A 288,358-nucleotide genomic window follows, 5' to 3' on the forward strand; every position below is an offset into this window, starting at 1 on the left:
TCCGAAGGATGAGAGTAATGTGCTCTCATTACAGGATTGTGATTCATTACAGGAAGACCATGCAAGACTGGAAGATTGGTCATCCAAATGGCAGATGAAATTTAATGTGGACAAGTGCAAGGTATTGCATATATGGAAAAATAACCCTTGCTATATTTACAATTTTAGATTCCATATTAGGAGCTACCCACCCAGGAAAAATATCTAAACATCATAGTAGATAAGACTTTGAAATCATCGGCTCCGTGTGCTGCAGAAGTCAAGAAAGCAAACAGAATGTTAGGAATTATTAGGAAGGGAATGGTTAATAAAATAGAAAATGTCATAATGCCGCAGTGCCGGGGACGTGCCGCTGTGCCGGGGGCGGGCCGGGAGGGCGGTCCCGAGTCCCCCGGCACTGCGGCCTGTGCCGGGGGATGTGAGGCGGCACGCACAAATTACGCCTGCTTCAAGCAGGCGTAACTTGCCCAACAAAGGTGGGGAGGGAGATTTAGGTAGGGCCGGGGGGGTGGGTTAGGTAGGGGAAGGGAGGGGAAGGTGGAGGGACGCGGAAGGAAAGTTCCCTCCGAGGTCGCTCTGATTTCGGAGCGGCCTCGGAGGGAACAGAGGCAGGCTGCACGGCTCAGCGCGCGAAGGCTGCCGATTTTGCGCAGCCTTGCGCGCTCCGACCCCGGAGTTTATAAGATACGCGCGGCTACACGCGTATCTTATAAAATCCGGCGTACTTTTGTTCGCGCCGGTTGCGCGAACAAAAGTACGTGAGCGCGTACTTTTTAAAGATCTACCTCATTGTATTAGGAAAACAGAACAACCCAGACTGCTTTAGATCCCTACACGATCTACACATTAGCAGGATACCTCACCTTGGTCACACATGCAGAACCCAGACAGACCTTCACCAAATACAGAATAAAGAGACCATAAAGCATAAACAAACTAAGATAGAGATGAATAATGCACGACCTTGCAGTCCCATTCCCCAGTAAACACATAACACCTTTTGGCATTTAAATTGGCTGCAGTTTATTGCAACAACATTAACCCGAGCCCTTACAAACACAACAATTTTAACAGCCCCAAACACCCCCTACCCCACCCAATGAACCCCTCCCTGTCTCCACCACCTTGTCCCCAGTACTGAAGTAGGACTTCCCCTCCCCCAACCCTGCCTACTCCACCTCAAACCAGTGAGAGTAAGCTCGAACCGAGAACTTTGGCCTCGTAAGTCTCCGATCCTCCCGTCTAGCGCCCCCCCCCCCACTACACGAGGATCTCCCCCATCCCCCACCCCCATATCCCTGCCCCCCTTCCACAAACGTTTTGGGCTCGGGTTTACCGGTTCAACTGCGACATTCAAAAACATTAAACCAGTATTCCAACCAAACATCGAAAGCAAAGGTGGGCAGGTGGGACAACAAGTCTGGCCCCCTGTTCAGCTTGGCTAATGGCATCAGAACTCCCTATACCGGGGAGTTTGAATGCTGGGTTATCAACGTGCCCTGCACCCATTAGTCAGTGGTTCCCGCCTCACCTAACCTAACCCCTCTCTTCCCCTCCCCCTCTAGCTCCGCTGTTGCTATGCTATCATGCATATTCCCCCATGTTATTATCGCAGCGCCAGACGAGCTGGCACTGCTATCTTTATGTAGACAAAAACTGAACTGGAAACTGCAACAAGCCAGACTATATGCAGTGTAACAATGGAAAAATAGAAATACCATTCCTCATAAAACATCGTACAAAAAAATCAAAGAATATAAAACAATCATAATAGTAAAACCATACTAATAAAAAAAATAAATATTTCAAACAGCTGATGAATAGAACAACATCCAATAATTAAAATGTCATATAAAAATTATTTTAAAATTCCCAAACACCCACAAACTACTGCATTTAAAAATAGCAGACACATTAAATAGCATCCAATAATTTAAACTAGTAAGAATAAAAAAAATCCCCACTTTCCATACCTGGGAAGTTCTCATTTCCAGTCATCCTGAGATTCACATGGATTAGTGCGAGTGGGGAGGAGGGGGGAGGAGGGGGGAGGAGAGAGCAGGGGAACGTTCTCCTCCCTCTTGTTTTCACACTCGTTCATTCATGTTCATAGATGCGCTCACATACACATAGATGCTCTCACACATGCTCTGTCATACATACACATGCTCTTACCCACACGCTTTCATACATTTACATGCTCTCACTCACATTCCTGCTCTCATACTTGCTCTTTCACACACACAACACATGCTCTCTTTTGCATATATATGCTCTCAACCACGCATAGATGCTCTCACACATGCTCATGCTCTAAGGCAGACAGATAGATGCTCTCTCTCACACACATACACAGATGCTGTCACATGCTTTCACACGCACATTTGCTATCTCATACATATACATATTAGCTCTCACCCACATACATAGATGCTCTTACACAGGATCTCACAGACACACATGACCACATGCTCTCACACACACACAGATGCTGATTCATACATACACAGATGCCCTGTCTCACACATCAGCACATGCTCCATCACATGCTTGCACACCCACTTTCTCTCCAGCTACCTCACTCACATGCACTGTCAGTCAGGCTCAGTCTCCCCTTTCTGCTGTGGCTGTGGTAGGGATGAGTTTAGGAGGCAAAAGGAGCCTAATTTTTTTTCTGCTGCTGCTGGGCCCCTTTTTTTTCTTCTCCATTGGTGGGCTAGGCTCCACCAACTGCACGCGGTCTCCTCTTCCTCCTTATGGTGTTGGCAGATTGGGCTCTGCTAGCGGCGCACAAGGTTTCCTCCTCCTATTCCCGCCAGCGGGTTCGTCTCGCCGGTGGAGCAAGAGGCGTTTCCCTGCCTCCTTCCGCTGGCAGTACATGAGGTTTTCCTCTTCCTTGTTCTCCCGCCAGCGAGTTGGGCTCCACCCGGCAGTGCATGAAGCCTCTTCTTCCTCCTCCTGCTGTCGGTGGGTTGGGCTCTGCCAGTGGTGCCCAGGACTGTCTTCTTTTTTTGGCCACCAGCAGAGGGCGGGAACCTTGCTGACATTGAGCTAAAAGTGTATCAGGCAGCAAGGTGAGGCGGCCACCGAGCGTTTTGGAGGCACTTTTTTTGCTGCTCCAAAATTTCGCTGCCTGAGGCAATCACCTCACCCTGCCTCATTATAGAAGCATCCTTGGTTATTAGGTTACTACTTCATAGGAAGACTGCATTGCCTCAACATCTGACACTCCCTCATCATATTGGGAGGGCAAGCTGGAATACCTAGTGGAATGGCTTAGTCTATAGTCTCTGGTGTGCTGAGCTGGATCCTCTAAGGCAATGCAACTAATCTGCTCTCCCCACCACCCTGCTCTGCAACCGTTTCAAGGAGCTCAGCCTGGGCCTCAGCTGCAGCCGCTTGCTTCTTTTGTTGTTAATACTCCTAGGTTAGCTTCTAGCTCGGCTTTCTTGTGTGCATCAATGGCAGCAGCAGCAGCAAACCGCTCAGGATCTCCCAACTCAGTTTTTTGGGTTTTTTTTTTGCAAAGCAACAGCAGCAGCAACAGTCCACTTCCTGCTTGTTCAACTTGGTTTACTTGTATGCAGCAGCAGCAGCAGTGGCGGCAGCAATTCTGCTCCTACTCCCCTGCTCTGGCTTGTTCTGGTTTTAAGGCTGCCTTTTTCAGCATATGCTCTTGCGGCGGCCGCACTTCGTTGAAGACAAATTTGAGCGCACTGATTTTGTTGTGCATCTAGAGCAGTGGTCCTCAACCCTATCCTGGGGGCCCACCAGCCAGTCGGGTTTTCGGGATATCCACAATGAATATGCAAGAGAGAAAATCTTCATGTTATGGAGGCAGTGCATGCAAATTTTCTCTCATGCATATTCATTGTGGATAACCTGAAAACCCGACTGGCTGGTGGGCCCCCAGGTCAGGGTTGGGGGACCACTGATCTAGAGGCCCTAGAGCACTGAAATGCAGTTTCTTTTGAACATTTATTTGAGATTCTACTTCTGCTACAGTCTCTCTGATCAAACTATCAAGTCCCTGATCAATATTTTGCTGAAGATGTTACTCCTGCAAGTTTTCCTCCAAATTGATTTGTGTTGGGAAAGAGAGATATTCTTGTGACAGGCATTGGTAACTTCTGTGAGCAGCCCAAAGCTGGCCAGTAGCTTGTTTACTTGCTGAGATTGTAATATTACACATATCACTCTGAGTCTTTTTCCAGCCATTGTCCAGTTTCTCATGATGCTGATTTCTGACAGTTTCATAGCTTTCTCTGGCCTTCTGTGTGGGAGTCACAGTTCACTTAGGCCTTCCACTTTCCTAAATTTGCAGAGATAGGACTTCAGCCTTTGTCTGTGGGCTTAGTTTCCTCCATGATGCAAGCATTGCTTATGAATCTGTAAAACTGGTAACAATTTACAGGTAATTACCTTGCAGCAGGGATGAAAGCTGACAGAGTTCAGATTGCACTGCTTAGAGTCCTGTTTAGATCAGTTGGATACTGTCTGAGAAGTCACAGCAGTCAGTGGAACAGCTTATCTAGAGCCTGTGCTCTCTTCCTGGATTTGACTGGATGTCTGAAGCACAGCTGTGAGGAGAGGCCTGGCTGTAGAGGCATAACCACAGGAGTAAATCTGCTGTGAGAGCCAGTGAGGTGCTGCTTCTTTACTAACCCTGCGGTTTAATCCTTCATTTTACTGTTCTGTCTCCACTATGCATTGCCTATGTGCAATTTAAACAGATAGTTTAACTCAGTCTTTACTTGCAGACAAAGGCGATCCCTTCTTCAGCTCCAAACTTTATGCAGCATAAGATACTGTAAGGATGTTTGTATAGGATTTTTGAAGTTTAGAATTACGATTAAAGAACATAAGGATTTTTTGAAAGAAAAAGCAACAAGAGATTGTAAATGATTATAGCTCTCAGTGTACAACATGACTACAGTTTAAAGTCCATTGCGGGCAAAAGACTGCAGATTTGAAATAGCATTGAGCAACCAATATAATCCCTTGTGTAAGCATTTTAATTTTTAAAATTTTTGATATAGAAGATTTCTGATGCAGTAATAATTGTCACCTTTTGGTGTTATATTGTGGTTTGGTACTGGAGGCATGTGTGTGTTGCAGGGTAGATATACATGTCTGCTGCATATTTTATAACCTATGCAGATATTATACATGTATAAAATGCACATATATCATAATGACAGGTTATAAAATATGGGAGTAATTTTCAAAAGGATTTACATGTGTAAATGTAACTACCATTGTAGCAATTTTTAAAAGCCATTTTCCCACTAAAAGTGCATTTATATGTGAATATCCTATCGACAATTCAATGGCATACACTGTGGCAATTTTCAAAAGCTAACTTCAAAGGTAAGGTGCTTTTACACATGTAAAACCCAATTTTAAGCATGTAAATGCTTTTTAAAATCAGGCCCTATATAGGTAGATCTGCTCACAGTCATATGCGTATATTTGTCTGAAAGTTATCCTCATTGCACTCAAAATCATAGATTCCCATAGTAAGTGATTACAAGAATAATTTACAATAATATTTTTTTTACCAAAAAAAAAAAAAGCATAGTGATTGTCCTTTTCTATGACTAAGCCTTGAGCTGAAGTTGCAGATCGAGCAAGTAAAATTGTTTTTTTGTCAGATGGATTTTATATAAACAAGCACAGAACATTCTATTCCATCAGTGCTTACAATCTTTGTTAAAATTTAAAATGTGTTGGCCTAGAACTCAAAATGTGACTTTTTTTCATTCTGTTAAGGAAAACAACCCACTTTACTTTTAGCCTACTGACATGCCTCTAACCTTTACGCCAATGTGCCAATTTATCATTATTATTTAGAATGTGGCAGCTTCTAATAAACAGTAAAATGTATGTTTACTGCTTGAGAAATCTGTAGATATTTCCATGCAGTTTACTGTGAAAGAGAATGCTTTAAAAGCAATTCCACTGGACCAGGTGCACCGTAATACAGCAATAGATTCATTTCCACTGTCTAGAACCATACATTTTAATAGACGGAGCAGACTGTTCCCCTGAGCTGGCCCAATTATCTTTTATTACAACATAAGAAAAAATGCCATAGGCTGAATATCTTTAGATATTTGCCCATTTATGTGGCTCAGAAATGTAGCAGAATTGAGGACAGAAATATGTATGCTGTTTATATTAACAACAGACTCAGCAGTGGGTATCTGGAATGCTCAGAAAAGGTAAAACACAACATCACCTCATCTCAGCAACCTGGAAAGAGGAAGGAAGCATGGCAAGCTTTGTAGGTTTTCCTTATTGCAAAGTTTTAGGCATCAAATGCAATTGACTTTGGGAGAAAGCAAATTTGCTTACCATAAAAGGTGTTTTCCATAGATAGCAAGATGAATTAGTCATCGACTTCATCAAGAGGCACTGAATGGGCATATCTCTCCTAGCTAGTAGAGCTTTTAGCTTTACTGAGCATGTGCAATAATTCCTGCATGGGTAGTTGAAAAAGCCCTTTATTAAATGATGCCCGACTCTGGCCGAGTTTCGCTCTTTCTCACAGAGCTGCCTCAGGGGCAATCAATTGGAGCAGGACTGATATCTGCAAGGTAATTGCCACATAAATATATGTAAGCTCATCAAATACCTGTAAAACCACAAATTGTATTGAGTCTGCAGCCTTCTACAACGATCCAATCGAGGTCTGCAACTAGGAGGGGTATCCGGTGAAGGGCCTAGGGGGGTGAGGGGAGGGGTTGGGGGTAGGGGAGGTTTCTGTACCAGGGGCTTAATGTTCCATAAGACTTTCATAAATCTTGATATCAACTATCACATGGTAAGCTGCTATGGCACTGAGATGAACTCTCACTGAGGATGTGGCAAGGCCTTCTTCAGAGAGAGAACAAATAGATTAACAAATGTTTGGGCTCACAAGAAAATGGATCCAAGGCCTTATATTGACACCATATGGAAAATATTTTCCATTTAAAGACATAGGCTCTCCTAGTTGATGGCTTTCTAGCCAAAACTATTATGTCCTCAATTTTTCTGGGTAAAGAGAGATTAGCAATTTCTAAATGTTCAACATCCAAGCTGTCAGGTTGAGGGATGAGAGACTTGGGTGAAATAGAATTTCTTCTTCTTGAGTTAACAAGGTTGGACCTGGATCTGTCCCCTGATGAATTAGAGGACTGCTGGAAAGTTGTATGAGATATGCAAATCAAATCTGTCTGGGACAGATTTCCCATTCTAGGGGAAATGAGCTATAAGAATTAATTGTGTTCAATCTGTTAGCAGTTTTTGCAATGTTCTAGCTATCAGCAGTATTGGTGGGAAAGTGTCCATGAGACAGAATTCCAATTGAATAGGAAAGCTTTTTGAGCTAACCAGAGTCTGCTGGATAGAAATGAGAAAAATATTTCCAGCTTTCTGTTCGGCTTCGCCATGAATAGACCATTTGTGTGGATGGAATATTCTGCTATGATGATCTGCTACTGTGTTGGAGATTCCTGGAAGATAGATGACCTGAAGGACAATTTGATTCTTGCATGCCCAGTCCCATATCCATAGTGTTTCCTGGCAGAGAGCCCATGACCTTGTGCCTCTTTATTTGTTGACATAAAACATGGTCAGTTGTTTGTTGGTTTGAATTTAAACACTCTTCCCTTGGTGAAGATATATGAAAATCAACAGAACATATCTGTTTGCCCTCAGTTATAACTAAACTGATTGATCTGAAAATGACTTTCTTTGAGAAACCAAATCCCCTGGATTCAAAAAGTTCCTATGTGGGTGCACCATCCTTTTGTGGAGGTATCAATTGTAAAGGTTACTTGATGAAGATGATCGCAGAGTGGAGCTCCTTCTTGGAGAATGTGGGAGATCAACCAAAAGCATAATTCCTTTTTCATGTCCCTGGAAATTTGGACTGTGATTATCAAGGGTTGAGTTAATTGGCCCCATTGTCAGTGTAGACCCCTCTGCAGATGATGGATTTTGAGATGGGTTAGTGGAACTACATGAATGGATGTTGCCATGTATCCTAAAATAACGAGGATTGTTTTGGCCATTGGGTACTATGAGTTTAGTAGCTTGTGAACTAGTAATTTCAGAGCATGTGCCCATTCTCACAGACCAAAGGCTCTCTTTTTAAATGAATCTATCCATACCCAATAAATTGTATTCTCAAGGTTGGCACTAAATTTGACTTCTTGAAATTCACCAGAAAACCCAACTTCTGCAGTAACTGAATTGACTTTTGCAGGGACATTAATACGCACTCCTGGGAGCTGGCCATGACTAGTCAATTGTTCAAGTACTGGAATACTTGGATTCTCTTATGCCGCAAGTGTGCCGCTATTACAGCCAGACATTTGGTGAAGACTTCTGGAGCTGCCAACAAGCTGAAGGGGAGTACTGTGTATTGATAATGGAGAGAGTCCACCTTGAAGCAAAGATAATTACAATGGATGGGATGAATGGGTATGTGAGCATATGTATTCTTCAGATCAAGAGCACACATCCATTCCTCCTTCTGAATATAAGGAAGAATTGTGTTGACTGAATTCATTTAGAATTTGTCATAGAGCAGATGCTTGTTCAGGCTTCTTAAATCCAGAATGAGTTTCAATCCCTCAGATTTTTTGGGGCATGAGAAAATACCAGGAGTAGAATCCCTGTCCATGCTGGAATGCAAGGACTGCTCTATCTCCCTCCTCCCCCTGCCCTTCCCTTCCCTCTTCCCCCCTCCTCTTTGCCCTGCTTCCTCCCTTAGTTTTCTTAGTTGTCTGCTCTTTATTTAATACACCCCCGTTAGTCAGTACACTTCTTGCTTAGCTCTGCCCTCTCTCATCACCTACCCCGCCTCTCCCCTCCCCCCATTTAATACATTCACTGTTAATAGCCACCTCCTTCTCTACCTACCATTGCTATCCCACTGTCACGCCCTACTGATAGCACTGTAATCTCCTCTCCGCACTTTCCAGTCCCCTCTTCCTACCTCTTTCTTTCACCCCGTGTATAGTTGTACAAGCCTCTTCCTCCTATTATCCTCCTTTCTCCCCTTTTCTGCATTACCTTTATTCCATCTTACAATGCTTGTACCTTATTGGACCACCCATCCATTATCGCCCTCACTCCCCCTTCATGCATCATCTTGTATTATATTTTATTATGCTGTATTATATTTATTATGCTGTTCTCACTACATTTTATATTTATTTATTTAACATTTTTTATATACCGAAATTCTAGCAACAATGTTGCTAATCATTTCGGTTTACATATAACATTGGAGTGACTTAACATGTGAGTCTTACATGGAACAGGAAAATGAACTTGGAGAAAATTGAATAAATACTAACAACCAATAACATTAAAAACAGCAACAGTAGTAATAGACATGTTATATACAGGCGATTAAAATGAATCAGTTATGAATAAGATATCTGCAAAATAGACAAGAGGGATAGGAAATTAATTCTTTAGTTGTTGAGCTAAGAGGTATTATATGGCATAGACCTGGAGAAGGGATTTGTGGAAAGTACTCAATCGTAGGCTTGAGAGAAAAGCCAAGTTTTAAGTCTTTTTTTAAAAGTGAGGGGGCATTGATCAAGCCTAAGATCCGAAGGTAGAGAGTTCCAGTGGATCGGACCTGCAGTGGAGAAGGCTCTTTTGTTTGACGAAATTTTGAGTGGAGGGATTTTCAGAGAGCCTTTTTGCGCAGTTCTCAGTGGACGGGATGAAGTATGTAGCTGAAATGGGATCCTGAGGTCTAGGTATGAGGCTTTGTAAATGGATTTATGAATGGATGAAAGGGTTTTGTAGGTGATTCTGTGTTTTATAGGGAGCCAATGTAGATTTTTTAATATTGGTGTTATGTGGTCCCTTTTTTTTGCTTTAGTTAAGATCCTGGCAGTGGCATTCTGGAGCATTTGTAGCGGTTTCAGGGAGATATCAGGGAGTCCAAGTAAAAGGGAGTTGCAGTAATCAATTTTAGAAAATATGATTGCTTGCAGAACTGATCTGAAATCCTGGGGATGCAATAAAGGTCTGAGTCTTTTTAGAACCTGGAGTTTGAAGAAGCATTCTTTCACTGTGTTACTGATAAAACTTTTGAAATTCAGTAGGTTATCCATGGTGACTCCTAAGTTTCTGACCTGGGTAGAAAGTGGAGGTGGTGCCGAAGAAAGAGTGTTGGAGAGATGGTAGTTGCCTTCTTGGGTGATTAGGATTTATATCATGATTTATATCATGTATTTACATCATAACAGACTGCCCTGCACATCCTTGTATAGTATTTTACCCCTTGTATATATAGACTCTTCTCCTTGTTCCTTAAGGACACAGCGTTCTGTGTCCCCTGACTTCATGTTCTCCCCTCCCTTGTTTTTTTTGTAATTTTTGTTAAGTTCTCTGTAAACCGATATGATGTACCCACAAATACCGGCATAAAAAAAAAATCATAAATAAATAAATTACTGAAGAAGTGATTCCACTTCCAGCAGAGTTGCAGTTTTGTCATTCATTTGAAACAAATGCACATTCTTAATAAATAATAAATATACCGTTCCACTGTGGATTTAGGTTTGGAGTGCATTTGCATGATAAAGAGAAGAGCAAACAGTTCTAAGAGGTTGGGGAAGAGAAGCTGAGAAACAGAGAAGGAGAGTGACCCCTACTGAACAGGGACCAGGGAGGGTCCCAGGAAGGAGTTTTTCTGCCCCCAAGAGCTTACTTGGAAGAAATGTGGGTACATTGGGGAAAACAAGAAGAGAGACTGGGCTATTTTTTTGTAAAATTGAATTTTGTTGCATTATCAGTTGGTGTGTCAGAGCTTCTGAACTTTGTTTTTACCTACCATCAGTGAACAACAGCTCTGAAGTCAGAGTGGTGATTTTTTAAGTGACTGGGCCGCTGTGCAGAAAAGCGCCTGAGAGAAAAATCCTAAGGTCCTTGAAAAATATAAACGTTTCCCTCCTGATCTCCCAGGAGATCATGGGGCCATGTATGGGTACAATTGCCTCTGCAATGGATTATTTGAAAATCTATTTGGAAGCAATTCAGTTGCTGGATGTCTTATAACCGTTTGGATTGGAATCTTTCCAAATAACAGATATTGTTTCTATCTATAACTAGAGATGTCCCTGCAAAGCTTGGGTTTCTCTTAAAAGGTCATACAATTAAGATCACATCAGTAATAAGAGATCTTGGAGTCATGCTAGACTCTAAGGTCTCAATGTCTGCTCATATTAAACAAGTGATTCAAACTGTATTTTTTAAAATCCCTTTGTTGAAGAGGTTGAAACCCCTGTTAGAAGCCCCAGACTTTAAGCTTGTTGTGCAATCTTGTTGGCATATTTAAATTATTGCAATTCCCTTTAGCTTGGCCTTCCTATTCAACAACACACCAATTGCAGCTCTTACAAAATTCAGCGGCCTGTTTACTGTCTGGAAACACAAGATTTGATCATATTAGTCCGGTCCTTTTGAAATTACAATGGCTGCCTATATCTTTAAGAACTGAGTATAAAATTCTTATGCTCATTCATAAATTAATTAATCAGGCAAACACCCCATGGCTTGATACAGCCTTGAGAACAAAGAGTTGCTGGAAATTCCATCAATAAAAACAGCACATATAAGCGAGGTCAGAGACCAAACTTTCTCCATAGGTGATCCTATTCTATGAAGTAATATGCCAGAATCATTCAGAGGTGAACTAGCAACTCCTAAGTTCAAAAAAACTTAAAGACCTGGCTATTCCAGAGACATTTTGGGACAATATCATCTTAGGCAGAGGTAATGAATAGATGTAACTCTTGGGCATGGTTGAGTTGATCTCAGAATGGCATTTTGAAATGTTTGTCTTTTTATTTTATTTTTTATTGTTTTAGATATTGTGCTGTATTTTACGTTTGTAAACCGCATTGACGTACTATGATTTTGTGGTATATAAGTGAATGTAAATAAATAAAATAAATAAATGATGCTTCCAGTAAAATTCTGTGCCAAAGAGCTTACTGGGATGGGGGCCTTATTAGTGTTTTAGAGCATATTTAAATGAAATTGGGTAATGACGAGTAAGTGTTTTGGCTTCTTGCCATTCCCTCACCCTTTTATCAATATGAGCACTCTTCTGGTGTCACCAGCATTTGAAATTGGGTAAAGCATGTTCCTCCCATGATACCAGTTCATATTTCCCAAACCTGCCCTGGTGACCTCACAGCCAGCCAGGTTTTCAGTGGCTCCAGAATTAATATGCATCTCCAATGTATGCAGATTTATCTCATGCATACTCATCGGAAATATCCTGAAAACTCAAATGACTGTGGGGTTAACAGGAGAAGTTTGGGATGTCCAATGAAAATGAATCACGTTTCTGGTTTCCTTACCAGAGGAATGTACTAACTAGATGGGAAGATTCAGAGAGATTTGTGTGAAGGTAGGGTGGATTTTGCTTCCCCATATGGGAGTCTGAGATGGTGTAGCCTTAGTCTTTTTGACCACCAGGCACCATCTTAGGGTGTGGGATTTTTAGTTAGATTTCCTGCCTTCTGTCTGTTTATTTTGGTAACTTAATGAAGAGAGAAGCTAATGGGTTTTCCCTTTAAAGCCAGCCAGCCAGACTGTCATTCGAAGCTATGTTGTTTACTCTTTTGAATATCAATAAAGAAGTTGGAAACTACATTGCTTTTCTGTGTGATCTGTGCTGCTTGAGATTATGGATATTAACCGTGCTGTTTACAGTGACTGAGAGAAGGCTGTGAACTGTGGCATTGCAAAAAGGTCTTGAAGCTAGGCTTCCCTCGACAGGGAGAACTGGTTGCAGATGGAGTCCAGAATTCTTTCTATGTGCCCCTGGGTTAAGCCCATGGGAGCCATCCTGCCCTGGAGCTATCCATGATACAGTGCAGGCGCCAGACTAAAACATGCAGAGAGGTGCTTATTTCAGTTTTCAAGAAACCTTTGGGGTCTCTGAACTTTGCTGTTTGTTAAGGGGGGAGGAGACGGGAGTTAAGAGGACAAAAATTTGTTTTTGGCTTTTCCCTTTTACATTTCCATCTTCAACCTTTCCACTAAAAATGGCATGCCCAGAAGATCCTGGGAACCCTCACTGATCCAAGGGCTGTTGACAGAAATTTCCCTCGATAAAGGTTGAACCCAGGTGCAGGCTTCCACACTGCACATACTTTACATTGGATTAAGGGGAAATATTCCCAGGAGTATGTTTAGGGCACGGTTGGAAAACAACATGTGTAGATGGGACTTTCAAATCTAGGCACGTTATTTTCCAGGAAAAAAATCCGCTTGCAGGCAGGAAAAAAATCCACTTGCAGGAAGTGCAGGTACAAACTCCTGGGGAGTCATTTGTACCTGTGGGCAGTATTTTCCTTTGGCAGTCAGGTACAGTGTACAAAGAATCGGCAGACTTTGCATCTTGGCAGGCTCTTTGAAAATTACTCATTATGGGGATTATCATTACAGAACATATTAGTTTGGTGTTCTCTTCCTTTTGTGCTTCATTTTACACATTGAACTTTCAGTTGCAAAGGGGAGAAGGGTAAAGTACACATGTTGGTATCTGTATGCCTTACATTTGCAGACTTTGGTTTATGAAGGCTTATGTTTTGTTATTAGGTGTGCGTTAACAGGTTGGGATTAAATCCCCAAACCATCTGAACTCGATAGAAACATGACTGCAATAAAAGACCATATGGCCCATCTAGTCTGCACATTCATCCAACTAAGTTAGCTTTACAATTCCCATCACTCCCTCACAGATCCCCTGTATTTATCTCCTGCTTTCTTGAATTCAGATAATGTTTTTGTCTCTACCACCTCCACTGGGAGGCTGTTCCAAGCATCTACCACTTTCTCTTTACGATGGCGGTGGCCATCTTTAAAGATGGCGCCAGCCAGCCAGTGCTCCTACCATGTGACAGGGGCCGGCCAATGACATGGATACCCTGTCACATGGTAAGGGCAAAGGGCCATCGGCGCCATCTTTATGAGTGGCAGCCGACGGCCCGAGAATGGGAGATCGCTCCCAGGGCCACCACTGGACCACCAGGTAATTTTAAAATGTTTTGGGGGGATCGGGAGGGTGGGGGTCATTTTTAAAGGGTCGGGTGGGTTTTTATTTTTATCGGGCCATCGGCGCCATTTTTGAGTGGCAGCCAAAATGGCGCCTATGGCCCGAGAGCGGGAGATCAGTCTCCGCACCCCCACTGGACCACCAGGTACTCGTAAAAAGGTTTGGGGGGGGGTTCGGGAGGATGGGGGAAGGTAAGAGATTAGTTTTATAGGGTTGGGGTGGGTTTAGGGGTTGTTTTGGTGTGCCGGTTTTCCCGCCCTCCCCCCAAATAACTCCCATTAGTGGACACTAACGGGAGTAACGATTTTTCACGATAAATTGGGAAAATTTCTATTGTATTACACACTCTAATGATTTTTGACAATTTAAAAAATATCGGACGATTTTTTTAAATCGTCAAAAAACGATTCACATCCCTAGAATCTACACAGGCATGGGTCCTCCCATGACCAAAGCATATGCTCCCAGAAGTGTCTCATCCCAATGCATCTAAAAGTAGCCACATTGAGGGAGGGCAGTTTTCCGACAGCTGATTAATGTGTGTAAACACTTTTTACTTGCACAAATGATCCCATGTGGTCATTCTGTTTGAACTCAACCTGAAATTCATATTTCCTCGCCAGTTTTGTCATTCATTTTAACCTCCTTCCCTAGATGATATGTGTAGGGCTCTACTGGAATCTCTTCAAAGGTGTGGCTTTGTAGAAGGACTCTGCTTTTAGGGAAGGCTGCTGCAAGGGTTGTTCCTGGGTCTATATTAGACAGAGAGCTCTAGAGGAGTTGTGTCGAAAGCCTAAGGGACAGGAATGTTCTTTTCAGTTTGTTTTCTTTCTAGAGAAACCCTAGGCCCAATTCTGTGGCATAGGGATTTTAGAAACTTGAAAAACTTTTTTAAATTGAATTATGATTTTTGAGTCAGGGAAAGAGTGTTCCTTTTGAAACTTATTTACTTAAAAATGATTATAATTCTACTGCTTCCAAACACTTCATTTACAAAAACGTTTTTCCACCCTTCTTTTCCCAGTTTTATTAAGGGACCTAAAATACTTCCACCTGCTTCCTTTGGAGAGAGAGAGAGCGAGAGAGAGACAGTGCCTTTTCAGCTGAACTGTTTGCTGAGGAGAGGCTGCCTATCTGATTCTCAGCTTATGAAGGAAAAGGGAGAAAAAGGAGAGAGGAGAAGAAGCGACACCCTCAAGATGTTTATCTACAGCAGATACCCATCTGGTACAAAGAGGAAAGCAAAGGAGATACCTATCTGATATACATAAACAAAAATAGAGGCGCAAAAGCAGGAGGAAAGATTAGATCAAAGCATTAGGAAAATTAAGGCATCAAAGAAGGAATACTAAATTGGAGGGAGTATCTGTGCATGATGTTGTTGGGAGTCCTTAATTTCTAGAGGGAAATAGCAGGAAACCCAGTAACAGAGAAGAGGACCACATAATTGATGATGAATCAGTTATATGTCTGGACTATGGATTTATCAAGGAGAAAGTGTATTATGTGTCAAGTTATCCTTACTGAACAACTGTCTTAGTAAAGATTGTATGCTAGAACACAAGTCGTGTATCCTGGTTTTTATGCACTAGGAAATGGACACACAGAATGCCTAGGGCATGGAGCATCCACTATGTGGGGCTTAAGAAGAGTGGCCATTTTGGAATGAGACAGTCCTGGTAATTTGAGTGAGCCCTTGACTCATACCAAGTCACCCAAGTCGGAGTTACATATGCATGGGCAAGACATTTGCTTTCCAAGGGTTATGGTGAAGTCTATTCAAGGCTAGCACTCAGTACTGCTCATACACCAGCAGAAACAGTGGCAGCCATCTTTCCTTCCTCCCCGAGCTAGCACTTTGCCTCTGGAGCACACACATGCTGAACCTGTCATAAAAAAGACACTTATATTAGAGTATCCTGTGCCACAGGGCAACAACCAAACCAAAGGATTTTTTTTTTTTCCAGAGATAGCTTCATGTGGGAAAGTTGCCATCCTGGAATATATTAGACACGTTAATTTTCTTGGCTGAACATGTTATTCAATGTCCTCCTTTCTCACTTAGGAAAGCTAGGATAAAGTTATTTTAGGTAGAGATAATACTAAACCATAATGATTCAAGTAAGTGCTTATGTTGTCAAATATTTCTGCTAACAGAGTGCTGCAGTTTACCTCACCCCCAACCCCAGATCAACAAGTCTAACATCACTGCTCTTCTACTGGAAATATTTTCTTGAAATTTTCAATATTTCATAAATCTGCCTACAAATTCTTATCTAAATGCGCCAGTATCGATCACTTCTTTTTACAGTTTTGTTGCCTTAAAGATTATTCTTCTAGCAGAAGCCCCTGACTCCATGCCTCAAGCATTTCTTAAAGCACAACTAATCCAATGAACTGGTGAAAGGATTTAGATAATGAGACATCTGTCTTAAGCAGACTGTGTATATTTGTAAAGCTGCGGAGCACATTAAATGCTTATAAAGCTATTAAGAAAAATACGATTGAGATGATTTAGTTATATGTGCAAGAGACTGGAAAAAGAAATTGAAAGGGGTTGATGTTCTAATGAGCATTAAAAACAGTTATTAACAGCAGTTCCATGTGCCGATTTTAGCACGTGTATTAGCAGGGCAGTTAACGCATGATTTACTAAAGGATAAAAGCTCCTGCATACAACTAAATGGCACCAGTCTCAGGACCCAGCAGGCAGGAGTGATTGGGGATTGGTCCTGCCCCATTTGGACGCCTGAACTTCATAGGCGAGAAAATATGGGTCAGGGGAGATGGGCTAGAGATGGCTCGGGTGGGGTTCAGTATTTAAATTTTGATGACACTGGTGTTTTTTGGGGATGGATCAGGAGGCAGGTGTTACACTCCTGTACTTACCAACACGGCACGGAGCCGCCGACTACCTTCGCAGCACGGAGTCGCAGACAGCTGTCTTCCTTCACCACCAAGGCGGAGGGTTGGAAAGGGAACCGCAGAGCTCATGCGGTGAGTCAGCCGCGCCCCCTGAGAGGCACTAGGCCTATCAGAGGGCGCCAAAAAAGGCCTTTAAATCTCGGCGCCTCCCTCCGGTGTCCCTCTTCTCGCACCCCCCGCTCCCGGCATCGGCCGCTGCACGTCTTCTCCTCTGCCGGGGCTCTCGAGGCCCGATCGGGGCTAGAGCCCGCTCGCAACCCCGTGAGCAGTGCAGAGGAGGCAACCGGAACAGCAAATAAAAGAAAAAGGAAAAAAAACAGAGAAAGAAGGCGGAGGGAAGGAAAGGGAACCGCAGAGCTCACGCAGTGAGTCAGCCGCGCCCCCTGAGAGGCACTAGGCCTAACAGAGGGCGCCAAAAAAGGCCTTTAAATCTCTGCGCCTCCCTCCAGCGTCGCACGCCGGGCGTCGTGCATCCGAAGGAGCGCGACCTAAGGGGCCTGCCCCTTAGTGCACCCCTTTGTGAGCCTCCAGGACAGAGGCCCCTTTGCCTGCCACCACTCCCCCTACAACACTTCATCCGAGCCCTCACCCAGCATTCTCCAGCTCTCCCATCTTTCTTTTCATCCATCCATCATCTTCCAGCCTCGGCCAGCACTCATCTAACAATCGTTCCAGGCTTTGCAGCACTCTTCCAGACCTGCCAGCTCTGCCAGCATCCACCAGCCTCACCTCAGCACTCATCCAGCATTCATCCAGCAGTCTCCCAGTCTTTGCTTCACTCGCCCAGCTCTGCCAGCTTCTGCCAGCATCCACCAGCCTCACCTCAGCACTCATCCAGCATTCATCCAACTTTCATAGCATATGTCAGCATCCATCAGCATCTCGTGTGCCAGCATATATCAGCATCCATCAGCATCTTGTATGCCAGCATCTCATCTGCCAGCATCTCCCAGACTGACTCATTTTCAACCCTCCCAAGCACCTTACCGCTCCTGCTCAGACTCCAGACTACCACAACAGACAAAAACTCATTCAATTCTCTCAGACATCTCCCCACACACAAGGAATTCCAAACTCTCTCATCCAAGTACCAGCAATCATCTATAAGACTGACTCAAAGACAGGAGACACAAAATCCACTATCAACAACTCATACATGCGACAACCCTCCCTTTCCACACCATCCGAGAAGGCACCATGCAAACCTATCCCATCCCTATCATTTATCATCACCACTCCCACCACTCGAAGCTTACACAACGATCCCCGAGCCATACAACGAGATCACTCATCCCAATCATGATCTCCCCCCTCACCCAGCTATTAGGACTCACGATATTCTCCCTAACTCTCTTCAACGCTCAGTCCCTTACAAAGAAAACCCACATCCTTAACGATTATCTGCTGGACTCCAAACCAGACGTCTGTGCCATTACGGAAACCTGGTTAAAAAGTTCTGACACCTCCTTGATAAATCAGCTACCGATACCCCTCTATGACTTTTTCTCAATCCCAAGACTCAAAAAAAGTGGGGGCAGTCTACTCCTAGCCACCAAAAAAGAACTCAATCTCAGCCAGCAACCAGTCAAGACCTCCTCCAAAAAAACTGGAACTAGGTCTGTTCAAGTCAAAACATATTCAAATTCTCCTAGTATATGCCCCGCCAGGATTACTAGACACTGATACCTCACCCCTCATAGAAACCATTGCTAAACACATCACCAGCTATGATTCTGGGGGACTTCAATCTGCATGTCAACGCCTCCCCGCTCTCCCCCAATTGTGAAACCTTCCTCTCCACACTCCGGGCAATGGGCTTTGAACAAATTATCAATAAACCCACCCATAAAGCAGGACACACGCTCGACCTCATCTTCTTAAACTCATACCTATCATCCAATAATGTTCCAGACTGCACCCCTGTACCCTGGTCCGACCATTCCCTGATATCAGCTACTCTCAAGACTCAAATAAACCCTATTCAACCTCAACCTCATTCCACCATCCACTTCAGGAAACCATGTACCTCCGACACGCTCAGTGAATATCTATCCAAGGAACTCCCTAACCTGGATATCTCCAACCCCAACGCAACCCTTCTATCCTGGCGCAATATCACGGAGTCAATAGCTAATAAACTTTGCCCCAAAGCGACGAAAACTATCAATTGGACACGAAAAAGAAAACAACCCTGGTTCTCACCAGAACTAAAACGGATGAAGCAAGACCTCAGACACAAGGAAGGCACTTGGCGGAAGAAACCCAACACCACAACACTAGCCGATTATAAACGCACCATGTATCTTTACAAGATCTCCCTTTTACAGGCAAAAAAAGACTATTATGCCAGCAAAATTCATGATATTCAATATGATGCCAGGGCCCTATTTTCCTATGTATCCCAACTCACCAAACCCTCTGCCCCTACCATCCCAGACAACCAGGCTCAATCCAAAGCAAATGATCTAGCTCTCTTCTTTCAGGATAAAATTGCAAACACACTAGTGCTTCTCCCCACCAACTCAATCCCCCCAGCCCTAAACTCCAACACTACATTTCACCGTGGAGCCACCCTCGACACCTTGGAGCCCACTACCCCTCTGGAGATTGAATCCACCCTCAAGAAGTTGAAACCATCCAGCCATCCGACGGACCACATCCCAACTAAACTCCTGCTCCTCATCCCGGGTGCTATCTCCAGATCACTGGCTGATATCATAAACTGCTCCCTAGCCCAAGGAATATACCCGGATGAGCTAAAAACGGCATCCCTCATACCCCTCTTTAAGAAACCCAACCTGGACACAAAAGAACTCTCCAACTTCTGACCCATATCCAACCTCCCTTTCCTAGTGAAACTCACAGAGAAAATGATGAACACACAGCTCTCAGACTACCTGGAGGAACACAAAATCCTATACCCTTCCCAGTACGGCTTCCGTAAATCATCCAGTACAGAAACCCTCCTCATCTCACTATCAGACCACATCCTCCTGGGCCTAGACAAAGGGCTGTCATTCCTGCTTGTCCTCTTAGACATCTCTGTGGCATTTGACACCGTGAACCACACCATCCTTCTAAATCGCCTCTCAGACATCGGATTAACTGGAAACGCCCTCAGATGGTTCAACTCCTTCCTCAACAACAGAAGCTTTAAGGTTAGAATCAATAACAAAGAATCCCCTAAATTTAAATCAACTCTAGGCGTTCCCCAAGGCTCTTCTCTATCCCCTACCCTCTTCAACATCTACCTACTGCCCCTCTGTCAGCTGCTCACAAACTTAAACCTAATACACTACCTCTACGCAGACGACGTTCAGATCTTGATCCCTATAAAAGAATCCCTCCCAAAAACGCTTAACTACTGGGAGAATTGCCTTAAGTCCATTAACTGCCTACTCACCAGCCTGAACCTGGTTCTCAATGCAGCCAAAACAGAAATCCTTCTTATCTCCTCCAACCACTCGGACAGCACTGATCAGACAGTCCCTAACCCCCAGACCACTCAAGTAAGAGACTTAGGAGTAATTCTTGATAACCATCTGAACTTAAAGAAATCAATCAACAACATCACCAAGGACTGTTTCTATAAGCTTCAAGTTCTGTAAAGACTCAAACCCCTTCTTCATTTCCAGGACTTCAGAACTATCCTTCAGTCAACACTGTTCTCTAAAACTGACTACTGCAACACTCTCTTCTTAGGGCTCCCGATCTCCGCCACCAAACCACTACAGATGCTCCAGAATGCAGCAGCTAGAATCTTAACCAACACTAACCGGGGAGCTCATATCACACCCATCCTCTGAAACCTGCACTGGCTGCCAATAAAATACAGAATTTTGCACAAGACACTCACCATAATCCACAAATCCATCCACCACCAACTACCTCTAGACCTTCAGATCCCATTCAAACTATACTCGTCCGCAAGACCCATCAGAGAAGCATATAAAGGAACCCTTCAAGTCCCACCAACTAAATCCACACGTCTAACTTCCACCAAAGAACGTGCATTCTCCACAGCCGGCCCCGTCATCTGGAAAAATTTGTTGACGGACCTAATATTGGAACCCTGTCTTCTAACCTTCCGAAAAAAAACTTAAGACTTGGCTTTTCCGCCAAGCCTTCCCTTAAGTTCTAATATATCAACATACTTCTCAAACAGACTCAGCCCAATTGGCTAGACTCTCGGTCCAGCCCCAGTATATACATATGTACTCTACCTCTAGTTTTTGCTATCCTTTTACTTCCTGGCTACTCTAGCCCCCAAGTTCAATCTCCCTGTTATATGTAACTGTGCTTTGGCCTTCTTGTTATATGGTTATATAGTTAATCCCTAAGTTCCATGTAAACCGGTTTGATATGAATATGGTCATGAAGATCGGTATAGAAAATGTCAAATAAATAAAAAATAAATAATGCTCAGACAGTTTTTCAACTATTCTAATTTTAAACATCTTGATTAATTTGCTATTATTTGTTATATGCTGGTGTTTGTTCTAATGATTACTATGGTATTTTACACTGGATCCTGTCTTCATAGACTCAGCAGCTAATTATGGATAGAGGCACAATAGGAGAGCCCACATGTTTATGTGGGGGGAGGGAAAATGATAGCTAAGTGATAGCAGTGCCTTGGTGTGAGGATAAAGGCTTATGTATTGTTACTGTTATTGATATGGATGCTGTGTGCATGGAGGTGTAGGTATGAAGAAGAGGGAGGAGGGGTAGAGGAGAAGGGGAAGGGAAGGGAGAGGATGAATTGAGTAGAATACACTGGAGATTTGAATATTTCTTTGGGTTGGAAATGTTACTATAGGTATTGGATTATACTTTCCCTTTGAAGATGCTGGATGCGGAACAGGGAGCGATATATCATGAATGTGGAGGTACTTATATGTATTGGCATCTCTGGTTCTAAGCTGCGGGACGCAGAGAGAAAATATTATGTTAGAAAGGATCCCACAAGGTATCAAGTGTTGGCATTACTCTTTTTTGGGGAATGGGGATAATCTTAAGTTGATCATGCTAAATGTGGATGGGATCCACTCTCCTATCAAAAGAACTAAGTTACTCGCCATATTAAAAAGAGATAAATTAAAAATAGCTTATTTAAAGAAACCCATTTTTCCAATGAGGAACTTGCTAAATTAAAGAGAGATTTGGTGGGCTGCTGTTATTACGTTTCCTATTCTCGCAGGCAAAGAAGAGTGGCTATGCTCTTTCATAAAGACATACCTTTTGGCCTTAAAAAAGTATGAAAGATGAGGAAGGCAGATATCTCTTTTTGTTATGGAGTCTTTATGGAGTGAAATATAATTTTAGGAATATCTATTCTCCCAATATATATTCTTCTGACTTTTTCTCCTCCTTTATTACAGTTGTTCTTCAATATCTAGAACATAATCTATTATTGGAAGGGGGGATTTCAATTTGGTGGTGAATGGGGAAGAAGACTGTAGACCAGCTAAACCTCCTAAAGCTCAGGACAATTTCCTGAGCTTTGGGAGGAGGGAGTTCCTGGTTTGGGAGCTGGGAGTTCTTGATATTTGGAGGACGATGCATCCAGAAGAGAAGGATATCACATTTTTTTCTAATCAACATCAATGTTATTCGAGAATTTATTATATATTAATATCAGAAAAGTTGTTTCCAAAAACAGAGAGTTCCTTTATTGGCAATGCTATCATATCAGATCATGCTCTGGTGGGCCTAATTTTAAAAGTAGGGGAAGAGAGGATTACGAGTTCATGCTGAAAAATGAGCCCAGGTCTGCTTAAAGATGACGAGTTTTGTGAAATATTGAGAACCAAGTGGAAAGAATACTGTCAGTTTAATGATATAATGGAAATAAATTACACCCACAGTCTTGTGGGAAGCAGGTACGGCTGTCATGAGGGGAGAAATATTGGTCTATGTGGTCAAGAAGAAGCAACAATGTGACACGGAAATTCTTTAGCTTACAAATTTATTAAAAGACTAAAAGAGACTATATATCTCTATGCTGTTGAAAAGTTATGGGAGGAATATGATGGCTACTGAAAGGTCCCTAAATCATTTACTCTATCTGAAGACTAGCTGTTCCATTAACTTCTTTAAATTCCACTTCTATAAATTTGGCAACAAAGCTGGCAGGATGATGTCTCATTTGGTTAAAGAACACTGTCCAAAACTATCATATCAGGATTGAGGGATGACAAAGGAGATCCTATGACTAATTCTGAAAAGATCTTGGAGATCTTTTGGTCTTATTATCAACAGTTATATAGAGCGGGCAAATATAATCAAGTTGAGAGAGACACATTTTTTCAGTGGGTCCAGTTGCCTACTGTCGCACATGAGGAACTGAAGAAATTGAATATGCCAATTTCTGAACCTGAAGTATTTAGGGCTATCAAGGGTCTTAAAGGAGGTAAGGCACCTGGCACTGATGGATTTAGCTGCAAAATATATCAAATCCCCTACTCCAAATGTTAGGTATTAGATAGCGCTATGGTAATATGACCTTCATAATAGGCGTCATAGTGTGGTAATTCTTACCATTTTGTCACTCTGCCTTATGCTTAATCATTGGTCAGTCCATTTTTTATAATATTTTCCGTGTGCTAGTGCTCCGTGTATTAAAACGTTAACTTCATTAGTACAAAACTTGCAGTCTTTTGTTGATACTTATCTTAACTTAGATGTAATTTCTTTGCATGTTATTAGCCCGAGACTCTCCTCACAGATGGTCCGTAGCAATGCGACCAATCTCACATCGCTTCTCCGGTGTCTGTGCCCGTGTGCTAGTGCTCCGTGTATTAAAACGTTAACTTCATTAGTACAAAACTTGCAGTCTTTTGTTGATACTTATCTTAACTTAGATGTAATTTCTTTGCATGTTATTAGCCCGAGACTCTCCTCACAGATGGTCCGTAGCAATGCGACCAATCTCACATCGCTTCTCCGGTGTCTGTGCCCGACACTGTACAGGGTTTCGGACGTGCGTCGTCCTTCCTCAAGGGCAAGAATCTACGCCGCAAAAAAATGTTTTAACAACAAAACTAAAACATACTATACTTAAGGTCAAACGTGTATTAGCTACTCACTCATATCAGGCTCATCATGGCTCCCAGCGTTTTTTGTGCATCTTTTCCGGTTTTACATCATTATTGGCCAGTACTTAAGACACATAGTATTTTCAAAGAGTCACCAATCATTGCCTTTAGTAGGGGCAAAAATGTGGGCGATCTGGTGACGCATTCTTTTCTTTCACCTACCATCACCATTAATGCGAATGAAAATAAAGGACACTGGCCATGTAAGCATTGTTCAGTATGCGATCAAGTGATTGAAGGAGAACAGTGGATTGATAAAGATGGACACCAACATAGTGCACGGCAATATTCTTCATGTGAAACCTCAAGAGTGATATACATTGTGGTGTGCCCTTGTAACCTTTATTATATAGGGCGCACTAAACGCCAGATACGTGTCCGGTTAACCGAACATCGGAGTTGTATTTCCACAGGAAAAATCCTTGCCCCAATGGTAGCCCACTGCTTTGAATATCGTCATACTTTTCAACAACTACGATGGCGAGTGCTGGAAGTGGTTTCAGAGAATGTACGAGGAGGTGATCCTAATTTTTTATTAAATTTAATGAAGTTAACGTTTTAATACACGAAGCACTAGCACATGGGCACAGACACCGGAGAAGCGATGTGAGATTGGTCGCATTGCTACGGACCATCTGTGAGGAGAGTCTCGGGCTAATAACATGCAAAGAAATTACATCTAAGTTAAGATAAGTATCAACAAAAGACTGCAAGTTTTGTACTAATGAAGTTAACGTTTTAATACACGGAGCACTAGCACACGGAAAATATTATAAAAAATGGACTGACCAATGATTAAGCATAAGGCAGAGTGACAAAATGGTAAGAATTACCACACTATGACGCCCGTCGCCTATTATGAAGGTCATATTACCATAGTGCTATCTAATACCTAACATTTGGAGTAGGGGATTTGATATATTTTGCAGTTATTATAATTGATCCCTATCTCTTTTCACAACGTAGAGGTCGATGACCGGGGGATATTGGTGACACAACGGCGTCCAATGATCGACCTATAATCATGTGGTCAAACGTGTATAGTTACTCAGATGAACAAATTAATCAAGCTTTACAAGGACATTTACTGTTGGAGGACAATGAGGTAGCCAGTGAGATAAAAACCTGGGAACAGTTGCTTACAGCGAAAAAACGCCAAACACGTTTAGAATTACATTCAGCGACACTTTTAAGGTACATTAAAACTGAAATGATTCCACGAGGTCTCCGGATGAGTATATCACCTTCGATTTATGCAGAAGATACTGAATTTGTGAACCGTTGGATACAAATTCTTAACAAATGTTCGTTAGATATCATGCTATTGTTAGTAGAGACCACTGATAAAATAGCAGTGACAGTGCGTAGTGAGGGAGAAGATATTAAACAAGTATTACAACGCTCAGAATCCCTAGAATTGTACGATCAACATCTACATGAGTTGAATCAATCATTAGATAAATTCCGCTCTGATTTAAAGCAGAGTAAGATCGAAAAATTCAAAAGGGATGAAAAAGATTACTCAACCGGCCAAATATACATATGGCAATGGAAAAAGAACGTGCAGCCGAGAAAAGTAGCTTTCGCCGGTTCTTCCGAAAATACGTCGTCATCAACATCAGATGAAGAGACCGTATATAATGCGAATAATCCGCCGGCTGTAAATTATCAGCGAGGTAGAGGTAATTACCGGTCCTCACATCGCACTTCTAACAGAAGGTTTTTTCGAATGACTCGCCAACCAGCAGCTCCGGACATAGACCAACGACCGTGGACGAGGTCCCAAAACAAGAATCCAACATCATAAATTTATCGAATACTAGGTTATCATTATCCCAATCACAAGTATTAGCCAAAGGATTATCCTTTGTGCCATTTCATTTCTATGATCCATTCACTTGCCGTCGGTTCTTGTACAAATTTTTTAGGAAATTACAATTAAGATTGTTTTTTTCTAAAATAGAGACAGTAGTTGATTGTTCCTTGGTTTCTCCAAAATCTACGTGGCTCCCGCCTGGTACATTAGATCCAGCGATAAAAACGTACATTGATTTAGTTTTATGTGATCTAGAACAATTAGAAAAAATCAAGTTCCCCCCTTATTATAATCTAAGTCGTGATCAGTCTGCAGCTTTAAAAGAATTACAAAATGATGATAGTATTGTCATTAAAAAGGCAGACAAAGGTGGGGCAGTAGTTATTCTGGACCGGTTGAAATATGTAGCCATGGTTATGGAACACATACAAGACATACATACGTACAAAAAATTGGAACAGGATCCCACGAAACAACTGCAATCTCAGATAGAATTACTTATCGAAGATGCTTATGCTGAAGGTTTTTTGACCACTAAGGAGGTTAAATTTTTACGAGTGAAATATCCATGTTCTCCAACTTTATACATGGTTCCCAAAGTGCATAAAAATTTGCATAATCCACCGGGCCGCCCGATTGTAACTACCATAGGTTCCCTCCTAGAACCTCTTTCCACCTTTATTGATGTTATAATCAATCCCATGGTAATGAGTGCGACATCTTACTGTAAAGATACCAAACAAATGCTTTCTAAGATACAAGAGATACATATTTCAGAGTCAGTGTTCCTAGTGACGCTAGATATTAAATCTCTGTACACCTCAATTCCCCAAAATGACACTTTGATAATTTTGGAGAATTATTTAGATAATCGTGAACGACCACACCGCATTCCAACATCGTTTTTGATGGCCATTGCCAGATTGGCATTATGTGAGAATTATTTTGTTTTTCAAAATAATTGGTATAAGCAGGTAAACGGCACCGCTATGGGAGCCACAATGGCCCCAAGTTTGGCTAACCTCTATGTGAGGCAATTCGAAGAAGATAAACTGTATCATCAGCCACAGTTTAGTCCAGTGTCTCACTGGACAAGATATATAGATGATATTTTTTGCATTTGGCATGCGGATGAAAAATGCCTTCTAGAATTTTTACAGTGGCTAAATTCACTGGATGAGAATTTGCAGTTTACTAGTTCTTATCATCGCACTGTCATCAATTTTTTGGATATTACCATTCAGCGAGTTAATGACCACTTTACTACAACACTATTCCGAAAAGAATGCGAAAAGAACACCCTCTTACATTATACAAGCTTTCATCCTCATCATTTGCGTCAGAATTTACCTATTGGGCAATTTCTCAGATTACGTAGGATTTGTAGCACAAGAAGTGAATATATACATCAAGCAGAGGTTCTTAAATTGCGGTTATTACAGCGCGGGTATCCTGTTAAATACATTAAAAGAGCATACAAAAGAGCGTATAATGCTGAACGACAATGGCTACTCTTAGATACAACAGAGATTAGAGAAGAAAAACGCATAGTGTGCACTCTGCCATATACCAGTTTAGGTACCCATATTTCTAAATTGTTACATCATTATTGGCCAGTACTTAAGACACATAGTATTTTCAAAGAGTCACCAATCATTGCCTTTAGTAGGGGCAAAAATGTGGGCGATCTGGTGACGCATTCTTTTCTTTCACCTACCATCACCATTAATGCGAATGAAAATAAAGGACACTGGCCATGTAAGCATTGTTCAGTATGCGATCAAGTGATTGAAGGAGAACAGTGGATTGATAAAGATGGACACCAACATAGTGCACGGCAATATTCTTCATGTGAAACCTCAAGAGTGATATACATTGTGGTGTGCCCTTGTAACCTTTATTATATAGGGCGCACTAAACGCCAGATACGTGTCCGGTTAACCGAACATCGGAGTTGTATTTCCACAGGAAAAATCCTTGCCCCAATGGTAGCCCACTGCCTTGAATATCGTCATACTTTTCAACAACTACGATGGCGAGTGCTGGAAGTGGTTTCAGAGAATGTACGAGGAGGTGATCCTAATTTTTTATTAAATTTAAGAGCGCAACAGTGGATCTTTTGCATGCATACGGTCACACCACTAGGACTTAATGCTATGATTGAATGGTATTCACTTTAACACCAGAAGTGACGTAAGTTGTACGTGAGGGGGCTTTAAAAAGGAGGCGGGAAATTCAAAAAACCAGAAAAGATGCACAAAAAACGCTGGGAGCCATGATGAGCCTGATATGAGTGAGTAGCTAATACACGTTTGACCTTAAGTATAGTATGTTTTAGTTTTGTTGTTAAAACATTTTTTTGCGGCGTAGATTCTTGCCCTTGAGGAAGGACGACGCACGTCCGAAACCCTGTACAGTGTCGGGCACAGACACCGGAGAAGCGATGTGAGATTGGTCGCATTGCTACGGACCATCTGTGAGGAGAGTCTCGGGCTAATAACATGCAAAGAAATTACATCTAAGTTAAGATAAGTATCAACAAAAGACTGCAAGTTTTGTACTAATGAAGTTAACGTTTTAATACACGGAGCACTAGCACACGGGCACAGACACCGGAGAAGCGATGTGAGATTGGTCGCATTGCTACGGACCATCTGTGAGGAGAGTCTCGGGCTAATAACATGCAAAGAAATTACATCTAAGTTAAGATAAGTATCAACAAAAGACTGCAAGTTTTGTACTAATGAAGTTAACGTTTTAATACACGGAGCACTAGCACACGGAAAATATTATAAAAAATGGACTGACCAATGATTAAGCATAAGGCAGAGTGACAAAATGGTAAGAATTACCACACTATGACGCCTATTATGAAGGTCATATTACCATAGCGCTATCTAATACCTAACATTTGGAGTAGGGGATTTGATATATTTTGCAGTTATTATAATTGATCCCTATCTCATTTCACAACGTAGAGGTCGATGACCGGGGGATATTGGTGACTGATGGATTTAGGCCAGAACTTTATAAAATATTCAAGTTTCAATTATTAGCCCCGTTACAGCGTATGTATAATTATGCCTTTCATCATAGCTTTAGCTCATCTTCTGTGCACCAAGCTATCTTAATAGTTCTACCAAAGAATGGAAGAAATTTGAGAAATCTGGCATTGTTTAGACCAAGATCATTATTGAATGTTGAGACTAAAATGTTGGCCTCTATTTTGGTGATGAGACTAGGTGTAGTTGTTCCTACACTAGTTGGTTCTGACCAAACGGGGTTTGTTCCTGATACATATGGAGTTAATAATGTACTTAAGGTGTTGGCATAAGAACATAAAAAAATGCCATACTGGGTCAGACCAAGGGTCCATCAAGCCCAGCATCCTGTTTCCAACAGTGGCCAATCCAGGCCATAAGAACCTGGCAAGTACCCAAAAACTAAGTCTATTTCATGTTACCATTGCTAATGGCAGTGGCTATTCTCTAAGTGAACTTAATAGCAGGTAATGGACTTCTCCTCCAAGAACTTATCCAATCCTTTTTTAAACACAGCTATACTAACTGCACTAACCACATCCTCTGGCAACAAATTCCAGAGTTTAATTGTGCGCTGAGTAAAAAAGAACTTTCTCCGATTAGTTTTAAATGTGCCCCATGCTAACTTCATGGAGTGCCTCTAGTCTTTCTACTATCCGAAAGAGTAAATAACCGATTCACATCTACCCGTTCTAGACCTCTCATGATTTTAAATACCTCTATCATATCCCCCCTCAGCCGTCTCTTCTCCAAGCTGAAAATTCCTAACCTCTTTAGTCTTTCCTCATAGGGGAGCTGTTCCATTCCCCTTATCGTTTTGGTAGCCCTTCTCTGTACCTTCTCCATCGCAATTATATCTTTTTTGAGATGTGGCGACCAGAATTGTACACAGTATTCAAGGTGCGGTCTCACCATGGAGCGATACAGAGGCATTATGACATTTTCCGTTTTATTCACCATTCCCTTTCTAATAATTCCCAACATTCTGTTTGCCTTTTTGACTGCCACAGCACACTGAACCGATGATTTCAATGTGTTATCCACTATGACGCCTAGATCTCTTTCTTGGTTTGTAGCACCTAATATGGAACCCAACATTGTGTAATTATAGCATGGGTTATTTTTCCCTATATGCATCACCTTGCACTTATCCACATTAAATTTCATCTGCCATTTGGATGCCCAATTTTCCAGTCTCACAAGGTCTTCCTGCAATTTATCACAATCTGCTTGTGATTTAACTACTCTGAACAATTTTGTGTCATCTGCAAATTTGATTATCTCACTCGTCGTATTTCTTTCCAGATCATTTATAAATATATTGAAAAGTAAGGGTCCCAATACAGATCCCTGAGGCACTCCACTGTCCACTCCCTTCCACTGAGAAAATTGTCCATTTAATCCTACTCTCTGTTTCCTGTCTTTTAGCCAGTTTGCAATCCACGAAAGGACATCGCCACCTATCTCATAACTTTTTACTTTTCCTAGAAGCCTCTCATGAGGAACTTTGTCAAACGCCTTCTGAAAATCCAAGTATACTACATCTACCGGTTCAACTTTATCCACATGTTTATTAACTCCTTCAAAAACGTGAAGCAGATTTGTGAGGCAAGACTTGTCCTGGGTAAAGCCATGCTGACTTTGTTTCATTAAACCATGTCTTTCTGTATGTTCTGTGATTTTGATGTTTAGAACACTTTCCACTATTTTTCCTGGCACTGAAGTCAGGCTAACCGGTCTGTAGTTTCCCGGATCGCCCCCCCCCCCCCCCCCGGAGCCCTTTTTAAATATTGGGGTTACATTTGCTATCCTCCAGTCTTCAGGTACAATGGATGATTTTAATGATAGGTTACAAATTTTTACTAATAGGTCTGAAATTTCAATTTTTAGTTCCTTCAGAACTCTGGGGTGTATACCATCCGGTCCAGGTGATTTACTACTCTTCAGTTTCTCAGTCAGGCCTACCACATCTTCTAGGTTCACCGTGATTTGATTCAGTCCATCTGAATCATTACCCATGAAAACCTTCTCCATTACGGGTACCTCCCCAACATCCTCTTCAGTAAACACCGAAGCAAAGAAATAATGTAATCTTTCTGCGATGCCTGATCTTTTTCCAAATGTTTATTAAGCAGAGACGTGTTCAAAAATCGCCCCTTTAACCCCTCGATCATCTAGTGGTCCAACTGACTCCCTCACAGGCTTTCTGCTTCGGATATATTTAAAAAAGTTTTTACTGTGAGTTTTTGCCTCTACAGCCAATTTCTTTTCAAATTCTCTCTTAGCCTGTCTTATCAATGTCTTACATTTAACTTGCCAACGTTTATCCTATTTTCTTCTGGTGGATCCTTCTTCCAATTTTTGAATGAAGATCTTTTGGCTAAAATAGCTTCTTTCACCTCCCCTTTTAACCATGCCGGTAATCGTTTTGCCTTCTTTCCACCTTTCTTAATGTGTGGAATACATCTGGACTGTGCTTCTAGAATGGTATTTTTTAACAATGACCATGCCTCTTGGACATTTTTTACTTTTGTAGCTGCTCCTTTCAGTTTTTTCTAACAATTTTTCTCATTTTATCAAAGTTTCCCTTTTGAAAGTTTGGCACGAGAGCCTTGATTGGCACACTGTTCCTCTTCCAGTCATTAAATCAAATTTGATCATATTATGATCACTATTGCCAAGCGGCCCCACCACCATTACATCTCTCACCAAGTTCTGTGCTCCACTGAGAATTAGATCTAAAATTGCTCCCTCTCTCATTGGTTCCTGAACCAATTACTCCATAAAGCTATCATTTATTCCATCCAGGAGCGTGAACTCTCTAGCGTGTTCCGATGATACATTTACCCAGTCAATATTGGGGTAATTGAAGTCTCCCATTATTACTGCACTACCAATTTGGTTAGCTTCCCTAATTTCTCTTAGCATTTCACTGTCCGTCTCAACATTTTGACTAGGTGGACGGTAGTATACCCCTATCGCTATAGTCTTCCCCAACACACAAGGGATTTCTACCCATAAAGATTCAATTTTGTATTTAGTCTCATGCAGGATGTTTATCCTGTTGGACTCTATGCCATCCCGGACATAAAGTGCCACACCTCCTCCCGGGTGCTCCTCTCTGTCATTGCAATATAATTTGTACCCCGGTATAGCACTGTCCCATTGGTTATCCTCTTTCCACCATGTCTCTGAGATGCCAATTAAGTCTATGTCATCATTTACTGCTATACATTCTAATTCTCCCATCTTACTTCTTAGACTTCTGGCATTAGCATACAAACATTTCAAAGTTTGTTTTTTGTTTGTCTTTTCATTCTGCTTTTTAATTGATAGGGATAAATTAGAATTTTTTAGCTCAGGTGAGTTTTTAGTTACAGACACTTGGACTATTTTTCTAATTATTCGAACCTCACTGTCGGGATGCCCAAATTGTAATGCATCATTAGTATCCTTTGAAGATACCTCTCTCCGAACCATGTGCTGCTGAGCGACTGTCGGCTTTCCCCTTTGTTCTAGTTTAAAAGCTGCTCTATCTCCTTTTTAAAGGTTAGCGCCAGCAGTCTGGTTCCACCCTGGTTAAGGTGGAGCCCATCCCTTTTGAAGAGACTCCCTCTTCCCCAAAAGGTTCCCCAGTTCCTAACAAAACTGAATCCCTCTTCCTTGCACCATCGTCTCATCCACGCATTGAGACTCCGGAGCTCTGCCTGCCTCTGGTGACCAGTGCGTGGAACAGGGAGCATTTCAGAGAATGCTACCCTAGAGGTTCTGGATTTAAGCTTTCTACCTAAGAGCCTAAATTTGGTTTCCAGAACCTCCATCCCACATTTTCCTATGTCGTTGGTGCCCACATGTACCACGACAGCCGGCTCCTACCCAGCACTGTCTAAAATCCTATCTAGGTGACGTGTGAGGTCACCTAGATAGGCAGTATTAGGTAAGAAGAGAACACCTAAAGAGGCAAGAATGATTCTAAGCCTGAATGTGAAAAGGCATTTGATAAAGTTAATTGGCAATTTACGTTCTGGATATTGACAAATATGGTAAACAGGGAGCTTTTTTAAATTGGGTTAAGCTGCTGCACACCAGCCCTATGGTCTGCATTTTGTCTAATGATGTACTATCCAGGGAATTTCCATTTGGATGGGGGAATTAGGCAGGGGTGTCCTCTGTCCCCCTCTAATTTTTGAATTGTCAATTGAACCCCTGTCTATTTGGATAAGTCAAGCAGATGACATTGCTGGAATAACAATGGCTGGAAGGGAATTGAAAATTAGTGTATTCGCTGATGATATTTGCTCTTTTTGAACATTGCTTCAAAGGCTTTGGGATCTATCACAGGAAGCTTCTCTTCCTTTAAGTCATTTGTGGGATTAAGTATAAACTTTGATAAATCAGAGGCTATGCCATTGAATTCAGAAATAGTAGATAATTGGCAAGGACAATTCCCTTTTAAATGGAACATCCATAAGATCAAATTCCTTGGGAATTTGGATACTTCGTGACTTGAAATATCTATATGAGGCAAATTTTAGGAAGTTATTAAATGGATTCGCCCATCGATTAAAAACATGGAAGGATCTACCAGTTTCTCTTTTTGGTAGGAATGCTCTTTTAAAAATGGTATTACTCCTGAAGTTGTTATATCGTCTGCAGATGTTACCTTGTTGATTGTCAATTGCTGATTTGGCATATTTGAAGTCTATATTTATCCATTTTCTATGGTGAGACAGGAAACCAACAATAGGTTATGATAAATTGGTGAAAGATAAGGGAGGGATTGATGCCCCAAATTTTCATTATTATAATTTGGCATGTCAAATGAGGTATATAGGAGAATATATTGGGGCAGATTTTGTAATCTACGCCCGATTTTTATAACATGCGCGCGTAACCCTTTTAAAATCCGCCCCATTATGAGCAAACACAAATTTCATGAGTCATAAATATTGAAAAAGGTGGCATATCCTTATCCTTTTTTGGGACTTACTCATCTCTCAGATGTTTCTTTGCCTGCGGGAATGGGGGGAAATATATTGCTAAAGACTATATTGGCCACATTGAGGTACATCTGTAAGAAAATGGGATTGCTGGCACAGAAGTTGATTCTTTTGCTTATTCTGGGAAAGATTCAATTTTTGCCAGGAATGGAATGCCAGATATTTTATGATTGGAAGATCTGGGGAGTGCAGAGCATCCGACAGATGGTGGATGAGGAAAAGGGTTGTTTTATGAGATTTTCAACAAATTCGGAGTATATTTCCTATCCCTTCAAAGCATTTTTATGGTTTCCTTCAAGTCAGACACTATTTTAACTCATTGGAATGACAGATTCATCTCGAAAATCAGATATTCGCTGGTCAGATGAGCTAGAGCAGTTAGCAATTGGGAGGAATTCCATATCACACTGGTATAAGTTTTGTTAAAGCAAATTAGATTCTGATATATCAGAGTGGCTAGTGGCCTATTGAAAGTGTGATCTTGGGGAATCATATACTATTAAGAATTTCAACATACTGTTTGGAAATATACACAAGCTTCCGGTAGCAGTAAATTTTAATGGAATGCAATATAAAATTATATCTCATTGCCAAGCTGATAGGATACAATTGCACAAAATGGGGTTAATAGATAACGAGTGCTGCTACACGTGCAAGATGGAAGTGGGTTCCTTTCTACACCTCTTTCTTACTTGTTACAAAATCTCTCATTTTTGATAAGAAATTGTTCTGAGTCTAAAGAAATGTGTGCAAGTGTCTTTGCACTTAAAAGGAGAGATATTAATATTGGGTGATGATAAACTAAGAAGTCATTCTTCAAATTGCATTAGGGCATTATCATGGGCATTAGGGCCCTAACGCCCATGATAACATCATAACAAATGCAATAAATATCACATTGCTAAATGCATATGCAAATTTGAAAATTTTATTCAAGTAGGAGGAGTTTGGGCAGAGTAAATGGAAATGAGGGTTGTTTAACATTGCATGTGTTAACATAACTCATGTTCTCTACAAATCTACTCTTCTTTCACCTTTCAAATTTGTACCATGTTCTCTACAAATCTACTCTTCTTTCACCTTTCAACCCTCCAAATCACATTAAATCTTCACTGATGATAACTGTGCTGTTGGTACATATGACTGTGCCCGTAAAATAGTCCCCCAGAACCTACTCTACCCCCAAAAACCTCTCCCCAAGTTACTAGTGCCCCCTCTTACAATGGTATAAATAGGAAACTTTTAAAGCAACTCTACAGAGTCTCTCTCTCTCTCTCTCTCTCTCTCTCTCTTTCTCTTTCTCTTTCTTTCTCTCTCTCTCTCTCTTGCTCTCGTTCTAACCAGAAGCAGCCCAAAATGTACTAAAAGCCTGCCTAGGCACTTCTCAGCTTGCAACATGAAAATATATATTTCTTGTAAAATGATGAATCTAGGCCTAAGATCTATCGTCCTTCAATTGAATAAAGGGCAATGCTGATTTCTTGCTATAATGTTTTTGGTTGCATGTCAATGTATCTTGAAAGAATGGATTTCTGAAGATTCTCCCTCTGCTGCTATTTGGCATGAGAAAATATCAGTCATTATGCAGAGGGAAAGATATATTGCTTGTTATTTAACACGGGCTGTCTCTAGTGATTAAATTAATGCCTGGCAGCAATTTTTTCAATCATTTCCACATGAATGAATTTCAAAAAGTTCATTAACGCTACAACTAAAGAATGTTTCTTTAAGCTTCAGGTCCTGAAGCAACTAAGACCGCTCTTACACTTCCAGGATTTCCGTTCAGTGCTTCAAGCCATACTATTTTCAAAGATCGACTATTGTAACGCTTTACTACTTGGTCTCCCCGCCTCTTCCACTAAACCTCTACAGATGCTGCAAAACGCAGCAGCCAGGATCCTTACAAACACACGGCGTAAGGACCACATCACACCAATCCTAAAAATCCTACACTGGCTACCCATCCAATACAGAATACTCTTCAAGGCTCTCACCATCATCCACAAATCCGTCTACCAACAATCCACACTACAACTTGCCATCCCTCTAGAACTACATGCTTCCGCAAGGCCGACCAGAACCGCCTACAAAGGTTCGCTCAAGGCCCTCCCAAAAAAATCCTCGGTCCACAACTCTATTCACAAGCGAGCACTTTCGACAGCAGGTCCGCTCCATTGGAATTCGCTTCCCTCGGATATATACCTAGAACAAGGCCATCTCTCCTTCAGAAAGAAACTGAAAACCTGGTTGTTCACACAAGCTTACCGTTGAAGGAACCTCTATTAAACAACATTGACTCTCACCCCTCGATTCCTTCCCTAATCCCTCCCCCCTCTCTGTTTCCAGTCCCAGACCTGACACCACCCCCTCCCCCTGCTCACCTCTCCCTGTCTCATCCTCCCACCGGATATACTATGTTCATAATCGCCTAGGATAAATCTCTGTTGAAGTCTCGCTACTCTATGGTTTTTAGTTGATTATTTTATCACTCTCCAGTTGTTATCGTTTTTAAATCTTTCCTGTCTTCCATCGCCCATGTTTTTGCTCCCTGTTTTATGTAACTTTACCTTCTACTTAGTTGTTAATTGGTTTCCCCTGTTCTAATGTAAACCGGTACGTTAAGACCTTGTCTTGAGTATAGGTATAGTAAAATAATTTAAATAAATAAATAAATGAAAAAAGATCAAATCTTAAAGATTTTGGGTACTCTCCTACATGGAACAAAACCTAAGCCCTAAAAATAACAGGGTAGGTATATGGAAGGTGGGGGGATGAGCAGCTTAGGCAGGAAGTATGTATGAATGGAAGTGAGTGTGGATAGCTTGGAAGAAAGAAGAAATATTCATGGAGTAAGGCTTTAGGCTATTTTATTAGCAACCTTGTGTTAAACTTATTTTGTATATTTATTGTTTTGTTGTTCTTTTATTATCTTCCTCTTCCGGTAGTGAGGGCATGGAGAGGGGTTTATATTGGAAAATTGTAAGATAGTAATACATTGTAGTTGTTTATCAATGTTAAGTTGATGATGTTATTACTCTTTGTCTTGCTGATTACAGACTTAACTGTTCTAATGTATGTATTATGTATTCTGTGTCTTGCATAATAAAAATGATTATGAAAAAAAAGAAATTCTGGAAAACATAGCAAAGACAGATTAATTTTCAAGAAGACCAGATTTCCCATGTATTCTGTCTACTCTTTCAGGGGATTTCATCAACATCCCCAGTATCATCTACCTCCCCTATCTTCTCATTGGAGACTAAGATGCTACTGACAAAAGCTCTTGAAATCTCTTTGGCTACTAGCTCTTCAATATCTTCTGATTCAGGGAATTAGTTTTTTAAAATACTGCTTCCATTACCTCAGAAGCAGTAGTCATGAAGAAATAAGCTGCAGGTTTTGGGAGTTGCACTTCTGCTTCCCTGTCCTTGCTCCTATCTCACTAACACCAGCTTTGGATGGCTCTCCAATCTTTTGTCTCTGCTCTAAAACAAGAGGTAGAGGAACAGGTGGCGGTGGCATTCAGTTTTAATTTCTTATAGCTTGAGCTGGTTTTCACTCCTGGCATTTTGTAGCTAGAAAAGTCTCTTTTACATTTAGGGGTAGGAGTCCCTTTTTTCTCATTGCTACTTCTGATTGTGCTTCTTCCAGGCTGGCTGGCTCTTCAAGAATGCCTGGTCCTCTGCCCATGCCATTTTTCTGCCTACTGCATTTCCTTCCTCTTCCTTTTGCTCACTGAAATTGGAAGTGGCTATTTGATATCACAATACAATTTACTGATATTATACCATTCACCAGTACCACGCTAATACTGACTGAGTGCCTGATTGTCACACACACTCAATCAAGTTGATAGACTTAGTTAGAACATAAGAATATAAGACTTGCCATACTGGGTTAAACCAAGGGTTCATCAAGCCCAGTATCCTGTTTCCAACAGTAGCCAATCCAGGTCACAAGTACCTGGCAAGATCCTAAAAGGTTGATAGATTCTATGCTGCTTATGGACTGTTCCTGGAACTTGTCCAAAACTTTTTAAACCCAGCTACACTAACGGTTTTTACCACATCCTCTGGCAACAAATATAGAGTTTAATTATGCATTGAGTATAATAATATTTTATATTTGTTTAATTATTTACCTAGTAACTTCATTGCGTATTCCCTAGTCTTTGTACATTTTGAAGAGTAAACAACTGATTTGTATTTAGCCATTCCATTCCACTCATTATTTTATAGAGCTCTCTAATATCTCTCCTCAGCTGTCTCTTCTCTGAGCTAAAAAGCCCTAACCTCTTTAGGTTTTCCTCATAGAGGAATCTTTCCATCCCCTTTATCATTTGGTCACCCTTCTCTGAAACTTTTCTAATTCTGCTATATCTTTTTTGAGATGCAGTGACCAAAATTAAACACAATAGTCAAGTTGCAGATGCATCATGGAGCACTACAGAGGCATTGTGATATTCTCTGTTTTATTCTCCATTCATTTCCTAGCATTCTATTTAATTTTGGCTGCCACCGCACACTGAGCAGAGAATTTCAACATATTATTCCCAATGACCCCTGATCCTTTTCCTGAGTGGTGATTTCCAATGTGGAAATTTTGAAGTTACCACCCAATTCTGTACCGCTCACCAGTTCTACTCTAATACTGAGTGCCTGTCACACATAGCTACCGTAATCAAGATGACAGACTGAGTTCACCACAGTGCTTAGCATGAATAGTGCCATCTTGCCAAGCACAGTGGGTAGCTTACTATTGGCACAAACTCAGTCTCTATCTTTTAGGGCTATCCCTCACAATGTATGCAAAATGTCTCTCTCTCTTTCACACACATGCATTGCTGATTAATTCCTTTTGCAATCACAAAATATAGTCTAACAGAAAAAACTGGCAAGGCTGCTCTTCTGTTCTCTCTCTGCCAGTCAAAAGGTGCACTGTGCAGTCAGAGATTTTAAAAAAAGTGACTGCTATTTTTTTTCACTGACACTGCTTCTCTGTCTCCAATACCCTTTGCCCTTCTTCAGTAACTCCTATTGCACACACATAAAAAAAACTGTCAGAAAGAGAATAAACTGAAAAGGCTAGCAAGGCTGTGCTTGTCTTCACTGCAATCTGTCTTTAGATAAGCAATGCATTACACTGTGCAGAGTCAGGCAGACAAAAAAATAATTGCTGTTCACTGCTGTGTCTCTAGTCCACTACCCTGCCCCAGTGACCAGACAAAACACAATGCTTAAGAAAAAGTCCTTTACCAATGCCAAAATTCTTCTTCTTTTCTTGTAAAGATTTTGTTTGAGAGCTTCTGAAAAGACAATGTCTTCCTGTGAAATCCAACAGAGAAAGAATTTCTTTGCACATTCTCAGACCTTTCAGTGGGAGGACATCAGCATCACTTGATCCAGATGGCAGCTATATGCTAGTTTAAAAAATTCTTCACCTTAATTGGATCTTGTCCTTCCTACTTTCAGTTATAGACTTGGTTGGTTGCTATAGTTATCAGTCACTGCAGCAGTATTCAATGGGTCATAGGCTTGAATAGAAAATACAAATAAATGAAATGAGCATTTTTGTAAGTAGTCTAGAGCATTGCACCAAGCGACTAACAAATAAATAAATACATACCTAGATAGATAGAGAGATAGAGAGAGAGAGAGAGATAATAAATTCATGGGCATCTTCCATTAATTTTTGGGGTCCACAAATGGAATGAAAATGGTCTCATTCATTGCATTTTACTCATTTGTTTCAAACAAATGCACATTCCCACTTCCCACTCTATCCCTCCTGAATAAATTATAGCATGGTATAATTCAATCTCATTCGTGGTTCTTTGTGTGCACACATCTCTGTGAATGCCAAGATATCCAAATCAGCCTCTCTCATGACTGACTCCAGATCTGTACTTATTTCCCATACTATGAGTATTAGTGTACATTAGGGGTGGGCAGGGAAACAAATTCATTTTTGTTTTCCAGATCTTTTTTGGGAGGTTTTTCCCCAAAAAGTTTGATTCATGGAATGTTTGATTTGTTTCCTTTGTGTGAAAAAATGAATCAAACATAACCCCCCCCCCCCCCCCAAAATGGACAAAAATGCAAAAACAGACTCTCTAAAGGCCTCTTGTTCCTCCCGCCCACCCAACCACCCATAAAAATGCCAGGTCAGGATTCTCCCTGGACCCCATTTACCTGGTCCCGTGGAGATCTGCTGGCATGCCCTAGGCCCAGACCAAAGCCTTGGGCTTGTGTAGGCCAAAGATGCAGTAGGTCTTCGCAAACTCGACCTCAGCCTATGAAAGGCCGATGCCTCAGTGGAGCCCAGGTCCAGGCTGCTGCAGCCCTGCCCGGAGGCTGAGCCTCGATGTTGGGGCCTCTGCCTGGTCCCAGGCCCGATTCTAGAGCCAACTCAGAGTCCAGATCCTGAAGACTCAGCCTAGGCTATAGATTGGGCTCAGGCCTGATGCAATGGCCTGACCCAGAGGCCAGGTCCCAATTCCTGGGCTTCAGCCTAGGCCAGAGCCTGTGACCAGGTCAGGCCAAACATTGTGACCCAGCCCAGAGGCCAGGTCCTGATACTAAAGCCTGAACCCAATCACAGCCCCAATGCCGAGGCCCAGCCCAGAAGCCGGGTCTCAATGCCTGGGCCTCGGCCTAGGGTCAGGCCTCAGCCTGGAGCCCAGGCCTCGGAGCAACTCTGACGTGGATGGCATCTGTTGAAAAAGAAAAGACATTGTCAGAGTTGCTCCGAGGCCTGCAGTCCAGGCCTTGGCCTGACCCTAGGCCCAGGCCCAGGCCCAGGTATTGGGACACAGCCTCTGGGCCAGGCCCCGGCATCAAACTAGGGTCTGAATCAAGACTCCTGTGTCAGAACCCTGTCTCTGGGCTGGGTCGCAGCATAGGGCCTGGATCCGGCTCTGGTCTAGGCCAAGATCCCAGCATCAGGCCGGGGTCTGGGTCGAGGTCCAGGCATCAGCACCTGGCCTGGCTGCTTTCATGAATACCCAACAGATCAGGTAAGTAAATCTTCAAGGGAGGGCTCTAGTCTTCACTGAGGCTCCGGTTTCAGCCAAGGCCTAGGCTGAGACCCCAGTATCATGCTCCATCCTAGGCCACAGCCCCTGCTTTGGGCCTCGGCCTATGCCCTAGGCGAGGCCCCAGCCTCAGGTATAGGCTTAAGGCTGATACATTCTATGAAAACAAATGCAATGAATAAGGTTTGTTACATTCAGAGGGGCCCTCGACTTGTTTTGGGCTCCTCAAATGAAACACATTGCCCTTATTCGTCATTTTTTGCGCATTTGTTTTAATCAAATGTACATCTCTTGTGTACATAGCTTTCCAGATATTTTCCTTTTTCTCCCTTTTTCTATTCGTGTTTAATGTTTTACTTACCAGAGGCCTTTTAGTTGCCTTAGGCCGGATTTTAAAAAGGTCACGCGCTTAAATCCCGGGGATTTATGTGCGTGACCAGCCTTACGTGCACCGGTCATGCGAGTAAATCCCCGGGATGTGCATATGTCCCAGGGCATCGGGGAGTGAATGGGCAGGGGGTGAAAAGTAGGCAGGACAGGGCGGTCTGGGGGCGGGGCTAGAGGCCCTTGGCACAGTGGCAATTTCATCAAGCTGTCATCTCCCCCCAACCACAAAGCACTCTTTCCTTATTTCTGCTTATCTCCCATTTTATGTATAAACACTCATTTGGATTTTTATGAGCAAGGTCACAATAAAGAAACAATGGCTGGAAATTCCTCAAGAATCCCACATTCTGTCTGTATTCAGATTCTGCCGACTTTTATACTAAAGCATAGATCATATTCAGGTTTTTTTTTTATTGGGAAAATTCAACATCATATATTGCATAATTATCCTTGCAAAGGGCACAATATGGACGGTGCAGCATTGTCTTCGGTAGTAGATGAGAAATGTATCTCCTAAACAGTGTTACAATGAATGAGATCAATTGCTCAATGAGTGGAAAGTTCCCATAGACAAAATACTATTGTTTTTTTTGCCTTTGGAAAACATGAACTGACCTGTCAGATTTACCTAGCTCTGTAACAGTTTATTGTTTTCTTTCCCATACCAGGCAATATTAAAACTTGCTGTCAGAATTCAAAATCCCTCAGACACTAAAATGATTTTGTTGCTGTGGGCATGTTTACTGCAAGTCGTAATCGCATTCCATTAAAAGAGATCATGGCAAATACAGAAGCGCGTCTCCCCGGCTCTGTTGGAAACTCATCCCATGGTTTAACCTTTGTTTTACTTTGTCCTTTCCCTGTCTCTGTTCTTTCCTTGCCAACGTGCCATACTTTCGGCAAGCTGGACATGATAACGTCTCTGCACTAAAGGGTTGCAGTGAGCACTATTCCAAGGAAGGGATTTCTTTCCCTGATAAATTCCGGATGGAATGTTGCTTGGGTCTGAGTTTAAAAAAAAAAAAAAAGTGATGATGAATTGCTTGTCTGAAGTATACGGCTCTGGCGTCCCATCACTGAAATGCCACATTCCGCATTTGCTGGTACAGCGATAAGCTTGGCTATGTTTAGCATCCTTCACCAGCAGGCCGAGTATCAGAGGACCCCAAGGCTGCCATTTAGCACGCTGGGTGTTCTGTCAGCACCACACACTCTGATCACTATTTGTTCCTACTCAGGCTGCAAATAATATTACAGCCAACTATAAATCCAGATATTCTGAGTACAAAAGCTGATGACTCAGACAGGAAAAAAAACCCAATTCGTTTTGTAGTACTCCGAACTAAATAGTGGTGTGTTTTCTTAGGGAAAAGGGGACCCAGAGTTAAGGAGACGTACAATAGTCATTCTTGTTGCAAGAAAGATACTGAATCTTTCCACAACAACTTGTAGGGTTGCCTTCCTCGCAGTTCGTTGCAATGGCAAGCGTATCTTGATGGTCCTCCTTCAGAGAGACCGAAGAAATTAGATCCAAGGTGGAATCTTTCCAAAGCAGAAAGGATGCCAAGTTGTGAGGTAACCTGCTATGTCTGAAAATGATTGAACAAGGAGAGGGAGGAAATCTTAGTGTTCTGACAGTAAAACAAAGAGCGAAAAGGGTATTAGAATGTAAGAGGAAAGATGGTTTTCTGGCTGTGACATCTGATCAAAGGAACCTAACTGTAGCACTGAAAGCTAGCAAATGAGATTATCCATACTGTGCATTATTTATATTAGCTCAATACAGGGAAGAATATCAAAACTGCCAACAAAATATCCTGAAATTTCAAGAGAAAGCATCACATAGGGCTGCAAACTGATGGTATTGCATTCCTAGCTCAATTCCTCACATGCTAAGTTTCATCCACTGTAATATTCAAAAGTACTCTGCAATAGTTGTTGTTTTTTAATATCTGATGCCCAGATGTTTCATTTGCATGTCTGTATTTCTGTTTTAGACATGCAACTGTGAAAATTACGAACATTTGGATGCGTGGAGTCAAATTTCTGCCGGTGTCCTATTACACGATTATTTATTTGTTTTAAACTTTTACTACTTGCTTTTAGGGATGTGTATTTGTCGACATTTGTGCATCCATTTGTTTCATTTCTTCTGTGGCTAAGCACGTATATAATGAATGGATGAATATGCGCACAATACAAATGGTGTGCTCGTACGTCTACTGTGTGCCCATCTATTGCCTTATCACTAGAAAAGTCTGCACAAATCCAGGTACAATCGACATGGTCCCAAATATAAAAAAAAAACAGTAACCTTCCATTAGAACAGAAAGGAAAACTGCATTTACTTCACAATTTCAACTCCTACCATTAGGAAAACAAATGAAAATTAGAATTATAGATAGATTGATGTGTGGGTGTGTATATATATATACATATATTATATATACATAATATATCTATAGAAATATTATTTAAGACCCGTGCATTGACGCACTTGTGTGCATTTGCCGGCACGCGCACATAGATGCAGCGATTTTATAACATACGCACGAATGTTATAAAATCATCTCTATGCATGTACATGTGTGCACGATTTTATATTGACACGTGCAACTGCACACATATGGCAACTCGAGAGCGAAAGTAGGGGGAATTTTAGAAGCTACATGCACCGATGCAATTACCTGTTTCCCCAGTTTGTTCCCAGTGTGGCCTGGTAAAGGAGAGGACTTCCTATAAGGACTTGCCTCCCTTTTACCCTACCAGCCTCGAGCCTTTAAACCCTGCTGACTAGCCTAGGTTTTTTTTTTTTGGTATATGACTTACACGCGGTCCAGAGCAGAAGTAAAGTTAAGCGATACGGGACCCCGGCGTGCACTAGTGCACATAAACACGCACAGACTTCATAGTGTAGTTCCGGCCTGCCCATGTCCCACCCATGCCCTGCTCAGACTATGCCCACACTCCACCCCTTTTGGTGGAAAAACATTTTTATACGTGTCCTGGAAGATACTCACGTACCCATGCCGGTTTTAAAATCCGCGCGGTGCATGCGGGTCCAAGACACGCATGTATCTCCCGGTTTTGGCGCACATAAGGCTTTTAAAATTGATCAGATATTGAATATGAAAATGAGGAGTGCAAAAGGCAGTGGAACAGTATGTCTCGGCCCGAAGAAAGGCCTACAAGCTCAGCAACAGGAAGCATCTGGCACTTCCTCCCACTTCCCCCTCTGACAGTAAATGAGCAGTGCAGACTCGACCAAGGCTCAGAAGAAAGGAGGATGCCTGAGAGGTGTGTATGTGAGTGTGTATGAGAGAAAGTGCCAGCATGTGTGCATGAAAGAGAGAGAACCTGAATATGTGCATGAGAGTGATCCTGCATGTGTATGGAAAGAGAGACAGCCTGAATATGTGTATGAGAGTGAGCCTGCATGTGTGAATGAAAGAGAGAGCACCTCCATATGTGTATGAGAGTGAACCTGCATGTGTGTGTGAAAGAGAGAGCCTGTATATCTGCTTCAGAGTGAGCCTCTATGTGTGTATAAAAGAGAGAGAGCCTGCTTGTGTGCATGAGAGAGAGAGCCTGAATATGTGTATGAGAGTGAGCCTGCATGTGTGTATGTGATGTGTTCTCCGTGAGGAGTTAGCAATCTGTAATGAAACCGCTATCTGATGGGAGGAGCAATCAGATAGGAGTTAGCAATCTGTAGTATTTAGGAGAGTTGTGGGTGGATCCTTGGACCAGTGGCAGATGACCACGCCCCCGGGGAAGACCCCGAGAGGGACCACCGGTCAGGCTCAGAGTATGGAGACAGACACACACTAGTTCTTTTATTAGACAGTATACTGAACCACCAGAGGTGGCAGTAGTGAGCTGGAATGCCCTACTGGGCTGTAGTCCCTCAGAAGCTGGAACAGCGATCCCTGGAGGCTGAGCTGTAGAGAAACTGAAATATAGTGAGTAGGCAGGGTATGCAGGGTTCATGGATAGAACCTGATGGTAACACTCACACAATGTCTCATAGAAGCCCAGGAGCTGGAATGTATAGGCCCTCGAGGAGCGAGTACCTGGTTCCAGGGAAAGCTCTGAGAGAGCGATGGTAACTCACAGATGTAGTAGGCAGTGTTGACTTCCAGGCAGAAGTGAATTTGAAGAAGTCCGGGAACAAGGGTCCTTGAGGAGCGAGTACCGGTTCCAGACTGCAATCTACAAAGTAAGAGAGAGAGCGAGGCCCCGAGGAGCGGGTACCCCTAGTTAGTCCGAGGAGGCAGAGTAGCTTAGGTAGCAAAACCCCATATAAGGGACTTATGTGGCTAAGCAGCAGCTGCTAAATATAAGCGCATATTCACGGGTGCTACTTAACCACATAAGTCCTACTTATCCGGCTAAGTAGCACTGAACTTGCTTTGAATATTGGGGCCCCCTATGTTTGTCAGCTGTTTGATATATTCATTCTTTTCATGGTTTTAATATTATGAATGATGTCTTATATCTCTTGATTTTATTGCTTGATGTTTTGAGAGTTGTGATTATGTTTCTGTTTTTCCATTGTTGCAGTGCATAATACAGTCAGGCTTGTTAAGGCTACCAGAGCATGTTTGTGAACGAGAGAAAATGAGTGAGCCAATGAGCATATGTTTGAGCAAGAGGGCTATTTAAGCCAGTGGTTCTGTGTTTGAGTATAAAAGAGAGCGATTGAGTCAGTGAACATGTGTGCGAGCAAGAGCATGAGTGTGTGACACAGTTAGCATGTCTGTGAGATAGCATGTGATCCAGTGAGCATTTATGAGAGACAGCATGTGATCTAATGAACATGTGTGTGAGTGAGAATATAAGGGAGTTTGTGTGAGCATGAACATGTGTGTTAGAGAGAGAAGAAAGTTGTGCATATCTCCCACCCCTTACTAATCCATGACAATCTCAGGGTGACTGGAATCTACAGTTCCCAGATACGAAGAGCAGGGGATTTATTTTAGATTTAATTTTAATTATTGGGGGGTGTTTGCTATATCTGCTATTTTGAAATATTTTATTGATGTTTGGGATATTTAAAAAAACAGTTATATGTTTGTAATCACTGGATGATTTTTTTCATCATCTGCTTTGAAATATTTATTCTTTTTATGAGTTTGGTTTTACTATTATGATTGATGCTTTATATTTCTTGATGTTATTGTTTGATGTTTAGTGATTAATGATATTTGTTTTCCCATTCTATACAGTCTGGCTTGTTGTGGTTTCAAGTTCAGTTTTTGTCTACATGTTTCTATTTATAGTTTATTATCTCTTCATTTTGATTTTGGTGAGGATCTGTCTGTGTTCTACATGTATGACTAAGGTGAGGTATTCTGCTAAGAAGGCTTGTGGTGTGGCTCCATCTGATTTGCATGGATGGAATGGGGGTCTACAGCTTTGTCTACAGCTGGTCTAGAGTATGCTCTATTTCTTAGTTATTTAGGAAAAATGTGACATTTATTTTGGAGATATTTGGGCTTAATTCTACCAGGTTTCAGAGTTGACTTGGCGTGTTGATGCATGTGCTGCAGAGAAAGTGCACAAGGGAGTAAAATACCCCTTGGGCCGGTTTTGAAAAAAATCCCCTGGGCTGATATTTTCCTGCAATCCATCTCTGGCTGGATAACACTGATAGTAACACCCTGTTTCATGGTTTTGTTTTTATTTGCTTTGTTTTATATCTTTTAGGTATACTTCAAAATAAATATTAAATGAACTAAATAAACATTAAATGGCAGATTTTTAAAGCCCTACGCACGTAAATCCAGGAGGATTTACGCGCGTAGGGAGTTACACGCACCGGGCCTATTTTCAAAACGCCCAGCAGCGTGCATAAAGCCCCGGGACGCTCGTATGTCCCAGGGCTTGAAAAAAGGGGCAGGGCGTGGGTGGTCCGGGGCAGTCTGGGGGTGGGGGCGTGGCCAGAGGCAGGCGCAATTTATAAAATAAAGGTTAGGGGGGTTTTAGGTAGGACTGGGGGGGGGGCGGGTTAGTTAGGGGAAGGCAGGGGAAGGTGGAGGGGGGGAGGCAGAAGGAAAGTTCCTGGAACGGGGAAAGCCAGCAGGGCTCCCCAAGGGCTCGGCGCGCACAAGGTGCACTCTTGTTATAGCGCGCATGTTATAAAATCAGGCGTACATTTGTGCGCGCCGGGTTGCGTGCACAAATGTACGCCCGCACGTAGGTATTAAAATCCGGCCCTAAATTAACAAAACCCGAACCCTCTCTTCCAAAAAACTGAAAAAACAAACCTAGACAAAGTTTTGGGGCTGTACATCCCTAACATATGAGTAAAATTGCAAATAGACACACTGCATGTACATAAGGAAGAGGCATTCCAGGGGCTGCTGGGATTTACCTGCAGAACATTTTGATTTTAAAAAACACATGAGCATAAAAATTCTCTTGGCAAAATTATGCACAACAAATAGCAGGGGTAAATGTGTGCCTGCAGTTTTGCCAGGACAATTTTCAAAGCAGACTTATGTGCATAAGTTCTCTTTGAAAATTGGTGTAACTGAGGCTGTGGAGGGATCCAAGAAGAGGCTGTGGAAGGATCCAAGATGGTGATTGTGCAGTAGCACTGAGAGCGTGGTGCTCTACCTAGAAAATTTTTTCCTAATTCTATCTTGCTAAAATGCCTCATTCGGCCAGGAAAAGGCGTGCACGGGAGAAAGCAATACCTGGGGCTGCTTCCGAAGCGCCAAATTTCGGCCCGATGGACGCCCACGTCCTAAGAGGAGCTCGAGCATCAGAAGGGGAGTCGCGAGTGCAGAGAACGGGGAAGGAGGAGTTGAGTTCCCTGCTGGACCTGGATGTTATACTGTCCCCGATGCAGAGGGAGGCACTGAGAGATCCAGCGCTGCTGCGAGACCCGGATGGAAACCCGGAAGCCCTGCAGGACGAAGCTACCAGCGGGGTGAGCCGGCCAGGGAGTTTGCCTACGGGGGAAAGCAGCATAGAAGATCAGCCTGATGGGCTTGTTGCGCAGCTCGGTAGCGCAGACAGAGGTATATTGGAGCTGAGCCATGTGGAGATGACTTCTACACCACAACAGATAAGTTTAAAATCTTATTGTCCATTAAAGCCGTCACAAGTAACATTAGAATCCCTATGGGAGACAATGGTTGAGTTGGGCAATTTGATGATAAAACAGACAGAGCCATTAAAAAAGAAAGTGGAAGACCACGAAATTAGAATTAAGACCTTGGAAAATACTGTAAAAATTGTAACTGGACAAGAGACTGAGAGGAAAAATGTATTTGAATTGGTTAAATATAAACAAGAACAATTGGTGAAAACAATATAACATTGTTAAATAAAATTGAGAGTATGGAAAATCTCTTGAAAAATAAGAACATTCGAATAATTAATTTTCCTAAAGTTCCTCATAAAACTCCAAGAGAGATGTTTGTTAGATATGCACAAGATATCTTGAAAATATCACCTGAACAAATGCCCCCGCTTACTAGGGTATTTTATGTACCAGGAAGAGACGATTCAAAAAAAACTCTTGGGAGCTACATCTAATATACAGAAGGAATTACCTAAGGAGAACCTTGAAAATATTGGGCTAAATCTTACGGACTTTTTAGAAACCTCAGATCAGGCCCAAGTCCAACATGCTACTTTGATCGTAAATTTCGCGTTAGAGATGGACAAAGAATGGATTTTGAAATTATACTTTAAACATCGTACGGAGAAGTTTATGGGGGCACAAGTGAGGATTTTTCCTGATGTATCCAAGACTACAGAGAAAAAAAAGGAAGCAATTCCTGATGTTGAGACCACAGGTTTTGCAGATAGGGGCAACCTTTACTTTAAGATTCCCCTGTCGTTGTCTAATTAAGTTTAAAGATAAATCCTACTTATTTTTTATACCCTCACAATTAACACAGTTTATATGTGAAAACTCTGTAACTTAGTGTGTTAGTCTTACACATAACTTAGCCCCAAACCTTGGGAAGTCTGTGTTTGTCCACCCTCATAAATTAGTTAGCTCCTGCCAGTGCTAAGAGTGAATTCTTAGATTTAAGTTTAATTGATGTTCACTTGGATCCTGTATTGTGGGCTTGAAATTGTATACATGAGAGTATTTCTAAGAATCGAAATTTCCTGATATGAGTTATGATGTATGTGTAATGATAATTGTCAAGAGATTTTCTTTCTTGATTGAATGTTAAAAAACTAAATAAAGATTAAATAAAAAAAAAATTGGTGTAACTTATGCACATATTTGCCAGCTAACTTCTGTGCAATGTTGCAAAATTTCCCCTCAATGACTATGGAGCCTTGACACTCCTAGCTAGCTTAGATCAACATTGACAGTAGTGACTATATAGGGGGAAGGGGTTGGTTTCTAAAAAAAAAATAAATTAAAATACTTGCTTTTTCTCAGACATTAAATAGAAATGAGAAGTAGGAAAGGTAAGCTTAAAGCATCTCTCCCCTTCATTGGTCCTTTCCTTTGTTTTCCCATAAAACAGGAGAAAATAGTGGTAGAAGCACTATAACAGCAATTACTTTAAGAATTATTCAAGGATATTCTTTTATGTGAGCCTTTGAGACGCTGTAGGTCCTGTTTAGTGGAAGAGTGTCCTGGTGGTTAGAGCCGTGGGCTGAGAGGCAGGAAAGCCAGAGTTCAGCACCTGCTCCTCCCACTGATGCTTCATGTGACCTTGGGCAAGTCACGTTGCCCTCTGTTGCCCCAGGTACCAATCTGAGAAAGGCACCTACTTACCTTGAGCATGACCCTGAAAATGTGAGTAATTAAATATCCAAATCTCTTCTTCAGATATGAATCTGAAGAAGGTACCTGTGTGTTCTCAAGAGCTCATGGACAGCATCATCTCTGAATAATTCTTATGCTGGTTCAATAAAAGATATCACAGCCCTTAAAAAATCCTGTTTCCTCCAGGACCAATAAGTTTACTATTATTTTGCATGAAAAGGACTGCATTTTTGTAAATCTTTTTATTCTTTAAAATTCCCACGTTACCTCTTGCTGCACTTGCCCGGTGCACTCTGTATTCATTTTCCGTGGAAAATCTCTGTAGGTAAATAATAGAGCACTGAAGAGAAAAGAGAGACTTAGTTAATTTTAGCTGTACTGCTGACTGCATTGCTGATGCTTCTAGAGGTCAAGAGAGCCCTTGGGCTGTAGTTTATTTATTTGGATTTATTGCCCGCCTCTTAGAATAAGAAATGAGTACTCACACAACTGTCAGCAGTCTGCAAAAGAACTTTCCGACTAACAAAAATAACAGAGCAATCTCATGCTCAGCAAGAAGACCCTGCGTGTTTGACCCAGGGTCTTATTCGAAAAGGATTCTTACCGATACTGTGCTTATGGGGTGGGGGTGGGTGGGTGGGGGTAGGTTGATTGAATTATGTCCTTTGCACCTTCCTTCTCTTCTCCGGTTTACAGTTTTAAGAGATAAGGAATTCAGCAGAATTACTTTGCACTTGCAGATTCCATATTTGGAGCAAAGTGACTACTGCTACAGAAATTGAGAGAGAGAGAGAGAGAGAGAGATAGTGTGTGACAGGATGAGTGACTCAGACCCAGCTGAAATAGAACAGATCTTCAGAATGCCAGAAACTGGAAGAGCAATTCTGATAACAGCATGCTCTAATGCTTGCTGTTAGACATTTGGGTGTGTGCGTGTGCGGGTGCGTCTGATAGGACTATTCCAGTCTCACCACACAGATTAAGAACTCTTAGATTACATGAGTAAACATGTGGCTAAGCCACCAGGCATGAGCAAGAGAGCTATTTTTGTGGTTAGCAATACTGGTGATGTAGCCCCGCATTTAAAAATTCATAGTCCACAGCCGTCAAGATTGATGATGCTCCCGTCACTCCATAATTTGCTGTTACTGAATAACAGGGCCATTGGTTTGCTCATCCATTCCCATAGTCCTTCTATAGCTGGAAATTCTACACTTTGTCTCCCTTGGCTTTCCCTCTCCTCTGGAAACACATCGCCGTTCCTCACCCGGTCTTTGTTATTTTACAGCTCTTTGCAACTTTGAAAACAAACACCGCCATTGTAATACTGCATAGAGAATGCGGTGGATTGGTGGTATATTGGGTGGATGGCGTGCTGGGGGTGATTGCAATTGTAAACTGCTTAGTAAAGATTTGGGTTGGATGCTATATTAAGTGCAATAATAATAAGAAGAAGACTGTAAGGGACAGCTGAAATCCCAAAGGGGAAATAGATAAGATAATGTGCGAAAGTGGGATTTGTGAAGAAGAGGATCTTTAGAAGGCAGAAATATTAAACAAGTTTTTTTTACTCGGTATTTAGGGAAGAAGGGGAAGGTGAAGAACTTAAGATGGGAAATGGCATTAATAAATGCAAAATTATTACATGCTCATGTTTAGAGGAGGTACTTGAAATACTTACACAAGTAGATAAAGTCATGGGACCCAACTCAGGATATGAAAAGAGCTTAAGAACACTCTCCCAACTCTGTTCAACTTGCCCTTGAAGAAGGGAGAAATTCTGAAGGATTGCAGGAGAGCGGATATAGTCAGGCATGGTCAAAGGGAACTAGGTTGCTGGTTATTGGGGAAACAGCCTCACTAGTTTTGGTAACTGTTAAGATGATTACAAATCTTTGTTGTAAGAAATGGAGGGGGGAGGGGAGAAAATAGTAAATGACGGGAGGTAAGACCAAGTGGCTCATCCAGGTGCTCACTTGTTATGATCTACACTGCTAAGGATAAATCCCAGCTGCCACCTGTTGAAGCTTGACCTCTTGTAGGCTATCACTATTTACCAAGGTAAATCTTTGTTGTTATCCTTTTTTTGCTCTCTAACACCAAAGCCCTTCCACACCCATGTGTTACCACTAAGCTTTAAAATAAGCTAAACATCTTCCAAAATTAGCTGTTGCTCAAATATCCAGCCACCTAAGTGTTAGGATTCGTGGGTTTTGTGAACTCTTGGCCCGAGGTGAGGGTAGTTACAGCCTGAGGGGTGGAGCCCCACAGGTCCACACCATTGGCAGGCGAGGTCAGCTGCAGCAGGGAACATGGCTGTAGTTCAGTAGAGAGAACGTCCTGTGTCACTACCACATGGTCACTGACTAGACCAGAACTGTGCCATGAGGCAGACTCCGAGGAGCGGGGCATGCAGGGACAGGGTCTGTAGTAGGCAATATGCAGAGACTGTCCCGAGGGGCGGGACAGTGTAGTAACAGAGTCTCTGGTATGATGATGTAAGGGCTGCCCTGAGGAGCGGGGAAGCGCAGAGTCAGTCTTGGCAGTAGTGACGTAGGCTGCCTTGAAGAGCAGGGAAGCGGGAGCAAGTCACTCGTGTAGAGATGTAGACACTGCCTCGAGGAGCGGGGAGGTGTGGAGCAAGTCACTGATGTAGAGACGTAGGCACTAAGTTCCTGTTGTCTTGCTGGATAGTAACTGGCCAACATCAACCCAGTTGATTTCTGGCTAGTTGTATACTGCTAGTTCTGCCTAAAGAACTTACCCCATATTCTGCAGTGTAGCTAGATCATGCTTCCTTTATCTATGCCTTTTTTTCTCCTTATCACCTCTCCCCCTTGCTTCTGCACTTGAGGGAGAGAAGGGTGGGTTTTCAATACCGAAACCTCCGAACCTTGTTCCTACCACTTGTTGCATTAAGTAAGGAAACTTATTTGCTCATTAACCCAGAGATCCAATGAGGAAAACAACAAAAATTGACATGGAGCAAGGATCAATATCCTACCAGTGATCAAGCTCCGATGGATGGCAATTGAGATATATCAATCGCAAAATTCTACCAATAGCATTTAGAACTTGGCATGGGAGCAGGGAGTGGTAAGCATACCTCTGTTTTCCATCAGAGGGAGCAATAGACTAGAGAGGGATAGGAGGGATAAGGTGCGGGTCCAAGGGGCTTTGCTGAAACTGCAGGGGTTCAGGAAGGTTGAAGGAGGGAGATCGCAAGTTAATCAGAGTTTCCTGAAACTGTGTGGTTTCAGGATTTGGAAAAGAGAGATTGCCAGTCAGGGGCTTTGATAAAACTGTAGGAGTCTGGGGAAGTGGTTGAGTGAGGGAGATCACTGGTCAGGTGGACTTTGCTGAAACTGTGGGTATTCAGGAGGTGGAGAGAGGGAGATCATTAGTAAGGGCTCTTTGCTAAAAGTGCAAGAGTTGGAGAATTGGTGAAGGGAGGGAGATTGCCAGCCAGGGAGACTTTGCTGAAACCATGGGGACTGTGGTGGGGGGAGGGAGATCACAGATTCGGGGGACTTTGTTGAAACTGAAGGGATTCAGGGGGATGGAGGGAGGAAGGGAGGTCACTGGTTAGGGGAACTTTGCTGAACCTATGGGGGTTTGGAGTACATGGAAGGAGAGAGATCACAAGCTTGGGAAGGATGATGCAACATCATGACTTTGGGGCTGCAGAGAGAGGAATATTGCAGGCTGTGGGGAAGAGGAGATTGGTGCAGTATTTATTTATTTAAATGTATTTATTTAAAAACATTTGTTACCCAGCCTTCCTACATTGAGGGCAGAGTACAATAAAAACACACATAATAGATAACAGAAGTTACATCACGATGAAATTAAAATTAATAAAAGTTAAAATTACAAGACAAAGCTACAAATACAAAGCAAATCAAATTAATAAATTGAACACAAATTTTGCTGCATGAAGAACCCTGGAAGTAATCAAGGGACACCAGATGGACTATAGATTGTTAGCCATTGTTATGTGAAGGACGACCTTAGGAGGCCTTCGCAATCTGTTATGTGAAGGGAGGCCTTGAGAGGCCTTCGCAAACTGTTATGTGCACACAGGCTTTGGCTAAATGTAGCAAGAGATGCCATGAGCAGCTGCTGTGCAAGAATAGGAGATGTGTGCCATTGGACCTTGGTGAAACCAGAGAAGAGCTCCAGGCAAACACCGAGGCTGGTGAGACAGATCCGTGTCTGGGTCGAGGCCAAGCCCAGGCCCCTGCCGACCTGCATACCTCAGTGAGACCAGCAACCCTTGGTTGGTCTCTGAGTTGTCCTCCGACTACTCCAAGCTCTTTTGGACCTGCCACTGGGAACGGCAATGGCAGCAGGCCGGACAGGAGACGAGGGCAGATGAAGGCTCTGGAACATGAAGACTGAGACAGGAGACTTGGGATGTGAAGACTCAGACGAGAAGCTTGAGCACGAAGACTCAGGATCAAGGTTCAGGAACAAAGTCAAGTACTGGGTTGAGGCTGCAATGCAGCGCACCCTACACAGCCCACAGCCCATGGGCTGTCGCAGACCATGCTTAAGTGCGAAGCAGACTTCAGACGAATACATGGTAGTTGAAGCCGGACCATGGCGAAGATTCAGTAGAAGCCTGTACCAAGGCATGCCCTACACAGCCGCCCGCAGCTGGTCGCGAACCATGCTGGAATGGCACAGGTTCAGACAGAGTCTTAGGCATGGACGGAGTAGCCACCAGAACATCCGAGGGCCGAGACGATTTCCAGGGTAGGGGGTCAAGACGAGACTTGGCTTTAGGTATGAAACATGGGACCAAGACGAGACTTGGCTTCAAGTGAAGATGACCCTCTGGAGACTAGTGCTGCAAACAAGAAGGCAGGCCCATGCCACAAGGTGACAAGACACGACATGACACGCCAGAGAAGATAATAATGAGGAACCAAGGGTCCAGGAAGCAGAAGCGGAGACGAGGCATCAGGAAGGCACATCAGGAAGACCACGAGACATCAGGAAGACAAGGGATAATCCAGAAGAGACCAGGAACATGAAGAACAATGAGGGATCCCACGAAGAACAGGAAATACCAGCAGGAATGAAGACGAGAAGTCCTGGAAAGGAACTAACTCCTTGCGAAGGCAACTAAGGACTGGAAGCTGGGCCCTTTAAATCAGTGAAGGAGGCGTGGCCCACACCTTAGGAGACAAGAAGCACCATGGCCAGCGGCCATGCTGCAGGGCAGTGTAGGGAGAAGCTGGGCCTCTGCACAGGCCCCGATGTCAGCAACGGCTCTGCCGCTGCTGGAAACACTGAGGGCGGCTCCAGCCGCCAAGAAAGCCCAGGGACTGCGGCCTTCAGGCTGTGAAGTGATGATAACGTTGGCGGCGGCTTCAGCCGCATTGAAGTCCCGAAGTCTGCGGCTCCCTGCCATGATGAAGAGAGGAAACAGCTGACTGCAGTTCCTGCTGCGAAGAACGTCGTTGGCTCCATGCTGCGTTGGTAAGTGCAGAGTCATAACAGCCATGTTTAGGAATGCTTTTTTAAAAAGGTGGATCTTTAGTGCTTTTTAAAAGAAGTTTCTTTCATGGAGGCATCTTACTGTTATGTTCAGGTATGGTTGTGAACCCTGGATCGTAGTGAGAGCTGACTCCACCCACAGGGAGGAGCCCTGTGAAGACTCACCATGATAAGTGTATTTTCAGCAGAGAAGGACACAGATAGTACAAGACTTTATTATACTGGAACGTAGGTGAGGTGCCCACCGAGTGGGAAGTATGACACAGTCCAGAGTAGTAAAGTTGCCCAGTGATGATATTCCTGGTAGTGGCCCACGGAGTGAGGTACACCGGGAAATTCCTCCTCCAGATAATACACCTTGCAAGTAGATTTGGTAGTGGCCTGCAGCGCGGGGTATGCTGAGAATCTGCACTGTCGTTGGTAAGAAAGGTGCAGGAGGTCAGCAGAGCTGGGTAGATAAAGGTACTCCGAAGGGTAGAAGATGGTTTGCTGAGGCAAGCACAGTAGTGACCCGAGGCACAGGGTACACCAGAGGTTCCATCAGCAAGATGTTAGCAAACGAGAAGCGTACTCACAAGGCTGAGTCCCAAGCATGAGTAGAAGGATTCTCCAGGCAGGAAGGCCCTCCGAGGAGTGGATAGTCAGAACACGACAAGGCCCCCGAGGCGCGGGTACCTATAGCATCCAAGTCCTGGAGATCAGGAACACAGTACAGTGTAGCGATAGCAAGGCGTCTCCAAAGGCAAAATGGAATTCAGCAGGAAGGAATTCCTTGCTCTCGTAGGAAACTCAGGCCGAATAGTTTAAATACACTGGTGGGTAACATCATGCGGAGGGGACGCCCCCGAGGTTCCCGCCATGACATGTATAAGAGAGGCCCTGGCGCACGCGTGCCTAGGTAATCCCCGATTCAAGATGGTAGACGGGATTGCCAACGCCGTCCCGGGGACGCCAAGGAAGGCAGCATTTGCAGGCAGAGACAACCATTCTTCCGAGAATTGCTGGTGCAGGGGAAAAAGAAGTGAGCATCAAAGGTCGCAGCCGTCTGCAACTGACAGGTGCAAAATTTACTTCTTTTGGTAGGGTGTTCCAAAGAAGTGAGCCAGCTGAAAAAAAGGCCCACTCTCTTGTTTCCTTGAGATGGGTTAGTTTTGGAGAGGGGACGTCAAGAAACGTTTGTCTTGCTGATCTAAGTGAACGAGAGGGAGTATGAATTTTTAATACAGAAGAAATTCAGGCAAATGAATGTTATGAATTGTGGAATGTATGATCATGGCCAATATGTATTGTATACAGTATGATATTGGGAGCCAATGTAATGATTCAAGGGCAGAGGAAATGTGACCATGAATAGGAGTTTTGGTTAAAAGTCCTGCTGCGGTATTCTGTATAATTTGTATTGGGCATATGGTATATGATGGGAGACCAATGAGAAGGGAGTTACAGTAATCTATGCCGGAGAATAATAATGATTGTAAAACAGAGTGAAAATAGGATTGTTCAAGAAGAGGTTTAAGGTGACGAAGTTGCCGTAGTTTGTGAAACGATGATTGCTTGACCATTCTGATATGGTCACACATCGAAAGAGAGGCATCAATGGTGATTCTGAGATTGCAAACAGTTTGTGAAACAGTAATAGTCTGATTATTAAAGGAAAAATCTGTTGGAGTATTTACAACAGGGAAACATGAGAGAATAATGATTTATGTTTTTGAGACGTTAAGTGCTAATTTGTTTTGGTGAAGCCATTTTTGAATAGTTGTGAGACAGCTAACTAGAAATGATTTAGTTAATGCCCATGTTTCTTTCAAGTGAAAAAAGAATTGGATGTCATCTGCATAAAGTTTGTAGTGAACCCAAAGGCTGGCTAAAATGTGGCATAATGGTGTTAAATAGACATTAAATAAGGCAGCCAAAAGAGCAGAGCGTTAAGGTATACCAGAACTGAGGGAGGTTCAAGAGGAGCTATAGGATTCAATATGAACTTGTTGGACCCTATTAATAAGGTACAAAGAAAACCAGGACAGAACAGAGACTTTTATCCCAAGAGAGTGCAACCTAAAGAGCAGGAATTGGTGATCAACTGTGTCAAATGCAAAAGAAATGTCAAGAAGACATAGAAGAAAGGCTGAATCCCAATCAAAGCCTCATCTCACCGTATCAAAGCTCGAGTAATAGTAGTTTAATGCATTGTGCAGTTAGAGACAAAAAAAAAAATCACTGCTGTTTTTTTCACTGGCACTGCTTTTCTATCTCTAGCACCTCTGTGAAATCCAACAGAGAAAACTGAATTTCTAGGCATTTGCTCAGATCTTTCAGTGGGAGGTCATCAGTGTAATTTGATCCAGCTGCCAGCTATAGACTAGTTTAAAAAATATTTTATCTAGATTGGTCCTCCATTCTGTCTACTTACCTACTTCTACTACCTTGGCTTTGGTCAGGCTGCTACCTCACACAGGCTTTGGTAGGTTGTCATAGTTACCACTCTACCTGCAGCTCTTTTCAATGTATCATAGACTTGAATGGAAAACATAAACAAATCAAATGAAAAATGTAATTTAAATTTGTGGACACTCTCCATTCTTTTCGAGTGTCCACAAATTTAAATGGTGTTATTCATTGCATTTTACCCATTTGTTTGAAACAAATGCACATTCCTATCAGTCAGTGGCAGCAGCATGAAGACACAGTAAACCTGCATGCTCAGTTCTCATTGTTGCTCCCCTCAGCACCCACCTGCATTGCCTACTTAATAAACAGGTAGCAGGGATGTACATTTTCTATGATTTTTCACTGCTGCCTTTCGCTGCTTCTCTCACTGTCATGTGCCATTAGGGGAAGGGTGGAAATAGTGGAGACACAGTGTTGTGCACCCCGTCCACGCCCGGCCTGCATACGGGCCTGCTCACCTCACTAGCTCCTCTGCAGGTCATGGGTCGGCCTCCCCAGCGGTAGCTGCAAGCTCCTCCAGGCCTCGGCGTCCCATGGCAGTGGTCGCCGGGCCTTCCACTGTGCACCAGGCCTCACGCCAGAGTTTGGCATCCTCGGTGGCGTTGGCCACACCCCTACACACTCACGCATGGACCGCCCAGTGTCTTGTAGGGCCAGGGGTGGGTCCTAGCTCCGCGGCGCGCCCTGATTGAACCTGATATCCTTTGGGTTATGCAATGCCCCAGTGGTCTTTCAACACCTTATGAACAAAATCCTCCGAGACCTCTTGTACTCGTTTGTAGTCATATGACGACATCCTGATCTTTCCTAAAGACCTTGAATCCCACCAAGATCATGTTAGAATCATCCTCCAACGTCTAAGAGAAAATCATCTTTATGCCAAGTTAGAAAAGTGCCTCTTTGAGCAAAATTGTTTACCCTTCTTAGGGTACATCATATCCGATCGAGGGTTCTCCATGGATCCAGATAAAGTCCAGGGGATCCGGGACTGGCCCCAGCCAGTAGGCCTACAGGCCCTACAATGTTTCCTTGGCTTTACTGACTATTACAGGAACTTCATTGCCAATTATTCTATCCTAGCTGCTCTGCTTACCGCCATGACTAAGAAAGGGGCTAACACTCGTGTTTGGACTCCCAAAGCCCAAGCAGCATTTCAGACATTAAAAGAAGCATTCTGTTCTTGTCCTTGTCTTCAGCACCCAGACCCAAGACATCCATTCATCGTAGAAGTCAATGCCTCTGCAATAGAAGTGGGGGCCGTCTTAAGTCAGTTTTCTCCAAAGGGTAAATTGATACCTTGTTCATTCTATTCACACAAGTTATCTCCTACAGAGCAGCACTACACCATTGGTGACCGAAAACTTCTAGCTGTCAATCTGGCGCCCCTGGTTGGAAGGGGAGCAATAGAAATTTTCCATTTTCACCGACCATAAGAATCTTGAGCACCTTAAAGAAGCTCAACTCTTGAACCCCAGACAAGCCCGATGGGTGCTCTTCTTTGAACGGTTCAATTTCAAACTAAGTTATCGTCTGGCTTCCAAGAACCTCTGTGCTGATGCACTATCAAGATTGTTTGAACCAGAGGATGTTCCTGATGTTCCCAGACATATCATAGATCCTGCCTGCATATCCCTTGCCATGACCACTACCGTTCCAGTTGGGAAAACTTTCGTTCCACGTAGGTTACATGAACGAGTTCTGAAATGGGCTCATGATTCCAAGTTGGCAGGACACCAAGGTCATACCAGGACCCTAGAGATGCTGTGGAGATATGACTGGTGGCCCAACATGGTGCAAGACTCTCATAACTATGTACATTCATGTCTTGACTGTTCCCAACAGAAGCCACCTACCGGACGGCCTTGGGGCCTACTCCAACTGCTTCCAGCACCTACCGAGCCATGGTCCAGCATTTCAATGGACTTCATCACAGACCTGCCTCTGTCCCAGAACAATACCGTAATCTGGGTCATCATCGACCGTTTTTCGAAAATGGGTCACTTTATTCCCCTGCTGGGCCTCCCATCAGCCCCAGAATTAGCCAAGTTGTTTCTAAAACATATCTCCGTCTCCATGGACTCCCAAAGGAAATCATATCTGACTGAGGACCACAGCTTGCCGCCAGGTACTGGTGCTCTCTTTGCAAAAAGTTCAACATTGCCTTGAATTTCACCCACAGGCCAACGATCAAGCTGAAAGGGCAACCGGACCTTGAAAACATTTCTTTGATCCTATGTAAATGACCAGCAGGACAACTGGTCCAATCTGTTACCCTGGGCTGAGTTGTCGCATAATACCCACGTCGCTGCTGCCATGATGTATCACCATTCTCTGTGGTATTCGGGCGACATCCTCGGCTGCCACTTCCAGTTCTTCTCACTGTTCCTTCTCCAGCCACGCAATTCATGGCCCACACCATCCGCCAGGTGTGGAATCAAGTCAAAGAATGCCTTACTCAGGCCGCCGAGTGCTCCAAGCGCATTTCTGATACCCACAGATGTCCCACTCCACTCTTCCGTCCTGGTCAGAAGGTGTGGTTAAGCACCCGACATATAAGGTTGAGACTCCCTTCTCATCGCCTGGCTCCCAAGTTCATCGGCCCGTTTCCGGTTCTCCGAAAAGTGGGAGCAGTGTCTTAGCAACGTCAACTACCTCGTGCCATGGGCATCCACAACACATTCCATGTCTCTCTTTTGAAGCCATTGGTCCTCTCCTGGCCCTTCAGAGACCCTTCACCTCCGCGGATCTCTACTGAACCAGATTCATCACTCCAGGTAAGAAAGGTCCTCGACGTACATCGGCATCGAGGCAGATGGGAATACCTCTTATCCTGGGAGGGTTATGGGGCCGAGGAGAACTCATGGGAACCATCCCATAACATTCTTGATAAAGAACTTCTCAGGACATTCCACAGGACTCATCCAGAAAAGCCACGGCCACGTAGAAGGAGGCCTAGACGGGTGGGGGGATGACTGTTGCACGCCCCGTCCGCTCCCGGCCCACTTACGGGCCTGCTCACCTTGCTATCTCCTCTGCAGGTCACGGGTTGGCCTCCCCAGCGGCAGCCGCGAGCTCCTCCAGGCCTCGGCTTCCCGCGGTGGCGGTTGCCGAGCCTGCCACTGCGCACCAGGCCTCACGCCGGAGTTCAGCATCCTCGGTGGCGTTGGCCAAGCCCCTACGCGCGCACGCGTGGACCGCCCGTCCTCTTGTAGGTCCAGGTGCAGGTCCTAGCTCTGTGGCGCGCTCTGATTGAACGTGCTACATAAGGAAGTTCCTTCCTGCACTGCCTTGCCTTGGCAATCGGGTCGGCTCTGTATGTGTACTAGTTTGCCTCCGCTTTCACAGTCTTGTTTCAGTCTTGTTCCAGCTTGTTCTAGTTTTGTTCCAGCCTTGTTCCAGCTTTCTACTGTTCCAGAATCCTTCTGTTCCAGCATCCTACTGTTCCAGCCTGTCCAGCGTCCTTCTGTTCCAGCGTCTGTCTTGTCTCCCCAGGTAGTATCTTTGGACTGACTCTCTGGTACTGACTTCGGCCTGCTCCATTGACCATTCTGCTTGCTGCCTGGATCTTGACCTCTGCCTGCCTTGTGACCTTGTCTGACCTCTGGAACCTGACCCCTGCTTCGTTGACTACTCTCGGACTGACTCCTGGTATCTGACCTCTGCCTTGGCTGACTCTCCTCGGACTGATCCACGGAACCTGACCCCGGCTGCCATTGACCACGTCTCTTGATTCTGGCTTTGTCCCTTGCCTTGTCATCGCCTACGCTGTTCTGGCCTTCCCAGATCCTCCAGGCCTACAGCCTAGTACCGACCGCGCTCCCTTGCTGCTCGTGGGCACACCTCTCTACTACCTCTCTGGGGAACCCTGCGAGGCCCACTTAAGTCCAAGTGGCCCGGGTCCCTAAGGGCTCCACCCGGGGGGGACCGCGAGCTTCCAGTGGTGAAGCTCATCCCAGCCTTTGGCTCCTCCTGTGCTCCGCCCCCTAGGGGCAGGTGCTTCATGGTCCCTACCAGGGAGTCGTTCCACACTGCTCCAGGACAAGGGTCCACCTTCAAGCGCAACACATGGGTTCTCTCACGTCAGCAAATTGTAAAATGAATCGCGTCAAACCACAGCTGGTCCTCCTCTTCTTGGGGCTGAAATGAGATTATAAAAGTAATGGTATGATGGAATGGCTTGTATTGCCTCACTTTGAGTCTGGTATTAGTGATAATTTTTAGATACCTCATTTGTCAGTGAAAGCAAACAAAATGTTTCAATCTCGTTTTTATTTAATTGTTGAGGAGGTATTATTGTTTAAAATATAGAAAGCTTCTGTAATTGGATGCTCCCGTTATTGTACATATCAGTGATACTGTTTTGCTGTTCCTTATAATAAACTCATGCAAACATCACTCTGATCTACATAAGGCATGGCAAAACCATAAAAAAACTGAAATGGATTCATGAAAAAAAAATTATTTTTAAAATCGAAGGCATGGAATGGCTAAGAAATGCATTCCGAGTTTGTGGACTGATACTTCCCTGCCAAATAAGAGTTTATGGAGAAAGCAAATACACCGTAAGCTCAGAATGGAAGAAACTGGGCAAATCTTACAGATTGCGGAATCAATTCCTATTAGCCCTGCCAAGGAAGGTGAGAAATACCTCCCAAATACTTGGCCCAGTTTTTGATATGAAGAGCTAAAATGATGGCAATGGACTGCATATTTTCAAAGACGGACACTCATTTTTAAATATTCTGGTTGAGTAATGTGGGATCTGTATTGGAAGACGTATGAGGAGAGGCTGAAGGACCTGAATATGTACACCCTGGAGGAGAGGAGGTGCGGGGGAAATGTGATGCGGACCTTCAGATACCTGAAAGATTTTAATGATTCATGTTCTTCAAACCTTTTCTGTAGGAAAGCAAACAATAAAACTATGGGTCACGATATGAAACTTCAGGGGGGATTAGTCAGAACAATTGTCAGGAAATATTTCTTCATGGAGAGCATGGTAGATGCCTGGTATGCCCTTCCAGAAGAAGTGGTGAATATACGAAAACAGAAACAAACACTAAAATGCATGGAATAAACACTGTGGATCCCTAAAGGCTAGAGTTGGAAAATAAGAAAAGGGTGCATGGGGGGGGGGGGGGGGGGTAACAGCTTGGAGCATCAGCTACTTTTCCTAATAGAAGCCATGGGGATTGCTTCCCATAACCAATTATCCTACGTGATGTTGATGCAACTGCAGCATTGCTCTCCGCTTTGCCGGTGGGGGGGGGGATTGTAGGAGGGGAGAGGAATTGGTTTCAGATGACAGCCAGCACTGGGTCCTGACTTTTATGGCTCAGGGAACTGATGCACAGGCATTAGGGGAAAAGCAGAGGGTTGCTTTATTTAGTTAGTTATTTTAGATTTTTATATTCTGCTTTTTGGCACTTCAAAGCGGATTACATTCAGGTATAGGTATTTCTCTATCCCCAGAGGGCTTACAGTCTGGCCAAGTCCAAAAGCAAAGCACGTTCAAGCGGCAGCATTGTCTGAATTATCAGGAAGGCTGCTCACCATGTAAAAATGTTGCTAGCAGTAATTTTGTTATGGGTTTGACAGTTGCTTGGTTTTGATTGTTAATATTACTGCCCTTAACATATGGATTGGGGGTAACCTGCACAGAGCAGCAGTTACTACCATAAGAAGCTTGCTGGGCAGACTGGATGGACCATTTGGTGTTTTTCTGCCACCATTACTATGTTAGAATGTATATTACTATGATTCAAAGATGTGAGGTGCCATGGGATACTGGGCAAGGGAAGGGTTCTTTTTTGTTTGATTTTATAGCTAGTTCCATATGGAATGCAGTTTAATTACCTTTAAGATTTGTCAGGTCCTCACATGTGATTTGAATGTCATGTTATAGATTGCTACAAAATCACATTGAGGGCATGGCCATCTGAAAACATGAGGCACAAAGCCTCCCTGTTGCACTATTAACAATCCCCCTTTAAAAATTCACATCACATTCATCCACATTGTTAATAGTGCAATAGGGAGGTTTTGTGCACCAATTGGGTGTCTTGGATTTAAAATTGATATTGGTGTTTATGCTTTGATACATTGAATTCTTTAATAATATTGTAATGTTTCAATAATAAAGAATACAGATTGTATATGTGTAATATTGTATAATTTAAAAATTAAATAATTACCCTTATGTATTGCTACCTTGTTTGATAAGTATAAGGATAGGTAGTGGCCTCCTGTGTTTGTTACCATCTGAAAACATGCACATCTTCAATTAAAACTTAGTGATAATCTTAGAATGAAATTTATTAGGAATGAAATGTAAAGGAAACCTAGGAATGAGATTAGAAGGTAAAACAAAAATGGTGAAAACATGTAAGTAAATATTTTAAAGATCTAGCTTCAGCTCTGCACATGTACTTTTGAGATGCTGCTTACTATGTTTTTGTTGTGACCGTCGCTGCCCGATGTCTCTACTCCGCCCACCTCACCTCTTTTGCGACTCCCTCTTTGGTTGATGGAAGTTTGGCTGCCGCAGGGCGTCATCTTGTCGACCTCCTCCGGCGTCCCCGGACCGGCTAGACGCTGCCTTCCGCCATGTTCTCCTGAAGCCTAAGGGCGCAATCGGCACGGCCCTGACTCAAGTACTAGCTGTGGCGTGAACCTCAGGGGCATCCCCCTGAGGTGACGTCATTCTCACCGGATACTTAAGGTCTTTCGTTTTTGCTAGCTATTCGAGTTAGCAAGGGCTTCCTCAAGGTATCGCTGCGGATGGGATTCGCTCTCTGCATACCTTGCTACTCTGCCTCCTCGGACTTTACCAGGGGTACCCGCTCCTCGGGGGCCTCGCTCTCTCTCTTGCTTTTCAGGTCGCAGTCTGGAACCGGTACTCGCTCCTCAAGGGCCCACGTTCCCGGACTTGCTACCGAATACAACTTCTGCCAGGAAGTCACCGCTGGCTACAACACCAGTGAGTTACCATCTCTCTCTCAGAGCTTTCCCTGGAACCAGGTACTCGCTCCTCGAGGGCCTACTTCATTCCAGCCTCTGGGCTGCTTCAAGAGACGATTGAGTGAGTGTTACCATCAAGGTTCTGTTCCTGAACTCTGCATACCTGCCTACTCACTATATTCAGTTTCTCTACAGCTCAGCCATCCCGGGATCTCTGTTCCAGTCCCTGAGGGACTACAGCCCAGCCGGGCTCTTCCAGCTCACTACTGCCACCTCTGGTGGTTCACTATACAGTTTAATAAAAGATCTAGTGTGTGTCTGTCTCCATACTCTGAGCCTGACCGGTGGCTCCTCTCGGGATCTTCCCCCGGGGCATTGTCATCTGCCACCGGCCCAAGGATCCACCCACAATTATCACAAATAATAACAGTTTTATCCACAGAGGTTCTCTCTCTCTCTCTCCCTATGAAGCCAGCCCATTTTTCCAAACTTCCCACCCCCCAACTCCTCTCCTTTTATAAATTAGCATCACTCCATGCATTATGGTGCTTTTCTCATGCTTTAAGGTGTTTTTTTTGGAAAATAACCCCCTAAATTTGGAGGGATATTCAGTGGTGTAGGCGCAACACTGAATATAGCCAGCTCTCTTATAGATAGCCAGATAAGTATATCTGGTTAACTTTAGGATTGCTCTATGATATGATCAAAGTTAGCCAGCTGTGATATGGCTAACTCTGAATATCAAAGATAACTAGATAGGTTAACCTCCATGGCTCAGAAATCGCCCTGGAATGCCCCTATGTTATCAGCTAAGCTTTAGCGAGATACATGCCCAAAATATTCAAAAATCAGCATTTATCTGGATAACTTACACATTAACCGTCAAAATGCCACTGAAAATGGACAACTTACATTCCTGAAAGATAATAATGCAAAAGAATCAAACTTTTTCCAATGAAAGAAAATTGTAGAACTAGGGGCCAAGGGGTAGACTAAGGAACAGCATGAGGAAAACATTTTTTTTCCACAGAAAGGGTGGTGGAGGCCTCTAATGCCTTCCTGGAAGAGACGGTGAAGCCAAGAATGGTAATGGAACTCAAAAGGGCGAGAGGTACAGTAAATAATGCAGGGGATTCTTAGTGGCTAGACTGAGGATGGAAATGAAAAACCAAGATAACCTGAGGTAACTTTTCATATAACATATCTGCATGGAGCAGCAGGTACAACCCTAAACATATGCTGGGCAGACCTGATAGGACCATTTTGGTCTTTATCTGCTGTCATTTACCATGTTAACATATTAACACAAGGTTTCTTTCACAGCGATTCTTTTTCTGCTGATAGTGGGAAACATTTGTAACGTCCCTTGAGTAAATGCCAGGGAGAAATCAATTTTAATGATTGCTATATATGTACACATAAATGCATCAGCAGTGTGCATTGATCATGGACTGTTGGAAGTGCTCTCCTTACAGAAACGATCTTTGCTATGGCATCTGCACATTTAAACTTTCCAGGCTAATCAAACCATCATGTTCAAGTAGTATATTGTTTAGAGGGCTAGTTAAAATGTGTGTGCTGTGATCCTGCTCTTATTCATTGTTTTTCAGAAAGTAGTCCAAAGTTTAAGATTTTTGGCAATGGGAAGCTGGCAAAATGAGCCTAGCAGACTCCCAATGGACTTGGCCCTTCTTTTCTCTGGGAAAAATCATGTTTGCAGACTTAGGCACCCTGCCAAAAGTTATATTTTCTGAAACTACACACAAAATTAGGGTTTCATGGATGGATGACAATTTTTTTTCTCTGCAATGTCATGCTATCCATAAACTCCCTGAGCTGGAGTATCATCACTGAAAAATGCTATAGTTTCATGCATTTGCTGCAGGTTCAGAGTGATTATGGTAAACACGGCCCAGGATCTACAAACATGTTATATGAAAAGAAAAGATAGGCATTTTTGTGCTGAATAAAATATATATGGCTCAGGCTATTTTGTTTATTGGAAGTAATTTATGGGTTGCCTTCTTAGATTAAGGCTCATTTGGGAAGAAGGGGAGGATTTGTTTTCTATTTGCAGTTAAAGATGATAGAAGGTTGTTTTGTCTGTGATGTTTTCTGACTTGGCTGCCAGTTATGTTATTTTATAGGGGATGGATTGGTGAGTATGGAGATACTTACAATGAATGTGGTACTTAATATCAAACTCTCATTTCATCAACATACATGTATTGCATGATAGAGTATATATAATAAAAACAGAACACAATAACAATAAAAATAATACAAAAGATATAAAAATATTTATTACAAAGAATGTATAAAGGTGCTTACAAAATGTATAATATCCAATATCAAAACAATGCATATATCATCTGAAGATTACATATATCATATGAACCATGGACAATGACCCAAATCTGATGCTGGTCACATATTAATTCATAACCATCCTTATTACTTAAAGGCACTCACTCATCATAGAACCCACAAACATTCCTAATCACTTTAAAACTGTTACGCTTGTCGGTCGCAGATGGCTATGATCTCTCATGCTCACCTCTTTTTTCCCTGCTCCATCAAGTCTGGGAAGAATGGCAGTCTCTGCCAGTCCCCGCCGACCTCTCCAGCGTTCCTGAACAGCATGGGCGCTGCCGACCGCCATCTTGGACCCGGAGTTACTTAGATGCACGTGCGCACACAAGGGCCTCATTTGAACACGTCATGGCTGGAATCTCGGAGGCATCCCCACCCGATGATGTCAACCCTCTAGTGTATTTAATCTGACCAGCCCTTGCCATCCTCGAGTTGACAAGGAGTTCCGTCTTGTTGAATTCTCCACATTCAATGACTTCTTGTTCCTGACTTGGTTTTGGCATCCGGACACTCTGAGTACCCGCTCTTCAGGGGCTCCCCTGCATTCTCGGCTATCCATTCTTCAGAGGGCGTTCCTGCCTGACTACTACTAGACCTGCTTCTCAGGTCTCTATCTCTCTCCAGGAACCATCTACTGTGAGTACCTCTACTGACTTCTACTATACAGACTGCATTGTGGATTCCACGCGGTGTACCCCGATCCTCGGGCCCCTACCACCTTTCTTCAGTAGAAGCCATTCAGCTTTCCTGCTCTACAGAAATCCTATACACCATCTACAGGGGCCACTTCCAGGTTCCGGCATCGCTACCAGTTCTTCAACATCTACTGTACAGACATTCTCGGCATACCCCTCTCCGCAGGCCACTACCAGATCTGTATTCCTGAGGTGCCTACACTCGTCAGAGGGGTCCCTGGCGTACCCCACTGAGACTGCGCCTGCTGATGGTGAGGCTCACAGGGCTCCTCCCTGTGGGTGGAGACACCTCTCATCTCAGCCCAGGGTTCACATTCTTACTTAAACATAACAGATTGCTAACTCCATGGACCCAGCTCAGCTCTCAGCCCTTCAGGCCATCCCTGGTCTGGCCCAGCGTCTGGCTGAACAGCAAAGGATATTGGAAACACTGGCTAACGCCTTCAACCAGCTCAGTTCTCGACTGAATGCTACATCTTTGCCTGATAAGGCTACCGCCTCTTCACCTACTGGATCTGTAAGACTTTCTGTGCCCTTGCCTGCACCCATTCGTTTTACAAGTGATCCCCTATTATGCAGAGGCTTCCTGAACCAGTGCTATATACATTTCTTCTTACAGCCTACCTACTTCCCAGACGTGTCCAAAACTACGTACATCCTGTCTCTTTTAGACAGGAAAGCCCTGGCCTGGGCTTCACCTCTCTGGGAGCGTAATGATCCTATCCTTAGTGATTTGATGGGTTTTCTTACTCTATTTCGTTCAGTGTTTGACGACCCTGCTCATAAGACCGTCGCTGGATCTGCACTCCTATACCTTCAACAAGGTATCAGACCTCTGACTGACTATGTTATTGAGTTTAAAACCTTGTTTTCCGAGTTGCTTTGGGACCTGGGTTGTCTGCAGACTATTATCCTGGAAGGTCTTAACTACCGCATCAAAGATGAACTAGCAGCCCGTGAGCTCCCTGATACCTTGGACTCCGTCATTGATCTTGCAGGAAGAATTGATTGTCATCTGCGTGAGCACTCGCATGAAATAAAGGGTCCTAAGAAGGTGACATCGGAAGTTCCACGCCCTCAACTTGCACTGGTTACACAGACACCTTCCATATCCAGTATTGAGAAGGAAGAACCCATGCAATTAAGCCGCAGACATCTAACAGCCAAGGAGAGGCATTATCATAAAAGATTAGATCTCTGCATGTACTGTGGACAAGCTGTCAGGAAAACAAAAACAAAATAGATGCCACAGTCGTATTTCGATATTTATTCAAAGAAAGATGTGTTCAGAAGATGCCAGACTCAGGCCGAGTTTCGCAGCTTGTTAGCCGCTGCCTCAGGGGCTTGAACACTTCAGATTCCAAATCGACACTCTGCAAATTAGTTTCATCAAACGTACAGCAATTTTATGACCAACGTCATTGGTAGCATACCACACTCAATCTGACATTGAATCACTGTTAGACAGGGCCATCTTTACTCATCAGCCCCTATTATAGAGTATAGTATAGTATAATAGGGGCTGATGAGCACTGGATAGCCGGCGCCATCTTTAAAGATGGCGCCGGCCATCCAGTGCTCCTACCATGTGACAGGGGCCGGCCAATACCCTGTCACATGGTAAGGGCAAAGGGGCATCGGCGCCATTTTATTTTTAGAACAGCTGATGCCTGGGAATGGGAAATCTCTTCCCGTGGCCCCTCTGGATCTCTCCTCTCCCCGAGGCCCCCCTGGATCTCTCCCCGAGCCCCCCAAGGCCCCCCTGGACCACCAGGTAATTTTAAAAGGTTTTGGGGGGGGTCGGGAGGGGGGGTCGATTTAAAGGGTCGGGTGGGTTTTTTTTTAGCGGCGTGGGCCTCCCTAAAAAAAAAGGGTCGGGAGGGTGGGGGAGTCGATTTAAAGGGTCGGGTGGGTTTTGTTTTTTTATCGGGCCATCGGCGCCATTTTAATTAGTGGCAGCCAAAATGGCGCCGATGGCCCGAGAGCGGGAGATCGCAGTGGGAGATCGCGCCGGGACACCCCCCCCCCCACTGGACCACCAGGTAACTTAACAATTTGGTGGGGTTCGGGAGGGTAAGGAATTGGTTTTAAAGGGTCGGGGTGGGTTTAGGGGTTGTTTTGGTGTGCCGGTTTTCCCGCCCTCTCCCAAATAATTCCCGTGCCCTATTTAACGATACAATACAAATGCCCCTGATGATAAATCGGGGGCATTTGTATTGTATCGTGCACTCTAATGATTTAGGACGATTTTAATCGTTCAAAAACGATTCACATCCCTATTCATCACTACTCCACCTTGACCACGCCTCTTACAGCCATGATGCAAAAGGGAGCAAATTCCTCTCATTGGTCTGCAGAAGCTTGATTTTGGCATCCGGATGCTCTGAGTACCCACTCCTCGGGGGCTCCCCTGCGTTCTCGGCTATCCACTCCTTGTAGGGCCTTCCTGCCTGACTGCTACTAGACCTGCTTCTCAGGTCTCTATCTCTCTCCTGATGCAAGATATAGCTACCCCACCCCAGCAAAGAGGATCCCAGCAGATATTTATGTGACATGCTGACAGAGCCCATCAAAAGCATGGCCACAGACCTTGCCAGACCTGCCCAAAGTGACTCAGAATTATGTTTCCTGCTCATCACCCAGAATGCCCAATGAATGTGCCTTGTCAATGGCAGAGGTAATTGTGAGCTCTCTTCATTAAAGCTGGTGCCAACGTTGATAGAAAAATTGGTCTTCCTGAAAATTGATCTGCCTTTTCTGGGTCTCCCAGAATTTCCATATTGGTAGCAGGAAGCTTGAGAGCACTTTGAGGATCTTGCTGCCACTCTGCCTAATTGCCAGGTCCCTGAACCTATACCTCAGGGGTCTTGCTGGCACTCTGCTCTGCTCCTGATGATACACCTTGGGGATCTTGCTGTTACTCAGCCTTGCTGCCCTGCTCCTGGAGCTGCAGCCTAGTAGTACTGCTGCCACTGTGCATTGTTGTCCTGCTCCTGATGCTATTCCTTGTAGGTACTGCTGCCACTGTGCATTGTTGTCCTGCTCCTGATGCTATTCCTTGTAGGTACTGCTGCCACTGTGCATTGTTGTCCTGCTCCTGATGCTATTCCTTGTAGGTATTGCTGCCGCTGTGCATTGTTGTCCTGCTCCTGATGCTATTCCTTGTAGGTACTGCTGCCGCTGTGCATTGTTGTCCTGCTCCTGATGCTATTCCTTGTAGGTACTGCTGCCACTGTGCATTGTTGCCCTGCTCCTGATGCTATTCCTTGTAAGAATTGCTGCCGCTGTGCATTGTTGTCCTGCTCCTGATGCTATTCCTTGTAAGAATTGCTGCCGCTGTGCATTGTTGTCCTGCTCCTGATGCTATTCCTTGTAGGTACTGCTGCCGCTGTGCATTGTTGTCCTGCTCCTGATGCTATTCCTTGTAGGTATTGCTGCCACTGTGCATTGTTGTCCTGCTCCTGATGCTATTCCTTGTAGGTACTGCTGCCGCTGTGCATTGTTGTCCTGCTCCTGATGCTATTCCTTGTAAGAATTGCTGCCGCTGTGCATTGTTGTCCTGCTCCTGATGCTATTCCTTGTAAGAATTGCTGCCGCTGTGCATTGTTGTCCTGCTCCTGATGCTATTCCTTGTAGGTATTGCTGCCACTGTGCATTGTTGTCCTGCTCCTGATGCTATTCCTTGTAGGTACTGCTGCCGCTGTGCATTGTTGTCCTGCTCCTGATGCTATTCCTTGTAGGTATTGCTGCCACTGTGCATTGTTGTCCTGCTCCTGATGCTATTCCTTGTAGGTACTGCTGCCGCTGTGCATTGTTGTCCTGCTCCTGATGCTATTCCTTGTAGGTATTGCTGCCACTGTGCATTGTTGCCCTGCTCCTGATGCTATTCCTTGTAGGTACTGCTGCCACTGTGCATTGTTGTCCTGCTCCTGATGCTATTCCTTGTAGGTACTGCTGCCACTGTGCATTGTTGTCCTGCTCCTGATGCTATTCCTTGTAGGTACTGCTGCCGCTGTGCATTGTTGTCCTGCTCCTGATGCTATTCCTTGTAGGTACTGCTGCCGCTGTGCATTGTTGTCCTGCTCCTGATGCTATTCCTTGTAGGTACTGCTGCCGCTGTGCATTGTTGTCCTGCTCCTGATGCTATTCCTTGTAGGTACTGCTGCCACTGTGCATTGTTGTCCTGCTCCTGATGCTATTCCTTGTAGGTACTGCTGCCACTGTGCATTGTTGTCCTGCTCCTGATGCTATTCCTTGTAGGTACTGCTGCCGCTGTGCATTGTTGTCCTGCTCCTGATGCTATTCCTTGTAGGTATTGCTGCCGCTGTGCATTGTTGTCCTGCTCCTGATGCTATTCCTTGTAGGTACTGCTGCCACTGTGCATTGTTGTCCTGCTCCTGATGCTATTCCTTGTAGGTACTGCTGCCACTGTGCATTGTTGTCCTGCTCCTGATGCTATTCCTTGTAGGTACTGCTGCCGCTGTGCATTGTTGTCCTGTTCCTGATGCTATTCCTTGTAGGTACTGCTGCCACTGTGCATTGTTGTCCTGCTCCTGATGCTATTCCTTGTAGGTATTGCTGCCGCTGTGCATTGTTGTCCTGCTCCTGATGCTATTCCTTGTAGGTACTGCTGCCACTGTGCATTGTTGTCCTGCTCCTGATGCTATTCCTTGTAGGTACTGCTGCCACTGTGCATTGTTGTCCTGCTCCTGATGCTATTCCTTGTAGGTACTGCTGCCACTGTGCATTGTTGTCCTGCTCCTGATGCTATTCCTTGTAGGTACTGCTGCCACTGTGCATTGTTGTCCTGCTCCTGATGCTATTCCTTGTAGGTACTGCTGCCACTGTGCATTGTTGTCCTGCTCCTGATGCTATTCCTTGTAGGTACTGCTGCCGCTGTGCATTGTTGTCCTGCTCCTGATGCTATTCCTTGTAAGAATTGCTGCCACTGTGCATTGTTGTCCTGCTCCTGATGCTATTCCTTGTAAGAATTGCTGCCACTGTGCATTGTTGTCCTGCTCCTGATGCTATTCCTTGTAAGAATTGCTGCCACTGTGCATTGTTGTCCTGCTCCTGATGCTATTCCTTGTAGGTACTGCTGCCGCTGTGCATTGTTGTCCTGCTCCTGATGCTATTCCTTGTAAGAATTGCTGCCGCTGTGCATTGTTGTCCTGCTCCTGATGCTATTCCTTGTAGGTACTGCTGCCGCTGTGCATTGTTGTCCTGCTCCTGATGCTATTCCTTGTAAGAATTGCTGCCGCTGTGCATTGTTGTCCTGCTCCTGATGCTATTCCTTGTAGGTACTGCTGCCACTGTGCATTGTTGTCCTGCTCCTGATGCTATTCCTTGTAAGAATTGCTGCCACTGTGCATTGTTGTCCTGCTCCTGATGCTATTCCTTGTAGGTACTGCTGCCGCTGTGCATTGTTGTCCTGCTCCTGATGCTATTCCTTGTAGGTATTGCTGCCACTGTGCATTGTTGTCCTGCTCCTGATGCTATTCCTTGTAGGTACTGCTGCCGCTGTGCATTGTTGTCCTGCTCCTGATGCTATTCCTTGTAGGTATTGCTGCCACTGTGCATTGTTGTCCTGCTCCTGATGCTATTCCTTGTAGGTACTGCTGCCGCTGTGCATTGTTGTCCTGCTCCTGATGCTATTCCTTGTAGGTACTGCTGCCACTGTGCATTGTTGTCCTGCTCCTGATGCTATTCCTTGTAGGTATTGCTGCCGCTGTGCTTTTTGCTTTGCACTTGATGCCTCACTTTGGAGGTCTTGCTGCCACTGTACTTTGCTGCTCTGTTCGTGAAACTACACCTTGGGGGTCTTGCTACAACTCTGCCTTGCAACCCTGCTTCTGATGTTATACCTTGTGTGTTTTGATGCCTCTGACTTGTTTATCACTTGGATATCAGCCTAGTTCTCACACCCTGCTTCTTTCTTGGTTATACTGGGATGATTTGTTCCCAAAATCAAATGTAAAAAAAAGAAAAAAATAATTACAAGTTTCTCCTTCCACCCCACCTCTGTCCTGGCTCTCATTGCTGTTTTGTTGTACCTCTCTAGGATCCTTGCCTAGGTCTTCTACCTTGCTTTTCTCTGGTTTATACTGGAGTGTTGGGTCCCCAAAAAGAAATACACGTCTTTCCTGACTCTTCACCTTACTGCCCAAGACTGCAACTGTTAGTGCCCAACCTACTCCCTTCTGTCTTATGGTGTCTTGGAGAATACCTGCCACTACAGATACCATGTTGCCATTTTGTGATGCATTTGGTTATTCATATCACTGTTGATTCTGCCTTTGTGGCTCTTTTGATGCCTTCGCTGCCATGAGCTCTTCATAAAGCTATTATTTATTTTATTTATTTATTTTTGGTTTTTATATACCGGAAGTTCCTGTATAATATACATATCACTCCGGTTCACAGATAACAGAGATAACTATCGCCGAGATGGCGGTTTACATGGAACATATAGAACAGTTAAACTATTATAAAGTAGAATACAAACTAAGATCTACTAAGAACACATAAATAAAGCAAATAAACATTACAAAATTGCTGTGGGATGGGAGGGTTGTTATTCTTCCTGCTCTTAGCTCTCTGGGAAAGCTTGTAGGAAGAGCCAAGTCTTGAGTTTCACTTTGAACGTGGAATGGCACGGCTCAAGGCGGAAGTCTGGTGGTAGTGAGTTCCAGAGCGAAGGGCCCGCTGTGGATAGTGCGCGTTTCCTCAGGGAGGATTTTGCTGGTTGGGTGATCATTCTGTTCTGATATGCCCTTCTGGTTGGCTTTTTAGAAGTGTGTAGTTGGAGCTGGAAGGTTAAGTTGAGTGGAGAGATGCTCTGTAGGGCCTTATGAATCATCATGCTGGTTTTGAACTGTATCCTGTATTTAATGGGGAGCCAGTGGCTTTAGTTTCTTTAAAACTTGTAATTATTAGTTTCCTTTGCCCCTCTCATGATACCTTACTGGTTTTAAGAACATAAGAAATTGACATGCTGGGTCAGACCAAGGGTCCAACAAGACCAGCATCCTGTTTCCAACAGAGACCAAACCAGGGCACAAGAACCTGGCGAGTACCCAAACACCAAGAAGATCCCATGCTACGGATGCAATTAATAGCAGTGGCTATTCCCAAAGCAAACTTGATTAATAGCAGTTAATGGACTTTTCCTCCAAGAACTTATCCAAACCTTTTTTGAACCCAGCTACACTAACTGCACTAACAACGTCCTCTGGCAACAAATTCCAGATTCCAATACCTCCCTGCTATTTACCATACAAAACAAGTTATGCCTGGGGGTTTGATGCCTCTGTGCTGTTTGTTATGTAACACACTTTACGTCTTGAGGGTTTTGATGCCTCTGTGCTGTTTATTATATAACACACTTTACCTTTTGAGGGTTTTGATGCCTGTATGCTCTTTATGATACCTTCCACTCTATCGTTTGTGGTTTTGTTGCCACTGTGCTGTTTGTGATACCCTATTCTCTAAACCATGGGGTTTTTATGCCCATGCTATTTTTGATACTCTACATTCAATGCCAGAGGTGGCCACCTCTGATCCTCAGGAGCCACAAACGGCCTGTTTTTCAGGATATCCAAAAAGAATATTCATGAGATATATTTGTATGCACTGCCTCTCATGCATATTCATTGTATATATCCTGAAAATTTGGCCTGTTTGTGGCTCTCAAGGATCAGAGTTAGGCATCCCTGTTCTATGCCTTGGAGATGTTTATGCCTCTGTACTGTTTGCTATACAACACACTCTACCTCTTGGTGGTTTTGATGCCTCTCTTCTGTTTGTAATATTCTTCATTCTATACCTTGGAGGTTTGGATGCCACTTTGTCTTTCTGTTTCACTCTGTATGCTGAAGTCTTGTCTTATCATTTGCATTTATTAGCTTCAGAGACAGAGTGAAATGAATACCAGCCTGAGCCTTGTTTGTTTCTTCTCTATCTCAAGAGTTTGTGTGTACAAAGCATTAGAAAACATCTACAGTGTGAGTGAGACTTTTTTGCATTCACTGTGAGAGTTACTTGGTGTACTGTATAACTGTAGTACACTTCATAAGCATAGCCTGCCAGTGTGCCACTGTGAAGCATTCAAACTCTGCTTGCTAAGCAGTGCCACTCTTCTTAATGTGTTGCTCTGCAACTACCATTTGTGAATTTAATCACCAGCAGCACTGTTACTGCTGCTCCAAGCCACTCTTGATACTTTTGGGTGGATCTGCTCTGCTCCAGGTATCTTCAGGTTCTTTCCAAATTCCCTTCCCTTATGGTACTTTCCAACTCTTGGTCTTGCGATAGCAATCTAATGTTTTGCACACTTGCTGCACCACTCATGGACTCTTGGACTCTTCATGCCACTCATGATACTGCTCTGGTCCTCTTGGTATATTGGGCTTTGGATGCCTCAGCCCTCTCTGTATTTCTTTTTTTTTATTTTTTTTATTTATAACATTTTCTCAAATACATTTACAAAGCAATAATACTATGTTGCAGAAACAAAGAAATTATCTTACAAAGGAAAAAGAAGTGTAAATAACTTTACAGAAATCATCCATTATATCCAAGACCACTAATTATGCTGAGAGTCAAGGGGGACGTAAAAAGTAAAGGGAGCCAAGTACAAAATAAGAAAAATGCTTAACATGCAATCTACCCATTTATTTTCTTTCTATTCCTGGGTAATAGGACTTACTAATGGAGAGGAGGACACCTCAGGGATTCTATAAACATTTTTAACTGTTCAGGAAAAAATTACACATACACTTCATTACTTAATTTCAATATACTTTTGCAAGGAAACTTTAATTGAAAAGTAGCTCCCAGTGACTGGGCTTCTTGGTGTAAAGCCAAGAAGCCTTTCCTCCTCTCTTGAGTGGCCTTAGCTGGGTCTGGAAATATTTCTATGAAGGAACCATGGAAATTAACCCCTAAGTTCTGGAAATAATTACGCATGACTAAACTGAGCCCTCTCTGTATTTCTTAGGTCTTTGTCGCCACTGTTCTTGCTGAATTTCTCTGTCCCTACCATTTGTGAATTAATTGCCAGCACCATTGCTGCTGCTGCTCCAAACCACTCTTGATACCTTTGGATGTTTCCATCTCTACTCTGGCTGCTTCAAGGGTTTTTCAAAAATTCCCTTCACTTATGGCTCTTGCCAACTCAAGATCTTGACATGGCAATCCAATGATTTACAAAGACTTCACTCAGTTATCTTTAATGGTTTCATGCCCTCTTGAACCTTTTCTTCAAACTACCTTCACCTTAAGGTTCTTAGTGACTATAGGTCTTATCCAGTATTTAGCCTTCAATGGATTATACCACAACAATTGTTACTATCCCCCCTGTTGCTGCGCTACAGGAGGTATCTCACCTTCTCCTCCGGAGGCCGCTCCGAAGCCAGGGCCTCGCCTGTGTACCATCCAGGATTTGTTCCAGGGCCTGGGAGGCCTAGCTGTTCTTGAGGCCTGCCTGTGGCTTGCTTGTGCTTGCTTGGACTTCCTGGTTCTGGCCACGCTCTTCTCCCTAGGGGCCGACCCGCAGCTCTCCACCTCAGTTATAGGGCCAGCAAGGGGCGGTCCAGGTGAACTCCTCCCAGGGAGTTGCCTGCCTACTGCAGTATAAAATGACTTTCATTCCACTTCCTGTTGCCTCGGATTGAGTTTCACAATTGCCTGTGTCTTCAGACCAGTCCAGGTCCTCCGTGGTCTCGCTTGTCTTGACGGCTCCTTGACCTGTCTCTGCCTTGATGTCTGTTCCGGATGTTGCCTTGATGTTTGTACCTGACCCGGTTCCTGATCCAGTTCCTGATGTTCCTACCTGCTTTAGGCTGCCAGGAGTGCAGCAACCCACCGCTTCCTCTTCCCTGCGCTCGTTCCGCTCCCGCGTTTGTAGGACAGGGTGGTCCGTGACCAGTCCAGCCGTGCTGGCTGTGTAGGGCGCCCTGAGAGACAGTGCCAGTGTCCTTTTGCCCTAGTTCCTGTCTCGTCCATGATGTCTTGCTTCAGCCCTCCTCCATGATGTCTTGCTTCAGCCTTCGTCCATGTTGTCTTGCTTCAGCCTTCGTCCATGATGTCTTGCTTCAGTCCTCATCCATGATGTCTTCTGTGTACTAAGGACTCTGTCTGCCCTTGTCCTCTGTCCGGCCTGCCGCCCTATGCCGTTACCCAGCGGCAGGTCCGAAAAGGCTTGGAACAGTCGGAGGACCGTTCATCAATCAACATTGCGTTGTTGGTTGCCATGGGCGTGCAGGTCCGGCTGAGGGTCAGACTCCGTTCCTTACTCCTGCTTCCGTACCTGCCCGGCTCACCATGCCTGCATTGGCTCACCTCCCACGGTGTGGCTTGGGGCTCCTCCCTAAGTCTTGCCGTGGCCCAAGGACTCACCACCTGCTTTAGAGGCGACCATGCTCCTCGCGCTCGTAACAGAATCCGAAGGCCCTCAAGCCTTCGGCCCGTAACAACAATAGTGCCCTGAAGAACTCCTGCCAAGGCTGGTACCATTTTGCCCCATTAGTTTATTGGACTATTCAGGTCAATTTTGGCACCATGCTGATACAATCTTGGTGCGTTAAGAGTGCTTTTCACCTTTCTGATGAGGTCTACCTACAAGTTTCATTAGAGATTATTAGAAAACCGCAATTTGGGAGCCCAAAATAGGCTGCATTGCTTTCCCCATTGACGTTAATGGGAAACAAATGGAGCAAATAAAATGAATAAATGAAAATGTGTTTTAATCTGAAATGAACCAATTGAGTAATTGTGACCTATTAAATGAATAAATGAACAAAATTGAAAATGTTGATTCTGCACATCCATACTCACTGATACAGGCAAAGAACAGAAGGAAGGAAGGAAGGAACCTGAAAGACAGGGAAGGAAAATAACCTGAAAGGGTGGCATAGGAGAGAGGAAGGCATAGGAGAAGTGTAATGAAACCGCTATTTGATGGGAGGAGCAATCAGATAGGAGTTAGCAATCTGTAGTCTTTAGGAGAGTTGTGGGTGGATCCTTGGACCAGAGGCAGATGTCCACGCCCCCGGGGAAGATCCCGAGAGGGACCACCGGTCAGGCTCAGAGTATGGAGACAGACACACACTAGTTCTTTTATTAGACAGTATACTGAACCACCAGAAGTGGCAGTAATGAGCAGGAATGCCCTACTGGGCTGTAGTCCCTCAGAAGCTAGAACAGCGATCCCTAGAGGCTGAGCTGTAGAGAAACTGAAATATAGTGAGTAGGCAGGTTAAGCAGAGTTCATGTACCGAGCCTGATGGTAAGACTCACACAATGTCTCATACAAGCCCAGGAGCTGGAATGTATAGGCCCTCGAGGAGCAAGTACCTGGTTCCAGGGAAAGCTCTGAGAGAGCGATGGTAACTCACAGATGTAGTAGGCAGTGCTGACTTCCAGGCAGAAGTGAATTCGAAGAAGTCCGGGAACAAGGGCCCTTGAGGAGCGAGTACCGGTTCCAGACTGCAATCTACAAAGTAAGAGAGAGAGCGAGGCCCCCGAGGAGCGGGTACCCCTAGTTAGTCCAAGTAGGCAGAGTAGCTTAGGTAGCAAAACCTATGGTTAGTCCGAGGAGGCAGAGTAGCTTAGATAGAATGAATCCAAATCAGTTGTCACTCCTTATCGTTGCTAACTCGATGTGTTAGCAAATTCTAAGACCTTAAATATCCGTTGTGGGTGACGACATCTTCGGGTGACGCCCCCGAGGTTCACACCATCACTGGTACTTCAGTTGGGGCCGCGCCACACACGCGCCCCTAGGCCTCCAGGAAACATGGCAGTTAGCAGCATGGAGCCAGTCCGGGGACGCCGGAGGACCTCGGCAGAGGAACGCCGCGGCAGCCAATTTTCCCACAGGCGAAGAGGGAGACACCAAAGAGGTGAGGATGGAGGAGAGAGGGTGTCGGGAACCGACGGACACAACAAGAAGGAAGAATAAAATTGAATAAGTGATGGGAGAATGGAAGAGTAAAGAGTCAAAGAGGGCTCAAGGTATGCATAAAGGACTAGAAGGTGACATAGAAGGAAGGAGAACACTGGAGAGGAGGGAGAGCATTACCACTTATTTATTTATTTTTTGTTTATTTTGCATTTTATTGCATTTCAAATTCTGGCTATTACTTTTGCTTTAATGCATGTTGAAAACATTTTTACATTGGAAAGCAAACAGTACAAATAGAGGTCATGAAACTATACTCCAGGGGGGAATGACTCAGAACGAACATCGGGAAATATTTCTTCATGGAGAGAGTGTTGGATGCCTGGAATGCCCTTCAGGAAGGGGTGGTGAGGACAAAAACAGTAAATTAATTTAAAAAGGCATGGAATAAACACTGTGGATCCCTAAAGGCTGGGGGTGGAAATAAAGAAAATGGTGCATGTGGAGTAACCAGCATGGAGAGGCAGCTGCCACCCCTAACAGAAGGTATGGGGGTTACTACCCTTAACCAATTAGCTTTCATGATTTTGACACAACTGCAACATCGCTCTTCAATTCAATGGCAGGGGGAAAGAAAGGGGAATTGGATTCTGGTGACAGCCAATGCTGGGCCCTGACTTTTATGGTCCAAGGTACCGATACACAGACATTAGGCATAAAGCACAGGACAGCTTCTACGGCCAAGTCCAAAAGCAAAGCAGGTTCAAGCAGCAGCATTGTCTGAATTATCAGGAAGGCTGCTCACCCTGTAAAAATGTTCCTAGCAGTATTTTTGTTATGGATTTGGCAGTGGATTAGTTTTCATTGTTAATATTACTGCCCTTAACAGAAGGCTTGGAGGTGACCTGCACAGAGTGGCAGTTGTTGCTACCATAGGAAACTTGCTGGGCAGACTGGATGGACCATTTGGTCTTTGTCTGCCATCATTGCTATGTTTCTATTTTTCTCTAGGAACACTTTTCTTCTTAGATTTGTCATGTGCCTTATTTATCTCTTGAGTGAAAGAACATTTTCATAAATCATTCAAACGGCTGTTCTACATCTTTATAGTAAGGCCCTAGAAATCAAGTTAAGGTCAGCTTAAACCTAAGTTCAGATGGGTAGGCCAGCTGAAGTTCTGTTCAACTTCTTCCTGCCCATCACAGCTCATATGTTTTGTCTGACCATGTTTCTGAGTCGACTGTAATCCAATCAAAATCTGAAATTTTACAGCTGACTTTATTTGTCAAAATTGATTCCATCCATGCAAATTTTTTAAAAGTGATTCAGTTCACATTTTTAATGCAGTGTAAGTTACATGTTAATGTGAGTGGCTTAGATGTGCAGTGCAAGTTAGATCAGTTTGCTAGGCAAAGGTGGGAGGAAACACTGACAAGGAGGGAAAGGACTGTTCAGGTTTACATCCAGAAATTCCCTACGTATAGAATGCATGAGAATTATCACTGTAATGAGGGCAACCTTTTTTGTATTATTATAAGGTGAACCTCATTAAATAGATGTAAACTGTCATAGCATTGAAAATGTCAGAGAGCACTTAAAGTGGGCAAACAACATCTTACATTTTTAATGATTGGTGACCTCTATTTTTAACAATTTTCTAATGCACTTAAACAAAACTTAACTTATAGTGGATATTGAGATCTGAGGTTTAAACACATACATGAAGAGTGAAAGAAACTAAAAAACCAAAACAAGCCAACAAAGGATCCTCTGCTTTGCTAAATATCACAATTTCGCCATTTGAGAGCTATATTCCCCTTTAATCTTACTAATAATATTAATGATAATTATTTTTTCTACAGTGCCATTCATGCAATCATACTTCATAAATATAGCACTTTAGAAAAATATATAAACTGTAAGTACTTCTTGAGTGGAAGGTCTTGCTGGTAAATCGTGTTGCCAAGCAAACTGTGTGACATTTATGCTAAATTCCCAAAAGGGAAAAGGAACACTTTTACTAGTAATATTGCCCAATAAAAAGCTAGGTTAGCAGATCCACTGGGAGATAAGTGATTTGCTGAAGGTAATGTGAAGTGTCAGAAAAGAAGGCATTGAATAATACTCTGTCTCAGAAATTCACCTGATTTATGGTTTATTGCTTCATTCGTTAGGTTCGACTATATCCTATCCCTCTCTCTTCATTCCTAAATGCCTTCCCTTTTGGACATTACCATTACCGTGAGTACATAGAAATAAAGCATAACAAATAAAAACATAAATATAAGGTAATACCTTCCTTTTGGACTAACAATGCATTTATTGACTAGCTTTCGAGAGCTAATACTCTCTTTTTCAGGAAATAGATGTGAAAATGGACATGGACTTGTGTACTGTGCCACAGGGAAAGACAAGGTTCCAAAAAGAATGGAGGTTGGGGTCCAGGCTAGGGGAATCTTAGCGTTAGTAAACTGGATAGGAGCTAGACCAAGAGTATAATCTGTTATTTGAATTTTGTAGACGTATGAAACATGCAAACTTGGAAATGATTAAACTTAAGAATGGAAGACCATCACATGATGCAATTCTCTATGGCGGATTAATTAAGTTCCCGCCTCCAATGTCCACCCAATACTCTCGAGTAAACCAAATTCTGAGATCTAGCTTAGGAAGGGAGCATTTCTTCAGCTTGTTCCGGCGGACCAAACATAAACATTTTCCCCTCCTTCCATACTTTTAACTTTGCTGGAAAAAGCATCCCAAATCTTATATTTTTGTTGATTAGTTCTCCACATACCACTGAGAAGGCCCTGCGCTTAGCCGAGACTTGGGCCGAAAAATCCTGAAACATCAGAATCTTTTGATCCTTGTATTTAATGACTCTAGTTTTCTTGTATGCGGCAAAAATCTGTGATTTCTGAGCTGAATTTAAGAATCGTATTATCACTATTCTCGGATGGGCCCCGACCATGTTCTTTGGCCTGACTATGTGAGTGCTTTCAATTACGGGTGGATTTTATAATTTTGCGCGAGCACGTACTTTGTTTGCGCACCAGGCGCAAACAAAAAAATGCTGGATTTTATAAGATACGCGTGTAGCCGCGCATATCTTATAAAATCCGGGGTCAGCGTGCGCAAGGGGGTGCACATTTGTGCAACCTGCGCGTGCCGAGCCCAGCGAGCGCTGCCTGTTCCCTCCGAGACCGCTCCAATTTCGGAGCGGCCTCGGAGGGAACTTTCCTTCGACCTCCCCCCACCTTCCCCTCCCTTTCCCTACCTAACCCACCCCCCCCGGCCCTATCTAAACCCCCCCCCCCCTTACCTTTGTTGCCAGATTTATGCCTGCTGAAAGCAGACGTAAATCTGTGCGCGCCAGCGGGCTGCTGGCGCGCCATCACCCGACCCGGGGGCTGGTCCGGAGGCCTCGACCAAGCCCCTGGGCCGGCGCCATGCCCCCGGCCCGCCCTCGAAATGCCGCGTCATTCCCGGAACGCCCCCAACATGCCCCCAACACGTCCCTTTTATGACGCCCCGGGACTGTCTTCAGTGCCGGGAAAAATAGTGGAAACTATTCTCAAGAACAAAATTGTAAAGCATATAGAAAGACATGGTTTAATGGAACATAGTCAACATGGATTTACCCAAGGGAAGTCTTGCCTAACAAATCTGCTTCATTTTTTTGAAGGGGTTAATAATCATGTGGATAAAGGTGAACCAGTAGATGTAGTGTATTTGGATTTCAGAAGGCATTTGACAAAGTCCCTCATGAGAGGCTTCTACGAAAACTAAAAAGTTATGGGATAAGAGGCGATGTCCTTTCGTGGATTACTAACTGGTTAAAAGACAGGAAACAGAGAGTAGGATTAAATGGTCAATTTTCTCAGTGGAAAAGGGTAAACAGTGGAGTGCCTCAGGGATCTGTACTTGGACTGGTGCTTTTCAATATATATATAAATGATCTGGAAAGGAATACGACGAGTGAGGTTATCAAATTTGCAGATGATACAAAATTATTCAGAGTAGTTAAATCACAAGCAGACTGTGATACATTGCAGGAGAACCTTGCAAGACTTGAAGATTAGGCATCCAAATGGCAGATGAAATTTAATGTGGACAAGTGCAAGGTGTTGCATATAGGGAAAAATAACCGTTGCTGTAGTTACACGATGTTAGGTTCCATATTAGGAGCTACCACCCAGGAAAAAGATCTAGGCATCATAGTGGATAATACTTTAAAATCGTCAGCTCAGTGTGCTGCAGCAGTCAAAAAAGCAAATAGAATGTTAGGAATTATTAGGAAGGGAATGGTTAATAGAACGGAAAATGTCATAATGCTTCTATATCGCTCCATGATGAGACTGCACCTTGAATACTGTGTACAATTCTGGTCGCCGCATCTCAAAAAAGATATAGTTGCGATGGAGAAGGTACAGAGAAGGGCAACCAAAATGATAAAGGGGATGGAACAGCTTCCCTATGAGGAAAGGCTGAAGAGGTTAGGGCTGTTCAGCTTGGAGAAGAGACAGCTGAGGGGGATATGATAGAGGTCTTTAAGATCATGAGAGGTCTTGAACGAGTAGATGTGACTCGGTTATTTTCACTTTCAAATAATAGAAGGACTAGAGGGCATTCCATGAAGTTAGCAAGTAGCACATTTAAGACTAATCGGAGAAAATTCTTTTTCACTCAACGCACAATAAAGTTCTGGAATTTGTTGCCAGAGGAGGTGGTTAGTGCAGTTAGTGTAGCTGGGTTCAAAAAAGGTTTGGATAAGTTCTTGGAGGAGAAGTCCATTAATGGCTATTAATCAATTTTACTTAGGGAATAGCCACTGCTATTAATTGCATCAGTAGCATGGGATCTTCTTAGTGTTTGGGTAATTGCCAGGTTCTTGTGGCCTGGTTTTGGCCTCTGTTGGATACAGGATGCTGGGCTTGATGGACCCTTGGTCTGACCGAGCATGGCAATTTCTTATGTTCTTATGTTCTTAAAGATTACTTCAAACTTATTCTATAATACAGTAACAACCGCTTGGGTTAGCTTTAAAACTATCTGCTTGTCCATATCAAGACCTCCCAGAGATTCAAGCTTGTCAGCCATTTTAGCTTCTGCCATTTTACCTTTCTCTTTCTCCTTACAGATCAGTTTAGTGGACATTTCTGCAAGCCTCATTTCACCACCATGCAGATCAGACACTAATTAAGTTATGGAGGATCCCTAACGTTTTGTGAAGATTTGCTCCTTAGCACAATATTTTTTCAAAAACAGGGGGATAGCACCAGGAGCTCTAGTGACTGCAACCCACCAGGCTCATCGCAACACATCTCCCTTGCAAACTTTTAAAGATGCCCCTTTTCCTTTTTTTCCTGTGGCTGTTTCCTTTCTCTACTCTCTGGGAGCCAGAAAGCAGGACCCAACCCCCGCTGTCCTGCACAGCATCCAAGCAGTTAATTACCGTGCAAACAACAGAATTTGGTGGAATTCTGTTTCCATTTCACATTTTATTACGGATGCCCAACATCTCATTAACTCTGGGCAAATTTTCAAACGGATTATAGATGTTCACTTGAAAAAATATGCGCACACTTCCCGGCAATTTGAAAATTTACCCCACGTGCAACTAAAAATTGCATGTGTATTTCACAAGGTACATAATTTTAGCCACATAGAAACAAGATATTTGTGTGGTTGTGCTGAGGTGGAAGGGTGCCAAATTAATAACGAAAGATAGCTGGCCTGGATATTTTGCGTCTACTTTTGCATGCACATAGCTTGAGGGAATTGTTGCAAAGAAACTACTCATGTAAAAAGTTGCTCAGGTTCTCTGCATATAAAAGTATCATGCTGGCAGGTGGCTTACTGAAAATGTACCTCTTAGTGATTAGGCTCTTATGGCAATTTTAGCGTGTGCATTAATACAAATTTTAAGTATGCCCTTTAGTGACTTGGTCTGTTGGTGCGCTAAAATCAAAAGCATGGAAGACAAAATGAAAGAAGGGAGACTGGAGCCAAGGAAAAAGATGAAGAAAAATAGAAGCCAAAAAAGGTAGAAGCCAAAAAAACCCAGAAATGGCTGGCAGCAGAACAATGAGTAAAGTGAAAAAAAAAAACCACAAGAGGTGGTTGAGATACGGTCAGAAACCAGTATGATCATGAAAAATGGCCTAGAAAATGAAGCAGTGGAGAAACCTGGGGCATGGGTGAGGGAGAAAGGTTGCAGTCCCAGGCAACGAGGGTCAGTGGCCCCTCATCGGTCCCTAACCATCCGTACGAGGCCAGGGGAGCGTGCTGTGGGCCCATGGGCATTACCCTATTGTGCAAATGGTCAGTCCACCCCTGGTTGCAGTTCTTTTGGAAAGATTTTCCCGTGATGCCAGGTGTGCTTGCTCATATTCTTAAGTATTGCCTTGCTCGGCACTAGCTAAATTTTGGTAGCAGATTTGCTATATGCTAAGGAGCTTAGACGGGGCCCAATGGCAGTAAAGTTCTTCAGGAAGTGCAGCAAGCGTTTAGACTGCAGTGTCTGAAAAGTACAAAATGCCCTCAGTTAGAGAGCCAACAACTTGGAAGGTCTGTAAACAGAATGGGCTTACTATGCTCATTACCTTTTGGTACAAACCTGTTATTCGCACTCGGACATTTAGAATGATGACAAAATACATTTTTGCACTATAAATGGCACAATTACACACCACAGTGTGGGCAGTCATGTAAGCCTGGACCTGCTATTTAGTTCATCCTTGCATTCAAGTTAAACACCTTCTTATTAAGGCAGTTGTATTACCTTCTGCATAATTATTCACTTCGGCTGACTTTAGTGGCATCATCCTTATGGAAAAAAAAATCCAAAATCATCAAAAATTATGTTTTGTAAACCAGGAAGTTGCTAATATTACAGCAGCTCTGTAATGCCTGATGAGAAAAGATGCCCATTATTTCATTATCAGGCTTAAAAGCCTATCTGTCAATAATATTCATCAGAAAAGAATATGCATGCATTTGGATGATATAGGATGCTTTTAAAAGAAAGGAAGCCTGCCTAGTCAGCTACCGGTATACAAAACATTAACTCCTTCTTTCCCATGTACAGAAATTAGCATTGTTTAGTATTGTGAATAGGAATGTGCACAGAAAACATTTTTGTTTTGAACCAATCATTCATTTCATATGTCCAAAAGTGTGTTCGGAGCTTGCACAGGCTGAGAACAGTTCATAAATCTGGCAGGTTATAAGCAGGAACAAGAGCTGGCAGCGTGCTGGAGTAGCAATCCAGGAACTGTAGTTAGGAGCAAGTTTCACACTGAAGCAGGCTTAGGTAGTAAGTTAGAGTTGCAGGCCAGGAACTGGAGTCAGGAACAAGTTGCACACTGAAGCAGGTTTTAATAGTAGGACAGAATCAAAGAGCTATATCAGGGTACAAATTATATGCAATGATAGGGAGGATCAGCTTGGTGGTGATGTGGCACTTTATGTCCGGGAGGGTATAGAGTCCAACAGGATAAAGATCATACAAGAGACTAAATGCTCAATAGAATCTATATGGGTAGAAATCCCATGTGTTGGGTAAGAGTATAGTGATAGGAGTATACTACAGTCCACCTGGACAAAATGGTCAGACAGATGATGAAATGCTAAGAGAAATCAGGGAAGCTAACCAATTTGGCAGTGCAATAATAATGGGAGATTTTAATTACGATAGCGGCAGCGCTATCGGCAATATGGAAAATTCATTGGATAATAATAAAATAATAAAATAATAATAAAAATAGGACTTGAATGGACCGATGATTAAACGTGACCCGATGCGGTTTAGATTCAGGCTTACTGCCTACAAACCGTGGGTGTTATGATGGTCCCACAGATATGAAATAAATAATTGCACAAGAAAAGAAAAAGTAGTAGCTGGCAACGTATTGGTTTTGAGATTTTAATTATTGACTGGGTAAATATAACATCAGGACTTGCTAGAGACATAAAGTTCCTGGATGTAATAAATGACTGCTTCATGGAGCAATTGGTTCAGGAACCAACAAGAGAAGGAGTAATTTTAGATTTAATTCTTAGTGGAATGCAGGTTTTGGTGACAGAGGTAACAGTGGTGGGGCCACTTGGCAATAGTGATCATAACATTATCAAATTTAAACTAATAACTGGAAGGGGGACAATAAGTAAATCTACAGCTCTAACACTAAATTTTCAAAAGGGAAACTTTGATAAAATGAGGAAAATAGAAAAAAACTGAAAGCTGCAGCTGCAAAGGTTAAAAGTGTTGAACAGGCATGGACATTGTTTAAAAATACAATCCTAGACACGCAGTCCAGGTGTATTCCACGCATTAACAGGCCGATACAGTAAGGACGCGATAGAAAAAGTGCGGCAGTGCCGGGCGCCCGCTCGTTTGCCGCACGCACAGTTCGGATCACATACCGATCGATACAGTATTTAAATAGCATGCAAATGCAAGCCACGTCCAAAGCGCGTCCAAGAAGCGTCCATGAAGCGCAATCCATTTTACTGTATAGAGCGCTATACAGTGCCTATTTATTTATTTAACACTTTTTTATACCGACCTTCATAGTAATAACCATATCGGATCGGTTTACATTTAACAGGGGAATAACTGAAGCGTAACTAAAGTAAATTAAACAATAGAGGTGAATAAGGCAAAGTTACATTCAACAAGGAGTAAGAACTTGGAAGCTTAAGTAGCTGGAAAGAAAGTAAAGGCAAGTAATAATTAAGAAATACAGTAGAGAATACGGGTTAAAGCTTAGGTGCTTTAACCTAGAAGTGCCATAGCCTATACAGTATCCTGGGTGCACTGGTACCTGTCATTTCAAATGTCATTTCAAATGACATTTGAAATGACAGGTACCAGGAAGTGGATCCCAACTTAAAGCAAAAGAAAAGGATCAGAGAAGTATCAGCCAGCCTAAACTCTTGCCTGCCCAACCTAAAATCCAACGCACCAGGAAAGCCACGCTTCAGGATCGGGCAAACTTTCCCCCAGCCCCCTGGCCGTGTCCATGGGTGCCGATCTCCGGAGCAGCCCCAGTCCTGTCTCCCCTCCTCCTGGGGGCAGCCGGCAGCGAGAGCAAGAGCGGCTTCAGCAGGGCGCCCCCCATGCGAGGCGCGGCTTCCAGCAGCCCTCGCCGGCGATGGTGAATGAACGCATGAGCGCACGCCGTGACCTCGGACGTCCAGCCAGGCGCTCAGGTCACGGCGTGCGTTCATGCACCTTCACTGCCATGAGCACATGCCGTGTCCTCGGACGTCCAGCCAGGCGCTCAGGTCACGGCGTGCGTTCATGCACCTTCACTGCCATGAGCACATGCCGTGTCCTCGGACGTCCAGCCGGGCACTCAGGTCATGGCGTGCGCTCATGCGCTCATGCGCTAATTCACCATCGCCAGCGAGGGCTGCTGGAAGCCACGCCTCGCATGGGGAGCGTCCGATCCGCCCCAGGCTGCTGAAGCCGCTCTCGTTCTCGCAGCCGGCAGGTGGTAAATTAACAGGTTAAACATGCGGCAAAACTGCAGTTTAAAAAGGTGATAATCGGGGCGCACGTTACTGTATGGGAGGGAATAGGTAATCCGATCGTTTACATACCATATACATGCCGCGGGCGGAAAGGGTTACCCCTTGATTTAAAGAAGTGGTAAGGATGGGTTAAAAGGGATAGTGAATCGTGGGTAGGACTAACGCGGCCAAATTGTGAGTAGAAAGCGGGTTAGAAGCAGGGTAACTGCGGCCACGCTTTACTGTATAGGCCTGTAAGAAAGGTGGAAGGAAGGCAAAACGATTACCGGCATGGTTAAAAGGTGAGGTGAAAGAGGCTATTTTAGCCAAAAAAAATCCTTCAAAAAGTGGAAAAAGGATCCATCTGAAGAAAATAGGATAAAGCATAAGCATTGTCAAGTTAAGTGCAAAACATTGATAAGACAGGCGAAGAGAGAATTTGAACTGAAGTTGGCCATAGAGACAAAAACTCATAATAAAAACCTTTTAAAATATATCCGAAGCAAGAAACCTGTGAGGGAGTCGGTTGGACTATTAGATGATGGAAGGGTTAAAGTGGCTCTTAGGGAAGATAAGGCCATTGCAGAAAGACTAAATGAATTCTTTGCTTCTGTGTTTACTAATGAGGATGTTGGGGAGATACCAGTTCTGGAGATGGTTTTCAAGGGTGATGAGTCAGACGAACTGAACCAAATCACTGTGAACCTGGAAGATGTAGTAGGCCAGATTGACAAACTAAAGAGTAGCAAATCACCTGGACCGGATGGTATGCATCCTAAGGTAGTGAAGGAACTCAAAAATGAAATTTCTGATCTATTAGTTAAAATTTGTAACCTATCATTAAAATCATCTATTGTACCTGAAGACTGGAGAGTTGACAATGTAAGCCCAGTATTTAAAAAGGGCTCCAGGGGCAATCCAGGAAACTATAAACCAGTGAGCCTGACTTCAGTGCCAGGAAAAATAGTGGAAACTATTCTAAAGATCAAAATCGTAGAGCATATAGAAAGACATGGTTTAATGGAATACAGTCAACATGGATTTACTCATAGGAAGTTTTGCCTAACAAACCTGCTTCATTTTTTTGAAGGGGTTAATAAACATGTGGATAAAGGTGAACCAGTAGATGTAGTGTATTTGGATTTTCAGAAGACATTTATTTATTTATTTATTTATTTATTTATTTATTTAGGGTTTTTATATACCGACATTCTCGATATACATATCAAATCAAGTCGGTTTCCATATAACAAAACTGTCGCCGGTAAGGCGTTACATTAAACATGGTAAAGTTAAAGGGAGTACATTAAACAATAGACAAAGTATTGAACAGAGAACGTGCAGCATAACATTCAACAAATTATTGAACAAAAGAACGTAGATCAATAAATATTAAATATTAAACGTAAAAAGATATATAAAATAAAATAACTATGGGAAGAGCATGAGCTAGAACGCTGATGCTTCAAGAGATGGTTTTTCATAGCAGGTGGGTGGACTGTCCAGATAAGGTCCTGAAGGTCCTAAGTGTATAAAGTCGGTAGTGGACTTTATATTGTGCTATTTTGCTCTTTGACCTGTGTCGAATTGTTTCTGCGATTCCGAATAGGCTTGTCGGAAGAGCCACGTTTTGAGGTTTTTCTTGAAGGTAAGATGGCAGGTTTCAAGACGAAGATCTGGCGGTAATGAGTTCCATAGGGAGGGCCCAGCAGTGGAGAGTGCTCGTTTTGCTAGCGAAGTTTTAATCGGGGGAGCATATAAAGAACCTTTATAATTATATCTGATAGGTCTTTTTGATGTGTGAAGGCGGAGTTGCGAGGTAAGATTTAGGTGAGCGCTTCCCATAATATCCTTGTGGATCATTGATAATGTCTTGAAGGTGATTCTAGCTTTTATGGGAAGCCAGTGGAGGTAGAGCAGAATTGGAGTGATGTGGGCTCTTTTGTTGGTGTTGGTGAGTAGCCTCATGAGAGGCTTCTAAGAAAACTAAAAAGTCATGGGATAGGAGGCGATGTCCTTTTGTGGATTACAAACTGGTTAAAAGACAGGAAACAGTAGGATTAAATGGTCAATTTTCTCAGTGGAAAAAGGTAAACAGTAGAGTGCTTCAGGGATCTGTACTTGGACCGGTGCTTTTCAATATATTTATAAATGATCTGGAAAGGAATATGACGAGTGAGGTTATCAAATTTGCGGATGATACAAAATTGGTTAGAGTAGTTAAATCACAAGAGGACTGTGATACATTACAGGAGGACCTTGCAAGACTGGAAGATTGGACATCCAAATGGCAGATGAAATTTAATGTGGACAAGTGCAAGGTGTTGCATATAGGGAAAATAATCCTTGCTGTAGTTACACGAGGTTAGGTTCCACATTAGGACCTACCACCCAAGAAAAAGATCTAGGCATCATTGTAGATAATACTTTGAGATCGTCGGCTCAGTGTGCTGCAGCAATCAAAAAAGCAAACAGAATGTTAGGAATTATTAGGAAGGGAATGGTTAATAAAACGGAAAATGTCATAATGCCTCCTTATTGCTCTATGGTGAGACCGCACCTTGAATACTGTGTACAATTCTGGTCGCCGCATCTAAAAAATGGTATAGTTGCGATGGAGAAAGTACAGAGAAGGGCAACCAAAATGATAAGGGGAATGGAACAGCTCCCCTATGAGGAAAGGCTGAAGAGGTTAGGGCTGTTCTGCTTGGAGAAGAGACGGCTGAGGAGGGATATGATAGAGGTCTTTAAGATCATGAGAGGTCTTGAATGACTAGATGTGAATTGGTTATTTACACCTTCAGATAATAGAAGGACCAGGGGGCATTCCATGAAATTAGCAAGTAGCACATTTAAGACTAATCAGAGAAAATTCTTTTTCACTCAACGCACAATTAAGCTCTGGAATTTGTTGCCAGAGGACGTGGTTAGTGCAGTTAGTGTAGCTAGGTTAAAAAAAGATTTGGATAAGTTCTTGCAGGAGAAGTCCATTAACGGCTATTAATCAAGTTTACTTAGGGAATAGCCACTGCTATTAATTGCATCAGTAGCATGGTTAGTGCAGTTAGTGTAGCTGGGTTCAAAAAAGGTTTGGATAAGTTCATTGGAGGAGAAGTCCATTAATAGCTATTAATCAATTTTACCAGTAGCATGGGATCTTCTTGGTGTTTGGGTACTTGCCAGGTTCTTGTGACCTGTTTTGGCCTCTGTTGGAAACAGGATGCTGGGCTTGATGGACTCTTGGTCTGAACCAGCATGGCAATTTCTTATGTTCTTAAGTCACAAACTCAAGGTAGAAAGAAATATTCAGAGGGAAGTACAAAGTTTAGCCTTTGAATTGCTGCAAACAGCTTCTTGTGTCTCAATACCCCCTTTTAGATGTAGAGTATGAGTATGGCAAACAGCACAGTAATATCTAAAACCCCCAAGGTGTAAAGTGCAGGGTATGGCAAACAATGGACTGGCATGAAAAACCACAAAAGGTAAAGTATATGGTATGGCAAACAGCAGAATGGCATTAAAACTCCCAAGATGTAAAATCAAGGTCTGGCAAAGAGCAGAGTTGCATTAAAATGTCCAAGAAGTGCAGGATATGACAAACAGCAGGAGGCATCAGAATCTACAACAGGTAGAGAATGGGATATGGAAAGCAGAAGTGTGGTATCAAAATCTCCAAGAAACAGAGACAGTGGCATCAAAACCATAAAGCATATTGATGTAGGCTCATGTTGTCCCCCGCCATTGAGAATACACTTTCACTAGTCACGCTGGTTGTGGGAAGAACAGGAAATAGTGGGCCATAATTGTGAGGTCTGGCCAGATCGGGGCCTTATGTGCCCAATATGTGAGCAGATCTGTGACTTTGCTCTCTTTCGGATCTGCCAGATAGTGTGTGACTGATATTTGTGCTGGCGCTTACCGTGGTGGGGAAGGATAATCTCTTCTGTTGACAACTGCTTTAAGTAGGGCCTGTTTCAAGAGAGAATGTTCTGCCATGGCCTTGGGGAGAGGGACGATAAAGCTGGACAAGAAAGTTGTAGCAGACAGAGTACTGCTCTGGCTGACACTACTTTGTGGGGTATCTCCACTTTCCTCTACTGTATCCCCACTCTGTCTCTGCCTCTGGTACTCCCTTTCCTGCACCCTGCACAACAATGTCTTCTTCCACATGGCTAGCATATACAATAAGAATCCTTCTCTGTTAGGGGTTTCAGCCTATGTACCTGCTACAAGGAGTCCATGAAAAATGTCACCTTTCATATCACTCCCTATTCCTGCCATAAACACTCTAACTCATTCTGCAGAATGTTGACTATGGGGATCATCTCACCCTGGGTGGCTCTTGAGGAACTGGCATCCTTTAAGGACTTCAGGACTTGCATTAACACTGCATTATTTGTTGCCAATCATAATACCCGCAAGGGGCGATCCACACCTATCTTGCCTTCCAAAGCCAACTCCACTAAATTCTGCAGCATTAGATAAATAGAATTCCATCTGCTTCTTGCATCCTGAATCAGCCGGTGCACAAGCATCCCCACTTCTTCCTATTTCTTGCACAGCTGTTGCCCACCCTTCATGCTCTGGTGAAAATGCCCCACTATTTTACCTGTACCTCTCGATCATTTCTTTCAAGACTAAGCTGCTATGTTCTTCCTTGGCCCCCAGGGTGTTCTTTACTGGCAGGTGCAAAGCACTCGATCCCCTCATAGACCCCATCTTCCACTGCCTTTTTCATGTTTTTTTGTCTGTCAAAAAAAACATAGGAACATCAATCCTCATCCTGACTCTCTGCTATAGCTGCCAGCCCTCCATCAGTTTTCTTACTACTGCTATGTTATTCACTGAGGTACAGCTGATATCCATCACCTGGGTGTGCAACATAGCCTACCTATGGCCCCTTGCTTTGCCCCCACTAGAACTGCTTCTTGACCCTTACCTCAGACAGCTTCCACCAGTGTGACATCAAGGAAGGATTGGTATGTGTAGCATTCTGGCTGGTACAGATGTCACTAATAAAATCGCCTCAAAATAAAGACCCAAAATTGTCGCAAGTGTAAGAACACAAAATATATATAAAACTTGCTAAATAGGATATCTCTATTAAAGAATTAGTCAACCTTCATACGATACCAAGTATCATTGGTTATCGTGCTGATAAGCCCTTATGGTTCAAGGGCTTTGTAAATCATTAGGTGACTGTATAGTGTACGATTTAGTCCAGGAAAAATAATCCTTGAATATAGTACTTATAGCACTTATCTTTAAATCCACTTTCAGTGATAATTTTCGCCGTCCGACATCGCGAGTTTTCGGGGCATGTAGCCCCTTCTTCAAGGACACGGCGTTAAATATGAAGGTCGGTGGATGTAAAGTCTGCACAATATAAAAGATATAGAGAAATCCTTTAAATGTTGGGTTAAACAACTAAAGTAATTCGGCTACTATAATATGGGAATGACACATACTTGCAAGAGTTGAAGTGTCCGGGACGAACCCGTCAGCTGACGGACACTGAGAAGCGATGCAGAAGGCTATCGCTTTTGCTGTGAAAGAAGATACCAAAGAAAAAGTAAACTTGCTTGTGAAGTCAACAGATAGGACTTGGTTAGTGACACGCTCTAACAGTACTTACAATTTCAAGTGCCAAACAGGCTACCAGCGCTGTAAAAGGCGAAGTCCTATGCTGGCGCAAGAATGCTGAAAAAGGCACCGCTTTTAAAGGAATCCCTCCGGCTGTCAGAACTGACAACTGGAAGTGATGTATAAAGCGCGTCATTGACTGAACGTGAAGGAAATCTGTTGCGATGTCTTCATACAAGGAAAAAGTTCTCATAATGAAATGCTGATCGAGTCAAAAAATCTAATCGAGTCAATAAACAAAAGTGAAAATGTGGATCATATTATAGATCTTGTTAGAATCCGGTGAGGGGATGCTGCCAAGTTAAACCTGTTTGGGCTTGAGAACAAAAAGAGCATCTGCCACATGTTGTTTGACCTGTCCCAATATGAATCTTGGGATCAGGTGATGCTGCTCTCATCACGTGTTTGATGTTTAACCCTCTAGAGTAAGCAAACATGGGAACTTCTCGAAACACAGTGTGAGGACTGAGAACATGCCAGTACTTGAATAATATTTGCTTTAATTGTTGTATTAATTGAGAATGCTGTAACACACAGATCAAATTGTGTGTGATGGGTTTTTGCCTGTATTTCAATACGGACTCCCTATTGGAAAATTTTGCACTTTTGTATGCGTGATTAATGACGCGTGTTGGATATCCTCTATCCTGAAATCGAGATTTAAGTTTGGTAGCTTGGCGGTGAAACTCTTCTTCTTCAGAACAAATCCTTCTGATTCTAAAAAATTGGCCTACCGGTAGGCCTTCTTTAAAGCGGCGGGGGTGATGACTATCGAACCGCAAAAGATTGTTTCAGTCGGTCGGTTTCCTGTATAATGTCGTGCACAGTTTGGATCCTTGTTTTTGTATGAGAATGTCCAAAAAGGAAATATTTTCTTGATGATGCATAAGTGTAAATCTCAAATTAGGATGGGTTTGGTTTAACCATGTATGAAAGACATATAGCTGGTGTAAAGTATCTGTCCATATAAAAAAAATATCAGTGTATCTGGACCATTGTATGACCCTGGCGAAAAAAGGAGATGTGTAAATGACTGATTCTTTAAACTTGGCTACAAAAAGATTTGCTACATCTGGTGCCATCGGGGATCCCATTGCCACTCCATGTTTCTGTAAAAAATATTTTTCTTCAAAAGCAAAAAAGTTGTGGAAAAGAATGATTTATGTAAGTTGAATTAAGAAGCGGGAAGGGATGCGATGAGGTCTGGGTCTACGTGTGACAACTTCTTTTACTGGTTTCAATGCTTCCAATTGTGGAACGTTGGTATATAGGGCCTCGATGTCTAATGTGACTAGTATGCAGTTGATTCAATGTTGATAATTTCTGAAGCATGTCTGATGTATCTTGAATATATGATTTAGACAATTGGACTTCAGACTGCAAAAAATGATCTACAAATTGGGCTAAAGGTTCCATAATTGAGCCATTGGCCGAAATAATCGGTCTACAAGGAGGTTTGTCAAGGATTTTATGAATTTTAGGCACCCCATAAATCACGGGGGTGCGGGGGTGTGATACATTCAGGAAGTTGAATTCACATGAGGTGAGAAATCCATCCAACTGTGCAAGCTTGAGTATTTGTTGAATCCTATCTTGTACCTCCGGAGTGGGATTGGTGGCAAGAGGTTCAAATGGCTGCATTCCCTCTCCATGTTCCCTCCCCATCAGAAGCGCCTACAAAGGCACATTAGCTGCAGCTCCTGCCAAATCAACACTAAGAAAAAGAGCACTCTCCACTGCGGGACCACACCAATGGAATGCGCTCCCACCAGACCTTCGACTCGAATCCAATCTACTAGAGTTCAAAAAAAGGTTAAAAACCTGGCTCTTCAGGCAAGCTTTCCAATAGGCACCTCCTCCTGACTTTCAGATCCAACCATTGCAGGGTATCACCAACACCTTGCCACTTAATTTTCATACCGTAATTGCTTATTCACAATTCTAACAGTCATTATTCACCTTTATATAACCGTCTACTGCAGACCATATTCGCTACTAAAGTTCCTTGTAAAAAAGGTTAAATCTGTTAAACGCTATTGTTACACTCTATGTTATTTGTAATAATGTTCAATGGTTTATTGTTATTGTTCCATGTTCTATGTAAAAAAACCCAGGTCTAACTTCCCAGACCAGGGCAACCTCTTTCGTTACTTGTAAACCGGACTGATTTGTATTGCATACAGGAATTCCGGTATATAAAAATTTAAAATAAATAAAATAAATAAAATAAAATAAATGTTGGCCAGCTGTACCTGCATGCAAGCATGGTAGACACTTTATATTTGGGGACTAACAGCTATGGCAGCTGCTTGAATACCACCTTCTCTACCATTTATAAAACTGATTATCCAGGGCAATCATTTCTCCAATGCAGTGTGACTACTTTTGATTCTGTCTCCCTCCTACAGTGAGGTGGTGACACACCCCATCTGCTCCAAGGTGGCTTCCCGCTGATGTGGGGTTTAAGGCTGGCTGCCTATCACCTCACTGGAGGAAGTGGCTGGGGGGAGGGGGAAGGGTATCAGCTTGGGAAACAGACTTCCTAGCACTTTTCTACTACTGGTTTTTTTAAATTGCAGTCAGGCTCCACAGGCTAGTTCTGGTGCCCTCCCCTGAAGAACATACTAATGGGTGGTCCTTTTTCATGTGATGCAGCATGCCACTGTTCGCAAGATGCCTCAGTACTTTCTCCCACTGATGCACTTTTAACAGTGAAGGATTCCAAAAACAGAGCAGTAGTCGGTTGAAGGTAGCCACGGATGTGAGGAAAACAAAAATAGACCGATGCCTTGGAAAGATTTTTATTATATAGTAATAAGCGTCGACTCTGGATGAGTTTCATCCATAGGGTTACATCATGGGCTCTAAAAAATACAATAAATATTTACTTTAATATAAATATAAAACAACCCATTATAACTGATCAATAGAACTATATCATCAATTTGAAAAATAAGATTACCTGATGCAATTTTATGAGGTAAATATGGAATAGGCTATTGAATCATATCTTGTAATATAAACTTTTACATTCTGAAATGTAAGCCATTAAGTATTGCATACTTTTATCATTAAAGGGTTCTATGAATTCTATATATAAGGAATTTAAAAAAATTGTCTAATACTATATGATCATAACAATTTTTAAACAATGTATGACCATAACATTTAATACTGTATGAACATTAAGTGAATATTTATGATTTATTCATTCTATAGGATTACTTTACAAGATATGATTCAATAACCTATTCCATATTTACCTCATAAAATTGCATCAGGTAATCTTATTTTTCAAATTGATGATATAGTTCTATTGATCCACTCATGGCCTAATATATAATTTAAGTATTTTCCTTACTTTACAGTATACAAATTTGAACACTACACAGTGTGCCCAAATACATAATCTATTGCTAATCCGATTTCAAGGTAATAGTCCCCCCTATATAATATTTTTAATTTTAAAAATGTTTTTGAAGTATCTATTCCATGTTCTTAAATTTAATACCTGGCAAATTGTCTCTTTTATTTATTTATATGTATATATGAAGATTTTATTTTTAATTTTATTTTCCTGATTTTATTGTTTCAGTTATCATAGGTTGTTTTATATATTGATATTAAAGTAAATATTTATTGTATTTTTTAGAGCCCCTGATGTAGCCCTATGGGCGAAACCCGGCCAGAGTCGAGCGCTTATTACTATATTAATAAAAATCTTTCCAAGGCATCGGTCTATTTTTGTTTTCCTCACTTTTAACAGTGAATGGACTCTGCAAAACATGGGTCCTTCTTTGCTCTGAAGTGCCCCTGCATCTTAGATTTGTTATGGGACTTCTCCCTCTCTGCAGGCTTAGGTGCTGCTGCTGGGAATGGGTTTAAGGGTGAACCAAGAAGAAAAAGGCCAGGGACATCACTCAAACCCTCCACTAGCTCCTCTTCCTTGGGAGTATTCTTTGCCCTGGTATTATTGCTTTCTGCCTCCTCTTCCTGCTCAATAGAAGACAGTACGCTAATAACTAGATGCCCCCACCCCCACCAACATCTCTACATCAACTAGGTCAGTCTTCTATCTACTCTGATTCTGAGAGGTCCTGGCATGATTCCACTGAGTCAGTAGTTTCTTACAGGATCTGCTGCAGACATTTCTCAGGCAGCATCAGTGAGGACTACTGTGCTGCTTTGGCTGCTCCATTCCTAGTACCAATGCCAGTGCCAATGCCATCATCCACTGATTCTGCCTTCTCCTGCCCCTGCACCTTAGGATAGTGCTAACAGTACCCGCAGGTAGTACATCTTCTTCCAACTTCAGCTTCTTTTTTCTTGATGTTGCTTGTGCCTTCTAGAAAAAAATATCTCTTTGGTTTGGGCAGAGAAGTGCTGGTACTGACAGTACTGCTAATGCTACCAGATGTATTGGGGTTTTCAGTTGTAGGTGTCTTTCCAGAAGGAGGCAATACTTTTCCTCTCCCTTTGCCACTGTTTCCACTGTGCCTTCCTTTTCCTGTGGCATGATGGCAGTTTGAAACAGTCACTAGGACTGCCCAGTGCCTATGAAAAAGGGTTTCTCTTTGTTTTTACCAGTACTGTAGTTTTGTATTACTGCATATTCTCCTCTTTTCACTATTCTCACACACACTCCCTGAACCTGGTAGTAGTGATATTGTATTATTCCACAGATGAAGAGGGCAAGGTTTATGGAAAACAGCACACACAATGCAGAGTTTACAATTTCCCACAAGATGAGACTCAGAGAAGAAAAAGTTCTAGCCTGCTCCTTTCCTCTCTTTCCTCATCAAGTCACACACAATGCAGTGCACATCTATAGTTTAAAAATCTCAGTCTGTGTCAGTAGTAGGACATTAATTCCAAGCCACTACAGAAAGCCCACAGTGCAGTACTGCTCATACTGAGATTTCCTTTTGCACTCTGCAATATTACAGTTACTGCAAAATAGATAAAATATTAGACAAAAAGAGGTCCATTTCAAAAGACATTATCTGGCTAAATGAAGATTTCTTCACTTATCCGGCTAATAAATTAGTCAACTAGAATTTAACCGGATAAGTTTACCCAGCATTCTGGGGCATAACTAGAAGAAGTTTAATTAGGCAGATAAATTATCCAGCTAAGGCCTGGATTTTCTACATCTCTACCAGTAGATGTAGTGTATTTGGATTTTCAGAAGGCGTTTGACAAAGCTCTCATGAGAGGCTTCTAAGAAAACAAAAAAGTCATGGGATAGGAGGCGATGTCCTTTCATGGATTACAAACTGGTTAAAAGACAGGAAACAGAGAGTAGGATTAAATGGTCAATTTTCTCAGTGGAAAAGGGTAAACAGTGGAGTGCCTCAGGCATCTGTACTTAGACCGGTGCTTTTCAATATATATATAAATGATTTGGAAAGGAATGTGACACGTGATGTTATTAAATTTGCGGATGATACAAAATTATTCAGAGTAGTTAAATCACAAGCGGACTGTGATACAATACAGGAGGACCTTGCAAGACTGGAAGATTGGGCATCCAAATGGCAGATGAAATTTAATGTGGATAAGTGCAAGGTGTTGCATATAGGGAAAAATAACACTTGCTGTAGTTATACGATGTTAGGTTCCATACTAGGAGCTACCACCCAGGAAAAAGATCTAGGCATCATAGTGGATAATACTTTAAAATTGTCTGCTCAGTGTGCTGCAGCAGTCAAAAAAGCAAACAGAATTGTAGGAATTATTAGGAAGGGAATGGTTAATAAAACGGAAAATGTCATAATGCCTCTATATCGCTCCATGGTGAGACCGCACCTTGAATACTGTGTACAATTCTGGTCATCACATCTCAAAAAAGATATAGTTGAAATGGAGAAGGTACAGAGAAGGGCAACCAAAATGATAAAGGGGTTGGAACAGCTCCCCTATGAGGAAAGGCTGAAGAGGTTAGGGCTGTTCAGCTTGGAGAAGAGATGGCTGAGGGGGGATATGATAGAGGTCTTTAAAATCTTGAAAGGTCTTGAACGAGTAGATGTGACTCAGTTATTTACACTTTCAAATAATAGAAGGACTAAGGGGCATTCCATGAAGTTAGCTTTATTCCATGAGAGAGTTAGCTTTATTCTTAGATTCGGATGCTCTCTTAGCATCTTATTATGTAGCAGAGTGACACACCGATAGCATCTTATTATATGTTACAGATACACCATGTCGTATACCTCAGTTCCTCTATCTTAGTATTATTTAATCCATTGTTGTTTTTATCCCCAGTAGTCTGTTCTTAGCCCAAGATTTGAGTCTCTGATATCACGGGCTTATTTATTTATACGATTCGTTTTATGATATTGGAATAACTTGTATACTAGTATCATTGTAATTACTCTATTCTGATGCTCTGTTACTGCTTCAACTTAATCTGCTCTTCTGAAGCTCTGTTTCCAATCAATGGAACTGCTCTTTAGGAAGCATTTACTGTTCAATGTATTACTGTTCAACTTATTCCGGACTGTTACTGTTCAATGTAATTGCTCTCTTCTGAAGCACTGTTACTGTTCTTTTAATGCCCTTTTTTGAAGCATTGTTACTGTTCAATGTAATCCGAACTGTTATTGTTCAATGTAATTGCTCTCTTCGGAAGCACTGTTACTGTTCAATGTAAACCGAACTGATTTGTAACTTTTTACAAGAATTTCGGTATATAAAATTGTTAAATAAATAAATAAATAAGTTAGCAAGTAGCACATTTAAGACTAATTGGAGAAAATTCTTTTTCACTCAACGCACAATAAAGCTCTGGAATTTGTTGCCAGAGGATGTGGTTAATGCAGTTAGTGTAGCTGGGTTCAAAAAAGGTTTGGATAAGTTCTTGGAGGAGAAGTCCATTAATGGCTATTAAATCAAGTTTACTTAAGGAATAGCCACTGCTATTAATTGCAACAGTAGCATGGGATCTTGTTAGTGTTTGGGTAATTGCCAGGTTCTTGTGGCCTGGTTTAGCCTCTGTTGGAAACAGGATGCTGGGCTGACCCAGCATGGCAATTTCTTATGTTCTTAACCACCCTCTCCCACAGCCCATAGAAAAATGAAATGAAATGTCATCCGATTATTTCTTTCACTTTTAATTTTGAAAAAATAAAAAAGTTTAAATTTCTGTCAATCCATGCAGATGCCAGTTAGAATAGGCTGGTTTAAAAAATGTTTCACCTTCCTGGCTTGTTCCTTCTTCCTTTCCACCCTCACTCCGCTTAGTCTAGGGTCAAGTGTGACATCACTACTTGCTAAGCATTATGGCCTATGGGATTTATCAAAATGCGATAATTTTCACAAGAATAATGCCCACTATAAGGAAAAGGGGTATAGCTATGATAATTTAAGAGTTACTACACCGTATGCTATATTAGCACTTCACATAGGCACTTTATCACGCCATGCGTTAAAGTTATCACACCCCATGATATTTGTGCTTTACAAGTTGTGAAGTGCCTCGACAGGCATTTCTCATTTTGGGGCTGGAGAGAGACAAATACAAGGGTACTATTACCTCCTTTTCTTGCTGGTGATATCTCTCCTTATGTATCCTTTCATGTTGTTAGGTTTCTCTGCTGCTTTATTACACTGACTGCTAATCTTCATTTCATCCAAGATGATTGCCCCTGTTTGGTAGTTGCCAGTTCTTGTCCTAATTGATAAGTAGTGAATAGATGTCCGGGTCACGACACATGATTTTATACATTTTTTGCAGTGAGGCACGGCATACAACCTTTGACTAGTGTTCCAGTTTTCTCAAATCCCCTTTCAATTTTTCTACACCTCCCTACCCTGTTAACAAACCTTTGTGTCATCTGCAAACAGGCATATTTTTCCTTCAGATTCCTTTGCAATGTTGGAGAGAACGAGTCCTGAATCTAAACCCTGAGGTATCCCACAGGTAACATTACTTTCACCAAGGTGTGCCCCATTGACTACCACTTTCTGAGTTGTATTGCTTAAGCAGTTCCTCATCCAGTTGACAACTTTCTTTCCTACATCTTTACTGGCTGCTTTGTATATCGGTCTTATCTGTGGAACTCTGTCAAAAGCCTCACTCAAGTGAAGTCCGGATAGTCACACCCACTTCTCCTCCTTGATTTTGTCAAAGAACTCAATTGAGTTTGACCCCCTTGTGAAACCATGCTGTATAGGCTTCTGTAATCTACTCGTTTCAAGGTACTGCATCATCTTTTTTTTTTTTTTTTTGTAGTGGTTCCATTGTTTTGCCCACAGCTAAAGTCAGATTGACAGGCCTGTAGTTTCTTGCCTGCTCTTTGTTGCCATATTTATGGCATGGGTCTACATCTGCTCTACTTCAGGCCCTTGGAACCTCCCCTTTCCCTAAAACAAGTAGAGCAGAGCTGTATGGTGTGCACTCAGCACTTCTCTGAGCTCTTCCAGTATTCCAGAGTATAATTGCCTTATCTACACTCATTTGTGGTCACTCGGTTTCAATCTTGAAATCTGTTATAAAAGTCAACATCAGGCACACAGGTCAAAAGTTTCTTGGAAGGAGAAATAATGAAAATACTCTGAGCACATTTTGGTACCAAGGACATAAGAATGTACAACACTGCTTTCCTCTGGAAAACAACACATTCCTTCCTTCCTCTTTTGTCTTGAAAGCAATCCAAAACACACAGGGGCAGACGGGCCTCTTCACAGGAAGACTTAATTGAAATAGTATGGCAGGGCCTGAAACAAAGCAATAATTGAAAACAATCAGCCTTTTTTCTTCAATCTCTTTTATCTGATTTTATTTCCTTCTTCTTCCTAAGGGCCTCTATTGTTTTGCCTTACTAAGAGGTCCTTGTCATTTACTATCTGCCAGAAAAAGAAAATGGCAATTAGAACCCTTCAGAGTTGAACCAGGTAAACTAAAACAGATTCCATTCATGTGCTATATTCATTCTTCCAGCTATAGTTAACCAATAAAATAAAAGGATAAAGACGGTAACTTTCAAACTGGCACGCAGGCACATATGTGCGCGCATGCATTGGCCTGCACCCAGGGGACGTGGCTATTTTATAACTTGCACGCGAATATGTGGGCGTGCTAGAAAATAGCCTGGCCGTGCAAGTGGGCACACACATGTGTTTGCAAATGCCACTTCTACTGCTTAAATCGGGGGATTTTAAAAGAGACGCAAGCCGAGGCTATTTCCAGTTTTACCAGTTGGTCCCTGGTTCACCCAGTTAAGAGAGCGCGCGCTCAAACCTCCCTAGTTTTAAGGCCTTCATTCACCTCACAATTATCCCCGACCCTCGAAACTCCGCACACCAGCCTATTTTTCTTTATTTTTTTTAACTTGCACGTCATCCATAGCAGAAGTAACGTTACATAGTATGGGGCCTCAGCATGCACTGGATTGAGTAAGTATCTCACCTATGCCTCGCCCAGACTATGCCCACACCCCCATCCCTTTTTGAAAACTTTCTAGATGTGTACTTACTGCGGGAGATATGTGCGTATCTCGCCAGCTTTTAAAATCCGCTCGGCGCACACAAGCCGGACATATTTGCGCATCCCCTAAATATTGCACGTGTCGGGCTTTTAAAATTCGCCATAAACGGAGCAGCACAAACTAGACACTTCAGAATAACTTGCCTGTGTCTCACGTCTGTTGCTTGCTATTTTGGCTTTGTTTCTAAATCCATTTTCTTTCTTGCCCTGATATATATTTGTACGCCATCCGATATCAATGGCATCATGGATCATTGTGCAAATACAAACAGGTTTTTTAAAAAATGTATTGGGTTTGTTTGCTAAACCGAAATCAATATTAAATTATGGAAAAAAAAAAAACCTACCTCTTCCACTCCCTCACAACCTCCCAGGCACTATCCTGGCTCCCCCCAAACTGCTACTTATCCCATCAAGGATTTAGAAGAGGTAAAAGAGCAGGAGCGAGTCCCAGTCAATCCTGCCGTGCCATTTTCTATTTAAAAATAACATTGGTCTCAGGGTCAGCTGGCTCCAAGTTGTTTTACATCCATAAAGCAATATGCCGGTAAAGTTTTATGGCCATAAAATAAGTTTTATAGCTGTAATAATTTATAGCTGTATTGCTTTATGCCATAAGACAAGTAGGCGCCAACCAGCCATAAGACCAACACCATATTTAAATTAGAGCTCCTGTCCCTTTCTTTCTTGGAAAACCCCAAAGAGGCAAGTAGGAGCTAGAGGAGAGGGGGAGTGATAAGGCAGGAGAGGGGTTGGGGAACAGATGTGCTGGTGAATAATGCATGCTATTTATTAGCATGCACTTTACTGGACTGAAAAGTACGAATAACTTTTGGAATGAGGCCTATTTTTTATGTGTTCTATTTGCAACAAACCGAAAATTGACTAAGTTGTCATGTGGTACCCATGCAGGCAAAATGAAGGTATCAAAAATTTTATTATCAAAATTATCAAAAAATGATAAAAAATGATAAAAAAATCAAAAAAATTATCCAAAATTGATATGAGGCAAACAGTGATACATCTGGATGACTTTACGCATGCATTGCATTTTCTATGCAAGATGTTGGCTCTTCTGCTCCTTGAACCAGAAAACAGAGTCAAAAGGTGAAATGGCACATTATCGCACTGCAGATGCTGCATTTCGGAGGTGCAGGAGAGAAAGCAAAATTGTCAGTGAGAGTGGAACGGTGCACTGCAGACTTTGTGGGCACAGATCATCAGCTAACATGAGCTACAAAATCAGCACTAAAAATATAGGGGGGTCTATTTTCAAAATATTTACCTGACTCAAATGAGGGTTTTGCCAAGTAAATCTTCCTCTTTGAACATCTGTCTCCACTAACCAGCCAAATTTGGTTGGTCAAATCCACAGAGTGGTAAAATTTAGGGAGACAAATAGCTACATTTAGCTATACTGTCCTTTCACAACAGTAATTGGTTATATTGCTGTCGTATGCTTAAACTCTGTTTACATTTTGTTTATGATTTGTGCTGCCATCTGCTGGTTGTTTAGGAAAACTGCATCAACACACAGAGTTTTCTAACAAATAAATAATCTTTACTGTGATTGGTCGAGCTGCAAGGTGTGCTGGAAGTTTGCTCCTGTGTAAGGAGACTCTCCAAAGAGACCTGCAGCCAGTCTCACCTGCCTGTCTCTCCAGAACCCGCAGAAGGCATTGTTTATTTTTACCAACATTACAATTCAGCAGAAGCATTATAAGAAAGATTTATATTAATTGCTCAGAGTCAGAGACTCTGTGGTCTTTGCTCCATTTCACGTTCCTGTAAGTTGTTTGTTTTACAGCTCCTGTTACTGTTGCGCGCTCCGTCCACGGCCCCACTTTGAACGGCCCTGCTCACCTCGCTCGCACTCCGACAGGCCCTGGTTCAGCTTCTCCCGCAGCCGCAGCCAGTCGCTGCCATCCCCGGCGCTCCTCACCAGCATTTCCTGCTCCATCCAGGCCCTTGACCTCCCAGCTGCCCTGCAGGTGTCTCGCAGGGCATCGGTGTCCTCCCTCACTCCTAGACGCATGCAGATCCCGCAGCCCTTTAAAGGGTCCCCGGCAGGAACTCACTCCGCGGTGCACGGGGATGCCATCACCTGAATCGACTACTTAAGGCGAGGCCCTATCCCCAGTTCCTCGCCTTGGCAAACGGGTCATTACCATTGTGTGAGTTAGTTGCTGTCTTCGTTCCTGCATTCCTGTGCTTGTTCCAGTGTTCCTGTGTTCCTGTTCTCATTCCAGAGTTCCTGCGTTTGCTCCTGTGTTCCTGTGGTCCTTCCAGTGTTCCAGCGCCTGTTCCTGTGTTCCTTCATTCCTGAGTCTTGTTCCACGTTCTGCAACCCAGGTTGTTCCTTTCTTGACTGATACCCGGTACTGACCTCTGCTTGCCCCTGAAAATGCTTGGACTGATACCTGGAATTGACCTTCGCTTGCCCTTGACCATGCTTGAACTGATACCTGGAACTGATCCTTGCTTTGGCTGACATCCTTGGACGGATACCCTGACTTTGACCCTTGTGCTCCATTCGGACACTCTCTTCGCTTCTCCTGTGACCACCAGGTCCACCTGCCTTGACACTGCCTGCGGTCTTCCTCGAGCTAGACCACTAGGCACTGCCTACTCTGCCTAGAGGACCTTCAGTTCCTGCCTCGTACCCATGGTCTCCGGTACTTTCTGTTCCAGTCTAGCTCGTCTGTTCACCGTCAGCCATGCACACCTACTCTTCGTGGGTACACCTCTCCATCATCTCTCCGGGAGACCTCCAGAGGCCCACCTAAGCCCAGGCAGTCCGGGAATCCAAGGGCTCAACCTGTGGAGCCCCCGGACTGTGATTTGTGAAGTTCCAGCTAGCCTCTGTCTCCTTGTGTGCTCCGCCTCCTGGAGGTAGGCACCCTCTGGGTCCCCCCCAGAGGGCCGTACCAATCCTGTGCCAGGCCAAGGGTCCACCTCCAGCGCAACAGTTACCTGTTGAATAAAGTTGTGGAAGTCAAAAAGCAATCCTCTTTTACCAAGCTGAATTAAGGTTAACTACCTGTCTAGCTCTACACAGTTAAACATACAGTGAGGACAGAATACATACAGATCTAGGCGCTGAAAAAACAGGTCTAAATCTGTCTGGCCAAAGCTCCCACAGCCCCTATTCAATGAAAATAGAAAATTCCCCAAAAGGCTTTATCAGTCTGCCACATAAAATTTTTGTAGACTTGCAGTGGCAGCAACCATGTTTTTGACTTGATAAGACAGTGAAATTGCTCAGGAATGCAAACTTGTCCATGATGCTTTGTAGGCAGCAAGACATGAATTTCAGCATGTGGATAATTTATCCTGTATATTGGACAAGCAGACTCCACTCGTAACTTTGGAGATCATACTTATTGATTCATTTATTTAAAATTATTTAAGTATCACCATTCCATTGATCATAGCAGTTACAAATATAAAACATACATAATTTTTTTCAATATAAAACTTGCATCCTCTACAGTTTTTGCCAGGCACAAGCTTGAAAAAGTATTGTGTATTTTCTGGCTTTTGTGAACTCTGTCTACTAGAGAGAGTTTACAAAAGCCAGCAAACACACAACATTTTTGTCTCTACTACATTACATAGGGCAAGTGCTTGTCCTGAGCTTTGAAACTGGCCATACAAAACAGAAATGTAGTCAGCAAAGAACTATAGTAGGAACTCCTCCACAATCACTTAATTTTTTTTTCTATAGCTCAAAATGTATCACATTGAACTTTTCAAGGATAGGGACCCACAATCTAGTTGTGAACGCAATATCTAGCTTCTCCATCTGTTTTATTGGTGCCCTGGCACCATTATGTATTGCATGTTTTTTCCATTCTTCCATATCTTAACAGGGATGGGCATGCCAGTCTTCAAGGATCCGCCCAACTGGTCAGGCGTTTAGGATATTCCTAATGAATATGCGTGCGATAGATTTGCATGCTCACTGCCTCAATTGTATACAAATCTATCGCATGCATGTTCATTAGGGATATCCTGAAAACCCAACAAGTGAGGGGACCCTCAAGGACTGGAGTACCTACCCCTAGCTTATAACACTTAAAAGGCGTGAATTCATTTCTCTATAATAGTGATGTAGGACTTTTTTTAGATACAGTCCTGGCTGCCATTCGCGTACCATTCAAGTTTCTAAGTGTGATGGACCTGTCACACTCACAGGCTGTTTGCAGAGCTTTTCCCATCTCCGAGTACAATGGTTGTCAATTCAGTCTCTGGACATACCCAGCCATTCTGGTTTTCAGGATATCCACAATGTAATCCACTTTAGAACCATATAGCATTAGGCGAAATATAAATGTTTAAATAAGAATAATAAAATTAATAAGCATGAAATAGATTTGTATACTGTGGAGGCGGCGCCTGCAAACATATTATCTGCATATTCATTGTGGATCTCCTGAAAATCAGATGGGCTGGGTATCTCCCGAGGACTGGGTTGAGAACAATTTTCCTACTAGATAATGCACAAGATAAATAGGTTGTGTGTGAGTGAAGGGTAGGGTGGGAGGCAGCCTATGCTAAAATTTAAACCCATGGGGAAGGTAGTGGCAGGAGTCTGACCTATGGACCTGCATTTTTCCAAACATGGCAGAGCTTTGGGGAGTGGGAGGTGTGCAGTCCAGCAGGGTCCTTATATGACATATTGGGGAGGGGGGTGGGAATCATGACACAGGCCCATAAAGCACTTTTTATTTAAAATGAACAGTGCCACACAAGACCAGATTACTTAAAAATAACTGGCTACATGTAGCTGGATAACTTTAGGAGAGTAAATTTATCTCCCTGAATGTCTGGGTCAACTTATCCAATAACGTCTCCACTTGCTGGTTTACTGAATATGCCCTCCCAGATTGTTTCAGCAAAAGACCTCTGTCAGGCCTCGAGCCTGCAAATTGCATGGACAAGGGGCTGGAGTTCTGTCTTCAAGCCATTGTGTAACTCTGAGAGTGTGAAAGTGAGCACGCCTGTAGGACTTGCTGGCCATCTGAAGCCTGGAGGTGCAAACCCCCACGCCTGAGGACCAGACTGGGACTCCATGGTGCTGGGACTCCAGAAAGCTGTTCCCACCCAGGAACCCAGAGAAGACTTGTGAAGCCTTAAATATACAAGAAGTAAGAGTGATTTGTAGTTGAAATGCTGAACTATTGAAGCATTGTGCAGTGGGATAACCTGACCTGGACCGAATTTGGGCTGAGAATGTGATATTTAAATATTGTTAAGTTGTTGAACCAAACACCTTGTTTGATTCTGCTAATTTTCCAGGCCTTTGGGGTTAGACTATGGAGAGAGATAGGGTTTTTCTTTTAATGATGCCCCTATCCCATGCATCTTCATCACAAACATACCACAATTTCTTTCCTTTCTCTTTGCTTGCTCCTGTAGTTAAGTTCCTTATTTTTCTGCTATATTTTTCTTAAGAAATATGGAATGGGCATGGGTTTGCAGTTTCTTAAGCATCTCTCATTTGTCATCAGTATGTTTATAGCTTGGGCTAAATAAACCTCCCCCACCAATCCCAGAAAGAAAATAGGCATTTTTGGTTAGAACTGAAAAGTATCAAAAATCAACTACCTTGCAATATTGGACGGTGAACTGATGGCATATTTACTGCATGATGGTAGGAGTCTGCTGCCCTCTCTCCCTCCTGCTGTGACTTCTGGCTCTCTCCTGCTCTCTCTCCTTCTGTTGCCTTCCTGGATCAGAGATAGAGGATCCAGAGAGAGAGAGACAGAAGATCTACCTTCTCCCCCAGCTGCCTCTAAACCCCCACAGCTGAGAGGTGAATAAATACCCAATGCATACTTGAAGTGAATAACTGATTGCTCTGGTGCTCTGCTCTTTCTCACACAGTGGCACAAAAATGTATGCTAGTATTATGTAGATATATATGGTGGAAGCTGCTCAGAATATAAAATACTGTGTATTCCTGCCTTAAAAGTACACATAAATGTTTCAGTGGGCATGTATATTTGCAATGCAGGAACACATATACTTTCTCTACCTATTTTCTAAAGCTGTGCACATAATAATTGTAACAATTCACATGTAGTATCCCAGAATTAAACACAGAGAAAGGTATTTTATAAAGTATGCATATACTCTACTTCTGAAAATAATTACTTGTACGTGTACTTGAAATTAACAGATCGCCAATGCCTTCACCAGTTCACGCAGATCCTCCAGCACTTCACCCTGAAGCCCCATGAGTTCACAAAGATCTATCACCCAAAAACTGCAGACAAGAGGCAAATCTGATCCCTTCTGCGTGAGTCAATTAGCAGGTGGAAAAGTGTCAGGACAAGTTTGATAATGCATGCACGTATAATGCTTACAAAATAGCATCTCGCATGCATACTTCTAAACCAGTAGTGTACTAAGGACAGATGGCGCCTGGTGCAGAAGGACGATGTGACATTACAGGCAGGCCGTGGACTCATGCACAGGGCGACCCGAGCAGGAGCTGTGGTCACAGATCCTGGTGTCCAGCTGGCTCCAGCATCCCTCGTCACTTCCCCCCCACATTGGAGCAGCTGCAGCCACCCGTGAGGCGCTGGAGTGCTTCCCAATGTCGGGGTGCACAGCTGATCCGGCTCCTTCAGCACCTGCTCACCCTGTGCGCTGATAGGCTGCTCCGTGGCCAGCTGTCGCTCATGATTGGTTGTTCGGTCATTCCTTTTGGCTTTGTTCTTGGAGGGTCGGAGCTGCTCCTTCTGCTTCCTGACAGCTGGGACACCGGGTCTGTGGCGTGAGAGCCACATGTGCATTTTCCTATGTTGTTTTACAATTCTTTCCTTGGTTTCCGGTTTAAGAATTTGTCTCCTGCTGGTTCCCTAGTTGAGGCTAATTTTGCTATAATACTTTTGACTATCGGTCGTAATGCGTACCACGGTTTATGACTGAAAAAACAAAAAATCATTTACAGCCAATTGACACCCCTGCTAAAATGGCGCCCGGGGCGGCCCACTCCCGCTGCCCCATTCTTGCTGTGCCAGTGTTCTGAAATCTACCCCTGTTAACATTTATGCATGACACCGCAAGTATGTGCATACTCTTGAGGTTTATAAAACAGCATACACGTGCGCACAGGCTACGTATCAGTGTATGTGCAAATTTTATTTCTCACATATCCCTTTGAATATTACCTCCAAAATGTATATGGTCAGTGGGGGAAAATATTCAAAGTTCAGTTTGTGTACTTAACTTGAAAAGTTATGCACACAAGGGCTTTGATTATTGATTTCACAGCCATATTTACATTTAAACTGTTACCCCTAGTTAACAATTCAACTCAGCTTTGTTCTACAGCACATTGCCCATACCCTTCCAGTCCTCTGTCATTCTAAGTATACCATACCATTTATGACCATTTGATATTTTTAAGAAGTCACTAAGGGATAGATTTTAAAAGGTTGCGTGCGGGCGTACATGTGCGCGCACTACCTGTCACGCGCACATGTACACCCGATTTTATAACTTGCGTGTGCAGGTGCGCGCAAGTTATAAAATCCGAGGTCGGTGCGCGCAAGGGGATGCACAATTGTGCACCTTGCACACAATGAGCCACAAAGCCTTCCCCTGTTCCCTTCCCCCTAACCTGATCTTCCCATCCCTTCCCCTAACCTTTCCCCCCCCAGCCCTACTCTAACCCCCCCAAAATTTTGTTTTACCTTTTGCGCCTGCCTCTGGGCAGGCGCAAGTTGCGCGCACCCGCCGACTGCAGGCGCGCGATCCCCGGCACAGTAGTAAATATGGCCGCTGTGCCGGGAGCCTGACCCCACCCCTGCCCCTGACTGCCCCACCCCCTCCCCGCCCCTTTTTGCAAGCCCCGGGACTTACACGCGTCCCGGGGCTTTACGTGCATAGCCGGGCCTTTTGAAAATAGGCATGGTGCACGTAACCTTTTTAAAATCCAGCCCTAAGTGACCTGTAGGTAGGCTACATTTAGTTTGGTGCTTAACACAGCATTTAAATTAATTGCCTCCAAATGAATGCAAGGGCGTGTCCCTTACTAAAAAGTAAGTTTACCTTATTAAAGGATAAAAACATTCTCTAGCATCGAGAATGGCACTGTCTTGAGCATTCCCCTTGGAAGTGCAGTATGTTTTTTTCCCAAGAGAGGAAATTTACGAGATCTTTCCCTGGAGTGAAGGAGTGAAGGAGAGATGCAGAGGAGTTTCTGTCCCGGTGAAATGAATACAGCGAAAAGTTTCCATTCAGCATCTCAGGTTTGTTGTGAAAGAGACTTTGCCCGGGCAAAGTCATTTGGAAACCCGAGAGACCATGTAAGGCTGCCCCTTTACATTGGAAGGGAGGCGAGAGCTATACCCCACCGTGAGCCTGCATGAAGAAGTCAGGTGCTGCCAGGCCTGCCTCTGGACCGTACTCAACAGACCCCTTCATATAACCAGCTCGGGTCCTATAAGTAAATTACATGTGGTAGAGTCAATCCCTAGGCAATATGAGAAGGAAGCACGGAACCAAGAGTATTTGAGTGGACGGAAGAGGACTATTACCCTGTTGGAAGTAACAGACTGGGTAGGAAGATGGTGGAGATCATATTGGAGAAGGGCGTGACCTTCTTGTTCAAGAAGAGTCTTCATGTCATTTATACAGCGACACTGTGTAGACAACTGCCCTCTGACCTAGAGGAGCAGAAGAGCAGTATACTCTATTATAAATATTAAACTACCTTTAAGTATAAAGTATATTCTGATGGGTACAGTGTAGAGTGTTTTATTTATGATATTCATCAAAGCTAAGAGAGAGTTGTTCCCTCACTAGAGGGTCTTGGAGATTATTAACCCCCACCCAATGGGCAAGAACTCGGGTGCTTATCTCACGATAAAGAGTGAGCCTGAGTTATCTGTAAAAGATTTATCATTGCAATTCATTTTGCTACCAAGGTCTCTCAGTTTTCCATATGAAAAAGATCAAGAAATGTAAATGAAACCTGTCAAAGTATACATCCATGAGCAAACAACATCATGGAAGAATAGTTTCCCTTTCAATGAAAAACACAGGTTAAGAAACACAATGGAGATTAAAAGTAGTTAAACCTATTTCTCCTCGTGAACTATGGAAATAGACATAGGTCTGGAGACACTTAAGTGTTTTTGTGGTTAAAAATCAGGTCATGCACATTTGTCCAGAACAAAGAAAATGTTCTTAATTATTGGGTTGTGTTCTGCTTCAGACAACGTAACTGTTAAAAAAAAACAACTAAAATATGTTATTGATTCAAATACAGCATTGATGTAAAACTGCTTTAAAAGCTTTAGGCTTCTCTAGGCAAACGGAAAATATTATTTTGAACTCAGGAAGGGGACATTCCAGGGTTAGTCCTGTATGTCTTGGTGGGGGGGGGAGGATTTTTCAAAATGACTTCTTTAGGTAAAAACAATGTTTTACAGAACTGCCATCCCGCTATGCGGGTAAACTTACGTGCATACGTCATGTTCGCGCATAAGTGCACCTGGACTGAGTGGAGGTGTTTGCCGGGGCAGGGTTGGGGAGGGCTTTGCACGTATCTGCCTACTTTTGTAATTTCAAAAGCATGTGCACAATATTCCGCCCCCCCCCCTCCTCAAAAAAAAAAAATGTCTGCACACAATTTAGCAGGTGTACTCTTATGTGGGTAGTTTCGATGGGTTTCATTTTTCAAAGGGGAAGGAGAAGGCGTACACGCGTGTGCATTCTTTCCCAGTGTGCAGGAAGGTTGGAGGAGCACGGCAGTGTTGCTTAAACATGACACCACCATGGCTAGTAATATTACCTTTAAATTGCAGAGGGGACTATTAACACCCGTCTAACCATCAGGCGTGCTCCAGCTATCTTGCAGTTTGAACTGAATAGATTCCAGAACTCTCACAGGAGCTGCCAGTCCCATGTGGTTCAAATCGCAAAACAGCTGTTCCTGCTGAGGAGCAAGTCTGCAGATCTCACGTTTTAGGACAGGGTGAGGGGACTGGGTCAACTAAGGGGCATGCAGGATGATGAACCAGAAGGATCCGACTGACCACGAGATTGACTAGGCAAACTGGTGGACTACATGTAAAAAACTGGGAATGTCCCTCACGCAAGCATGTTTTAAAATCCACTTAGATATGCACGCAAAAGCCAGCAAAATCCTGTGGAAGATACGGGAAGTAGGTTTGCTCACATAAACTCTTAAAATTAGGAGCATGCTCATGTGTGGTTGGTGCATTTTAAATCATAAGCACGCAACTGTGCGCAAGATTTAAAATTCCAGCGTTATCTCTGCTCAGGCTGATATGTGCGTGTATGGGCGCACGCACGCTCGTTTTCATATTTAATTCTAAGGTAGGAAGCAAATTGGGGCAGATTTTCAAAGGCTACGCATGTAACATACTCGCATAACCCGAGAAAATCTGCCCCGTGCGCAAGCCCCAAGACGCGTGTATGTGCCTGGGCTTGCAAAAAGGGGCGGTCCGGGGGCATGGCGGAGGTTTGGGGGCGGTCCGGGGGCGGGGTCAAGTGCTCTGGCACAGCGGCCTGTGCCGGGACATGGCGCGCTGGCAGGTAGGGGGGGATTTAGTTAGGGATGGGGGGTGGGTTAGATAGGGGAAGGGAGGGGAAGGTGGGGGAGGTGGGGGAGGGGGGCCGGAAAAAAAGTTCCCTCCAAGGCCGCTCCAATTTTGGAGCGGCCTTGGAGGGAACGGGGAAAGCCATCGGGGCTCGGCGCGCGCAAGGTGAACATGTGTGCACCCCCTTGTGCACGCCGAGCCCAGATTTTATAACATGCGCGTGGCAGCATGCACATTTTATAAAATCAGGCGTAGATTTTAAGATCTGGCCCATTATGTTCACTAAAGTTTATGAATATTTTTTCTGGGCTGAAAATGTTTCATATCGGTTTGGCAGGCCTAGAAAAAATAAGTATTTTAAGGAGACTTAAACCTTTTCTTGTACCAACTTAAAAATTATCCACAGATGATGTTGCATGAGCTGAAAAAGAAACATATGTGGCCTGAAAGCTCATGTAGAACAATATCTTCAGATAATCCTTGCTTTGGTCCAAAAAAAAAAAAGTATCACAACTTGGAAATAATTCCAGTTTCTCCAGGATAATGCGGCTCCACTGCACTACATTATTAATGGAAAAAAAAACGAGCAAAAGAAAACAGGTAAAGCCCCTTATCAGCCATATTTAACATTCCTAAACAATGAAATCAATTTCAAAGCACCCAGAGCCAAGCCAAAAATGCAGTTGCTTTTCAGGAATCTCATATATTCTGAGCATGACATTTAATTTAAGTGAAACAAATAATGTATTACTATGAAACATCATTTTTTGCTTGCTAAGGTATAAAAGTCCTATCCATATCTGCCCTTTGAAAAGTAAAAAACAAAACATACAGAGCAAGGCTTTCCTATGAATTTTAATACAAACCTTTGCCATGAGCTCATATCGTGTGCAAAGAAGGGAGATGTTTGTGTGCCAGAATACAGCAAACTGGATGATCACATTGGCAGGTTTCGTGCCAGAGAGAAGGTTAACTCTCTTGCATATCTTAATTTATAAAAGCGGTTTATAAAGGAATAAAAGCAATGAAATGAAATCTGGCACCAATGAGTAAAATCTCATTAAAGTATAATGGGAGAACAGAAAGCTGGCAACTTTAAGATGTAAGATATATCTAGGGCCCAGGCACTAATGGGCATTACAATCAGAAGTTAACACACACATTAACAGCGGTGTTAACATGCAATGTACTAAATAATTAGATGCATGACATGGCAGGTGAGAAATAATACCACTGCTGTTTGTCACTTCTATAGCACTACTCTATGTATGCAGCACTGTGTAGCTAGCAATCATTATTAATGTGGGTGTGTTAACTGCATTAGCATGCATTTCTGTTCCTTAACATGCTTTAATAATGTACATGTGCGCATTAAATATTGTGATATTTTATCATGCTATTTCCTTTCCATCTCTTTCTGGATTATTTAAAAGCCTTCCTCTCGCTGCCTCTGTTAGTGTGGTGAGGCATGTGGCGAGCTCTGGACCAGGCTTGAAGATAGGATATTTTTGGAGACAAGAGGAGAGTTGTTCTTTTATAATTTCGTATACTGATTGTGGTGTCTTACATGTTTTTCTTGTACTGATTCCATTTCACTTGTTCTGTGTGCATTCCGAGGGGTGAAAACTTGTGCAAAAGTATGGTTTCTGTCTTGTCAGTCTCGCTTCTGCCTCACTGTTTTAGAGCAAGACAGAAAAGAGCAAGGAAAGTGGAGGACAAGTGGCATGGAAGCGAGGGGTTATGAGAGGGGATATGCCAGTATGAGAGAAGCTAGGGTCAGGAGTGCTCAGAAGGCCCAGAAGAGGAGGGGGATCAAGTGTGGAGTGGAAGCATGAAGGAGGAAAGGAGTGTGCAGTTGAGGGCAAAGAGAAATAAGGAGGAAGGCAGCAGGGGTGGGGGGAGAGAGGAAGGGGAGGCGGTGGCAGTCAGAAGATGGTGATGGGTGGAGAGGTACAGGGAGGAGCCAGACAGAATAGAAAGTGTGTGTGTGGTGGAAATAGGGGAAGAAAGGCAGAGGACAGAAAGGGGAGGGGAACGGAAGATGGAAGTGGCACCATAGACAGGACCCAGCTCTGCTTTCCAGGAGTCAAAAGATTTTTGCAGTATACTTTACTTTCAACAAGAATGAGCTTCTCATCCAGAAGGTACTGAAGAGCTACCGCATTCTGTATGTCAGTGTTTCCCAACTCTCTCCTGGAGGCACACCTAACCAATCAGGTTTTCAGAATATCCATAATGAATAGGCATGAGATAGATTTGCAGGATATGCAACTCTATTTCATGCATATTTATTGTGGCAATCCTGAAAACCCGACTGATTAGGTGTCCCTCCAGGCAAAACTGAAGAAGAACATTCACATCAAAAACCATCACCACCAAAGAACAGAAGGAGCCAATCACCCAGACTCCAATGGATGTTGGATGTCATGAACCTTGAAGAATTTGAGGGTCTTCTGAGAACCTTGACACAGCAGAGAAGGTAGCAGGTAAGAGATGACATATATACTCATTATTTTCCTTCTTCTTGAAAGGGTCCAGCACTTTCTCTGTGTGGGGTTTGCTTAACATACCTATCATAATGGCTAGAAAAAACGTGAAGGATGGTGTCTCATTCAGGGGACAGGGTGCAAGATGGTGTTCTCTGAGGTGTGAAGAATGAAGATAGAGGATAGTGTCCCTGAGAAGAGGAACGAGGAAGGTGGAGGAAGGAATTGTTGTGGTTCCCGGCCGCACTCACCCGCGGCCAGGACCCCCTACCTTGTGCAGGTTGCCGGCACGGGGACGTAATCAGGGCAGCCTGCAGTCCACGAGCCTCGGCAGCATAGTTTCTAGACGTCAGGGAGCAGCGTCGGGGAAGACGCGGCAAACCCCACCTCTTAAAGGGGCAGCCGTGCGAAAACCAGGCCGGCCCCGGAAAATGACGTCATCAGCCAGGGAGATTTAAACTCCCTCAGAGGCAGAGTGGATGCCTTTGCAACAGGTTCCTGAGGATATGGTATTTCCCTGGTTCTTCATTTCAGCTGATTCGGATTGGATACTGGACTGAGTTTGTTTGCCGCCTGCCTCGACCCTTGCCTGGATACTGGACTGAGTTTGTTTGCCGCCTGCCTCGACCCTTGCCTGGATACTGGACTGAGATTGTTTGCCGCCTGCCTTGACCCTTGCCTGGATTTGGATTGTGTACCCGTCTTCACTCAAAGGACGCCTTGAGGTCAGTTGCAGTACTCCACCTGCCGGTGACGAGTTGCCTGGTTCCACAGGTGGGTGTCATCTCTCGTACCGGTCTAAGGGTCCACTATTATAACAGATTGCAAAGGCCATGGATCTGGTAGATCTGGCTGGTCTCCAGGCGATTCCAGGCTTAGCACAACAGCTTATGCAGCAACGTCAACAGCAGCAGCAGCAACAGTAGAGCTTGGAGACGTTAACGGCCACTGTAGAACGCCTGGTCCGCCGTCTCGATTCTGTGCATGGGGCTGTAGCGGCTGTTCCTGCACCTGCACCTCCAAGTGTCTCGGTCTCAGTCTCACATATGCCGGCCCCACCATGCTTTTCGGGAGATGCTAAACAGTGTCGAGGGTTCCTGAACCAGTGTTTCATTAGATTTTCTTTGCAAGGACAACAATACCCTACCGACCAGATGAAGACTTCTTTCATTATTTCCTTGCTCGACGGGAAGGCCATGGCCTGGGCTTCTCCTATCTGGGAATGAGGGGATCCCATCTTAAGCAACCTATCCCGATTTGTTTTGACTTTTCACCAGGTGTTTGATTAACCAGGATGTCTGTCCACCGTGTCGTCAGAACTTCTCAACTTGCAACAAGGTACACGTACCCTGGTGGACTTTGCAATTGAGTTTCGCACCCTCGCTGCAGAACTAGGGTGGCAGTCTGATTGTCTACATTTATTTATTTATTTAAAAACTTTTATATACCGGTATTAGTATGCATACATCATACCGGTTTACAATGTAACTTTAAAGGGAGAAATTACAATGAACAGGGAGGGCGAACAAGGAGGAGTATACAAAGAGCAGGAGGTGGAGGAATTAAAGCAATAAATAAAAACTGCAACGGACTATTTACAGGAATATACATGGCATTTTCCTGGAAGAACTCTCCTCCCGCATCAAGGATGAACTCGCGGGCCGTGAGATTCCAGAGGACTTGGACGCACTAATTGACCTGGCAGGCCGTATAGACCGCCGTTTACAACAACGTGCTAAAGAAGCGAGAACACCTCGGCGCCTGGTTCCATTGGCCCCAAGCTTCTCTCGTCCGTTGGTTTCACCTACAGCTGCAGAAGCCCCTACTGAGACCAGGGAAGAGCCTATGCAATTAGGCAGGAGTCGCCTGATGGCTGAAGAAAAGCAACGCCGGAGACGGATGGGTCTGTGTCTTTATTGCGGCAACAGAGGTCACCTCTTAGCACAATGCCCAGAGCGTCCGGGAAACTACCGGTCCTAGGAATCTCTGAGGAGCGGATCCTAGGGGACAAGCTGGCTCCTCACTTTATAGTTCCAGTAACATTGCAAAGTGAGCAAGGGTCCTTTACCACCCAGGCCCTGGTCGATTCCGGGGCTGGAGGGAACTTCATCCTGGCCGAACTAGTTCATCAATTGATTCTCCCGGTACATCTCCGCCAGACACCATTATTCATTTCATCCATCCAAGGAGAGAATCTCCCTGGACAGGTTACCTTGTGCACGGCACCCATTACTCTCCAAGTCGGAGTCCTCCATCATGAAGAAATATCTTTCCTTATTCTGGAAAAGGCTGTTCACCCTATTGTACTGGGTCTACCCTGGTTACAACGACACTCTCCCACTATTGACTGGAGAACTCTTCAAATCGCGGCCTGGGGTCCCAACTGCCTCGGGAACTGTATCCAGCAGAGACCACAACCGGTGATTCCGGTAGTCACCACCAGGATTTCAATACCACCTCAATACTCCGAATACGTGGACGTCTTCTCCAAGGAGAAAGCAGAGATCCTTCCCAGCCACCGAAGGTTTGACTGCGCTATCAATTTACTACCCAATACTAGCCCACCCAGGGGGCGGGTCTATCCTCTCTCCGGACCCGAATCACAGGCCATGTCACAGTACATTAAGGAAAACCTCGAACGGGGGTTTATCCGCCCTTCTACGTCTCCTGCCGGGGCGGGGTTTTTCTTCGTTCCAAAGAAAGACGGGTCGTTGAGACCCTGCATTGACTACAGAGGACTCAACGCGATCACTCGCAAGGATAGATATCCGCTTCCAGTTATACCTGAACTACTCGACCAATTACATGAAGCCAAGGTTTTTTCTAAACTCGATTTACGTGGGGCCTATAACCTGGTCCGAGTTAAACCCGGAGATGAGTGGAAGACCGCTTTTAACACCCGAGATGGCCACTACGAATACCTTGTCATGCCGTTTGGCCTATGTAATGCACCGGCGGTCTTCCAAAACTTAATGAATGAGGTGTTCCGGGACATGTTGTATAAACAAGTGATCATTTATTTGGATGATATTCTTATATACTCGAAGGACCTGGCTACTCATCGCAAGGATGTCAGACAAGTTCTTCAACGTTTAAGGGAGAACCAGTTGTATGTGAAATTGGAAAAGTGTCTTTTCGAGAGACAATCAATACCCTTTTTGGGATTTATTGTATTAACCACAGGATTTCAAATGGATCCGGATAAGGTGACTAGTATTCGTGATTGGCCATGCCCAGTGGGGCTCCGAGCGATACAACAATTTCTTGGTTTTGCCAATTTTTACCGGAACTTCATTCCACATTACTTACACATTGTGGCACCTATTACAGCCCTGACAATGAAGGGGGCTGAAACCAAGGAATGGCCGTGTGAAGCCATACAGGCTTTTGAGGAACTCAAGACTGCTTTCCTACAGAAACCTTGCCTCCACCATCCGGACCCCACCCGACCATTTATTGTGGAGGTGGATGCCTCCGAAGTGGCCATGGGAGCGGTTCTCAGCCAACATTCAGATCAAGGCACCCTATTCCCATGCTCATACTTCTCCCGGAAGCTTTCTCCTGCCGAGAGTAATTATGGAATCGGCGACAAGGAATTGTTGGCCATCAAGATGGCCTTCGAAGAATGGAGACAGTGGTTAGAAGGGGCGCAACACACCATTACGGTGTATACCGACCACAAGAATTTAGAATATCTCAACAAAGCCCAGCGCCTCAACCCTCACCAGGCCCGCTGGTCACTATTCTTTTGTCATTTTGACTTCGTTCTACGCTTCCATCCAGCGGCCAAGAATATACGTGCGGCTGCTCTTTCCAGATCCTATGAGACAGAAGACACACAAGAAACTCTCAACTATATTATAGACCCAGCCAAAGTGATTCTCGCCACTATGGAGACCGCACCTCCAGGGAAGATGGTAGTACCACTTCGACTTCGCCCCAAGGTACTTTCTTGGGCCCATGACTGTCTCTCGGCGGGCCATCCCGGGAGAGCACGCACCTTGGAGCTGTTATCCTGCTATTATTGGTGGCCTCAGATGAAAGGGGATGTGCGGGCCTATGTAATATCTTGCCCAAAGTGTGCTCAGCAAAAACCTCTACCTGGTCGACCCTGGGGCCTCCTCCAGCCCCTTCCACCTCCTCAAGAACCCTGGACTCATATATCCACAGATTTCGTAGTGGATCTTCCCCTGTCTTGCGGGAATCAAGTAATATGGGTTGTGGTCGATCGTTTTTCTAAGATGGTACACTTCATGCCTTTGCCCAAATTGCCATCTGCTCCCGAATAAGCTGATCTATTCTCTTTGCATATCTTCCGCCTCCACAGACTTCCTCTCCATATAACTTCTGATAGAGGCCCCCAATTTACGGCCAAATACTGGAATGCACTTTGTAAGAAATTCGGCATACAACTAGATTTTACCACAGCTTTTCACCCACAAGGGAACGGACAGGCAGAACGGGTCAATAGAGGGTTAAAGACTTTTCTACGCCTTTTTGTGAATCATCGCCAGGATGATTGGGCCAACCTGCTACCTTGGGCCGAATTCTCTCACAACTCCCATGTACATTCAGCTACTGGACAATCTCCATTTCAGATTTGGCAAACAACCTCGACCTCCGCTACCTCTATCTCTCACTGTGGCCTCGCCAGCAGCTCAACTATCGGCACAACGGCTCCATGACCTCTGGGAGGCTACTAACGCTCGCCTTCATCAGGCGGCCGAGACTGCAAAACAGATGCAAAACGGATTTAAACGACAAGCATCGCCGACCAGCTCCGCAATTTAATGCGGGGGACCGGGTCTGGCTCTCCACCCGTCATTTACACCTCCGGGTTCCTTCCATGCGCCTCGCTCCCAGATACATCGGACCGTTCATCATCCACAAACGCCTGGGTCCAGTAACTTGTCGATTACGACTTCCCACCAGTCTACGTATCCATAATTCCTTTCACGTCTCCCTGTTAAAGCCTCTGATTTCCTCTTCCTTTCATGATACTCCACATCAATCTCCGACTACCGAGTCTGAGGAGGATGCCATTTACCAAGTCCGAGAGATTCTGGATGTTCGCCGCAACCATAGACGTTGGGAGTATCTGATCGCTTGGGAGGGGTTTGGACCAGAGGAGAACTCTTGGGAGCCGTCATCAAATATTTTGGATAAATCCCTACTTCAGCAGTTCCATCAGTTGTATTCTTCTAAGCCGGGCCCTTCCAGGAGGGGGCGTAAGAGGGGGGATACTGTTGTGGTTCCCGGCCGCACTCACCCGCGGCCAGGACCCCCTACCTTGCGCGGGTTGCCGGCACGGGGATGTAATCAGGGCAGCCTGCAGTCCACAAGCCTCGGCAGCATGGTTTCTAGACGTCAGGGAGCAGCGTCGGGGAAGACGCTGCAAACCTCGCCTCTTAAAGGGGCAGCCGCGCGAAAACCAGGCCGGCCCCGGAAAATGACATCATCAGCCAGGGAGATTTAAACTCCCTCAGAGGCAGAGTGGATGCCTTTGCAACAGGTTCCTGTGGATGTGGTGTTTCCCTGGTTCTTTGTTTTGGCTGATTCGGATTGGATACTGGACTGAGTTTGTTTGCCGCCTGCCTCGACCCTTGCCTGGATACTGGACTGAGATTGTTTGCCGCCTACCTCGACCCTTGCCTGGATACTGGACTGAGATTGTTTGCCGCCTGCCTTGACACTTGCCTGGATTTGGATTGTGTACCCGTCTTCACTCGAAGGACGCCTTGAGGTCAGTTGCGGTACTCCACCTGCCGGTGACGAGTTGCCTAGTTCCACAGGTGGGTGTCATCTTTCGTAACGGTCTAAGGGTCCACTATTATAACAGGAATCCCCTGAAAGGGGGGAGGATATGTTCACTAAGGGCAAGGGGATAGGTGGAAAAATTATGTCCACCTAGTCAGGGGAGAGAGGAGGATGGTCCTCCCGGAGAAAAGGGGATAGAGGTGGAAAAGGGTGGAGCACAATATGCTCTGAAGGTACCCTCTTAGTGGGGTTTCCAAATAATGAAAATAAAAGGATACCATAATTTTACCTTTATGTGCCTCTGCTTAATTTCAGAAGTATACACAGGTCCCAACTCTGAGACAGATGCCATCAAAGCCAAGATAAGAACATAAGAAACGTCATACTGTGTCAGATCAAAGGTCTAATCCCAGCCTCCTGTCTCTCATGGTAGCCAATCCAGATTCAGGATATCCACCCCAGACATATATTACACCAAGGACATGTTAGAGAAATTGGCAGGTGAGGAATTAGAACCTCACAGTCACCTCTTCAATGAAATAGCAGAGGAGGTTGCTATCTTGGAAAGATTACTATCAAAGTATCTGGTGTGACCACTACCTTTTACCTGAAGCATAATCCAGCTCCCATACACATTTGGTACTTCCTCCCTCCTAGTGGTGGAATCTGAGAAGCCACTGCTGGAGCTCCAAGTGGAACTATAGCCACAGGCTGAGACTGAGAGAGAAGAGGAGCAATAAACAGAACCAGATCCAGAACCACAGTTCCAACACAATATAGAGAATCACATACTGGCAAGGCTGGAAAGTTACTTTAACAAATAACAGGAAAGAACACATGTATATAGACTGTGTCATGACCTCCACCACAGCAATGACAACAATGAACAATTGATGGAGGTCATATGAAGGGCTTCAATGACAACTACTCACAGGACCTCAATATTACCCTTCTTCAAGGAATTTAGGCCATTGAGTGGCCAAAGTCTACCATCATTCCTTCCACCACCTCCATTACCACCTCATATAGAAACATTCGATGGGGGGCTCAAAGGTCATGTTTGAAGGAAAAAGAGCTACCCAAGATGGAAGAAGTCATCAAAAGTGGCTCAGTAAGGCAATAATAGAAGGACTAGGGGCATTCCATGAAGTTAGCAAGTAGTACATTTAAGACTAATCGGAGAAAATTTTTTTTCACTCAGTGCACAATAAAGCTCTGGAATTTGTTGCCAGAGGATGTGGTTAGTGCATTTAGTGTAGCTGGTTCAAAAAAGGTTTGGATAAGTTCTTGGAGGAGAAATCCATTAACGGCTATTAATCAAGTTTACTTAGGGAATAGCCACTGCTATTAATTGCATCAGTAGCATGGGATCTTCTTAATGTTTGGGTAATTGCCAGGTTCTTGTGGCCTGGTTTGGCCTCTGTTGGAAACAGGATGCTGGGCTTGATGAACCTTTGGTCAGACCCAGCATGGCAATTTCTTATGTTCTTATGTTCACCAATGCTGTTACGCCCGTCGGCCGCAGACGGCTGCAACCGCTCTTGCTCACCTCCTTCTTTGCTTCCCTGACTCCATGGGGTAGACTGGCAGCCTCCGCCAGCTGCCGACAACCTGCCTACCACTCCCAGGCCTCCCGGGTCGGCACGGACGCCGCCGACCACCATCTTGCATCAGGATCCTCTAGGAGCGCATGCATGGGCCAGTCTTAACCATGTCATGGCAGGAACCTTGGGGGCATTCCTCTGGATTACGTCATCCCTCCAGGATATTTAAACCAGCTGGCCCTGCCTATGAACAACTTGGCAAAGAGACCCATCATTGCTAAATCTGCCTCACTCCCTGAGGACCCTGCATTCCCGGTGGGGCGAAGCCGTCGAAGACCGACAGACGCAACAGCTAGACTCCATTCCTATATCTGCCAAGCCTAACCCAGCTACGCATGCGCCACCCTTCCAGCCTCCAGTGCCCTTGCCGGCACCTCCTCGTTTTGCAGGAGACCCCTTGTTAGGTAGGGGCTTCTTGAACCAGTGCAACGTGCACTTTTCCTTACAACCTGCATATTTTCCTGATATAGTTTCCAAAATTACATATATCTTATCCCTTCTGGACGGGAAAGCATTGGGTGTTGCCTCTTTGGGAACGTACGGATCCAATCCTTAACGACCTACCGGGCTTCCTCGCCCTCTTACGAACTGTGTTTGACAACCCAGGGTGAAAGGCCATCTCCGGACCTACACTACACAATGGCGCTGGCCATCCATTACTCCTACCATGTGACAGGGGCCAGCCAATGGCACGGATACCCTGTCACATGGTAAGGGCAAAGGGCCATCGGCGCCATTTTGATTAGTGGCAGCCGGCGGCCCCGAGAGTGGGAGATCGCTCCCGGTACTCCCACTGGACCACCAGGTACTTGTAAAAAGGTTTGGGGGGGTTTGGGAGGGTGGGTTTAGGGATTGTTTTGGTGTGCCGTTTTTCCCGCCCTCCCCAAAAACGATAAGAGAACCCCATGAACAATTTCGTGGGGTTTCCTATCGGTTTCAGGGAACCCCCGATTTCTGACAACTTTGAAAATATCATACGATATTTTCAATCATCAGAAGCACGATTCACATCCCTAGTAACTACTGCCATAAAAAATGTTTGGAGACAGTGTCCCCGATGCCTTGCCTGGGTACGCAGCCATCTGTCCCAGGACTTCTGCCACAGTACTCCTCTTTCCAGGATATGTTCTCAAAGAAAGCTGCAGATGCCTTCCCTCCACATCACTCCTTTGATTGCACAATCAATCTGCTGACCAATACTGAGCCTCCTCGAGAAGAGTCTATCCACTTTCTCTAACCGAAACTCAAGCCATGTCCGAATACATAAAGGAAAACCTGGCCAAAGGGTTTATTCGTCCCCCCAAGTCCTCTGCTGGAGCAGGGTTCTTTTTTGTAGGAAAGAAAGGCGGTTTTCTCTGGCCGTGTATAGATTACCGCGGCTTAAATGAAATTACACAGAAGGATTGCTACCCCCTACCACTAATTTCCGAACTGTTTGACTGGCTCCAGGGGGCTTAAAGGATAACCAGCTGTACAACAAGCTGGAAAAAATGCTCGTTCCACAAGGAGTCCGTCCCTTTTCTGGGCTATGTAGTCTCTAGCCAGGGATTTCAAATGGATCCACAGAAAACTAAGAGCATCCGGGACTAGCCCCAACCAATGGGTCTCAAGGCACTCCAAAGATTTCTAGGCTTTACTAATTACTACAGGTTGTTCATCAACCACTATTCGACACTAACTGACCCACTCACAGCTATGACACGAAAGGGAGCCAATCCATCCCAGTAGTGACCCGAAGCCATGTCCGCCTTCCAGAAACTTAAAGAAGCATTCTTGCAGGAACCATGCCTGCGTCATCCTGACCCCCGACAACCCTTTATGTCGAAGTAGATGTTTCAGATGTCAGTGTTGGTGCAGTACTTAGCCAGCATTCTATTAACCACACCTTGCACGCATGCTCATTCTTTTCCCGATGTTTCCCTCTGGCTGAGCATAATTATGGGATTGGGGACAAAGAATTGCTGGCGATCAAATTAGCCTTTGAAGAGTGGCGCCCCTGGCCCGAGGGAGCACAACATCAAATAACAGTGTACACTGATCACAAGAACCTCGAGTACCTACACCACACCCAACGCCTTAACCACAGACAGGCCCGTTGGTCTCTTTTTTTCATCCGATTTAATTTCCTACTTCGGTACCGACCAGTTAACAAGAATTTTCAAGCAGATGCCCTCTCTCGTTTGTTCACCACTGATGATGTCCCAGATGTTCCTCGGCACATCATCGATCCGACTAAAGTACTCCTCTCCGCTACACATACGGTGCTATCCGGGAAGATTATGGTTCCCTGACCTTTTCCTAGGAAGATCCTCCGCTGGGCGCATGATTCCTTGCTCGCTGGTCATCCTGGGCAAGCTAGAACGCCTGCGAGACTCCAGAGGTTCTATTGGTGGCCAACCACGAAGCTGGACACTCAAGCATATGTGGAATCATGTCCCACTTGTAACCGTCAAAAGCTGAGGGCAGATCATCCCTGGGGTCTCCTACAACCTCTTCCTGCACCTAGTGAGTCGTGGACACACATATCCACGGACTTTATCGTGGACCTACCTTTTTCCAGTGGCAATAACACCATCTGGGTCACTGTGGACTACTTTTCGAAGATGGCTCACTTCATGGCACTACCTGGTCTGCCTTCAGCTGTGGAGCTAGCCAAACTATTCATTCGTCACATCTTCCACCTTCATGGACTCCCAAAGCACACCCTCTCAGATAGAGGTGTCCAATTCAAAGCCAAGTTCTGGAGATCGCTTTATAAAAAATTTGACATCGCCCTTTCGTGAGTACTCCGCTCTGCAGACCACTTCCTGTTCTACCAAGGACCTCCCTGGGGTACCCCGCTCTGCAGACCATTACCATCACTACGGAGGACTCCGGACGTACCTACTCTGCGAGCCTTTACTAACTCTACTGAGGACCTCACTGGCATTCCCCGCTCTGTGGACCACTACCATCTCTACCGAGGGCCCTCACCGGTGTACCCCGCTCTACGCACCACTACCATCTCTACTGAAGACCTCATCGGTGTACCATGCTCTGCAGACCATTACCAGCTCTACGGAGATATTCCCTCTGGGTATCCCCCATTCCACCGACCCTGTGTCTCTGGGTCTGTGAGACCTCCTCTCTGGTACCCCTCGCTCTGCGGGTAGTGCTTCTATCTCTTTAATAAAGACTCTAGACTGTTTCTGTGTCTGACGTCAGCTGAGGCCTCGCCTCCCGACAGTGAGGCTCATAGGGCTCCTCCCTGTGGGCGGTACCACCTCTCACTTCAGCCCAGGGCCCACTTACCAACTAATCCTAACAAATGCAAGGGTACTATAGTGACAACTGACAATCTGCTGTTTCCTACCTGAAGAGCCTGTCTGAAGGTTAGTTGTGTTACCCCCTGAACCAGACCTGAAGATCTCGTGTAAGGGTGTAGTCTGTGGTAGAGAATCAATTTCTATAGACTTATGAAGAGGAGAATGCTGCAACCTTCTATCTAAACAGACCTACATTATTTGCCCTGCCAATCAATGCCAGATTCCATGGGACAAGAGCCAGTTTGTGCAATGATAAGTGAAATGTTATTTTGGAAATTATTGTTAATTTTGATTATATATTGTGAAATTATATTATTGTTGTGTTGTTATTTTTTTATTATATATTGTATTATGTTATGTAAATTGGGTTAACCGTTAGAGTGATGGGATTTTGTTTGTTTTTTTATGCAATTTAGGGAAGCATTTAACCCTTCTCTGTATTGTCCTTCACCAATGTTTTAGCTCTTTTACAGTATCCAGTCTCCTTGGCAGTTTATTGTTTTTTGCCAAATATTATCTTTGAAGATATTTTGTATTCCCGTGCAACTTGTTATTAAGTTATTGCGTAATCTGTTATTTTATTGTTTCAACTTCTGTGTATGTGAAATTGTACCTTGCTCCAAATGATTCGGAGGGTGTGGGAAATAAATACTTTTAAATAAATAAATAGATAAATAAATTGTTGTTTATTATGCTGCTGTATATTTATGTTTTTAATAACTTGCTGTAAATGGCTTTGGGTCACATTTTTTGTGCATAAAACAGTCTATAAATGCAAAAATGAAATGAAATTTCTAGGTTTGCTAACTAAATATGTTTGCTAACCTTCATTTTATGAGTCTGCAGTATTCAAATACGGATAGAGGGCTAGGCAGGGGATCCCTTTCCCCATCCTAAACATAGCCAGATATTCTCTTATCTGGCTAACTCTCGAAATAGCTGTGGTTATTGAGCAGTGCGGCTGCTCCACTGAATAACCAAGCAAAGTAATAGTGTCAGCAGCAGAATATCGGACACCGAAGATCCAGAATTTCTGTATTACAGCAGATGGGAGGAGACATGGGAGTGGGGGTTCATGGCCAAGGCATGTCTTTTTCAGGTAGGTGGATTCCAGTTGCTTAGATTTAGGCTGTTTTTCAACCAAACATCTAGCTGGCTAAGTTCATTTGAAAATCAGCTTAATTTAGCTGGCTAAAGTTAGGCATGCAGACATTTTTTAAAATTTGGCCCTCACATTTCTATGTATATGTCATGTACATCATTTTTATTTCTCTAGTTAGCTTCCATTTTCTAATCTAATACCTTTCTCAAGACATTTGCAGCCATTATCGTACTCATACAGTACTTAATATGCCCATGCCTATTAAGCAAACTATAATATTTATTGACAGTTTTTAAGACATAAACAATTATCTTACTACCAGATCTTACTTGGTCATCAATATTTAACTATAGTATACTCTACTACACTGCACTCATAACAGGGGTATTGTTAAAAGAAGCAATGTCTTGTCTTTTTTTTTTCAAGAGAGTTTTGGATAATTAACTTGCAGAAACAGATAGGCTTCATACCATGTGGTATATCATGTTTGACTCTTCTGAACCAGTAATGGTACTATAACAGAAACATTTGACTGGGCCAAGAATATTCCAACCTAAGCTGGTATTGTGGGAATGCTGGAGGCGGTCCCATCTCTGGGATTTCGTGTATCCTTGGGCCACGACACCGCCGCAGAGGAGCTCCAGCAAGCACCGTGGCAGGCGAGGAGTGTCCAAGCACAGGCTGAAGATTCAGGAACGCTGAACTCTTGCCACTACCGGACCTGATCGCATAGAGAGAGACCCAACAACACAATGTTGGTCTCTGGAGTAGCCCTCCGGCCACTCGATAGCCCTTTCGGACCTGCCGCATGGGAGCAGCAAATGCGATAGGACTGACAGTGGCTGCAGGGCATAGACATCAGATGAAGACATCAAGTGAAGACAAAGATGCAAGCTACGTGAGGGTTTCACAGAGACCTGGTTTAATGAAGAGTCGAGACGAAGACGAAGACTTGAAGATAAGGTTTAGAGTTCTGAAGTGGTACTGCAACATCACGCGCCCTACACTTCCAAGCAAGGCAGGTCACGGATCATGCTTTCACGCGCCCTACACTACCAAGCAAGGCAGGTCGCAGACCACTCTAGAAGTTCCCAATACAGTTAGGTCAAAGAGATAAGACGACAGTCAGTTGATTGAAGAAGAGGTGAGATGGGACTTATGGTTGGTTGAAGAAGATGTGAGATGGGGCTCACGGTTGGTTGAAGAAGATGTGAGATGGGACTCACAGTTGGTTAAGAAGATGGACTCCGAAAGAGTCACAAGTTGCTTGAAGATTCAGGATGACCCATGACAAGACTCAGCAAGACCTGTACCAGGATGCGCCCTCCCGGCCAATCATGGCAAGGCACGGACCACGCCAGGCAGAACAGGCTTTATGCAAAGTTCATTATTAATACGGAGACAGATGCAGGAACTCCAGAGAGCCTTGGATTCAGGACTCTAAAATAGGACCTTAAGGAAGGACCTCAGGAACAAGGACTCGGGGCTCAGGAGCATAAGTAGGACACAGAGTATGGCACCTGAAGCGTGGAAGATAAAAGCAGGTTCCTCTGGAGGTTGCGCTATCAATGAGAAGGACATCTGAAAGTTTCAAAGAGAAGGACCAGTGGCGGGACATCTGGAACTTCAGGGTTCAGAGAGATTAAAGTTGAAGACTTGAGAAGATTTGAAGAGAAGGACCAGTGGCGGGACATCTGGAACTTTGGAGGTTTGGATGAAGAACCATTGCAGACATAAGGTGATGAAGAGGAAGGTCAGGATACATGAAGACATCTGAAGAGGAAGGTCCAGGAACACAGGACCAGATGAGAGACCATGGTGAAGATGAATACATGAGACCATAGGAGACGATGAAGACAAGACATGGAATTCCAACGAAGAACATGGAACAGAGTGCCAATGAAAAGCTGGATACAGAGAAGTGCATGGGAGAAGTGAAGCCAGGCCCTTTTTATAGGGCTGAAGAGGAAACTCCCTTGAAGACATCAGAAGAGCACCACTCCCCGCTGTACCTTTAAGAAGAGAGAGGAGGCACGGCCTTGCCCCCTAGGGAAGGAGAAGTGCAGAACCTTGGACAGCGGCCCTGCTGCAATGAAGAGGCCGATGAATGCAGAAGCAGGAACTAGGCCTCGGGGCAGGCACTGAGGTGGCAGGTGGCCTCCCTGCCACGAAAGATGGACCGAGGGCGGCTCCAGGCACCAGGCAAGGCTGGGGATAATGGCCCTCTTCTCACGGAAGACTCAAGGTAGGTCAGAGGCCTCTGGGCCACATGGAGATGCCTGTAGGTGGTCTCCTAGCCACATAAGAAGTAGCAGCGTGGCTCCAGCCGTGTGGGGAAAAAGGTAGGCAGCGATAGTTCCATGCCGCGGATCACAGTGGTGACTAAGCAGACAGAGGGAAACGTTGGTGGTCTCCGGACCACATAGGGATGCCGCCGATGGTCTCTTGACCACACGGCTGCACTGGGGCGGCTCCATGCCGCACTGAAGGAAGCATGGGCGGCCTCTGAGCTGCATAAGGGACTGCTGGTGAGTGGCTCTAGTCACGCTGGATAACGTCGGCAGCCTCCGGGCCATGTGAGGTACAGCAGCGCGGCTCCAACCACGCTGAGAAAATGGCAGAGAAAGGGAAAAAGGAGGAAAAAAGGTGAGATACTGCCCAAACGGGGCAGAATCGCAACATCTGAAAATTTAAAAGAGGCAGGCAACGGTGAACAGCCTGAGAAAATCCCTGGTAAGACTTTGAAGCTAGAGCCAGTGGCAGTAATCTGAGTGGTAGTTTGTAGAAAGGGACAATTGTTCAGATTTGCTTCTGGTATTAATCTAGGTGGCTTCATGGAAAGCTCCAGTGGCATGCTGTGGATTGGAGAGTGAGTGTCGAGCATGTTAATGGATATTGCAAGGATGACCGACTTTGGTTCTCAAGAGCCATAACTAGGTCTGGGTTTCAGGATATTCACAACAAATATGCATGAGATAGATTTGCATGCACTGCCTCCATTTTATGCAAATCTGTCATATTAATTCATAGATATCCTAAAAATCAGACCTGTTTGTGGCTCTTGTGGGTTGGAGTTGGCCACCTCTGGGATACTGAATGTTTTGTTGAGAGTGTCCTGTTGTGTGTCCAAACCAGTGGCGAGCAGAGTGTGTGATGGGGTTTGAAGAGTATATCGTCTTTTTACTACTACCTATATTGTATAGTGTTACTAGATGAGAACTGCACCATACACATAACAGATGATTCCTTCTTTATGGAGCTTACAATCTAGGCAAGACACAGACCAAACTAACAAAAGGTTTCATTACATTTCTGATATTAAAATGAATATGGTTAAAGCCAAGAAGACTAAGATCCAGAAGACCAGGGTTGAAAATGTAAAAGCAATCTCAAAAAGGTAGGTTTTTAGTGAGATTTGAATATGGCCAGAGAAGAAGCATAGCACACCAATTCAGAGCGGCCTCGGAGGGAACAGGGAAAGCCATCGGGGCTCCCCTAGGTCTCGGCGCATGCAAGGTGCACAAGTGTGCACCCCCTTGCGTGCACTGACCCCGGATTTTATAACATGCGCACGGCTACCCGCGCATGTTATATAATCGGGCGTAGATTTGTACGCACTGGGTTGTGCGCACAAATCTACGCCTGCGCATAGGTTTAAAAATCTGGCCCTATATCTATTGGTTCACCTTTATCCAAATGCTTATTAATCCCTTCAAAGAAATGAAGCAGATTTGTGAAACAATACTTCATTTGGGTAAATCCATGCTGACTGTGTTCCATTAAACCATATCGTTCTATATACTGAGTGATTTGATCTTTAGAAAAGTTTCCACTATTTTTCCCGGCACTGAAGTCAGCCTCACTGGTCTGCAGTTTCCTGGATCATCCCTGGAGCCCTTTTTAAATATTGAGGTTGCATTGGCCACCCTCCAGTCTTCAGGTACAATGGATGATTTTAATGATTGGTTACAAATTTTAACTAATAGATCAGAAATTTCATTTTTGAGTTCCTTCAGAACCCTGGGGTGCATACCATCCAGTCCAGGTAATTTGCTACTCTTTAGTTTGTCAATCTGGCCTACTACATCTTCCAGGTTTACAGTGATTGGGTTCAGTTCATCTGACTCCTTACTCTTGAAAACTATCTCTGGAACAGATATCTCCCCAACATCTTCATTAGTAAACACAGAAGCAAAGAATTCATTTAGTCTTTCTGCAATGGCCTTATCTTCCCTAAGAGCCTCTTTAACCACTCAGTCATTTAACGGTCCAACTGACTCCCTCACAGGTTTCTTGCTTTGGATACATTTTAAAAATTGTTTATTATAAGTTTTTTCCTCTACGGCCAACTTCATTTCAGATTCTCTCTTAGCTTGCCTTATCAATGTTTTATACTTAACTTGACAATGCTTATGCGTTTTCCTATTTTGTTCAGATACATCCTTCTTCCAATTTTTGAAGGATGGGTATTTTTTGGGTAAAATAGCCTCTTTTGCCTCACCTTTTAACCATACCGGTAATCATTTTGCCTTCCTTCCACCTTTCTTAATGCGTGGAATACATCTGGACTTCACTTCTAAGATTGTATTTTTAAACAATGTCCACACCTGTTGTATACTTTTAACCTTTGTAGCTACACCTCTCAGTTTTTTTTCTAACTATTTTCTTCATTTTATCAAAATTTCCCTTGTAGAGCCCTGCGCGTAAATCCCTGCGCGTAAATCCGGGCGGATTTACGTGCGCAGGGCCCTCGCGCGCCAGCGCGCCTATTTTGCATAGGCCGCCGGCGCGCTCAGAGCCCCGGGACGCGCGTAAGTCCCGGGTTTTTTAAAGGGGCGGGAGGGGGTGTGTCGGGGGCGTGGCCGAATGACACAGTGTTTCGGGGGCGTGACGCGGCGTTTTGGGGGTGGCGACGCAGGTGTGGTTTCAGCCCGTGGGCATTCCGGGGGCGTGGCCGCGGCCTCCGGACCAGCCCCCGGGACCGGAACATGGAGCGGGGCAGCCGGCCGATGCGCGCAGATTTACATCTGCTTTTCGCAGGCGTAAATCGTGGAATAAAGGTAAGGGGGTGTTTAGATAGGGCCGGGGAGGAAGGTGGGGGGATGGCGAAGGAACGTTCCCTCCGAGGCCGCTCCGAAATCGGAGCGGCCTCGGAGGGAACAGGCAGCGCGCGCTGGGCTCGGCGCACGCTGGTTGCACAAATGTGCACCCCCTTGCGCGCGCCGACCTCGGATTTTATAAGATACGCGCGGCTACGCGCGTATCTTATAAAATCCAGCATACTTTTGTTTGCGCCTGGTGCGCAAACAAAAGTACGCGATCGTGCAATTTTTTAAAATCTACCCTATAGAGTCTACTGAGCATTTAATCACTCGTTTGATCTTTATCCTGTTGGACTCTAAACCCTCCCAAAGATAAAGTGCCACACCCCCACCAAGTTGATCCTCCCTATCATTGTGATATAATTTGTACCCTGGTATAGCACAGTCCCATTAGTTATCCTCCTTCTTCCAACAGGTCTCTGAGATGCCAAGTATGTCAATCTCATCATTCACTGCTGGCATTGGCATACATACATTTCAAAGTGCCTTTTTGTTTGTATTAACAACCTGTTTTTCAGTTGATAGGGATAATTTGGAATTCTTTAGCTCAGGTGATCTTTACTTGTAGGCACATGGACTACTTTTGTTTTTATTAGAACCTCTCTGTTGGGATGCCCTAACTCTTTTGTTTCATTAGTATCCTTCAAAGATACATTCCTCCGAACCATGCACTGCTGAGTGACTGTCAGCTTTCCCCCTTGATCTATCTCCTTTTTAAAAGTTAGCACCAGTAGCCTGTTTCCATTCTGGTTAAGGTGGAGCCCGTCCTTTCGGAAAAGTATCTGCCTTCCACAAAAGGTTGTCCAGTTCCTTACAAAACTGAATCCCTCTTCCCTGCACCATTATTTCATCTGTGTATTGAAACTCCAGAGATCTGCCTGCTTCTGGGGACCTGCATGTGGAACAGGAAGCATTTCAGAGAATGCCACCCTGGAGGTTCTGGATTTCAGCTTTCTACTAAAATCCTAAATTTGGCTTCCAGAACCTCCCTTCCACATTTTCCTATTCCATTGATGCCCACATGTCCCATGACAGCCGGCTCCTCCCCAGCACTGTCTATAATCCTATCTAGGTGACGTGTGAGGTCCATCTCCTTCGCACCAGGCAGGAAAGTTACCAGGCGGTCCTCACATCCACCAGCCACCCAGCTATCTACATTCCTAATAATTGAATCACCAACTATGATGGCCGCCCTAACCCTTCCCTCCTGAGCAGTAGCCCTGGGAGACTTGTCCTCAGTGCGAGAGGACAATACATCACCTGGAGAGCAGGTCCTTGCTACAGGATCACTTCCTGCTACACCAGGGTGATGCTCTCCAACCGGGAGACCTTTCTGATCCAAGCAACATCGGGGCAGCCAGACTGGATTTGGGACTTGGCTACTATGTCCCTGAAGGTCTCATCTATATACCTCTCTGTCTGCCTCAGCTCCTCCAGGTCTGCCACCCTAGCCTCCAGAGATTGGACTCATTCTCTGAGAGCCAGGAGCTTTTTGCACTGGATTCACACATATGATCTCTCACCGGTGTGTAAAAATCATACATGTGACACTAAATGTTTGCTTTTTAAATTATATTCTTCTTGTGTAGTTAGAAACTGCAATAAATATAAAAAATTAATACACAATAAGGAATTTTTAATGTTGGTAAATGCTTGAAATATGTGAGTTAAAATATTTTAAATATGATGCATAACAGCTATTGCCGAGCATTTAGAAATAAATTGTCAGGTGCACTCTAAGATATTATTTATCAATAAAAGTGCAACTAAATGTGTATGCCTATTGCCCACCCATGTTAACTTTGGCCCACACAAAAAATCAATTCTGACTTTGCCACTGGCATCAGAGAGAGTAAGCCTGCATGTATATATGTGAGAGCCTGCGTGTGTATGAGAGAGAGAGAGGGAGAGAGAGAGCAAGCCTATATATGTGTGTGAAAGTCTGCATTTCTATGAGAGGTAACGTGAGCCTGTGTGTGTGTGTGTGTGTGAGAGAGAGAGAGAGAGATAGAGAGAGAGAGAGAGAGAGCCTGTGTGCATATACGGCAGTGAGCTTATATGAAAGAGAGAGAAAGCCTGCATGTGTGTGCGAAAGCCTGCGTATATATAAGAGCGCAAGCCTGCATATGTGTGTGAAAACCTGATTGTGTACGAGAAAAAGAAGGAGCCTGCATGTGTAAGAGCGAGAGAGAGAGCAAGCCTGTGCATGTATGTGTGAGAGAAAGAGAGGGAGTGTATGTGTGTGTGTGTGTGTGTGTGAGGGAAAGAGGAGTGTAAAAATGAACATGTGTAAGTGTGTGTGAGAGAAAATAAAGTTTGTGTGTCCCCCTGCCCCCAAGCCACAACAATTTCAGAGAGACTGGAAATCAAAAGATCCCAGATACGGAGAATGGGAGATTTTTTAATATTTATAAATTTTCATTTTTGGATGCTATTTTGCAATATTTTATTGTGTTTGGGAAATAGAACAAATTTATGTGAGTTTTTAATTATTGGATATTCTATTCATCAGCTGTTTTGACATTCTTTTTATTAGAATGGTTTTAATTTTATGAATGATGTTTTATATCTGTTACTGTGTTAACTTTTCTTCCTACATGTCAAATTTGGCAAATTTCCATTCCTTTTTTGGAGAATTATTGTGCCTACAGACAGACAGATGGACATTGATGCCTTTTACATAATTCTTTTCAACATTCCATAATATGCTGGAAAACATTAAAAAAAATATATCAAAAGCATAAAAACCCTTCAAAGAAAACTACTATTCATAATGCATTCATTGTTTAATCAAAAGATACCAATTTCTGCTACTGCTCTCCAGCTTTGATGATGTATCATGTGTTTGGTGTGTATTTGATCTTTGATATGCTAAGGCAGGGATTATTCCTTCCCTTGTTTGACCTTTTAGAATAATGGAAATCCAAAACATGATTCCACCTGCCTGGGACCGAGCAAGTGAAGTGTTACTTTTTCAGGAAATGCCACTCCCCCTTTGATTCCAAGATAATCCTTTTTCAGCCGTCTAACTACAATAGGACTGAATTTATTTTCCTCCTTCTATAGGGGAGATTACTAAAGGCCAATCCAGTTTTTCAAGAAATGCCAAGTAGAAGATGACAGCTTTGCTTTAATTTCCAGTTCTTCTGCCTGCTCCATTATCAGATGGAAACAAATTCTGCAGTAGTAAATTGTGCACACATAATTTGCTTATTCCAGCTTCCAGTGTGAATAATTAGTTTCTTGGATTGATTCCCTGCCTGTGAGTCCTTCAACTAACAGTTCTTCCAGATCAGTGTAACTCCTACTCCCATGTGGGGGATCACATGAGAAAATGAATAAAATAAAAGATTCTTTAATCCAGGAAGGAGCAAAAGGCATTCTCAGTCTGTCCCTCTGTCCATTTTCTCAGGTCTTCACCTTTCACTTTTATGCTATCAAGATCTCTTTTACTTTATTTTCACTAGACACACTACTCATCAGGATATGAAACATAGAAATGTGACAGCAGAAAAAGACCATATGGCTCATCTGCTCCACCCAATTCATTTAGCATTATAATTCTCATCTCTCCCTCAGAGATCCCCTGTATTTATCCCATGCTTTCTTGAATTCTTGAATACTGTTTTTCTCTCCAACTCCTTTACTGGGAGGCTGTTCTATGCATCCACCATCCTCTCTGTAAACAAATGTTTCCTAAGATTACTCCTGGGTCTACCCCCTTTCACCCTCATCTCATGACCCTTCTTTCTAGAGCCTCCTTGCCATTGAAAAAGGCTCACCTCCTGTGCATGGAAACCTTTGAGATATTGAAATGCTTCTATCATACCTCCCCTATCTCGCCTTTCCTCTAGGGTGTACATGTTTAGATCTTTAAGTTCATCACCCATCTGTTGATGTTCTTTTATTAAGGGTATGTTTATAATTTTGAAGTATGTTTTACTGTGAGTTGCTTAGGATCTTTTGAAACAAGCAGCATTTAAATAAATGATAACCTAACATAACCTAACATAATATAACATATGCTTTAGAACGAAGGCCACTGACCATTTTAGTAGCCATTCTCTGGACTGACTCCATCCTGTTTATATCATTTTGAAGGTGCGGCCTCCAGAATTGTACACAGGATTCCAAATGAGATCTCACCAAGGACCTATACAAGGGCAATATCACCTTCCTATTTCTGCTGACCTTCTCCTCTCCCTATGCAGCCAAGCATCTTTCTGGCTTTCGCCATGACTTTAGCCATCTTTTTGGTCACCTTAGGATCATCAGATACAATTACCCCCAGATCCCTCTCTTCCTTTGTGCTTAGAAGAATTTCACCTCCAATACTGTACCTTTCCTTGGATTTTTGCAACCTACATACATTACTCTGCATTTTTACCATTAAATCTTAGCTGCCAGACCTTAGAATATTCCTCGAACTTCATTAGATCTCTCCTCATGATTTCCATTCTTTCCTGGCTGTCCACTCTGTTACAGATTTTGGCATCCTTGGCAAAAAGACAAACTTTTTCCAACAATCCTTCCGTTATTTTGCTCACAAAAATGTTGAAAGAACCGATCCAGGAACCGATCCCTGAGGCACACCACTAGCAACATCCCCCTCCTCAGAGAAAACTCCATTTACCACTCCCCTTTGTCACCTCCCACTCAGCCAGTTTCTAACCCAGTCAGTCACTCTAGGATCCATACCAAGGGTGCACAAATTATTTATGAGTCTTCTGTGTGGAGCCGTGTCAGTGGCCTTGCTGAAATCCGAGTGCACTACGTCTAGCCTCTACCTTGGAAATCTCTGGTCACCCAATCAAAGAAATTGATCAGATGCATCTGACAAGAAATTACCTCTGGTAAAACCATGCTGCCTCGGATCTTGCAATCCATTGGATTCCAAAAATTGTACTATCCTCTGTTTTAGCAGTGATTCCATTAGTTTGCTCACCACAGAGGTCATATTAACTGGCCTGTAGTTCTCTTCCTCCTCCTATTTTTATGAATAGGAACTATATCCGCCCTTTTGTAGTCCTCCGGAAACCACTCCAGCCTCAGGGATGGTAATTTTTAAACAGGTGTGCCGGTGCACATGTGCGTGCATTCATCAGCCCGCACCCAGGGACGTGGCCATTTTATAACATATGCGTGTATAAGCGCGCACATTATAAAATATCTTGACCGTCTGCACATGTGCATGCAAATGCTGCTTCTACCATGTAAGTGTAAGGATTTTAATAGACACGTGTGCTGCCGCCATTACCCGTTTTCCAGGTTCATCCCCAGTTCACCCAGGTAAGGGATAGGACTTCCATACCCCCTAGCTTAACAGCCTCCCTTCTCCCTTGTTAGCCCTGACCCTTAAAACCCTGCCGATCTATTTATCTTTATTTTATTACTTACACATCCTCCATCGCAGAAGTAAAGTTACGTTGCAGGGGACCTAGGCATGCGCCTATGCGCATAAGTATTTGCAAGCAAATTAGAAGTTGAAATCCATGAACACCTACACCCCGCACAGATCAAACCCATGCCCCGCCCCTTTTTGGAACTTTTGTGTACATAACGGGAGAAGTGCGCTTATCTAGGTGGCTTTTAAAATCCACTCGGCAGGCACCGGCTCAACATATTCACGTATCTCCCGGTTATTGCATGTGCCAGCCTTTTAAAATTCACCCTTAAGGAAGTATTGAAAAGGTCAACCAGCAGAGCTGCCAGGACATCTCTAAGTTCCCTTAGTGCCCTCGTATGTATTCTCTCTGGCCCCATCACCTTATCTGCTTTAAGTTTAGTTAGCTACTCACAAACACACTGTTCAAAAATCGATTGAGGTTTACCTCACTTCCAATCTTATTTGTTTTCATTTTATGTGGTCCTGCTCCAGGCCCTTCCACAGTGAACACAGAACAGAAATATTTGTTAAGCAATTTTGCTTTTTCCTCATCAGCCTCTACATATTCCTTCCATTCACCTTTGAGTCTCACAATGGCACTTTTGCACCTCCTTCTGTCACTAACATATCTAAAAAAAAATCTCGTCCCCCATTTTACCGAATTTGCTATTTTTTCTTCTATTAGAATTTTTACATTCCTGACTACTTTCCCAGTTTCTCTTAGCTTTTCCAAATATTATTGCTTGTCTTCTTCTTTCTGTGATCTCTTGTAGTTTTTGAATGCTAACCTTTTCTCTCTTACCTTTTCAGCTGCTTCTTTAGAAAACCATAATGATCTCTTTTTTCCTCTTCCCTTAATTTACATTCCTAACAAAAAGATTAATTGCCCTTTTAATTTTGCCCACTTTCCTTCTATTTCCCCATCCAGCTAACGACTCCTTGAGGTACTTGCCCATTTTGAGAAAGTTAGTTTTCCTGAAGTCTAGGACCCTCGCCTTAGAATGAAGCTTCATCTCTTGTGTCTCAATACTGAACCACACATCTGGTGGTACTGGATCCCAGATGATTATCCATTACAACATCAGAAATACCATCCTTGTTGGTAAGCACCAGGCCCAGTATTGCCCCCTCCCGTGTGGGTTCCATTACCACTTATTTTCAAGAGATTTTCCACATGCTTTTTCAAAGAGAAAAGACCAGGGATTCTTGAAAGTATACAGTATAACTTTACTGAATTAAGTGTGAAATAAACAAATGCAATATTTTCATATATATAGCATAGCTTGAGAACATAAGAACATGCCATACTGGGTCAGACCAAGGGTCCATCAATCCCAGCATCCTGTTTCCAACAGTGGCCAATCTAGGCCATAAGAACCTGGCAAGTACCCAAAAACTAAGTCTATTCCATGCTACTGTTGCTAGTAATAGCAGTGGCTATTTTCTAAGTCAACTTAATTAATAGCAGGTAATGGACTTCTCCTCCAAGAACTTATCCAATCCTTTTTTAAACACAGCTATACTAACTGCACTAACCACATCCTCTTGCAACAAATTCCAGAGTTTAATTGTGCGTTGAGTGAAAAAGAACTTTCTCCAATTAGTTTTAAATGTGCCACATGCTAACTTTATGGAGTGCCCCCTTGTCTATTATCTGAAAGAGTAAATAACCAATTCACATCTACCCGTTCTAGACCTCTCATGATTTTAAACACCTCTATCATATCCCCCTCAGCCGTCTCTTCTCCAAGCTGAAAAGTCCTAACCTCTTTAGTCTTTCCTCATAGGGGAGCTGTTCCATTCCCTTTATCATTTTGGTTGCCCTTCTCTGTACCTTCTCCATCACAATTATATCTTTTTTGAGATGCGGCGACCAGAATTGTAAACAGTATTCAAGGTGCGGTCTCACCATGGAGCGATACAGAGGCATTATGATATTTTCCGTTTCATTCACCATTCCCTTTCTAATAATTCCCAACATTCTGTTTGCTTTTTTGACTAATGCAGCACACTGAACCGATGATTTCAATGTGTTATCCACTATGACGCCTACATCTCTTTCTTGGGTGGTAGCACCTAATATGGAACCTAACATTTCGGCCGATCAAGTAAAAGTCGTGGAAGACTGACGCTCAATTTTGCTGGCGTTGGTTCTAAAACCCGCTGACAGCCACGGGCTTGTAGAATGGACGCCGGCATAATTGAGCGTCCGTCTTACGGTCCGCGGGCTGCGGACTGATTTTAAATTTTTTTGGGGGGGGGCCTCCAACTTAATATCGCTATGATATTAAGTCAGAGGGTTTAATATCGCTATGATATTAAGTCAGAGGGTTTACAGAAAAGCAGTTTTTTCTGCTTTTCTGTACACTTCCCCGGCGCTGGCAGAAATTAGCGCCAGCCTTTGGGCAGTAAAATGTGCGGCCAGAATCCAAGGGGGAAACCCCCCCACACACTCATAAAAACTCTGAGAGAAATGGGGGACACCTCACCAGTCCCCTCAGTGATTGGAAACGTTAAGTCCGGCCCTTTGCTGAAAATGTTTGGGGTCCCTGCCTTTGAACATTTTTCAACATTTTTAAGTTACCCCCCCTATCCCATATCCACACTGTAAAGAGTGGGGGGGGGGCTACGGATGCAGGTTTGTTCCCAAGCCTGGAGGGGAAGATTCGCTTCTTAGACCCTTGGGGTTTACACACTTGGGGCTCTGAAAAATCACTCTCCGCATTTTGGATGGTGTTCCAAAAAGGGATGGCAACTTTCAAACCGGCACGTGGGTGCACATTGGCATCTCTGCGTCGGCGCGTGCCCAGGGAGGCGGCGATTTTATAACTCGCACGCACATATCTGCGCATGTTATAAAATAGCGTGGGCGCGCGCACTCGGGTGCCTAATTTTAAATGGTGGGCACGTGCCTAGGCACGCAAACACTGCTTCTTGTGTGTAAGCCGGGAGATTTTAAAAGGGGCGCACGTTCACGCCATTACCAGTTTCACCAGTTCATCCAACAGTTCACCCAGTTAATAGCTACATCCTCCACACCTCCCCTGATTTGAGAGCCTGCACTCCCACCCCACCCCACCCCCACCCCCAATTACCCCACTCCCTTTAAACCCATCAGAAATGTCTCTTTCTTTTCATTTTTTAACTTATACCTCCTCCTCCGTGGCAGAAGTCAACTTACGCAGCAGTGGAACCGGGCGTGAGCCGGGGTGCGTAAGTAGGATATGCGCGTATCTCTTTGGTCCTGCCCTGAAACTTTCATGCCAGGCCTGAACTACGCCCCTCTTTGAAATTTTGTGAGCTCTGCGGGCAGCGGAGATAACGCGCCTGTCGGGGCGGCTTTTAAAATTCGGTTGGTGTGCGGCCGCCCCGACGTCTGCGCGCAGATCTCGATTTGGGCGCGCGCCAGGCTTTTAAAATTTCCTCTTAAATCTTTAATGAAGTAAAACTGCTTCTTCCATTTACTAAGCCACACGCCACACACACACATACACACACAGGATCCCCCTTACTACTGTATTACAGGATCCCCTACTGAAACAGGCTGCGGGGTGTCCTGTACCTCTCAGGACATCCCTTGGTGCCTGAATTCCAATGGTTCTGCTCTGTAGGACGGTCTGCTCTGCTCTCCTGTTCCTTAAGCTGGAAAACCGAGCAGATAAATATTCCTCTTCTCCCCGGTAGTACCCTTTTCGGCACCAGGCCACACTGACTGGAAGATTCAAAATGAAAACTCCTTCTCCCTTGAAGAAGAAAAATCACAGAAGACAGCTGTGCGGTTTCCAGATTTCTTCAGGCAAACCCAAAAATAGAATTCACTTGAGTTCAGAGATAGGACTTTCTCCTTCCCTGAGAAAAGTATTCCCCTGTAAGTGACAGCTATCTTCCAGACATGGGAAACTCTCACTCCTTCTCACGTCCATGACACACGATCACAGGAGAGAAAAATATAGAAATGGAAATCGTCAGACAAGCTTTGCCCTTCTTAGCTCTCCAAAAGTAGAGCTAGAATTTACAGACCTTCGACTCAGGCCTGCAGCTACTCCCTCGCACGCCACAAAGAGCCTCTGCTGCCTGAGTGTCACTGCCTCCCTGTTTCAGACTGCTGTAACCCCACCCCGGGGAGCTTATTGTGCTCCGGTGGGGCATAAACGTTTTGTTTGTTGATTCGGGGCTGGATTTATTCCCGGCTAGCTCTAACATGTTTCCCTTTCCCCCAGGGTCGGGATCCTTTGTTGGTGGGGGTGGGGTGAACTCTACTTTCATGGCCTGGAGTAGCAGGGGTGTCCTTTATACACAGCACCTTTCCCTCACAGTTCCCTTGGGAGAGGGGACTTGTCTTCATGGTGAGTGCAGTACGTGCCAAAGGAATACTCTGGAGTCACTGTGTTAGCGTCCAAAATTAAAATATTTACTGTTGAAATCACTGTTGGATTATGGCACAAATAAATTAAACTGCAGCTCCACAAAATTATCTGTTGTAATCCTTTTCACAATCTCTTTCCTCTTAAAACCGGGAAAGGGAACTTCTACCCTCCAAGGTGTGGAAAAGGCGAGTCCCCTGGTGGGCAAGGAATCCCTTGGCTGGAAGGGAAACCCCTTTCAAACTAGAAAAAAATGTAACTGCTCTGTCTCTGCACAGACAGTTTAGATTCTCTGTCCCCTCCTGTGTGTGGAGTCCTCAGTGTTCTCAATTACAGGCCGATACAGAAAAATGCACGGGAGAGCCGGTGAGCGCCCGCTCTCCCGGCGCGCGCACAGGCCACTCTCCTGGGCGCGCGATTCAGGAGGGTGGCCTATGTAAATTAGGGCCCGCGGTAAAAGGGGGCACTAGGGACACTAGTGCGTCCCTAGTGCCTCCTTTTCGACAGGAGCAGCGGCTGTCAGTGGGTTTGACAGCCGACGCTCAATTTTGCCGGCTTCGGTTCTCAAACCCGCTGACAGCCACGGGTTCGGAAAACGGACACTGGCGTAATTGAGTGTCCTTCTTCCGACCCGCAGGCCACAGGCCGATTTTTAATTTTTTTTTTTTTAATTTTTACTTTTTTTTACTTTTGGGACCTCCGACTTAATATCGCCATGATATTAAGTCAGAGGGTGAACAGAAAAGCATTTTTTTCTGCTTTTCTGTACACTTTCCCGGTGCCGGCCGAAATTAATGCCAGTCTTTGGGCAGGTGTTAATTTCTGAAAGTAAAATGTGCAGCACATTTTACTTTCTGTATCGCGCGGGAATAACTAATAGGGCCATCAACATGCATTTGCATGTTGCAGGCGCTATTAGTTTCGGGGGGGTTGGACGCGCGTTTTCGACACGCTAGCTTTACCCCTTAAGGGCGCACTGTACTGTATCGGCCTGTGTATCGGCCTGTTAGTTTGTTACTCGCAGTTCGTAGTTCTCTTGGACCCTTTATGGGAGGAATCCAGCTGGAACAGCAGCTCCAATGTCCTTTGAATGGGGTAGGAAGGAGGGGCAGCTAAACACTTCCTCACAGATCTTTCAAAGCAATTTCTTCTTCCCAAAATGAAGTTACCACCAGAAGGTCCTGGCACCGGGACCCTCAACTTCCTCCATCCTCGTTGAGCATAAAGAAGGGCAGGTCTTTCCTAGCTTAGGCAGCCCCCAAAAAAGGAGTCCCCGTTCCTTGAGTCCAGGTGGCGCACAGGGACTCACCAAGCTTCCTACAAATTTAAGTCTCTGTAAGCCCAAACTATTCCCTGGATGCAAACCTTACACACCAGGGAGCGATAGGAAAGGCAGATCCCCAACCCAACTCTTAGACTATCGGCAGGGTTTGCTGAAGTTTTCAGAGCAGGCCCAAAAAATCCGAAAAAACAAGAAGGGAGGTGATCTATGAAAGCCGTAATGGTATCAACAAACAAAATAGATGCCAGATGTCCTTTATTAATGTGAAAAAAAGAATCACATATAAAAGAGAATTTTATGACATATTAAACCCTCATATGTCTGAGCATACCATACATATATGCTGAATAAGCGTCTTAATATTCAAAACACTTAAAAAATTTAATGTTTGCTCAATATATTTTATAATCACAGGGTTTTTATATGTCAATTCTCATGCCACAACTTGAAAATGTTTATATGCAAAATAGCTATGTATTTTTTATAATTTTTTACATTTTTCAATCTTTTTAAACTTTTAAACTTTACAAGAAAAAAGGTTTTTTCAACTTATCTTCCCAGTAAACGTCCGTAGCCAAATCAGCCAATATCACGGCTCGTGCCGGTCTTCTCTCGGCAAATGTTCCAGCAAGCAGTCTAACTTATTTGAGACTGAGCCACCCGGTTTTTTTGGGTGCTTAGTATGCAGTCCATTCGTAATCAACAGCTGCTTGAGAAAACGCCCGACACCGCTGGTGTTTTCGCGACCTTCATCAGGGGCTATAAGTTTCTACAGAGAAAAGAAATATAATTCATCAATGTCCACTTCAAAAAGAATGAACTGAGAGAGATTTTTCTTGTAAAGTTTAAAAGTTTAAAAAGATTGAAAAATTTAAAAAATTATAAAAATACATAGCTATTTTGCATAAAAGCATTTTCAAGTTGTGGCATGAGAATTGACATATAAAAACCCTGTGATTGTAAAATATATTGAGCAAACACTAAATTTTTTAAGTGTTTTGAATATTAAGACGCTTATTCAGCATATATGTATGGTATGCTCAGACATATGAGGGTTTAATACGTCATAAAATTCTCTTTATATGTGATTCTTTTTTTCACATTGTTATAGTAATTATCACATATCGTACCAGTTTCATATATCTATAGATGTCCTTTATAAGCATTTATTGGAACGGAGACGCAAAAATGCCCGACTCGAGCCACGTTTCGCCACTTGTCAAGTGGCTGCCTCAGGGGCTGTGATAAAATACATAAATATTAATACACATATATTTATGTGAGTATGTGCATAAATATACGTGTACTAATATTTATGTATTTTATCACAGCCCCTGAGGCAGCCATTTGAGAAGTGGAGAAACTCGGCCCGAGTCAGGCATTTTTGCGTCTCCACTCTAATAAATGCTTATAAAGGACATCTGGCATCTATTTTGTTTGTTGATACCAAAAAATCCAAATCAAGGCAAAAGCTCTTCTAAACCTCGACTAAGTTCAAAAATCAGCTCACACTGTCCCCTGAGCTCTAGCCAGAGCACTGATTTAAAGCCTTTCCTGGGGGGACAGCCATTCCAGCACCCTGGAAGGGAGGGGCTGTATTTGAATGGTACCACCCCCTACAGACTAACCTGCACTGATACAACTAACACAGGAGAACCCAGGACTTACTGGTAGCGTGGCCGTAGGGTCTACTACACTGCAGAAAGAGATAGACTGGTCTCTCCCTGAACCACTGTCTCAGACCTCCTCCTACAAAATGTTATGGGTCACGATACTGTTCATGCTCAATCCATTCTGGCAGCCTCCCAATCAGGTACTCAAACAAATGCATCACACCAACTCCTTATGTCATAAAAAAAAACCCCATCTTGTTTAAAGGAGACAAATTATTTCATGGGGAATCTAAGGCAGGGGTCCACTAATTTCAGTCCTCTAAAGATATAACTCAGTCAGGTTTTCAGGATTTATGTTATGGGAGCGCTGGAGGTGGTCCCATTTCTGGAAAGATTGTGTACCCTTGGGCCACAACGCAACCGCAGAGGAGCTACGAATAAGTGCCGAGGCAGGCGAGGAGTGTCCAAGCACAGGCGGACAGGCTGGAGATACAGGACCCTGGCCTCTGCCAAACCTGAGCGCATTGAAGAGACCAGACAATGTTGGTCTCTGGAGTAGCCCTCCGGCCACTCAATAGCCATTTCGGACCTGCCGTACGGATTGTCAGATGCGACAGGACGAACAGAGGCTGAGGGCTGGAACAAACAGACTCAGACAAAGACTCAAGATACTTGAAGGATGAGACGAGACTCAGGATACTTGAAGGATGAGACGAGACTCAGGAAATTTGAAGGACTCAGCACAGAGTCACAAATCAAAAGTTCTGAATAGGTACTGACACACCACGCACCCTACACGGCCAATCAAGGTAGGTCACAGACCACGCTGGTGGTTCCCGACTCAGGTTTCTTGGAGGTTTCAAGACAAAGACTCCGGCAAGGCCTGCACCGAGGCGTGCCCTCCACAGCCAGTCAAGGCAAGGCACGGACCACGCTGAAACGGAACAGGTTTAGGCAGAGTTCTTAGTCATGGATGGAGACAGATGCAAGGAGCTCCGAAGACCCGGACAGGATTCAGAAGAAGGAGAAGGACCTCAGGATCCAAGGACTCGGAGTAAAGGACTCGGCGCGGGAGCTCGAGATAACTCGGAGTATGGAACCTGAAGCTTGGAGGATTAAAAACAGGGGTCTTCCGGAGGTTTAGGCTGCCGAGGCAAAAGACATCTGGATAAAGGAAAATCAGAAGGTGAAGACATCAGGAGAATAGGACATCAGGACTTCAGGGGCTCTGAAGGACGGAACATCAGGAAATCTGAAGAGAAGGTCATCGGAACATCAGGAACTGGACGGACGAAGACACAGGATCAGACGAGAGACCTTGACGAAGATGAAGACGAAGACATGGAATTCCAACATGGAACAGAGTGCCTAGGAGAAGCTAGGTTGAAGAGAAGTCCTAAGGAGAACTGGCTCCTTGCGAAGGCAATGAAGCAATGAAGACAGGCCCATCTTATAGGGCTAAGAAGAAACTCCCACGATGACATCATCAGGAGAACCACTCCCATGCTGGCCCTTTAAATATTGAAGGAAGGCGCAGTCTCGCGCCTAAGGAGAAAGGGCAGGACCTTGGATAGCAGCATCCCTGCCACGCACAGTGCAGGAGCAAGGCTGGGCCGCGGAACAGGCCCCGATGCTGGACCGGCAACGTCCAAGCCGCAAAGAAAAGGCTGGGAGTGGATCCCTGCCGCAGGAAAGAAGCCGACGGAGGAGGCCACCCCCCCCCCCCCCCCCCAGAGGGGAGAAGATGACATTGGCGGTCTCCAGGCCACATGGGAATGCAGTCAACGGCTTCTTGGTCGCAAGAGCAGCACCTGGGCAGCTCTAGCCACATGGAAAGGATGTCGGCAGCCTCCAGGCCACAAAGGCTGCACCAGGATGGTGGCTCCAGCCACACATAAGGGATGTCGGCGGTCTCCGGACCGAGGAAGCAGCTGAGAAAAGAAGGTGAGAAGCTGCTCGTGGCGTTAGCCAGGGCAGAATTGTAACAATTTATACAATGAATATGTATATATTTGCATACCTGGGGATAGGGCATGTAAATAGATCCCATGCATGTTCATTGTGAAAATCAAACAGGGTTGTGGCCCTTGATAACTGAATTTGGGGAACCTTGATCTAAAGGGTTCTTACACATCTGTCGTCATAGCTGTCCATTCTGGAATGTGTCTGAGTCGTCATTTGAGGTGTAATGCCAACAGTTGCATTCAAATTTTGCTGAGCTTATTTCTGAAGGTCATTCTAAAGTTAGGTATCCTATTTTGAGCTCTACTGGAAGTGGAGGCATATTGAATAAAAGCTTTCCTTGCTGATTCTTTTTTTTTTTTAGGAAGATTGCATAACATGTTGGATGTACCACAATTCGGAAGAAGTGTTGGAAGTACATTGCTGTTTACCGTAAATAGTATAAATAAAAGCAGCTTTGTTTGGAATGCGGTATCCATGTGGGTTGTAATGTTTTGAAAGTCATAACAGGAAAAGGAGGTAATTATTTTCCTGAGGACTGTGTAACTTAACCTTTTTGCCACCTGTAGTCCACTTCAACAACTGTTAGACCTATTCAAATTAAATGTACACAGCCTTTCTTACAACCACAGGGAACAAGGCTACAATTGTATGTGGACTAAAGTATATCATACAAAAGCTTTTTTGAAAAGTCTAGTGCTGTTATTTTCACCAGGGATTTCACTGCTGGCTTTTTAGAAACCTCCTAGCCTATCCAAGCATCGACATTAGTCTATTCAACGTTCACTCCATCCCTGTTGAGTGGATTATGCTCTCTAAGATGCCAGCATGGCATCTCATTTCCTGGGTGAAGGAAACGATGAATTGGTAAAGACTGACCATGTTATGCATAATAGAATATATAGGATGCATTGTGCGGTAATGGCGCCTCCAGTAGCATCTCCAAAATGCTAGCAGTCCCTAAGTCTTAGAATACTTTTGATCTGTATTGAGGCCTATGTTTCTGAGAACAATTCAGCTTTCAAAGTGAAGAGATGGTATGGGCCTATGCTGCAATATACGAAATGTCCTACCAGTTTATGGTGAAGTTTGACTGGCTCTGTGGGTCTAGTATTGCGAGATAGAAAAGTTAAGTAAAATTCCAGAAGAACGTACTTTTGAGATGCTTGGGAAACCAGCAATCAAAATACATTTCAGTGAGAGGAGGGCCACATCTGTGTTGAAAGTCAGGAAAAAAAATGCCCTGATCCCTTAGCAGATCAAACTAGCCTGGATAGGGCAAATGAGAACTCAAGAAAGAGCTGACAGGATTACAGTGTTTGAGGAACATTCAGAATTTAAATGTAGCAGCTTCAGGGATATGTGGTAAGCTGAAGAGGCCTGATAGTTCTGTTTACATTTTAAATGCTTCTCCCTTAGGCCAGATAAATAAGCATTATCTTGTCTTCTTTCCATTATAAGCCCCATGGAACAGGGACTGTCTCTAATGTGTATCTGTGCAGTGCTGTGAACACCTTGTAGCACTAGATAAATGTTTAGTAGCAGTAGTAATAATGTCTCTCTGAAGCTGAAGAGCGGCTCCTGAAAAAGGCCATATTTTTGAAGCCCTATTGAATTTTTTGCTTGCTGCAAAGAGACATCACTTCCAGCCTGGGATCGAGGGCTGATGTGCATCCACCTCTAGTGAGCAGCAGTTGCTGGGGTTGTGTCTTGTGCTAGGAGGCTATCTCCTCTGCTGGGTGGGCTAGCACCACCCTAGTACTTATGACTCACCAACAGAGATCAGCTCTCATCCCTTCCTGTTTATTACATCATTTTTGTTACTAATCCACCTGGCCTGCATAATTCTTTCCTAATACATGTGTAGCTAGCTGTGTTTTACCCTATTAGTGATGAACTATGCATTCATTTTGCTTCTGCCTGCGTAATGCTGCAGTTTGGAAATGGGATGCCAAAATTCAGAGTGCTTCTAGGTTTTTGAAAAAAAATCTTTTAAAGTACTTGATATTTTAATGATGTCTTGTTTTCCCCTTGTTTTCTTTAATATACATTACCATTTTTAAATTTGTATTATTTTTAAATATTTTTATAGTAATATTGGTTTATTTATATTTTATTTTCTATGTTTTTAGTATACAATTTTTGTATTATTTGTTATGTCTACTACTTTGATTTTTTTTTTTTTTATAAGTTTAACAATTATTCAAGAATACATTCTTGTTTGAAAAAACGAGATACATCCAACTTCTTAACAACTCTATTGAATCATTGATAAGGAAAATTACAATTCTGATCTCAAATCAAAGTCCACAATTTTCAGATCTCAAGGCACACAACCTAAGGAAAATCTAATTGTACTTTACAATATTTGGAAAAGGAAGCTTACGATGTTACAGATACTTATTTACTCATTGGCGGACTTTATATTCATTCTATAGGAGAAGAAGTTCCTGAAAATATATTTTTCCCCACCAAAAAGCCAGTAAGTTGATTAGGCTGGTAAAACACATATGACATCCCTTGATATTTTATGAGACACTTGCAGGGATATTTTAACAGAAACATAGCCCCTATTTCCAATACTCTAGGTCTCAACAAGAGGAACTGTTTCCTTCTTTTTTGAGTAGCTTTTGATAAATCAGGAAATATATTCACTTTAAGACCTAGAAAATTTTCTGTTCTATGTCCGAAAAACATTTTTAATATCCACTCTTTATCTGACTCAAGCAAAAATGTTACCACCAGTGTAGCTGGGGCAACTTGATCTTTATATGACGTTTCCAATATTTCAGTCAGATTCATTTGTAATGGGTCATCACTGGAAGTTTTGTTAATTTCTTTATCATTAACAGGATTTTTATCTTTACTAGATGGTATATAATATATCCTCGTTGTTACAGGTATAACCTGATCGGAAATCTTTAATATTTCTATCAAATATTTCTTCCACATCTCCTTTGGGGATATAATTTGACTCTTGGGAAAGTTAATAAATCATAGGTTCCTCACCCTTAATGCATTCTCAATGTTTTCTAATCTGAAATTCAGAATATTATTTTCTTTCATTATGGCATTTTGAAGCCCAACAGTATTTCCCAATTCTACAGTAATTTTAGAAATGCTCTCTTTCTCTGTTATAATTTCTTTTTCAACCTTCTCAATACGTGTTACCATTTTCCCCACATATACATGTACAGGAGCCATCTGATTATAAATATTCAAATTCAAAGCCTGTATAGCGTCCCAAATTGATTCAAGGGAGATATTCGTTGGTTTCAACGGTTCTACCTTCTTGAACAGGGGAAGCACATCTTTCTCCCCATTATTTCTCTCCAATGAAATGTCATTTCCACCTCCTGCACCTGATGTTAAAGTAGGGAGACAAACTAAGGGCTGCGATGTTTCACCCCCTCATCTCCCAATTCCAGGTGATCTAATAATGGGGTATCAGTCCTTGTCTCAGCGGGGTTGCTTGGGGGGGCTCCGCTCTACCGGGGATAGGGTGGTATATAACTCTGGAGAGGGGTCGGTTAAAACTTTCTCCCATCCCCCTCTCAGCGAGACTTCACCCAGTTTTTCAATATCTCGATATATGTGTGCATCCATTGGGCCAATAACACTTTGTGATCCCGGCTGGGCCTCTTTCTCTTTGGCCCTCCGTTTCCTGACTGAATGAGGCATTTAAAAATTCTTGTGCCACCAGGCACTACTCACATATTACCGAAGCTTCTTGAAGTCTTAGATCTGATGCTCGGGTGTCACCCGGGCGGGTGGTAATACGTAGGAGAGGATTTAAAGTCCCTGAAATTCTCTTCTTTAAATCCAAAATGTTAGCGTTTCAGCTCAAAGCCGCGCGCTCCCCTTCGGCACGCGCGGCTTAGGCAGCAAGCCGGCGTCGGCTGCGCACCGCAGATGGGTGGGCTTTATATTCCCTCAGTCGAGCCGAGATGACGTCAGGAAACAGAGTTCAGCTGTGCACTTACTGACCGTCGGGGCCTGGCAAGAACCCCCGAAGAGATCGCTGGAACAAGGCTCAGCTTAGGCAATTCCTCTCCCCTTTCCCACCGCATACTTTGATTTTATATTTTTATTGTTTCTTGACAGAGACTAGGACAATCATTTATGTAATTGCCCACAGGACCAGTGGAAGCACTAGGCGAGCTAGGCCTGGGCCTAGGGCACCGACCATTAGGGGGCAGGAGCCATGTAGGGCTGTGAGTGGTGGCAGCAAAGAGGAATAGAGAGTCATATCTCCACTCCTGTTTGCCGCCGCCACTCGCAGCCCAAAAAAACTAGAGGAAAGAGTCGGGGCCGCGACCAGGGGGGGGTGTCGGTGACACCGGGGGGACGTGACCAGGGTAGGGGCATGACCAGGGGAGGGTGTCGGCACGACTGGGGGGACATGACCCGGAGGGAGGGCAGCGCAAGGCAGAAGGTTCCTAGGGCACATAATCCTTTTGCACTGGCCCTGATCATCCCTGATGCACACATTTTGTCGAAACATGGCCATGTCACCATGTCAACACACCTGTAAACCAGAGTGAAGGCCATTGCTAAACTTCGGTATATAAAAACATACAAATAAATAAATAAAATAAATGTCAGGTGTATTGGATCCATCACTGTGTTCATTTTATGTTTGATTTTTTTTTACCTTAAATGTATTTATGTTTTAATTGATTATAAATTTGTAATATTTTAAACACATTTTTAATGTTTAATATTATTTAATATTCTATATGATCTTATTATCTATTTATCTTTCCTTTTTGTGCACCAATTCTGTTATTTCCCCAAACGTCTCTTCCCAATAAAATATATCAAACATATGACCAAAACCTAACCATTCATGGCACACTGAAGGACAATGTAAGCCTCTCATAATCACCTTGGACATAGCAATCATGCTGTCACACAAGAATACATATAATCCTGACCACATATATCATTACCCTTGCAGCCACATACAGAGCACTGTGTGCACTTATTACAGATTGATTATGAATGCTCAGGGCCCAGACATCTTTGGAGACCACATCAACCCATCAGAACACACTTCTCTTAATAATATCCTCCTCCAAGTAGTTGGGGGTGGGAGGTTACCCTGGTTTCTGCCCTGCACCAACAGTAAGGTGATGTTATGTTAAACTTTTGTGCTGCCTTCCTCGAAAGAAATTTCAAGCCAAAGTGGTTTACAATAATAAATAATCAAAAACAAATCAAGAATCAAAAGGTTGTTGCTTCTCTAGTGTCTGCATGACACAACAAGGAACATCGTTGCAGTTTGCAAGTAACAATATAAATATCATACCTATAACACATCTGCCCATCAAGTCAGAAAGCCCAACATCATCCCTTCGGTAAAATGTATTTATTTATTTATGTTATTTAGATTCCACCCATTTCCAGAGCCTGTTCTAGGCGGATTCCAGGAAACAGCAACAATATTTAATATCTGAGAGCAATGTAAAATATACATAATAAAATAATATGAGAAACATAATTCAAAACATCAAAACATTTAAAATAGGGTCATTCAAATATCTGTAGAATTCTTACATTCTCTGGTTTGCAATCATAAGAAAAAAAGGTTAAATCTGATATGTGCTGAGGTATTGAGGTCCAGTAGTACACAGAATATACAAACTGCGGGAAGGAAGGAAGATGTCTCGCATGTGCTGCCCAAGCACACCTCCATGGCTTCCTGTCTTAGCCATCTAAAGTCAGGCAATGGGGAAATTCTGGCTGAATTTGAACTAGTGCAGTGCTGGGTCACAGGTAAATTTTAAAAGGAGCCCACTTGCGCCCATAAACATAACACCCAATTTTATATCATGCGTGCAAGTTCAAGTGTACTCTCTCTTTCTCTCTCTGTTCAGGACCCTCTAGCTCAAAATCTCCAAACTTGCGCCTCATCAGGACTAGTAGTAAAATTATGCAGGCAACATGGCCATATGCGGGGGTTAAGGGGCAGATTTTCAAAGGGGTACGCGCATAAGATACGCGCGTACTCCCCGAAAACCTGCCCCAACCTCCCCCTGCGTGCGCCAAGCCTATGTTGAATAGGCTCGGCTGCGCACACAAGCCCCGGGATGCGCGTAAGTCCTGGGGCTTTGCTAGGGGGGCATGTTGGGGGCAAGTCGGGGGCGTGTCATGGGGGCGTGTCGGGGGCGGCGTGACATTCGGAGGCGTTCTGGGGGATGTGGTGCCGGCCCGGGGACATTCCGGGGATCTGGCCGCTGCCTCCGGACCAACCCCTGGACCGGAACATGGCGTGCCAGCAGCTGGCCTGGTGCGCGCAAGTTACGCCTGCCTCGGGCAGGCGTAACTTTTGCAACACAGGTGGAGGGGTTATATAATAGGGCTGGGGAGGTGGGTTAGGTAGGGGAAGGGAGGGGAAGGTACAGGGGGGGGTGGAAGGAAAGTTCCCTCCGAGGCCGCTCCGATTTCGGAGCGGCCTTGGAGGGAACAGAGGCAGGCTGTGCGGCTCGGTGCGCGCAGGCTGCCGATTTTGCACAGCCTTGCACGCGCCGACCCCGAATTTTAAAGGATATGTGCAGCTACGCGTGTATCTATTAAAATCCGGCGTACTCTTCTTCGCATCCCTATCACCTCTTTTTTTGACAGGAGCGGTGGATGTCAGCGAGTTTGACAGCCGACGCTCAATTTTGCCGGCGTCGGTTCTCAAACTGCTGACAGCCACGGGTTCAGAAACCGGACGCCGGCAAAATTGAGCGTCCGGTTTTCAACCCGCGGGCCGATTTAAATTTTTTTTTTTTTTAATTATTTTTAACTTTTGGGACCTCCGTCTTAATATCGCCAAGATATTAAGTCGGAGGGTGCACAGAAAAGCAGTTTTTACTGCTTTTCTGTGCACTTTCCCGGTGCCGAGAGAAATTAACGCCTACCTTTGGGTAGGCGCTAATTTCTGAAAGTAAAAGGTGCGGCTTGGCTGCACATTTTACTTAGCAAATCGCGCGGGAATAACTAATAGGGCCATCAACATGCATTTGCATGTTGCAGGCGCTATTAGTTTCGGGGGGGTTGGACGCACATTTTCGACGCGCTATTACCCCTTACTGAATAAGGGGTAAAGCTAACGTGTCGAAAACGCACATCCAAACGTGGGATAACAGTGCGCTCCGCCGGAGCGCACTGTACTGTATCTGCCTGACAGGAAAGTGATATGCTATGTTATGTCTTGAGAATAAACAAAAGATGTGATTTGCTATCTGAGCTGCTAGTGTTACACCTTTATAGAAAAGACAGCAGTTAATTAATTAAGGGAAATGTAGCGTGCAAATATGGAAAAATATACGTTTCTGGTCTTCAGATATATGTTTGCTTTGTGGGACTGCAGTTGTTAATGCTTTGAGTTTTCCTAAGTATCCATAAACACATACATGTATATAGGCATGTGAAAATCTTCTCCTGTATTTTATAACCTGCACATATATGATATATGCAGGTTATAAAATATGTGTAAATGTACCCTGCAACATATGTATGCATGTAAACAAAAGTGCAAATATATATTGCACTTATCCATATAAGTTTTGATTTATCTGGCTAAGTTGCAGCACTTATCCGGACATGTTCTGATTTATCCATCTAAATAGCAGCAATGATTATTACTGGCAAACATATTCATGATCACATTATGTTAGTTTTATATAAATTGCACTGACTATCTATCTGCTGGAGGATGAAGTTTAAGATTATTTTACTTGTTTTAAATCAATGCATGAGCTTGCTCTTAAAAGTTTTAAGTCAATGTTGAAGATTTATCATCAAGTGCATGTTTTAAAGTCTTCATCTTGAAATCTGTTGGATGTACCATCAGTTAAATAGGTCCACCTGCCAGAATCTATAGAGAGTTTATTAAAATGTGGCTGGTCTTACATGTGAAATTCTTTGCTGGATGAGCTGATGGCTGAAGCCTCTTTCACCTGGTTTCAGAAAAAGTTTAAGACATCTTTGTCTACTGTGCTCAGGTTTGAATATTGATTTAGATTGTTTATGACTTGTTATTTTTATATAGTCTTTTTTGTTTTAATTATGAATATAATATCATTACCTGCCTAGCAGTGTTTTCAGTCTGGTCTGGCTAACTGATTTAGCCACATAAGTAGCATTTTAAGACTTTGCTGCCATGGTTTGCACAATCTGCAGTGCTCGAATGGGTATGACCAATGTACAAAGCATTGCAGTAATTGCAAGAAGAATGTTCTGCAGAGTGGACAATGGAATGTAGAGAGAAAATCCTGGGGTAAGCCAAGATTGGGATTTGATGCGCCTTACAGAATGGGTAAGGGGGAGGGGGGTGCAAGCAGGGCTGCTGCTTCCATTAGGCAAACTAGGTGGTCACCTAGAGTGCCAAAATTTTGGGGGCAACAGAATCCTGCCAGTCTGAGGCATAGAGAGGTGCTGTGCCAGATCTAATACTTCCAAAGAAGGAAGCACTGTGCTGGAGCCACTGCCACTGCTACCAGCAGGAGGAAGCACTGTGCTGGAGCTTCCGCCAATGGGTAAGGTAGGGAGGGGGGTACATGATTGAAAGTTCCCCTAGGCCAACAAATACTCTTGCATTGGCCCTGGGAAAAGGAGTGTGTAAAACAGAGGAGATTATAGTGCTGTAAGAGGAAACTGTCCCATCCACTGACTCAGACAATGTAATGGAGGAGAGGAGAGATGAGACAAGGATACAAGGATTGATAGCTTGGAGATTACTGAAGGTGTTAGTGATGACTGGTCCAGTCTGTGGGGTGGTTTGTGTGAAAGAAGTCTATATTCAGTAAGCAGGGAATCAGACAAGTTATCCAGCTACTAATCAGCAGCATTCTCTGTTGCTTTAGCTGTGATGCTGAATATGCCCAGCCTAAGTATTTAGATGGTTAAGCAAAAATAAATAAACAAAAAAACCCTCAGAAAGCAGGCCCTTCTCCCACTAGCTCTCCAACCTTCAAAAGAATGATAACCATGTGGGGGCAATAGTGCCCGATCCTGCCCCCTCCCTAAAAATTAAACACCATGGGCCATAGAGGCCTGATGCTCCCCTCCCCCACAAAAAATTATAATTTAAAAACTGGTTCCGGGGGTCCTTTCTCCCCCCCCCCCTCCTACCACACTGTAACCCCTGCTCCCACCCCAAAATCCTGAGGCTGTGCTGGAAGCCGGCAGTATCTGTACCGCATTCCTCTAACAGCAGTGCTAGCAGTGTAGACTAACATTGCTCTCAGAGTCTTTACCTGACAGCAGTATGAGCAGTTTACACCAGAGCAGCAAAAGATGCTGCCAGTCAGTGGGGGTTGAGGTGGAATTTTTAAATCCATGAAAGAGAAAGGTCATATTAAATTAAATAAACTATTGAAAAATTAAGAAAATTAAAAATTCTCAAAAGGCCCAAGATGTAGTCCCCCAAAATAACCATATGACAAAACCAATTATTTTATTATACGTTTTTAATTTATTCTTAAAATAAAATAACAAACTTTTAACCTATCCCTAAAGCAAAGCAATACTGTTTAATACATTGCCATAATTGTATATTCATGCATCAAGCAATGCTGACGCTACTGCAAAATGTATTTCTAAGTACACTAAGATGAGAGCAGATTATAAATGAAGTTCATAAATAATCACTTGTTTATTTATTACACACTCACAGTAGATGAGATCAAAGCTTGTTACAAGGCTGCAGAAGAGGGTCTACACTGAAAACAGAAAAAAAAAAACCCTTTTACATAAAACCAGAAAGCAGTCATAGACACAATGCTAGCATCAACTACGAGAAATCAACCCAATGCAGAACAGCATCAATTGGGCATCATCATCATTTGGAACACCAACTGTGAAACAATAATATGAGAACACAGTCTGAAACAAAACTGAAGAACCATCAAATGAAGAACATGGGGAGAGGGCAACCTGAGCAAATGTCAAGCAGATATTTAGCCAAAAGATGTGTAAGTCTAAGTCAATCAAGGGGTTGTATTCAGGTTCTTCTTATAGGTCACCTGGTCTGCCGAGCATCTTATGCCCAGAGGCAGAGAGTTCCAAAGGGTTGGGGCCGAACCTAGAAAGGTCCTTTTCCTCATACAGACGAGTCAGATTTCCTTGGAGGCTGGGATTATTAGGTGAGTGTTAGGTAGCATGCGTAACGGATGAGCTGGGGTATATAGGGAAAGTCAGTTTGCCAAGTACAGTTGAGCCAGGCCATTTAGGCCTTTGATAGCCAGGACCAGAATTTTGAAGATGGAACAATGGGAGATCGGCAGCCAGTGGAGGGCTTTCAGCAGAGGAGTGACTGGTTCAAATTTATTGGCAATAAGCAAGGTCCAGGCTGCAGTATTCTGGATGAGTTGCAGTCGGTGAGTGAGTTTTTTGGGAAGGCCATTATAGGGGGAGTTGCAATAGTCTAATAAGGACATAACAAAAGCTTGCATGATAGTAGTATAGGCAGGGGCATCCAAAAATTGTCATAGTGCTGAAGTTGGCAGAGATGGAAAAAAGAAGTTTTGGTGATAGAGAAAATCTGAGCTTCCATGCTTAGCTTGGAGTCAGGGATGATCCCCAGACTACGGACCTGGTGGGAGAATGGAATCGAGGTTGCCTCCAGCACTATTTTAGAATGGATGGAAGAATGGTCTTATTTACCAATCCATAGTACTTCAGTCTTTTGAGGGTTCAGTTTCATCTTCTTGAAGTGCAACCAGTCTGCAATCCTCATTAGGCAGGTATTGAGATTCTGATTGGCTCGATCAGGGCCCACATCCAGGGGAAGATGAGTTGAATATTGCCATAGATGTGAAAGGGGATTTTGCAAGATCTGATTAACTCACCCAGGGGGGCCAGGTAGATGTGGAACAGGGTGGGGGAGAGGATGGAACCCTGTGGCACTCCCACATGACAGATGGTGGAGTGTGGACGAGTCCTGTCCTAGAGAGATGAAGTGAGTGCGATCTGTGAGGAAGGATTTGAACTAGGTCAGGGCCATTACTGAGATACCTGGTTTAGCCAGGTGAATTAGGAAACGTTTGTGGTCGACTGTATCAAATACTGTTGAGAGATCTAGGAGCAGTAGAATGACTTGTTGACCTTGATCTAGATATAGGCATAGGTCATCTTCCAGGCAGGTTAAGGCTGATTCTGTGCTCTGAAGAGGTATGAACCTGGATTGGTGGGTGTCCAAGCAGTTTGTAGTGTGAAGGAGATCCATTAATTATCTTAGATGTAAAGTGTGGTTACTCATACAATTCACTTTAGCAAGTAAAGTCAGATCACAGGTCCAGAAATCATTCATAAACACTTAACTTTGATATAATATAATGGATCTTCAGCGAAAGGAGATGTTTGATGCAGTTCAAAAATCAAAGATGCTCATTTCCCACTCTTGTGCAACATCTTCACTCGATGGCTATTATATCCGCACCTTGTTTCATTCAGAAAGGTTATCCCAATTGTTTAAAATTAAATGTGGCACACTTCCAAACTAATGATATCTAAAACTGACCACAGACTGTCCTGTTCTAATGCCTCCTTAATAGTAATTATTTTCTCTGCTTGCAATCTGTTGTATTGATCTGGTTTGAATAATTTTTTTCATCTTCCTAACTCACTCTTTATATTTATGAATCTGCAAGTAACATAGCACAGTGGGTCTCTGAATTATTTACTTTTTTACTTTTTTAAAATTATTATTATTTGTAGTCTTCCTTCAGGGTTACTTCAAAACTATTCTTCCAACCACTTTTTTTTTTTTATTCCAGTGCTCACTTGTTGTTTTAACACTCGGAGCCTTGGATGAAACCAGGAAGCTTTTTTGGAGGAACCTACTTAATGGTCTTCTCTGGAACCACCTAATGGTCTTCTCTGAAACTATTCTATCTACAATCTCCTTCAGTTGTCTAATAACTAACTTGATCCTCAAGGGGACTTTAATAAAGATTTAGGAAAATGTGCCAAACATTTATCAATATCCACCCCCTTCCAGTTTCTAAAAACTAGCCTTCTTTTTCTTTTTAAGGGGCTGACAGAGTCTTACTTTGACCGCAAATGTTTCATACGCTCCTTGCGACCTTGGGCAAGCCACTTCACCCTCCATAGCCTCAGGTAGAAACTTAACAACCCAGATTTATCAAAATGCTATAAATATGCAAAAAATAGCACCCATGATAAAAAAAAAAAAGGGGGCGTGGTCAGGCTAATTAACCTGCTATATTTGCTTGCTGATTAATACATGAGAGAAAGAGAAAGAGAGGGAGAGAGCACCTCTGTATAGAGTCAGTCTGACACTCTCTATATATGTACCACTGTAGAGGGGCACTTATGAATCAGGGTATGTTTCAAAAGGGAGGGGGGGTTAGGGGGTGGTATTACAGATACATCGAGGTATTCATAGTAAAATTGACATCACTAATGATTTGTAGTCATTATAATGGATGAAAAGTATAACTAGAGGAGTTAATTTGTGTTGAAGAAATGATGAAAATGTTCTGTACAGCAATTCAGTTCATGTTTCGATGGTACAAGTGCTTTAAAATATATTTGTGACTTTCCTATAGTCTTGCCTTAAGTTTCTGATGTTAAGTCAATTGATTTAGTTCCCACCCCCTGCCAGTGAGAGGAAGGAAAGGCCCCAGGTGACAGCACACTGGTGGGGTTCCAAGCCCCTGCCAGTGAGGAGAGGCCCCGTGTGATGGCGTGTTGGCGGGGTTCATGCTCCAGCCAGCGAGGAGAAGGAAAGGCCCCATGCGATGGAGCACTAGCATGGTTCCCACCCCCGCCAGCGAGGTGGATGCCCCATGCAAAGGGCGTGCTGGCAGGGTTCCCACCCACCACCAGGAAGGAGAAGGCTCGGCGCTGCTATGGGAAGGAGTAGTGAGTAATATAGGAAGTAAGTGAATGAAAGAGGGGGTAAAAGTGAGGTGTGGGAAGGGACAGAGAGGGAAGGAAGGGAAATGAGTGAGGGAGAATTGTGGTGACTGAAATGGAAGGGGCATGAATGAGTGGCAAGGAGAGGGAAGGAGAGTGTGTCTGAGAAGGAGATGGAAGTGTCAAGGAAGGAAATGAGTGGGAGGGAGTGGTGAGTGACTGATGGGAAGGGGTGAGAATGAGAAATAGAAGAAGGGGAGAGGGAGTGAGGGGGTGAGTGACTAAGAAGGAAGGGGATGGAACGGGAGGATGAGTGACAGTGGGAGGTGAATGGGAGTAAGTGTGAGTGACTGAGAGGGAAGGGAAGGGAGGAATAAGTGAGGAGGGGAGGGAAATGAAGGACGTGAATGGGAGGGAATGACTGAGGGATGAGTGGAAGTAAGGGGGTGAGTGACAGATGGAAGATAAGGAAATGAGTGGGAGGGTGAGGGAAAGGCGTGAGTGACAAAGGGAAGAGGGTGAGGGGGATAAGTGATTGAGAGGGAAGGGGGTTGAATGATAGGAAGAGGTGAGTGAGAGGGGAGGTGGTAAATGACTGACGTTGAGTGAGAGAGAAGGGAAAAAGAAGGAGGAAGTAGAAGAGGGGGTTAGCTGAAGAGTGAATAGAAGGGTGCATGAGTGTGTGTATATGAGAGGAAAGGAGGAAGTTTGTGTGTACCCTCATGTCCTTCCCCTACTAATCCCAGTCTACAATCTCAGGGCAACTGGAATTTAAAATTTCCAGGTATGGAGAGGGGGATTTTTTTTTTATCCTTATTAGTTTTTAATTATTGGGTGTTTGATATGTCTGCTGTTTGGAAATTTTTGATTTGAGGGAAATGTTTAAAGTCTAAAAGTTTTTTTTATCCTTAAACTTTTTAATTATTAGGTGTTCTGTTTGTCATCTGTTTTGAAATTTGCTTTTTATTAGTATGGTTTCCTCACTGTTATGATTGATTTATTTTTCTTGACTTTGTTTTATGAGGAATGGTGATATTTCTGTTTTTGCATTATTGCACTGCACATGATTCTAGCTTTCAGTGGTTTCCAGTCCAGTTTTTTGTCTGCCCCTTACTAGTTATACTTTATGGCCTCTTTATTTTTATTTGGTGAGGGTCTGTCTGTGTTCTGCATTTGTGACTGAGGTGAGGTCGTCTGCTAGCTGGGACAACGCCTTGTACCTGTTGTACCTGTTGAGTTGAAGGTTTTTCTGATTTTGGTAGAGGCCGGGATCCATGATTGAAGGGACTCCTCGGCTGCTAAAAATGATGGCGCCTAAGCCTGCTGGACACTGAAACGCCTGCAGCAAGTGCTGGGGATTTGATAGCTGTGTCGAAGAGCTCCAAGTAGGGACTCCACCGGCCCTTGTTGCGCTCAATGGCTCATAATATAGCCCCATCACAAAAAAGTTTGCCCACCCCTGAATTAGAGTATGCATCCCACAATAAAATGTAAAAAAATTCACTTTCTTTCTAAATGGTTTAAGATCCTTTTCTTCACGTGGTGGACGGGGCATTCTTCCTGGCAGCCTTAGTTGCCAGCTTCCTGGGAGCCTCCCCACCGGTGGATTTACGAGCTGTTTGCTTGGTACGGGCCATGGTACCTCAGCTTTAATTTGAGCAGGCGCGAAAGGAGAAAAGGCCAAATAAGCGGAGCCTCCGGCACTGACTACATTGACACCTTCCCAACGGTGGTCTCTCAGTTGCAAACATTTATTTTTTTATTTTATTTATTTTATTTAACATTTTTATATACCGAAATTCATGTAGCAAAGTTACATATCATTTCGGTTTACATTATAACAATTAACAGGCAAATAAGAATGCGGTTACATCAATGAACTGGGGAGTAAATTACAATGATCTTTACATTTTGCATGCATGCATTGAATATGGATTGGCTGACTCTGTATAAGTGGATTTTCCAACACCTAAAAGCCTGTCCATACTTTCACAGCGTGCAGACTTTTAGTTACATTAAAAGAAAGCCTTCCTTTTTTTTTTCCTTAAGTTTCAAATAACAACCTGATCTTCAAATAAGAAGTCGGCAGGTACTTTGACAATCATAGGTTTCTGCAGGCGGAAATGTACCCATGTACTTTGTTAACAAGTCATATTGAAAATGTATCCTTTAGAGGAAAGTACGTCATTCCCCATTTTTTGTCTTTGATTTTGGCATGCTGACTCATTAGAATACATTTACTGTGGACACCATCTGCTGTACATTACATCATTGCACATTAATCAAGAAATAATTCAAAAAACAACATGGAGCCAAAAATCAAGGAAGGTGAGATCTTGCACGAATCATCAGAGGCAGTTGCTCCACTGAGCCCAGGGCCGGCGCAACCCACTGTGCGAGCCATGACTTTGCATGGGGCGGCGGCCTGAAGGCGCGGTGACCTGGGTGCCACAGTCAGCCCCAAGATGAAGACAGTGTGGCTGACGCCGCCACCACTGGACCCCACCAGGAGGCCAAGAACAGGAAAAGGTGGCTGCCATGTGGTGGTTCCCAACCCGCCGTGCAGCTGAGAGTCGCCCGGTGCTCCCAACCTGCCGTGCGGCTGAGAGGAAGGAGCCGAGAGTCGCCCGGTGCTCCCAACCTGCCGTGCGACTGAGAGGAAGGAGCCGAGAGTCGCCCGGTGCTCCCAACCTGCCGTGCGGCTGAGAGGAAGGAGCCGAGAGCCGCCCGGTGCTCCCAACCTGCCGTGCGGCTGAGAGGAAGGAGCCGAGAGTCGCCCGGTGCTCCCAACCTGCCGTGCGGCTGAGAGGAAGGAGCCGAGAGTCGCCCGGTGCTCCCAACCTGCCGTGCGGCTGAGAGGAAGGAGCCGAGAGTCGCCCGGTGCTCCCAACCTGCCGTGCGGCTGAGAGGAAGGAGCCGAGAGTCGCCCGGTGCTCCCAACCTGCCGTGCGGCTGAGAGGAAGGAGCCGAGAGTCGCCCGGTGCTCCCAACCTGCCGTGCGGCTGAGAGGAAGGAGCCGAGAGTCGCCCGGTGCTCCCAACCTGCCGTGCGGCTGAGAGGAAGGAGCCGAGAGTCGCCCGGTGCTCCCAACCTGCTGTGCGGCTGAGAAGAAGGAGCTGAGGGCCGCCCGGCACTCCCAACCTGCTAAGCAGCCAAAAGAAAAAAAGCCACAAGGCAATTCCCAACCTGCCCCGCGGCGGAAGTGAAGAAGGAAGGGACCATGGCTGCTGAAAAAATCTTTAGTGTGTGTGTGAGAGTAAGCCAATAGGTGTAAGAGCAGGAGGTAATCTGTGTGTGTGTGTCTGAGAACGTGTGTGTGAGCATGTGTTTGTGTGTGTCTGAGTATATGTGTGTAAAAGGGAGCAGTAAGCTAGGTGAAGAGACCAAGCTCTAGGGATGATGGAGTAAGAGTCTAAATAGTTCTTTTTTAGCAATAAATTATGCAGATTATATCAAGAAAGGTTGAGGTAGCCAAGCATAGGATGTTCTCTGAATGGGTGGGAGTCCAGGCCTGCCACTTCTCTTCATGTGTGTGTCTGAGCATGTATGTGTCAGATGGATCGTGTATGTGTCAGCATGTATGTGGTGTGTAAGAGAGAGGCTGTATGTGTGTGTGTGTGTGTCTGAACATGCATGTGTGAAAGGGATCATGTGTGTGTCAGCATGCATGTGGTGTGTAAGAGAGAGGCTGTATGTGTGTGTCTGAACATTCATGTGTGTGTCTGAGCATGTATGTGTCAGAGGGATCGTGTATGTGTCAGCATGCATGTGGTGTGTAAGAGAGAGGCTGTATGTGTGTGTCTGAGAATGCATATGTGTGAGAGGGAGCATGTGTGAGAGCATATGTGTGTGTCTGAGCATGTAGGTGTGAGAAAGAGATCTTGTCTGTGTGAATGTAAGAGGGAGCATGTGTGTATGTGAAAGGGAGCATGAGCATGAGAGAGAACATATGTTTGTATGTTTTGAAGGTGTGTATGTATAGATATATATCTATATCTATGAGTAAGGGAAGAGAAAGCTTGTACATCTCTCTCCCACTAATCTACGACAATCCCAGAGTGACTGGAAATAAAAAATTCCCAGATATGGAGAGCATGAATCCTTCTCCTTATTAGTTATTAGTTTTAAAATATGGATATTATTTGATGTGTCTGCTGTTTTGAAATATTTTATTGGTATTTGGGCAATGTAAAACAAAATTTATATGAGTTTTTAATTATTGGATCTTCCATTCATCAGCTGTTTTGAAAAATTATTTTTATTAGTATGTTTATACTATTGTGATTTATGTATAAATTATATTTCTTGATTTTTTTTTTAATGACTGAGGACTGCTGATGGTTCTGTTTTTCCATTGTTGCACTGCATACAGAATCTGACTTGTTGCGGTTTCCAGTTCAGTTTTTGCCTGCATGATTCTATTTATACTTTATGGTTTCTTTTTTCTGTATTTGGTGGGGGTCTGTCCGTGATCTGCATGTCTGACCAAGGAGAGGTATTCTGCTAGCATTTAGGGATTTATAGCAGCTTGGTTTGTTCTGTTTTCCTAATAGAAGGTGTATTGGTGTTTTAGGCCCTAGTGTAATATTTGCAGTGCTACCTTTTCATTGATGGGGTTCTTACTTTTTAAGTGCTGGCAGTTAGTGCTGTTTTGGTATGGGAGCCTTATTATATTTTAATTTATTCATAGCTTTCTGAGGGTCAAGCCCACACCCAACATGTGTTACAGTAGTCCTAATGCCATATGGGTTCTAAGTGTCTTTTTGTTGTAGGGTTTTCTGGTTGGCACCATAGCAGTGCATGTAAATAATATACTTGTGATATTTTTATCTCAGAAGACTGTACTTTGAATATTCTTTATCATGTAACATCTGTTATGAATGCATCTTTTTAATTGTGTGTGGGGAGAGGGTGGGATGCAAGGGTATAAGGTTTGCCTAGGGCACCTAATACTCTTGCACTGGCCATGGGTTCTGGAGGAGCTGGGCAGTATTTGGTGGGCCCAAGGCAGAGACTAAATGAAAATGGGGGAAGGCAGCACAATAATTGTTCGCACAGGGGCAGCAAAAAGGCTATCACCGGCCCGGACTGAGCCATTCCAGCTGTGGCAACTGTTTTCATTGCGACCAAACAATAATAGGCACAGAGTGGCAGCCACCTAACAGAGAGAACAGCATTAAGTTATATTATTCTGTGACTTGTTCATCACAGTGGGTAATGTATGCAACAGTGTGCCCTTGTGATCTCATAATCATCGGACGTACTAAAAGGCCTGTGAAAACACGACTCAGTGAGCATAGAAGTTGTCTCTCTACAAAGAAGATACGGTCATCCATCGTGCAGCATTGCATTCAACGTATGCATCTTCATCATCAGCTATGATGGTTAGTGATAGATGACGTTATACAGTCCATCAGAGGAGGCAATAATGAGGCTCTACTAAATCAACATGAAAAAGTTTGGATATATATCTTAAATACAGTTCATGTGTCACAATCCTGGCTGCTAGGCAAGAGGTCCTCACAGAGCTGCACTCTCTCCTGTGCAAGCCAGCTCCTTGATGTTCCCATGATGCAGCAGTTCCAGCACTATTTAGCTCTGTCTCTCCTAATACTTGGTGCATCTTCATTGGGTCACCTTGACTCTTTGCATTGGCCCATCTTGCCTTGCTTCCCTTCTGCGTTGCCTTCCTGGCCTTCTGCCTTGTCCTGTGGTCCCGTGGGGCCATCTGCTTTGTTTGAGGCCTTTGTGGCCTCCTGCCTTGCTTTGTGGCATCCTTCCCACCACAGCCCTCTGTGCACACAATTTAAAATTATGCATTTATAATAAAAGATTTTCAATGAAAAGGCCACTCAAAGTGCAGTCATTTGAAGTAAAAGTATCACAGCTGTGTATATCATATTTCTATGCATTGCTGTGGTGTCAACCAGAAAACCCAGCATAAAAGCTAAAATGACACTTTGAACACATATGGTATTAGCTCTAATATAATGAATGTTAGGTTTGGTCTTGGTCATCAGAAAGCCATGAGCAAATTAAATTTCAATTACAATATTAAAAACTTCCCATTCCAAAACATTGCTAACTGCAAACATTATGCCAGGTTCTAAAACACCAATACAGCTTCTGTTGGGAAAACAGAACAAGCCAAGATGCTATAGACCCTTCATAGAAATGTCACACTGGCAGAATACTTAACCACAATCACACACGCAGAATAAAGACAGACCCTCACCAAGTACAAAATAAAGTGACTATAAAGTGCAAATGGAAAAATGCAGACAAAAACTGACCTGGAAAATGCAACAAACCATAATCTGCAGTGCAAATGTAGAAAAGCAGAAACATTACCAATCGTCAAAACAATACAATTAAGAAATATAAATCAATCAGAATTATAAAGCTATACTATTAAAAAATATATACAGTATTTCAAAACAGTTGACGAATAGAATATTTTTTATTTATTTTATTTAGATTTTTTATATTCCGCTTTTTGCACTTTTTTTAGCGCTTCAAAGTGGATTATCTTCAGGTACTGTATAATTAAAAACTCCTGCACATATTTTTAAAAATTACCTAAACATCAATAAAATATTTCAAAACAGCAGGCACATCAAATAATACCAATTAACACACACATACACACATTTCCTCTCTCAAGTACACATGCTTACACATACATACTTATATACTTGCTTCCTCTCTCTCAGGCACAAATGCTTATATAGAAACATAGAAACATAGAAATGACGGCAGAAGAAGACCAAACGGCCCATCCAGTCTGCCCAGCAAGCTTCACACATTTTTTCTCTCATACTTATCTGTTTCTCTTAGCTCTTGGTTCTATTTCCCTTCCACCCCCCACCATTAATGTAGAGAGCAGTGATGGAGCTGCATCCAAGTGAAATATCTAGCTTGATTAGTTAGGGGCAGTAGGGGTAGTAACCGCCGCAATAAGCTACACCCATGATTATTTGTTGTACCCAGACTATGTTATACAGCCCTTATTGGTTGTTTTTTCTTCTCCCCTGCCGTTGAAGCAGGGAGCTATGCTGGATATGCGTGAAGTATCAGTTTTTCTTCTCTCCTGCCGTTGAAGCAGAGAGTTGTGCTGGATATGCGTGAAGTATCAGTCTTTCTCCCATGCCATTGAAGCAGAGAGCCATGCTGGATATGCATTGAAAGTGAAGTATCAGGCACATTTGGTTTGGGGTAGTAACCGCCGTAACAAGCCAGCTACTCCCCACTTTGTGATTGCGAATCCTTTTTTCTTCTCCGCTGCCGTTGAAGCTATGCTGGAAATGCGTGACGCATCAGTTTTTCTTTTCCCCTGCTGTTGAAGCAGAGAGCTATGCTGCAGACATTCATTCACACACTTTCTCTCTCTCAGGCACACATATTTAGACATACACATACACAAGCTTCCTCTCTCAGACACAAATGCTTACACACACACACACACACACACACTCATACACCTGCTTCATCTCTCTCAGGCATACATGCTTATACAGATGCACATTCCTACACACACTCCCTCTCTCTCAGGCACACATACTTATACACACACTCATATAAATATTTCCTCTCTCTCAGGCACACATATTCACACACACACACACACATAACTCAAGCTTCCTCTCTCTCAGACACAAATACTTACACACACACACGTATACACCTGAATCCTCTCTTGCAGGCACACATGCTCATACATGTGGCTATTCCAACAGGCCTTCCAAGATTTTTAATTTAATGATTTTATACCCTTTTTAGTATTTAGTATTTATTTATCTTATTACTGCTCTTACTTTTCTGCATCTTTAAGCATTTAAATTTTATTTTTAACTATTTTATTATTTTAATTGTTTTATTATGAAATTATGAAATTATGTATTTATATCTTTTCATTTAACTTTGGAAATGCGAATATTTTTAAATGAATATTTGATAACAAATGTAAACCGATGTGATATGTTCTCATGAAACACCGGTATATAAAAATCAATCAATCAATAAATAAATACAGACACACACTCCTACCCATGCTTTCTCTCTCTCAGGCATACATTCTTACACAGATGCACATTCCTACACACACTCCTTTTCTCTCAGGCATAAGTATTTACACACATGCTTCCTCTCTCTTGGGCACACATACTTTTACAGACACAGACTCCGATACAAACTTCCTTTCTCTCAGGCACACACACATACACATACACTCACACACATACACACGCTTCCTCTCTCTCAGGCATACATGCTTACACATATACATGCTTCTTCTCTCTTAGGCACACATGCTTACACACACACATTCATACACACGCTTCCTCTCTCTCAGGCACAAATACTTACACACACACACACACACATACAGACGCTTCCTCTCTCTCAGCACACACTCATACACATGCTTCCTCTCTCTGGCACATATGCTTACATAAACACAAATACTTTCTCTCTAGCAAGTGGACAGGAGTGATCCCTCGCCAATGCGGGGCCTCCTTTAGATGGGCCACCGGGCAGGATTCGATTTCCTGGCAACTGCATGGCCTCCTCCATTTGGGCCGCTGGGAGGGATGGGATTCCCTGGCTGTCACGGGCTTCCTCCATTTGGGCTGCAGGGCAGGATGGGATCCCCTGGAGGCCAGGGCCTCCTCCATTTGAGTCGCTTGGTAGGATGGGATCCCTTGGAGGCTGGGGCTTCCTCCAGTTGGGCCTCCAGGCAGAATGGGAACCCCAGCAACCATAGGGCCTCCTCAATTTTGGACATTGGGTGGGATGGGATCCCCGGCGGCCACATACCTTTTTTTCTGCTTTGACCGCAGTGGGATGAGCTCCACCGAGGCCCCTCAGGTCTTATTGTGTATGTGGCAGGGGAGCTGTGCACTGCCGTGCATGTGCACAACTTTGAGGTAATATTGCTGGTGGCCATGGGTCTCCTTTAGTTCTGCCACCAGGCAGGATTTGATCCCCCGGTGGTTGTGGGTTACCAATTCTGCTGGCAAATAAAGGCACCTGGGAGAGCCTTACAGTAGGGCACCTGAGGGCCTTGGCTCCTCCTGACCCTCCCCTCAGTACACCACTTGTCCCTGGTAAATCTACTGCAGAAAGCCCTCTGTTTTCTTCTGAGGCTGTCTCAGCACAGCAAACCCTTATAATGAGAAAGACCAGCAAAATACAACCAAAGAAGCAAGCTATTTTAAACAATTCATTTATCCTGGTTCCCACTATAACCAGAGTGGAAGTTATGCCAGCTAAGTCAGTTTGCACTCCAGCTTCCCTGAGATCTACAGTTAATTCAAGCACAGTCAAGTAATCAGAAAGCTTTACCTGCAAAAATAAATCCTGCTTCTGATTCCAGTGCTGCCGTTGCCCTGCTGCCTGAGTGTCAGTTTGCAGGGGTTTCTAATCAGAGAGCTATTCTCAGTTCAGTCTCTGGGATCCAGGCTCAACCAGCTGTTGTCAGCAAAGCTTTACAAGTACATTTTCAAAGGCCCGCACGCACAAATACCGGGGTTTGCGCGCGTGGCCGGGCCTTGTGCGCACCACGCGCATTTAATAACAGGCCCAGCCACGTACGTAAACCCCGGTATGCGCACAAGTGCTGGGCCTCTGCAAAAGGACTGGCTGGGGGGGTGGGTCTGGGTGGGGAGGGGCGGGGAAGGGGGCGGGCCAGGACAGCGCCATTCAATGCTGTCCCGGGGAAGTGCGCGCTGGCAGCCGGCCGGCGAGCGGAAATTACTGCTGCGAAAATCCGCCCCATGGGCGCGCAGCCATTGGATTTTTATAACATGTACGCGTGCCAGGAACCGCACGTACATGGATGGGCGCGCGTTGCTTTAAAAATCGACCCCCCCTTAGCGAGGTGTACTCTAACTCCCTGCAAGCCTGGTAAGCCTAGCCAAAATATGTTCTAATCCTGAAACACTTTCCACTTCTGTTACTACTGGGACTCATTTACAAGCCATAGCAGTTTGCCCAGACGCCACACCAGCTCCTACTCAATCTACTTTACTTCAGTCCCCAGCCCATCTAGACAATATTTCCATGAAAGGAACTCAAAAAGCAATACCTGCACAATTTAACCCGGTTGAAGAATCCAGTCCTGCGCTGCCTTCGGTGTCCATTTCTCAGCTTGCAGAGCTTTGAAGATCCTTAGGCCATCAGCTGCTCTTAATCCGGTTCCCAGGCTTTCAGAGAGATTCAGTTTAATGGTGAATTATCTCCCATCAGCTGATCTGAGCTCTTCCAAGTCATCAATCAAGCTCTGAGGAAAAGTGGTCTAATAACTAAAAATGTAGCCTATGCTGTTTTTGGTAAAGCAGCTTTTTATTAAACCTGTCCTTATCCCTCACCCAGCTCAGCAGATCCACTCCTGAGGGATTCTGGTCCACTAATTCCACTCCAGTTGGATTCCAGTCCAGGAGATCTGCTCCTGAGGGTCTTTGGTCCACTAACTCTGCTTCTGAGAGACTCTGGTCCACTAACTCCACTTCAAAGGAACTTCGATCCAGCAGCTCCACTCTAGATGGGACCCAGTTCAGCAGATCCACTCCAGAGGGACTTCAGTCCACTAACTCCATCCCAAAAGAAGCCCCGGTCCAAAAGTCCCACTCCAGGAGCACCCCGGTCCAGTGACTCCACTTCAGAGGGACCCTGGTCCTGGGACAACAGGTCAGCTCCAGATGGACACCGGTTCAGTAACTCTTCTCCAGATGGATTCTGCTCCTACAAGTCCACTTTAGAAGGATCTCTGTCCAGCAAATCCACTCCAGAGAGACACTGGCTCAGCAACCCCACTTCTGGGGGACTCTGGTCCAGCAAGCCTGCTCCAGCGGGACCCCAGTCCAGCGAAATGACTACATGGGAACTCTAGTCCAGTGACTCTGCTCCAGAGGACTCCAGTCCACCAACTCAACTCAGATGGACTCCGGTCCTACAATTCAGGTCCGGAAGGACTCCAGTCCCACAACTCAGCTCCAGAGGGACTCAGCTCCAGGTGGACTTTGGTGCACAGACTCTGTGCCAGGTGGGCACAGATCTAGTGAGTCCACACCAGGTGGACTCTATTCCAGTGACTCCATGCCAGGCAACTTCAGTTTTTGCTGCTCATGCTGCACAGCACAGGGCTCCAGTCCAAGGTGCATTTGCAATCTATTACTTCTCTGAAGCCAGAACCTGCCAGCATTACAACTACAGCTCTTACCTTTGCTTCAAGGAACACCTGACTTACTTTCCACATCTCCAATGGCAAATGGGACCCAGGAGGCGGGTCATAAAACAGAGGGTACTGTCATGATCCTGGCTGCTAAGCAGCTTCCCTACCAGTAGAGATCCTCACAGAACCTCCCTCTCTTCTGTGCAACCCAGCGTCTTGATGCTCCCATAATGCAGCAGTTCCAGTCCTATTTAGTCTTGCCTCTCACAGTACTCAATGACTCTTCATTGAGTCACCTTGGCTTTTTGCATTGGCCAACCTTGCCTTGCTTTCCTGCTGCATGGCCTTCTTGGCCTCCTCCTTGCACTGTGACCTTCTTGGCCTTCTGTCTTGCTTGTAGCCTTTCTCACCTACTTGTCCTGCCATTTGGCTTGAGCCTTCTTGAACTGTTCGCCTTTGCCTTGGCCTTTGTTCCGTCTGTATTTCCTTCCCCTGCCTTAGCCTTTGGGCCTTCTACATTCTCTTGTACTGTCCTGTCCTGTCCTTGTCTAATCCTGTCCTGTCCTGTCCTTATCTCACCTTGTACCAGGACTTGTCTCCACTTCCAGCCAGTACCTCTAGCTCCACCCATGTGTCCAGTCCATCCTTGTTTTTAGCCAGGCTTTGCCTCCTGTTCCAGCCCTGTCTCCAGATCCTGCCTGTCTCTGGTTTCAGCCTGTGATCCAGTTCTATTCCCTACTTGCAGATCCAACTTGTTTCCCAGTTACAGCCTAAGTTACAATCTAAGTCCTGCTGGCCACCACTCAACCTGTGGGGGAGGTGGCTGTTCAGGTGGAAGATCCTGTCCAGCCTTGTCCTAGAGTCTGGCCCCACTCCTTGTTGGGGAAATCCCTGTCCAGCTGGTTCCCCACTCCATGACACATCTATGTGGACTTAATCTGAAAGTGGATTGGTACTCTTTATTTTGAGTGTCTTCATTTTAAGATCTGAGGTCATCTTTTTAAGATTTGAGATTTTTGTTTTTCAGATTTGCAACTATGTTTGTAAAACTTTTTTAACAAGAAATTTATTAGTAATTAAATGAATGTTTTTGAGCAAGTTTTGCCATAGATAGGTCTATCATTGTTTTAGAATGTTGTTAATAAAGTTGTTACATAACACCAAGTAACGTGCAATTTTAATTGGTTTTAGATCCATCTTAACAGGGCGGTTCCAAGTTATCTCAAGAGTCATCACACTGAAGCAACACGAGTAATGCTGAGATGCCAGGAAAATGAACTATGCTGACTCACTAGTGAAAAGCCCCACTGAGCCAGGAATAAAGAAATTCGGAAACATGGACTGTGTCAGAACACAAACAGATCACAAATATGGGACATGAATTATTTGGAATCACAGCATTTCATCAGTTTATCAGCTTGTTGATCCAGCAATTTTTCGAAGAGAAGCTGTTCTTTAATCTATTTTAATTGCTAGGAAAAAGTTGTAAAAAAATATGTATATATACACAAAAATTCACAGTGCTAAGGACCTGTGATTATATAAGGACAGTGCAATAGCATTTGTATTCCAAGCTATTGGCGATGCATGTAATTCATGAATATGAAGGTCTCAAAATTATGGTTGATTTTTGGAGTGTTATAGGTGTGTTTATATTGCACCTTGCATGTGCCGAGCCCTCGGGGAGACCAGCTGGCTTTCCCCGTTCCCCTCCCCCACCCCACCTTTCCATCCCATCCCCTACCTGTCCTGCCCTCCAGCCCAAAAAAACCCCCTGTATCTTTATTTCAGAAATTACGCCTGCCAGAGGCAGGCGTAACTTGCGCACGCCAGCCAATTGCTGGCGTGCGATCCCCCAACCCAGTGGACTTGCAGAGGCCTCTGGCCACGCCCCCGCCCTGCCCCTACCCTACCCATTTTTTCAAGCCCTGGGACTTACACGCGTCCCGGGGTTTTACGCGCACCGCTGGGCCTTTTGAAAATAGGCCCGGCGCGCGTAGGGCTTTTTAAATCTGCCCCTAAAATTTTAATGTAAAAGACGATCATTTAAAAAAGATCATTAAGATCACAGTTTCAGGGAGGAGTTTGTGTGGTATTTGTATATTATATAATTTATTCATACCATAGGACTGTATTAGTTTGCAAATATTTTCATAAAAAACATTTACCTTGATTACTTCTACCTTCTTACATTAAGGAGATCTTTCTTAACTATAGGGTTTATATGTATTCATATTTTACAGTCTTTAATATTTACATTATTCTTGAGCACAAATTTGGGTAGCTAAATTTGTTCCTAGATGCTAAATGAATATGGACTTCCATGGTTATACTTCCAAATGCTACCAGTATTGAAAATACCCAAATGCTCTATCAATGTCTAAGGAAAGAGGGGTAAAGAAGGTACAGTTATATGGGAGCTGCAAGCTTAGGGCACCCCAAAATTACAAGAATGTATTTAGAAAAACAAGTTCAAAAGTGATGAAATAATAATTGTAGGGATGGGGTGAAAATAAAGTTTAACAGGCATTTTAAGAAATTAATTTCAAAACTGAATGCAAGCCTCACTTGTACAAAGTACTAGGTATTAACAAAGAATGTTTTGGGGCCATGATTGTAAAGGATTCCGCATCAAAACTAGGAAAGCAAAATAAATGTATGATATCCCTGAAACTTTTTAAATGGAAAAGTGACCAAATTTCATTTTGTCTTAGGTTTTACAAAATTACCAAGACTGAGACCAGCAATAGCATTACTATGTCTATTGAGAATAAAGCTCAGTTGAACTGTTTGAAGCGGATGGGGCACCAGTGAACAAAGTGCGTCATTGTCCCAGATGTCTCTTGACGGGTCTGGTTTCAACAAATTCCCTCTTCCTGGAAGAATTATATTACTGTAGATCAAATAAACCAGAGATTGTAGCATGCGTTGGTTGGTTATTCACGTAATTTTACTGCTGCTCCAGATGTGGAGCAATTCTGTAGATCTCGTGTTTTGGGGATTACAGGACAAGGTCAACTGGGGGGTATGCAGGATGAAGACCTCAATATTAGCTGGACAAACTAGTGGACTAATTGGAAAACCGGGAATGTCCCTTGCATGAGCATGTTTTAAGATAAGCTTACATACGCATGTAAAAGTTGGCAAAATCCTATAGAATATACGCGAAGTAGGTTTGCTCCAGTAACCTCTTGAAATGAGGTGCATACTTATGCGCTCTAAATGTATTTTAAAACATACGTGCTCACATGCGTGCAAAATTTAAAATGCCAGCATATTTTAATTTGTGCGCCCATATACGCGTGTATGGATGCACACACACTCGTTTTAAAATTATCCTGAAACCTAGCAAGTTTGCTCTGCATTAGAGATTAGTTAAGATTCTGTGACACAGGAAAAATGTACGGTAAGTCCTTGCTGTGGACCATGAGCACAGCCAATTCTTTCTAAATGTTATGCTTGTCTTTTTATAAAAATATAGGGGTGAATTTTCAAACCTGCATGTGGGCGTACATGTGCGCGTGCTACCCAGCGCGCACACATGTACGCCTGATTTTATAACATGCGCGCCTAGGTGCACGCATGTTATAAAATCAGGGGTCGGCTCGCGCAAGAGGGTGCACACTAGTGCACCTTGCGCGGCGCCAACGCCCGCGGGCTTCCCCCGTTCCCTCCCCCTAACCTAACCTTCCCACCCCTTCCCCTATCCTTTCCCCCCCAGCCCTACTCTAACACCCCCCCACCCAAATTATTTTAATACCTTTTACGCCTGCCTGGGAGCAGGAGCAGGTTGCGCAAGCTGGCACTCTGCTGGCACGCGATCCTCCGACACAGCGGCAAATGGCCGCTGTGCCGGAGGCCTCTGGCCCCACCTGGCCCAGCCCCCAGACTGCCCCTTTAGTAAAGCCCCAGGACTTAGACACATCCTGGGGCTTTACGTGCGTCGCTGGGCCTTTATAAAATAGGCCCAGCGTGCATAAGCCACTCTACGAGGGTAAATCCACTTGATTTACGCAGATAGAGCTTTTAAAATCCAGCCCATAATGTGGGCAGACCTCTCCAAACACCATGTTGATACTTCGTTTATTAAAGAAAACGGCAATACCATAGCTCATTCTGACAAAAGCAAGCTGGAAAATAAAATCATAACTAGTAAGACATCAAATAGAATAACATCTGACAATAGAGCTGTCCCACAAAGCATATCCGTTTCAAGCATCTCTTTCTAATTCAGTCTTTAAGTATTGCTACTTTATATCATAAATCTCATGTTGACTATCATTTATTCAATGTCAGATAAATTATTTCTGAATTTGTGAAGAAAGAAGTAGCTGTACCAAAGGTTTTGACAGGATTTTATTTTCCTGAGCATTAAGTATTTCTGGGATAATTAAGGATTTTTGAATAGCTGAAGCACAGAAAAATAACAGAATATATCTTTGTGTCAATCCTGCAACTAGGAAAATGTTTTCTTATACATAAACCTGTTCTCATCTAATTCTTAAACAGTGTGAGAACCCATTGGAAACCTTACTAAGGCATGTGGCCCTGTAGAAGGGTCATACTAAGCAGCACAAGCAAGAGGAATGTACCTTCTTTCTACAGCACCCCCACTGGAGGATGCTGAAATGGTTCAATCCCAGTATCAGTATCAGTGAGTGACACCGAGTGGTCGGTGTGGAGGGTTTAGTTGGAGTTGGAGTAGGAGTTTGTAAAACTCCTTCTCTCTTGCAAATTTTGATTTGCAGACTGTAATGCTGTTTCATCCTTGGTGCTCTTCTAGGAAAAAGCTGCAGACCTGCAGCAAGTGATTGGTGAGCTTGGTTTTTCTCATGCATTTTTATTTTGGAAGGAAGTGTTATTCTATCCATTGCTTGCTAAGAGAGAAGAAAGAGGTTGACCAAGGACTGGATGAAAGGCTATGGGTCTCTAATGTTCATGTCCCATGCGAAAAAGGGCCTGGGAGTATTTTTGTAAGCAATGAGTTTTGTTTTTAGTGGCTGGAGGTTGCCTTATGTTTTTTTGAGGGGAACCTTGTAGTTCACTCTTGTATCACTCAGCCTAAGGGACTTGGTGCCAATATGACAGAAAACTTTTTTGGGAGAAGTGAGAGCCAATCCAGTGCCCCATTGGGAGGAGAAGAAAACCTTTGAGCTTTCTATCCGGTCTCACCTAGCAGAGACAGCAGAAGAGGTACCCATATGGTAGATTAAGGAGGAGAGGAGTGGAGTTGAGATTAAAGATCAAGAAATGGATTTCATGTATCAACACAGGGAACCTCATTAGAAAGGAAGAACTTTGCCAGATACTACAGGGGAAGCCCTAAAATCCGGAAGGAAACAAAAGGGGGATCCCATTTTGAGAGTTAAGGAAACCAATTTCATTATAGGATCTTCAGTATCTGTACTTATTATTGAATAGCTCAAGAAAGAAATATAGAATGTGCCAAATTATTCGTGTTGAACAAGTATTTCAGTAAAGCTCTTTATGTTGGAACTCCACCACTGAGTACTGACATTTCTTGGCATATCTACAACCAAACATTATGTGGCTTAGGCCCTAAACTCTGATCCTGTGCCAATAATATGTCCTTTTACCTCGTTCCAAATTTGTCATGTAAACTAATTGGAGATTTGTGCTGTTACAGAAAAGAGTGGCATGGTTTTGGCCATCTCTTTGAGTAATTGGGTTAAGAAGGACCTTTGAGGGAGGTGTGCCCTGTTTCAATATAAGACCTGAGCTCAGAGTGGGAAAGTGGGATTCGAGATATCCTGGCAATTCTGCAGTGGGACTGAGACGGGCTTGGAAATCCAAGTGGGCCTGCTGGTTCTTCCAGCCCAGTTGGACCTTTGGCGCCGTGGATGCTGGAGAGCAAATGATATGTTCCTAGGCATTTGGACAAGTCAATTCACCCCCTATTGCCTGGGTAGAAGTGGGAGTGTAAGTCTCTTGGATCTAGAAAAGGGGAATAAGTTTATCCCAAAGTCCTGCATCAGACCCTCTTTTATTTTATGTGCCCCAAAGTAGGGTTACAAGTAATTCAAGGTGTTGGGCACTGAAGGTAAAACACCACCCCAGTCAGAAATCCACGCCAGGATTGCAGGAAAGAGTCAGGACTAAGCCCTGGTATTGAGTGTGAGCCCCTTATTTAAAGGAGACACCAGGGAAGGGGCTACATATGTAACTGGCACAGACTGCAAGAATTCCTCTGAAAAGGCAAAAGGCCTCTGCATTTTAAACTGGTTTCAACAGCGAGTGTAAACATCTTTCTTTTATTTTTCGGTGATTTGATGAATAAATATGTAATGAACAGATGTGCTTTGAGTTTATTCCATAAGTCAGAGTAGAAGGTGCTCAGAGAAATGTAGAAACGCATTTTGCCAATGAGAATTGCCTTGGCTACAGAACTAAATAACTTCATAAGAAAATTGGACAAGTTTTTGGAGGTAAGGAAGATCAGGAAGCACGAAGATGAAGTTACTCAGGAGAAAATCGGTGATCCTGGGGCTTAAGCTGATCAGTTTATCTGCCGTCAGAAAAAAAAAAATGAAAGGACAGTGTTTCAGAATGCATAGGGGTTTCAAACATGTTTTTATGTATTTTATTTGTTTGGTGGGGATTGCTTGAGGGATGGGAGAGAAGACTGCCATCTTGGGGTTACCACATAGAAATAATTGTTAAGCGATTGGTTTTCTTCCAATCTATCCAGCTATGTAAAAATGCAATTCTGAATTTATCTGCAAATTTTTCCGTAGGTCTGTCACAAATGTCTCTTATTTACCCTTTCTAGTATTGGTGTTTCCCATATGTTGATTTTACGATGTATAGACTTTCTAAATATTGTTGAACAACATGCTTGCCAAGCACCGCCCCTTACTGTCTGGCAGTCCCCAAGGCTCTGTGCTTGGAGAACTGTTCTTTTGTTTTCTTATCTGTCCCCTCATCTGTGGCTTTGATCTCCGCTCATTAGCCTTTCTCTCTCAAGGCAGCTATTCTTCTCACAAAGTATTATAGAGCCTGATAGATGTGTCTGCTGTGGCACTGATTTGGCCTAAGCTACTTGCTCAGGGACAGAATGAGTGTGCACCGTGGGGACCCCCCGCACCTCCAGGAGAGGACACTTACTGCGAAGCTGAAATCAGCCAGAGCTCTTCTGCAGCAGCACGCAAGGATGTTTCACTTGGGAAACTGAGCTAGAGAAATAACAAAAATATACACGGTTCTGTGCTGGTGACTGTGCTGGTGTAACCAGCACAATAGGCAGGGAGGAAAATGGAGGCTCAACACACTAGTACGGGATGAATCCTATCTAGGTAACCCTTACAGCTCCATCCTTTCCCACAGCAGTCAAGTGACACAGCTGGGGAATGCTAACTCCTGGCTCTCTGGTCTGGAGGATGAACTTTTGCTATCGGTCATCCAACAGAGCCTTTGTGAAGTATCATGGATAGTCAAGCTCAAAAGGAAAAAAAAGACAAAGGACCAGAGTTTAGGACTATGCAAAATCTATTTATTTATTTAGTTGTAATATTTTTATATTCCGCTTTTCAGTAGGCAAAAAGAAATCATAGACATAGTTCTAGATAATATGGCTGCACACTTTTGAAATAGCACATCTTTTGGCTCAGACCAGATTCTGCAAAATCTGTGTGCAACCCCTATGCCACAGAGGGATAGATATGCAAACACTACTTAGCCGGATAAGTAGAACTTGGGGGCAGGCAATGGGCAGATCAAGGCAGGGCAATTTATCCAGTTATCATAACCGGATAAGTGCCTATTCAGCCTTATCCAATTAAGTTAACCGAATAAGTTGGAGGTGAGAGAAGGAGGAGAGAGAGAGAAATAAGAAAGACTGGTGGCCAACCGGAGGAGCGGAGACCGGCCTCGATGGGGTTCCTGCCAGCCATTTCCTTTGATGTCACCGGAGGGCGATGCCTAAAAAGGCCTACAAAAGCGGCCCATTTGCCTTTCATCAACGAGGTGAGAGAAGGAGGAGGAGAGAGAGAAATAAGAAAGACTGGTGGCCTACCGGAGGAGCGGAGACCGGCCTAGATGGGGTTCCTGCCAGCCATTTCCTCTGACATCACCGGAGGGCGACGCCTAAAAGGGCCTACGTAAGCAGCCCATTTGTGGCACGCTGCCTAAGCCGCGCGTGCCAAAGGGGCATGCGGCTTTGCTTTAAATAAATCAAGTAAGTCTTATTTTTCCTCCTTCTCTAACTCATATGTTTTGATTTTCTCTCTGAATCCTCTAAGGCCTCCACTACTTGGGACCTAAAAATATCCTACAGTTGGGCGTTGGAGGATCTGTTCTGAGTTTTTTATATTTCTTAAAGCCTCATTCAGTGAGGAAAAGGAGGGCAAAGGAGAAAGAAACCCTTACCATACCATCCTCGATGATATTCCCAACATTCTGTTTGCTTTTTTGACTGCCGCAGCACACTGAACCGACGATTTCAATGTGTTATCCACCATGATGCCTAGATCTCTTTCTTGGGTTGTAGTACCTAATATGGAACCCAACATTGTGTATTTATAGCATGGGTTATTTTTCCCTCTATGCATCACCTTGCACTTATCCACATTAAATTTCATCTGCCATTTCGACGCCCAATTTTCCAGTCTCACAAGGTCTTCCTGCAATTTATCACAATCTGCTTGTGATTTAACTACTCTGAACAATTTTGTATCATCTGAAAATTTGATTACCTCACTCGTCGTATTTCTTTCCAGATCATTTATAAATATATTGAAAAGTAAGGGTCCCAGTACAGATCCCTGAGGCACTCCACTTCCCACTCCCTTCCACTGAGAAAATTGTCCATTTAATCCTACTCTCTGTTTCCTGTCTTTTAGCCAGTTTGTAATCCACGAAAGGACATCGCCACCTATACCATGACTTTTTATTTTTCCTAGAAGCCTCTCATGAGGAACTTTATCAAACGCCTTCTGAAAATCCAAGTATGCTACATCTACCGGTTCACCTTTATCCACATGTTTATTAACTCCTTCAAAAAAGGGAAGCAGATTTGTGAGGCAAGACTTGCCTTGGGTAAAGCCATGCTGACTTTATTCCATTAAACCATGTCTTTCTATATGTTCTGTGATGTTGATGCTTAGAACACTTTCCACTATTTTTCCTGGCACTGAAGTCAGGCTAACCGGTCTGTAGTTTCCCGGATCACCCCTGGAGCCCTTTTTAAATATTGGGGTTACATTAGCTATCCTCCAGTCCTCAGGTACAATGGATGATTTTAATGATAGGTTACAAATTTTTACTAATAGGTCTGAAATTTCATTTTTTAGTTCCTTTAGAACCCTGGGGTATATACCATCTAGACCAGGTGATTTACTAGTCTTCAGTTTATCAATCAGGCCTACCACATCTTCTAGGTTCACCGTGATTTGGTTCGGTCCATTTGAATCATTACCCATGAAAACCTTCTCTGGAACGGGTATCTCCCCAACATACTCTTTAGTAAACACTGAAGCAAAGAAATCATTTAATCTTTCCGCAATGGCCTTATCTTCTCTAAGTGCCCCTTTAACCCCTCGATCATGATAAAGGGAATGGAACAGCTCCCCTATGAGGAAAGACTAAAGAGGTTAGGACTTTTCAGCTTGGAGAAGAGACGGCTGAGGGGGGATATGATAGTGGTGTTTAAAATCATGAGAGGTCTAGAACGGGTAGATGTGAATCGGTTTTTTACCCTTTCGGATAATAGAAAGACTAGGGGGCACTCCATGAAGTTAGCATGTAGCACATTTAAAACTAATTGGAGAAAGTTCTTTTTCACTCAACGCACAATTAAACTCTGGAATTTGTTGCCAGAAGATGTGGTTAGTGCAGTTAGTATGGCTGTGTTTAAAAAAGGATTGGATAAGTTCTTGGAGGAGAAGTCCATTACCTGCTATTAATTAAGTTGACTTAGAAAATAGCCACTGCTATTACTAGCAGTGGTAACATGGAATAGACTTAGTTTTTGGGTACTTGCCAGGTTCTTATGGCCTGGATTGGCCACTGTTGGAAACAGGATGCTGGGCTTGATGGACCCTTCGTCTGACCCAGTATGGCATGTTCTTATGTTCTTAAGTTCTTAAATACAGAATAAAGAGACCATAAAATAGAATTAGAAATGTACAGACAAAAAAGTGAACTAGAAACTGCAAGAGGCCAGATTCTGTATACAGTACAACAATGGAAAAAACAGAATACTTCCATCCTTATAAAACAAAAAACAATAAATCATTAATCATAACAGTAAAATCATCCTAATAAAAAGAATAAATTTTTCAAAAACAGTTGACAAATAGAATAGCGTGCAAAAATTAAGAACTCATAAAATTTTTCAAAATACCAATAAAATATTTCAATACAGCAGTCACATCAAATAACAGCCAAAACAATAATTAAAACTACTAAGGATACAACTAATTACCCTCTTTTCATACTTGGGAACTTTTGATTTCCATAAGCCCTGAAAGTGTTATGGATTAACCGTGGCTGGGGCAGCAAAGTTCCACACAACTTTTCCCTCTCTCACCCACAGACACATGCTCCTTCAATCACAAACACAGACATGCTCTTAATCACACACACACAGTGTCACATACGTACATGATCTCTCCACATATGCTTTGATTTACAAACACAACTGCTCTTAATCACACACATGCTGTCACACACATTTTCAATCATACACACACATGCTATTTCACTGACTGCCCCTTGCTCTCAATAGCACATGCTCTCTCCACACATGCTCTCAATCACACACACACACACTGTCACATACAAACATGCTCTCTCCACAATGCTCTCAATCACACACACTCACACTGTCACATACAAACATGCTCTCTCCACAATGCTCTCAATCACACACACTCACACTGTCACATACAAACATGCTCTCTCCACAATGCTCTCAATCACACACACTTACACTGTCACATACAAACATGCTCTCTCCACACATGCTCTCAATCACACACACTCACACTGTCACATACAAACATGCTCTCTCCACAATGCTCTCAATCACACACACTCACACTGTCACATACAAACATGCTCTCTCCACAATGCTCTCAATCACACATATGCTATATCACTCACTCCCCCACATGCTCTCTCTACACATGCTTTGAATCATTAATACACCAGCTCTCAATCATACACCTACATGCTTTCAGTTACACACATACACGTTATTTCACACACACACACCTACTCCAAGCACATACCATGCAACAGCAGTCTCTTCCTCCTTCAGCTTCCATCTGTTGCTTTCTCGCTCGCTCGCTGTTCTCTTTTCTTCCTGTCTTCAGCCCCGGGCGGGATGGACTACACTTGTGGCCCTCCTGGGCCTCTCTCCTGCTAATCTTCAGACATGGTTGGAATGGATTCTACCTGAGCCTCTTTTTCTTGTCTTCCACCACGGCCTCTCTCTATCTTTGAGCAACACAAGGGACATGTTGGTGGTTTTGGTGCCCCCAAAAGGTCAGCAGTCTAGGCAACTACCGTTAATCTGCTTAGTCTTCTGGTTGTTCTTTTAAAGAAAAGGACTAAAAAAGCGTAATTTTTGGTTAATGAGGTCAACCCCTTCAAATGACGGATGTAATTTAGTAGTATTGTTGCTTTAAGTAGATTTTTGGTTTTACTTACGCTAGATCACTGAGATTATAAAGTAATTGCGTTCCTGGAATCTCTTCTTTATTAGCTTGTGGTGACTGACTTTTCCGGGATCTTAAAAGCAGCAAACTGGGCACTTTTGAAGAACGGCTTATGTTGTTGTGCTGACTGCTACTATCACATTAGTGCTGGTAAGTAGAAGCTTTTTAAAAGTTAATGGTTCAAGCTATCAATGGACAGAGATAAACTGTGTGATGCAGATGAATTATATGTTAAACTGATGCTGCACAATGAATATTTCAGAAATAGGTGAATCTAAGCAGCTAGGTCAGGGACTATTCATCACCAGGAAGTAGGCGGACATTCCGAGCCCATCTCTGAACCAAATCCATTGTATTTCTTCTCTTAAGGGATGCAAAGGGGGCATCATCCAGTGCCTGGACCCCTGAAACCCAGGCTTGGAAGAAGGAAGTCCCGAGTCTAGTAGAAAGTCATTGCCGCAGAGAACAGCAAGTCTGTGTTTTGCTCTCAACTTTTGCCCTCCACTTATTTTGAAAAGGAAAAGGCAAAGTCAACTGGAGATGTGCAGGGAGAAAAAATTAGTTTGTTTGCATTTTCATTTTGCAGTTATTTTTTTTAATCATTTTTCAGTTTTTTTTAATGTTTTATTTTTGGTTCAGTTCATTTGCCAAACCAAAATAAACATTACATGAAAAAAAAAAATGATGAATCAAAACGGGCCCCTTCCAAGCCCCACCCCTCATAAGCCTAACATGATCACCCCCCCCCCCCACCCCCCAGGGCCTCCCCAGGTTCCATCATTCCCTGCAAATAAGCCAGGTCTCCCTGGATCCCTCTGCCCCCCCCCCCAATCCACCAACAAATAAGCTGGGTCCTCTCAGGGCCCCTTCATTCCTGCCCTCCGCAATTACACTGGGGCAGGGGCCTACCCAGCGCCCACTTACCCCTTCTGTGGGACTTATCGGCTGCAGAAAAGTGCAGGAGCGATCCCCAGTCACTCCTGCCACACCAGCTCCCTTTTTGGAAATGTCACTGGCCTCGAGGCATACCAGTGCCATACTGTGTCCTGGCCATAAAGTAATATGGCCATACATAAAACAAGCTTTTCGGATATTTTCAGGTAAGTCTATTGTCAGTTTGTTCCATTCCAGACTTTTTTTTTTTCATTATTTGACAAGAATGCACATCCCTGAAGTCAAGCAGCAAAAATAGGAAATAGCAGCCACTACCTGGAAATGAGGCTGATAGGGCCCTGATACCAGTCACAGGAGAAGAGCTGCAGGGTATGGGTGCGGTGCAGTGACGAGCCACTAATCAGAGACACCGGAGGGAGAGAGGTGCCGCTGCTGATCCCGGGACTTTGAGAGAGGAAGAGAGGACCGCTTCAGTTGGGCTTAAATTCCCCGAACAAAAAGACTCCAGATCTGCGATGCTATCCCTGCAACCTGTGAGAATGGGATTGTATGAGGTTTTTGTTTTGTGCGGGGATCTGACTGTGTGAAACTGTGCGCAGGGCCCTGAGTGAGTGCAGGTGACTCTTGGTGTCTGTGGATGCGTCTTTCCTCATCTCCTTCCATTTCTGGAGGATATTTTGTAACGTTTCCCATAAGTTGTGCTTTACCTTCTTCAAGATCTCTCTGTGAGTTGTGCAGCACCATCACCCTCCCAGACCCGTATCTAGCCTCTGGCCGATGTGGCTTCAGCCATAGGCGCCATCCACTAGGGGCACCGTCACGCTCTCACAATGTGGCTGAAAAGCCTCTCTCCCTCTAGAGCTCTGCTTCCTGGGGTATGAAGAACTGCTGCTGCAGCTGCAGCTGCTCTTGGTGTCCACTCTCCCTTCAGGGCCATCCTTAGAGGGAGCTCGTAGTCAGACTGTAGAGGCAGTACTCCTCGCCCTGCGGTTAGTAACAGCGGGGCCACAAGAATCATCATCGGCCTTTCCCCCCTTCAGTTAGGAGCGGGAAAAGCTGTGCAACACCGCAGAAAGATGCATTGGTTCCCCCAACCGCCTTCTCCAGTGATTAGGAGCAGGAGCAGCACTGCGTGCCCGCAGTGCCACAAGAAGCATGGCCAGCCTCCCCCACCTCCAGGCAGGAGCAGGAGGAGCTGTGCACAGTGCATGGCCACAAAATGAAGCGTCTGTTCCCCCACTCCCCTCCGGCAGCCAGGAGCAAGAGGAGCACTGCGCGGCCTGCGGTGCCATAAAAAGCATCATCAGCCTCCCACGGTAGTCAGGAGCAGGAGAAAAAGCACGGCCAGCTGGCAGGAAGAATCACCATTGGCCTTCCCCCCTCCCCCCCCCACCCATAGTCAGGAGCAGGAGAAGCAGCCGGAGGCTAGAAGAAAATCTAATGGGCTGAAAGAAAAGGCTACAGTTGCTGTTCCTTTTGCTTATAGAGGGGGGAAACCAGTGAGAAAGCTTGTGTGTGTGTGTGTGACTGAGCATGGAGCGAGCATGTGTGTGTATCTAATGTGAGAAAGCAAGCAAGTGTGTGACTGAGCATGTGAGAAAGCAAGCATGTGTATGTGATTGAGCCTATGAGAGTGAGTATTTGTGAGAGAGAGAGCGTGAAAGTGTGACTGAGAATGTTTGAGAATGTATATGACTGAGAGTGTGTGTGTGTGTGTGTGTGTGTGAGAGAGAGTGTGCTTAATACTGTGGGTGCAATAACCTCTAGTCTCCCCCTGCTAATTCATGACAGCCTTAGAGCATCAGGAAATAAGAAGTTCCTAGGTATGGAAAGCCAGGAATTTTTAAAAATCCTTATTTGTTTTAATTATTGGGTACCATTTGATCTATCTGTTGTTTTGAAATATTTTATTGGTGTTTGGATATGTTTTATGAATTTTTAATTATTGAATGTTCTATTTGTCAGCTGTTTTGAAATATTTATTCTTTGTATCAGTATGGTTTTATTATTATGACTGACTGATTTACAGATCATGATTTTATTAGTCCTGGGGGAATTCTGCGCTACTGCGGAGCACAGAAATCCCACAGATTCCCCAGCTGCACAGATTCTGAGAGATGCTGTATGAAGGGGTGTGTGTGTGTGTGTGTGTGTGTGAGAGAGAGAGAGAGAGAGAGAGAGAAAGAGAGAGCGAGGAAGCCTAAGTGCGGGGGGAGGGTGAGTGAGAGAGGGAGTCAGTGTGCAGGGGTATATGTGTGAGAGAGAAAGGGAGCCTGTGTGGGTGGGTGTGTGAGAGAGAGAGAGAGCCTATATGAGGGGATGTATATGTGCACTAACGAGAGGGAGCGTGTGTGTGTGTGTGTGTGCGCGCGTGCGTGAGGGAGAGGGAGAGAGACAGAGGGAGCCTGTGTGAGGGGCAGTACTGAGAGAGGAGTCAAACTCTTGGACTGGCAATAGAGTGGAAGGGATTGAGCCTAGAGATGAGGGGAGAGATAGTGACAGGTGGAGAAGATGGGGCCTGAGAGGACAAAGTGAAAGGAGACTGGCCATGGAAGTATGGAGAGAGGGTAGAAAAGATGCTCTTACAGTGAACTTCTAGGGAAATTCTGCTCAAAATATTTAAAATTCTGCATCATTAAGTAATAACTTTTTCCTTATTACATGTTAAATTAATTACTTAAAGACAATCATGCATATTGTGTTATTTTGACCAATATAAAGTATGCAAAATTTAAAGTTTTTGTGCACAGAATTTTAAATTTGTGTGTGCAGAATTTAAAGTTTTTTTTGCTCAGAATTCCCACAGGAGTATTTTATGAGGAATGACCATGTTTCTCTTTTTCCGCTGGCTTGTTGGGGTTTCCAATTATTTTTGTCTGCATGTTTCTATTTATTCTTTATGGTCTGTTTATTCTGTATTTGGCGGGGGTTTGTGTGTGTTCTGCATGTGAGACTGCGGTGAGGTATTCTGCTAGTGTGCAGTTTCTGAATAGGAATTAGTGTTTGGGTAATTGCCAGGTTCTTGTGGCCTGGTTTTGGCCTCTGTTGGAAACAGGATGCTGGGCTTGATGGACCCTTGGTCTGACCCAGCATGGCAATTTCTTATGTTCTTATGTAGGAATCTATCGCAGTCCATCTTATTCTATTTTCCTATTAGAAAGTGTATTTGGTGTTTTATGGCCTGGTACAATATTTGCAATATTGCCTTTTCATAGATAGGGTTGTTACTGTTTGCATGTTGGCAGTTAGTGCTGATTTGGTATGGAAATTTACTATATTATAATTATAATTCAATTTGCTCATGGATTTTTCAAGGCCAAGTCCACACCCAACATGTCATAGGCGTATTACCATATGGGTTCCAAATGTCTTTTTTTTCCTTTTAGCGGGGTTTTCTGGTTGGCACCACAATAATGCATGGAAATCTAATAATATACATGCTGGAAGAAATAATTTTAGTCTCAGAAGACTGTACATCGAATGTTTTCATATAAAATTGAATGCATCATTTTAAATTGTATGTGGGGAGGGTGTGACTTGTTGGGGGGGAGGGAGTGGAGCTGACAAGCAATATGCTGGGATTTCATTTTGAAATTCCTGCACGGGCTTTACGGTGCGGACTTTGTATTTGCTACAAAGCAGGTGCAAAGTCTGTGGCTGTGCAAGCACTCCTGGTTCCGGCTGGCCCCCAGATTTTCAAAGAGAAACTCTGTGGGCAGTTTCCCAGCCTCTTACATTACATATATTGGATATGTCTGATGATACTGAAGTCTCTCTTCTATCCATAAGCTACAGCTACAAATCTTTTGCATGCTCATTATTTCAGCATTGGAAACCTGACTAATTTAAAGCTGGTGAGCAATGTTTGACGCATGGATATATAAATATTTTTGTTTGTGAACCATGTGGTGGTTATAAGTTTTAATTTGTATGTCATTTTGTACCCCACCTAGAACTGTAGATAGGGCGAGTTACACATTTTTATAAATAAATAAGGCGCATGGTTTCAGCCCAAAGAAGCAGGAGGAAGCTCTGGGTCAAAACAGGAATTAAAGCCCCCTACATTTAACAGAGCCTCCCAGCTGGTGGGGCTGTATGGGTGGTGCTCAGGGTGAGGGCACATTTTTTCATTTGGCAATAGGTGCCAAATGGCCTGGCTACAGCTCTGCCATCACCATTTTCTTCCTCTGGGGCAGCTTCTCCTGCAACTCTGCCATATTTTGCATTTCTCGAGGTAAACCTGCTTCAGGTCTTGTGACTCTGCTTGTGCAGTAAGCCTTCAAATCCCTTTCTTTCTTTTTCATAGCCATATCAGGTCCTTTGCTGCTCATGTACCTGTCTCTTTTGCTGTGGGCTGGCATGGATCCCTGGTTTCAAGTGGTCATCACACAAGCTGACATCATTTGGAACTCCCACTTGCAGCAGATTTAAAACAAATTAAAAAAATTATTTTTTCAGTCAATGCACAGAATTTGTTTCCAGAGGATGTGGTCAAGGCTGGTAGTTTAGTTGAGTTTAAAAAAGGACTGGACAAGTTTCTTGAGGATAGGTCCATTAAAAATTATCAGTCAGATAGACTTGGGTGTCTTGACCTCTTATTTAAGGACTTTCCTATTGGGATCTGTCAGATACATTCAAGTGACTCTAACTGACCACTGTTGGGGACAGGATGCTGGCTTGTTGGACTATTAGTCTGATCCAGGAAGGCAGCTCTTTAAAAAAGCATATGTGTGTGTGTGTGTGTGTTTATAAAAGAGGGAGAGCAGGGATCTGACTGTGTGTGTGTGTGTGTGTGTGTGTGTGTTTATAAGAGAGGGAGAGCAGGGATCTGACTGTGTGTGTGTGTGTGTGTGTTTATAAGAGAGGGAGAGCAGGGATCTGACTGTGTGTGTGTGTGTGTTTGGGGAGGATGGGTTATGTGTATGCAGAGTTCTAGCTGTGTGTAATACTTATGAACAATGACAGCAGAAAAAGACCAACAAGTTCATCCAGACTGCCCAGTTATTCCTGTCTTTGCTGCTAAGTAGGAATATGCAGGTCCAAAATTTTTGTTTCAATTCATTTCTTTCATTTTCAGGTCAACTTTGCAACAAATTTCATTTTGAGTGGGGGGGGGGGGGGTTGTATTTTTTTTTTGTTATTTCATTTCTATTCATTTCAGAAAATAATGTGCCCTATTTGCAAATAGTATGCACTATCTACAAACAGTGCATGCAATTTGCAAATAGAGGGCATTATTTTCTGAAACAAATAAAAATACAATTTTGAGGAGTTTGGGGGCCATTTCCAATTTGTTTCAGATTTAAAGAAACAAAAATAGCCATTTTGGATTTGAATTACCATTTGTTTTTAAACAAATGCACATCCCTACTACTATGGATATGTTGTGATAGCTGACCGCGTGACTCCGCGGCCAACCACACTTACCCCCCACTGAGCCTGTCCTGGCCTCGTCACAGCCTCTCGGAGCCGCTGTCACCACTTTCTCTCAGTGCGGTGAGGAGCCAACGCTGCCACCGCCATGCAGCCTACTTCACTCCCCTCTAGGCGCGCACGCACAGCTTCCCCCAGAACTTAAAGGGGCCGCGGCAGGAAAACCTCCCGTGACCCTGGATGATGACGTCAGCCCCCAGGGCTATTTAAGGCAGCCAATGCTGCTCAACCCTTGCCTCAGCAACAAGTCAAACTCTTCTGAGTAGTGAGTTGCTCTGCGTGCCTGTACTTCCTCTGTGTTCCTGCTTCCATTTCTGCCTCCGTGTTCCTGATCCTGCCTCCTTGGACCTGATCCTGCCTCCTTGGACCTGATCCTGATCCTGCCTCCTTGGACCTGATCCTGCCTCCTTGGACCTGATCCTGCCTCCATGCTCCGGTTCCTGTCTCTGTGTTCCCGTCCCTCAGACTGATTCTCTGGTTTGACCTTGGTACGTTCCTCTGACTTCAGATTGCCTGCTGCCTGCCCTGACCTTCTGCCTGTTTCCTGGACTCTGCTCTTTTCGCCACCTGCCCTGACCTTTGGCCTTTACCTGGACTCGTCTGCTCACTGCCTGCCCTGATCTTCAGCCCATCTTCTGGATTCTGCTAGTCTGCCACCATCCTTGCATTTGTTGCCTGGAGACCTGCACCTAAGTCCAGCCAGCCCTGGTACCCAAGGGCTCAACCTGCGGGGAATGAGAGCTGGTATTAATGAAATAACTATTGGGTCTCCGCATCACCTGTACTTCCTGCTGACAATGAGGACCTGCAGGGGGACCTCCTTCTACAGGTTACGTCAACTTCGTCTGCATTTAATAATTGCAATGACCGCAAATGCACCATAGGTAGACCTATATATATACACCACACATTACAATAATCCAAAACTGATAAAACAAAGGAATTTATCAACATTTAAAATCTTGGATTTCAAAAACAAAACAAACGACACATATTGCAGCATGAACAAAAGTTGCCAAGTTTCATTGAGAGAGATATGGTTGCAAACTACAAATCTCTGTTAACTTAAACATCAGGAACGAACCACATTGGAGCTTTGGAACTACAGATTTAAATCAGAACCTATTTTTTTTAGAAATGTATATACTGCACCATAAGCAAAAACAATCAGAGCAGTTTACAATAAAAATAATATCCAGAAAAATATAAAAACAAAGAAAGAACAAACATGATCACCCTCTTTACTGCTACATTCATTACCCCTGCAACCTCACCCACTCAGGTGCTGGGAACATAAAGGCCTTAACAATTTTTGATAGCTCATTTCCAACTGCTCTGTAATTGATAACATATTCCAAAGTTGTGGAGCTATAGTACTTCCAAGATTCTTATTTCCTCTTGCAGAGGAAGCAAAATGTCATCTAGAACTTCTACTGGAGGATCAAAAGCTAAGGTAGATTTCTTAATCCACCAAACCTGTTTTTGGTAGATTAACTTTTAGTTTATTACATCTCAGCCACTGAGAAATTTTAGCCAAACCTTGATTCAAGCTCTGCAGTTGGTTAAGCCATGAGGACCCTAATCACAGCTGGATTTATGCGTGTAGGGGAAGTTACGCGCACCGGGCCTATTTTCAAAGGTACGGGGGTGTTTTCTTTAGGGCTGGGGGGTGGGACAGGTAGGGGAAGGGAGGGGAAGGTGGGGAGGGAACGGGGAAAGCCAGCTGGTCTCCCTGAGGGCTCGGCGCACGCAAGGTGCACTAGTGTGCATCCCCTTGCGTGCGCCGATCTCTGATTTTATAACATGCGCGCGACTGCGCTCGCATGTTATAAAACCGGGCGTACATTTTAAAATCTACCCCAATCTGCATATATATATGAAACCTCAGGCCTTGATTTCTAATCAAATTACATAATGGTTGAACATAAACATGAAACAAAATGGGAAACCTAGGAACCCCGCCCCCATCACCACCAACATAATTGCCATGGATCTGAAAGACCCTAACTTCACACCTATCCATAAAAGATTCAAACCAGGCATAAGCTATGTCCTTCATACTCAGCTTATTCTTTCAGCTTATTAAAATATTATGATCAAGCGTGTCGAAAGGAGCTGTTAAATCTAGAGAAATTACCACTGAGTCCCATTTCCCCCCCCCCCCCCTTCCCCATGTAAAGGCCTTCTAAAATCATCCACCAAAGCAACTATGAAAATATTTCCAAAATTCAGATTGGATATTAACCACAAAACAAGATTCCTCGAGTCATAGGTTCATTTGGGAGGTCATTACTTTTCATATAATTTTCCCCAGAAAGGGAAGATTGAAACTGGACAATAATTATATGTTGAAATCTTCTGCCCAGTGTAAAGCAGCAGCAGCAAAGAAAGCAACTAGAATGCCAGGGATTATTAGGAAAGGGATGAAGAATAAAACAGAGATCACATTGCCTCTGTATCGCTCCATGGTGCGACCTCTATTCACCACTTCTCAAAAACATAAGAAGAATTAGAAAAGGTATAGAGAAGGGCAACCAAAATGATAAAGGGGATGGAATAATTCCCCTATGAGGAAAGGTTAAAGAGGTTAGGACTCTTCAGCTTGGAGGCGAGACAGTTAAGAGGAGATATAATAGAGGTTTATAAAATGATGAATGGAATGGAATGAATAAATGTTAATCAGTTGTTTGCTCTTTCAAAAAGTACATAGCCTAGAAGACTCGCAATAAAGTTACTAGGTAATACATTTAAAACTAATAAAAGAAAATATTTTTTTACTCATTGCATAATTAAGCTCTGGAATTAATTGTCAGAGGATGTGGTGAAAGCTATTAGTGTAGCTGCATTTTAAAAAGGTTTGGACAAGTTCCTGGAGGGAAAAGTCCATAAACCATGATTAAGGTGGAGTTGTAGAAATCCACTCCTTACTCTTGGGATAAGCAGCTTGGAATCTTTCTACCCCTTGGGATCCTGCCAGGTACTTGCGACTTGGATTGGCCACTGTTGGAAACGGGATACTGGGCTTGATGGACCCTCAGTCTGACCCAGTATGGCATGTTCTTATGTTCTTAACTGCTAACCTTTATTTAGCTGTACAAACTTAGAAACTACTATATCCAAAACTGGCTGACAGTTCTGTGCCTCTCTCTGAATAGTAAAGAATATAATCTCTATAATAACTAGCAAATTCCTTACAATTAGGTATTTGTTCTAAAGAGAGTTTTGGTTGAGTTTTACATTCTGTCCACTCCTTTACCAAAGCTATGCACCATTTTAGATTTATTGTCCACCTAACAATAATCTTTTGACTATATTATTTAAATTAATTTTATATTGTCTCTGCCCCTGAACATCACCAGCCAATAAGCTTGCTTATTGGCAGGGGAGAAGAAAAACAACCGATAAGGGCTGAATAATATAGTCTGGGTAAAACAAATAAGCATGGGTGTAGCTTGCTTATTGCGGCGGCTACTACCCCTAACTAATCAAGCTTGATATTTCACTTGGATGCAGCTCCATCACTGCTCTCTACATTAAAGGTGGGGGTGGAAGGGAAATAGAACCAAGAGCTAAGAGAAACAGATAAGTATGAGAGAAAAAATGTGTGAAGCTTGCTGGGCAGACTGGATGGGCCATTTGGCCGTCATTTCTATGTTTCTATGTTTGTCTTTTTAATAAGCGGAGCTCAGGGGTATACAATGGGGCTGATTTAGCATTACTCCCCTATCCCTCCTTTAACGGAGCAATCTCCTCCCTCAGCGAATGTAGAAAGGGGTCTTGCTCCAAACATTTACTAATTCTTCTGGCTTTAAATCCTCCTGTACTTCCAATGTAGAAGCTACCCATTTTGAAATTTTTGCCTAGTTAAATCTTTCTTACTCTTCTAAAAACTGACTGCATATTAACCAACAATGGTTGCTGCAAATTAACAACAACAACAACAAACAAAAAAAGTAAAAAGTGATCTGACCAACCCATTTGCGTAATCATCAAGTTATTAATCTGACAATGATTCTGAATCCCATCCAGGATAAGAAAGAGGTCAGATATATTAGCTTTATTATGAGTAGGCATTTGTGCAACTTGCTCATTACCTTGTAAGGCTGAATTAGATAAAATAGCAGTCACTGTAGAAATGTTAGCATCCACTGCTGAAGTAATTTACAATCCCCAAGTAAAATGAGATCATCTCTCTTTATACTGAGGGTCATAATTAATTGAGACAAATCTGCAAGTGAAGCCAGATTATCTCTCGGAGCTCCAAACACCACTAAAAAAGAAATATTCCGTGATCCCTAAGTAAATGTTCTGTACCTAATTAGTGAGAATTAAACCCTGGTGTGCCGATAAAGAGTCTCTTACTATCCCTTCCCTTTCTGTTCCATCTATTGCTAGTATAACCTACATAACCTGGTGAACATATCTGGGCAGACAAAACCTTTTCCTTTTAGCCAATCATGTTTCAGTAATGGCTAAAACATCAATGTTGTTATCACCAATAAGGTCATGCACATACTTTGTTTTAGACCTCAAAGCACAAACATTAATTAGGGAAATGTTTAAACTCGATATATTTAATTGTGCTGTCTTTTTCATCTCCAATATAGGGCCATAAATCAAACTAGACGTACTAGCATCCCCGGTCATCCTTATCAAAGTTTCATTACCCTTTGTGTAACTACCCTGACCCATGACCACGGTAATAGAATTTTCCATCAGAACTGTGAAACTAAAGAGCACCCCAACAAAGAAGCAGACCTCAGCTTGTAAAAAGGACTCATGTAACCCAATAAACTGCCCCATTACCCTGCTCCAGGCAGAATCATTACCTTTATACAACTCATATTACTAAACAGCCCAGAACATATCGAACAAATCATTGCAAACATTTATAAAAAGCAAACTACAAAACATAATCAGAGACCCATCGAAGGAGGCCCATGAAGGAGCCGACAAAGAAGCAATCCTCCTTTGGCTCACCTCTTTTGGTTCACTGTAGTCAGCTCGTTGCTGGTCAGCGATGGTGGCCATATTTTAAAGAGTCCTATTCTCCCGGGGAACTCTCATTAACCCCCCCGGATCCCAAAACGCCGGCTCGAGCTTTGCCCCTGGAAGGCGCTGGAGGCGCTGAAATACATACCCATGAGGTGAAGGTATTTCAGCGGGGTGGCCCAGAGAGCGCCCTAAAGGCTGGTGACCCCGGAGGAGTCCTGCAGACTCGTGTGGCTGAGACGCCAGGAAGTGAGGGGGAGATGGCGGCGTCTACCTCCAGGACAACGGAGGAGCCAGACGAAGGAGCAGGAAGCGGGGTAAGGAAATCTCTCACCCAGCAATTTGTTAAGCCGGCAAAAATAACCCTTGATAACATCTGGGATCTTATGAACGGGATGCTGGTTAAACTAGATAATCAAGCCCTGCAACTTGAAAATATTTCAACCAAATTTGGTTTGCTGGAAAGAGATACACGACAGAAATTGTTGAACAAGATAAGCAGTTAGTGTAGCTGGGTTCAAAAAAGGTTTGGATAAGTTCTTGGAGGAGAAGTCCATTAATGGCTATTAATCAATTTTACTTAGGGAATAGCCACTGCTATTGATTGCATCAGTAGCATGGGATCTTCTTGGTGTTTGGGTAGTTGCCAGGTTCTTGTGGCCTGGTTTTGGCCTCTGTTGGAAACAGGATGCTGGGCTTGATGGATCCTTGGTCTGACCCAGCATGGCAATTTCTTATATTCTTATATTCTTATATTCTATTAAACAAATAACTGAAGATATAATAACAAATAACTGAAGATATAAATAACTGAAGATATAAAAAGCCTCCAGAATACTAATGCCTCAATTATATCAGAAAGGATGTCCACATTGAGAAGGTTAGAGTCTATTGAGAATCATGTGAGACATTTGAACTTGAGATTTCTGAATTTTCCGATTATAATGGGGGAAATCCCTTTGTTATCATTCAAGAAATATATTGTGGAAGTTTTGAAGATTCCCCAACAGGAGATACCACCGGTAAAAAAAAATATTTTTTCTTCCGAAAAGAACAAGCACTCCCTTAACGGTTCCACAACAAGGGTCAGGTTTTCAAAATCTGACCGATTACCTTGAGAACTCTAATATAGAAATAATGGACCGTGCAGTTCTTTTTGTTTCTTTCTTTGAAGAAAGTGATGTCTCTAAAATAATGAAGAATTACTTTAAAAATATTTCCACATTATTCTGCGGTGGACTCATTCGTGTATACCCGGATTTGGCAAAATCTACTCAGCAGCGTAGAAAAGATTTCCTGCAGATGAGACCTGAGACTATAGCACTGGGGGCTAGCTTCAAATTGAGGTACCCCTGCAAGTGCATTAATAAACTGGCCAGGAATATATATATTTTCTTTTTACCAGATCAATTGAGGGCTTTTCTGTCTGGTAGGAGACCACCCGAGGAGGATGAGAATGTTGGGACAACAGTAAATTAGGTGTGGAGTTGGGCATAAATTTGTGATAGATGTCGTGTGTACTCCTTGTATATTTCCTTTCTCTCCAATATTTCCTAAGTATTAAGAGAATGGATATGATATTATGTTATTTCTATTATATGTTGGAAAATTATTATTATTTTCATTTCCTAAATTTCTCTGAAATTTCTAATACAAATGTTTATTTGTATATTGTTTAAAATATGATAAATAAAGAATTAAAAAAAAAAAAAAAGAGTCCTTGCTGAGATGAGGTTTTTCAAGTGGACAGAACTAAGTCTCCCAAGTCAGGCTGGTGGGCAAAGCTTCAGAGCCTGGATCCCCCCGGGCAGCAAATTAATTGGCTCATAGCTAGTCTATCAGAGTATAACATGCACTGTGCAATAATTCACCTAGTTGGCATCAGAAGCAAAGCAATAATACTTTTTTTTAATTATTATTTCAAATGAGAGCAGAACCAGTTGGGCATGGGATAGCACATTTCAACCAGTCTATCCCAGCTGGCAGCTGCATGTCATGACTTTATAATTTTTTTAGATGAAAGAGAAATTATTAGCATAACCATTTTTTTCCATCATTCCTCTGTTGGATCTCAGAGAAAGAAGTCAGAGATTCTGAAGCTCTTGCTTCAAAATTCAGAGTTAAAGAAAAGCTTATAAAAATGATTTTGATTGAAAGGAGAAAGCACGGTGTGCTGATATACTCACTGTTCATGTATCCTAACTGTGATTTGGAGAGGTAGTAGCAGGAGAAAATGTAATCTATTTGTCAAAGTGTTACAGTGTATATCATCAGGGTAAGACTAGTGCTACAGCAGACAGCATGTGTCAGTGTCTGCAGGAATGATACAGACAGATTGATTTGTTTTTTGCAGTATGTGCAGAGTGTTCAGTGACTGTCACAGGAGACAGTTTGCTTTCTCTATGTAAAAAAAAGTCTGTGACAATATACTGATTCTTGTGTGTATGACTCTTACACTAAGTTTGACTTTGTCCACATAGTCAACAAATATCAACAGTTCACTGTGTTTTATTTGCATCAAAAATTGACTTTCTGATCTGCTTTCTGCATGTGTCCATACTAGAGTGTACATTGTCGACACCAAGATTAGTGTGTATCTTACCCTGAGGCGCCAGGCGTGGTTACAAATGACAAAGATGGTATAAGTCCTGTTGTTGAACCGAGGATCATGGTTCAACAACAGCCACCCTGGGTGAGGTCATCCCTATAATCAATATCTTAAAGGTGAAGTCACAGAATTTCCAGCAGGTACAAGCAATGGCGCCAGAGGTCTTGGTGCTCATGATCTCCCTGTAGATGGCATCCACATACAGCTAAAGAAGGGGCATCTGTTGCTCCACTGATGCACCATCAGGTAGGTGAAAGTCCACCTAGTGCCTACATCCTGAATAAGGTGGTGCAGATTCATATGGAGCTGCTGTGCTGCCTACCATTCACATACCAATTAAATTGTTCCACAAATTGCTGCCTTCCTTAGCCCCCAGCCCCAGGGCATCCTTTTCTGCAAGTTCCAAAACATTGGATCTCCTGGTAGCCTCCATTGCCCACAGACATGATCTTGTTCCTGGCTGAGCTGTAGCTACAACTGCAAAATTGGTTCACAACCAACTGGATCCTCACATGCTGGCCACCTATGCTATGAAATGGAGTAAGCAAGCAGCAGTGAGATGTGATCCCCCTGAATCAGAGAAGAGTTCTTGAAACTCAACATCATGTCAGGTGAAATTTGGATGACATTCAGAGTATAAGATAGGAAAGTGATCTCAATTTTATAACATTTCACTATTTTTATATGCAATTTAAAAATAGAAGTAATGAGCAACACACACAGGACTGATGATTAAAACCATGCTATACCAGTTAGTTAATACCCAACCTCTATATTTATGAATACCCAACCTCTATATTTATGAATACCCAACCACAATATTTATGAATGTCCCATGCTCACTGCATGAGGGCTTGTTTTGATATGCATTTGTTTGTCTATTTTTGCTGAATGTGTTTAGATTTTGTTGGTTCATATTCTGACATTCACTTTTTTGTGTAATTTCATGTAAGGCTGAACCACGTCCACTAAACAATAACCATCATTGTGTATAGCTTTATGAACTATGGTTAAAATGTGGAATTGTACACTCTCTTTGATAGATAGCCAATGAAACTGTATCAGAATAGAAGAAATTCTCTCAATATTACCTCATCCCTGCTATCATCCTGGCCACTTCATTCTGGACTAGCTGCAGTACCTGAAGCCAGAGGTCCAGAAGTTAGCCAGCTAAATAAATATTTGGGCACATATCTGGATAAATGTGGGCTTCCTAATAAATTAGGCAACTAGAGTGTAGATGGATAAGTTAGGTGCATTACTGGGGCGTAATTGGAAGAAGTTGAGTTAGTTGGCTAAGTTAACCAGCTGACTCCAATATTCAGATTTAGCTGGATGACTTAGCCAGCTAAGTCTGATGGAGCCAAAGACCTGTACAAAAGTTAGGTGGCTATAGTTAGCTGGCTAACTTTAAGATAGCAGCTATATTCAATAGTGCGACTTCACTATTGAATATACCACCAAAGTGAGCCAGATAAGATTATCCGGCTCACTTTGCTAGTTGGTTGGGTCTGAATATGGATCTCCAACTTCTTTGGTATTCCAATGTATAATGCTTTGCTGTAGTCAAGGCTACACAATATTAGAGGTCGAATCACTGTCTGCATTTATTTATTTATTTATTTAGCATTTTTATATACCGACTTTCCAATAACAGAATTACTGATCAATTCGGTTTACATTTTAACAGAACAATAACATTGACAAGTAAATGTCTTACAAAGAACAGGTCGATATAACTTGGATAAGTAAATATGGGGTTAACCAGTAAAGATACATTGCCTAATATAGGTATAAGTAAAAGATACAGTGCCTAATGTAGGTTAAATAAACAGTTGCTAATTATAAGGGGAGGCCTAAGTTAAATAAACAGTTGCTAATTATAAGACTAGGTTATGTCTTCGACTGCCATAGATTAAGTGAGTTCTATAGATGATCTAAATAGCTCTCAGGTGGGTAATCATTGGCCGAGATGTTCCACAGGAAGCTGTTATGGGAAAGCTTGGTTGAACAACCAAGTCTTGAGTCTTTTTTTAAATGTAGATGAGCATTGCACTGCTCTGAGTTCTGGTGGGAGAGAGTTCCAGATTTTGGGGCCCGCTGTAGAGAAGGCTCTTTTGCTTAATGCTGACTTCATCGGTAGTGTATGTAGGTTGTTTTTATAGGCTTGTCTTACTGGTCTGGAGGAGGTGTGGAATCGGAGAGGGATTTTGAGCTCGAGTGGTGCCAAATTGTGTAGAGCCTTGTGGGTTATTGAGAGCACTTTGAATAGTATTCTGAATTTCACGGGTAGCCAGTGTAGGGTTTTCAAAATAGGTGATATGTGGTCTCTTTTATTGGACTTGGTTAAGATCCTTGCTGCTGCGTTTTGCAGCATCTGTAGGGGTTTTATGGCGTTAGCGGGGAGGCCTAGTAGAAGCGAGTTGCAATAATCTATTTTAGTGAGAATGATAGCTTGCAGCACTAAACGGAAATCTTGGAAATGGAGGAGAGGTCTCAACCTTTTCAAAACTTGTAATTTGAAGAATCCATCCTTTACGATATTATTTATGAGAGATCTGTAATTCATTTGATTATCAAGGATAACCCCTAGATTTCTGACTTGTGTGGACATTGTTAATTGAGAAGACAAGATGGTACTGGGATGTGTGTGGGTTCCGTCTTGGGAGATGAGTAGGTATTCTGTTTTGCTTTGATTTAGAATCAGATTGAGGCTCGTGAGCAAGTTGTTGATGGCTAGTTGGCAAGAGTTCCAGAAGTCCAGAAGTCCAGTTGTCATTTACTGAAATATAGCTCTTCAAACTTATCAGCCTTAGTTTTAAAAAAGTGAGGTGAGTGAATATGTGGGACTGACGAGATGGGAGCCCAATCCCCAAAACAGACAGCATCAGCAAAGACAAAGTAAAGGGAAGTCAATCTCCAAATGTAACACTCTCCACCCCAGCCATCACTTTCCCTTATTGATGCCATAGGGAGACTTTATCAGGATCAATATGGACCTATTCCAGAGTTCCCTCTGGCTTTGCCCTGCTCAGAAGTGGTTCACCATCTTTCGATTACCCAATGGTCCAATAAATCTTTTGTCCCTATATTCAGATATGATGGCAGATTTATATGTCTGGACCACTGCAGACCTTCTTCATAGTTTCTTCTGGTTTCACCTGTCATGCCATATAGCATTCCTCAAATTAACCAGACAAACGTGTCCAGCCATTTTTAAGACAGTCGGGTATATTCAATGATGTGGTTGCGCTGCTGAATATTCTGCCAAAATTAGCCAGATGAGTTTATCTGATTAACTTTACAAGACAGTCAGTGCCTGAATGTTGCCCCCTAAATGCACTTTTTAAATTGTTAATGTTGTAATGAATTAATTGTATTGCAAAGCACAACAAGAATTTTGGAACTGCAGTCTATAAAAATAAATCAACATTGATATTGAACAGCCAATGCTGTTGGTTCCCTTTGCGTTTTGGTACCTTTTAGGTATTCAGGACACAGTTATTGGTACCCTTTGGCCCTCGTCTGATGACTTGGGATGTTGTTCATGCCATGGTTAATGCTGCTTTTCTCTTCTCAAGAAGCTTCAGAGTCTTCAAGCCATTGCTTGTGCTGCTTTGCCCCTCTCAAGGTGCCTTAAGATGTCCAACCCTAAACTGAAGGCATGGGGGTAACTTGCACAATGCAGCTGTTAAAAGCCTAAACAACTTGCTGGGCAGACTGGATGGACCAGTTGGGTCTTTCCTATGTATGAGGACTTTATGATACTTCTGTTGGTGCCCTTTGCCCTCTTTCAGTGACTCGGGGCCCTCCTGCCACTGTTGATACTGCTTTGCCCCTCTCCCGGTGCCTTGGGATATTCTTGTCACTGTTTGTGATGCTTTACCCCTCTCACGGTATCTTGGGTTGTTCATGACACTGTTGGTGCCACTTCCCCCCTCACCCCCTCTTGGTGTCATGGACTGCTGTTCCCTCTGCTGCTGATGCCTGTCTGCAAGCTTCATTAAACCTGGAGAGAAAACCCCATTGTTAGTGTCCAAAACAGAATGTGTTGCTTCTCCCATTGACTTTAATGAAAACAAATGAAACAGCATAACAAAAACAAAAGAACTTGGAAACCGAAATGAAGGAAACAAATGAGAAATAGCAACTGGACTGAAATAACAAAGTGAACCTCACATTTTTACTGTGCACATCTTTAGTTATTGTTGCCCATCCCTTGCAATAAACACATAAGGGATCACAAGCAAATAAAATCCCGATTAAAATAAGTCACTTTATTTTTGGACATAATGAAAACCAGTCCTGTTTTCTCTACCCTTTCCTTCCTTCCCCTGTCCCCCCCATCCAGAAGCCATTGGTAACATGGGAATTGTTTCTGAGCCCTAAGCGCTTACAATGGCAGCAGCTTCATTATTCACTAATGCCGAGATGGCTGAAATCTTCAACCCATGCAGATGGTGGTTACACACTTAGACCTTGGGATCTGCATTACGGAAAACAAAGCTTACTTAGTAATGAAATGAATCTCTGAAAGCCTGTGAGGGTTTACCTTCTGGAAGGTTAACAGTAAGTCTTCTAATGAAATACTGAACAAATTAAGGAACTTCCTTTCTCTGTGTGCTCCAAGTGACATTCAAATCCCTCAGCTGCATAGCTGCCTTAGGCAAAACAATAAAATCAAATGAAACCCTCCCTTGAACTGCAGCAGCACTGGAAGGGATGAAAAAATGACTTTCCTGTTTTAAAGTAGACATAATCCCTCTTCCCACTTTTCATTCTTTCTGTCTTGCCCTTGTTCTTCTACTGGTGATTAAACTACAAACCCTGAAAAGAATATGCTTGATTTTATTTGCATTTTTTTAAATTTTTCTTGAATGTGTGTGTATGCGTGTTTTACAATTGCCTTTTACACAGGGAGCTCAGACTGAATGCATTTTCAGTGGCAGGCTTGATATGTACAAGAGGTCCTGACTCTTGACCCCAAGTGGCACAGAATGACCAAAAGACCTTAAAGAGGTCATCAATTGATTCCAACAGTATTAGGAAAACATCAACAATAGGGGTCTCAGTGTTACTCAGAATATATATATATATATATATATATATATATATATATATATATATATATATATATATATATATATATATATATATAAAACAGCTACAATATGCAAACCTTTCTTTGAGTAAATGTGAAATAAATGGGAAAGAAGCATTACAGTATAACAATCTTAATCTGCTTTCAGAATTATGAACACATTTTTTAGAGTCAAAGAAATGATTTTTTTTCTCATATACTGAGACATAAATTGAGAGATACCAGTGCTTGTCCGTACAGTTGTTTGCATGTTGATACAATTAAGTGACAATAATCAAAGTATCCATGTTGGGGCAAACCCTGTGGGTAATTTTTAGTTGAAGGGATTGAATCAATAATCAAAGCCAAGCAAGGCAGGTTGTTTTGCTTTGATTATTGCCCCCCTACAAAGATTCTGCACAGAGATTTGTGCCTCTTTTCTCTGTGGATAATATTTATGCCTACCACACTGCATCTAGTTAGGATTAATCAAAACTACACACTGTTTGATCTCCTACCCTCTTCCTGCCCCCAGGAGCATCTCTTTACAATGCCGGGAAAAATAAATGCAGGCTGGAACAATTCACTTATTATTCCGTACGTTGAGGGTGGACAGTAATCAATGCTCCCATTTATACAGGCGAAACCTGTGGAAATGTCTTTGTTTATTGCCCTCCCTGTGTCTGTGGTTCTTGTTTTATACCAGACCTTCCCAAATCTGTCCTGGGGTCCCCATAGCCAGTCGGGTTTTCAGGAGATCTGCAATCAATATGCATGAGTTAAATTTGCATAGCATGGAGACTCGGCAAATGCAAATTTATCTTAAGCATATTCATTGCGGATCTCCTGAAAACCCAGCTGGCTGTGGGGTCCCCAGGACAGGTTTGGGAAGCCCTAGTTTACATTGTGCCTGTGATAGCACAAGTTAAGTATCCATATAACTAGTTTGAATTTAAAACTAAAACTAGAGCAGATCTTCCAGAACCTCTCCTAGTAACTACACAGCCACAAATTTATCTCATGCATATTCATTGACAATCCATTAGAGGCAGTGTTGCCAGGAAAATGTTATGAAGCCCTGCTCTAGAAATAAAATATCTCATTCAAATCAGCATTATTAATTTAGTAGATTGTATTGCTAAATTATAGCTTAGTTCTTGTCTGTTGAGGTCTAAAACCTTCAGGGTCCATATTCAAAGGGGTTTGAATTTCCCACCAATTTGATTGCCCTTGACTTATCCGGCTAAGTTGTTATCTGTCTAAAAACTTAGCTGGATAGGTCATGGGTGGGCCAGGAGCATTCCAGGGAGGAGGAAGGCTATCTGGCTAATTTAGCTGGATAATGCCAATATTCAGCATTATCTGGCTATGTTAGCCAGATAACTGTAGGATTGCCTCAGAGCTGCCCTAAGGTTGCCTAGGGACATGTACCGGATAACTTGATCCTTAACCAACTTTCGGACCGATACAGTACAGTGCGCTCCGATGGAGCGCACTGTTATCCCTCTATTGGATGTGCGTTTTCGACGCACTAGCATTGCCCCTTATTCAGTAAGGTGCCGAAAACACGAGTCCAGCCCCCCCGAACCTAATAGCACCCGCAACATGTAAATGCATGTTGATGGCCCTATTAGGTATTCCTGCACGATTCAGAAAAGAAAATGTGCAGCCTAGCCACACATTTTACTTTCAGAAATTAGCGCCTACCCAAAGGTAGGTGCTAATTTCTTCGTGCACTGGGAAAATGCACAGAAAAGCAGTAAAAACTGCTTTTCTGTGCACCCTCCAATTTAATATCATGGCGATATTAAGTCAGAGGTCCTGAAAGTTACCAAAAGTAAAAAAAAAAGAAATTTGAAGTCGGCCCGCAGCTTGGGGGTCGAAAACCGGACACTCAATTTTGCCGACGTCCAGTTTCCGAACCCGTGGCTGTCAGCGGGCTCGAGAACCGACGCCTGCAAAATTGAGCGTCGGCTGTCAAACCCGCTGACAGCCGCCGCGCATTCCTTTTACCTGTTTTTACCGCCGGGCCTAATTTGCATACTGAGTCATGCGCACAGGAGAGCAGGCGTTCGCCCGATCTCCTGCGGACTTTACCGTATTGGCCCACATGTGCAGAATATAGCTGGTTAAGGATATTAAAAAAAAAAAAATCCATGCCTCCAGACCGATCCCCAGTCCCCCCAAAAAAGAGTACTTTAAAAAATGTGTGGGCATAGCAACAGATCCGTCCTTAACCCCCAATATCCAAAACTGAACATAGTGTGATGGGGACTTTGCCTGTTACTGATACAATTCCCAGTATTTTTCCATCAATGAGTAGTGGGAGGGTTTTTGCAGATTTTTGGAATCCTTCCAGAGCAATGACCTCGCCTTTTTGGGAGACAGGTTTCTTGGGGTATATAATCTCTTGGAGCATGCTCAGTTCTTTAGAGGGTTAGGCGCGGTTTAGGAGCCAAAAGGAAGGAGCTGGAGATCCCTCCCAGGATCTGAACAGAGAGAAAAGAGCGGGAGATCGCCCCTTAATCTCAGAGCAGAGGCGAGACAGAGAAGGAGGGTGGCTTTGAAGATTCATCCAGAGCCTCAGCTGAAGAGAAGTGGTTAAATTTTGGAGATTCTTGACATCTTGGTCTGAAAGGAAGGGTTGCCCACTGTCTCCCTGAGGATTGGGGTTTAGTATCTTTTTGCCCAAGCGACCAAATAAGCGAGGGTGGAGAGAGAATGAGCGGCTTTTGAAGAGGGAATCAAGAGCCTCAACTTTGGATAATTGGATTTACAGTTTAAAGTTTGGGGAAGTTTGGAACCCATTTTCCATTTTTTTTGGATTGGGGATATTTTTTTCAACAGATTGGCTGATGCTGGAGGCCACACTCTAGTTGTCCTGAGCCAATGGCGAGGATATACTGGCTGAGGATGAAGGTGCCACAGATAGGAGAGTGATGAGAAGGTTCACCATGCACAAGGGAACCCTATGTTTTATTTCAGTTATTTGCTGTTTGCTGATTCTCAATTTTTATGGATTTTGCTTGGACCCTTTTCATTAATTTGCAGTAACTTCTGGACTCCTTTTGAACTCTTTCCAGCTGGTTCCAGTGAAAGGGCTGAATGGAGGGACACTAGGTTGAGTTTTATTTCCCGCCTGTTGTACTTGTTTTGTTTCCCTGCTCCTTTTCTGGACCATATTGCACCTGGGTGAGACTCTCTACCTACAGTATGAGCTGTGAGTAAGCCAGAGAGTGATTTGTGCCAGGGTCCCAGAAGATAATTCTTCCTCCTTGTCTGGACTTGAACCCGGACTCCTTAGTTAAGAATAAAGTGCCAGATGGGGGACCTGCTACAATAGCAATATAGTATATATGATGGCAGATAAAGACCCAAAATGGCCCATCCAGTCTGCCCAGTAAGTTGTTCAGGGTACCCACCAGGCCTTCTGTTAAAGGTAGTAACTGCAACAGTTAGGCTAGGAATCTGACAGAAAGTCCTTCTTTTCTTCCAACATAACCTCCATCTACATCTTACCTCGTCTATTACTTCAAGTACAATATGGAAAACTGTTGGATTAGTGCATCTTTCCCAAGTCAGCATAATTAGAGGGTTCTTAGGAATTTGCTCTCCCAATGAATTTTACTTGCAGATCGTGTGCTGGATAAATCCAGGACCAAAAATTGAGGACAGTCCGATATCTGAAGTACTCAGACCTACTGATGCAGGACTGAATTGCTCTAGTATCCTTCGCTGTTCTGGACAGAATTTCTCAGTTCCACCTAGGGAAGAGATCAGGGCCAGTATCTAGACCCAGAATCCAAATGACTCCCACTTGGTATGCTTTTCCCTAGAGAGGTCTCTGCATACTCTCTACTACTACTGACTGCAGTCCCAGTGGAGGTGTGCAATAATGTACCACCTTTTGGGGCGGATTTTAAGAGCCCTGCTCGCCTAAATCCGCCCAAATCCGGGCGGATTTAGGCGAGCAGGGCCCTGCGCACCAGTGTGCCTATGTTCAATAGGCCTACCGGCGCGCGCAGACCCCGGGACTCGCGTAAGTCCCGGGGTTTGGCGAGGGGGGCGTGTTGGGGGCGGGCCCGAGCCGCGCGGCGTTTATGGGGCGTGTTGGCAGCGTTTTGGGGGCGGGCCGGGGGGCGTGGTTACGGCCCGGGGCGGTCCGGGGGCATGGCCGCGCCCTCCGGACCCGCCCCCAGGTTGCGTCCCGGCGCGCTAGCGGCCCGCTGGCGCGCGGGGATTTACGCCTCCCTCTGGGAGGCGTAAATCCCCCGACAAAGGTAAGGAGGGGGTTTAGACAGGGCCGGGCGGGTGGGTTAGGTAGAGGAAGGGAGGGGAAGGTGAGGGGAGGGCGTTAGAGGATTCCCTCCAAGGCCGCTCCGATTTTGGAGCGGCCTCGGAGGGAACGGGGGTAGGCTGCACGGCTCAGCGTGCGCCGGCTATACAGAATCGATAGCCTTGCGCGCGCCGATCCAGGATTTTAGTGGCTATGCGCGGCTCCGTGCGAATCTACTAAAATCCCGCGTACTTTTGCTTGCGCCTGATGCGCCAGCAAAAGTACGCCTATTCGCGCGGTCTGAAAATCTACCCCTTTGTGTTAAATAATGTGTTTACTATTTAGTAAGGACATGGCATTGGAAACATAGAAATGATGGCAGAAAAGGACCAAATGATCCAACTAGTCAGCCCAGCAAGCTTCTTAAGGTAGTAATTGCCACTCTGTGCAGGTTACTTCCATGTTTCTCTAAGGGTAGTAATTGCTGCTCTGTGCAGTTAATCCCCAGCCTTATGATAACCATAAAAATTGCAGTTAGCATCATTTTTTTACTGGGTGATTAGCTTTCTTGAAAATTCAGACAGCGCTGCTTGATGTGCTTGGCTTATGTCTGCGTATCATTACCCCAGATCATAGAAGTTGAGCCTTCTTGGTTGTTGTCTGAATCCAATTCCCCTTTTCCAATATACATCTATTTTTCTCTTTGTGATGTTTCTTATTTTATAGCCAGTGGGTCTTTATCCTGACACAAGTCTTCTAAGTTCACTTTGTTAATAGTCTTTGTCTCTTGTCATTACTCCTTGAAATGATCAAGGGATGAAGTTGATTTCTGAATTTTCCTGTAACTATTCCCTTTCTTCTAGTTTGTTGAGAGAACAAGGCTGTGTTGAAAGCATGGAACATCTGTGTTTCTCCTACAATACTTTTTATGTTGTTCTATTTTAAAAGTATCACAGTATATTAAGATTCCCTTTTTTAAGTGATTTGCATAATGATAATACTTATAATTTTTATAGCACTATTGGATGTATGCAGTGCTGTACGAAGGTGATAAGTCCCTGCCCCAAAGAGCTTACAATCAGGGAGGATAACTTTAAAATATGCATGCATGCACCTATATATGCATGTATAGGGGCATGCGTGGTCATGCTCATGTATTTTATTACATGCATGCAAATGTGTGCAAGCTATATAAAATATGCTTATATCTACTCAACAACAAGCTTGTGGCATGCACTTTCAGCATACTTGGATAAGTAGCATGTAACACTTATCCATCTATATCACTTAGCTGGATAAGTAGTGGTTTTTGAGACTCATCCGGCTAAGTGGCAGCAAAGCTTGCCACTTACCTCGAGAAGTCAAAACATATCCAGATAAATGGCTCAAATCTCCCATACGTGCGTATGTGTGCTCCTAATTTTGATCATTTACACATGAAGAATTAACTTGCGTGTTTTTCTTAGCGCTTGTTGGCTTTTACGAGTACAAGTCATCACATTTTGTAATATGCATGCAAGAAAGAAATTACCAGTTTTAGCAATCAGTCCACCAGTTTGCCCAGTCTATCTCTAGGTCATCAATACTCTCTTGGATCTTCAGCCTGAACTCCCCCCAGTTTACCCTGACCCCTCACTCAGTCAGTATTTGGCTATAAAGAATGTTATTCTCACTTACACCAGATAATTAGCTGGTATAAATATATGCAAGTAACATATATACACATTCACAGTTTGTAAAATAGCAACTTATTAGCATAAATGTTGGCCCACCCTGGGTACTCTTCTCTCTAAGCTGTGCGTATATGTGTGCGCACACAGGTCATGAATTCTGCGTACACAGCAAAACATAAATATATAAGAAACCCTGATTTTATTTGCATTCTGCTGTCTCATAGTGCACAAATTTGAATTTGGCCCTCCCCTTTTTTGTATGAGGAAATATCCTTGCACAACATTACTTGTGCATGTATGTTAGAGGTGAAACCTCCACCCTGGTGTGCCTGTCTTGCATGCATGGGGCCATAAAAGAATTTATAACTCTTCGAGGCAGGGACCTTGCCTAGCTCTTCTTTGTGCCCCTTTCCCCAGAGTGTGGATCCCCTCTGAGGGTAAAGGTTAACCCCCAGGGCCCAGTGCAGGGGTTACTTCCTCCTTACTGAACTTTCCTTGGGAGGGGGGTAATCTCTTCATGGTGTGCTATGTGCCAAAAAACATACAGGATGCACTGGGTTAGAGTCCAAAATAAAACTTTATTGTTCAGAACTGGCTGAATAATGGCACAATAAATATGAACTTATGATTAAATAGGAGGTGGACCCAAACGTCTGTAATGGAATGTATTGATCGACAAACACTTAGGGGCGGATTTTCAGAGCCCTGCTCGCCTAAATCCGCTCAAAACCAGGCGGATTTAGGCGAGCAGGGCCCTGCGCGCCGGTGAGCCTATTTTACATAGGCCTACCGGCGCGCGCAGAGCCCCGGGACTCGCGTAAGTCCCGGGGTTCTCCGAGGGGGGCGTGTCGGGGGCGGGCCCGGTCGTCGCGGCATTTCGGGGGCGTGTCGGCAGCGTTTTGGGGGCGGGTACGGGGGCGTGGCTACGGCCCGGGGCGGTCCGGGGGCGTGGCCGCGCCCTCCGTACCCGCCCCCAGGTCGCGGCCCGGCGCGCAGGAGGCCCACTCGCGCGCGGGGATTTACTTCTCCCTCCGGGAGGCGTAAATCCCCGGAGAAAGGTAAGGGGGGGGTGTAGACAGGGCCGGGCGGGTGGGTTAGGTAGAGGAAGGGAGGGGAAGGTGAGGGGAGGGCGTTAGAGGATTCCCTCCAAGGCCGCTCCGATTTCGGAGCGGCCTTGGAGGGAATGGGGGTAGGCTGCGCGGCTCGGCGCGCGCTGGCTATACAAAATCGATAGCCTTGCGCGCGCCGATCCAGGTTTTTAGCAGATATGCGCGGCTCCGCGCGTATCTACTAAAATCCAGCGTACTTTTGTTTGCGCCTGGAGCGCAAACAAAAGTAGGCCTATTCGCGGAGTCTGAAAATCCGCCCCATAGTGACTACACCAACACTTTTCCACTTTTAGACACCATTCCAAGACACCACTCCAACAAAACCTTTTTGTCTTTTATGTCATGACCATCATAATAAGCCTCATCGTATAAGCTCGCGCTATTTAGACACAGCACTTACATATACTGTATACAGTTGTGCTATTTAAGTTTACATACCTCGGCAGAATTTGTAAGATGTGTAGCATTTTAAGAAAACATGAGTGATCAGACAAAACATGACTGTTATTTTTAATGTGTTTCAAATAAAACTATTATGCATCACAGAATAGCATAATCATTAAACAAACCATAGCAATAAGGGAAATAATAAAATGGTCCTGTTAAAAGGTTTGCATACCCTTAGTTCTTAATATTGTGTATTGCCCCCTTTTGCATCAATGACAGCTTGCAGTCTTTTGTGAAAGTTGTGAATGAGGTCCTTTATTTTTTCATGTGGTAAAGCTGCCCATTCCTCTTGGCAAAAAGCCTCCAGGTCCAGTAAATTCTTTGGTTGTCTAGCATGAACTTCATGCTTGAGTTCTCCCCAAAGTAGTTCAATGATGTTGGGGTCAGGAGACTGTGATGGCCACTCCAGAACCTTTATTTTCTTCTGCTGCAGCCACTGAAGGGTCAACTTGGCGTTATGCTTCAATCATTGTCCTGTTGGAAAGTACAAATGCGCTCCTTGCTCTGCTTCCTGGCTGATGAATGCAAATTCTTCTCCAATATTTTCTGTTAAGATGCTGCATTCGTCCTGCCATCAATTTTGACTAAATGTTCTGTCCTGCTATAGCTCACACACCTCCAAAACAGCAGAGATCCACCTCCATACTTCACGGAAGAATGGTGTGCTTCTCTTCATAGCATTTATGATTGTGTCTATAAAGTTCAATTTTGATCTCATCACTCCAAATTATTTTGTTCCTGAAGTTTTGAAGCGTTTCTAGGTACTCTTTGGTGTATTGTAAGCAGACTGTTTTGTGACATTGGTGCAGCAATGACTTTTTTTTCTGGCAACTCTACCATGCAGCCCATTTTTATTCAAGTATCTCCTTATTGTGCATGCTGAAACACCCACACAACTTTGTTTCAGAGAAGCCTGTATTTCAGTAGAAGTTGCTTGCGTGTTTTTCTTTGAATTCCTGACAAAGTTTCCTGGCAATTGTTTCTAAAATCTTTCTTGATTTTCCTTGGTATGAACAGAACCCATAATTTTCCACTTCTTGATCAGTGTTTGAACAGTTCTGATTAGAATTTTCAAATCTTTGGATATCTTTTTGTATCCAAAGATAATTGTCTCATGCATAACTATAAACAACGTACATAAGACAATCAACAGAACTGATTGCAGACAGTCTAGTAGGGGTGTGCATTCGGATTGACCGCATTAGTAAAACGCAACTCATATTTTTTTTTTACTTAAAAAATTGATTCGACATAAACGATCGGATTTCCCACATATCGAACATAGATATGTTCGATATGTGGGAAATCGCGATTGTTGAGCCAAAATAAAAATATAAACCCCCTCACCCTCCTTAATCCCCCCCCCCCCCCGACTTACCACAACTCCCTGGTGATGGAGCGAGGAGTGAGGACGCCATTTCTGCAATCCTTGGCGAGAAGCATGTGACGTCGGCGGCATGTCGAGTGACGCCGGCGTCACGTGATTCCCGGCTCGTTCGCGCCGGACGGCTCGTTCGGCCCAAAAAGAACTTTTGGCCAGCTTGCGGGGGCCTCCTGACCCCCTCAAGCTGGCCAAAAGTTCTTTTTGGGCCGAACGAGCCGTCCGGCGCGAACGAGCCGGGAATCACGTGGCGCCGCGTCACTCAGACGCGACGTCACGTGATTCCCGGCAAGTTCGCGCCGGACGGCTCGTTCAGCGCGAACAAGCCGGGAATCACGTGATGCCGACGTCACGTGATTCCCGTTCCAGAACTTTTGGCCAGCTTGGGGGGGTCAGGAGGCCCCCCCAAGCTGGCCAAAAGTTCTTTTTGGGCCGAACGAGCCATCAGGCGCGAACGAGCCGGGAATCACGTGACCCCGCGTCACTCGACGTGCCACCGACGTCACATGCTTCTCGCCAAGGATTGCAGAAATGACGTCCTCACTCCTCGCTCGATCACCAGGGAGTTGTGGTAAGTCTGGGGGGGGGATTAAGGAGGGTGAGGGGGTTTAATTTTTTTTTTTGCACATATGTACATATACCCAACTCATTGGATTTTTTTTATGTCCATATTGGCCGCAAGTGGGACCCCCTTTCGGACATAAAAAATATGAACATAAAATTTTGCTCTGCACATCCCTACAGTCTAGTGTGGTAACTCGAGATGTTATAATGTTAGTATTGTTTTAATTTTGTATTATATCTTTGTGCTAGGAAGTTTTTCAACTGCATTCATCTTTTGTGATAATGCAGTATAAAAATGATTGTTAAATAAATAAATATACTTTTCCTGATTTATAAAGTTGAACTATTTTTTGCTTGCAGATCCTTTGACAGTATTTTTGCTTTTCCCATACTTCAGTAACTACCAAAGTCAGTGCAGCTCTGAATTGAATGCACAAGGGTTTCTCAAGAGCTAAGAATCTCATTGACCATTTATAAACAGACACTAATTACAATCAAACAAGGCACAGGTGTGAATACCTACCCTTCATTGCCATCTCAATCTGTGTGTGTCAACTTGAGTGTATATTATCAGCCTAAATATTCAAGGGTATGCAAACCTTTGAACAGGACCATTTTATTATTTCCCTTATTGCTATGGTTTGTTTAATGATCGTGCTATTCTGTGATGTATAACAGTTTTAAATTGAAATGCATTAAAAATAAAAGACATGCTTTTTTGTCTGATCACTCATGTTTCTTAAAATGCTAGACATCTTACAAATTCTGCCAGTGTTATGGAAACTTATGTGCATATCTGTATGTGTCTGTATGTATGACAGACAGTTCTTCATACACACAGCAGAATGATACTGTTAGTGGATAAATAAATTCCTTTGTAGTATCCAAACCTCAAATTCCATCATGTCATTAAGAGGAAAAGGGAGAGTAGGGAATGATAAGCTTGGCAGTCTTGGAAATGGGAGAGGATTTGCTGTAGAGCTAACCCAGCCTAGCAGTAGCAGCATGAAAAAAGGGAGTCCTGACCCTAAATTGAAGAGACATTTTTAGTTGCAGAATGGCAGAAGTAGAAGGTAGCTCAAGGAAGAAACAATTGAAATTTGAAGATCATGTGCCACCATTGCCTGTTCCTTTCTCTCTCACTCTCTTGTTTTGAAGTAGAAGTAAAAGGCAAGAAAGCAATCCAAGGCTAACAGTAGCAGGGCAAGAGCATGAATTGAGGCAGCAAAAGTGAAACAGCCACAATTACCAGCACACTCATCTACATTGGGTACTGCTTCTGAAGCAATTGAGGCAATATTTTCAACAACTGATTCTGAGGAAGAATCTTGTCTGGGATTTCCTGAATCAGGAATTGAACAGCTAGTAGTTGAAGAAAATTTGGGAGGAGTAGTCAGTAGTGTCATAATCTCCAGTGAGGTGATGGGGAGATAGATGATAATACTGATGGTGATTAGATCAACCCCAAGAAGAGCAGGCAGCACAGGTAGAGAGCACCCTTGGCATTTTTCCTCAGGGTCCATCCTCAACCTCAACTCCAGTGCCAGCATCAGCCCCCAAGAATGTAGAGAAGAGAATGTGTAAGGTATTCCTGATCTGGAGGCACTTAAAAATGAGGCAGGATCTACATTTTGGTCAATGTATTCACTACAGTAAGGATATCAGTCAAGGGAAGCAAGTGGGGCATCTGATAAATGCTGGTATACAGTATCACCTGCAGAAGCAGACCCCACAAGCATTGGCTTCAGGGGAGGGTGGCAGTACTAATCTGGGGACCCCTTCTGCCACTCAAAGTACAAGTCAAAGGAAAGGGGTTGAAAATGGGAAGACTTTTCCTCAAGTAGATACCATGGCCCTTTCCACCAGTTGAAATGTCTACTGTGACAACCCACCATATAGGAAATATGGTGGTGTTCCATATCACTATCTCGGGGCAAGAAACATGCAGCATCCAAAGTAGTAACAAGGATCATCAGGAAAATGATTGCGCTGGATGACTAGCCCATGGGAAAGGCAGTGGAAAATGTGGGGTTTAAGTGTCTGCTGCATGTGTTAGCCCTAAATTAAAAAATCCACTCCAGAAGACAGTTTATTGCCACCCTGTACAACCAGTGCCATAGTCTTATCCCAGAACAGCTGATTAAGTCAGAGGCAAGTAGCATGCATTTCACCAGTGATATCTGGACCTACACAAATGCGTCACATGCTTACCTTTCCCTGATTGCACACTGGTGGAACCTAATTGAGGCAGGAGTGGGTATCGGCTCTAGTGGAGACCGATTATCAAGTTGCAAGTTGACTGCACTACAACCAGATGATGGATAGCTGCCATAACTTGTGCAATATCCAATCAATCATAAGAAAGATGCTGGAGAGTTGGCAGCTAGACCGAAGAGGCAGGAGTCTGCAGCAGGTTTCTTTAGGACAGACAGTGGGACAAATATGACAAGGTCAGTGAAAGATAGGGGCTTTAGGGGTATCTGTTGCTTTGCACACTTGCTGCACATGGCAATGAGGAATACCCTGGGGCTGGGGCCTTAAGAGTATGGGAATCTATTCCTGAATATGCTAAATCTATGTTGCCCACAAAAAAAATCTCTCTTGACTCAAGCCATATTAAAGCAACTGGCAAAAAAGACCCCAGCAAAGAAGCCCTCCAGGAGAAATTTCTGTGACAAGCCCATCAAGAACAGGGATACAGATGCACTGGCTTATTAAGCACACAAATCTGCAGTCTGGCCACACCTAGCCAAGATTGCTTAGCACTATCTTTCCTGCCCACCACCAGCGTACCCAATAAATGTGTCTTCTCAATGGCAGGGATATCATGAGATCTAATAACTCAAGGCAGGTGCCAGAATTGATGGAAAAGATGGTCTCTTTGAAAATTAATATGCCTTTTCTGAGCTTTCCAGAATTTATATGCAAGTGGCAAAATGGCTGAAAGCACCTTGAAGGTCTTCCTGCAGCTCTGCTTACCTACCATTCTCCAGAAATACCAACTTAGGGGTCTTGTGGCCACATTCCTACCTGCCATGCCCCAGATATACCACCTTAGTGGACTTCCTACCACTCTGCCTGCCTTGCCCCAGAGATACCATCTTGCCATATGCCTACCTACTATGCCCCTAATCTACCATCTTAGGAGTCTTACTGCTTCTCTGCTTACTTGACCCTGATATATCAATCCATGGGTATTGCTGCTACATGCCTTCCTGCCATGCTTCTCATATAACACCTTAGGCATCTTGCTACCACTCTACCTATCTTCCATGCCCCAGATATACCATCTTGGGGGTCATTTTGTTAATATGCCTACTTGCCATGCCTATGATGTATCCGACTGGCAGTTTAGGTTCTCCATATTGTTTTCTGTTTGGCTCTCAACCTAGTTTTCTACCCTGCTTCATTTTTAGTTGTACTTTAATGTTTTGTCACTGGAAGAAAATGTGAAAAAGAAAAAAATACAAGTTTCTTCTCCTACATTACCTCTTTTCTGGTTCTTCTTTTTTTTTTTTTACCACTCTGTAGTCCCAGCCTAGTTCTCCCACCCTGTAGGTTTGTTGGTTATACTGGGTGAGGGGGATTGTTCCCAGAAAAATAATTAAAGTTTCTCCTCCCACTCCACTTCTTTGCTGATTTTTTAATTTGCTAATTTGCAGATGACACAAAATTGTTCAGAGTAGTTAAATCACAAGCAGATTGTGATAAATTGTAGGAAAAGCCTTGTGAGACTGGAAAATTGGGCATCCAAATGGCAGATGAAATTTAATGTGGATAAGTGCTATAATTACACAATGTTGGGTTCCATATTAGGTGCTACAACCAAGAAAGAGATCTAGGTGTCATAGTGGATAACACATTGAAATCGTCTGTTCAGTGAGCTGCGGCAGTCAAAAAAGCAAACAGAATGTTGGGAATTATTAGAAAGGGAATGGTGAATAAAACGGAAAATGTCATAATGCCTCTGTATCGCTCCATGGTGAGACCGCACCTTGAATACTGTGTACAATTCTGGTTGCCGCATCTCAAAAAAAGATATAAATTGCAATGGAGAAGGTACAGAGAAGGGCTACCAAAATGATAAGGGGAATGGAACAGCTCCCCTATGAGGAAAGACTAAAGAGGTTAGGACTTTTCAGCTTGGAGAAGAGACAGCTGAGGGGGGATATGATAGAGGTGTTTAAAATCATGAGAGGTCTAGAACGGGTAGATGTGAATTGGTTATTTACTATTTCGGATAGTAGAAAGACTAGGGGGCACTCCATGAAGTTAGCATGTGGCACATTTAAAACTAATCGGAGAAAGTTCTTTTTACTCAACGCACAATTAAACTCTGGAATTTGTTGCCAGAGGATGTGGTTAGTACAGTTAGTATAGCTGTGTTTAAAAATGGATTGGATAAGTTCTTGGAGGAGAAGTCCATTACCTGCTATTAAGTTCACTTAGAGAATAGCCACTGCCATTAGCAATGGTAACATGGAATAGACTTAGTTTTTGGGTACTTGCCAGGTTCTTGTGGCTTGGATTGGCCACTGTTGGAAACAGGATGCTGGGCTTGATGGACCCTTGGTCTGACCCAGTATGGCATTTTCTTATGTTCTTATCTTACTCTCTAGGCCTTTGTGCACTTTGTAATTGATCACACTCTATGCTTTTGGGGTTTTGATACCTTTCTGCTGTTTGCAACTGCTCTCACTCTATGCTTTGGAGATTTAGACAACTTTATGCTGTTTACAGACTCCATGCCTTGGGAGTTTAGACATCTTTGTGCTGCTTGTAATTGCCTGCAATGTACATCTTGGGGGTTTTGATGGCTTTATGCTATTTGTGTTTCCCTGTACTGTATCTTTTGGGGTCAGTGTTTATAGGCATATATTAGATCTACAATCACCACATTATTGAAGTAACAAATGGAATCATAACTGATTTAATGATCCATTTATAGTTTCACTATACTGGTCATGTGTAAATAATACCTGCATGGCTCAATCTTTTCAGTTTGACAGAAGCATATGCTACTGATATCATCAGCCAAATTCCTACTACTGAGACAAGCATCCCCCCACTTTGGCTATCTTCAAATTCTTTTTAAATCCCCTTCCAGTATGGTACTTGCCAATTTTTTGTTATGTCCCGGCCACTTGTTGTATTGCATGCTTGCTGCACTACTCCTTGGGATTTTTCTGCCATTCTTCTTCCTCTCACCTCAGCTCTTTAAGTACACCTTGGGGGGTCTTCAGCTACTCTTCTTGCTGCATTGCTCTGCTCCTACCATTTCAATTTTTAATAATTGCCAGTGCTATTGCTACCACCACTATTCCAAACCAGTCTTTATACCTTAGGGGGGTCCCTCCACTGCTCTGGCTGGCTTCTTGGTACTCTACATTTCCCTTTCCCCTCTGATACTTGACAACTCTTGGTCCTGCCTGACCATTCATTGCTTTGAACGCTTACTGATCCATTCCTCAAGCCCTTTATACCACTACAGGTACCACTTTGCCACTCCAGGTGCTTTGGCTTTTGATATTATTTCTTCTCCCACTTCAATCTTTGGGTGGTCTTGGTCCTGCATTACTCTGCTCCTACCATTTCTGTTTTCAATTTCTACCACTCCAAGCCAGTCTTAGTACCTTAGGGTGCTTCCTCCATTGCTCTTCCTGTCTTCTTGATGCTTTCCAAAACTCCTTCACTTACAGTACTTACCAACTCTTGGTCTTACACTGGTGTTTTACAAAGGCTTTACCTATCCAGATATCTTTAATGGTCTTCATGCTACTTTTTCATTTGCTTTCACCTTCTATCACTGCCTTGGGGGGTTTTCTGCCTCTTTGGTGATACACAGAGCAGCAGTTACTACCCTTAACAGAACACATGGGGGTAACTTGAACAGAGTGGCAGTTACTGCCCTTAACAGAATGCATGGGGGTAAATTGCACAAAGCAGCAATTACTACCATAATTAAATTGATGAGCAGACTGGATAGACTATTTTATCTTTATTTGCCATTATTACCATTACTATATTACTATGTTCCCCATCTTGGTGCCTTGAGCGATTCATGCCACACTTGTTGCCTCTTTGCCCCTCTCTTACAGCCTTGAGGGGTTCATGTCACTGTTGATGGTGTGCTTTGCCCCATTTTTGCATCCTTGGGGTGATCTGGCCATTCATGCTGATGTTTTCCTCCTCTGACTCTATCTTAGACAACTCCTACCACTGCTGGTACTATTTTGCCTCACTGCAAGCCTTTGGGATCTTCATGCAATGTTTGGCACTATATTGACATAGTTTTGATGTGTTGATATGCCTTCATACTTCTGGTGATGTCTACCCACCAGTTTCATTAGAAACAATTAGAAAATCCCAATTTGAAAGCCCAAAGTAGCCTGCATTGCTTCCCCTATTGATTATAATGGTAAGTGAATGAATGAATAAAACTAACACACGAAAGCATTTTTCATTTGAAATGAACCTAACGAATGATTGTGACCTACAAAATAAATGAACTAACCAAAACAATTCCTAAAATGCACATATGCTTTCCTTTTCAAACTTTTTATACCTGTGGACTTTGCACTTGTTTTCTGTATGGGTAAATATTTCATGGAATTAAAAAAACTAGCCCACACAGTAGCCCCAATGTAACTAAGATCATCAACCTTTCCCTAGATGAAGGATCAATGCCAGATATCCTGAAAGAAGCCATAATAAAGCCAATCATTAAGAAAAAGAACCTTGACCCCCTAAAGCTGAGCAACTATAGACTAGTCTCCAACTTACTCCTAATAGCCAAACTAATTGAAAAAAACAGTTCAAAAACAACTATCAAACCACTTAGAAAGTAATAACATATTATATCCTGCACAACATGGTTTCCGCAAACACTACAGTACTGAGACATTATTGCTAGCTTTATCAGACAATATCTTAAGAGGCTTTGATACAGGAACACATTACATTCTGATTCTATTGGATCTCTCAGCAGCATTTGACACTGTAAATCACAAAATACTAATCAATAGACTAAAAGAAATAGGACTCAATAACAAAACAATAAACTGGTTTGAGTCATACTTAAGCAACAGATTTTTCCAAGTACAAATCAAAAACACACTATCAGACAAAGTTAAACTACAAACAGGAGTCCCACAGGGTTGAGCCCTGTCCGCAACACTCTTTAACATTTATCTCCTCCCAGTATGTCACCTACTCGCTGGACTTGGAATAATACACTACATACACGCAGATGACATACAACTACTGTTACCCATCATAAACACAATCGAAGAAACAATGAAACTGGTTAATATGTATCTTGAAATAATCAAACAACTCCTAAACCAAATGAAACTGGTAATAAATATTGATAAAACTGAATTCTTACACCAAGAACAAAAAAAATATACACCCTACACAACCTACAATCGCAATCAAAAATAATCAAACCGTAGAGTTAGCAATAAAAGTATGGAATCTAGGGGTAATAATTGACCCTGAGCTTAACATGAAACAACACATTTCACAGAAATTAAAAGAAGGTTACGCCAAACTAATGGTCCTTAGAAGACTGAAACCCCTGCTAACACTGAATAATTTTTTCATAGTCCTACAGGCAATGATATTCGCGAGCACAGACTACTGTAACTCTCTGCTATTAGGGCTACCTCAAGTTACTATTAGACTACTCCAAATATTGCAAAATTCCGCTGCTAGAATTTTGACAGGAAAAAGAAAAGAGACCACATAACAGGTACACTTGCTGAACTACACGGGCTTCCAATTGAACAAAGAATACAATATAAAGCATTGTGTATAATTCATAAACTAATCCATGATGAAAAGGCCGACTGGCTTAACACAGCACTGCATGTACATGTACCACACAAAAACCTTAGATCTGCCAATAAAGCTCTACTAACTATTCCTTCTGTTAAATCAGCACGCCTCACTCAGTTAAGGGAGAGAGCACTGTCGCTGGCTGGACTTGTTCTATGGAACTTCATGCCACTCGAAATAAGGCTGCAGAGAAATTTGAAACTATTTAAAACTAGTCTGAAAACCTGGCTTTTTAAACAAGCTTTTTATAAAGACAAAGAGAAGGAGGAAAACAGTTGAAAGATAATGACGCACCAAGTAATCAATTTTTTCCTCTAATATCTCCAATTGCATATTAACGCTAGATTTGAACCGCTTGACAGTTTTTCAGCTGACATATAAGCCTTAATTAACACATAGTCTTTTCTTATTAAAATATGTTACCATAGTATGTTGGCACATGAATAATTTGTAATCTATACCAATAGTTTTTTTTTTGTTTTTTTTTCTTATTGTGTCTTTCTGTAAACCGTTGTGATGGTGAATTAACTTAACGATGGTATAGAAGAGTGTTAAAATAAATAAATGAAAAATAACATATGAATAACAGACATAAATTTTAAAGTACAATCTGCATGTGCGATTTTAAAATCCCCCCCCCCCCCAAAAAATAAAAACCACACATTGCTGGGAATACCTTCCCCAGATGTAACTAAAAGCCCAAGTTATTAACATTATGTATTTATAGGTGAATTTTAAGACAAGCCAATTCACTTGAGTAAATAGCTATTTACCCAGGTAAAGGGTTTTGAAAATTGCTCTCCTTGTGTCCTGGTTCTTCGGCGTATTCAAGTACTTTGTGCTGTGGGTCTGCTGCTCTTATGATGCCATAGCTTTCTCATAATGCTTGATTATAGCATTCTTCCTTATATGCAATACCAGATGTTGGTTTATAGATGATTCACGCTGTTATGAAAGGCATTTTTTTCATGTACATTTCTGGGACAGAAACAAAGTAGGATTATAAATAGAATTAATGATTAACAAATCAACAGAAACAGCATGAAAAAGACTGATCAGACATTGTCCATTTATCATTTATCATCCTTACATGCAATCTAAATCAATCTCTGCTCCATCTTCATGCATTGGATTCAGTTTCATAAACAGCAGACATTGCACTTATGGATTAAGAGAGATCTGGAAAATTATGAGTATTCTGTGAACACGAAGCAGTAGAATAGTTCAGCATGTGACACTTTCCCTTTCCTTTTGTCATTCTTGCCTTCACAGAGGGATTTAAAAAAAACTAGAGGAGCATTGTCAATTTTCAGTATTAACAAAAGTCTCAAGAGGTAAAAATCCTGGCATTTGGCAGAAAAAGAAAGATGAAAAAGATCTGAGAGATGAAATGTGAAAGACTAAAAGTGCTACTGGCGAAGAAGCTGCTTCTCTTACAACAAAGAATGACTGAACCTTTGCCAAAACCGGTGAGGTCGCTGAGCAGCACAACCAAGAAGATTTGGACTAAAGGGTCAATTAGGCTTCTAAATAAAGGCAAAAGCTAATGAAGAGCTTTGGGCATTGCTTGCTGTACATGCTGGCATGACCCTGTGTGGAGTGAGGAAACCAAAACCTTCTGTTGCACCCGAACCCAGACAACTCTCGCATCATACTAGCACAAGCACTAGCACAAGCACTAGCACAAGCATGATTTACCTGATGTAGAGTGCGTGTAGGTCTCACAAGTAACATTTTGCACAAAGGCTATGTGCTTTTATACTTCGCACATAAATGTCACAAGGTCCATTCTTGGCGCCATTTGTCTGGCTCATGGCTAGATTTGAACATCCCGCTGCACTGATCGGACCCCCGAGATAGCCGGATAACTTTGTCTAGCTAAAAGGTGTGCCAGGGTGGAGCAAGCTATCCAACTAAGTTAGATGGATAAACACAAATTTTCAGCGTTATCTGGTAGCATAGAGCAGGCCTAAATTTAACCAGATAAACTTCTCTGGCTAACTTCAACATAGCTGGGTATATTCAGTACAGCAGGCGTGCTTCTGATTATCCCAGCCGGACAGCATCTGAATATGGACCTCCACATCATAAATTTCCACACATGTGAGTCACATGAACCTCATATAGGGCAGAAACAGCATGCATCTGTAACCCCTGGGCAGAGGTCCTCGCTGAGGAGGACTCCAGGTGCACATTTCAATCTCAAGGGCTTAAAATCTCCATTACCTTCTACACTATCTTTAAACTACTCAGGATTCCCTGTCAGGGGGAGAGTAATCTCCAAGGCCCTGAGCATTGCTTGCACAGATCTTAACATTTAACGCAATAATCACTCTGGACGATGAATGTGGGTCCAACATAACATTACTGATAGAAGTCGTTTTTCAATACAGTCCATTATATAATCATCTTCCAATAAATCTGTGACTCTTTAAACTGATGTTTTACTCTGGTCTGCTGTTTCCACATCCTTCCCAATTGCAGGAGCGGTTTTTGTGAAATAGGAATTTCACTAAATTTAGATGACATACAATACATTCCCACTTGTCATACTTTGAACCAGATGACTGCTTCTCATCCAGCCTCCTCCAGTATATTCTGAAGGCATTTCCGTGGTTTGCACCAGATAGCTGCCACAAGCCGCATTCTCTCACCTCCTCCCAGGAGTGAATGGGAATCCATTCCTCAGGTTGCCCTTTGAATAGTTCCTTAAATCTCTCAGGGTGAGAGACTCCTGAAATAGACCACTCCTTTCCTCATGATGGTGCCTAAATTCCCTAGGCCTGGGGAAATGTAATTGGTGGATCAAAAATAAAAATCCAGGCTTCAGAAAGCAACAAAAGGTGAAGAAAGAGTCAATACAACTTCCTCCAAATTAAAGTCCAAAAGAAGTAAAGTAGAGAAGAAAAAGTAAACTCTTTCCTCCTTCTGACCCAATCCTTGTTCCATAAGGCCCAAGAGTATTCCTCTCCAACTAAAAAGGAAACAAAACAGGAACAGGGAAAACTCCATCCTGCCTCCAAAAAGGTCAACTCAAGAATCCACACTGGTGTCCCTGGTTTTTATAAAGCCAGGACATTCCATTATAGCAGCCACCATGGAGGAGCTGTACACCAACTAAAGGTGCGTCTCTTCTACCTACACAGATGGAAAATATTCCTACTAGTAGAGAGCCCAAGTGGGTTGATGCTGCAAATACCTAGAGAAAGGATTGTAGGCTGAATAAGAAGATACTGTTCTCTTTCACCAGGAGGCAGAGAGAGCCTAAAACGATTTGTTATTGTCGTCTGATATTTATATATATTTGTCAACAATATTTTAGATTTTAATTGCTATTTAACTGCTACTACCAATGATCTACCTCTGATATATATTATAGCTGTTATCATTCCTTTACTATATCATTATTGTACTCTCCTATAGCATTATTGTACTTTCCTTGCTAAATGTTTGTAAACCGTTATGAAGGCTCCGACTGATTATGATGGTATAGAAAACCAAATAAACCATAAACCATCCTTTCCTTGTAGCAGGTGTGGAGTTCTCCCTTGGAACCCCCCATCTATTGACCTAGGAGTGAGTGGAATTAAGGTTTGAGTTGTAAAGGTATATGGACTGTACAGAAGGTGAGGGGTAAGCAGAGGGTATAGATAGTAGAAAATGATATGAATCTTTCCCTTAACCAAATCTGATTTCTGGAATGGCTTCAGATTCACTGCACCTGATCTGTCTGGGTCTCTAAACCCGATACAGCACAATCTAATTTAAAGGTCATGCATTAACATTTTGGATGGTGTTTTACCACGTGATAACTAGTGTACCAGTTTCTTAGCTTGATCAAATTATTGATATAATTGTGTACATTTAGTCAGTCAACATGCTTGAATTATTGTTACAATTTCTTATTATGCTAATGTTATGCATACATACAAATTTTGCTGTCAATCAAAACATACAGTAAGTATTCCCATTATTTCTTTAGCAACACTCAGTGACATGGTATATTACCTTCCATTACTTTGTTAGGATCTTTCTTCAGTAACTAATGGGATTTAATAACCTTTACAATTTCTACCATGTGCCCTGTTGTTTCCTGGGGCAAGATGAAGTTCCACTGGATTAAGCTATGCTTGTATGAATGACAGTTTTCTTTCCTAGAGGGAGCTATGATATCATAAGCACATGTCCCCAACCAACATTTCAAACAAATATTTATTGATTTCTTTACATATAACAATATGACGCCTCAAAAATATGTTGTACATAATAGCTGCATAAACGAACTAGATTGAATTTTATATCAATTAACCTCTTTCTTCACTCGTGGGTACAGTATATTTCAGTTGTTATCATTTATAAAGTATCTACAATAAGTGCTGTAATAATACAATGATATATAAACTAATGTGGTTGACGCTTCAGTCCTCTTGTATCAGAAAAAATAAAGGTCAACAAATAAGTTGCAGTTGATACCTTTTAATGAACTATGACTAAATTTGTGACTTGTTTTCCAGAGCCATGCTCCGTTTTGACCTGTTGAAGGAAGCATAGCTCTCAGAGGCTAACCACAAATGTAATAAATTAGTCCCATAAAAAGATATCACCTACAACTTATTTGTTAAGCATTATTTCAATGATTATATACACTACAGGGATAATTGTTCAAATGCCTAGCTGAGAGCTGTTTGGCTACAAACAGGGCCTCTACCAGTAGAATGACCAAATCCAACAAAGCAGATTTTCAGATGACAAAAGAAAAAGAGTGCATTTTCAGAGCACGCATACTTTTTATCCATTCTAAAAAGAAGTATTCATGGGGAGCATAACCTGGTTATTGGACCAACCTTTATGCATACATTTATTATTTTTAAATGTTTGTGGATAGGCTAAGATGCTTACGTCACTCCATTTTTAGATGGCCTAAATGTATGCGTGGACTTCTGCCACATAACAAACCAATGTTCAAACACAACATTGATTTTCAAAGGAGTTACATGTGTAAATGTAACATACTATCATAGCAATTTTCAAAGACATTTACCCACGTTAAGCGCTTAAAACCTATTCGCTATTCAATGGCGTACAGTGTATCAATTTTTTAAAAGACCACTTACATGCATAAAGTGCATTTAAATGTGTAAAACCCAATTTTAAGTGTGCAAATTCTTTTTAAAATTATCCTCAGGGATGGTAAATTTTTAAACATGTGTGGGCATATGTGGGCACAAGCCCGCATGCGTATGAATTTTATATTGTCTGCGCAAGTGCGTGTGCACTATATAAAAAAATACACCTATTCACGCATATGTGTTCTCTTAATCTTAAGCATTTACATGAGGTTATGTTATTTGTGTATTTTCCTTAGGATTTGTTGGCTTTAGCACGCGCAAATCAGCACATTTTGTAACAGGTGCAAGTGAAAGATATTATCAGCTTTATCAATTAGTCTACCAGTTTGCCCAGTCTGTCTCTAGGTCTGGTTCTTCAGCCTGAACTCCACTCAGTTTATCCAGACACCCCTCACCCAGCCAGTTTTTGGCTATAAAGAGTTTTAATCTGAGTTATACCTGATAAAGAGCAGACGTAACCATGCGCAAATAACAGCCATACACGTGCTACGTTCGCAAGTTCCAAAATCATAATTTATATGCATAAATGTTGGCCCTGACCCAGCCCATGACACCCCTTTTTGGCACGAGCAAAGTTATTTGCACACCGACGCATGCGTATGTGTGAGGTTTACAAAATAGCACCAGCACGAACAAGCGCTATTTGTGCGCTCATCTGCTCATTTATGCACGCACGTCTCTTTTAAAATTCACCTTATAGTGCACAAAGTATCTTGTGGTTAAAAATTGGCTGGACTTGTGCAAGCTAAAAGTAGGTACCTAGAGCACCAGTTAAGCGTCCCCCCCCCCAATAGATTATTTTCTGTTGCTGAGATATCTGTAATTGTGGTGCATAATTTGTAACTCTTATCAGATTAAGTCCATGAAAGCCTTTTTCCTGTAGGCATGTTCCATGATAATCTCTTCCAGGTGTGCCAGTTCTGAATATGAAGCCCCTCCTCTAGTGCCACTGACAGAATGCCTTATCCATTCCTGGCTAACTTACCTGTGAGCTCTGCTCTCTTTGCTTGTGCCTTCATTCCTCCATCTCTCTGCATGCCTCACAATGCTATCAATAGACTTATGGATTTGATTACAGATCTGCTGTTTCACAGCATTGTCAGTGACTCTAAGGTGCTACCCATAAATTTGGAAGCAATGTGAGGTCACATCCTGTACCAAAACCTCCATTTTCCCCTGGACAGACTTTTACTTTCTGGATTTCCTCTCCTTTCTGGATTTGGACAATTCACTTGCCAGTAGATCAAAGAGTATTTGAGGATGAAATGGGCTGTAAGCCAGAAAGCTGATTGGCTTCTGAATACTTGATGCCATATTTCTCTTCAAATTAGTAAAGGTTCTAGAAGACCATCCTCTATCTCCAAAAGTGGGTCTGGGACGGTATCTGCTTCTGTCTAAATGGATACTGGCAGCAGAAAGCAAGTAAAAGTAGAGGGTGTGTCAAGGTTCCTTTCTAAAAAGTGTTTCCTCATTGGTGGTTAATGTGTCAATTAGTTGATGATATGAAGTTGTATTCCCTTGATATAAATTATTAGCAATAATGTAGTCTATATCTAATCTTGCTGTATATTTATTACTTAACTTAATGATTCATTAATGTTAGTTTGAGATTAAAAAAAAATGTTAAATCAGCACAAACATATTATGATGGAATCTATGCATTTAGAGAGAACCATGAGCCAGAACACAAGGGAAGAAAAGGTGAGAAATCATGATCCAGGCAAGAAGAAGAAAAGAAAGGTGACAATAAAGTAGCACCAAGAAAAAACACCTAAACGACCTAGAGATGGGAACAATGAGTGAGGTGATCCAATTTGCTGATAATCCAAAATTACAAGAAAATTGTGAGAAATTGCAAGAAGATCTTGCAAGACTGGGAGACTGGGCATCCAAATGGAAGATGACATTTTATGTGGACAAGTGCGAAGTGATGCTTGTACGGAAGAGCAAACCAAATTATGGCAGCACATTGGGAGTCACCACCCAGGAAAAGGATCTAGATGTCATTGTGAATAATACATTGAAATCCCTCTGCTTAGTGTGCGACGACAGCCAAGAAATCAAATAGAATACTAGAAATTATTAGGAAAGAAATGGAGAATAAATAGAGAATATCATAATGCCTCCTTTTCACTCCATGGTGTTTACTGTACCTTGAGTATTGTGTGCAGTTGTGGTCACCACATCTCATAAAAGATATAGCAGAATTAGAAAAGGTACAGAGAAGGGCAACCAAAATGATAAAAGGGATGGAACAATTCCCCCATGAGGAAAGGTTAAAGAGGTTAGGGCACTTCAACTTGGAGAAGAGATGGCTGAGGGAGATATGATAGAGGTCTATAAAATAATGAGGAGTGGAATGGATAAATATGAATTGGTTGTTTACTCTTTCAAAAAGTACAAAGACTAGGGGACATTCAATGAAGTTACTAGGTAATACCTTTAAGACAAATAGAATTTTTTTTTTACTCAATACATAGGGATGTGAATCGTTTTTGAACGATTAATATTATCGTCAGATAATTTTAAAATCATCCAAAATCATTAGAGTGCACGATACAATACAAATGCCCCCGATTTATCGTCAGGGGCTTTTGTATTGTATCGTTAAATAGGGCGCGGGAAAACTGGCACACCAAAAAAACCCTAAAACCCACCCCGAACCTTTAAAAAAATCCCCCACCCTCCCGAAACCCCCAAAATGTTTTAAATTACCTGGGGTCCAGTGGGGGGGGGGTCCCGACACGATCTCCCTCTCTCTGGCCACGGCTGCATTGAGAGAAATGGCGCCGGTGACCCTTTGCCCTTATCATGTGACAGGGCAAAGTAGCGCCGGCGCCATTTTGGTTCCTGGTTCCCGACGTCACGCATCCAGGAGATCGCCCCCGGACCCCCACTGGACCCCCAGGGACTTTTGGCCAGCTTGGGGGGCCTCCTGACCCCCACAAGACTTGCCAAAAGTCCAGCGGGCGTCCGGGAGCAACCTCCTGCACGCGGGCCGTATTGCCAATCTTCAAAATGGCGCCGGCGCTACCTTTGCCCTCACTATGTCATACGGGCGACCGTCGCCCATATGACATAGTGAGGGCAAAGGTAGCGCCGTCGCCCGTATGACATAGTGAGGGCAAAGGTAGCGCCGTCATGGCCAGAGAGAGGGAGATCGCGTCGGGACCCCCCCCCCCACTGGACCCCAGGTCATTTAAAACATTTTGGGGGGTTCGGGAGGGTGGGGGATTTGTTTTAAAGGTTCGGGGTGGGTTTTAGGGTTTTTTGGTGTGCCAGTTTTCCCGCCCTCCCCCGATTTACGATTTTTAATGATTTTTTACAAAAAAAAAAAACACGACGATAAGATTTCCCTCCCCCTCCAGCCAAAATCGATCGTTAAGACGATCGATCACACGATTCACACCCCTAACTCTGGAATTCATTGCTGGAAGATGTATTGAAAATCGTTAGTGTGGCTAGGTTTAAAAAAACATTTGGACAAGTTTCTGGAAGAAAAATCCATAAACCATTATTAAGGTGGACTTGGAGAAATCCACTTCTTATCCCTGGGATAAGCTACATGAAATCTTTTGACCTTTTAGGATCCTGCAAGTTACTTGTGACCTGGACAGACCACTATTGGGATGTGGAAGATACCAGAAGTTTCACTACTAAGCAGCAAAATATGGATTCTAACTTCACAAGATGGACACAGTCTTGTATTCAGCAGAAATAGAGAGATGATGAACTTTGGCCAGAATGGCAAGATGTAACTGAATTATCTGATCTGCCTGTTTAACTAGGCCTCTCTGGAGAATAGCAGCTTCTTTCCATAAGCACTGACCTAAGACATGCAGGCCAGGTATGTGTGTGTAAGGACAGTTCCAAGACCTGCAGCAAGCACAATTCTAAGAGACAGGCTTATCAGATTGGGTCAACTCACAGGTGAATTCTGTCCCACAGCCAGGTCAGCTCTCTGGTCAAGATGACACAAGACCGGAGATTACACGCCCCAGATCAGGAGCTGTCACGTGCCCTGGTCAAGAGCTGGCATGTGCCAGAGGGGTATCCAGCAGTCCAAAATGAAGAGGATACCCCATTCTATTTTCCTGTTTGACTATGTATGAGCTCTTGCATATACATATCCTGGCTTTTATAAACAACATGGCAGATGGGCTAAAGGAGGTGTTTAGGAAGAAGACCCACTAACACCATTAAAAAATGACTCCTGAGCCATCGCTCCCAGCCCTTCCCTCCAGCTGAGTGGATGAGCTTCAGTATCCCAGACATGGACATCAAACTACAGCTCTTTCACAGCTCAGCAACCGAGATGAGACTGAAAGTATCTTCTAAGGTTTTGGGGGATAATTAGCTCAGCTGGTCATTTAACATCCTAAGCAAGTCAGTGTTTTGCCCTGAAATCACCTATAACATGCTAAGTTTTATTCATTATAAGTCTATGCTGTGTTAGGAATTATACTACAAGTTTCTTATCTAGCCTAAGTTGCCTGTATTATTCTAATTGGTAAGCCTGACATGTCTAACAATAAAAAGGTTTGATTCTGAAATAAACAGTTGTCCTTTCCTGGGCTCCTTGGATTGCAGTGGTAATCTGCAGTAGCATTGCCACTCCCCAGAGAGACAGGAAGGGAGAGAAGGCGAACGAAAGTGGGCTGTAGCCTACAGGCCGCCAGATACTCTTATTGTGCTTACAAGGATACTGGACTTGATGGACCTTTGGTCTAACCCAGTATGGCAAATTTTATAATCTTATGTCCTTAAAACAGAAGAAATTGTGTCCTTGAGGCTGAACTTAGGAAGGAGGAGGGATCAAAGTCCATCTAAGCCAATCATATCTTTCTAGATTTATAAGAAGGAAAGAAGCAAGGGAAAGGGAACGTCTGAGAAGGAGGGCATTGAAGCCGGGAAGCCTGGAATGGAACTAAAACTTGGAAGTCAATGAACCAAGTCTGATAGAGGATCAGAGGAAGCAATGAGGCACCAGAGTCAGTAGGCTTATCCATGGATATAGAAACCAGCCAGGAGATTGGGGTTCTGCCAAAGGACTCACAAGTGAGAAGGGGGATAGGCTTTAAAGCCTGGTCAAGGTGGTCATAAACACTTCATGAAAATTGCAATACAGCAAAAGGTTGAGAAGACACATAGCGTAGAGATTATTCTGTGGGGATCAGTGAGAAGGCCAGGGGGCCTTTCATATACTATTAGGTGAATTTTCAAAGGAGTACTCGTGTAAATGTAGCATACTAGAACTGGAACTGGGAAACCTTTTGGGAAAGGGGGAGTCTCTTCCGAAGGGGTGGACTCCACCTTAACCAGGGTGGAACCAGACTGCTGGCACTAACCTTTAAAAAGGAGATAGAGTAGCTTTTAAACTAGAACAAAGGGGAAAGCCGACAGTCGCTCAGCAGTGCATTCAAAGGATACTAATGATGCATTAGAATTAGGGCATCCTGACAGTGAGGTTCCAATAATAAGAAAAATAGTCCAAGTGCCTGTAACTAAAAACTCACCTGAGCTAAAAGATTCTAACTTATCCCTATCAATTAAAAAGCAGAATGAAAATACAAACAAAAAACAAACTTTGAAATGTTTGAATACTAATGCCAGAATTCTAAGAAGTAGGATGGGAGAATTAGAATGTATAGCAGTGAATGATGACATAGACTTAATTGGCATCTCAGAGACATGGTGGAAGGAGGACAACCAATGGGACAGTGCTATACCGGGGTACAAATTATACCACAATGACAGAGAGGAGCACCCGGGAGGAGGTGTGGCGCTTTATGTCCGGGATGGCATAGAGTCCAACAGGATAAACATCCTGCATGAGACTAAATGCACAATCGAATCTTTATGGGTAGAAATCCCTTGTGTGTTGGGAAAGACTATAGTGATAGGAGTATACTACCGTCCACCTGGTCAAGATGGTGAGACGGACAGTGAAATGCTAAGATAAATTAGGAAAGCTAATCAAATTGGTAGTGCGGTAATAATGGGAGACTTCAATTACCCCAATACAGACTGAGTAAGTGAAACATCAGGGTATGCTAGAGAGAGAAATTTCCTGGATGGAATAAATGACAGCTTTATGGAGCAATTGTTTCAGGAACCAACAAGAGAGGGAACAATTTTAGATCTAATTCTCAGTGGAACACAGGATTGGTGAGAGAGGTAATGGTGGTGCGGCCGCTTGGCAATAGTGATCATAATATGATCAAATTTGAATTAATGACTGGAAGGGAGACAGTAAGCAAATCCACGGCTCTCGTTCAAAAGGGAAATTTTGATAAAATGAGAAAAATAGATAGAAAAAACTGAAAGGAGCAACTACAAAGGTAAAACATGTGCAAGAGGCACGGTCATTGTTAAAAAAATACCATCCTAAAAGCACAGTCCAGATGTATTCCACACATTAAGAAAGGTGGAAAGAAGGCAAAACGATCACCAACATGGTTAAAAGGGGAGGTAAAAGAAGCTATTTTAGCCAAAAAATCTTCATTCAAAAATTGGAAGAAGGATCCAACAGAAGAAAATAGGATAATGCATGTGTTGGCAAGTTAAATGTAAGACATTGATAAGACAGGCTAAGAGAGAATTTGAAAAGAAGTTGGCTGTAGAGGCAAAAACTTACAGTAAAAACTTTTTTAAAATAAATTTTTACAATAATAAAGAATACACTTTGTCGGAAACATGATTGAAAAGTGACAAGAAATATTTTTAAGGTACTAAATTTCAAACCCAATATATAACAATGAGAACATTTTTTCCATGCCCCCTTAACATCACTCTTTAACCTCATAAAGAAAATTGGAGAAGGTTATTTTCTATACGTTAAGGAGATTTCCAATTTCTTAAAAACAAAGATAAGCGATATATCAATACATTAATATTATTCTCCTAGTTTGAATCTATGGCAGTGTTCTGCCTTCTACTTGCTCAGGAACGAATCTATGGCAGTGTTCTGCCTTCTACTTGCTCAGGAACGAAGAAAACAAAAGTATAATTAGATATCTTCACAATACAGTGACATGGGTAACGAAGTTGGAATTTCGCCCCAATTGCAATTACTTCATATTTTAATAATAAAAACTCTTTTCATCCCAACTGTGTGGGTCTTGCTAGATCCAGATACAATCGAATAGATTGCCCATTAAATAAAGCATTCAAATTTTTAAAGTATGCCTTCATTATGAGGGCAAAATCTTGTTCAGAATAGCGTGATACAAATAATACAGCTCTATCTACTACCTCTAATTCTGAATTTCCAAGATATTGGTTCAAATTGAGGAAACCAGGTTTTATTTCTCCTGTCTTTTGTATATTTACTGTTCTCTGCACTAGAAAGCTAATTTTCTTTACTGAAGGTATTTTCTCTTCTGGGATCTTTAAAACCTCTACAAAATATCTTTTCAATGTAATCTGGGGTAATTCAGCCAAAATCTTTGGAAAGTTCAGAAATCTTATATTCAAATGTCTCAAAACATTTTCAACTGCTTCCAGTCTTCGTGAGGTGTTTGAATATTCACGGGCAAGGCCTCCAGTGGACTCTTGTAAAATTTTTATATCGGTTTTTATATTCTCCATGACTTGTGTCTGCTGTTGCAGAACTAAGCAATTTTCTTAAATAACAGTCCATTTTCTTTTCTAAATTGCCCACCCGAAGTCTTTGTTCCTGCAGCAGTCTCGACATACCTGCCATAATCTCCCATAGGGAGTCCATTGTAACCACCTCAGGTTTGGTTAAATCCTCAGCTGCAAGCTGAATAATTCAGGTGCTCCTCTCCCTGCTCTCTCCTCTCCCAAGAGTACGCCAACACCTCCAACCGCTCCTTTCCCCGTGGTGTCTGGGAGCTCTGAGACGCCTGAAGCGGCATACACTTCCGGGTTACTTCCGACAATCCCAGCCGACTCAAGGCAACCGATGGCGGTACTGCCATCCCCTGCTTCTGCATCTACGGAGGTACTCGGTGAGGAAGCCGCTGGAGGTGGTCTAGGATTCGGTGGGGTCAGAGTTACTTCCCCCGACGATAGCGGGTCTCCTCCACTCGCTCTATCAAATGGGCTAAGTCCTGGCAATGCCTGCATCAGGACAGTGTGCTGCGATATCAATCTCTGCTCCGGGATAGCAACAGACTAAGCTGGATAAACCTGAATGTTTCCTTTCACTTGTGGGGCATTTTTGAAAGGAAAACAGCCCAGTCTTTCACAAACCAGGTTAAAAAGCAAGAGTATCAGTGGGAGCAGCAGCCAGCACATCGTTCACGTTGCCATCTTGAAACCTTCTGAACTTTTAAAAATATATCCAAAGCAGAAAGCCTGTAAGGGAGTCAGTTGGACCGTTAGATGATCAAGGAGTTAAAGGGGCAATTAGAGAAGATAAGGCCATCACGGAAAGATTAAATTATTGTTTTCCTTCAGTGTTTACTGAAGAGGATGTTGGGGAGATACCCGTATCAGAGAAGGTTTTCATGGGTAATGATTCAGATGGACTGAACCTAACCACAGTGAACCTAGAAGATGTGATAGGCCTGATTGACAAACTGAAGAGTAGTAAATCACCTGGACCGGATGGTATACACCCCAGGGTTCTGTAGGAACTCTAAAATGAAATTTCAGACCTATCAGTAAAAAATTGTAACCTATCATTAAAATCATCCATTGTACCTGAAGACTGGAGGGTGGCTACTATAACCCAATATTTAAAAAGGGTTCCAGGGACGAGCCGGGAAACTACAGACCAGTTAGCCTGACTTCAGTGCCAGGAAAAATAGTAGAAAGTGTTCTAAATATCAAAATCACAGAACATATAGAAAGGCATGGTTTAATGGAACAAAGTCAGCATGGCTTTACCCAAGGCAAGTCTTGTCTCACAAATCTGCTTCACTTTTTTGAAGGAGTTAATAAACATGTAGATATAGATAAAGGTGTGTGGGGAAGGCGCAGAGGACACCGTGAGCTGGCTGCAGTTGCAAGAGAGAAGTACCCGGAGCTCTTGGAGGGAAGCGTGAGGTGAGCAGCCCCGGTCACGGCACCAGCGCAGCCGGGACCCGCATCAGTACCCCCCCTTCTAGGCCTTCCCTTACCGGCTTAGGCTTCTCAGGGTGTTGTTGATGGAAGGCTTGAAGAAGAGTTTTGTCCAGGATGTGGTGGGAGAGCTCCCACAGGTTTTCCTCTGGTCTGAAGCATGGGAGGAGGTCTGAAGCATGGGAGGAGGTACTCCCAATGACCTCTTAGGCGGTGAATGTCCAGGACCTCCCAGAGCTGGAGGGTGGCCTCAGGCTCAGCTGACAGCTGAGTGGGTGGTGGTGATGGCCAAGGTGGCCAGGATAGGACTAGGGGCTTGGGCAGGGATAAATGGAATGTGTTATGAATTCCAAGGCTTGCTGGTAGCTTTAGCTGGTATGTTACAGCCCCCACTCAGCATTAGATAGGAAATGGTCCCACATACTTCGGGACCAATCGTTGAGAAGGCAGCCGGAGGTGGATGTTCCGCGTACTGAGCCAAACCTTCTGACCCGGCAAAAATACTGGGGCAGGCCAACGGTGGGTGTACATCACCCGTTTGGCACGATCGGCTGCTTGACAGAGGCATTCTTTCACCTGATCCCATAGCCGGTGGATGGTCTGGGCTGTGGACTACGCTGCAGGAGCTGGCACGCTGAGTGGAACTGGACGAGGCAGGCAGGGCTGCCGACCAAAAATCACCACAAATGGAAAGGTCCCAGTGGCAGATGCGACGTGAGTGTTGTGTGACAACTCTGCCCATGGGAGAAGATTGACCTAATTGTCTTGTTGGTCTTTAACATAGGACCAGAGGAAGGCCTTCAGGGAGCAATTGGTTCTCTCAGCCTGGCCATTGGCCTGCAAATGGTAGACAGAGGTCAAGTTCAAAGTAATATTGAATTTTCTGCCAAGGGATCTCCAGTACTTTGCCGCGAACTGAGGGCCAAGGTCCGAGACAATCTCTTGCGGCAATCTGTGGAGATGAAAGACATGATTCAGGAAGAGTCGGGTGAGTTCAGGAGCAGAGGGTAGGCCGGGTAAAGGCACAAAATGGGCCATTTTAGAGAAACAGTCTATTATGACCCAGATTACGGTATGCCCCTTGGAGGGGGGCAATGCCACAATGAAGTCTGTAGAAAGACTAGTCCAAGGTTCTATGGGAGCTGGAAGGGGCTGAAGAAGCCCCCACAGACGTCCAGTAGGTGGTTTCTATTGAGCACAGACAGGACAAGAGTCTACGTAGTTTCAGAAGTCCTTTGTCATAGTAGCCCAGCAGTAGTGTCTGCGGAGCATCTCGAGGGTTCGGGCCCAGCTGGGATGGCCAGCAAGATGGGAGTCATGGGCCCAGCGAAGCACTTGCTCTCGGAGGCAGTGAGGCACCATAGTCTTTCCAGCAAGCACGGTGATGGTAACTGCGATGGAGATGCAAGCAGAATCGATGATATGTGATGGAGTTTCGGGGGTATCTTCTGGCTCTACAGAGTGAGAAAGTGCATCGGAGCAAAGATTCTTCTCAGCCGGCTGGTAGAGTAGTTCAAAGTTGAACCGTATGAAGAAGAGGGCCCAGTGGGCCTGTCTTGCATTCAGTAGTTGAGCCTCTTTCAGATGTTCTAAATTCTTATGATCGTGTAGATGGTGTACATGTGCTGGTCTCCCTCGAGCCAGGGACACCACTCCTGGAGGGCCACCTTCACGGCCAGGAGTTCATGATCACCAATTGTGTAGTTGCGTTCTGCAGGTGAAAACTTATGGGAATAGAACGAACATGGAATAAGGGCTCCCTTAGTGAAGTACTGACTGAGGACCGCCATGGTACCAATAGCAGACGTGTCAACCTCGACGATGAAGGGGTGGTTTGGGTCTGGATGGCTGAGACATGGGCCGGTATGGAAGGCTTCCTTAAGTGACTGGAATGTGGACTGGGCTTTGGGACTCCACTCCCGGAGGTCACATCCCTTCCTAGTCATGACGGTGAGTGGAGCTGCCAGCGTGGAGTAGTCTGCGATAAAGTGACGGTTATAGCTCATGAATCCTAAGAACCTTTGTAGGGCCTGCAGACCAACCGATTGGGGCCAGTCATGAATACCTTGGAGCTTGTCCGGATCCATGGTGAATCCTTGGCTGGAAATGATGTAACCTAGGACTGGGAGACTAGACTGTTCAAAAAGGCATTTTTCAAGTTTAGCATAGAGATGGTGGTCCCTAAGTCACTGAAGAACAATTTGGACATGAGAGCAATGGGATTCCATGTCTTTGGATAATATCAAGATGTCATCTAAATAGACTACGACGAAGGAGTATAGGAGGTCCCGGAAGATCTCATTCATCATTCTCTGGAAGATGGCAGGAGCGTTGCAAAGACCAAAGGGCATTACTACATACTCGTAGTGTCTATCCCACGTATTAAATGCAGTTTTCCATATATCCTCGGGTTGAATGCGGACCAAATTATAGGCCTCACGTAGGTCCAACTTGGTAAAGATTTGAGCCCCCTGGAGCCGATCGAACAGCTCACTGATGAGCGGCAGTGGGTACCGGTCCTTGCGGGTAATGGCATTCAGGCCTCTGTAGTCAATACATGGCCTTAAGGTGCCATCTTTCTTTTTCACAAAAAAGAACCCAGTGCCCGCCAGGAATGTAGAGGGTCTAATAAAACCTTTGTCTAGGTTTTCCTTAATATAGACGGACATAGCCTGTGTCTCTGGAAGTGAAAGCAGGTAAGTTCTTCCCTTGGGAGGTGTGCTACCGGGTAGTAGTTCGATTGGGCAGTTGAACTTCCGGAGTGGAGATAAGAGGCCAGCTTGCTGCTTGGAAAAGACATCTTGGTAGTCCGCGTAGGGTGTGGGTAGCCCAGGAAGGGGCGTGGACTTTAGAACCGGAACGGACAGGGACACCCATCATAGACAATGGGTCTGGCACCAGGGACCCCACTGGGTAAGCTGGAGTGACTCCCAATCAAAGTGTAGGGAGTGCAATTGTAGCCACGGTAGACTGAGGACAATGGGGTTTACTGACCTCTTGAGGATCAGAAGGGTTATCTCTTCTTTGTGGAGAGTCTCTATGGTCAGTCGGATGGCTAGGGTGTGATGGGTGATGCGATCAGGTAAAGGTTCTCCATGAATGGAGGCAATTCGCAAAGGCACCTCAAGAGGTTGTGTAGGAATTTGGAGTAGTGTAACAAGTTCCTCGAGAATTAAATTCACACCAGAAGGAGTGTGCCTCCCTGAGGAGGGAGACAGGCAGCAAAAGTTGAGGGCTGGTAACCGTAGTGCCCAAGCTTGGGACCCCCGCCGGGCTTAGGGTTTGGAGTTTCCCAGACACACCGGATAGTTCTGGATAAGGTGACCAGGACCCCCACAGTAAAGGCAGAGACCGGATTTCCACCTTCGGAGGCATTCCTCGGGAGTAAGACGACTACAGTTGATTTGCATCAGTTCTTCTTTTGGTGGGGTAGCCGCCAATGATGCCCGTCATCTGGGGCTAATGGACCGAGGTGGTTCCAGGGCTGGTCGTCGGCTGGGTTTTACTTCTCAGTGCCATTCCCGGAGTTGGTGGTCAATCCGCCCAACTAAAGAGATGAGGTCCTCCAGTAAGATTGGAATCTCTCGGGTTGCCAACTCATCTTTCAGAGTGGGTGACAAGCCCTTGAGATAGAGTGCCCACAGGCAGTCTTCCTGCCAACCCAATTCCATAGCCAGGGTTCGGAACTCCACGGTGTATTCTGAGAGGGAATGGGACCCTTGGTGGAGGTGGAGGAGATGATGGCCGGCGACCGCCTGTCAGCCTGGATCATCGAACGTGCATCGGAATGTGGAAATGAATTGAGGGAGCTGCTAGAGTACGAAGTCAGAATGCTCCCAAAGCGTGGAGGCCCATGCCAGGGCTTTCCCTTCCAAATGAGATAAGATAAAAGTAATCTTTTTCACTTCATCTGGGATTACAGAAGACTATAATGCAAACTGCATGTAGCATTGGTTGATAAAACCCTGGCAGAGTCGAGAATCTCCATTGAAATGGGAAGGAGCTGGGAGGGCCAGCAGTGCCCGTGAGGGCGATGAGGCAGAGGAAGTGCTGTTGGCTAGACTCCCTGGGTTCGCCATGGCGAACTCTTTGATTTGTGATCGTAGTCTGTCTACCGAGGTGGCTCGAGGAATTGCTGCTGCTCCTGGACACATGTAGCCAGGCCTGGAATAGCCTGTAAGGCGGAGGACTCTGCCGAGTCCATGGCCTTAGCAACCTGTTGCACTGGAGGTGGACCCTTGGATTGGTGCAGGATTGGTACAGCTCACTGACGGTTCCCAGAGGGCGCCTGCCACCAGGAGGTGGAGCATACGAGGAGACTGAGGCTACCTGGAGCTTCGCCAATAACAGTCCAGGGGCTCTGTGGGTTGAGCCCTTGGATTCCCGGACCGCCTGGGCTTAGGTGGGCCTCGGTTGGGTGTACCGGAGAGGTGGCGGAGAGGTGTGCCCACCAAGAGCAAAGGTGCATGGCTAGTGGAGAACAGATAGGCTAGACCGGAATTGAGGGTACCGGAGACCACTGGAACGGAACAGGAGCTGAAGGTCCTCCGGTCAGGATAGGCAGCGCCTAACTTGGAGAAGGCCACGAGTGATGTCAGAACAGGCAGGCCTGGTGGTCACAGGAGAAGCAAAGAGAGTGTCCAAGTATTTTTTTTTATTTATTTATTGGTTTTTATATACAGACATTCATCAATGGTATCATATCGGTTTACAGTATAACAGTAACTTACTCATGTAATGCGCTTGACATAGAACAGGCGAAAAAAAAAAAATAAAATAAAGTTCCAGGTATCAGTCTAAGCGTGGTCAGTGGCAAGCAGAGGTCAGTTCCAGGTATCAGTCCGAGCTTGGTCAGTATCAAGCAGAGGTCAGATCCAGGCAGCAGTCCAAACGTGGTCAAAGGCAAGCCGAGGTCAGTACCAAGTATCAGTCCGAGAAGGTACAACCAGGGTAGCAGAATGTAGACGCTGGAACACAGGAACGCAGGAGCACTGGAAGACACAGGAACACAGGAATGCAGGAACACTGGAACCAGCACAGGAACAAGGAAGCAGGAACACAGGATGGCAACTAGCTTCACGATACATGAAGACCCGTTTGCCAAGGCGAGGAACTGTGTGTAGGCCCTCGCCTTTTAAGTGGTGCTCAAGTGACATCATCGGGAGGCGTCCGGCCCGAGGTTCCCGCCCTGGGCCCTTTAAAGGAAGGAGCGCGGGCCGCGCACGCACCTAGGGGTGGGACCGAGGACGCGGAGCCCCGACGGGAGCTCCGCTGTGAGGCCTGTGATGACAGAGGTGTGCTGGAAAGGTGCAGAGGATGCCGTGTGCTGGCTGCAGTAGCGAGAGAGGAGTGCCCGTAGCTCGTGAAAGGAAGCGTGAGGTGAGCAAGCCCGGTCGTGACACCAGCACAGCCGGGGCGTAAAACAGAAAGTACAAAGACTAGAGGTAAAAAGGACCCGTGAACTTTGACACAATGCACATAGCTTGAAAATTTCCCCTTATGCTTTTAATTCTTTTGCAGCCCTCCTAAATCTGAAATCAAATATATGCATGAGTTATACCAATTTTCTAAGTTAATTTAGGTGAATAAGTTCACTTTGAAAATTCTCCAACCAAATCACATACACAGAATTACACCTGCTTATTTGTGTATAGTTTTGTTTGGTTTTTTTTTCAGGAAAATTTACTTGTATATTTTTGAAAATTCAAGAGTTTGTGCAGAAATACAAACTCCTCCCTCGACCTTGCTTCCATTCAGTCCAGGTAAACTTACAGAACATACTGTATGCATGGAAGTTTACCTGTGTATTGGGCGGGGCATTTTGTAAAAGGCCATTTCCTCACATAAGGCAGTTTTACCTGCAGAAATACTTTGGAAAATTACCCTTCCTATGCTTTTGATATTCCAGACATTTGAGTAGCAAAAAAAACAAACAAAACAACCTGAAATTGAAATCAGAAAAACATATATACTGATTTTACAATCATTACATTGGCTGCCACTGGAATTTCATTCTCTGTTTAAGGTTTTACCTCTTGTTTTTAAATTTTAGTTTACAGCTGCCCCAGCCTATCTGAGGGCCTCATTTACTTAACATGTGTCCCATGGACACAGAATGGGAGAAAAGCCTTCATAAATCAGGCCCTTAGAAATCAGTTGGTACAATATAGACCCTTACATTGTTTATGTTTGTACGATTATCATGCGGTCCAGTTGAGATTTAAGTTAGTAGGCACAGAGAAAAAGGATTTTTCAAGTTTTAGCCCATTATTATGGAACCGTCTCCAAGAGGAGATTCAGATTTTGGATGATGTATTTTAGGAAAGCTCTCAAAACTTGGTTTTTCCAGCGGGTTTTTGTTTAACCCTATTATATGCATTGCTGCCAATACGTTTATTGCATTTGGGGTCGTTCATTTTAATTTAATGCTATTAATTTTTGTGTATTGTTTTATTGTATTGAAATCCGTTATTGTAACTCCGTCGAATTACATACTGCAAACTTTCCTAGAGTATTAATTTTGTAAGGAAAGGGCAGTCTTACATAAAAATGAATGATGACGACATCAGCTGACACAAAGTACTTCTCTTGGGAGCACCAAACACAGGTCTTCTAGTCCAAGGATGATTTTCAAATAGTTCAGATCAGTTTTCTGTTAGGCAGTGAAAGCAGGACACAGACTGGCTGAGCCTCTTCTCACGGCCGTGGAGCTCTATGATAATTCTAGGAAGGAAGCAGAAGGCTGGGAGAAGCAGTAATGTGCTGGAGGAGGGCTCTGAAGTGCTTTCAGAAGCCCCTTGTTAAAATTATTTTATGAATACAGATAGTGCCTCACTGACTGGAATAGAGCTAGTGAGAAATTGTTAGCATATTTTTGGGAACAAATGTTTCAGTGTTGCCAGAGCTGTCTGAGTGAAAAATAGCAGGTCAGATAATGACAATATTTGTACTAAGAGCATAGGAACCACCTGGGGTAATTAAGAAACAACCAGTCCTCACAGACTTGGAAGAAGAACAAATGATCCAAGGCTTTAAACAAAAAAAGATGACATTCTGTTTTGCAGTATAGACCCAACGGATAGTTTTAAAGGCAATTAGGCAGAGGCCGGGCATAGAGCAAACGAGTAAGGCGGCATCGGCAGAAAGTGTCCCTGGCTCCCGCAGCCCGCAGACACCGCCTTGGTGCTTGGAGTCCAGTGGTTGTAAAATTAGGTAGGGTAGGGGCCGGGCTGGGTGAGGTTCAAAACTGTAAATCAGAGCCAGCATAAAGTGTCTCCAGCTCCCGCAGCCAGCAAACACCCCCATGGTGGCCTTTTCCTCTAGCGAACAAATGATGCATGACTGGAGAGCTGGAGTGGAGACAGATCCCACAGTGGCGTGGCTTGGCTCTAGTGGAGGACTGGCCCATCATCTTCCCTGTTTTATTTTGGTTACGGCCCACACCTTGATTCCTTAACAAAGATGGCAGGTTGGCGACCGAAGAATGTGGGAAGACAGTGGTCCTGCCCTGCGCTAATAGCCATGCCACCACGGAGTCTGTATAGCAGCAACACATTCTTGATTAAGTTGAACATGTCAAGCCAACTTACCTGGTGCCAGGCCAGCCACCAGTGCAAGTGAGGTGAGAGAGTCACCGACCCATTGTCGATTGTTGCTGTGCAGCTATCCTTTGGCTGCTATAGTGCTCACCAGTTACCACTACTACAGTGCGGGAACATAGCTATGCCTACAATGCAAGCAAGAGCAGAAGAGACCATGTGACCAGCTAGACCAGCCCACCGAGGGAACCGTGATCACCTAATAGGTCAATAAGAACATAAGAACATTCCATACTAGGTCAGACCAAGAGTCCATCAAGCCCAGCATCCTGATTCTAACAGTGACCAAGCTAGGTTATAAGCACCTGGCAAGTACCCAAAAACTAAGTCTATCCCATACTACTGATGCTAAAAATAGTAGTGGCTATTTTCTAAGTCAACTTGATTAATAGCAGGTAATGGACTTTTCCTCCAAGAACTTATTCAAACCTTTTTTAAACCCAGCTACACTAACTGCCTAACCACATCACCTGGCAACAAATTCCAGAGTTTAATTGTGCATTGGGTGAAAAAGAATTTCTCCAATTCGTTTTAAATAAGCCACATGCTAACTTCATAGAGTGTCCCCCAGTCCTTCTATTATCCGAAAGAGTAAATAACTGATTCACATTTACCCGTTCTAGACCTCTCATGATTTTAAACACCTTTCTCATATCCCTCCTCAGCCGTCTCTTCTCCAAGCTGAACAGTCCTAACCTCTTTAGTCTTTCCTCATAGGGGAGCTGTTCCATCCCCTTTATCATTTTGGTCGTCCTTCTCTGTACCTCTTCCATTGCAACTATACATTTTTTGAGATGAGGCAACCAAAACTGTACACAGTATTCAAGGTGTGGACTCACCATGGAGCGATACAGAGGCATTATGACATTTTCCGTTTTATTCACATAAAAACATATAGAAACATAGAAATGACGGCAGAAGACCAGTAGGCCCATCCAGTCTGCCCAGCAAGCTTTCACATTTATTTTCTCATACTTATCTGTTACTCCGACCGCTGAGTTCAGGGCCATTATTGGTAACATTTTGATTCTAATTTCCTTCCACCCCCGCCATTGATGCAGAGAGCAGTGTTGGAGCTGTATCAAAGTAAGTATAAGGCTTAATGTTTGAGGGTAATAACCGTCATATCGAGCAAGTTACCCCAATGTTTGTATACTCATACTGCTCAGATTAATGCCTTGTTAGATGTTAGCTGGATGTAAATCCTATTTCTTCATTTCCCCTGCCATTGAAGCAGTGAGCTGCACTGGATATATATTCAAAGTGAAGTATCAGGCTTAATTTGTTAGGGGTAGTAAGTAACCGCCGCAATAAGCAATCTACTCCCACGCTTATTTGTTTACCCAGACTGTGCAATTCAGTCTTTGTTGTTGTCTGAATATAAATCCTCTTTTCTTCATTCCCCTGCAGTTGAAGCAGTGAGCTGCGCTGGATATGCTTTCCAAGTGAAGTAACAGGCATAAATTGGTTCGGGGTAGTAACCGCCGCAACAAGCAAGCTACTCCCACGCTTATTTGTTTACCCAGACCTTGCAATTCAGTCCTTGTTGGTTGTTGTCTGAATGTAAATCCTCTTTTCTTCATTACCCCCTGCCGTTGAAGCAGAGATTTATGCTGAATATGCATTGAAAGTGAAGTATCAGGCTTAATTGGTTTGGGGTAGTAACTGCCGCAACAAGCAAGCTACTCCCACACTTATTTGTTTACCCAGACTGTGCTACCTTGTTGTTTGTTGCCTGAATGAAATCCTCTTTTCCACATTTCCTCTTGCCGTTGAAGCATAGAGTAATGTTGGAGTCTCATTAACCGTGTGAATGTTTATTGAATAAGGGTATTAATCACCAGGTAGTAGCAGTCATTCCCGCAAGCCACCCCCACACCTCTTCTATTCATTCCCGTCCTGCAGGCTTTATGGATCCACAGTGTTTATTCCTACAAGGCACCCCCACACCTCTTCTATTCATTCCCATCCCCCAGGCTTTATGGATCCACAGTGTTTATCCCACGCCCCTTTGAAATCCTTCACAGTTTTGGTTTTCACCACTTCCTCCAGAAGGGCGTTCCAGGCATCCACCACCCTCTCCGTGAAGAAATACTTCCTGACATTGGTTCTGAGTCTTCCTCCCTGGAGTTCTAAATTGGAAGCCCTGGTTCTGCTGATTTTTTTCCAATGGAAAAGGTTTGTCATTGACTTTGGATCATTAAAACCTTTCAAGTATCTGAACATCTGATTCATATCATCCCTGCTCCTCCTTTCCTCCAGGGTATACATATTTAGATTCTTCACTCTCTCCTCATAAGTCATTCGATAAAGACCATCCACCTTTTTGGTCGCCCTGTCTCTGTCCCTTCGGAGTACAGTACTCCAGATGAGGCCTCACCAAGGACATGTACAAGGAATAATTACTTCCCTTTTTTTACTCAAAATTCCTCTCTCTATGCAGCCCAGCATTCTTCTGGCTTTAGCTATCACCTTGTCACACTGTTTCGCCGACTTCATATCGTTAGACACTATCACCCCCAGGTCTCTCTCCTGCTCCATGCACATCAGCCATTCACCCCCCATCAAATACAATTCTTTCGGATTTCCACAGCCCATATTGCATGACTCTGCACTTCTTGGCATTGAATCTCAGCTGCCATAACTTCAACCAGTCTTTGAGCTTCCTTAAATCCCGCCTCATTCTCTCCACTCCTTCCAGGGTGTCCACTTTGTTGCAGATCTTAGTATCATCCTCAAATAGACAAACCTTACCTTCTATCCCATCTGCGATGTTGCTCACAAAGATATTGAACAGGACCGGTCCCAACACTGACCCTTAAGGCACTCTGCTCATCACCGCTCTCTCTTTAGAGTAAGTTCCATTTACCATAACACATTGTCTTCTGTCCTTCAACCAGTTTGTTATCCAGGCCATCACCTTGGCACTCTCACCCAAGCTTCTCGTTTTATTCACAAGCCTCCTGTGCGGGACCATATCAAAAGCTTTGCTAAAATCCAAGTAGATGACATCGAGCGCTCTTCCTCGATCCAATTCCTTAGTCACCCAATCAAAAAACTCGATCAGATTTGTCTGACAGAACCATCGCTTGGTGAAACCATGTTGCCTCTGGTCCATCAATTCTGCTGCTTGTAGATAGTTCACTATTCTTTCCTTCAGCAGCGACTCCAATACTTTTCCCACCACCGAGGTGAGGCTAACTGGCCTGTAGTTTCCAGCCTACTCTCTGCTCCCGCTATTGTGAAGCAGGACCACCGTCGCTCTTCTCCAATCACTCGGCACCACTCCTGTTTCCAGGGAACTATTGAACAGGTCACTCAGAGGAGCCGCCAGCACATCTCTGAGCTCCCTCAGTATCCTGGGATGAACCTCATCAGGCCCCATGGCTTTGTCCACTTTTAGTTTTCCTAGCTCTTCCCATACATTCTCTTCTGTAAACAGAGTTACATCTACTCCACTCCCCTCCAGCTTCTTGTTAACTAGCGTTGGTCCTTCTCCAGGCTCTTCTTTAGTGAATACCAAACTGAAGTATTCCTTTAATATTTCTGCCATTTCTTCATCTGTCTCCACCCATTGATCCTTTTCACCTTTCAATTTCAGTATACCACTTTGGACTTTTCTCCTTTCACTGATGTATCTGAAAAATGTTTTGTCACCTCGATTTACCTCTTTGGCAATCCTTTTTTCCGCTTGAATTTTCGCTTTCTTGATTGCAAGTCCAGCGGGGGTCCAGGAGCGATCTCCTGCACTCAGACCGTCGGCTGCCAGTAATCAAAATGGCACTGATAGCCTTTGCCCTTACTATGTCACAGGGGCTACCGGTGCCATTGGTCATCCCCTGTCACATGGTAGGAGCACAAGATGGCGCCGGCCGTCCATTGCTCCTACCATGTGACAGAGGCCGACCAATGGCACCAGTAGCCCCTGTAACATAGTAAGGTCAAAGGCTATCGGCACCATTTTGAATACTGGCAGCAGACGGCGTGAGTGCAGGAGATGGCTCCCGGACCCCCCGCTGAACCACCAGGGAGATTTGGTAAGTCTTGGGGCGGTCAGGAGGGTGAGGGGTTTGTTTAAATTCACTCCTTTAGACGGCTCAATAATTCGGTGAAGATTCGTTGTAATCATGGGGAATCACAATACGTTTCGCTTCCCCACAAATACAATGAATATGGCCCTAATCGTTGCGGATTACCAATACGTTGCAAACGAACACACACCCCTAATGGACACCTACCTGGACATTAGAGATATTATCTCCATTAGTGAGAACTAAATCGAGTATAGCTCCCTCCCTCATGGGTTCCATTACCATTTGTTTGAACAGAACCCCTTTCAGGGCATCCACTATCTCTCTACTACTGTTAGATTCTGCAGAAGGGATTCTCCAGTCTACATCTGGCAGATTAAAATCTCCAACAATCACCATTTCACCCTTCTTTCCCATCTTTTGGATGTCTTCAACCAGATCTTTGTCAAGCTCTTCCATTTGGAGGCCTATAAACCACTCCAATAAAAATGGATGCCCCATCATCTTTTTTTCGGTCGGCCCAAAGTGCTTCTTCTTTGCCCCATCTTCCTTGCAACTCAGATGCTTGGATATTATTTCTGACATAAAGAGCCACTCCTCCCCCTTTCCTGTCCTCTCTGTCCTTCCTTAATAAGTTATAGCCTGGTATTGCTGTATCTCAATTATGAGATTCCGTGAACTACATCTCCGTTACAGCAACAACGTCCAAGTCCGCCTCCACCATTAGGGCTTGCAGATCTGGGATTTTATTGCCCAAACTACGAGCATTTGTGCTCATAGCTTTCCAGCTTTTCTCGTTCAGGTTACTGCTTTTCTTGGACTCCTTTTGTGACTTTAGTTGAGTTTTGTTATGCACTTCACCCTTTTCCATTACGTTTGTATTTGTATTTGGGGGGTGACATTCTAATTTCTTTCTGCCACCCTCGGCTTCTAGTTTAAATGCCTTATGACATAGGATTTGAATTTATCTGTTAGGATCCTTTTTCCAGCCACAGAGAGATGTAAGCCATCTTTGACATTTAACACTTGGCCAGGGCTGTTCACTGGACACTGTATCTGCTATTGATTTTTGTACAGACCCTCCTCCAGATAGGCTAGCTAAGTTAAGCTTTTTCCTTAGCTCCCCCCAAGAAGCTGTAGTTGTGCTGTCTCCTTGCAGATCAAAGCAGACTGAATACTAGATGGACCCCTGCAATGCACTGAGACTCATCCGCCCAGAGCTGAAGAGCCTCCTCCCCTTTTTTTTTTTTCCTTAAACAAACCCACAAAAGTTTAATACAGCAATATCAATATCTAGGACAATATAGAAACATAGAAACATAGAAATGATGGCAGAAGAAGACCAAACGGCCCTTCCATTTTGCCCAGCAAGTTTTGCACCTTTTTTTTTCTCTCATACTTATCTGTTTCTCTTGGCTCTTAGTAACCTTTTGGTTCTATTTCCCTTCCACCCCACCATTAATGTAGAGAGCAGTGTTGGAACTGCATCTAAGTGAAATATCTAGCTTACGGGCCGATTCAGTAAAAACGCGGAAGAGTGGATGAACGCCCGCTCTCCCGGCGCGTGCACCGGCCACTTGCCAGTGCGCGCGATTCACTATGTAAATTAGGTGGTGCGGTAGAAACGGGCAAAAGGAGGCGCTAGGGACTCTAGCGCTTCCCTAGTGCCTCCTTTTGACCCGGAGCGGCGGCTGTCAGCGGGTTTGACAGCCGACTCTCAATTTTGCCGGCGTCAGTTCTCAAGTCCGGTGACAGCCACGGGCTCCGAAACCAGACGCCGGCAAAATTGAGCGTCCGGTTTTCAGCCCGACAGCCGCCAGCACAATTTAAATCTTTTTTTTTACTTTTTACACCCTTCAGGACCTCCGACTTAATATCACTATGATATTAAGTCAGAGGGTGCACAGAAAAGCAGTTTTTACTGCTTTTCTGTGCACTTTCCCGGTGCCAGCAGAAACTAGCGCCTACCCAAAGGTAGGCGCTAATTTCTTAGAGTAAAATGTGCGGCTTGGCTTACTGTATCCCGCGAGCATACCTAATAGGGCCATCAACATGCATTTGCATGTTGAGGGCACTATTAGGTGCCGCGGGTTGGACGTGCGTTTTCCGCCCCTTACTGAATAAGGGTAAGGGAAAACGCGCGTCCAAGGGCAGGTTAACAGAGCGCACTGTACTGTATCAGCCTGTTAATTAGTTAGGGGTAGTAATCGCCGCAATAAGCAAGCTACACCCATGCTTATTTGTTTACCCAGACTATGTAATTCAGTCCTTGTTGGTTGTTGTCTGTATATAGATCCACTTTTCTTCATTCCCCCTGCCATTGAAGCAGAGAGTTATGCTGGATATGCATTGAAAGTGAAGTATCAGACTTTCTCCCCTGCCGTTGAAGCAGAGAGCTATGCTGGAAATGCGTGAAATATCGGTCTTTCTCCCCTGCCGTTGAAGCAGAGAGCTATGCTGGAAATGCGTGAAGTATCGGTCTTTCTCCCTTGCCGTTGAAGCAGAGAGCTATGCTGGACATGCATTGAAAGTGAAGTATCAGGCTTATTTGGTTTGGGGTAGTAACCGCTGTAACAAGCAAGCTACTCTCCTGCTTTTTTGTGAATGCAAATCCTTTTTTCCACATTTCCTCTTGCGGTTGAAGCTTAGCGCAATGTTGGAGCCTTAGAGCAACATCGGAGTCGCATTAAACGTGTGTATGTTTATTGAATAAGGGTATTATCTCCAGGTAGTAGGGATGTGAATCGTGCGTCTGACGATTGAAAATATCGTACGATATTTTCAAAGTCGTCAGAAATCGGGGGCTCCCCGAAATCGATAGGAAAATCCCACGAAATTGTTCATGGGGTTCTCTTATCATTTTGGGGGAGGGCGGGGAAAACGGCACACCAAAACAATCCCTAAACCCACCCCGACCCTTTAAAACTGATCCCTTAGCTTCCCCCACCCTCCCAAACCACCCCCCCCCAAAACTTTTTGCAAGTACCTGGTGGTCCAGTGGGAGTCCCAGGATCGATCTCCCGCTCTCGGGCCATCGGCTGCCACTAATAAAAATGGCACCAATGGCCCTTTGCCCTTACCATGTGACAGGGTATCTGTGCCATTGGCCGGCCCCTGTCACATGGTAGGAGCACTGGATGGCCTGCGCCATTTTTAAAGATGGCGCTGGCCGTCCATTACTCCTACCAACCCTTAAAATTTAGTAATTTACAACCCCCACCCTCCGGACCCCCCCCCCCCATAAACTTGCCTAAAATCCATGGTGGTCCAGTGGGGGTCCTGGGAGCAATCTCCTGCTCTCAGGCCGTCGGCAGCCAGTAAACAAAATGGCGCTGATGGCCCTTTGCCCTTACCATATGACAGGGGCTACCGGTGCCATTGGTCAGCCCCTGTCACATGGAAGGAGCAATGGATGGCCCGTGCCATTTTCTAAGATGAGGTTTCTCACCGTGGAGCCAGTAAATATCAGCAAGGTGTGCATGCACATGTCTAGGTGGAAGATGACATTCCAGCATGGCCGGCAGCAGGTGAGTGAGGCCAACAGGCAGCAAAGCCGAGGCCAGCCAAACATTACAACTTAAAAGATGGCTAATTTGTTTTGGCTAACCAATTGGCTTTAATTAAGTGGATATCATAGCTGAGAAGCAGCTTCAAAATCCTCATTGTTCATGTGAATCAAACAGTTGATTTCCTCAGCCTTTTCCTGAAAGGTCAACAAGTCCCGAAGATGTTACATGCTTATTCTACGAAGGCTCAGGCTTCTTCTTGAGCAGAATTTGCAACTACTTCATTATATTTGCTCAAAGGCACTGTGTGTTAGGCATGCAAGCCAAGGGAGATATCGCCTCAGGTCAGGCATTCTCGGAGCAGCCCTGTCTTCTTCCCATCTATATTGGAATGGACATGGGTACATCCCATTTGTCTGTACTGGTGTAGCAGGAAGATAATGAAGGAGAAATTAAGTGTTACCTGCTAATTTCCTTTTCTTGAGTCCTGCTACACCAGTCCAGGAGCTTCCTGGGATGTCAGGGTCTGGAATGTTATCTTTGGTTGTGGATCTTGGGTTTGGCAGAAAATTTTGATTTCCCCTTTGAGGTGCACACAAGGCTTTCTTTATCTCCTTCTGTGCTATTTCTCTCTCCTATAGCATGCACAGTTTCTGCTCAGCAGAGATTGCTTTCTAAATAGGACAAACATACAGGAGAGTTTCTTCTGTCCCTCTTGTTTACGAATTCTCTATTTATTATTCCTATAGTTGTAGTTTTAGGAGCAGTTGGTATTTTCCATTGCATTGACATAGGAATGCTGGCTATTGCCAGTGCTACACCAGTTTATATAACAAGTGATATCACCGATAAAGGGTGTGTCCTCTGTCTCCATCTGCTAGTAGGTGGTGATAAACCACTTGTGTGGACTGGTGTAGCAGGACTCAAGGAAAAAAAATATACAGATAAGACTAAGAGCTCAATATTTAGTGCCACTAAGCCGGAAAATTTAGGACTTATCCAGCTAAGTAACAGCGGCTGAATTTCTGACTATGCTGAGTGACTGCCACCTAGTTGTAAACCTAATCATCCGATATTTGGACTTATCTGGCTAAGTTAGCCAGAGAGGATGATGGACTTACTATTGGGTATATTCAGCTGCACAACTGTGATGCTGAATATCCCAATGAAGGTAGCCAGATATGTTTATCCAACCTCACTTAGGGGGTTATTGTCCAACTTGAGATATGGCCTTTTCGCATGCGAAAAGCACAATAATGCATGGCGCGATGCTAATTTTAAAAGGGGAGGAGTCAGGGGTGGGATTTTTGTAAAAGTGAGCTGGTTTGCAAAGTCATATTGCACAGTTTTAATAATACAAATTGAGAGAGAGAGAGAGACTGTAGTGTTGGTATCTTAGTAAACAGCTATTTATGCTACTATAGGAGGCCCACCTAGTAACTCGAGGTGAGGTAGTAGTGAGGGGTTAGGGGCCACTTTGACATGCAGAGTGAAATGTACGAACAGAACAGTACACTCTTGTGAAGTATTTTGAAGAAACTCACACAACGATGAGATTTGTACAATTTTCTCTCAGCCTAGCTTGATGTTACTCAGGTAGAGAGTCCATCAAACTAGGTTGAGAGAACATTGTACAAATCTCACTTTGCAGTAATACCTATGCTAAGATAGCACACATTGTGATAAATAGGCTATTACCATAAAACACACCCCTCTTCCTATCGCATGTGATACTTTGATGAACCTAGTCCTTAGCTGGCTTTTAAATATCAACCCTTAAATTTCTCCTTTGTCATGCCAGGGACAGGGAAGTCTAATCCAAAGAGACATAAAACTGAATATTCTTTCTACCTTCCTACTCTCTTGGTATAGAGGCCTTCCCACCTCCTCTCTGGTTTATGCTGTACTCTGTCTGATCTATCCCAAACCTTCACCTGGTAAATATATCCTTTCAATCAAATATTATTGCCGTACTTTATACTTCATTGCTTATTAATAAATTTATTATGAGGAAGGATGGTGGTTTCATATTTTTACCATTGGGCATTCTCCATGTTGCATCTCCTGTTTAATCATTAACTCACCTTCCAACCTCCATTTATTAATCAATATTTTCTTTTAAAAAATGTTTGAGTTTGGCAATAAAATTTGCTCTATATAATCTTACTTGTTTTTTATATATATATGTAATTTTTTGTGTGCACACACCTCCTAAATGTTACCTCCGTCAGTATAGCACATTCACTTGCTATGAATTAATTTTGTTACTTGGCTTTTATGTTCTGAGAATCCATGATGTTGGATAGCAATCGTGAATTAGGAAATGCGCAAATAAGTTGCACTCACGCGCACTGAGTGGATTTTTAAAAGCCACCCGGATACATGCGTATCTCCTGCAGCCGCACATCTCCAAAGATTTCATAAAGAGGAATGGGGTGGGCATGGGCGTGGTCTGGGTGGGGCATGAACCAGAGATGTGTGTATAAACACCTGCCCTGGCGTGTGAAGAGGTTCCCTGCTGCATAACTTTTTCTGCTAGTCAGATCTGCAGGGTTTAAAGGGTCTGGGCTAATGGAGACGTGAAGGCTACTAAACTAGAGGGGTTTGGAGGACCTTTCTCTTAAATGGGTGAACTGGGGACAAACTGGTAAAACTGGGAATGGCATTGGCATGTGCTCCTTTTAAAATCCCCTGCTTTATGCGGTAGAAGCGGGATTTGCATGTACATGTGCACGCCCACTTAAAATTTGGCGCACATGTACATTCAGCTAGGTTATTTTAAAACATTCATGCATATATGTGCACAAGTTATAAAACAGCCCTGGGCTCGGGGCCAATGTATGCATGCAAATGTACTCCTGCTTGTTAGCTTGAAAGTTACCATACCAGTAAATTAAGTCATTAGGCCTCTTCTTTTTTGATATCCAAAGAGTTTCAGGTTTTTTTTAATTCAAAAAGCAAATCATTAGCAGCCATCCATTTAACTATTGCATTAGGGGTGCACAAGGGTAAAAATTTCATTTCATTTTTTTATTTTATTTTTTATTTCATAACCTCCTCCAATTCCTTTAACAATGTGTCCATATGATACTGTAAATAATTATTAAGTTATTTATCTTAACCCCATACAGTTCCTTCTTACTCCTCACTGTTCCTTTTTTCTCTTTCTCCCAGTTATTCTACCCCTGTTTTTTTGTAACTGCTTCCCCCCTGCACTAGTTCTAGTTCTATGCACCCCTTGTTTGTATGTAAACCAGCATGATGTGACCTGTTCATGAATGCCGGTATATAAAAAATCTAAATAAATAAATAAAAATTTTGTTACTGGGGTGCTTTTTCTCTTGAATTTCATTTTGTTTAATGTTTATTTAGTTTTCTTTAGTTTACAAAACAAAATAACCATTAAAAAAAACCATACCAAAAGCGCATTAAAAAAAAACGAAACAAACTTCCTGAGGCTATCCATCTCCACCACTCATCCACCCCCCCCAGAAAAATGCCAGGACCAGGATTCTCCCCAGCTCCCAACTACCCTGATTCAGGGGGGGAGGGGGGGGGAATGTTTCAATGGGTGATGGCTTGTTGCTTGTTTTGGTTATTATCCCTTGAAAGATAAGTTCTGTCATGATATCTCTCGTCAGCTATGAAATCTTTGGTGCTTTTCAACAGTATTGGAAGGAAACGTTTATCCTTCCTGTTTGTGTCACTCTCCTCCCCACTCCCCCCTCCACACTTAACCACTCTCTGATCTCCACCGCACACTATCCCATCAACATACCACCCTTATGATGCAGTGTTCCATTACTCCCGCCGTCCGTTCCTCCTTTACCCCACCCCCCTTGTTCTACCCCCGTCTTCCTACCTTGACATGCATTTCGCTTTGCTCTATAGTCTTGTTTTCAGAAATTTGTTTCTCAGTTCTCTGTTGCTGTTAAAGTTTAGTTTACCATGATGCGACCCTTGTTCAAGCGATTAAGATTTGTCCTAAGATATTCTTCTAACAGTTCGATGTAATCTCTGCCATACTATGTTCCATGTCACAAATTGTTCTACTGTAAACTGGGGTGAAGGCTAACTGCTAAACCTCGGTATATAAAAGCTCTGAAATAAATAAATAAAATAAATAAACATAAGTTTGATGAGTATTAGGCCCTGATTAATAGAACCTTTATGATCCGAGAGATCAGTGTCTTCCTGATCGGTTTTCTCAACAAGTGTTTGGCCCTGGCTCCCAGTATTCTTTTGGTGAGTGCTAATAATGTTTCCAGTCATGGTCAGGTTTGGAATCTATGATCCCTGATATTTCCTTGTTTTCTGCTGTTTCAGGAGCACTTTGATGCATTATTGGAATGATTGTTTCTCCTGCCCTGAGGCTGGCATCAGGTTTATAAGAGTATCTTGGCACATCAGTTTAATTTTGACTTATAATATCTTCCTGGCCATAACCAGCAGCTTCCTTCTGATCTGGGTTTTTTTTCTTTCAATAAGTGCTTCACCAGTGTTCCCATCTTTCTTTTCATAAGCTTCAACAGTTTTCTGATCCAATTCAAGCTGATGAATTCTCGTATCTTTCCAACTATAACTGAGAGCATTAACTGAGAGCATTAATCTTTTATTGCATATCTCCTCTGGAAACCACATTTTTTTTACATCACTTCCCATGCTTTTCTGGATATCAGTGATATCATTTTGATAGCTATAGTTCTGGTGACTGTTGGTGGTTTTCTGGGGAAAATAGGAGAGTGTCATATTAATTATTTTTTATGACCCATGCCTTTTTTCTCTTATTATACAATAATGTTTTGAATGTAAGCTTTATCATTTGGGTTATTTATATGCTGGCCCTTTGATGATTGCTGGTAAGTTTTTATTATAATTTCTAAAACACTCAGTGTGATTACTTGGGGGGGTTAGAATAGTGCCGAGGTGGCATTCACAACTCCTGGAAGAGAGGAAGTCTCAGTCTTGAGCACAGCTGTAACATCTAGAGGCCTATGTACTAAAAGGTCGTATTGAATGCTAAATGATGTCCTTTGCACAAAGTCCCTAGCCTGCATGCTAAACCATATGAAAAATACTGTACTTCATACACGTATATAAATGAAGCAATATCAAATAAAAATTAGACTTTAGTGAGTGCTCTCTAAATGGTATGTTGTGCTCTTTATTTAATGCATTTGCTAAGGCCTACAAATGAACACCAGTCACAGACCAGGTGTTACGTTCTTAGTTTATACACTATTTCAAGGGCTCAGCTTACAGGACGCGTTTTGGGTTACTGATAGAGGTGGAACTGTTGGTATAAGAGTTATTGTAGGGGGTGAAGAGGAGAGGAGAGAGGGGACAGCAGGACAGAGAAAGGAGGAGTCCATAGAGAACAAAGACCACTAGTTCATGCTTGAGCACTTTCAAAATTATTCATTTATTTAGACAAGAAAATATATTTTCAAACCAAATGTTCACCCATGAAAACTGTTTTTCTAATATTGTGGTTCTGGGAGACTTTAACGTAGATATGGATTGCTTATTTGACAATGAGGCCTCCTAACTTCTTTCAGCTGTGTCAACATTGGGGTAAATAGAAGCTGTGAAAATCTCTAGCCTTGAGGCTAGGCACTGTCTGCACTTAAATTTGTTCCCAGAATGTCACCTGTAATTAAGTACTAGCCAGGATTTCTTAATCACCCCATTCCCATGGTCAGACCATTTTCTGCTTAAGTTTATTTTGGTTGGTGTTATTTAATACCTCAGGACTTTTGCTAACATCCACTCAGAGTTAACACTGCGGTCACTCGGGGTGTCTTGCCCAGCACTGCTCAGGAACATCTGCACATATCCCTACACTAGCAGCTTCCCACCAGTCAACTGGGTCAAGTACTCGGCTCACAAGCTGCTACTTGAGGGTTTTCTGGGGACACAGTGACTCCACAATGTCAGAGGCAACAGGAATCAAACCTGCAGCCCTGGTGTTCAAGACCAGGGGATCTAGCAGTGGAATTACATGGACTCTTAAGTCAGCAAGAATCATCTAGTAAATAACAAGCAAAGCAAAGTTAGAGAGCTCTGCCTCTGGATGTTCCCTTTTTGTCTAGCGCTAGGTATGGCCAAAATTGACAGTTATATATAAGGAGCTCCAGTGTGCCACATCCTTGCAGGTCCAATGGTCAATACAGAATTCTCTCTCTCTGTTAACCTGTTGCCTGGCTATGTTTCTGCATTCTTGATTTCTGGTTCCTATTCTAGTCTTGGCCTTCAGCTATGCTTCTTCTGCCTGCTTCAGTTCTGGTCTCAGTCAACCTGGTTCCTGCTTTCAACTGGAAGTCCTGGTGGCTACCTGCACCCAAGGGCTCAACCCTCAGGGATCAGTGGCTCTAGATCACCCAGCCTTCAGGTACTCCTTGCCTAGCCATCTGGTCTTTCCCATCCCCAACGGAATGGGCTGCGATAGCTTGGACAAGCCAAAACTAATGTAGGACTTCAGAGCAGTTTCAAGAATATACAGTATAAAGGATCTTATGTGGCAGGAGTTGCAGGCCCATTTCCATACCCCTAACTAAAGGTGGAATCCCTCCAGGGGTCTATTACCAGTCAAGATATGTCACCTCCAGAACCTCCAGAACCTTGATTACAACTTCCGGAGAAGTTAGATGGTAATAGGAGTGAGTTGTGGGGATTCCTGCATCAATTGAAGTTATGGTTCCATTTACATCTGCACTCCTATCCATCAGAATCATTAAAGATAGGTTTTATAATCATTCTGCTTACAAGGAAAGCCCTGTTTTGGGTAACACCTTTCTGGAATGAAACAATCCGGTCCTTAACCGAATAGACTCGTACATGGATACCTTCTCCCAGGCCTTTAGTGATCCAGAACACGTTCTGTTGGCAGAGATTAAGATCTTGATGTTTCATCTGAGACAACACAGTTTAACAGAGTATGCCATGGAGTTCAATCAGTAGGCGAATGATCAGGACTGGAATGAACCAGCCCTCCATGTCCACTTCTGGGGCATTTTAGTGGCTCACATCAAGGATGAAATGGCCCAGCTAGAAGCCCCAGCCAATTTAGAAGCCTTGCTCACTTTATATACCAGAATTGAGAGATGCTTGGGAGAGTAAAGTCAAGAGAGGGAAAGAGAGTTATAGATTTGATTTTTTAAGATAGGTAAGGAATTTTATAGCAAAAGAAGATTTTAGGCTAGTGCTACAAGCTATGGTCTCAGTAGACTAGACTTCTGCAAAGCATTATTTCTTGGACTTCCAGATAAACGATTGACGATATTACAGTTAGTACCAGAATGAGCAGTTAGGTTGATTATAAGTTGTGGTTATTGGGAAAAGATTTCACCACAGTGGGAATCAATAAAGCAATTAAAACTGCATTATTGACTTCCATTGAAGGTAAGGATTCAGTTCAAGATGGTTATATTACAAAAAATGAAATACAGAGACTCACTGTCTATCAGATTTGATAGTTCCCTATAAGCCTGTAAGTGTTAAGATCTCAAGAACAGAATTTACTTCAATTACTTGTAATAACATCTTACAGACATATGTCCCTGGTAGAATTTTCAGTCACAAGGTACAAATCTGCTGTGTGTACCACCTTTGAGAGAATATAAGAACATAAGAACATAAGAAATTGCCATGCTGGGTCAGACCAAGGGTCCATCAAGCCCAGCATCCTGTTTCCAACAGAGGCCAAACCAGGCCATAAGAACCTGGCAATTATCCAAATACTAAGAAGATCCCATACCACTGATGCAATTAATAGCAGTGGCTATTCCCTAAGTATAATTGATTAATAGCCATTAATGGACTTCTCCTCCAAGAACTTATCCAAACCTTTTTTGAACCCAGCTACACTAACTGCACTAACGACCTTCTCTGGCAACAAATTCCAGAGCTTTATTGTGCGTTGAGTGAAAAAGAATTTTCTCCGATTAGTCTTAAATGTGTTACTTGCTAACTTCATGGAATGCCCCCTAGTCCTTCTATTATTCGAAAGTGTAAATAACCGAGTCACATCTACTCGTTCAAGACCTCTCATGATCTTAAAGACCTCTATCATATCCCCCCTCAGCCGTCTCTTCTCCAAGCTGAACAGCCCTAACCTCTTCAGCCTTTCCTCATAGGGGAGCTGTTCCATCCCCTTTATCATTTTGGTTGCCCTTCTCTGTACCTTCTCCATCACAACTATATCTTTTTTGAGATGTGGCGACCAGAATTGTACACAGTATTCAAGGTGCGGTCTCACCATGGAGCGATACAGAGGCATTATGACATTTTCCGTTCTATTAACCATTCCCTTCCTAATAATTCCTAACATTCTATTTGCTTTTTTGACTGCTGCAGCACACTGAGCCGACGATTTTAAAGTATTATCCACTATGATGCCTAGATATTTTTCCTGGGTGGTAGCTCCTAACATGGAACCTAACATCGTGTAACTACAGCAAGGGTTATTTTTCCCTATGTGCATCACCTTGCACTTGTTCACATTAAATTTAATCTGCCATTTGGATGCCCAATCTTCCAGTCTTGCAAGGTCCTCCTGTAATGTATCACAGTCTGCCTGTGATTTAACTACTCTGAATAATTTTGTATCATCCGCAAATTTGATAACCTCACTCGTCGTATTCCTTTCCAGATCATTTATATATATATATTGAAAAGCACCGGTCCCAATTCAGATCCCTGAGGTACTCCACTGTTTACCCTTTTCCACTGAGAATATTGACCATTTAATCCTATTCTCTGTTTCCTGTCTTTTAACCAGTTTGTAATCCACGAAAGGACATCGCCTCCTATCCCATGACTTTTTAGTTTTCGTAGAAGCCTCTCATGAGGGACTTTGTCAAACGCCTTCTGAAAATCCAAATACACTACATCTACCGGTTCACCTTTATCCACATGTTTATTAACCCCTTCAAAAAAATGAAGCAGATTTGTTAGGCAAGACTTCCCTTGGGTAAATCCATGTTGACTGTGTCCCATTAAATCATGTCTTTCTATATGCTCTACAATTTTGATCTTGAGAATAGTTTCCACTATTTTTCCCGGCACTGAAGTCAGGCTCACTGGTCTATAATTACCCGGATCGCCCCTGGAGCCTTTTTTAAATATTGGGGTTACATTGGCCACCCTCCAGTCTTCAGGTACAATGGAATACAATGGAAATAATGTGTAAAACTGCCTTTTCTTACATTGCTCCCTTTTTATGGAATGCATTACTAGTGAAATTCTATTGCTCAGTAATGTCAGTATGTTTCAGAAACAAGTAAAGGCTTTTTATTTTAATGATGAATTTAATACGTGATTTAATGTGATGTTTTATCATTGCTATGTTTATTTTATTGCATTAATATGTATGTTATTTGTAATCCATGCTGATTACTAAGGTGGAGGCAGCAGAATATAAAAGATGCTAAATAAATAAGTTAATTAATTAATTAATTAATTGAAGGACAGATAAAGCCCATGAACAGAGATCTAACCTCTGAGGAGTCCATGCTAATAGATGACATGAAACGCTTCCTCTCTGAGGAGGAAGACTGGCACCATCAAGAGGATTTGTGCCTCTATTGTGGCCTCTCAGGGCATTTTTGGAATTCCTGCCCAGCAGCCCTCAGAGTCAAGGTTACCTTCAGCAGGGATATATGGATTTCCATTTTCCAGCCCCATTAGAGAGAATGAGTTGGGAGATAGCTATTCCTCTAAGTATCAACACTGCCTTGGGGACATGTTATGATTCCAGTAAAACTTTCCTGGGAAAATAAAAGAACTCCAGCTCTAGCGAAAGACTAGGAGACACTTCATGAAGTCAGTAAGTGGCACATTCCAAACAAATCAGAGAAAATTATTTTTTACTCAATGCACAATTAAGCGCTGGAATTCATTGCTGGATGATGTGATAAAGGCAGCTAGTATAGCTGAGTTTAAAAAAGATTTGGACAAGTTCCTGGAGGAGAAGTCCATAAGCTATTATTAACCAGGTAGACTTGGGAAAAGCTACTATTTGTTGTGCGTCCCGGACGTACTGGTGCTGCGGCCAGCCCTGCTCACCTCGGACTCCCCTCTGCAAGGCCTGGTCCATCCTCTCTCACAGCTGCAGCCAGCCCCCGGCGTCCGCGGCATCCCGCGGCCTGTCCCGGGCCTTCAGGGCCTTCAACCTCGCACTGCTCCTCATGTTGGGGCTCGGCATCCTCCCTGGCATCGGGTCCGCCCCTAGGCGCACACGCGCAGAACCCCCGACCCTTTAAAGGGCCAAGCACGGGAAACTCCTCTGCGGCGCGCAATGATGACGTCACCTGAGCCCTGTATATAAGGCAGGGGTCAGGCTCCAGTTCCTTGCCTTGGTAAATGGGTCATCTCATTGTTGAGAAGCTAGTTGCCATCCTGTGTTCCTGCGTTCCTTGTTCCTTGCCTGTTCCAGTGTTCCTGCATTCCTGTTCCAGTACTTGTTCCTATGTTCCTGCATTCCTGTGTTTCTGTGTCTTCCAGTGCTCCTGCGTTCCTGTGGTCCCTCCTGTGCTCCAGCGTCTGTTCCTGTTCCTGTTCCGCTTCCCAGGTTGTACCTTCTCAGACTGACACTCAGTACTGACCTCGGCTTGCCTCTGACCATGCTTGGACTGATTCACAGTACTGACCCCTGCTTGCCTCTGACCACGTTTGGACTGCTGCCTGGAACTGACCTCTGCTTGCCTCTGACCATGTTTGGATCGCTGCCTGAAACTGACCTCTGCTTGCTACTGACCAAGCTCGGACTGATACCTGGAACTGACCTTTGCTTTGGCTGACCACTCTCAGATGGATACCCTGGCTTTGACCCTTGCGCTCCACTCGGACACTCTATTTGCTTCTCCCGTGACCACCAGGCCTGCCTGCTTGGATGCTAACCTCAGCCTTCTACAAGCTAGATCACTAGGTGCTGCCTATCCTGTCTGGACGACCTCCAGTTCTGGTACCCTTTCAGTGGTCTCCGATATACTCTGCTCCGGTCTAGCTCACCTATTCTCCACTAGCCGCGTACCCTTGCTTGTGGTGGGCACACTGCTCCGCTACCTCTCCGGGAGACCCTCCGAGGCCCACCTAAGCCCAGTCGGTCCGGGTACCCAAGGGCCCAACCCGCGTAAACCCCGGACTGTTATTGGTGAAGCTCCAGCTCGCCTCTGTCACCTCGTGTGCTCCGAGTCCTGGTGGCAGGCGCCCTCTGGGACCTCCCTGAGGGCCGTACCAATCCCTGCGCCAGGCCAAGGGTCCACCTCCAGCGCAACATATAGTTAAAGGGTGAGTTGTGCTACTGGGGTTGATTAAAAAGTTTAAAGTTTTTTAAAAAGAATGTTGGTGAGATGTATGTGTTTTTAATCATAGATAAAGAAGTATCCCCTGAAGAAGGCATCGGGTGATGCTGAAACATTGTCAATGTTGGGTGCATTGAATGAAGAAAACGCAGCGGGAAAAGTAAAACTGCAGCAGGCAAAACAAAAAGCTTGAGAGCCTGTAGAGTAAAAATCTTCAAAGCTTAAGTATAAGTACTAATTGTGGTGGGAGTGTTTGGTAAAAAGGTTTAAATACAAGTAGTAAAGATTTAAAAATATAAATAAAAAATAAGAATATAGTATTTAAATTGAATAAAGTGCAATACAGGAAACAGTAAATGACGTAAAATCTGGTGCCTTTTGATGATACTGGTTGTAGCCCATTGCGGGCAAGAGCCTGGAGATTGTTACGGCACATTTATCTCTGATACTGATTCCTGATATATAAAGAAATATTCGGATAATTAGTAAAAAATATTCCTCATGAGAGGAGTGGTGTTTTTCAAAGTTTAATACGTGAGGTCTTTTAGCCATTGTATATTTGAGAATAACTATTTAGTTAGCCAGATAAATTTATCCAGCTAAATTTAAACCTGCTTAATAGCAGGTCTAACTTATCTAGCTAAATCAAATAAATCTAAATATTGCTAGTTATCCAGCTAAATTATGCTGAATATCAGACCTATAGTGTATTTGGAATTTCAGAACACATTTGACAAAGTCCCAACGAGAGACTTCTCAGGAAATTACATTGCATGGGATAGAAAGCAATGTTCTACTGTGGATTGGTAAGTGGTTAAAGGACTGGAAGCAGAGGGTAGGGCTAAATGGTCAATTTTCCAACTGCAGAAAGATCATTAGTAGAGTACCAGAGGTATTGATACTGGGACATGTGCTGTTTAACATATTCATAAATGATATGAAAAAGGGTAATCAAATTTGCAGATGACACAAAATTATTCTAATTTGATTGGGAGGAACTACAGAAGGACCTTGTGAGACTAGGAGACTTGGCACACTGAATGGCAGATGAAATGTAATGTGCAAAAGCGCAAATTGATGCACATAGGGAAAAAGAATCCCATCTACAAGAATACGATGCTGGGTTATGTATTTGGAGTCCCTTCCCGGGAAAAGGACCTTGGAATCCTTGTGGGAAAATATGTTGAAATCCTTGGCTTAGTGTGAGGCGGTAGTCAAAAAAGCAAATAGAAATGCTCTGAAAAGGATTGGAGAACAAAAGGGAAAACTTCATATTGCCTTTATATTGAGCCATGCTGCAACTGCAGGTTGAGCACTGCGTGCAGTTCTGGTCACCCCATCTCAAGACAAACATAGCAGAACTAGAAGGGTGCAGGGGAGGGTGACAAATATGATAAAGGAGATGGAACGGCTCTGTTACGATGAGAGGCTCCGCAGGCTAGGACTCCAGCTTGAAAAAAATGATGGCAGAGAAGGGACATGATAGAAGTTTGTAAAGTCATGAGTGAAGTGGAACTAGTAAAAGAAGGATGCTTATTTACCCATTCAAAGGGTACTAAAACAAGGGGACACGCCATGAAACTAACAACCAGCAGATTCAAAAACAAATCCTAGGAAATACTTTTTCGCTCTGCACACCTATAAAGCTGTGGAATCAAAGCCCTGGGAAATTTAAAAATCACAAATTTACCTGCCTTGAATAATTTTCCATATTTTATAATCTTCTATGTAAAGTTTTATTATCCCTACACAAAGCTAAATCACTCTAACACAAAAGGGCAAATTTTAAAATGTACGCCTGATTTTATAACATGCGCGCACAGCCGAGCGCATATTATAAAATCAGGGGTCGGCGCATGCAAGGGGGTGCACACTAGTGCACCTTGCGCGCACCGAGCCTTCGGGGAGACCAGCTGGCTTTCCCCATTCCTTCCTCGGAGGGGACTTTCCTTTCCCCCCCCCCCCCCTTACCTTTCTTGTGGAAGTTACTCCTGCCAGAGGCCAGAGGCTGGCATAACTTGTGCGCGCCAGCCCAGCAGCCGTGGAGCGGCCTCTGGCCCCGCCCCTGGACCCCCCCACCCCACCCATTTTTTCAAGCCCCGGGACTTACATGCGTCCCAGGGCTTTATGCGCGCCGCTGGGCCTTTTGAAAATAGGCCCGGCGCGCGTAACCTCCCCCCCCCCCCCCCCTACGCGTGTAAATCTTTGAAAATCTGCCCCATAGTCTTACATCAAGATTCACATTCCAATATCCTGCCTTCCTGCTCTCTAACTGCCTGAGAGCGAGAGCTAACTTGAGCATTTAATTCTGATAAAAAAGACAAAGAATTTTCTAAGCTGGCAGTCAGCGAGCTTTCTGAGTAAACCTATCGCAGTCCAGTCTCCAAAGTAATTAATGGTGGCTTCACAGGGGTGGAATGGAATATCTGTTGTCCTCTGCGGTAAAAACATCTAGAGGAGCCATCTCCCCCCCCCCCCCCCTCATAATTTTGCCACCCTAGGCACAGGCCTAGAGTGCCTATTGGCAAATCCAGGCCTGCAGGGAGCGAGCGGTGGAACTGGCTGGGAATGATCACAGTGGCCCCTTCCTCTTCTTTCCCATACCAATTTGAAAAAAAAAAAAAATGAAGGATTCACCTGCAGTGGAAAACTCTTTCCTGGGGGCATGCCTCTTTCACCTGATATAGAAGCGCGGGGCACCTGGTGGTGATGCAGCCTGCACGTCTCCTCCCATCCTGCAATCAGTGAGCAGGTAGGCGGGGAGACCGGAACAGGAACGCAAACCATGGCAGGCGAGACGGTAAGCCTCAACGTCACTCCCTCAGAACGCAATTTTCACAGAGCTGACGAACATGAATAAAACACTTTCTATCTGCAGGAATCACTTTAGACATTGTCCTCCCTCTCCGACTCACCTGTTACATTTCAGGCTGATATTCAATAGATCTGGGAGTTAGGCGATTAGATCTTCCTAAATGAACATCTACATCCCCCATGCTAAGTACCAAAATTTAGGCTCCTACAACGGGGGCAGGGGCAGGATCAGGTTGGGGGAAACAAAGTTAGACGCTCATCCCTGACCTCCTGCACTAGGCTTCTAATTTAGATGCCTAAATGCAGGTGAATAAGTAGCAAGCCTAATTTAAGTGCCTATTTTCAGCCAAACCTAGGAGTCTAAGTTATGTGTTGAAACTAGGCACCTAAATTTCTTTGCCCAGTTTATTTTTTTGTGATTATTGGATTTTTTTGTTTTTCTCCCTCCAACCCTCTTTCCCCCATGTGAAATCACTTTGGATTCTGGCTTGCTCCTGTTCCATTATTTTCATGTAAAAGCACTTGGCCTTTATTAGCTGGCAGTAGAACTCAGCACTTATAACTTGGAAACCAGAGCATATGGCTAAAAATAAATGTTTAAAAATTTAGTTCATGATCCTGGTGATCACATAGCTTTGGCTTTGGAGATTATCCAAGGAACCTGCAAATAAATACATGTGTAATACTTAATTTTGGTTTTAGCATCTGTCTGTGTCCATCTGCCCCTCCATTCGTCTCTCCATCCTATAGCTTACAGTATCTGTCTCTCCATCATCATCATCATCATCTTCATCTATTTATATCATGCCGGGAAATTCAAAGTGTGATGCAATAGAATTATGGCTAGGAGTTACAGAGGGTACAAAGTGGTTTTTAAAATGGTCATACATAGGGCAGCAGATTAAAGAACAGCTGGGGTCAAATAAAGGTCAGTGCAGGGAAGTTAGCAGGGATGTGCTGTTCATGTATGAGGCACACTATAAATCTTTAAATAAATAGGGTACAGCAAATAACTAAAACTTTACAGGCACAGCAGATTAATTGCAGGATTATAGCAAGATTGTTCAAAAGTGGGGGAATAGGATGGGTGTGAATTCATTTTTGGCTTAATTTCCCAGGGGATTTGCTTACACACCCTGGGAAACAGCTCTCCTAAATGTGGCAAAAAGCACATATGTCATATTGAGGGAAGGCAGTTTTCATTTCAGGCAGCTATTCTAATTGGGTAAATTACTATTTACCTGTGTAAACGGCTTGTAAAATTGCTCTCTTCTTTAGCTAATGTGGCAACCCCCGGTTGGCCACTAGATGTCACTGTCCCTGTTTAGAATACATTATCAATGAGCCTTCCATCCCTCACAGCCCTCCCAACCTGGAGGGTCTGGATTGGATGCCTCAACTCTATTTAGCCCAGCCATTTTAGAACTCTTTGGGATCAGTTTGAGAAAGAGTAAGAATGTTTGTTTACACTTTGGTGAGGCCTCCCAGCTTCACCCAGAAGGAGCTTCAGTTAGAAAAGGAGTGGAGGAGTAGCCTAGTGGTTAGAGCAATGGGCTATGACCCACAAGACCAGGGGTCAAGTCCCACTGTTGCTCCTTGTAACCATGGGTGAGTCACTTTACCCTCTATTGCCTCAGGTACAAACCTAGATTGTAAGCCCTCTGGTGATAGGGAAATGCCTACAGTACCTGAATGTAATCTGCTTTGAAGTGCTGAATAAAGTGTGAAAAGAGGAATATAAAAATAAATAATGCCTCATTGTGCACTCCCTGAGAGAGGGTTCTTTTCCTACTAATTTACAAAGAGATAGATTTTTATGCCAGATACCCTCATGAGGCAAAAGGGCTCTCACGAAAGGACCAAAGACCTGTGAGTCCACTCTAAACACTAGGTGAACAAGCACCAGTGACTGATCCTGCTGTGGGAGACAGTGTTGGCTGGAGGTTTATCTAGTGTCATATTTAGAAGTATTTTTTCGACACAGAAAGTGTGGGGAGGTTTTTTGATTCCCCCTCCCCACTGGGATGCCGTGCTGAGGTAGTCCTGATGCCCTTTGATGTTTCCCCAAGAGAAGTCCCCATAAATATCATCTAAGGATGAAAGAACCAGATCAGGAGATCCCAACTGGATCTCCACTCCATGGGACCAGGACAGTCTGGGTATTTGAGGAGGAGAGGAACTAAGATAGGACTTATTGCTGTGAAGTTGGGGACCCCTCCAATAGGATTTCTGGTTAGCCGCTGGGCGAGCTTTACACAGTAAATATTACCATGGGGCTCTGCCCAGATACCTAAATAAAGGACACCTACCTACAGACAAATACACTTGTAACTTCACTCTTATGGACAAATGGACGTAATTTAATGATTACCCATCAGTAAACTTTATTTTAACACCCAGAGCCTGGTCCTGTCTGATTTATCACAGCATTTCACCTCATGGGATGCAACTATACTCTAAACACACTGAAAGCAAGACACCATGGTCTGGGCTATAAGTGAGAGCTTCCCCTCATCGAAAGGGTCTACCCTGGGATAAAGAATTTGAGATGGGAGTTAATCACTAGCTGGAGCAGTTTCAAAGAGTATATATAAGCTTGTGTGCCCTGGGATTAAAACTCCACTAAGGGTTACATAAAATGGCACCCAATGTGGGGCTCAAGGATTGTGGAAAAGTGGGTAAAGTGTGTTTCAGTGAGAAATGTGATGTCTAGCAAATGTACAATGTACAAGAAAGTGTAGAAAAATAATGTGATGTTTACATAAAATGGCACTTGTTCCCGTGCTCAAGCCTCAGCAAGAAGGAAAGCATGCCAAAAAAGAATGTACGTGTAAAGTGTGCATTTCATATCACCATGTGGCGTACGACCAATAAAGCACTATAAAAACAGCAGCACACTCACAATGTTATCCTCAGCACAAGGGACTGTGTGGTATGGGCATGGTGTTGAATGATCTGTGAGCAAAAGCCGTGAGTCCTTACCAAAACAAGATAGCTGAAGCAAGCGATCGATTCTACAAACCAACAAACTATTTATTAAATGATTACAGACATTCTAATTATCAAATGCCTTGAACAAGGCAGCAACAAAACCGATGACATTTTCGTCAGACAGCATGGCTGAAAAAAATCAATTCCCAGCTTTCAAGCTCTATTGAGGACAGCCTGCCCAAGTCTCTCACTGAAGAAACTTATGCTGTGCAGTTGGTGGACAGTGGGTGAGTGAGACAGTTATCCCGGTATGTGTGCCGGGCTAGTATTTTGACCTTACACAAGCAGTGAGACCAGTACAATACCACACCAGACTGTGAATGTCTTTCATCAGAACGTGAGCAGTTTTGGTGGTTGAATGTGTCGACTGTAGAGTAGTATAACGTCTGAAGCACATCTTTACCCACTGCTACTGCTGTAAGAGATCCTGTTCCAGGACATCGAAGTAGGCCCCAGTATCACTGTGGGGTGACAAGCCGGCCCATTTGCTTCCAATGTTTCCATTGCTTGGCAATTCAGCAATAGAAAGGTCATGTTTCTCCCGAGGGGGTTGGATGAAAGCAGCAGCAATACCGTGTGAGAAAAAATGATAGCAACTGAAGATCCTCCTTCACCAAAAGTGTCCATCTTACCTGAGACCATGAGTGCGGCTAAGTGCAAGACTGGGAGGTGTCAGTTGCTCTCATGTGGAGACAGCTCCAATGTGGTGGTAGAAGCCATCAAAGAAGATCCCCCAGTGGGTGGAGCCAGCGGTGATTCCATACAACTCTCCTGGGCCAAGCAGATGAAAGCCCAGGAACAAATGGAACTGGAAGCAGTGATGATTTTCTCAGTAACTGGACAAGACAGGCCAACAGTGAAAACAGTGGGGGCTGGAGACCATGTGGCTATTAACCCCATTAAGAACTCCTGGATAGCTTAAATCCACATCTGCCCCTCATTTGGGCCAGGACAAATTGCAATCATTGGACACTGTATCTACCAGCTCAGTGTCTTTGGGTCGTCCAAGGCCTGCATTATTCCACCGACAAGCAGAACGTAGGGAGTGGAGCATGGCCATTACTCCGCAGCAAGCTGAGGAAATGTACAGAGTGGTTACTCCAAAAGTTAACCTCATGGTTAAAGAGCCAAAGACTTTCAGAGAACTGTGCTGGATGGTGATAGAGCTGCTGGCTTTACCCTCTAGTTCTGGAACCTCCTCCGGAGCAGAGTCAGCGCTACATAGTGATCTGCTTTATGCATCAGAGAAACGGATGGCGGCATCAGTGAGCATCTTCCCTTTGGGAGCTTCTTATTTCTCCAATGGAGAGGTCCGCCTTGACCAGCCTCTACCACCTGAGATGAGGGACCAGTCCTGGGAGGTGCTAGTCCCCTGGGTAAGAGACTCAATCTTTACAACTTCTCATGAGGACAGCAGATAGTAGACCAAAATGTTCAAGGTATTTTTGGCCTTTAATACTCTTTTGTCCCTGTTTTTGTAATGAATATTGTAGAAGAGAACAGGGACGTTTGGCTGGTAGAGCATGCTGGCAGAACTATAGTCAAGGACTCCACGAACCCTCAGGGAGTGAGGGAACACCACGATTAACGGCGAGCTCTTGTCCACAAACTGGCAGAGATGTGGTTGGGCCAGAATATTTACAAACATGTTGACATTTCCCATCAGAGGCATGGTGAACAGAGGCCTCACTCTGTAAATTGCCTCCTTCCCAATGGGGTGACAATTAATGTTGTTCTTTCTAATTTGCCTGGTCCAATAAAAATCTTTAATCACAAAAAAAAAAAAAAAGCCAAGGCCTGATCATTACGACTGTCGCAGGATTTCAAAGAAAGAGGATGCCCCCAGTGAGGACTTAATTTTCTTTTGAGGTGGGGTGAAGAAAACTTTAAAAGACTGTTCCTGGTTATAACGGAAGGGACTTTCTTTTGACTCTATTCTTTGTCTGTGTTTTGTTCCAGGGTATATCCTGCTGGCTTGTTGAAGTTCCAGTCAACGAGACTTTTGCTTGCCCTACAAGGGAGGGTGAAGATTAGATATCCCCTCTGGGTAAGGGTGGACTATACTCCATGCACTCAAATAGATGACCTGGCCTGGACCAGAGGCCAAGAACAGAAGCTTTTTCAGGATTTTCTGCACTGTGTCAACCCTTTGGAGAAGGGACTGATGTTTAAAATTACCCTCAACTGCGGATTATCTATGCTAATTGTGATTGAATTATCTATTTCAAATTCTGATGTGACATGTTTTAATATTGAGTCCACTACTGGTGGTTTAGAAAAGTTCCAAACTTCATAAAATGGGTGTTTGATTTATTTATTGCCATTTTCATGATTAACTATTGCTTTCATTCACAGGTGGAATCCTTCCATAGGGTTTGACACTTTTCATACTAATTCTTGATTTAATTGCAGGAATTTACTCTGCTGATGAGATAAAACTCCTGAGTCCATTCATTAATGAGTAAACCCATCATATGATGTGTGATGGGAAGAAGTGAGAAAGTTTCAAGGAGAAGAGATTTCTAGTTAACAATGAGGTGCTATGACTGTCGGCCGCGGGCAGCTGTGGCCGACCCAGCTCACATTGTATCTGGCCCTGCTCTCCACTCCAGGTAAGCTCGCGGCTGTGGCTTGCTGCTACTGCTGCGTTCCTCTTAGCTTTCAGGACTCCATGTAGCAGCTGGGACGCCGCCGACCTACTCTTCGACTCCAGCCCTTCCTAGGTGCGCGCGCCACCTGGCCTCCCTTTAAAGGCCCTATGCCAGGAACTCCAGAGGCGTCCCCGGCTGATGACATCACAAGTCTGAGATATTTAAGCACCTCCTTTGGCCTACGCTAACAGACTTAGAAACGAGTTCCCTGAGCTCCTGTGATCCTTGTGCCTTTCTCCAGACCTGCGTTCCTGCCTTGGATCCTTATGCTGCAACCTTGGACTCTGGCTCTGGGTACCCGCTCCACGGGGGCCTGCTCTGCGCTTCCTTCCGTGACTTTTTCCTGCAGTGCCCCACTCCTTAGCCTTAGTGCAACTCTGCCAGAGTTCCTGTCGCTACACTCCCACGCTCCTCGGGGTAGCCTCAGCGTTACCACTCCGGAGTTCCTGTCTCTACGCTTCTCCGCTCCTCGGGGTAACCTCAGCATTACCACTCTGGAGTTCCTGTCTCTACGCTTCCCCGCTCCTCAGGGAAGCCTCAGTGTTATCACACCGGAGTTCCTGTCTCTACGCTTCTCCGCTCCTCAGGGTAGCCTCAGCGTTACCACTCCGGAGTTCCTGTCTCTACGCTTCTCCGCTCCTCGGGGTAACCTCAGCATTACCACTCTGGAGTTCCTGTCTCTACGCTTCCCCGCTCCTCAGGGAAGCCTCAGTGTTATCACACCGGAGTTCCTGACTCTACGCTTCTCCGCTCCTCAGAGTAGCCTCAGCATTACCACACCGGAGTTCCAGTCTCTACACTCCCACGCTCCTCGGGGTAACCTCGGGGTAACACTCTGGAGTTCCTGTCTCTACGCTTCCCCGCTCCTCAGGGAAGCCTCAGTGTTATCACACCGGAGTTCCTGACTCTACGCTTCTCCGCTCCTCAGAGTAGCCTCAGCATTACCACACCGGAGTTCCTGTCTCTACACTTCCCCGCTCCTCGGGGTAATCTCAGCTCAACTACACCAGAGATCCTGTCTCCATGCTTCCCCGCTCCTCGAGGCAGTCTCAGCATTACTACACCAGAGAGCCTGTCTCCACGCTTCCCCGGTCCTTGGGCCTGCTCGGTGCATCTCTGCCTTGGAGATCCTTTCTCTGGTTATCCCATCTCCTGACCTGCCCAGCATATTAGGAGAATGCATATGTTCTTTTTCTTTGTTTCACATTTTTTTCCTGTGGAATCTCTTCCATTCTTACACTGATTGTCACTTACTGATTGTCATTGTGAGATATCGGCATGTCATAGGTACATTGTAAGTAAATGTAGGTGCTGCTATACTGTATTGTTATACTTATCCGGCTAACTTATATGGGATATTCAGCAGCACAGCTATGCTGCTAAATATCCCTATCAAAATCTCTACTTAACCAGATAAGTCATATCTGGCTAAGTTAAACCTGCTCTATTGCAGGTCTAACTTATCCAGCTAACTTAGGCCTGGATTTATCAAAATGCACTAAATATCACCTGTGATAGAAAAAGGGGTGTGTTTTATGGTAATAGGCAGTTTATTGCAATTTGCACTAATATCTATGTGAAGAGCTAAGTTAGTGCAAATTGGGGGATGAGAGAGAGAGAGAGAGAGCACCTAGCCTTAGTAGCCTAACACTATGGGCCGAATCAGTAAAGTCTGCGGGAGAGCGGGCGAACGCCCGCTCTCCCGCAGACCAGCGAGTGGCCGGTGCGCGCAATGCAGTATTTAAATTAGGTCCGGCGGTAGATCCGGGCAAAAGGAGGCGCTAGGGATACTAGCGCATCCCTAGCGCCTTTTTGACAGGAGCGGCGGCTGTCAACGGGTTTGACAGCCGACGCTCAATTTTGCCGGTGTCGGTTCTCGAGCCCGCTGACAGCCACGGGCTCGGAAACCGGATGCCAGCAAAATTGAGCGTCCGGTTTTCGGCCCGACAGCCGCAGGCCGAATTCAAATTTATTTTTTTTTACTTTTTTTACTCTTCGGGACCTCCGACTTAATATCGCTATGACATTAAGTCGGAGGGTGCACAGAAAAGCAGTTTTTACTGCTTTTCTGTGCACTTTCCCGGTGCCAGACCTTTGGGTCGGCGCTAATTACTGAAAGTAAAATGTGCGGCTTGGCTGCACATTTTACTTTCTGTATCCCACGCACATACCTAATAGGGCCATCAACATGCATTTGCATGTTGAGGGCGCTATTAGGTGCCGCGGGTTGGACGCGCGTTTTCCTCCCCTTACTGAATAAGGGGTAAGGGAAACGTGCGTCCAATAGCAGGCTAACAGTGCGCTCCGTCGGAGCACACTGTACTGTATCGGCCTGACTAGATAGGTATTTATATCTCTATGAGAGGCCCACCTAGTAACTCTATGTGAGGTTTAGGTATTAGTGTAGCATTATTACACTATTATTACATGAACAGTACCATTCGGGAGGATATTCCTGCACTGAATGCCATACATTTCTTCTGGTATTTATTAAATATTGAATGCAAACCCATCTCATTGATTACTGAATCCTTACTTTGTTTGTCTAGGCCACTGACTGGTATTAGACATGTTTATTTATTTTATTTATTTATAGATTCTTTTATACCGCGGTACGTATAGACATACATCACCTCGGTTTACAGTGAAACAATAAATTAGCAACAGGCTTTACATGTAACAGTTTAAAAAACAGTAAAACATTTAACATTTAACAGCAACAGGCTTTACAGAAACAAGGGTTTTAAAGATAATATATTTAATATACTTATTTCTGTAATTTTATTCACTCTCAAAAAAATTAAAGCCTGACATTATCTGTTGTTACTACTTGGTTATTTGTTTTTGTGTTTATCAAAATATGGGCATCCCAAGAGACTGTGAATCATTTCTGGGTGGGGTCACTTGTTATATGCATCCTTTCTAAATACAAAATACTTAAATAAAAGTAAGAAAAAAGTGTAGTTTGACAGAAATGTTTTGATTTTGGTGTCTTCCTGAGGGCCTATTGGTCTTTTGTGCCTTTCTCATACTATTGTATTGCCTCTCATGCTCTGTGACCCTTCCCTCCATGCCTGTCCTAGAGCTGATGGGAAGCCCACTCATATAGATTGATAGGTCTTATGGGCACAGGACACTGTTACAGGGGTTCAACCAGGGCCGGAGGAACCACTAGGCGAGCTAGGCCTGTGCCTAGGGTGCCGAGACTTAGGGGGCGCCGTGGCAGGCAGCAGAATTTTGAAAGGGCAAAAAGTGCCCTTTCAAAATTCTGCCAACTCCGGACTCGCCCTGCCTCCCCCCCAAGTGCCACCCTCCCGATGCCCCTGGTGGTCCAGCGGAGGGCCCAGGAGAGATCTGCCACTCTCGGGGCCTCGGCTGCCACTAAGCAAAATGGTGCCGGTGACCTTTAGCCCCTACCATGTGACAGGGACCAACCAATGGCACTGGTAGCCCCTGTCACATGGTAGGGGCTGAAGGCCACCGGCGCCATTTTGGTTAGTGGCAGCCGAGGCCCCGGGAGCGGCAGATCGCTCCCGGACCCTTCGCTGGACCACCAGGGGGGCGGCGGGAGGGTGGCAGGGCGAGTCGGGGGCTGGCTGCTTGCCACGGCGCCCCCTAAGTCTCGGCACCTGGTCTCTGGCTGCGCTGATCTTCCTTTCTTCGGCCACGTGATCAGCTAGACTGGCTGCGCCGATCTTCTTTCTGTGTGTGTGTGTGTGTGTGTGTGTATGTGTGTGTGTGTTGTGTATGTGAGAAAGGAATGGTGCTTCTGTGTGTGTGTGTGTGTGTGTATGTGAGAAAGGAATCTGCCAGTTTAAAAAAAATGAAATGTGATAATACATAAACTTCAACTTTTGTGCTGGCAGAGCAACGTTTGAAAAGTTGGATGAAAGATGAAATTACTGAATTTTAAGCATCCCTCTTCTGGAAAATAAAATTTAAGAAAGTGGGTAGAGACAAATACTAAAGCAAAAAAAAAAAATTTAAAGTATTTAAAATGTTCATCTCAGGAAAATCACAAATTTAAGATACTGATGCCAGGTGGGGTTTGGGTTTTTTTTGGAAGCATAATTTAAGCATGAAAACTAGAATAGTTCCAATCTGAAACGGTTTTGCTTTTTTTTTTTTTTTTTAAGCCTTTAGAAAATGTATATTTTTAAATGACTAAGACATCACTGTTCTCTTTGATGAATGTATTTTGCTGTAAACAACGACCTCCTCTAAGAGCTTCATCATCTATATAACATGAGGAAGTGCAAAGGCCTTTCTAGGCTGAGCCAGCGTAGGTGTTAGGGGCCAGAGGGCAGGGAACTAAAAGCGTCTGGGAGTTATTATCTCTGACTGGCCTACACAGTACAAAGAACATCAAGCAAATGTCTTCTTTTAACTAAGCCGTTCCCCTGCTCACAGCCCAGTCCAGAAAAATGAAGCAAACATGAAAAAAGAATAAAACTTGCTGCTGCTCTTTGTTTTAAAAAGATGGACCTCATCAAGAGCAGTAATTGACGAAATTCTCAGAATTGCGCAAGATATTGAATATTTAAACTGCATTTCCCCCCCCTTTGGTCGTAATTGTGAATGCAGCTGTTCCTTCGTGAGGCAAGCGAGTGCAGGCTCATAAGAATAAGAACTGAAAAGTCTCAAGTTGCAGAATACCTAAAAGGGCATTTTTGGTGGCACTGTCACAATGCACTTTTCCGGGTTATTTCATTCGCTCGCCATCTCTGTAATCGCTGGTAGAGGCCAAATCGTTATAGTCGACCTGTTAATAGGGGCTGTAATCATCTTTCCCTGATAACATTTTCCCTCAAAGCATCTCGCCGTGGGTTCCTTTTGTCTCTTAAAGATGGATTTAATTAATGTTAGGTCTCTTGGTCGATTTGCTTCATGATTTGATTGTTCAGGAGGGTTCTGATTTAGCTCGGGTCACTGCAACCTGAGTTTTAACTGAAGATGTTGCAATGTTTGTCTGGTGGTGCCCGCCTGGCTTCTCATTCTTTCAACAGCCTATGGCAAGTGAGGTGGGGGGGGGGGGGTTTGGGGGCTGAATTAGTCTTCTCAGAGGGATTAAAATTGTTTTCCTCTCCCATCATCCCATAAATAGGTATTGAATATCTTTTGATGGATTCAGAAACACACCTTCTGGTGATTTTGTTTTGGTCTCTCATCCAGCACAATATTAGATATACTCTTTAAATAGTCTATTGGAGACTCTTGTCAATGTTGTACTGCAATATCCTGTTCTCTGTACTATTGCCATATGAGATTTTAACATTCAGGCTGAGCTGACAGCATCAGGTTCTGCATCAGATTTTTTTTTTTAATGGCTATTGCACAGGTAGTAAATGTTTCCACACATATCGCTGGATATAAGTATTTCTTTACGGAGAGGGTGGTGGATGCCTGGAATGCCCTTCCAGAGGAAGTGGTGAAGTGGTGAAGTGGTGAAGACTAAAACTGTGAAGGACTTCAAAGGGGCGTGGGATAAACACTGTAGATCCATAAAGTCTAGATGATGTAAATGAAGAGAAGAGGCATGGGATGGCTTGTGGGAATGACGGCTACTACCTGGAGATAATACCTTTATTCAATAAACATACACTCGGTTAATGCGACTCCAACATTGCTCTATGCTTCAACGGCAAGAGGAAATGTGGAAAATAGGATTTGCATTCACAAAAAAGAGGGGAGTAGCTTGCTTGTTATGATAGTTACTACCCCAAACCAAATAATGCCTGATACTTCACTTTCACTGCATATCCAGCATAGCTCACTGCTTCAGCGGCAGGGGGGGATGAAGTAAAGATGATTTATAGTCAAACAACCAACAAGGACTGAATTACATAGTCTGGATAAGCAAATAAGTGTGGGAGTAGCTTGCTTATTGCAGCAATTACTGCCCCTAACCAATTAAGCTAGATACTTCACTTAGATGCAGCTCCAGCACTATACTCTACAGCAATGGCGGGGGTGGAAGTGAAATAGAACCAAAAAGTTACTAAGGGCCAAGAGTAACAGATAAGTATGAGAAAAAAAATAAGTGTGAAAGCTTGCTGGGCAGACTTGATGGGCCGTTTGGTCTTCTTCTGCCGTCATTTCTATGTTTCTATGTTTCTATGTTTCTATCTGTTGTTTTTTTTTTTTGGTCCAGATTTGACAATCAGCAAAATTTCTTTAGATAACACTGTGGAAATGCCCTTTTCCTGGTCCAACCATTTTTTATTATCTGTTCATGTACAGGGAATGCCCTTGAGTAAGAGCAATCCTGGTATTTTTAGAAGCGCACATTCATACTCCAAATTACTTTAGTTAAGGCTCTGGGCACATTTCCCATAATATCAGCAGTGACTATGGAAAGTTTGGTAGAAAACTGGAATCTTTGCCTAAAAGGTGCTAATGATTCTTTTTTTTTTTTTAAGATGTATTTATTTGAGCCTGTGCAACACAACTCAATATTGTGAAAGAAGAACAGCAATGAAACCATTTACAAAAGCAATTATTGTGAATCTCTACAAACAATAAAGATGGGCTCAAAGCTACATTCCATTTTCCGTTTTCAGTCCCCACACTCATATCTCACAATCATACACACTCCATTCAACTCCACCACATGACTCAAGATTTAAAACAAAATGAAATAAGTGAATACATTCAATAACTAACCATATTCTATAGACTCACATTGCTATAAACTTGAGAACAGGTTACAATATGTTGCGCACTAACGACCAAAGGTGAACATAACCCCTAAGGACCAGCTTACATTTAGGATCAGTTAATTCTTTATCTCTGATTAATTCCAGCAATACCGTACGTTGCATTAAATCAGACCATGTTTTAATCACAGGAATCTCATCAGTATTCCAGACAACAGAATCACTTTTTTAGCTAGTAACAATGACACTGTCAGAAATCATTTCCCCCCCTTAGGCAGATAAAAAAGAATTTCACCCAACCAAACAATATGTGCTTGTAACGCCTTTTCTAAGCAGTTGCAGACCTGTGTCCAAAGACTTTACAGCCTGGTAGACCCTGTAAACATATGACAAAAATTACTTCACTGAGCCTTACATTTCAAACAGACATCACTGTCCCACAGCTGCATTTTTGCACCCAACTTTCTAGTAAGATAAATTTGATGGATGATCTTAAATTGAATTTCCCTTATATTGGCCATTGATAAATATCTATACACAGACAAAAAGGCTTATGATATATCTACCTCATCCAAAACAATGCCCGAATCTGTGCCCCAACTTGTTGCCAGTATATGCAAATGGGATAACGATAGATATTTTTTAAGCATTAATATCCAAATCAAGATCTTGTTAGTTTTAGGGAGGATATCAAAAAAGAATCATCCTGATCTGAAAAATACAGCTTTTCAAGGGACCTCCCTCCCACATGTAAGCAACAGTGACTTACCTGTAGATACACAAAATATTGAGATTCAGGGAGAGACCATTAGTCATGCATAAGAACATAAGAAATTGCCATGCTGGGTCAAACCAAGTGTCCATCAAGCCCAGCATCCTGTTTCCAACAGAGGCCAAACCAGGCCACAAGAACCTGGCATTTATCCAAACACTAAGAAGATCCCATGCTACTGATGCAATTAATAGCAGTGGCTACTCCCTAAGTAAACTTGATTAATAGCCATTAATGGACTTCTCCTCCAAGAACTTATCCAAACCTTTTTTGAACGCAATTGTTGAAATGTGTAAATTATTTTCAGTTCAGGGTTAATCAACTGTCCTAAACAATATAATCCCTTTTGCTTCCAGTCCTGAAACAAAAATGTATGAAGCCTTGCCAGGAACTGATTATTATTACAAAAAAAGATGAAAAGGGGGAGCTTGAAATACTTGCTCCCATCATCTCTCTCCCCCACTTCAAGACTTTATACAGTGCCTTGTAACCAAAAACTGGAACGGCGTAAAACATCCAAAGGGATTGTAAGGGTACATCCATTCAAGGAACAGGCTCTCAGGGTCATACTTGTCAGTTAGAAAGACCCATTTTTTTAATAAATCGCAACAAACAGGCCACATTATACAAGTGTATGTCAGGTATATTGAGCCCGTCTTCTTTTTTACCAGTACTCAGCATCGCAAACTTCAAACGAGTCTTCTTGCCTCTCCAAATGAACAACGAAATATTAGAGTGAAAATGCTGAAGATCTAATTTTTTAATCCAAAGGGGCAGCATTTACATACTGTACAAAAGCTTTGGTAGAATAGCCATTTTGACGATACAGTGTCCCATCAAGGATAGTGCCAGTAGCCTCCAAAGATTCAACAGAGTTTTAATCTTGTCCCAAATTTTCAAAAGATTGAGGAACTACAATTCACCCACAGAATGAGCTAATTGTGTGCCCAAGTACTGTATACTAGTACAGGCCTATGCTAGTGGAAAAGGCTCCTCCCACTTGTCTTGTAAAGAAACATCTATTGGGAATGCTTGCGATTTATTATTGTTAATTTCCAGACCAGAGAACTTCTCAAAAACATCAGTGGTGCTCATAATGGTCTGAATACTACACCTATAATTACCTAAGAAGAGCATCATGCCATCAGCAAATAAACTGAGTTTAACCATCTTCCTCCCCACTTGAATCCTTTCAAATGCCTCCAGAGATCGTAACTTAATTGCTAAAGGCTCCAGAAGCAATATAAACAATAGTGGGGACAATGGACATCCCTGGTGCATACCACGTTTCAATTCAAATTATCCAGAAAGGGACCCAATTACTATAAGCTACACCATGGGAACATGATATAAAAAGTGTATATACAGTATGCAAGAAAAGCATCTCCAATGTTATATTGTTTAAACACCCAAAATAAATACGGCCATTCTACCTGATCAAAAGCCTTATCAGCATCCAAACTGAGATGTATCCTTTGTTTATTATTTTTCCTTGAGGAAAAAATAGCCAATAGGGTCTTAATCATGTTCACTGAGGATATTCTCCCTTGACGAACCCTGATTGATCAGGGGAAACCAAAGTATACAATACCCTGTCTAACTTATTCGCTAAGGGCCGGATTTTATAAATTAGCGCGAGTGCGTACTTTTGTTCGCGGGATTTTAATAGATACGCGCGTAGCCATTAAAATCCGGGGTCAGCGCACACAAGGCTGCCCAAAATCGCCAGCCTGCGTGCGCCGAGCCGCGCAGCCTGCCTCCGTTCCCTCCGAGGCTGCTCCGAAATAGGAGCAGCCTCGGGGGAACTTTCCTTTCACCACCCCGCACCTTCCCTTCCCTTCCCCTACCTAACCCACCCCCCCGGCCCTATCTAACCCCCCCTACCTTTGTCGGCAAAGTTACGCCTGCTGGAAGCAGGCGTAACTTTGTGCGTGCCGGCTGGCTGCCCCGCTCCATGTTCCAGTCCCGGGGGCTTGTCCGGAGGCCGCAGCCACGCCCCCGGAACGCCCCCGGGCCGAAACCATGCCCGCGGCGCCTCCCCCTAAACTTCGCGTCACGCGTGACACGCCCCCAAAACGCCGCGTCACTCCGGGCATGCCCCCGACACGCCCCCCAACACGCCCCTCCATGCAAGCCCCGGGACTTATACGCATCCCGGGGTTTGCGCGCGCCGCCGAGCCTATGCAAAATAGGCTCGGCGCACGCAGGGTGGGTTTGGGGTAGGTTTTCGGGGGGTACGCGCATATCCTACGCACGTACCCCTTTGAAAATCTACCCGTAAGACAACTGTGAGTAGTTTAATAGCTGAATTAAAAGTGAAATTGGTCTGTATGATTCCAGGTAGTGAATGTCCTTTCTTAGCTTGGGAAGCAACACTACAATTGCTAAACTATTCCCATTGACAAGTACGCCAGAAATTTGTACTGCTTGAAAACCTTTTTGCAACAGATTAAGAAGAGGGTGACACAAGATTCTATAAAATTCCATACTCAGTCCATTAGGACCCGAAGCCTTTGCCAATTTTAATTACAGGATAGCTTGCTTAATCTCTTCTGAAATGGGCGCATCCAACATGACCTGCTACTCTACATTTAAGCGAGGTGGATGAAGATTTTGGAAAAATTCTTCTCTAGCCTCCTCTAAAACACACCGGAAGAGTATAGATATTTGTAAAATTTCTTAAAAGCTGCTGTAAAAGATGTAGTTGTTACACTCATGGAGCCATCATAAATAAGTTTAGTTATAAAAAACCGGAGTCGGGCATCTTTTACCAATATAGTCATAAGTTTCCAGATTTATTCCCCCTATATTTGTAATACAACTAATTTTGTTGTGCTTGAAAAGTATAAAGGGCATTCAGTTCCCTTCAAAACTCCTATAATTGTTCTTTCACCTAAGAGGCTATGGTATGTACATGAGATTGCCTCTAGGTGTGAAGGACTTGCATGAGTTTATAAAGCTTTTGTCTATTGTATTTACTTTTACCAACACTGTAAGAAATAATATGTCCATGCAACACCACTTTTGCTGCATTCCAGAAAACCACAGGACACACATCTGAAACAGAATTGAAAGCAATGTACTCCACTCATTTGACCCTCAAAAATTTAACAAAATCCTTATCTTCATATAACCAGGGAGTCATCTTCCAGGTTAATGATTTTGGTCCTGTCAGACCACATGAAAGGGAAATGATTACCATTAAATGATCTGAAAAAGGAATATCAAGCATTTCACTCTTACAGGTCAATTTTAAAAGCGTTACTCGTGCAAAAACAGCCACATCTGCGCGTATGCGGGCCGTGTGCAAGCAATGTGTATTTTAAGAATCCGCGAAGTACGTGCGTATATGCCCATGCGCACATCAAAAATAAGGGGGTGGAATAGGGGCAGGGCATGGGCGGGGCATGGGTGCTCAAGGGCAGGGTTATGACTTACACTCATAACTCCGAATTTTAAAAAAGCTGACCATGGCGCACATCCGTGTGTTATCCGCGTAACTTCGCTGCAGGTCCTGACGTGGAGCAAGTCTAGAAATCTTGAGTTTTAGGGCTTTCAGCACAGTGTGAAGGTTCAGGGTCAAGCAGGGGACTTACAGGACGAAGAACCAGAGGGGTCTTAAAGACCTCAATATCAAGTGGACAAACTGGTGGATTTATTGGAAAAACTGGTTTTTCACTCACCCAAGCATGTTTTAAAGTCTGCCTGCACATGCGCGTAAAAGCCTGTAATACCCTAGCGGAATTACGTATGGGACATTTACTCGAGCCACCTCTTAAGATTAAGCGCACACATATGCGCAGCAGGGGGATTTTAAAGATTATGTACATACGTGTGTGCACGATATAAAATCACAGCATATCTCTGCTCGCACACTGATTTGCACATTTATGAGCGCACACATGTATCTTTTATAATTGACCTTTTAATGAGAAATTCAAACAAAAGATTCTGCAAGTAAAACAGTCTATACAAGAGAACACATTATGGACGTGAGAGAAAAAAGAATACTCTCAATCATCCACTTGCACAGTATAGCAAGAGTCAAAAAGATTTAATTCTTTAGACAGGAACCCAACCCCTATGTCTGCCTAATTATTCCTTGGAGTTCTAGGAGATTTTTAATCAATTAAGGAGTTATCCGAAATATTAACGTTTCCTCTGAGGATTAAAGAGTAGCCATCCCAAGTTGCAAGTTGGACTATAAGTTTAGGGAAAAAGGAATGTGAGTATACATTTGGTGCATATATATTAGCTAGAATACATTTCTTCCCATGAAGAGATGCAACCACTAGAACATATCTGCCATTAGGGTCAGCAAAGTGGCGTTCCACAAGAAAATTTTTATTTGTATTAATTAAAATAGCTATACCTCTCTGCCTAGATGTAAAAGATGCAAGAAAACATTCACCCATTCACATTTTAGTTTTCAATGTTCAGTATCTTAAGTGTGACTCTTGAATAAATGCAATATTTACTTTTTTTCCTATGAAGCTCCATTAACATTTTCTTCCTCTTTATAGGTGAATGTAGCCCATCTATGTTCAGTGAACAGATAATTACCTCAGCCATAAATTCTCCTTGGAAGCAATATAACGCAGAAAAGAAAAACATTTTTTTTCTAGAGAGGAAACCTAGCCTAAGTCCCCTGTCAAATGCTTATACACAACATCATTTAGCAATGCAAGAAATAACAAATGCTTAATCAGCAATCTTGTTGAGGTCCACTCACTTCCACAATCATTCACACTCACACCAACAATACCTCCAACACATACAACCTCCCCTCATCCCCCACCTCCCCAACCTTCCCATTGCCATTTCTCTCCCATAAGATGTCCAAACATTAGATCTTCTTGAAACTCTGAGTCTTCCATCAGGATAACCTCTTGTGTTCTTCTATCAGTCATCCCACTCCTCACAGCATCATGGGGGCTCCAGGAATCAGCATATTCAAATCAAAACCGCACAACAAGACTGCCAAACCAGCTAAACAATGGTCCTTGGGCCAGTGGGGGAAACATCTGGCCCCCAGAAGTAAATGCTATCTTGCATACTGTCCTTGATTTTTTGGACTGCAGCCATTTTGAAAAGTATGTAGATACCATCAGAATGAAAAATTTCAGATATCCACAAACAAAACATATAACCCAGGATGAGTGTGCTTCATTTCACAATGTCCTTGAACTTCTGGACAGCAGTCTTTAAGGTAAAAAAAATGGGTGGCATCTTCACGGATGATTTTCAATCGAGCCAGGAATTGTAGTGAAAACTTGAAGCCTTTCTGAAGTAACTGCATGCAGTACGACATCATTTTGTTGTGTTAGTGGATCTTTGGGCCAAGGTAGGTGGACCAAGATGGAGCAGAGACTCTATTAGAGCTTCACTTTTACCAGCCCTCGTTCCTCTTAGGTTGAACCTTTGGGTGCTGGGGCCAGCAGGTCTTAGATGGGGGTCTCTGCTGTTGGTAGAGGTGGTCATCCTTGGATCCCTAGGTGAAAGCAGAGAGAGGTTGGATGGTCCAAGGTCCGAGCACTGGTCAGTGCAGTTAGCGGTCAGGCATGTAAAGTAACAGGCAGTGGTTGGTGGCAGGCTGCGGTCAAGGGTATCTTGTAACAGGCATTGGTCAGTAGCAGACTGCAGCCAGAGCATATGCAGTAGCACCCACAAACACAGGGTTATGACCTTGCTTGTCTCCTCCTCTAGTCTTGGGCAGTAGCAGCTAATTTGGATTCTGGAGGCATTATGCTTCCTCTCCTCCTCTTTGTGTGACTTCAAGCTTCTCATGGTGGCAATCAGTTGCAATCTTCCCTGCCTCCTCAGGCTCCTCATGGCAGCGATCAGCCCCACTCTTCCCTACCTCCTCCTCCTCCTCCTCACTTCATAGGTTTGTGCTGCTCAAGACTGTGATCTTCCTTTTCCTCTTCACATGGGCAACATGGGATTAGGCATTGAGATCAACCTGCAGCAGCCTTAGCAGAGCTCCTCAGAAGATAGGTCAGCCTGGTCCTTTTCTCAGCAGCTGCACTTTAATTGTCTTCCTTCCAGCGACCCCGGGTTGGGAACCACTGTTCTAGGGAATTGTTTTAGGTAGTAAATTCACTGCTTGATTGTCATTGGCTATTGGCTGATAATGCCTTTTCAGTTAAACAATGCAACACATCGATAGTCTGCTCAGAAAACTGCTGCTATTTCTGTATCTTTTGATAGCAATATAACTCACTATCATTTATGATTTGAGAAATAAATCGTTGAATCCATTCTAATTTCTTTTACGTTAGAAGACGTTGAAGATGTGATCCATGTCCATCCTGGTTAATTAAGAATGCCAAGATGGTTTGAGCTGCTTAGACTGGATTAAAGTCAACATGTTCTTGTTTGAATGGCTGTGTCCAGGTGCCTTGAAGGAGGCAGTGATCCACCCCTTCCTGAAAAAAACCCTCATTAGGCACTATGGCCTGGATTTTCTAAGGTTGCAGACCTTAGAATATCCGGCGGTAACAGGGGGGCGGGGGGGCGAAGCGGGGGGCGGGCCTGCGAAAGCCGGCAGCCATCGCACCACTGTGGTGTGCTGGCTGCCAGCTTTCGCACCGAATAACTACACCATAAAAGGTGTAGTTATTCAGCGCGAAGCTGGCAGCGATAAAGGTCCTTACCTTTCGCCACCAGCGATGTATCCGCAGAGTCGGCCCCGGTGCTGTCCCGACTCCTCCTCTTCCAGGCCAACTTCGCCCCAACTCCACCCCCATTTAGTGATCGCACACGATCGCTTTTGAAAATGACCCCCTATATTGGTAGTGAACTATTGTCCAATATGTAATGCCACCATATCTCACATCATAGTTTTAGGTGGTGTACTTCCCCTGATATTAAATTACGTTACTCTCCAGGATTCCCTGATAGGGGGAAAAGATTGATTTCAAGGCCCTTGGCATTACAACCCTTAAGTTCCAGTTCACAGTTCTTGTACACAACCGTGATGATAACACTGATAATAGCACTGATGAGCATAAAAGTCACTATGCAGCAAAATGCACTTTGGAAGCTTACTTGGTTTCCAACATTACTTTTACTGAGATGTTTTGAAATGATGAAAATAGTCTTTACTTTTTTCACTTATCAATGTTACAAGTACTTCTAAATATATTTGTGACTTCTCAAAGTCTTGTTTAAATTTTAAGATGGTAAACCCAATTTTCTCTTCTTTCCTTCCCCATGGTTTAGAGTAAGTTTTAAAGCTTCCCTCCTATGTATTTGGCAAAGAGAATTTTTAATCCAATTTAGATATATATCCAATTACAAAGTCTCATATCTCCAACCTCTTCCACAGTTTTGTTACACTCCATAGTCTCCTCACAGTACATGATTGGCATCAGTTATTCTCCTCTTCATCCTTTTTAGTATCAGAGCAATACTGCTGTTAATCCTCTGCTCCCAAAATCTCCAGTAGATATTCATGGGCTCTGTTATGGGTCCATTCCAACTCCTTTCTCCTCTTTCTCCTTCCTCTCCCCTGGATGGTTGTAAGTTATCCCTCTTCTGGATGCTGATGATCAATAGGTTCCTTCACAGTGAATGGACCTCTACATTTGATGTTAGAGCAGCAAGAAAATAACTGAGTTTCTAGTCAATGGGTACTCAAAACTTAAATAAATCAGGAGAAAAATATTAAAAGGATAGGGAGAGTGGAAGGAAACTCCTAAATCCAAAATTAAAAGTCTCCATGGAGACATTAAGACTTAATCAACAGAAAATTCAGGAGTTAGGCATGGGATGCAGCCCTTGAAAAGGGAAGCAGAAAATACACACAACATAAGATGGTGTCTGATTTTTTATATCAAAAGAATACACCTTGTACAGTCTCCCAGATAGGGTAACTATGTTTTCTTTTCACACAAATGAACTGTTCAGTATGGTTCCTGGTAGAGAGCTAACAGGATCTCAACATCTATATTGCCAAATTAGGAGAGATGAACTGGTTTAATGGGCTCTTCTTTCACTGCTATGCTGACAATATTCAGCTTTATATTATACTCTATCCTTACACCAAAGAAGAGATGTTAAAGCTTAATGACTGTCTTAGGGAAGTGATTGCTTATGTTGCACATGTGGACTCTTGGACCAAGGTGGAGTTGGTGCAACCTGCAGGGAGGAGCCCTGCAAGTCCCCACCATCGGTTGGCAGAGCTGGCTGTGGCAAAGGCCCAACTGGAGCTTCACCAGCCCTCATTTTCCTTAGGCTGAGATCTTGGGTGCTGGAGCTGGCAGGTCTTAGGCGGGGGCCTCTGCTGACGAGCTGGAGTTCCATGGAGATAGTCAGGTTACAGGCCATGCTCTGGGGCAGGCTGAGTTCAGGCATATTTGAAAGAAAGGTGGTGGTCAAGGCTGGCAACGTTCAGATGTGGTCAGGAGTCAGGCAGCAGTCGGTGGCAGGCAGAGTTCATGCATCATCAAAAGTCAGGTGGTGGTCAGTGGCAAGTGGAGTTCAAGCACAGTCGAGGGCCAAGGAAGCCAAAGTCAGAACCAGAAATCTGTCCGAGGGAAGGCGGGATGGATAGGCAAGCAGGGAGGTGAGGAATGGCACAGACAGGCAAGAAGACTCTGAAGATACTGAAGAACTAAAGACTGACACACAAGACGAGGACCTGAGGAAGAACTGAAGACTGACCACAGGATGAAGATAAAGACCAGGAACTGGGAAATGAAGACCAGGAACTCAGGAACAAAGACCAGGAACACAGGAACAAACCCTGAGGCAACTTGTTCTACTCAAGGTAGTGGACCTACTGCTGAGGTGTCTTGCTTCAGGGGAGCTGCTCTTAAATAGGGCAACCTTGATGACATCATCAGCAGGGGCAGCAGATACTTTCTCATGGAGGCTCCTTTAAGTTCCCTGAAGTGATGCTCGCCTAGGAATAGTGCTGCATATGAGGGATGGCGCCGCAGGCAAGTTGAGTGCAGAGGCCTGCCTCACATTCTTTCAGGGCCTTCCCCATCATCGGTGTTCCTTCCACTGGACTTGGTGCCTTTTCTTAGATACTTTTGCTGCTGTTTGAGTCCTGAGAGTTACTGCTGTTATGGTATGAAATGGTAAGGTTCTAGATTTTTTTTATTATATTTTTGTAGGGGTTTGTATTACATCACAAAGTGCTTGGTAGTGGAGGGAGTTTGTTTTGCTGTTACTGAGGTGACACCAGATTCTGAATATATATTTTTTTGTTTGTTGGGCTATAATATTAACTATCCTAGTTGTGTTCTGCACCCATTGCAAATCTTAAGTTCTTATGATTCTTATGATTGCTGTTTTATTGTAGTTATGATGTATTCTGCATTTTTGGAAAGAGGATTCATAAAATAATACATAGATATGTGTTTTATAACATGATTGGATCTGATGTTTCCGTGAATTGTTCTTCATTTACTTTTTATATGATATTGTTGTGTATTTATAAACTGCACTACATATAAAATAAATTAATACAGATCAATAAGCTATTTTCAATGTTGGTATGTGCTTGAAACAAAATATTTTAAAGCATCACTCATAATGCATGATGGCTGTTGTAGACTACAAAGAAATCCATTGTCAGGTGCACTCTAAGGTATTATTTATTAATAAGAGTACATACAACTAGTAGGGCTCAAACCTATATGCCTACTGCCCACCTGTGTTGACTTTGGGGCCCCCCAAAAAATTCGGTTCTGGCTACGCCACTGAGTCCCAGGGTCAATTACACCAACCCAGACCTCTAATCTTCCTCTCACTCATCAGCTTTTTGACCCTGGGCTCCAGAATTCAACCAGCAGGGAGGGCGACAAGCTTCCAGGGCTCTAGATGCAATCTGGGTGGCTTTCAATTCACATTCTCTTTCTTCCTCAATGGTATTCACTTTTGAAGATCATTTAATTTCATTTATTATTTATATACTGCACAAATCAGACTAATATAGCTGCTCAAGGTGGTTTACAACAAATTTAAAAATCAATACAGAAAAAAAAATTTAACAATAAATAAAATATCTAAATTAATACCTGACCCTATACCTCTCTCCCCTTCACACAAAACTAGAGCAAAAATAAAAGAAAGTGGAACCAATCAAAAGCAGAAAAAGGAGAGGAAAAAAAGGAAAAAGAAAGATAACAAGGAGAAAAGCACAAAAAAAAAGAAAGAGATATCAAACAGCATGCAATGAAGAATAAACATCCAAGAACTACAATGAAGATCTGCAACATGTTTAGTTTATTAACAGGGGAAAGCATATGAATTTATTTATTTATTAAAATGTCTTAGATTCCACCTATTTTAGGTTCCCATACTAGATGGAGTACATAGTAGTATAATGCAATGAATCAAGACATACAACCAATAGTAATAGATACCATTCTTAACATCTGAGTTCTATGTAAGCAACGATCTATAAACAAAGATTAGTGTGTTAGGGAAAAGCCTGTTGAAACAAGTACGTTTTCAACCTTTTATGAAATCTTTGCAATCATCAAGCAGCCGTTACTCCCTTGGCAATGAATTCCATAGGGCAGGGCCCACAATGGAGAAAGCTTGGTGCCAAGTTTCCTGCAGAGGTGCATCTTTCACTGAAGGTAGATATAAAAGGCAATTTTCAGTAGAATGCAAAGCCCGAGTGGGC

This window comes from Rhinatrema bivittatum, chromosome 1 (assembly GCF_901001135.1).
Source record: "Rhinatrema bivittatum chromosome 1, aRhiBiv1.1, whole genome shotgun sequence".
In the NCBI taxonomy this organism is placed as follows: Eukaryota; Metazoa; Chordata; class Amphibia; order Gymnophiona; family Rhinatrematidae; genus Rhinatrema; species Rhinatrema bivittatum.